General features: G+C 32.8%; 1 pseudogene; it reads right to left on the reverse strand.

Moving 5' to 3' along the window:
- Positions 1-29,531: 29,531 nt before the first annotated feature.
- LOC141540598 (proteasome subunit alpha type-1 pseudogene) lies at positions 29,532-153,322 on the reverse strand (annotated as a pseudogene).
- Between the last annotated feature and the right edge of the window lie 135,036 nt (positions 153,323-288,358).

Below are 288,358 nucleotides of genomic sequence, written 5' to 3' on the forward strand. Positions count from 1 at the left end.
CTAATGTTTATAATAACTATAATCCTGGAAATTTTATGCATCCAATGATTAATTATGCCACGAATTATTTGATCTGAAAAGCACTGAAAAATTAGACATTTCTATGATTCCTTATTTTGACAAAATAAATCTAAGTTTCTAATTATTTTTGGATGTGGAAATTTCTCTAAAGAATCATTGGATATAGGAAAAATATATATTGAAACTGCAAGTCCTATCTATTATGTTGTGAGCATAGATTTATGGATCTAAAAGATTGATTTTTCTTAATTTAATTTTATATTAACTCAGATTATGTTAGAATTTAAAGTTTACAAGTTAATCATGACTGGGACCCTAGGACATTATATCTTGAATGAGAATTGCCTCAAAAACAATGAAATAAGAAAATACTCTACCTAACTATTCTAATCATTTTCCATGGCCATCCACATTCAAGAAATACTTTCATTTCTCATCTCTGCATCTTGACTTCCTTCAAGTCTAGAATCAAGAATAATACTAAGATTACAAATATGAGACACTGAAAAAAGGTGATTAGGGACGTACATGGAAAGAGTGAAGTTTAATAAATAGAAAATTTGATTGGAGAAAAGGATAAAGTTATATTTTAGACTCATTAAATTTGAATTTTCTCCAGGAAATTGAATTTGAAATGTCTAATTGGAAATTGGTTGGAGTTGAAGTTCTATGAGAGACGGAAGCAAAATAGATCTGAGAGTTATGTATTCAGAAGTAACAATTAAAGTCAAAGAAGGTAATGAGGTTATCAAGAAAGATAAATTATGAAAAATTAAGGAAATAGGATCCAGAATCAAGAGATGAAAAAGGCCTATATTTAGGGTATTATTAGAAATGATGAGGAATATAGTTTCAGAATAACTTGGCAAGACATATATGAATGCAAAGTGAAGTTATCAGAAATGGGAGAACATTATATATAATAGTAGTAATATTATAGCAATGATTAACTGCAAAAATGGCAACTCTGATCAATACAATTATCTATGACTTTTCAAGATCTCATGATGCAAATTGTTGTCTTCCATAGGGAAAAAACCTGATGAACCATGAGTAAAGGTTAAACAACATTTTTTTTCCTTCTTTTTTTTCTCCAGACTATAGGTCTATCATATCTAGATTTTCTAGGATTCTACTAACATCCTTGGTTTCTTTCTTGTTTATTTTGTGGTTAGATTTGTCTGATTCTGAGGGGAAAAGTTGAAAACACTAACTAGTATAATTTTGCCAACTATTTCTTCCTGTAACTGGCTCAAAAATCAAAAATCTTCTCTAGGAATTTGGCTCCCCTGCCACTTGATGCAGATACATTTAGTATTTCTGCAGACTAATATGAAAATGTTTTGTATAACTTCATATATAAAATGGGTATCATATTGCTTACCTTATCAATTGGTAGAAAAATGGCTCCAGGAAAAGAGAACATTTAAAACTCTAAAAAAAAGTTGTATAAAAATTAAACAAAATACAAAGAAAAAAATATTTGATGGAACAAAATATGACTTATATACTTTAAAACAAAAAGTAATTTTAAGTTAAAATCACTAAATATTATTTGAAAGATAAAGCAACAACTGTAACCTTACTTGATGAGCCGCAATAGCAAATATCAAGTGAGGCATAAAACAGCAAGATGTATGTTTGCACATTAGTGAGATAAAGGAGATCCCCTAAAGATTCCATGTTAAAAAAAGGATTCCCTGTGGATGGTAAGCTCCTCCAGATTCTCCTGTTTGTGGGTGACAGTGTAGATTTCATCAGGATCCAGAACATTGCAGAATCTTCTAAAATGACCTGTGATCCTTTAAAAGAGTTTGGCCTTTCTATCCACATGGGAAATACCAAGTAGATGAAGAATTATCTGTTGCCTTGATTTCACCATATATTTGAATGGATCCCCTCTTTAGCTTGTCCATCAGGATTTATATCTGAAATAGGCAGTGAAGATCATTATTGAGCTGAGATTGAATTAAACAAGTTAAAGAGAGTAGATTGAATTGTTTTTAGACAATTTAATTTATCAAAAGATTTCCACCCCTGATTTCAACTTTATTAACTCCAAGCTTTCCAGTATAGGCCATATATTCAATACTTTGATTTTGCCAGTGTTGCTGTATGGTAGCAAGATCTGGAATATATATTCCTTGAATCATAAAGAAAGGTGTCATATTTAGAATAATGGCAGGAGAAATCTTTTTATGTCTTCCTATACTTCAGATTTTTACAAGATTATATCTATTCATAATTTCCATTTTTTACTGAATAAAATCTCTTGTTGCCTTTTTTGTAAACAACAGCAGAGCATAAAGACAAAAATAAATGTGACAGTCAATCTCTTGTCAGCATTGCTACACAAAATAACTTCTGTCCAGTTCTCTACTTTGAAGTGCCAGGAAGACACTTTACTCTATTGTGAGAGACCAAACTGTCAAAATTCCATAGATAATGACAGCACTAAATATGGTAAGTTACCAAGATTTTATACTTAATTTTCAGTGTTCAAATGGACATTTTTCAGTGTCATGAGAAAGTGAAGAAAGCTTCTAACATGAAAGGTATCACTTCTTATGAGCTTAGACAAGTATAAAACCAAGTAGCACATAAGATGAATGTAGTTGGATTGATAATCATTTGCAAAAAAGAAGGAAATCCCAATTAAATGAGATCATGTGTTCATATGAGTGTTGAATGAAAAATTTAAATTTGTTGAGAGCAGATATGTATTCCTAGATATATGAATAAAAATTCTCTCATATCCTTATTGTTATGCTTCATAAATAGGGAATTCAAGTGAACCATATTATTTAGTTTCCAAAATTTAGAACCATAAAAAGTAGAGTTGAATGTGAATTTAGACATTATCAAGTCCAATACTCCCTTCCCACTCATTTTATAAATAAAACAGAGTCCTACAAAGGGTGAATGACTTCCTCATGATCTCTTTAGGAGCAAATAGAAGAATTTATCTTCAAACCAAATCTGGTGAAATTTCTCTTCTATACAATGCTTTCCTAAAAAAAGGTGTAATGGTATTACCTTCTTTTTTTCCTGGCAATTTAATTTTAATACAGGTTTTTAGAAAGAATACTTTTTTGATAATATGATAAAAATGGTCTGGTATAAAAAATAATTGTATTATTTTTGAGTTTCTCAGTTTGTCATGAGAAAATATTCACTTTTATTATAAACTTAAATAACAATATGAATAAAACATTATAGAAAGTAAAGTTTTTTCTATTCATTTTTGAAGATTGGTTTTATTATTATATATAGCTTTTTTTTAGTCATGTCAGAAATTATCTTTTAAACAAAAATTTCTCCATGTTATTCTTGTGAATCAATGTACATGGAATTATATTGATAAATTTGAAAGTAATTTCTTTGCTAGTTTTTCATGGGCAGAAATAATTGTACAACTTTTGTGTATTCCAATAACATGAATATGGTAGAAATCATCAGAAATTTGTGGAAATTCCAGTTAATGGAAGACATACTCTTATTTATTTATTTGTTTGTTTGTTTGTTTGTTTATTTATTTTAATGGTTTTTATTTACCAGATATATGCATGGGTAATTATACAACATTGACAATTGTTAAACTTTTTGTTCTAATTTTTTTCCCCTTCTTCCCCCCTGCAGATGGCAGGTTGACCAATACATGTTAAATATATTGAAGTACAAATTAAATAAAATATATGTATTCATGTCCAAACAGTTGTTTTGCTGTACAAAAAGAATCGGACTTTGGAATAGTGGACAATTAGCCTGTGAAGGAAATCAAAAATGCAGGTGGACAAAATTAGAGGGACTGGAAATTCTGTGTAGTGGTTCATAGTTATCTCCTGGAGTGCTGGTTCAGTTCATTACTGCTCTATTGGAAATGATTTGGTTCATCTCATTTTTAGAGAGGTCCACATTCATCAGAATTAATCATTATATACTATTGTTGTTGAACAATCTCCTGGTCCTGCTCATTTCACTCAGCATCAGATCATGTAAGTCTCTCCAGGCCTTTCTGAAATCATCCTGTTGGTTATTTCTTACATAATAATAATATTCCATAATATTCATATACCACAATTTATTCATCCATTCTCCAATTAATGGGCATCCACTGAGTTTCCAGTTTCTGGCCACCACAAAGAGGGCTGCCACAAACATTCTTGCACATACAGGTCCCTTTCCTTTCTTTAAGATCTCTTTAGAACATAAGCCCAGTAGTAGCACTGCTGGATCAAAGGGCATGCACAGTTAGATAACTTTTTGAACATAGTGGAAGACATACTCTTTAACTGATCCTGCTATAGTTCAATAATAGAGGATGAATAAATGTAATTGGAAAAAATATAGAAGTAAGTTTCTGTTTTTTGTTATTAAACATAATAATATTTCATTTTATTTTCAAAACATATGCATGCATAATTTTTCAATATTGATTCTTGCATAGCCTTATGTTCCAAATTTTCCCTTGCTTCCCCCAATCCCCTACATTAGATGGCAAGTAATCCAATATATGTTATACATGTTAAAATATATGCTACTTCCAAAATATGTAAACATATTTGTACAATTATCTTGCTGCACAAGAAAGATCAAAAAAGGATAGAAAATAAGTAAGAAAACAACATGCAAGGAAGCAATAACAAAAAGAGTGAGAATATTATGTTAGGATACCCATTCAATTCCCACAGTCCTTTCTCTAGGTGTAGATGGCACTCTTCATCACAAAGTCATTGAAAGTGGCATCAATCATCTCATTGTTGAAGAGAGCTACATCCATCAGAATTGATCATCATATAATCTTTTTGTTGCTGTGTATAATGATCTCCTGGTTCTGCTCTTTTCATTTAGCATCAGTTCAGGTAACTCTCTCCAAGCCTCTCTAAAAATCATCCTGCAGGTCATTTGTTATAGAAAAATAATATTTCATAACATTCTCTGATGACTGAATGGTCATCCATTCAGTGTCCAGTTTCTAGCCACTACAAAGAGGGTTGCTACAGATATTTTGCACATGTGGGGCCCTTTTCCTCCTTTAAGATATCTTTGGGATACAAGCACAGTAGAAACATTGCTAGGTCAAAGGGTATTCACAGTTTGACAACTTTTTGAGCATAGTTCCAAACTGCTCTCCAGAATGCTTGCATCTGTTCACAGTTTCACCAACAATGTATTAGTGTCCCAGTTTTCCTACATCTCCTCCAACATGTCATTATCTTTTCCTAACATCTTAGCCAATCTGAGGTGTGTATAGTGGTATCTCAGAATTTCTCAGAATTATCTTAATTTACATTTCTCTCATCAATAGTGATTTACTTCACCTTTTCATATATATAGAAATTGTTTTAATTTTTTCATTTGAAAATTGTTTGTTCATATCCTTTGAACATTTATCAATTGGAGAATGGCTTGAATTCTTATAAATTTGAGTCAGTTCTCTATATATTTTAGAAATGAGCCTTTTATCAGAACCTTTGAATGTAAAAATGTTTTCCCAGTTTGTTTCTTCCCTTATAATCTCTCCTGCATTAGTTTTGTTTTGTACAAAAAACTTTTTAACTCAAGATAATCAAAATTATCTATCTAGTGTTCAATTATGATTTCCAGTTCTTTTATTACAAAATGCTTCCTTCTCCACAGATCTGGTAGGTAAACTATCCTATGTTCTTCTAATTTGTTCATAATATCATTCTTTATTTCTAGAGCATTTTAAGGAAAACTCCATTCATTCCTATGCGCTCTAGTATTTTTAATAGGAATGTGAGCTGGATTTTAGCAAATGACTTTTCCGCATCTATTTAAGATAATCATTGTTTTTGTAAGTTTGGTTATTGATACAAGCAAAAATGCTCATAGTTTTCCTAATATTGAACCAGCTATGCATTCCTGGTATAAATTCTACTTGGTCATAGTGTATTATCCTGGGGATGACTTTCTGTATTCTCCTTGTTAATATTTTATTTAAGATTTTCCATCAATATTCATTAGGGAAATTGGTCTATAATTTTCTTTCTCTGCTTTCATCCTCCCTGGTTTAACTATCAGTACCATAGCTGCTGTATCATAAAAGGAATTTGATAGGAATCTTTCTTTCCCTATTTTTTCAAATAGTTTATATAGTACTGGAATTAATTGTCCTTTAAATGTTTGGTAGAATTAACATGTAAATCCATCTGGCTCTGGAGATTTTTTCTTTTGGAGTTGATTAATAGCTTGTTCTATTTCTTTTTCTAAAACAGGACATTAAGTAATTTATTTCCTCTTCTCTTAATTTGGGGAATCTATTTTTTGTAGATATTCCTCTATTTCATTTAGATTATCAAATTTACTGATACATAGTTGTACAAAATAACTTCTAATTATTTCTCTAATTTCCTCTTTATTAGTGTAAAGTGCTCCCTTTTCATTTTTGAGATTAACAATTTAATTTTCCTCTTTCCTTTTTGCTTTTTCTAATCAAATTAATTAAAGATTTATCTACTTTGTTGTCTTTTTTCATAAAACCAACTCTTAGTTTTATTTATTAATTCAACAGTTGGGTTTTTTGTTGTTGTTGTTGTTGTTGTTTGTTTGTTTGTTTTTTAAGGTTGAACTCTGCTCTTAACACAATGGAGTGACAAACTGCTTTAGTTTGTCCTGGGACAATTCTGCTGATTGACTTCAGGTGCTGGGTAATCCTTTGTAGTTCTAGGTAATCCTGTGTATGTCTCAGGTTCTTCTGTGGCTAAATGGTTTACAATTTGCCTTTTGTAGCAAATCTACCAAACCACCTGCTTGCAACCAGGACAGAGTAGCCTAAGAGGCTCACAGAGGTTTCCCAGGTACATGGAAGCTTCAACCCTCTGACTCCCTCCCCAGATCTTTGCCCAGGGTCCTTGTGCTATGGTCTGGGCTCAGCAGACTATCCTTCTGCCTGTTCTGAAGTTCTTTCATGGCATCTTCTTCTGGTAATGTGTTGTACTCCAAGTATTTGTGTGTTTTGTCTCTTCAAAAACCAGGGTCATGTCTGTTCTCTGCCATCTTGGCTCCCCACAACTTCTATATATAAGTTTCTATATATAAGCTATAAGTTTCTGATTTCAGAAGTTGGTATTAAAAGAAAAATTTTAGAGTGATTACATAGAGATTGTTATTAAATTAAGTATCTCAGATGTAGTTTAGTACTTCACCTGAATTGAGTGGTAGGCTTGTACCATTGTATGGAACATTTTATTTATATATATATATATTAAACAATTTACAATGAATCAATTATTTATATATGTATATATATATACATATATATATATTAGTGTGTGTGTAAATTGTTTAATTGTTTAATTTTAACATTGTAATTGTTTAATAAATCTTTCATTTTCTTATCATAAGAGTTTTTATATTTAAAGAGACTCTAGAGATGAGTTTGTCTTACCTATAGTCATTTGATAACAATTCATTATTTGGGATAGATACTGTACTAAATAATGTTAATTGTAGGAGTACAATCTTTACTCCAGAAATAATTTGTTGACTGCAATCTATTATAAGCTATAGAGGATCTGGGTCAAAACCATTATATATATATTGAAACTCTCAAAGCCATAGTAAAAAGATCTATTGTCCAATGAAATTATAGACTAGTTTTGGCAGTTTTAAGTCTCATATATTTATGTACTCAACTTTAAATCATATATTTTTAGAGTTGAAATGACTTCAAAAGGAACATGCTACTATCTTTTTTTTCTGAAAATAAGTTTATTCTAAGTCATAACTAGCCAAGAAGGTCATCTTTCTTTATGTGAAAAGCTCCATCATAATAGAACTCATTATTTTATTTTTTAATTGAAGCTTTTTTTATTTTCTTTTTTTTATTTAGAATTCTTTTTTCCACAGTATATATGCATGAGTAATTTTTTTATAATATTATCCCTTGTATTCATTTTTCCAAATTATCCCCTCCCTCCCTCCAATCCCTCCCCCCGATGACAGGCAATCCCATACATTACATGTGTTACAATATAACCTAGATACAATATATGTGTGTAAATCCCATTTTCTTGTTGCACATTAAGTATTAGATTCCGAAGGTATAAATAATCTGGGTAGATAGACAGTAGTGCTAACAGTTTACATTCACTTCCCAGTGTTCCTTCTCTGGGTGTAGTTATTTCTGTCCATCATTGATCAACTGGAAGTGAGTTGGATCTTCTTTACGTTGAAGATATCCACTTCCATCAGAATGCATCTTCATACAACATTGAAGTATACAGCACCTTTTGGTTCTATTCATTTCACTCAGCATCAGTTGATGTAAGTCTCTCCAAGCCTCTGTGTATTCCTCCTGCTGGTCATTTCTTACAGAGCAATAATATTCCATAACCTTCATATGCCATAATTTACCCAACCATTCTCCAATTGATGGACATCCATTCATCTTCCAATTTCTAGCTACAACAAAAAGAGCTGCCACAAACATTTTGGCACATACAGGTCCCTTTCAGCTCTTTAATATTTCTTTGGGATTTAAGCCCAATAACAGCAATGCTGGGTCAAAGGGTATGCACAGTTTGATAACTTTTTGGGCATAGTTCCAAATTGCTCTCCAGAATGGCTAGATTCTGTCACAACTCCACCAACAAAGCATCAGTGTCCCAGTTTTCCCACATCCCCTCCAACATTTATCATTATTTGTTCCTGTCATCTGAGCCAATCTGACAGCTGTGTAGTTGTATCTCAGGGTTGTCTTAATTTACATTTCTCTGATCAGTAGTGATTTGGAACACTCTTTCATATGAGTGGATATAGTTTCAATTTCATCATCTGAGAATTGTCTGTTCATATCCTTTGACCATTTATCAATTGGAGAATGGTTTGAGTTCTTATAAATTAGGGTCAATTCTATATATATTTTGGAAATGAGACCTTTGTTGAAACTTTTAACTTTAAAAATATTTTCCCAATTTATTACTTCCCTTCTAATCTTGTTTGCATTAGCATTGTTTGTACAAAAACTTTTTAGTTTGATGTAATCAAAATCTTCTATTTTGTGATTAATAATGATCTCTAGTTCTCCTCTGTTCATAAACTCCTTCCTCCTCCCCAGGTCTGAGAGATAGACTATTTTCTGTTTCTCTAATCTATTTATTATCTCATTCTTTATACCTAAATCATGGACCCAGTTTGATCTTGGTATATGGTGTTAAGTGTGGATCCATATCTAATTTCTGCCATACTAATTTCCAGTTTTCCCAACAGTTTTTTTTTCCAAATAATGAATTTTTATCCCTAATGTTGGCATCTTTGGGTTTGTCCAAGATTAGATTCCTATAGATGTACCCTTTTTTGTCCTTTGTATCTAATCTGTTCCACTGATCTACTGGTCTATTTCTTAGCCAATACCAAATGGTTTTGGTGACTGCTGCTATATAATATAGCTTTAGATCAGGTACACTTAGACCACCTTCCTCTGACATTTTTTTTTCATTAGATCCCTTGCAATTCTCGACCTTTTATTCTTCCATATGAATTTTGTTGTTATTTTTCTAGGTCATTAAAATAGTTTCTTGGGAGTCTGATTGGTATAGCACTAAATAAATAGATTAGTTTGGGGAGTATTGTCATCTTTATTATATTAGCTCTGCCTATCTAAGAGCACTGAATGTCTTTCCAATTATTTAAATCTGACTTTATTTTTGTGGCAAGTGTTTTGTAATTTTTCTCATGTAATTCCTGACTATTCTTTGGTAGATGGATTCCCAAATACTTTATACTCTCAACATTTGTTTGAAATTTCTCTTTGTAGCTCTTGCTGTTGCATTTTATTGGTGATATATAAAAATGCTGAGGATTTATGTGGATTTATTTTGTATCCTGCCACTTTGCTAAAATTCTGAATTATTTCTAATAGCTTTTTAACAGAGTCTTTGGGGTTCTCTAAGTATACCATCATGTCATCTGCAAAGGGTGACAGTTTGATTTCCTCATTTCCTACTCTAATTCCTTGAATCTCTTTCTCAGCTCTTATTGCCGAGGCTAGCGTTTCTAGTACTATATTGAATAGTAATGGTGATAGTGGGCAACCTTGTTTCACTCCTGATCTTACTGGGAAAGGTTGCAGTTTATTTCTATTGCATATTATGCTTACTGACAGTAGTAAATATATGCTCCTGATTATTCTAAGGAATAGTCCATTTATTCCTATACTCTCAAGCGTTTTTAGTAGGAATGGATGTTGGATTTTGTCAAATGCTTTTTCTTCATCTATTGAGATGATCATATGGTTTTTATTAATTTGATTATTAATATGGTCAGTTATACTAATAGTTTTCCTAATATTAAACCAGCCCTGCATTCCTGGTATAAATCCTACTTGATCATAGTGTATTATCCTGGGGATGATTTTCTGAAGTCTTTTTGCTAATATCTTATTTAAGATTTTAGCATCAATATTCATTAAGGAAATTGGTCTTTAATTTTCTTTCTCAGTTTTCAATCGACCTGGTTCAGGGATCAGTAACCATGTCTGTGTCATAAAAGAATTTTGGTAGGACTCCTCCATCCCCTATTTTTTTCAAATAGTTTATATAGCATTGGGGCTAATTGTTCTTTAAATGTTTGGTAAAATTCACATGTAAATCCATCTGGTCCTGGGGATTTTTTCCTGGGGAGTTGATTAAGAGCTTGTTCTATTTCTTTTTCTGAAATGGGACTATTTAAGCAATTTATCTCCTCCTCTGTTAATCTAGGAAGCCTATATTTTTGGATGAAGTCATCCATTTCACTTAAGTTATCAAATTTATTGGCATAAAGTTGGGCAAAGTAACTCCTTATTTCTCTAATTTCCTCTTCATTGGTGGAAAGATTCCCCTTTTCATTTGTAAGACTAACAATTTGATTTTCCTCTTTCTTTTTTCTGATCAGATTTACAAAAGGTTTATCTATTTTATTGGCTTTTTCATAAAACCAACTCTTGGTTTTATTTATTAATTCAATAGATTTTTTTTTACTTTCAATATTATTGATTTCTCCTTTTAATTTTTGGTTGGGGGTTTTTAATTTAGTCTTTTTCTACCTTTTTAAGGTGCAGGCCCAATTTGTTAATCTTCTCTTTCTCAATTTTCTTCAAATAAGCCTCTAAAGATATAAAATTTCCCCTTATTACCGCTTTAGCTGTACCCCACAGATTTTGGTATGATGTCTTATCATTGTCATTATCTTGGGTGAAATTATTAATTGTTTCTATAATTTGCTCTTTCACCCAGATATTCTTTAAGATGAGATTATTCAGTTTCCAATTACTTTTTGGTCTATTTACCCCTAACTTCTTACTGAATGTAGCTTTTATTGCATTGTGATCTGAGAAGAAGGCATTTATTATTTCTGCCTTCCTACATTTAATTTTGAGATCTTTATGTCCTAATATATGGTCAATTTTTGTATAGGATCCATGAACTGCTGAGAAGAAAGTATATTCCTTTCTATCACCATTCAATTTTCTCCACAGGTCTATCATACCTAGTTTTTCTAATGTTCTATTGACTTTTTAAATTTCCTTCTTATTTGTTTTGTGGTTTGATTTGTCTAAATCTGAGAGTGCAAGGTTCAGATCTCCCACTATTATAGTTTTACTGTTTATTTCTTCTTGCAATTCTCTTAACTTTTCCTTTAGAAAGTTAGTAGCTATACCACTTGGTGCATATATGTTTAGTATTGATATGGCTTCATTATTTATGCTACCTTTCAGCAGGATATAGTTTCCTTCCTTATCTCTTTTTATTAGATCAACTTCTGCTTTTGCTTGATCTGAGATAAGGATAGCTACTCCTGCTTTTTTGGATTTACCTGAAGCATAATAGATTCTGCTCCAACCTTTTACCTTTACTCTGTATGTATCTCCCTGCTTTAAGTGTGTTTCTTGTAAACAACGTGTTGTAGGGTTCTGATTTTTGATTTAGTCTGCTATCTGTCTTCATTTGATGGGAGTGTTCATTCCATTCACATTTACAGTTAAAATTACTAATTCTGTATTTCCTGCCATCATATTATCCCCAGATTGTGCTTTTTCCCTTGACCCCCCCTGAACCCCTTCCGCAATATTTAATTTATAGACCCCACTTGAGATGTGCAGCCCTCCCTTTTTTTAGTATCCCTCCCCCCTTCCTCCAAGTCCCTTCACTTATTCTCCTTTTCCTTTTCCCTTTTCCTCTCCCCCCTTTTAATGAGGTGAGAGAAAATTCTCTGAAAAACAAATACGTCAATTATTTACTCTTTGAGCCTCTTCTGATGAGAGTAAGATTCACACAATGTTTCTCCCCCTCTCTAAATTCCCTCAGATATGGTGTATTTTCTATGCCTCTTCCTGGGATGTAGTTTCCCTCTTTTTATCACCCCCCCTTTTTCTGATACTACCCCCTTCCCTTTACTACACCCCCCCTTTTTATATCAGTAAAATCATATTATCCATGCGTACTTTCTATATATCCACAACAGAGATACAGTTTTCAAGGGTTCTGTGTACCTTTTTCTGTTTCTCTTCAGTCTTATGGATGTAGATCAAATTTTTTATTTAAGTCTGTTTTTTTTTTTTTTTTTTTTCCTTAGAAACATATGGAATTCCTTTATTTCATTGAATGACCATCTTCTTCCATGGAAAAAAATGCTAAACTTAGCTGGGTAGTTTATTCTTGGTTGCAATCCTTGATCTTTTGCCTTTTGGAATATCAGGTTCCAGGCCCTTCTATCTTTTAATATGGAGGCAGCCAGATCTTGTGTGACCCTTATTGTGGTACCTTGGTATTTAAATTGTTTTTTTCTAGCTGCTTGCAAGATTTTCTCCTTTGTGTGGTAATTCTGCAGCTTAGCCACAATATTCCGTGGTGTTCTTTTTTTTAGGGTCTGTTTCAGAAGGAGTTTGATGAATGTGCGCCTATTTTCCCTACTGTTTCTATTACCTCTGGACAGTTCTCTTTGATAATTTCCTGTAAAATAGAATCTAGGCTCTTTTTTTGGCCATAGTTTTCGGGAAGTCCAATGATCCTCAGATTATCTCTCCTAGAGCTTTTTTCCAGGTCTATAGATTTTCCCAGTAAGTATTTGACATTATTCTTCAGCTTTTCATTTTTTTTTTTTGTTTGTTTTGTTTTGTTTGACTGATTCTTGGGTTCTCAATGAATCATTCATTTCTATTTGTTCCATCCTGAATTTTTTAAGGAGTTATTTTCTTCATTCACAGTTTTTAGTTCTTTTTGTAAATGCCCAATTTCGTTTTTAAATGAATTATTTTGCTCTATTGAATTTTTTTCCATTTCCCTAATTTTTTTTAGAGAATTATTTTCTTTTTCTAATTCAGAAATCCTATTTTCTTGAGACTTTTTTATCTTCTCCAATTCAGAAATCCTATTTTCTTGAGACTTTTTTATCTGTTCCAATTCAGAAATCCTATTTTCTTGAGAATTTTTTATCTTTTCCAATTCAGAAATCCTACTTTCCTGTGATTTTTTAACCTTTTCTAATTCACAAATTTTGTTTCCCTGCATCTCCTGTGAAGTCTTTATTTTTTCCAACTCCAATTTCAGAACGTTGTTATTCTCTATCATAGCTTCTCTTTCCTTTTCCCATTTTTCTTCAAACTCCCTTAATTTTTTAATAGTCTCTTGTAGGAGAGAGTTATGTGATGGGGGCAGGAATCGTTCCCCTTTAGGTTGTTATCTGCTGACTCTCTGCTGTTAACTTCCTCGGGGTTGGATACCCTCTCTTTCTCTGTGTAGAAAAATCGATAGTTTTTCTTGGCTTTTTACTCATATTTTAAAAATCTTTTGGGGTCTGTCCCTGGGGTAGGAAATTATTTATTTATTTCTTTACTAGCTTCCTCCCAGATGGGATGGATGTAGCCGCTCCTGTGCCTGAGCTAAGAGAGAGCTCTGGGAGACAGTTCCCCTCCCCCTCCCTGGAAGTGCCTCAGAGGTGATTAGCAGGGCTGCACTTTGAGGGCGCTGTGTGTCCTAATGACTTCCCTGAGGTTTAAGACTAACAGTAAAGGCGACACAAAGCTGGCCAATGCGTCCTGTGGGGTGTGGATGTCAGCAGCAGCTGATGTGAAAAGCCCCTGCGCTCAAACTGGAAGAGTCTGCCCTGAAACCGCGGTCCCTAGTTTAAAGGTTCCTGCTTCTCTGGGACTTCTGTGGCTGAGCTCCACAGCTTCCAGCTAACCAAGGCACTATGTGTTACCTTGGGCCGCTTTTCAATCTCTTAACTACCCCCAGGTGAAAGCATGGACAGCCTAAGTCAGCCACACCCACATTTCCCAGATCTGTTGAGTCACTTTCAGATTGGGGTGGTTCTAGTATCTGGCTTATATATTTAAAGTGGCTTAATTTCTCTTCTGAACTGCTGTTTTATAAGCAGAGAAGAGCTAACAGCCTTTGCCAGATTCCTCTGTCTCAGTGGCTTCTCTGATCCCAGAGCCCTCCCCAGTGCGTTCGGTGCAGCGTGCCAGCACTCAACCGTCTGTGCTGGCCTTTCTTCTTCCTCCCCTGAGAACTGACCTTTTCTGTTGAAACTCCAGATTCTCTTCAGCTGGTAAGTCATGCTTCTAGTCCTTGTGGTTTCTATCAGCCCAGGGTTATTTTTGAGGCTGATTTAACTAATTGGTAGTGAGGGAAGAAAGGCGCTCACAGAGTTGTGTGTATCTTCTCCGCCATCTTGGCTCCGCCCCCAGGGATTGAAGCTTTTTTATTTTCAAAACACATGCAAGGATTAATTTCAACTTTTTCCCTCACAAAATCTTGTATTCCAATTTTCCCCTCCTTCCCTTCTCCCCTCTCCTAGATGGCAAATAATCCAATATATGTTAAACATGGTAAAAATATATGTAAATCCAATATAGGTATACATATTTATACAACTCTCTTGCTGCACAAGAAAAAGTAGATAAAAAAAATAAGAAATGAAAAAGAAAATAAAATTCAAGCAAAGCACAAGAAAAAGAGTGAAAATGGTATGTTGTGATGCATACTCAGTTCAGTTCCAACAGTCTTCTCTCTGGGTGTAGATGTTTCTCTTCATTACAAGACCATTGGAATTGGCCTGAATTATTTCATTATTGTATTGAGACACGTCCATCAGAATTGATCATCATATAACTTTGTTGTTGCCATATACAATGATCTCCTGGTTCTGCTCATTTTACTTAGCATCAGTTCATGTAAGTCTCCCCAGGCTTCTCTGAAATCATTCTGCTAATCATTTCTTATAGAACAATAATATTCCATAACTTATTTAGCCATTCTCGAACTGATGGGCATTCACTCAGTTTCCAGTTTCTTGCCACTACAAAAAGGGCTGCCATAACATTTTTGCACATGTGGGTCACTTTCCCTCCTTTAAGGTCTCTTTGCAACCCATTATCTTCTAAATTAGCTAATTGTACTTATTGGAAATGATAAAGTTTAGAAATTTTACCTTAGGTCAAGCCTAAATTATTCCTTTGTAACTTTCATCAATGTTTTTCGTTTTTTCTTCTCTGGGAATTTGGAAAGCAAGACTAATGCCTGTTCCATAGGATAACCTTTAAAGAGTTTTGACCAATATGACTAGCTTAGCTCCTGTCACTCAAACTTTTTACTCTCTAGGCTAAATATTCAAGTTTCTTTGACAGGTCCTAATAGTGCCTGATTTATGAGTCCTCTATCCTTCTGCATGCCTTCCTTTGCATGCTCTCCTGTTTATCAAAGGCCTTTTGAAAGTATGCTATCACACACTTTGTGTGTGTTTGTAGACATTTCTGACAAGGGAAGAATATGGTGCAGTCATAATCATGAACCCTCTAAATATAGTCTAAATGCATCATTTTAAGTTGTCTTTTTTTCATAGGATTGTCCTTGAAGATAGGAAAACATGACTCTTTTGATACATAGTATCTGTGTGATTTAAACTCTCAGTACTAGGTTTATTTAGTGACTTTTACAGAACAACCACCTCCTAAGCAGGGCTTTTACTAATTTCCCTTCTTCCCCCATCAAACCACACCCTATTACTATTAATCTCCCTCCTAGACATTAGTTGGTATTTAATTGTTGGTGCCAAATGGGAAATATTAACTTCATAGTAAATGTGTATTCTGGATGATTCCCTCCCTCCCAATTTTCTATCAGGCTTACTTATCATGTAGACACAGGGCACAATAATTTGTTCATTCTTTGCATTATTTATTAATTGGGTAGTGTTTATTTATGATTTCAAAAATAATGATTCCTTCTTTTTTTTAACCAAATATCTCGCTGTATGCCAGATCTTTTCTGTACAAAAAAAAAAATTAAAAAAAAAATGATTTTCTGTGTTTCCTTAGGGAAATCTTAAAGTTGAAACAATTGCTTGGGGACAGGATCAAATAACTTCCTTCTGCTCCTCCAAGTAATAGGCTCTCTTCAGAATGAACAGGATAACTATGAGTCATCATGCTTAGTCTTTAATGATTTCAATATAATATGACTATTAGGGATATTTTATAAATGACATATATCAAGTGTCAGTATGAAATGATTAAACTTCCTAGAACTATAACTTTCTCTTGCCATTAAGAATCTTTCTTTAAAGTTAGAATTATTTTTAACATCTGTCAGAGAGCTCTAAAATCTTTGCAAAAAAATTTTATATGACCCACTTAATTTTTAATCTTCTACTTAATATTTGGATCACTTTTAGTACATTATAATGATTAATAGGTTTTATGTTTAACTATTTTATTTAAAATGGTTATTTAGTAGGTAAAATTTAATTTAAGCTGAGTTCCCTGAAGAATAAGAAACATCAGTTTTATATTAATTGCTACTTGCTGATTTAAAGAAAAATTAATGGGAGAAATCAATATGTGAACTTTTAAACTTTCTTATTTTTTAAGAAGTTTAACTGCTATAATTCTAAGTGTGCCTTTTTTGTTAAGTAGTTTTTTAAAAAAGTAAAAAGCAGAAAAAGTTCTATTAAAAATATCTACGTGTCTTATAAATATTGCATGATTTCAGTTTAATTCCAAAATTACTACTACCAACTTGCCACATTTAAACATTTTAGAAAAGCTATTTATTATGATATGGGAAATTGTTATACCACTCTTCTTTACCTATTGAAAGTTTAACTAAATAATAAAGAATATATTTAGTACCTACTGGTGTTAGATATTGTGCCAGACATAGATATATAAGTAAAATTAATGAAACAATCTTTAATTACAAGAAATTTACTTTCTAGTAAGAGAAACAAGGTCCTTTATAAATTATAAATATACAGCATAAATGTAAAATGAATAATTACAGATTATACACACATACACCATGTATGTTATATAACATAGATAAGTATATGATTGAGAGGGATAGCACTAGCTTTTGGGACACCAGGAAAGGCTTTTGATATCTATTTTTTTTTAATATGAGCTAATAAAATGCCTCAAAGTGGCACTAGTCAAGCAGGCAACAAACATTCATTAATCTTTTCTCATGTCTGAAGCATTATGTTAGTCCTTTGTTTTAAGGAGCATATATTTCAATGGTGAAGCCAATTCTTAGGTACCCAATCCATAAATACAAAATCTGCAGAATAGCAGAAAATAATCTGAAAGGGGAGTTGCCTTAGAAGTTCAACTAAATATCTCTAAAAGAAATGAAAAAGTGAAATATCCTGATGCCCAAAAGCATTGTTAAACTTGAATCAGACACAGATTTATAAACTAGCTGATGATATCATCTATTGGTCTATAGCTCTTTCACCCTGGAATCTTATGAGTTACAACAGAATCAAATTGGGCATGCAGAGAAGCAATCTTAGTCTTCAAGATAGATCAAGTGAGATCATTAAGACAGGTCAACTGAATAAAATGCCTTAATTTTACAGGAAATTATTTTATAAAAGGGACATCACTTTGACACAAAAGAACCCATGCAGTGATTTTCTATTTGGAATGTCAGTTGTAAATTAAAAAAAAAAAAAAAGACTCTGATGTATGTCTGTTGCTTATCCAGAAGACAAATTTTAATCTTGAATGCTCTTTAAAGATTTCATCATCTATCTTCTAAAGTGTACTGGAAATACCAGTTTTTTTTAAGGCTTAACATAAAATGTTCATATTCTTTCATTAATTAAAGATTTTTATTTACAAAACATATGCATGGGTCAGTTTTCAACATTGACCCTTGCAGAACCTTCTGTTCCAATTTTTCCCTCCCCTCCCCATGCCCTCCCCTACTGGCAGTTAGTCCAATACATTAAATATATTAAAATATATGTTAAATCCAATATATGTATACAAATTTATAAAGTTATCATGCTGCACAAGAAAAATCAGATGAAGAAGAAAGAAAAAAACTGCAAAACAAAACAAAATGCAAGCAAACAACAACAGAAAGAGTGAGAAAGCTATGTTTTGATTCATACTCAGTTCCCACCATCCTTTCTCTGGGTGTAAATGGCTCTCTTCCTCACTAAACAAATGGAACTGGTTTGAATCCTCTCATCAGATCAGATCAGAATTGATCATTGTTTAGTCTTGTTGCTGACATGTACAATGATCTGATTCTGTGCATTTCACTTAGCATCAGTTCAAGTCTTTCTGAAATTATCCTGCTGCTCATTTCTTACAGAACAATAATATTCCATAACATTCACATACCATAACTTATTCAGCCATTCTTCAAGTGATGGGCATCCATTCAGTTTGCAGTTTCTTCCCACTACTAAAAGGGCTGCCACAAAAATTTATGCACAAGTGGGTCCCTTTCCCTCCTTTAAGATTTCTTTGGGATACAAGACCAGTAGAAGCACTGCTGCATCAAATGCTATGCACAGTTTGATAACTTTTTTTTTTTTTTTTTTAACATAGTTTCAAATTGCTCTCCAGAATTGTCGGTTCCATTCACAGTTCCACCAACAATGTATCAGTGACTCAGTTTTCCCACATCCCCTCCAACATTCATCATTATCTTTTCCTGTCATTTAAACAAATCTGAGAGATGTGTAGTCATATCTCAGAGTAATCTTAATTTGCATTTCTCTGATTAATAGTGATTTGGAGCACCTTTTCACATGACTATAAATAGTTTCAGTTTCTTCATCAGAAAATTGTCTGTTCATATCCTTTGACCACTCATCAATTGGACAATGGCTTGATTTCTTATAAATTTGAGTCAATTCTCTATATATTTTAGAAAAAAGGCCTTTATCAGAGTCTTTGAATGTAAAAAATGTTTTCCCAGTTTATTGCTTCCCTTCTAATCTTGTCTGCATTAATTTTGTTTGTACAAAAGCTTTTTAACTTAATATAATCAAAATTTTCTATTTTGTGATCAATAATGATCTCCAGTTCTTTGATTGCAAATATTTTCCTCCTCCACAAGTCTGAGAGGTAAACTATCCTATGTTCTTTTAATTTGTTTATAATCTCATGCTTTATGCCTAGGTCTTGAACCCATTTTGACTTTATCTTGGTATATGATGTTAGGTGTAGGTCAATGTCTAGTTTCTCCCATACTAGTTTTCAATTTTCGCAGCAGCTTTTGTCAAAGAGTGAATTCTTATCCCAAGAACTGGAGTCTTTGGGTTTGTCAAACACTAGATTGCTCTAGTCACTATTTTGTTCTGTAAATCTAACCTATTCCACTTATCAAGTACTCTATTTCTTAGCCAGTACCAAATGGTTTTTATTACTGCTGCTTTATGATATAGTTTTAGGTCTGGCAGAGCTAGGCCACGTTCATTGGCATTTAAAAAAAAAATTTAATTCCCTTGAAATTCTTGCCCTTGTGTTCTTCCAGATGCATTTTGTTGTTATTTTTTCTAGATCAATAAAATAGTTTCTTGGGAGTTTGATTGGTATAACAGTAAATAAATAGATTAGTTTGGGTCATCTTTATTTTATTTGTTCAACCATCCAAGAGCACTTGACATTTTCCCAATTGTTTAGATATGCTTTGTTTCTCTAAATTTCAATAAGAAAAAAATATATAGAATTACAATTGTGCTTACTTATAACAATTTCCTCTAAATCCAAAGACATAATCCTGTTTTTCTATTTTTGAATAATATAGTTTATATATGCATCATCATTACTATTTATATTCAATTATATATTTTTATGATAAGCACTAGGCCTCCCATATTCATTACAGAAATGTCTAATGAAAGTTCATAAGGAGAAGCTAATGGAAAATATATAAAATGCCATATGAAGAGTATTTTCTTTTTATTTCTCATCAGAATTTTGAAGGTCATGATATCTTTATTATTTTTAATTAACACTATGATAATTAAACACCCCAAATGTGGCGACCACGTTAGGACCCTGGATGCTTTAGAATCAGCCTGAGTCATGATAAGCAAAAGTTTTTATTCTTGGTCTTTAGCAGGAAAAATGAAGAGAGTGGATGCATAGGACCTCTGCAACCTCACTGCCTCCTCTCTCTCCCAGAAGTGACCCTGGCTAGTCTCACTGCACCTCCTAGTCCCTCCCACAATTCTCTATATATACCAAATGATTGGGCCAGCACAGGATAGTGGGAAGGACCATTTTCCAAGCATATTTTTATAGAGTATTATCCAATCGGTAATTAGCCTCAAGTGCTCTATTGTCTGACCCTAGTGCATTGGCTCAAGAGTTTCAGCCCTTCACACCATAGATTCCAACTGCATATTCTAAAAATATATTTTGAAGAGTTTCTTAAATAAAATCTCTTCATACTTGAGAGGTCACTATTGTCTACCCAGAATCTATTTAGATACAAATATTTACATTGATCAAGCCAATAAAGAAGATAATCAGCAGTTGTTAATCTTTAGTCCTCCTAAATTAATTGTTATTTTTCTAATTCAGCAAAATAATTGTTAAAAATAATTTATTTGGGATGGCATTGAATAAATAAATTATTTATGAAAAATGTTACTTTTATTATATTGGCTTTGCTTAACCCATGAACAATTACTGTTTCTCGCATTATTTGAATTGACTATTTGAATAAAGTGTCTATATTTCCTGTGTTTGTTTTTACAGGCATACTCTCAATTATTTTACATTGTCTATAGTCATGTTAAATGGTTGAAAACAAATTTGAATAATAGTGGTAACGCCTAATGTAGTGTCCTTGATTGTTTCTTTTAATTAAATCTATTTTAGCTTTAACTTTGTCTGAGATCATGATTGCTAACACTTTTTTTACATCAACTGAAGCATAATAATTCTCCTCTATTCCTTTATTGTTATTAATCCTTTATTTTTAACTATGCTTATTGAATTCAGATTTTTAATTCATTTTGTTATCCATTTTCATTTTAAGGGTAAATTCATCCCATTCATATTCAAAGTTATAATAAGTAGCTGTATATTCCCTTCCATTCTATTTTTTTCTCATTATCCCTCTGGCCTTTTTTACCCTATCCCTTCACATTAATGCTATTTACTCCATCCTTTTAAAAGTCACTGCCTTACCTTCTTTCCCTACCCTATAGTATAATATACTTACCACTCTAAGAATTTCTCTCTTATCCTCTCCACTACTTTCCTATTTCTTAATCTATTCATATTTCAATAAGTTCCTCTCTTTCCTATTCCTATTCCTTATTTCTTTATACATTTAAAAGAGTTTTATTCCCTTCTTTTATTCCCTGCTTCCTTTCTAATCCATTACTTATAGAAGCAAGATTCCAGAATTACTAGCTCTTCACCTCCTCTTGCTTCTTCTATATCGCTTCATCCTTTCATGCTTTATTTGTGTGTGATACTTGCTTTGTTTTTACTTCTTTCTATTCAGTTTTTTTTTTTTTTTTTAGAATAACCCTCTCACACTCAGCTTAGCCCAGGTTTTTGTTTCAAATTACCTATGTAGTGATAATAATCTGAAGAGTGCTGATTACCATTTCTTTGATTAAGTTTAGGTCTTTTTGTCACAAAAACCCTGGAAGTTTTTCAGTTTATTAAATATCAAATGTTTTTCACCATTCAGGATTATACTCAACTTTTCTGGGTATGTTATATTTTTGGTTGCAACCACAGCTCTTTTGCTTTTCAAATTATAGTGTTCCAAGACCTGTAAGTATTTAATGTAGAAGCTGCTAAGTATTGTATGACTCTAACTGTAATTTCACAATATTTAAATTGTTTTCTTTGTTGCTATAATATTTTATTTTTAATTTGGAAGCTATGATATTCCTGAAAGTTTTCCTCCTTTCAGGTGCTGATCCTTGCATGCCCTCCCTCCCATTTTTATTTTTCCTTGTTGTTCTAGAATTTCAGGGCAATTTTCTTTAATAATTATTTCCAACATTGTATGAAGATGCTTTTTTGATCTTAATTGTCAGGTAGTTCATCAAATTATATATCATCTCTCCTTGATCTGTTCTGTAGATTAGTTTTTATAAAAATATTTTTTTCACATTCTCTTTGACTTTTTTATTCTTGTAATTGTTTTAATATTTTCAAGCATCTTATAATATCAGTAGCTTCTCCTTGCCCAAATCCAGTTTTCAAGAAGTTAATTTTCTTCCTTAAATTTTAGAATATTTGTAAAGGACTGAAACTTTTGAGTTAATGCACTGAGGTTGGACAACTGAGCACTTAAGGCTAATTACAGATTGGACAATACCAAGAATATGTTTGGAAAATGTCCCTTCCCACTTTCCTGTGCTGGCCCAATCATTTGGTGTATACAGAGAATCATAGGAGGGACTAAGGGGTGGAGTAAGACAAGCCAGAGTCACTTCAGGGATAGAAGAGGAGAGGTGAGGTCCAGATCCATATCCATTCCCTTCACTTCTACCCCTAAAGACCAAGGCCTTTTGCTTATCCTGACTTCAGCTGATTCTAAGGTATACAGGGTATTAAAGTGATCATCACAAATATCTTTTCCCCCAGTTGATTGGCTCTCTTTTAATAATTTTATAAGATTTTTTAGGATAGATTTTTTCCCCTTCCTAATTTTACTTTGATCTCTCATTTCATATTTGAAGTTCTTTTTAAGTTTTTCTAAGAATACTTTTAGAGTTTGTGACCATTTGATATTTCTTTTTGGGAAAAAAAAAAGTGTGTCTTTTTAACTTCACTATCTTTCTCTGAACAAGAATCCAGATATTCTCCACTCCCATAAATAGCTATGTCTGATTGATATCTTTTAAATATATGTATCACCACATCCAACAGATATTCTCCATTTAAAAAAAAAATTAACCATTTAAAACAATTATACAATTTTTTTTCTTAGGTTTTTAGATTTCTTTTATATTTGAAAAGTGATTTTGTTGTTTTCCTTGTGTCAAATATATGTGTATGTTTACATTTGTTTCGCTTTCTAGAATTTGCTTTTAAAATTTAATTTTATAAGAGCCATGCTCCAATCAATAAATGATCAAAGATATGATCTAGTTCCAAAGAGCTAAACATATCCTTTGACCTAACAACAGCACCACTAGGCATAAATAGCAAAAGAAAATTTTTTTAAAGGAAATGATGTATATGTGCAAAAAAAAATATTCATAGTAGCTCTCTTCTCAGGACAAAAAAAAAAATGGAAATAAAAAGGATGCCCAAAAAACTGGGAAATGGTTCAGTAACATGTGGTTTGTGTTTGTAATGGGATATTATTGTCCTATGGGAAATAATGCTCTCAGGTGCTCTCAAAAACAAACAAACAAACAAAAAACAAACAAAACTTTGCACAGTCCACCATAATCAAAATGAAATGTGCTGTATGAAATGTAATAGCAGTGTTCTGGGATGACATGTTGTAAATGACTGTTATTCTCAATAGTACAATCATCCACACCTACTTTGAAGGACTTATGATGAAAACTTTGATCAATACCAAGAGAAGGAACTGAATGTGTCTGAATACAGATAGAAGTATTCTGTATTTCTCTCTTTATCTCTTTCTTTTTTAAATTTAATTTTACCTGAGGGTTTTTATTTTCATCAGGGTAGAAGATCTATGTTTTCTTTTAACACATGACTTTTATGGAAATGTTTTGCATAATTTCAAATGTGATTTCTTAATTCTGGATGAGAATGAGGGAGAAAACATAAAACTCAAAAATTTTAAAAGCAAATGTAAAAAAAAAAGTTTTTAATGTAATAGGAAAACTGTTAAAGAAATAAAATTAAATTTAAATTTAAGATTAATGACAAATGAATAATTTTATTTATTTAATTAAATTGCAGAATGACTATTAAATTCCCTATTAATTTTTCTCTAAAACCTAATTTGTTAGTAAAATGTAAAACTGTAACACTTGACTTTATTTAGTTTATTTAAATACTAGTTTCTCTAATTGATTTATATTCATTTGATGAAAAACAGGTTTCATTTTAAAGGAACAAAAAAGATAAATAAATAAATAAGCTATTTAACCATCTTGAATTCATCATATGGAGACTACCTTACACTTTTGAAATGCAATTAGTTAGTATTTAATTACATTAAATTGTTGTAATAAAACATTGTGAAGGTATTTAAATATACAAAAGATTGTCCTTATTAGACAACTTTTAAAATTTGAAATGTAAACAATGAATTATAAAGATATTCTCAGCATGTTATTATGTTTTGTATTAATTATTTAACGAGATGAAAATTTCTAGTAATTGCCTCCAAAATAACAAATGATGTAGCTAATTAAATTTATGTATGGGTAATATTATTTTGTTAAGATTTCTTATTTATTTTTCTTATTTTAGAAGAAGTAATGTGTATTTATTCTAGAAGAAATGTTAAAGTTTATTAGTCTGCTATAAATTTTTCATTATGTATAAATAAGGGTGATTAATTAATTTATTTCAAGATCATTAGATGGACTCAGACTCTCAGAATATTTTCAAGTCTCTAGGGTTAGACTACAGTCAATCTAGACTGCTGATTATCTTCTTTATTGTCATGATCAATGGAAATATATGTATCTAAATAGATTCTGGATATACAATGGTGACCCTTCAAGTTTGAAGAGAGTTTAAGAAACTCTTCAAAATATGTTTTTAGAATATGCAATTGGAATTGGAATCTGTGGGGTGTTTAATTGTCAGAGTATTAGTTAAAAATAATAAAGATAACATGACCTTCAAAATTCTGATGATAAATGAAAAAGAAAATACTATTCATGTGGCATTTTATATCTTCTCCATTAGCTTCTCCTTATAAACCTTCATTAGACATTTCTGTAATGAATATGGGAACCCTAGTGCTTATCATAAAATATATATAATTGAATATAAATAGTAATGATGATATATATATTAACTATATTATTCAAAAATGGAAAAACAGTACATAATATTTAAGAATCATATCTTTTGATCTAGAGGAAATATTTTGTTGTAAGTAAGCACAATTGTAATTGTATATTTTTTTTTCTGAGATACTGATTTAGAAAAACAATGTTACCACCATACTTTGTTCTTTAATGAAAGCTTTGATTAATAACTCATGAGACAAGTTTCTTATTCCACAAGTGATCTGCAGGTGTGATTGTCAAAGAAATGTACTTAATAGCTTATTTATGTCAATGTGTTTCAAAAATGTTATCTTTAATTTCATGTTTCCAAACACCTAAAATTGAGACACCGAAGCTCCAATACAAACTGCACTGAATTTACTTGTCCCAAATATATGATTATTTCAATACCTGTAATTGCAAATATACAACACATTTATGGTGGGAAAATAAAATATAAACACAGTAGGGTATCATGGTGCAATACCAATGGTATTAAACTAGGAATTAGATGAGTTGGGATCTATCTCTGGCTCTGCCCTAAACTAGATTTCTTAACTGGGAAAAGACTCTCTATTTTTCTGGGTTTTGATTTCCATATCTGGAAACTGAAGAATTTGAAGCAGATGGTTTTTAAAGACCCACTTACCTTTCTTGTTACATTTAAATTTTGAGGAAATTTTCATTCATGTGAAATTATTATTTTTTAAAAGTGAAAAATAAGTTAATTAACAAATCATGGAAATTAAACATAGACTCAAACCAGATAGAAGATAGAAAAATGTAATTAAAGTTTTTCTTCTAAAGCTTAATTTTTTATTACTCATTAAATATTTTTCTTTTTTTATTTTTAATACACATTGCTTTATGAATCATGTTGACAGAGAAAAACCAGAGCAAAAGGGGGAGAAAACCATGGGAGAGGGAAAAACAAACAAACCGAAAAAAGTGAATTTTCTCATTAAATATATTAAATTCTCATAGTCAGTTTGAGTGAAAAAAAATTTTCCATATTGTTTTTGAACATAAAGTAAAATAATATGTATATTGTTTCATATCTATATTCTGAAAAAAACTTGATCTTATCTATGATATTTTCTAGCCAAAGCCTAGGGAAAATATATCTGCCTTTTTCAATCAGTTGGAAAAGTATTACTCAGTTAAGCTTGTTCTAACTGATCCCCAAGAGTAGAACTAATACTAAATGGTGGGGATTGTATCAAATAAAATTTGAAATTAAGATAGGAAGAAAAAAAAATTAACAATGAGAGTTGTCCAAAAATGGTGCTTCTGTGAGTAGCTGTTTTTCATTCCTGAATGTCTTCAATTTGAGATAATATAGAAGTTTGTTATAAATCTAATATATAAATATATTTTGGATATATCATTTTGATGGGCAGTAGACTACACTGCTGAGCTGCTTTCTAATTCTATCTATGATTATATGATTCAATGAATTCTAAATTAGAAGAATGTGAACAACTGCAATCAGATTTAACTGATTAACAAGCAATGAGAATTTAATCAACTGTAAAAGATCGGTTGCTTTAAATTATGCATTGTTTGGAATGAAGTGCTAATATCTTAATGAAGTGTTATTTTCTTCCTAATGAAAAAATAAAACATTTAAATGGATCATTTTTCTTTTCAATTCAAAGAATGATTCAGTTTGGTTAAGGTGACCATTCTAGAGACTTTATAAAATATTCTTGCCATCTTAATCTATACATTTATATAGACTTGTATTATTATCAATAACTAATCTATTTAAGTAGATTTAGTTATTTATGGCAATTGAAACATGTATAGGTTGTCCTAACCAAATCATTATTAACTTTTTTTTACATTCATGAGAGTAATATGTATAAGCAAATTCTAATAATTGTAGTATCCTGCTCTGATTTCTTTAAACTAAAATTGCTTGGGATTTTAAAAAATTAACTGAACCCCAAAATCAAAATTCTGTTTCTTCTAACATATTTTCATGGATATAATTATGTAGTATAAGTTTTTTTCAACAATTTCTGATCTCAGATTTTGAGTCAATCATACCAATGTTTTAGCAAAATTAAAGTCTTTTCTAAGACCTATATTTAACTAGTATTATGTCCTTGGAAAAGTCAGATAATCCCCTCAAAATCATAGTTTCTTCACTGGTAATGAGAATAAGAATAATAACAATAAAATAACTTGAATAGATTACCTCTAAAAATCTCTCTCAGCTCTAAAATTTTATGATTTTACTGTAATATGTTCCAGAAATAGCCTTAAAATAACTTAATGGTTACTATAGAAACTTTATCATTGTTATTACAATGGTACTACTATCACCAGATAGCACTTATGCAATTAGACATATGTCAGTGTGTTTGTTTTTCTGGGAGTTTAAAAAAAAAAAAAAAAACCTATAAAATTGTCTCTCCAGTCCAAAAATTGAAATTAAGTTGAATATTGAGATTGGAGAAATTGTTGAAATATATCCTCTTATTTGGAATTCTATTTTCAAAATCTTTCACTTTCTATGGGAAGTCCTAACTTAAATGATCCTTATTTATAAAACCTATTTAGTTCAAATACTGAATGAAAACACTGACTTCCCTAAATACTCACAGAAAATACACTAAATTTTAAGATCACAAAATCAGTGTGACTACAAACACTCCTAGGAGTTGTATAATCTTTCTCTTACTTAAAAACCCTACAAAATACCTGACAAATGGTTTTTTAGATTTTGATAGCTGTCCAGTGATGGAGAATACATTTAGTCCAAAGATAGGTCTTGCCCTTTTAGATCTTATCACTCAGAAATTTTCACTTGATTCCCTTTCATGTTGTAGAATGCTGTAGAATAAATGTTATTCCCAAATGAAGTATAATTTCTGTGTCTCATCACAGACTAAAAGAGATCCTGGTTCTGTAAATGTCATTGCAAGGGACCAAAATCTTTGGCAGCTTCTGCCAAACTGGAAAAGCTATTGCTATAGTTCTGATGCGAGATCAAATGTAGTTTCTGAGAATTAGGCTAGCTAATCATGGTGAATCATCTCTAGGTGAAGTATCTTTTAGTTTTTATAACCCATGAGAATACATAACTTAAGAGGAAACTTCAGTCCTGTAAAATGTCATTTCTCTTTGGCAGTTGTATGGAATAGAAAGATCAAGAAACAACAGTAGAAGCTTCTCAGAATTGCAGAGCTTTTAACACTAATGTGACTTCTAGTGCTCTAAATAGAAACTGGTTGTCCAGTGAAAAATACATTTAATGATCTTTTTTTTAATTTTTATTTTTTATTTATTTATCTATTTTTTTGCTACAAATGATACCAGAAAGCTAAAACATGTATAAGTTCCTTATAAACAGAAAAACTGAGTGAAGAATAGTTTCTTTCTTCTCAAATGAAATTATAAACCTCATTTAAAGAAACATTTGGTCATCTTGCTTTGCAGCATTTATGCTTATAGAGGAGTAAGGATCCAACAGAAGATAGTTGTTGCTTAAAGTTCGTTATTATTGCTGATAAATGAGAAGTAGAAATATATTGTGAAAGATATGCCAAATAAACTAAAAAAAAACTCATAATACACACACATAAATACAAATATTGTATGCATGCATAAACATAATTTGGCATATATCTATATGTGTGTGTATTATGACTATAGTATGCATGTATTTAACACTTATTTGCATGCACATACTGAAATTCATGCTCTGTATCATATATTGATCATTAATGAAGATAGAAATGTAAAAAATCATCATAGAAAGTATGCATGTATGTGAATACACAAACACACACATATGTATTTCTCATTGTGCATTAATATCCTATTATATTTCATATATTATACTTTTTCAGCCATTACCTAAATTTTGGATATCTATGTTGTTTCCAGTTTTGTGATATCAGAAAGAGTGTTGCTATAAATAATTTGTTATGCATTTTAACTTTGTTCTGGTATTTAATTTCCTCAGGGTATTTGCTGGATAGATGGATCTTTAGCTTATAAACTAAGAATAATTTATTTTTTTTTCAGTTGAAACAATTTTATTTCACAGTTGTCTTTAAAATCACAAAGATGGTATGTATTTCCTGTAAAATGATCACATTTTCCCTGTTATAGAAAATGTATCCCGTTTTAACCTTTCAGTGAACTTTCTTAGAAAAATCCTTCCAGGACTGATTCTTAAGAACATCTTTCTGTTATTCTGCTTCTGGTCTAAAGCATAGATAATAACTGGCATTTGGACAGAAATGTTCTTTTTTGGCTTGCTAGCATAGAGATAGACTGGCTTATTCAGACCACTGCTCTATTGGCTTCCTCTGTGCAGGTTTATCAGCAGGCTGAGCGGGCTCTGATTTTCTGTGTGGTCTTTCTTCAAGACTTTCCAGGAAAGGAGGCATGTCATCATTTTCATAGATTATGAATTATGCCTTTCCCAACAATTCTAATGGGAACATTCTTTGTAGTTAGGCCCTATTATGTGGGAAGTCTTTCTTATAAGACCGTGTTTCATCAACTCATTCAGATGGCAATCACTGAACTTGGACATGCTCCTCTCCAAACAGACTGTGCCCAAGTGCCAATGGACTTAGTCCAATAGTAGTTTGCAGATGGGCAGGTTTGAAAAATGGGAGGGCCTATTGTGATAACCAGCTAGGAGTAGTCCTATACTACGGACTTTAGATATAATGCTGGATCTTGCTTCCAATTAGAGACACTAGAAGAGATAGTGCAAGATACTACGTGTTAAATCTGGAATCCTGACTCCTGAAGTTGCACAAGAGCTGAGCATCAGCAATAGACCCAGCAATTGAGATTCCTATATAATTATCACTATGTAGAGTTCAGTCTGAGACACATTTGACAGCTACTGTTGAATATTCTATTTGATGAATTCTGCCTCAAGAGCTCCAAACTGTGACATCACTGTCATACTAGTTACTAAATATTTTTTCAGTGCTGATGGAGCAGAGATCTCCCACAGAGAAGACTTCCTGCAGAGCAATAGGACCAAGTTCATGACTGCAGCTCTGTGCAAAACAGAGTGGATCTGAGGGTTTCTCTCCTTAAATGATCCTAAACTGATATTCAGAATTTTTAACCAGATTCACAGTATGATTGTTTAACCATTATTTAACCAATTCACAGTATTACAACAATACTGTACTTGTCTTTTCATATTAATCCCCACCAATTGTGTCATTATCTTTTCTGGACTTATGTCTGTGAAACAGCTCTTCTAAATTCCATCTTGTTGTATCCATAAGGCCCTTAGGTGCCATGTATTAGTTTCTTTTTTATTACTATTTTGCAATTCATAGTTTACATTTATGTGATAATTACAAATACCATTTTGCTCTAAGACTGTTATATTATTTTCCAGCAATTAAAATATGTAAAATATGCATTTCTATCTGAACATACAATTCTTAAATTCTCCCTCAATTTACAGTTACTTTGGGGAAGTGGAACAGTACTAGAAGGAGCATTTTTCCCCATAAATTACAAAGTCAATTCATATTCCAGAATTCTAAAGCAGAATCTCATCATTTCCTGTCTTTTTTACATTTCTCTCTAGATGCCACTTATCCTTCCTATTCAGTGCCAGGTACCTCTCCCACAGATTCTATAATAATCCTTGAAAACAATACTGATAATTGTTTCACAATGTGGTTGAAAATTAGCTCTGTGATATTGGCCTCTTAAAAAGGTTGTTGATCTTGACTATGTGGCATAGAAATGGAAATTTTCTTGAATATTTGAAATGTATTTCTTTTATATCACCTCAGTGTTTCATTATCTTCTTCCATTTCTATTTTTATTCTTATTAATAGTTTAAAAATAGCAATGCTCCAAGTGCTTCCTAGACTACCAATATTTTTAATTATAGGCAAAAAGTACAAAATAAGCCAAATTTAACACATTTTTTAGAACTAATTACAACTTAAGAAACCTTGATTAGCTTCCAGATGTTGCACCACCTTACCTGCTTTGAAATTTGTTTTACTGATACTGTACTATAATAAACATTAATAATGCATATCTTATTCTTTTAAGAGACTAGTTAGGTAATTTGATAAATTAATAGATATAATGGTCTAGGTGCTTAATGCAGTTAACTTTTTTTTTCTTTAATGTGTGCACTTTATTTGAACTGGAATTAAGTCAGTGTATAGGTAAACTTCCTCCATGAACTCAAAACTCACAGAGACATTATGAAGTCTTCATTCTCATCATTTTTGGGGTAGGAAAGGATTTAGAGGGCCATTCTTCATTGCTCTGACAATTTTTTTTAAATAAAGGAATAAGCATTAAGGATGAAGATACAAAAAGCTTTTTGTTGTTTTTGCTGTTGTTTTTTGTTTGTTTCTACAGAATTACATAAATTACTTATGATGTATCTTTTCCCCTTCATCTCCTCCCTATCTGATTTTTTGTTAAATAACTCCTTTGCTCTATCTATAGAACAGAACAGTCTTCATGGAGACAAGTGACTCTTTGTAACAATGCATTAGACAAAATGTGGAATAACTTCTTAAAAACAAAATAAAACAACATGTAAATAAAGCAAATATAAAATCAGAGTCTTGAAGACACACAGTAGAACTTTGGGGATATTTGCCTTCAACATACATAAACTTCTCATCACCTTCACAGTTTTTAAATCCTGAGTTAAGCACCAAAAAAAAAAAAAAAAAAAAAAAAAAAGGCCCAAAAAATAAACAAACACCCACAAAAAAGCATTGCAATTCCCATCTCTTTTATTTGAGGGAGGGAGGGAGGGACAAGTATCATGTCACACTCTTTGACCAAAAAATCTCCAAAGAAGAAAAGCAAAACTCACCAACAGCAACTAAAAACCATAATCAGGTTATTTAGAAGCTTTTGTGGTTGTCCAGGGAAGGCCTAGATTCATCATACTCTTCCTTGCTGATCCATATCTGCAGGAAAGTGGAAAGAGATGCTAGGATGGAGCCTACTAATTCAGACAGAGTATTTGCACTCCTGTGAGATAATGATCTTGATTGTCATTGTGCTGGGGATTATGCTGTTGTATCTTTGTACCAGACTCACTCCTGTCCCAAAGATATTGATCAATATCCCTTCCTTTTTTTGCTGAAGCAATCAGTGTTAAGAATGGCTTGAACTATTATAAATTAGAGTCAATTCTCTATATATTTTGGAAGTGAGGCCTTTATCAGAATTTTTAATTGTAAAAATGTTTTTCCCAGTTTATTGCTTCCTTTCTAATCTTATTAGCATTAGTTTTGTTTGTGGAAAAAAAAAAAGCTTTTTAATTTGATATAATCAAAATTTTCTTTTTTGTGATCAATAATGATTTCTAGTTCTTCTTTGGTCACAAATTCCTTCATCCTCCACATGTCTGAGAGGTCCACTATCCTATGTTCTTCTAATTTATTTTTAATCTTATTCTTTATGCCTAAATCATGAACGCATTTTGATCTTATTTTGATGTACGGTGTTAAGTGTGGGTCCAGGCCTAGTTTCTGCCATACTAATTTCCAGTTTTCCCAGTAGTTTTTGTAAAATAATGAATTCTTATCCCAAAAGTTGAGATCTTTGAGTTTGTCAAACACTAGATTGCTATAGTTATTGGCTATTTTGTGCTGTGACCCTAACCTATTTCACTAATCAACTTGTCTATTTCTTAACCAATATCAAATAGTTTTGGTGACTGCTGCTTTATAATATAGTTTTAGATCTGGTACAGGTAGGCCACCTTCATTTGATTCTTTTTTCATTAGTTACCTTGAAAGTTTTGACTTTTTATTCTTTCAGATGAATTTTGTTATTTTTTCCAGGTCATTAAAATAGTTTTTTGAAAGTCTGATTGGTATAGCACTAAATAAATAGATTAGTTTAGGTAGTATTGTCATCTTATTTATATTTGCTCTACCTATTCAAGAGCATTTAATATTTTTTCTAATTAAAGAAAGTTTTTGTACTATAAGCACCTTAGGGTATACTTCATATCCTCAATATTGAAAAGGGGGATGTCTTTTGAATTTTTTCTGGAGCTATGTGCAATTTGTAGTTCCTTAGTGTTTCTATGGTCTTTTGTAGACATGCTTCTAACATTTGTTCCTCAGGTGCACATCCCAATATATCATCCATGTAATGTAATAACTTTTGGAAATGCTTTTCTTATTGGAGTAAGAGCAGCAGCAACATACATTTGATGCATAGTAAGACTGTTTTTCATTCCCTGTGACAAAACTGTCCATTCATATATTTTATAAGGCTCAGCTAAGTTAATGCTGGGCAAGTCTTTTCATATCCTCCTTATCTAGAGGGATAGAATAATGTCTATAACCCAAAGAGGCCATTCTCTAGGCAACTGAGTAGGAGATGGAAGCCCAGGCTGAAGAGTTAACATAGTTTCCATCTGTTCATTTACTTTTCTTAAATCAGTCAACATCCTCCACTTTCCAGATATCTTTCTTACAACAAATACTGGGGAATTCCAAGGACTTAGAGAAAGTTGTAAGTGTCCATGGTCAAGTTGTTCCTGTACTATGCCTAATAAGGCCTGGATTTTATGGCTAGCTAAGGCCACTGGTGCATCAGTTTTCCATTGGATAGGAACAGGTGAAAGTGGTAGCAGGCCTTCAACAGCAGCCCTGCCTATAAAATCAAAGTACTCATTTTTAATCCTAATTGTCATAAAATGTCTCTTCCCCACAGATTGATGGGGATTTTTTCAACTATAAAAGGAGTAAAAACTCCTGTTTCGCCTTCAAATGTCCATCTCAAAGGGATAGCAGTAATTTCAGCTGCTATTGATCCTCCTATGTCAAACATGTAGGTGTCTGCCTTAATCTTTGGCCAGTGAGTGGGCCAGTTGGCAACTCTAACGACTGTATGATCTGCACCAGTGTCTACCAATCCTTCTAATAGTATGCCATTATATAGATAGTGAGCATAGGTTGGTCAGCTGTAACTACTGTAGTCTAGAATATTCCTAGATTCAGTTGCTTGGAGTCAGAATCTAGGCAACTATCACCAGATTGCCTATTAGGAGTCTGTATCAGTAAATCTGAAGCTACTACTTCTCCTGGTTTATAAATTACACATTATCTACCTGTTTTAGTGACTGAGATATTATCTACACATTCACCAGTTTCCCACATCAGTGTATGCATGGACACTCTTTTGTAAGTACTCTCAGGACATAAAATGGTCAAGCCTACTGTGCCTGGAGGCAAGGGACTCATAGGCTGGAGAGGAACATATTTCACCTCTCCAGGGGGTATCTCAGTTGTCCCAGATGCATACAACTCTATACTCTCTAATTGTAGTCCCTTTCTCCCATCAAATTGTTTCCTGGCTGATTGGTCATGTCTGGATACTAAAGTTCTGAAGGTTCTCTGGGTGTGGCATCAGCTGCCATCATGCCCCAAGTATTTTTTGCCTTGGGCTCTAGGGCCGGGCTTGTCATCCCATTTCCCTGAATCAGTCTACATTCTGATGTCAAATGGAAGCCTCTGTTGAATTTTGGACATGGGGTATTGGGTCTTGTTCTCCTACCCTGTTTTCTCACTCTTCAGCTTTCAGATGCCCTACTTTACCACACTGAAAGCATTAACAAATCTTTTTGGAAGTCCCTTGCCAAAAGGGACCCTGTCTTCCCATTTTGGGATCTTGGGAAATCTCCATCATAGCCTGACTATAAAAGGTATTTGTGGCTACTGTGGCACAGTGTCTTATGATCTCCTCTAAAGGAGTATCCTTGTGTAGTCCTAGTATAATTCTGCTACAAACCTCATTAGCATTTCTTTAGCAAGTTGCCTTTTCATAATTTCTGTTGCTGAATTTTCACCAATAGTTTGTATGACAGCTGTCCGAAAACGTCCCACAAAATGAGCAAAGGGTTCATTTGCCCTTGTGCTATTTTTGTGAAGGTCTCTTCTCTGTTCTGTTTACCTGGGAGAAAACCCCATGCTTTGATAGCAGCACCAGCAATTTGCTCATATTCTGTTATGGGGTAATTAATCTGTGCTGAAATGTCTGCATAAGAACCTACACCTGTTAGTTGGTCATAGGTGATTGGAGTATTAACTCCACTATGACTATTTTGTTGGGCTTGTATCCTAAAGAGCTCACTATATTCAGGAAGCCACAACAAATTTTGTCCAGGTCCTGAATATGTCCTTACTATAGTCACTAGGGATTAAAATTCTATAAGCCAAATTTTCTAACATCTTTATGTAGCACTATAAAGAGTGCAAGCCTTTTTCAGATCTTTATAATTTCTAAACTAAAAGGATTGTATCTTATACTTTCTTGACCTGAAGAGTTAAACTGTTGAATCACAGGATACATTTCTATTCTCAAATCAGCTGCATTCTGCCATTCTTCTGTGGCTTTAAGTACTGCCTTTTGCAATGGAGTGATAGTCGTGGGTGATTGCTGGGGGGGACGTGCTGGTGATATCATTGCCCCTCCCACTCTTCCTCCTCCTCTCTCCACCCAGAAAGATGAAGTTAATGGGGGAGAGTCAAGAGACTGATTGGGTATAGGCAGAGTTGAAGCTGAGCTGTGAGAGTATCACCACACCCTACAAGTTCACTTAAATCCTCATGCCCTCTGGCAATATTTTGATTAACCACTCCCTTCTATTCCTCTATTTCCTCACACTTCCTCATCTGGCTGTTCTTAAAATTTTTCTTTTTTCTATAACTTGTGGGATTCTTTAAGGCTAATTGTATTATGTTGTATATATAGAATGTTTCCTTGGAAATTGAATCAGGACCTTTATCACTGCAATATTGATATAGTTGATCTCTTACTAGTTTCCCATGATCTGCCTCTATTTCTTCCTTGAAGAACCAAGGGGACATGTATCCAAGAGTCCCCCAATCTGCTCCCAAGTTATAATCAAACCTGTCTCTTTATCAGTCTGAGTATGCTGCCTATAGATCTCCCTCAAGATGGGGGTAGGGGTGGGGCTGGGGGTGAATCTTTTCTTAATATCTGCCCCATTTCAGTTAGAAAAGGTTACTAGGTTAGCACTTTACAAAGTAAATTCCCTGTTTGTCTATTAAATACTCATCCTATTTCCTGGTCACTGGGAACTTTTTCAGTGAAATTAGGGTCCTTGATCCACATTCTGGGCACCAAAGTGTAAAGTACAGACTAGCTCCCTGGAGGGCTTCAGGGTCACCCAAAGTCAGGATGAATTAAAGTCCCTGGTCTTTAGCGGAAGAAGTGAAAGGCTTAGGCAAGCTGCTATGAGGCTCACCAATGACATATCCTGGATCCTGGAGTCTTGAGTCCAGCCTCTCTCCTCCTAATCCTGCTGCCAAGTGACTCTGGCCTCTCTCACCCCACCCTCTAATCCTTGCCTATGATTATCTTAACACCAAATCTTAGTCAGCATCAACTGTGAGAAGAACTCTTTATACAAACATATGATAATAGAGCCATTGTCTCACATCAAATAGGTAATTAGCCTTAAGTGCTCAGTTTTCTGATTCAGGTGTACCTATTCAGAGTTTTAGCCCTCTACATTCCCCCACCTAATTATCTTTTTGACTCATGTTCACCATCACACCCAGATATCTAAGGCACCTAACTGCTGGAACTCTATCTTTCCAGAAATCAGCAAGAGTCAGGATCACTAAACGTCTTTATTCTAGATCTTTACCTTCGCCTCCAATGCCCGGTCACGAGTGCAAGTGAGCGTGAGTTCCACCACCCAAGTTTCTCTTGCTCCTCCCCCACACGTCACTTCCCCCTCTTTGTCCCACCAATCAAGTCAGCACAGAACAGCTGGGGAGGGTTAACCTTAAACAAGTTAATAGGGAACCGTCCAATTGGCAATTAGTCTCACGTGCTTCACCATCCAAGTGCATTGCTCAGTTCTAGCCCTTTACATCTCCCGCTTTCTTTTGTTTTAGACCACAGGAGGTCGCGCCATCCCTGACCTTTCAGGGAGATGAGAACCCCAAAAAGGACGTGATCACGCCCCCCCTGACTTCTCAGGAGGGGAGATGAAAGCACTAAAAAGGAGATAATCACGCCCTCCCTGACATCTCAGGAAGGGAGATGAGAAGCACCAAAGAGAAGTGGGGATTTGCTAGCGGGTTTCTGGATTGAAGGGCCTTATTAGAGACAAGTATGCACAAACCCATCAGCATGGGAGTTATTACACAAGCACATAGCAATAATGCAGAGGCTATTAGTGGTGACTCTCCCCACAATCAGTGCAGACTCGATGTGGTGTAACAAACAGGAATTGTACATGCAAATAGTGACATAACAAACAATATAAATCAACATGGTATTGTAAGAGATTTCCAGAAGTCCTAGAAGGAGGGTATGTAGACACCAGACACACATACCCCTTCTTCAGCAACCAAGAAATAGTCCAAAACCAATCTATTGTCCATTGCTTCACTGTTAGGGAATCCAATGATCCCCACAAGTTTTTGAAATCCCACATCAGTCTTTTTATATGTTAGGGAATCCAATGATCCCCACAAGTTTTTGAAGTCCAGCAACAGTCTTATGATGCCTCAGAGAATCCAATGATTCCTGAGGACTTTTCAGTCCTACAATAGTCTTATGATGCCTCAGAGAATCCAATGATTCCTGAGGACTTTCAGTCCTACAATAGTCTTATGATGTCTCAGAGAATCCAATGATTCCTGAGGATTTCAGTCCTACAATAGTCTTATGATGTCTCAGAGAATCCAATGATTCCTGAGACTTTCAAGTCCTACAATAGTCTTATGATGTCTCAGAGAATCCAATGATTCCTGAGACTTTCAAGTCCTACAATAGTCTTATGATGTCTCAGAGAATCCAATGATTTCTGAGGATTTTCAAGTCCAACAGTTTTTGATGTCCATGGGTCAAACGCCATAACTGCCAGGTTCTTTCAGTGGTGGGCACAGTCAGCAACGGAACCACCCGATGTTTCTTGGGCCTTCTCCTTTGTTTCAAGGGTCTGCTCTGTCTCTCTCCGATGGACAAGGCGAATACGGCTCGTTGGCACCCATCTGATTCCTTCTCCATCTGTAGAGATACAAGCAAACCCTCTCCCCCAAGCAGTTAACCTATCTGGTCCCTTCCATTCACCACTTTCTGGGTCTCTCCACATCACTTGGCGATTATCTAAAGACAGTGGAGCTGCTCGCACTGGACACTGCCCTTCCGGTGAGTTATAAAACCTGTCTGCTGGAGCCAGTGCATCTTTGTCAAAAATTAAAAAATTAATGGTATAGAGAACTAAATTTAGAAGTTCTCTAGGGTTACCCGTGGCTCCCCCTTTCTTTTGTTTTTGGAGGAGTGTCTTAATATCTCTGTTTCTTCTCTCTACTATTGCCTGCCCTTGAGGATTAAAGGGTATGCCCGTGGTGTGTAAAATCTTATACTGTGCACAAAAGTGTGTAAAATGTTTAGATGTATATGCAGGTCCATTGTCTGTTTTTATTGCTTGTGGCACGCCCATAATTGCAAATGCTTGTATAAGGAATTCAGTGACCACTCGGGCTGTCTCTTTTGCTGCTGGTATTGCAAATGTGAATCCTGAAAAGGTGTCTACCACGACATGGATAAAAGATAGACGACCAAAAGATTTATAATGGGTCACATCCATTTGCCAAATTTCATTAGGTCTCAAACCACGAGGGTTCTTCCCTGGAGGGAGTGTAGGAGCATGGAAAGGAAGGCAAGCTGTACAGGCTTTTACTATGCTCCTAGCTTCTTCTCTTGTTATTCCAAACTGCAAACGTAAAGCTCGGGCAGCCTGATGATATTTAGAATGAGACTCTTGTGCTTCTTGAAATAAAGGAGTACTGGCCAGCATGGTTAGAAGGCTATCTGCCTTTGAATTACCATCAAAAATAGGACCTGGAAGTCCACTATGGGAGTGGACATGCAAAATATAAATCTTACCCGGATGCTTTCTCACTTGCTCTTGAAGCTCTTTAAAGAGCTGATATATATTGGAGGCTACAAATTTTATTTGGGCTGTGGCAATTCTTTGTACCACACCTACTGAATAGGCTGAATCAGATATTATATTTATGTCTCCCAGATAATAAGCAAGAGCTAGAATGATTGCATACAATTCATTCTGCTGAGTGGACTGAAAAGGAGTTCTGATAACTCTCTTTATGGTTAAGTCACAAGAATACACAGCACAAATATTATGTTTGGATGCATCTGTAAAGATAGTTGGTCCTTTAAGAGGAACTTTAGAAACCTTTTCTTCAAGAATCCATTGCCAATTATGTAGCAGTCTGGTTATCTTTAATGGAGACCCGTGTGCAAAATTTGGAGCCATGGTTAATAAAATTTGCCACTCTGGGATGGTTTCGCAGCACACATTAACTTGTGCATTAGTATAAAAGGTATATATCTTGTCAGGTCTTGTCCCAGATAATTGTACTGCTCGTTTAATGGCCTTTAATAAAATTCTAGCCACAAGCACTGGGTAAGGAATAAGGCTTTGTTCTGGTTGTGCTGGGAGGTTCACCCACTCTATCACACTGTCTCCTTGATGAAGGACTGCTGTGGGGGCCTCTTGTGTAGCAAAAACTGATATTTCCAAGGGTTTTTGAGTGACTCTTTCAACCACATTGGATAAAGCCAGTTCAACTTGTCTCAAAGCCTCTTGAGCTTCTTTTGTAAGCTGGCGTGGTGAATTTAAAGCACTGTCTCCCCTTAAAATGTCATATAATGGTTGCAATTGACAGGTAGTCAAGCCTAGCACGGGACGCATCCATTGGATATCTCCTATCAATTTCTGGAAGTCATTTAAGGTGTTTAGCTTCTCTGTTCTTAAGGAGAGTTTTTGTACTGTAAGCACCTTAGGATATACTTCATATCCTAAATATTGAAAAGGAGCATGTCTTTGAATCTTTTCTGGAGCTATGTGCAATTTATAATTCCTTAGTGTTTCTATGGTTTTTTGTAGACATGCTTCTAATATTTGTTCCTCAGGTGCACATCCCAATATATCATCCATGTAATGTAATAACATTACTTTTGGAAATGCTTTTCTTACTGGAGTAAGAGCAGCAGCAACATACATTTGACACATAGTAGGGCTGTTTTTCATTCCCTGTGGCAAAACTGTCCATTCATATCTTTTATAAGGCTCAGCTAAGTTAACGCTGGGCACTGAAAAGGCAAATCTTTTCATATCCTCCTTATCTAGAGGGATAGAATAGAAACAATCCTTAATGTCTATAACCCACAGAGGCCATTCTCTAGGCAACTGAGTAGGAGATGGAAGTCCAGGTTGAAGAGTTCCCATAGTTTCCATCTGTTCATTTACCTTTCTTAAATCAGTCAACATCCTCCATTTTCCAGATTTCTTTTTTACAACAAATACTGGGGAATTCCAAGGACTTAGAGAAGGTTGTAAGTGTCCTTGATCAAGTTGTTCCTGTACTATATCTAGTAAGGCCTGAATTTTATTGTTATCTAAGGGCCACTGTTCTATCCACACTGGTGTATCAGTTTTCCATTGGATAGGAACAGGTGAAAGTGTTGGCAGGCCTTCAACAGCAGCCCTGCCTAAAAAACCGAAGTACTCATTTTTAACCCTAATTGTTGTAAAATGTCTCTTCCCCACAGATTGATGGGGATTTTTTCAACTATAAAAGGAGTAAAAATTCCTGTTTCACCTTCAAATACCCATCTTAAAGGGGTAGCACTAACTTCAGCTGCTATTGATCCTCCTACCCCAGACATGTAGGTGTCTGCCTTAGTCTTTGGCCAGTGACTGGGCCAGTTGGCACCTCTAATGACTGTGCGATCTGCACCTGTGTCCACCAGTCCTTCTAATGCTATGCCATTTATATAGATGGTGAGCATAGGTCGGTCAGCTGTCACAGCTGCTGTCCAGTATATTCCTGGGTTTTTCTGCTTGGAGTCCGAACATGGGTGACTGTCACCAGGTTGCTTATTAGGAGTCTGTATCAATAAACCCGATGCTACTACTTCCCCTGGTTGATAAGTCACACATTGTCTCCCTGTGTTAGTGACTGGGATATTATCTACACATTCCCCAGTTTCCCACATCAGTGTATGAATGAACACTGTCTTGTAAGTACTCTCAGGAGGTGAAATGGTCAAGCCTACTGTGCCTGGAGGCAAGGGATCCATAGGTTGGAGAGGAACAGATTTCACCTCTCCAGGGGGTATCTCAATTGTCCCAGCTGCATACAACTCTATCCTCCCTAATTGTAGTCCCTTTCTCCCATCATGTTGCTTCCTGGCTGACTGATTGTGTAATCCCTTTCTCCCCTCAGATGGCTTCCTGGCTGATTGATCATGTCTGGGTATTGGACTTGGAGGCACTCTCTGGGTGTGGCATCGGCTGCCATCATGCCCCAAGTGTTTTTTGCTTGGGGCCCTGGAGCTGGGCCCCTCATCCCGTTTCCCTGAATCAGTCTACACTCTGAGGCCCAATGGAGTCCTCTGTTGCATTTTGGACATGGGGTTTTGGGTCTTGTTCTCCCAGCCTGTCTTCTCACTCTGTCTCTGTGCCAACATTGAGCTTTCAAATGGCCTACTTTACCGCATTGAAAGCATTGACGAGTCTCTCGGGAAACCCCTTGCCAAAAGGGATCCTGTCTCCCCATGTTGGGATCTTGGGAAGTCTGCACCATAGCCTGGCTATAAAAGGTATTTGTGCCCATTGCGGCACAGCGTCTTATGATCTCCTCTAAAGGAGCATCCTTACGTAGTCCTAGTATAATCCTTCTACAAACCTCATTGGCATTGTCTCTAGCAAGTTGCCTCACCAAAGTGTCTGTTACTTCATTTTCACCATTTGCCTGTATGACAGCTGTCTGCAAACGTGCCACAAAATCAGCAAAAGGTTCATTTGGTCCCTGTACAATTTTTGTGTAGGTCTCACCCTTGTAGTTTTTACTGGGGAGAGAAGCCCATGCTTTGATAGCAGCAGCAGAAATTTGCTCAAATGCTGTTATGGAGTAATTAATCTGTACCAAAGCGTCTGCATAAGAACCTATACCCATTAGTAGGTCATAGGTGATGGAAGTATTAGCTGCATTTTGACTATTTTGTTGGGCTTGAATTCTACAGAGCTCAGTAAATTCAGAAAGCCACAACAAATTTTGTCCAGGTTCTAAGCACACTTTTGCAATGACTTTCCAGTCACTAGGGGTTAAGGTTTCATAAGCCAAATTGTGTATTAACATTTTAACATAATCTGATGTAGCCCCAAAGACAGTGCAAGATTTTTTCAGGTTTTTAAGGACATCCATATTAAAAGGAGCATATCTTCTACTCTCTTGACCTGCAGAATTACGCTGTTGAATCACGGGAAAAATTTGAAGTTTGAAATCATTATCTACTTCTTTTCCATTTTCAATTGCTTCAATAAGCCCTCTTTCTAATCTAGTTACAGGAGTGGGCAGTTGTTGGGAGGGGGGGCTCTGTGTGGGAGGAGGGGGCGCTGATGAGGTCACCGCCCCTCCTACTACTCCTCCTCCCTCCGTCCCTGAAGGTGGAGTGGATGTGGGCTGATCAATAATCTGCTCTCTAGGTGGGGTTGAAATTTCTTCAGGACAATCAGTCTACACCCTCAGATTCCTCATTCAAATCCCCTTGCCCTCTGGCAATGTCCTGAGTTTGCCTATCTTCTATCTTTTGTTCCTCACGCTTCCTTCTCTGAGCCTTTTTAGAACTCTTCCTTCTTCTAAACTCTTCTTGATAGCTTAAGTCTAATAGAATCAAGTTGTATAGGTAAAATACCTCTGGGAAAATTTGACAATTCCCATTTTTTGAGTAAAATTCTTTCATTTCAAGTCCCACTAGCTTCCATTTATCTATACGTAGTTTTTCTTCATTTAAGAACCAAGGGGACGTGCGAATCAATGAGTGTATGAGATTATTCATTTGTGGGATGGGAACAAGTAAACTTTTCTCATCAATTATCTTAATTATATCCTCTATAGCATTGCTAGATGAGGCAGGGGCTGGGGTTGGAGCAGGGTCAGCTGAGGCCCAGGATTTACCTAACATCTGCCCCATCTCAGTTACTAGAGATTGCTGATTTAGTCCTTAACAAGGTAAGTTCCTTATTTCTATTAGAATACTCACCTAATCTCCTGGTCACAGGAGGACTTCGGTGGAAGTAGGGTGCCAGCCACACGTTGGACGCCAAATGCTGGAACTCTATCTTTCCAGAAATCAGCAAGAGTCAGGATCACTAAACGTCTTTATTCTAGATCTTTACCTTCGCCTCCAACGCTCCGGTCACGAGTGCAAGTGAGCGTGAGTTCCACCACCCAAGTTTCTCTTGCTCCTCCCCCACACGTCACTTCCCCCTCTTTGTCCCACCAATCAAGTCAGCACAGAACAGCTGGGGAGGGTTAACCTTAAACAAGTTAATAGGGAACCGTCCAATTGGCAATTAGTCTCACGTGCTTCACCATCCAAGTGCATTGCTCAGTTCTAGCCCTTACAACTAAACAATGGAAGGGAAGGGAGTCTGAGGGCATCATCTCCTGGGAAGCATATTTTGTACTTTTCACAGCAATGTGAACAATGCGACAGCAATATCATCATTCATGGGAAACTAAGAAAATTAAACTTTTTATTATTATTAACTAGTTTTTATTTACCAGCTTTATGCATGGGTAATTTTATAACATTGACAATTGCCAAACCCCCTCCTCCCCCTCCCCCAGATGGCAGGTTGACCAATACATGTTAAATATGTTAGAGTATAAATTAAATACAATATATGTATACATGAACAAACAGTTGTTTTTCTGTACAAAAAGAATCGAACTTTGAAATAGTGTATAGTGAATAATGAAATAAAGTAGCCTGTGAAGGAAATCCAAAATGCAGGTGGACAAAATTAGAGGGACTGGGAATTCTATGTAGTGGTTCATAGTCATCTCCCAGAGTTCTTTTGCTGGGTGTAGCAGGTTCAGTTCATTACTGCTCTATTGGAACTGATTTGGTTCATCTCACTGTTAAAGAGGGCCACATCCATCAGAATTGATCATCATATAGTATTGTTGTGGTCCTACTCATTTCACTCAGCATGAAGGTAATTATCCTATGTTCTTCTAATTTATTTATACTCATTGTTTATGTCTAGATCGTAAACCCATCCAGCAAAAATTATCCATAATTACTGAATGGAAAAAAAAAAAAAAAAAAAAAAAAACAAGCACATTCTAGGAGATAACAAATTTTCAGAATTACTTTCAATCAAAACCAAACTCAATAGAAAAATTTACATATAAATGCCATATCAAAGATCAATTTCAATGATAGCAGAAAAGAAAGATTGGGCCAGAGTTGAGTATGATCTGATTTTAAAAAGCAAAATCACCTAGGAAAAGGTAAAATAGTAATTAATTTATATAAATGAGGTACAGAAGAAGAATAGACACAGAGGCCTTATAGGGAGAGGAAGGCTATTAGTTCTGAAAATTTATTCACGTCAGGAAGGCTTAAATAATCAACACTAAATAAATCCAATGAAGGATATAGCATACTCCAAAATCTATAAAGGAGTAAGGGAGGAGAAGGACAAGCAAAGGGTAGAGAAAGAAGACAAGGAAGATATTCACAAGTTGGGGAAGGTTAAGTTATAGCAAGTCAAGGAGCAGATTAAAGTAGAAGAGTTAGCAAAGATAGGAAAGAAGATATATATATATATACCAACTACAAGTAAGATCAGGAGTAGAATTTATAAGAAAAAAAATTACAGCTAGTGATTATTAATCTTAGACAAAGTCCAAACTTAAAGATTCAGTCAAAAGCGAAATCTACATTGTATGTCAGCCATACTAATATTGTTTTAGGTACATATTTACATATAGATAAATTTCTATGTGTGGAGACAGGGATGTGTGGGTATGTGTTCATGAATATGTGTGTATGCATATGTCTATATATTTATATTTAAATATACCTCCATTAACTACAGCCTGCTTGTGGGAGGTAAGGGGCAATGAAAGGAGAAGATAAAGAATAAAGTAAAAGAAAAAAAAAAGTACATAGTAGAAAATAAAATAACAAAAGGAAGCAAAGAAAAAATAGACACTCGTGAATATAATTTCTTCTACTTTATATATCTTTTCTTGAACTGGGAAATTTATGGTTATATATTTTACATCCTTCCTGATTATTGTATTATTATTGTAGTTACTCTGCATGATGTTTATTGGTTTTGCTTATTATTTTACTCAATGCTAATTCATACAGAACTTTTTTTCTCTTTATTCTTAACATACATTTATTATAGCACACCCATTACATTCATAAAACACAATTTTTCATGATGTATTTGAGAATACATCACAGTTTTTCTTTTGAGAACTATTTTTTCTTATCTTTTGACCACAGAGCTACTGATAAACAGCCATTAGTTGTATATGCATACATAGATATAATTATGTATGTATATTCATATGTATAAGGGTGTGTGTGTGAGGGAGGGGTGTATCTTGGATGCCAAATCCCTATCAGAGCAATGTGATACCATTTGTTTCCCATTTGACCACTTCCCTTCTTATTTAAGATTCATTAATGTTGTATGTTGAGAAACTTTTCAATTTCAAGTAATCTATTTTTATTTGTTTATATTTGCCTCTATTTCTTGTTTTGTTAAAAATATCATAACAATAAGTAAAGAAACAATTTTTATAATTATATTGACCTATAATTTTCATCCTTTATTTTATTTTTCCCTCGTTGCAGTATTAGAACTATATTTGTCTTGCAAAAGGATTGTGGTAGGCATTGTTCTTAATATTTTAGACTAATTTGTAAATTATGTGCTTTAATTTTTCTTTTTAAAATTTTTTTTGCTAATTTTTCTTTATAAGTTTGAGAGACTTCTTCAATAAATCTATTTAGTACCAGAAGCTATTGGTATTACTCTACTCTCAACCTCCACCTTTAGTACTTCCTATAAAGGCAGATCTATTTATTTTACAAGATTATAAGATTGGACAATTTAATATCTGTATTTGATCTTTGGATACTTTAAATATTTCATTTTTTGAAGATTGAAGATATGCCTCTAATTCCTTTGCTTTTGGTTTTGTTAGCATGAAATTGTGCATATATTCTGATTATTAGTTGTCTTTTTTGTTTGTTTGTTTTTAATATGTTTTACCTGGCTTTTTTGCTCTTTTATTGATTTGCTTTTCAGTTAATTAAAAAAAAAATCAACTGAATATCCTTTATTTTTATTAATCTTTTCACAAAAACAACTAAATTTTATTTACTATTTCTCTGTTTTTAGTTTCACTTTATCTACTTCCTCTCTAATTTTCAGTATCATTTATTTTGTATTTAGGTTGTATTTATTTTTTTTTACATGTTTAAAAGTTAAAAACAGATAGGCAGTATATTTATTTTTTCTTTCTATTTTGCTAACTTATGTTTTTAAGTAAATGATTTCCCTGTTAGTATTTAGACTAATTATAATCCATAAATTTTGGTCTTTTGTTTCATCGTAATCATTTTTCATTTATATAGTAATTAAGTATTCCTATTTGAGTCTATATTATTTATTTGTGGTTCCTGAAACATATTTCTGTTTTTCTTGTATCATGGCCTGTAATGGGTGTATTAATTTTATTTTTTTTATCTTTTTACATTTGCAATATTTATAAGCCCTAGTGTATGGTGAAATTTTATAATAGGTATTAAGTTTTGTTGAATTTTGGTTTGTATAGAAAATTTAGTTTCATATTTTACCTTTGTTTATCTTTCTATGAGCTTCATCTAAAACTGAGAGTGATATTGAAGTTTCCCATCATTCTTATTATTGATTGTCTTCTTGAAGGTCATATGTTTGCTTCCTATATGAAATTGGCTGCTCAAGAATTTGAAACACATAAGTTTATTATTGATACTGGTTTGTCATTTATACTTTCTTTCTTTTCAGTTTCCTCATTTATGCCTTTTAAACAAATATTTATTTTTTTCTTATCAGCATGACATCAGCTCTTACTTTTTTGGATTCATTTGCTGCAAAGTAAATATTTTTTCAATCCCTTCAGTTTTGCATTGTCTATGTTTTCTTTTAAAATTTGTTTATTTTAAGCAACAGATTGTAGGGCTTTGTTTTCTTATCTAATTAGTCAAATTTTTCATTTTATTATATTGTTTAATCATATCATATTTAAATTTATGAGCTATGTTTATTTTTCTCCATCTGTTTTAAAATTAATTATTCAAGCTACAATTTTTCCTTCTTTTATTGTGAACAGGGTATTATTTTCCTTTGATTACCACTTCATTTTCTCTGGTTTAACTCTTCTGTTTAGGCTTTTGTTTATTAGTTCCTGTTTTTCCCTCAGTCAAGTAGATAATCCTTTCTTTCAATTACTCCTTTTCAATTTTTTTAGAAATCTCATTTTTAAAAAGCCCAAAACAAAACAAAAAATATCTCACTATATTCATTATCTTTTCTATCTCCCCCAAAACCTCATTGATACAGAACACCTGTTCTCTTTTCTATGTATTCTTCATGTAATCAAAACTTCCAAAGTGTCCATTCTACATGCTCCCTTGAGGAGCACCATGGATGGTTTGTCTTTTCCATTGTGCTTCATTGTCAGAACATTATCAATTATTGCAGATGTCATAGAGGATACTGACCCATTTATGGGCCCTTCCTTTACCGTGTTCCTGATTATGTAGCCCAACACCAATTCATTGATCTATACCCTTTCTTTTTAATTTTTTTCCTATAGATTATGCTGGAAATTTGTTCCCTGTGTCCAGTTCTCCCACGTTCTCAGATAATAGTTGCCTCCAGTTTTTCCAACTCCCTCTTTCCAAGGAAGGACTCACAGGATTTTCTAGCATGAAATGCCCTTGTTGTCATGCTGGGGGACTATCCTCTATAGTCCCCTATCCACTATATCAAGTATAACATCCTCATTTCTCCTCACTGACCATCTCTCTTCATTCTTGCAAGTATTCATCAAAGAAACCCCTTTCTTTCTCCAAATTAACGCCTTCTTCCTCCTTTGTTTTCAGTTTTCTCTCCTCTTTGCCCACTACCCTACTTATAGAGGCTACAGAAATCATTTTCTTTCATTAATTGCTTTTGATTTAACCCCAGAACCTAATATACTTCTCCTTACACCTCTCTTCCACATATCTCCTTTAATGTTCTTTCTAATATTATAATGTAATGACACAAAAAAACCATTATTTTAAAGCAAGAAATTACCAGATCCTATATATGATTTCTTCTTAAATGACTTAAAATGAAGTTTCTTACTAGCATCTCTGCTGCTATTGCATTTCTTGATTGGATTTATTTTTCCTACATTGTGTATGTGTATGTGAGAGAGAGTGAAAAAGTGAGGTGTGTTTTCAAAAAGGGAATGATCTCCAGTTCTTGTCTTCTTTGTAAAACATAATATATCATAATTATTATATTTATTATATATTCATATTTGTTAATATATGATTAAGTTCACATTTGCAGGATAGGTCATCCTGCACTGTAACGAGCTCTATTATTCTTCAGAATTCATCATTCTATTCCCTTCTCCCTTTTCTAGTTGATACAAAATAGTGTTGCATTTTTTCAATCTTCTTTCCTATATATTTTAATTTTTCTTTCTCTTGTTGGCTAGTGAAACTTGTTTCTGAATTGAATTGTTAAATTTGTGTGTTGGATTTTGTATCATTTTTGTTTGTTTGTTTTTCTGAAGATTATTTGTGAGTTCATTCCATTTAAATTTTATTGTCTATGCTCAAAGTTTTGGGCAGTTATATTATTTCCTTCATTATTATATTAATTTTGTTGTTATATTGTATTCTTCTGAGAGATTTATGATCCTTATCTTGTCTCCATTCATTCTGTTTTAAAACCAGTGATTTTGTTTGCATAGTTTCTTATGTTTACAAGTTTTGCTTGTCTTTTTCTACATTGTCTTTCACTTCTGTTTTTTTCTGCATTTTCTTTCTGTATTTTCAACCTATTATTCTCTTTTTTTATTTCTTAGATAAGGCTTACCATTGTAGATTACAATTTTTCTATTCTACCCATTATTTTTGCCATAAATTCTTCTTTTATAGGTCTCATTTTTGTTTCAATTCACTCAAGAGCAATGTGTCAAAACTCCATGTTTTCAAATTCTAGTGTCCTCGAGTATTGGATCATTTTCCTTCAATTTTTAGTATTTATTCATATGTCTGAATTTGCTTACTTTTTCTGACGCCCATATTTTTTTCTGTTAATACTATTTCCTATTTATCATTTATTTATATTCAAGGTCTGTGAGTTTTCTTTTTTCTGAAATTTTGCTAATGTCCATCTTCCCCATTTCTTTCATTTTTCTCTATCACTCAAGTTTTCTAACTTTCTCCTCTCTGTGGTTTCCAATCTTAAAGCATTTCAGCACTCTCCCATATAATACAATTGATATTTCTGTAGTCAGAATTGGTCCTATCAGGGCATTCTCTCAGGCTTTATGGAAGGTTTTATAGCGCCCCCCCCATCTACATAAAGGGTCTTGTCTTTTGTGATCTGTCCAATCTGTGTTACTCAATTATCTGACCTGATACTTGTAATTCAAAGCTTTCTAATACTATTTTACCCTCTACTAGCAGTTCAGAGCTTTGTGTCTTTGGTGCCATGGGATTATAGTCCCTGGAAGCTGTTTGCTCCTGAAAGAATATGGCCAAAGTGGCTGTTGTGTTCCAAGCAAAGTTCTCCAGGCTGGAACAGGGGTCTTCACAGCAATTCATGAGGGGAGGGTAGATTAGGGAGTATGAATGGATTTTGTTGTAACCCTGATTCATATCCTTGGGTCTGATAGTGCCATCTTATAGTATAGATAATATGAGATATGAAATGGTGATGATGAATTGAATTCAGAGTTAATAAGTGTCAGTTCCTGTTTTACTTTTTCTTTCCTTTTCTTTAGTAGGCAGTTTTCTTTTGAATCCTCTTTGCCCTAGACCATGAAACTATGTTTAAAGAACTCTAAGGAGTTGTAATTCTTATATTATTATATCATATTAATGTAATATTATCAATGTATGTTATATTAATATATAATATATCATAAAATATAATATAATATCAATATATTAATACAACATTAATATATTATTATAACTCTAAGAAGTTATAGTTACAGTTGTTATAGGAATCAACTTCAGGATAGCATTTACAAAAAAAGCTGTTGTCCATCCTTCTTTTTCCAAGAGGAACAATGACATCAGAGGGAGTTAGTTAGAGTTGCACCTGAATTTGGATTTAAGTGAAGCAAAATTACACAAAATCATCAGCCTCTCTCTCTTTTCCAGAGTCACTGATGTCCTATTGCAAGAGAAAAGTCAGGATGGCTGACAGTGGACCCGAATGACTTAGGCATCTCTAATGTTTGGCCAACATCTAAGCCCTTCACTGTCCCTGCTTGGCCAATTGTTCTCATCTACCTATTCTGCCAAGTGGAAATCTTCACAAGCTTAGGATAGGAAGCTCCCCACCTCTGAGAATCTGAGGCCTGCCAGTTACCCTCTACTTGGTGTAGCCCACCTGCCAAGCCAGTTTTACCAAGCTGTGGCTGCTGCACATGCTAAAACTTCTTGGAACTGTTAAGGAAAAATGTGGGAGACAGATGGACACCAAAAATAGATAAACAGCTCTCAAAAAGGGCTCAACAAACCCTCTGAGAAGAGTCTCTATTCCTCCTTGAAAATCTCATAGATCGCACCCATAAAAAGTCAATTTAATACACAAAATCCAGAATTTTAGAGTAAGGAATAAGTAGAGTATTTATCAACTACTATTCTGCATTGAATAAACCAGATAAGAAAAAGCCACTTGTGGTTTTAGTTACCAAATTTTGGGAAGGACATTGCCAAGATGAAGGTCCTCTGTAATTGCCAAGGATAGTGAATTGTCTAGAAACAGTGCCATTTGAGGATTAATTGAAGGATCTGAGCTTGATTATGTTGGATTAGAATATTCTAGGGAGGGCTTAATACCTGCCTTTAAGTGTTCCAAAGACATTACTAGGAATAACAATTGGAAACTTCAGAAAGGCATATTTTACCTTAAATAAAGGCTTTTACCACAGCTGCCCAAAATAGGAATGGACTTCTCCAGGTTTGAAAATAAAGTCTGCATGACTTGCAGTGATCCAATAAAGCAGTTATTCCCATTAGAATTTTCTGTACACAAGGAGTTCATGCTAAAGAAAATAAATAAATGAATGAATAATAGTGGATTGAGCAATAAATAATTACCAAATCATATTCTAAAAGCATTTTCCTTTTGTGTTTACAAGTATGTGCATATTTGAAAAATGATAGATTAGTTTCTGCAATAAATTGAAACTGTTATCATGTACCAAAAGATTCCTTGCTTATGCAGTGATTATATCATACCCTGGACTTCTTGTTCAGTTATTCATGTCATGTATAAGTCTTCATGACCCCATTTGATCTATGCATAGCAAAGATAGTAGTATGTTTTGCTATTTCCTTCTCCAGCTCATTTGATTGATAAGGAAATTAAACAAGATTAAGTAACTTGCCCATTGTAAATGTCTGAGACCAGATTTGAACTCAGGTCTTCATGGTATTCTATCCACATGCACAACTTAGCTGCCCAAACTCTGGCCACTTCTGAATAGCTGCAATGTAGTCTTGCAGTTTTCCAGCCTGTTATCAAATTATTTCCAAACTGTCACAATGGTTTTATATTTAAGCACAAACTGATTCCTAACATATAATAAGACTCAAGGATATACATTCTGTACACTGACCAGAGGAACTCTATTTCTCCATTTTACTTTATAGTTGTATCTCATCAGATGGGACAAACAAGTGGTGGTTTCCATTTGTTTGTTTGTTTGTTTGTTTTTTTCTGATGCAAATATGTCAGGAAATCAGGATTCTAGTCATGTATCTTTTAAAGCTTCTTCTAAACCACTGGAGACAATCACAAAATACTTTACAGAAACAAACTTTATGTTGTTTCTTATTATTTATTAAGGCTGTTTTACAAAACAAACATCCTCCACTTTGAAAAATTCAATATCTGATAAATTTCTAAATGAATTAGTAGCACTAGTTAGTCTTTTAGTAGAATTTCAGAGAGATTACAGCTGGCATATCACTGGTAGGAAAGAACATAGTGATAGCTAAATTTTTTTGCTTAACAATTATTGGTTTATATAAAAATAGTTAAAATGATATAGCATATGAAATTTACTTTAAGTATATTTTTCACTTGTATTATCATAAGCTATTAGAAAAATTAAAGTGTTTTATACTTTGTATGTATTTTGCCATTTAGTAAGAGGACTAAAATTTTCTTAAGTAATTTTAATTTCTCCACAAGAGAGACCATAAAAATTTCATTCTATTTTCACTGCTTATTTGCATAATCAACATTTTCACTTTATTTTTAAAAATAAAAGTACAGTTTCTGTTGGTTTTGTTTGTGCAAAAATGTTTTAATTTAATGTAATCACAGTTGTCCATTTTGTCTTTCATAATATTCTCTAGGTTTTCTTTGGTCATGAATTCCTCCATTCTCCAAAAATATGATATGTAAATTATCCCTTGATTTTCTAATTTGTTTATAATATCATCCTTTATGCCCAAATTATGTACCCATTTTGACCTTATTTTAGTGTGGGCTGTGAGATGTAGGTCTATGTTAAGTTTTTGACATCTTATTTTCCACTTTTCCCAGCAATTTTTGTCAAATATTGAGTACTTATTCAAGAAGTTAGAGTTTGGGGGTTTATCAAAGACTAGGTTACTAAAAGCCTTGGTGATTGTGTCATACATCTAATATATTCTACTAATCCACCACTCTGTTTCTTAGCCAACACCAAATAGCTTTGATTAACGCTTCTTTATAACATAGTTTTAGGTTTAGTACTGCTGAGCCACCATCCTTTATAATTTTTTTTCATTAATTCCCTTTATATTCTTGGCCTTGTGTTCTTCCAGATGACTTATGCTATTATTTTTTCTTGTTTTATAAAATAATTTTTGGCAGTTTGATTTGTATGACATTGAACAAGTAAACCAAAGATTGGCCTATACATGAACAATTGATATTTTTTTCAATTGTTTAGATCTGGCCTTATCTGTTTTGAGAATTGTTTATTTAAAGCTTTTTATTTTCAAAACGTATTCACAGATAATTTGTCAACAATGACCCTGCCATAGTCTTGTGTTTCAGATTTTCCCCTCCTTCCCATCACCCTCTCCTCTAAATGGAAAGCAAACCAATGTTGTACACGTTAAAATATATGTTAAATCCAATATATGTAAACATATTTATACAATTCTCTTGCTGCACAAGAAAAATCAGCTCAAAAATAAAGAAAACAAGTAAGAAAACAAAATACAAGTGAACAACAAAAAAGAGTGAGAATGCTATGTTGTAATCCACACTCAGTTCCTACAATCCTTTCTCTGGGTGTAGATGGCTCTCTTCTTCACTGAACAATTGAAACTGGTATCAATCATCTCCTTGTTGAGAAGAGCCACGGCCATTAGAATTGGCCATCCCAGCTTTTGGGATAAGAACTCAATGTTTGACAAAAATTTCTGGGAAAATTGGAAATTAGTATAGAAGAAACTAGGCATTGACCTACACTTAATACCATATACCAAGATAAGGTCAATATAGATTCATGACCTAGGAATAAAGCATGAGATTATAAACAAATTAGAAGAACATAGGATAGTTTACCTCTCAGACTTGTGGAGGAGGAAGGAATTTATGACCAAAAAGTAATGGCCAGAAACTGGAAACTAAGTGGATGCCCATCAATTGGAGAATGGATGAATAAACTATGGTATATGAATATTATGGAATATTATTATTCTTTAATAAAAGACAAGCAGGATGATTTCAGAAAGGCCTGGAGACTTACATGAACTGATGCTGAGCAGGACCAGAAGATCATTGTATATTTCAACAACGATACTATATGATGATCAATTCTGATGGATGAGACTCTCTTCAACAATGAGATGAACCAAATCAGTTCCATTTGTTCAATAATGAAGAGAACCAGCTACACCCAGTGTAAGAACTCTGGGAGATGACTATGAACCACTACATAGAATTCCCAATCCCTTTATTTTTGTCCACCTGCATTTTTGATTTCCTTCAGAGGTTAATTTTACATTGTTTCAAAGTCTGATTCTTTTTGTACAGCAAATTAACTGTTTGGACATGTATACATATATTGTTTTTAACTTATACTTTAACATATTTAACATGTATTGGTCAACCTGCTATCTGGGAAAGGGGTGAGGAGGAAGGAGGGGAAAAGTTGGAACAAAACGTTTTGCAATTGTCAATGCTGAAAAATTACCCATGCATATATCTTGTAAATAAAAAGCTATAATAAAAAATAATTGATTGTTGTATAATATTGCTATTGCCATATATAATGTTCTCTTGGCTTTGCTCATTTCACTTAGCTTTAGTTCATGTAAGTCTCTCCAAGCCTCTATGTATTCATCCTGCTGATTGTTTCTTATAGAACAATAGTATCCCATAGCATTCATATACCGCAATTTATTCGGCCATTCTCCAATTGATGGGCATCCACTCAGTTTCCAGTTTCTGGCCACTACAAAAAGGGCTGCCACAACCATTTTTGCACATACAGGTCCCTTTCCCTCCTTTAACATCTCATTGGAATATAATCCCAGTAGAAACACTGATAGATCAAAGGCTATGCACAATTTGATAACTTTTTGAGCATATTCCAAATTGCTCTCCAGAATGGTGGATCCGCTCAGAGTTCAACCAACAATGTACCAGTGTCCCAGTTTTCCTACATCTCCTCCAACACTCATCATTATCTTTTCCTGTCATCTTAGCCAAACTGAGAGGTGTGTAGTGGTACCTTAGAGTTGTCTTAATTTGCGTTTCTCTGATCAATAGTGATTTGGAGCATCTTTACATATGATCAAAAATTTTGTAGCAAATCTGCCAAACCATCTGCTTGCAATCAGGACAGAGCAGCCTAAGAGGCTCACAGAAGATTCCCACGTGAGTAGAAAGTGCAAAGCTCTGATTCCAGCCCCAGCTCCTTGCCCAGGGCTCCCTGTCCTAAGGTGGGATCGACAAACTGTCCCCCTGCCCTTTTGAAAGATACCTGTTCTGAAGCTCTTACAAGGAACCTTCTTCTGGAAAGGTGTTGTACTCCAGATATTTGTGGGTTCTGTGACTCCAAAACCAGTTTAGAAGCTTAATCTGCTGTTGGTTTGAGAGGTCAGAGGTGGTCACAGAAAGTCACATCTACTCTCTGCCATCTTGTGAGAATTGTTTTGTAATTTTGTCAATAGTTCTTGGGTTTGTCATTGCAGGTAGATCCCCAAATATTTTCTTTTGCCTACAGTTATTTTAAATAGAATTTCTCTTTCTATCTCTTGCTGATGGACTTTGTCAGTATTATAAAGGAATGCTGATGATTTGTGTGTGTATTTTATATCCTGCAAATTTGCTAAAGTTTTATGTAGGTTTTTGGAAGATTTTCTATGATTCTCTAATTAAATCATAATATCAAAGAGTATTAATATTTTCTCTTCATTGCCTATTCTGTCTTTAGTTTTTTTTTTCTTTTCTTACTGCTATAGCCAGAATTTCTAGTATAATATTGAATAAGAGTGATGATATATTAAATTTAAAAGGTTTTGCACAAACAAAACCAATAGAAATAAGATTTAAAGGGAAATACAAAGCTGGGGAAAATCTTCACAAGTAATGTTTCTCTTAAAGGTCTCATTTCTAAAATATATATTGAACTGTGTCAAATTTATAAGAATACAAGTCATTCCCCAATTGACAAATTGTCAAATATGAACAGACAATTTTTGGTGACAAAATTAAAGCCATCTATAGTTATATGAAAAAAAATGTTTTAATCACAAATGATTCAAGAACTGCAAATAAAACAACTCTGTGCTACCACTTCATACCTCTTACATTGGCTAAGATGATAGGAAAAAATAATGAAGAATGTTGAAGAGGATGTGGGAAAACTGGGACACTAATGCATTATTGATGGAGTTGTGAACTGATCCAACCAATTTGGAGAACAATTTGGAATTATACCCATAGGGCTATAAAACTATGCATACCCTTTGACTAACAGTGCCATTCCTGAGTCTGTATCCCAATGAAATCATAAAGGAGGAGAAAGGACCCACATGTGCAAAAATGTTTGTAGCAACTCTTTTTGCTGCAGCAAAATGAGTAGACAATCATGAATTGGAGAATGGAATATTATTATTCTATAAAAATGATGAACAAGCTGGTTATAGAAATACCTGGAAATATTTACATGAAGTATTGCTGAGTGAAAAAAGCAGTACCAGGGATATACTGTATACAATAACAGCAAGAATGTTCTGTGATCAACTATGAAAGATTTGGTTCCTCTCAGTGATCCAAAGCAATCTCAATAGACTTTGGATAGAAAATGTCATCTGAATCCAGAGAGAAAACTATGGAGATTGAATGAACATATTATGTTCACTTTTTTTTCTCTCCCATGGTTTTTCTCTTTTGCTCTAATTTTTTCTCTCAAAACATGATTCATAAAGAAATTGTATTAAAATAAATAAATTTAAGAACATAATAAAAAAACTAATTAAAATCAAAATATAGAAGATGACTTACATCCAGGTGACTGTCCCTAGTGTGGAGCCAAATATTATAAATCTTTGTTTAATTAAGAAAGTCTGACTTATGTACTTATATTAAATACATTTTATATAATTTAACTACTATTTTATTTCACTTTCATACAGTTAGATTCAACCATAAAAAGAGATGTTGAAGATAATAGCAAGTGTAACAGTTCACACACTGCTTCATACTGTCTGAAGGTCAGTTATGTGCTAGTTCACATCTTTCCCAATGGTGCTTCATTATCCTTACAGTGATCTTGGGGGAGATCCAGTCTTTCTGTCATTTATTCTAGACTTTACCCATTGTGTTTCCTTAATTTCAATTTAGCCACTTGATAGATTAGCCTTTACAAAACAATAAATCAAAGCTCTAGCAAGAACAAGCATCACATTTTCTTCCTCACCTGTGGAAGTTGTAATCCTTCTTTATATGACATTAGTTTTTAGAAAGAGGAAAAGGATTAGGTTAATTCAGTCCCTATATAATCTAGTTCTAGTTATTTTAAAGCTCAAAATCCCACTTGAATATGAATCCTGGTCACTTTGGCTTTTTAGGTATTCAGTGCTAGGATAACAACATCTTACCTGTAATCTTACATTTAATAATCTTGCCTCCTCCCCATGACTGGAAATCCTGGATCCAGGGACTTGATTATTTGTGCCTAGAACTGCAAAAAATGAACGAAAATCCTAAACCCATTTCTCAGGAGCACAGACCCTAAAATGGGTGATGGTGAGAGTGAAAATGTGTAAGAAAATAATCCTTCTCCCCATCTACTTTATTTTATGATGCACATGCTGTGGTAAACCTGCTTCACCACATTGGATTCTACCAGAAATATAAAACCAAATATCACTATTTGGCAGTTTTTAAAATGCAGCATCTATTCTATTTGAGATGGGAGGATTCCCACAGAAGCAAACATATACCTCTCCAACTGAGGCAGGACAAAAACAAAAGACACATAATAAAGCTCCAAAGCATTCCTATCTTTCCCAAGCTTAATAGACTCAGGTGTTTCCCTCCCCTGGCATTTGAGGCCTTTCACAACTTTGCTTTAACCTATTTTTCCAGATTTATTTAAAATTATTTTCCTTCAGTGATTCTTCCCTGAGGGCAAAATCATTTTCTTGCTGTTCTCCCCATTTCTTGTGTCTCACCTTTTGCCCAGGCAATTCATGCCTGGAATTCACCCTTCCTTCTTCTTGCCCTTTTAGATCTTTAGTTTCCTGTAAAGTTCAGGTTAAGCATCACCTTTTATATAAAGTGTTTCCCCATCCCTAGCTGCCCAAGAATTCCCAAAGGAGGACATACAAATGTTAACAATAAACCATAATTTCTGAATATTCTGTTTTCATATTTCAGCTAGGCTGTGAAGTCTTATGAAAGATTGTCTCTTCAAATATGCTACTTTTTATTAACATTTCTGTGAGGGTAGGAGGAGAAGAGGGAATGTGCACTGTAATTCCTATAAGAAAACACACGAATACAAGTTTTATAGAAATGAGGGCTCTAATCATTTATCAGTTTAAACGACATGTCATTTTCCATGAATTAAATCTCCTTCGTTATAGTGACAGTTTCTAGAGAATGAATTTAAAAACATCACTTTTTCAAGATAGAAACATTATGTGGTGTCTAACAAAGTGAGATGTATCACTCCTTTGATTTAAAATGTCTTCCATACCACATCTGGATGTTCCTATCTGGTGAGAATTTTATAAAAAAATATAGAGACAGACTGCACTCAACTCCTTTAAGCATTTTGGAAAATATCATAAAACTATACAAAATTCAGTCTCAGATATTACTTTTGAAATATATCCTAATTGCTCCCTAAATAAACTCTATTTTATTACATGACATTATTCTGCTGGAAACTATACTATGTTTACTTCCACAGGTGATTAGAGAAAAAGGAAAAGAAGCTATATGCTTGTAAATATTTATAGCAGCTCTCTTTGTGATGGCCAAGTATTAAAAATTGCGGGCACGCCCATCAATTGGGGAATGGCTGAACAATATGATATATGATTGTGATGGAATATTACTGTGGTATAAGAAATGGTGAGTTTAATAGTTTTAGAAAAATATAGATAGGCAAAAGGACCCACATGTGCAAAAATAATGAATGCTGAGGGTAAGTTCACTTTCCTTGGCAGTATACTTTCCAGGGATGTCCACATTAATAATGAGATTGACACATGTATTTTCAGAGCTAGCTTAGTGTTTGGGAGGCTCTGAAGGAAAGCGTAGAAGAGAAGAAGTATAAGACCAATGGTTTACAGAGCCATTGTGCTAGCCTCATTGTGGAAGTATATGAAACCTGAACAGTATACCAGGGCCATGCCAGGAAATCAAATGGCTTCCATTTGAATTGCCTTAAGGAGATTATGCAGATCACCTGGCAGGATAAGGTACCTGACACTGAGGTCCTTTCTTGAACTAAACTTTCAAACAGTCAAACTCAACTACAGAGAGCACAACTTCATTGTGCTGACCACATTGTTCAAATGCCAAATGTACACTTGCCAAAAAGCATATTTTATAGAGAACTCATACAACGAAAGTGTTCACAAGGTGGTCAGAAAAAAAAACAACACAAGGACCCTTTTCAAGATGTCTCTTAAAAACTTTAAAATTGCAGAACCAAGAATACATTTGTACACAGCAACAACAGGATTGTGTGGTGATCAACTATGAAAGACTTGATTCTTCTCTGGTTTAGAGATCCAAAGCAATCTCAATAGATGTGGGACAGAAAATGCATCAGCATTCAGAAAAAAGAAATATGGAGATTGAATGTAAATTGACATATGTTCTGTTCACTTTTTGTTATACTTATTTTCTTTCCATGATTTTTCCTTTTTGTTCTGATTTTTCTGTCCCAATATGATTTATAAATATGTATTACAAACAAAGAGAAAAAGAAAGAAAAATTTACAATTGATTATATTACATGGGAGACACTAGCACAGGACCACGCAGCATGGCATGCTCTCATCAGAGTAGGTGCTGTGCTTTATAATCAAAGTATAATTTAATAAGTTCATAAGAAATGCAAGATACACAAAGTTACAGAATCCAATGCAAATGTTCTTAAAAACTATTTGTGTCCAACCTGTGGCAGAACATTCCAAGCTCATATTGGTCTGATCAGCTACAGTCAGACACACTGTAACTTGACTCTAACATAGTGATATTATTTTGGCCCTCTTCAAGAATGAAGGACAACAATCTAACCAAAATCTTGAATGAGAAAGACATTTTTAAAATCAGATCCACTCTTCCAGTCTTCCCAAATTTGTGGCCAACTTTCTATCCATTACACAACATAGTCTGGTAGGTAAAGTCTATATAGGATAGAGGGATAATTCCACATAATATCACCTTGCCCAATATTTCACCATTGGGGGCAGTTAGGTAGAGCAATAGATAGAGCACCTGCCCTGGTATCAGAAAGATATGAGACAAATTTGACTTCAGACACTTAACAAGTGCTAGCTGTATGATACTAGGCAAGTCATTTAACCTCAATTGCCACAGGGAAAAATTCACCATTGTTATTTCATTATAATTAATAACTAAAGCTTTAGAAAAATATACTGAGGTATATCCTAGCATCCATAGTATTAACTTTTATGTCTGCTTCTTTTTCAAGGTAAACTCCTTAAAAAGCTAATTACATGCATTATCTTGAGTTCCTGTCCTCTTTTTTTCTTTGTTTTAAAATACATTATAAAGGCCTAATTTCCAAAGTATATAGAGAATTGACTCTAATTTATAAGAAATCAAGCCATTCTCCAATTGATAAATGGTCAAAGGATATGAACAGACAATTTTCAGATGAATAAATTGAAACTATTTCTAGTCAGATGAAAAGATGCTCCAAATCATTATTGATCAGAGAAATGCAAATTAAGATAACTCTGAGATACCACTACACACCTGTCAGATTGGCTAAGATGACAGGAAAAGATAATGAGGAATGTTGGCGGGGATGTGGGAAAACTGGGACACTGATGCATTGTTGGTGGAACTGTGAACACAACCATTATGGAAAGCAATCTGGAACTATGCTCAAAAAGTTATCAAACTGTGCATACCTTTTAATCCAACAGTGCGACTACTTGGCTTATATCCCAAAGAAATACTAAAGAAGGGAAAGGGAACTGTATGTGCCAAAATGTTTGTGACAGTTCTCTTTGTAGTGGCAAGAAACTGGAAACTGGGTGAGAATGGCTGAATAAGTTATGGCATGTGAGTGCTATGGAATATTAATGTTCTATAAGAAATTACCAGCAGGATGAATTCAGGGAGGTCTGGAGATATTTATATGAATTGATGCTGAGTAAAATAAGCAGAACCAGGAGATCATTATACATAGCTGTTATAGGCCAGAACTCTGAAGCAAGGATTCTTACAAGGTGTTAACTCAGTGGAAATGATAAAGACAATGGTTATCTAGTTTAGCATGGTGATTCATAGTTCTCTAATTCAGTACATGCACTTAGTACTTAATATAGTTCTACAAGATTCACACCTACAATGATATAATTATAATAGAGTATATAACAGCCAGCAGGGATCCAGGGACACATTCATTCCATTGTCCACCTTTACGGTGGCTGGAAGGTGAAGCAAAAGTTTGCCCTTGGGCTCAGAGCCAGATTCATTATTCTTGTGGTGATTAATCTGCTGAAAGGAAGGCTGCTCAAAACACCCCCAGAAAACCAATTGAGAACATTATACATGGTAACAACAACATTATAGAATGATCAACTCTGTTGGATGTGACTCTCTTCAACAATGAGATGATCCAAACCAGTTCCAATTGTTCACTGATGAAGAGAATGAGCTTCACCCAGAGAGAGAACTATGGGGAATGAGTGTGGACCACAACATAGCATTTCCACTCCTTCTGTTATTGTCTGCTTACATTTTTGTTTTTCTTCTCAGGTTTTTTTCTTCCTTTCTAGATCAGATTTTCCTTATGCAGAAAGATAACTGTATAAATATATATGTATATATACATATATTTGATTTAGCATATTTAACATGTATTGTACTACCTGCCATCTAGGGGAGAGAGGAAGGGGGAAGGAGGGGTAATTTGGAATAGAAGGTTTTGCAAGAGTCAGTGTTGAAAAATTACCCATGCACATGTTTTATAAATAAAAAGCTATAATAAAAATAATAAAATACATCATTTTTACATTTCTAAATATATAATATCCACATAAGTTCCTGTCATAAAGGAATATGTTATTAAACATAGTTACAACTATCAATTCTTTGAAAACATTATTTTATCTCATTGTTTTTGAACTCAGTCAGCAGCCTAACCCATTCTAGGAATTTTCTTGCTTTGCAAATAGCTGTATCTTATTTCCTTTCATAAATCAGAGGTTAGTCCATTAAGAGATTTTTTAAAAATCCATAAATGATTCCAACCTGGATGCTCTCTAGTAAAGGAAGCCTAGATAGATCATTTAACTTCTCTAGATTTTAAATGTTCTATCCATAAAATTAAAGGTATTTTAACACCTTGAGAAAATCCACTTTTTTCCTTATTCTTATAAGAACAAGCAATTTATTCCCATAATTATTTGAATTATATTTAACAGGAGTATTTTGCAAATAGGACCTTTAATTAAAATTTAATATTCTAAATGTGAGACACTGTAAGAATACTGATTCATCAGATAATAGCCCATAGTGTCATGACAAAAGTAAGAATAAATGGTTGATGCCAAAAGGAGAACGTTGACAAAATTTTTTTAAAGTCTTTTATTGGTTGAATCTGAAAATAGATCCTAGAGTCCAATATCCTTCTACAATGAGGTAAAAATATGCTCCATTATCAATGTTTTGATTTCATGCTTGGTCATCACACTGAATAGAATTCCTATCTTTCCCTCCCTTCTTCTTCTTCTTCTTCTTCTTCTTCTTCTTCTTCTTCTTCTTCTTCTTCTTCTTCTTCTTCTTCTTCTTCTTCTTCTTCTTCTTCTTCTTCTTCTTCTTCTTCTTCTTCTTCTTCTTCTTCTTCTTCTTCTTCTTCTTCTTCTTCTTCTTCTTCTTCTCTCTTCTCTCTCTCTCTCTCTCTCTCTCTCTCTCTCTCTCTCTCTCTCTCTCTGTCCCTATCTGTTTCTGTCTCTTGTCGCTTTCTGTGTCTTTGTGTTTCTCTCACTATCCTTATTTCTTTGTCTATCTCTGTCTGACAGAGATGGGGAAGAGAGGTGAGGCAGAGGGAGAACAGAGAGAGATTGGTTAAAATTTTGGTCTAAATTTGACCAAAATATAAATTAAGTGATTTAGCTAATTGCTCCTTGTAGTCTTGTCTAATCTAATATTGTGTGTTTATTAAAGAAATTTAGGATGCTAAGTACCTATATAATCAAAATAACTGACTCCAATTGTGAGTCAAATCAAATAGTTCAACCATTTGTTGAATAATGTAGAATACAATAACGTGTAAAAATTCCTAAAATAAAGCATGGCATATTTAAATGTGAGTTATGGAACATGAAGAGAAATTAAATGTGACTCTACTCTTATGGCATTTGCCCAAAGATAATGATTTTTGGCAGAGATTGATGTAGTAATTATAATAATTTACTAGTATAGAAATTGAGCTTAGAAGTTATACATATAAATAACAATTGGCTACTATAGGAAGCTAACAAATGGAAACCTCCTTCTCTCCTCATCAATTAACTTCAATTTAGTCTTTCACTAGATGACTCTTGATGTGTTGGATGATTGCCTCATAAACTGGATTTCTATTTAAAATTTCACTTGAAATCACATCTTTTTGTTTGCCTTTGGTGCCAATATTACTAGTGGCTCTATTGCATCAGTTTCCTGGATCATAATGATTGTTTAATTAAAAGAAAGAGTAGCTTTTTTATTGGTTGTCATATCACTATTGGTGGATTTTTAGCTTGTGGTCAATTAAAACCTCCTGATCTTTTTCAATACCTACTTATAATTCACCAATCCTATTTTGAATTTGTAGATTTTTGACCTCATGTAAAACTTTATATTTTTCACTATTTAATTTGATCTTATTAGATTCAGCCAAATGTTCTAACCTGTCAAGATCTCTTTGGGTCTTGACAGCAACCTAACAAGTTTGCTGTCCCTTTCAGCATTATGTCCTCTTCAAATTTGACAAGCATGCCATCTGGACTTTTATTCACGTCTTGATTAAAAAAAAAAAAAAAGGTCAGATACCATAGGGCCAAGGACATAAGATTCTTCTAAAACTGATATCAAACTATTAGTGAGTGCTCTATAAGTCTAAGATTCCAATTTTATGGAAAATAAAATGTACTTTTAATGAAGTTTCACAAAATATAAAGAAGGTGTTCACATAATGTGATCTCTGTAGTTATAGATAGCCCAGAGAAGTAGAAAAAAATGTACAATTCAGTTTTCCTCTCTTTTTCCCTAGTCTGCTTAAAGTGTGCAGCTAACCCTGTAATGATTTCCTTCCAAAGCCGAATGGAGTTACTTTAAAAACCAAGTTACTATCTCATTCAATTAACTCTCCTCTTCTCCTTTATCAATGCTCAATTAACATTGAATTACTTTTGCAACAAGCTTGCTAGTCTTGCTGGTATTAAATCATCTCATTTCTTGAAGAGGATAAGACTATTTTTTTCTGAATACTTTAAACATATTTGAACATAAATGAGTTGTTTAAAGCAAGTTGTGCTAAGGTCTATTCTGTAAAAATAATGTGTAAACTGTAATGATAAATAACAACTAATATTTAAATATTTTAAAGTTTTCAAAGCACTTTGAAATATTATCTAATTTGATCTTTACAATAATCCTCTAAGGTACTAACTATTGTCATGCCATTTCACAATACAGAGACTGAGGTAAACACATGATAAGTAACTTGTCATACATCTAGTAATTTCCTAAGGCAAGATTTGAACTGAGATTGCATAACTCAAAATATATTAATCTATCCACTATCTCAACCATTTGCCTAGTGACCATTAGAAAGTATTATAAGGTTAGGGTTTAAAAAGTCACCTGGCATGATAGATTATATATAAAAAAAAAGTGATAGAAGATAATCCTGAAAGATAGGGGTAGTTTCAGATTTTGGAGGACATTAGGCTTCTATAGATTTGGAAACTATATTAAAAGCACTGAAGAATTTTGAGTAGAAATCCGAGATGGCAAGATCATTTTAAATTACTTGGATTATGGATACTGGAATGTTTTCAAGTTTTAGACCACACAAAGCTGAGAAAACTAGCTAATCTAAGTTAGAATTTCTAAAAATCTTTTGCTATGTAAGAATGTAGTTCCTAAGTAGATTAAATTTCATAGGGAAATATAAAAAATCCTGAAATAAGTTTTTTAAAGTATATATTTATATGTATATTATTATATATACTTGGTAACCTTCACCCCCCACACAGACACCTTTCTTAATTCCTGAATTTCCTTAGTTTCTTAATTCTTATCATGGATCACTTTTTCCTCTCTTCTTAACTATAAGAATCAAAGAGGTCAACTTCATGTAGACTAATCTTGATCTTTTTGGTGCAACATATCTGTCATTGACATGGTGCATCTTATTTATATTGCTTTTCCTTTAGATAAAGAGTCCATTATTTTTTGCTTCCCCTTTCCCCATTTTCTTTTACTACTACCTTTCATACTTTTCAGACCCTATCCTATCTTATCTCATTGACTTACTTCCTTTTTTTTATTTCACTTTTTTTTGAACTCATATTTATTGATCCTATTTATCATACATATTTTTTTCCTTTCCATCTACTGCACAACAACTTCATTGGCTCTTTAAACTTCACTCCAGTTAATATTTGGATATTAGGCTTCTGTTCAAAACCATCTATTATTCTACTTTCAGCTCCCACCTTCCTTATTTATGTAACAAGTTTTGTTTTTTTGAAAATTTTCTGACCTCCCTGATTTCTTCTTCTGTCTAAACCTACCTACTATTTGTGCTTTAAATCATTTCTCTTCTGCTTCTTTGTCTTGTATCTCAGCTTACTACCATTATTGTGGCACACTTATGGTTCTCTGGTCAACTGAGCTAGGCTGCTTAGAGAACAAAGTTCTTAAAGAGATGAAATAAGACTATTTTATACTAAATGTATTAAATTATATTGCTATGGAGATATAGCCTGTGCTGTTTTAGAATGAAAATCAAAATATGACTCTCACATACTTTAGTAATGAGTTATTAGTGTTATTATCATTATCCCCAATCTGATCAGTGCCCCCTCTTAGCAGTTGACTTTCTCATCAGTACCAATTGTGAAATAGTACTTCCAGGAATGTAATTAGATAAAATTACATTGGCTGAAATCTGTACATCACTAATGCCTTTTAAGTGATATATTTTTGGAAAAGACCATTTTAATCAATACTACCTCCCATCTAGTTACACATTCACACAATGAAAGCTTGAGATATTAAACAAAAGACTTTAAAGATATAAGCATTCATTTTATAAATGTAAGGAATGAAATGTATGGAGAGATCAAATGATTCACTCAAGATTGTGCAGGGCAAGATAGCTGTTGGAAGAACTTCTAATTGAATTCTATGTTTCTGACTTCTTCAAAGTCAATGTCTTTTGTTTTGTTTTTTATTTCTTACACTAATATACTGCCTCATGAATTTTAAAAAGCTTCATTGGAGACGAAACACAAATGATAATTACTGAATGGAAATGATTGATAAAGAAAAGTTGATATGATCAATATTATCATTCTTTTATTTCTTAATCTTCTGGCATATTTTGTTTATTTTCTACTCTGGCAGACTGGTTTTAATCCAAGCATATATTTTCTGATATTATAAAGAAATTTGGCAGGGGAATGAACAAAGGAGCCAAAAGTAAAGGGCAGTCATAAATGGAAACTGAAAATTTAAACCTGAAAATAGATAGTACGAAGATTAATGCTCAATGATTTTTTTAACTTTTTAAATGTGATATGATGCAAATTACAAAGGTGATCAATTTTTATATAATGACGGAGCAAATAATAAATCAGAAAAGTTCACAATCTTGATCATGAAAATCTAGTAGTGATATAGACATTTGTTGGCAATCACAGTTCACAGAACAGATAAATGTCAAATAAATCACCAAAACATATGGGTGAGAATATCAGCTTAATGATTTGGCAGAGAAAACATTGAACACCATCAAATTTCCTACAGAGAAATTTAGAATTCCTTTGATACGCTTACTGCTACTGGAAATAGAGTTGGAAATATGAAACATGTTTCTCTTTGAAAAAATCTGCCTGATTCTAACATTCTTGGTCATAAAAGCTCGTTTATGTGAAATTGTACATATTTCATGACAAACATTGTAAGGCGAAACGATTAGGACTATACTACTATTTATATGCACAGAATGCAATATTGAATATAGTTTAATTTAGCTATGTCCAGGGAATAAATGAAATTCTAGGTAGTCCTTTATTACAGAATAATATTAAAGGTATTTTATACACATATAAGTAACTTATAAAGAATGATTTAAGAAGAGGAAAATGTGGAAAATTATCTGGAGTGAATTAAATCGTAAGAGGAAACTAGCAATGTATCTAATCATGCTAATATTTCAAAATTATACCATGTGCTAGAAATTCAACAAGTGAAATGCAACCGAATGTTGACAAACCCAAAATAAGTAGCAGCACTTTGGAAGAAATGAACTTCTTGATAGCTCATAATAAAACTGAAAATATCACGATTTAGATTTAGAAGAGTCTTATTGTTCATCCTCATTTTTGATATTCATATCTGAGTATCAAAAAAATATGAGGTGAATTGGCTTCCCCAAAGTCATATAGTTATTAACAGAATGGAGAATTTAGATCGGGCCCTCTGACTACAAATCTATTTGATATGCTGATATAACATTACATATCCATTCACTTATTGAACAAATATAATAATTGCTAATCATGTACACCAGATTAGGTGAGGTGTCTGGGAAATTCATATATAGCAATTGATCTCAAAGAGTTTAAATATCCTGTTTCTAGGAATTATTATTTTTGCTTATATCCCAAGGAAATACTAAAGAAGGGAAAGGGACGTATAAGTGCCAAAATGTTTGTGGCAGCCCTTTTTGTAGTGGCTAGAAACTGGAAGATGAATGGATGTCCATCAATTGGAGAATGGTTGGGTAAATTATGGTATATGAAGGTTATGGAATATTATTGTTTTGTAAGAAATGACGAACAGGACGAATACAGAGAGGCTTGGAGAGACTTACATCAACTGATGCTGAGTGAAATGAGCAGAACTAGGAGATCATTATACACTTCAACAATGATACTGTATGAGGATGTATTCTGATGGAAGTGGATATATTCAACATAGAGAAGAGCTAATCCAATTCTAATTGATCAATGATGGACAGAATCAGCTACATCCAGAAAAGGAACACTGGGAAATGAGTGTAAACTGTGAGCATTTTTTTTTGTTTTTGTTTTTTTCCCAGATTATTTTTGCCTTCCGAATACAATTCTTCCTTTGCAACAACAATAACAACAAAATTTGGTTCTGCACATATATATTGTACCTAGGATATACTATAAGATATTTAATATGTATGGGAATGCCTGCCCTCTAGGGGAGGGGGTGGAGGGAAGGAAGGGAAAAATTCAGAACAGAAGGGAATACAAGGGATAATGTTGTAAAAAAAAATTACCTATGCATACGTACGTCAAAAAATGTTATAATTATAAAATTTTAAAAAATGAATTATTATTTTCTTGAATGTAATAAACAATTGGCCTCTATCTTCCCTTTCATCTCTACTTTTATGAATCCTATGAACAACAATAAAACTAAACTAAAATAACGTATTTTCAGTAATAGAAATAATAATGTAAATTCCTTTTCCATTTTTTATTTATCTGTAACATCCTTTGATACCTTCTTAGGAAAATCATAGCTTAATTTTATATATAAAATAAAATACTCTCTTTATTATTCAAATATTTTGTGTGTTTTTTATCCTTTCAAGTAAAGTAGAATGATGAGTATTGAGAAGTGCATTTCCAACTTCGTATTCTGAAATGTGTATATTTCAGAATGGCTAGGTAAATGGAGAAACATTTCAGCTAATAGAACTTAATTGATAAATAAAAAAATATTCAACTTTAAATTTAAAATTATTATAAATATATATGTGTGTGGATATATACATGTATACACACACACACACACACACACACACACACACACACACTACACATGCCATACCCACCCACACATACACAGAAAAATGTGTATCAAAAATATTCTCAGGTAATGAAGTGATATATTTTAATTCAAAGATTAAATGATCATACATTGAAGCATACATATGTACATAAATGCTCAGAATGACTTTAAAATAAAAACTTGAATAGGCACATGCAATTCGTATTGCTTCAACATGTGGATAATTTTAAAAAACAACAATGTTGACTCAAAAAATAAGTGATTAAGAAACTGCTGAATTAATATATTCATTTCTAAAGAGTGTGACCTTGATACTTAATGGCAAGGATATATGCATTTATTTAAAAATATTATATCTTAAAGACTAAAGTATCATTACTATTTGATCCAAAGAATGAATGTATGTGATCAACATGAAAACCTATTTAAATGATACAGTATTAAACTGGAAAAAAGACATATAAATCCTCAAAAGAATCTTAAGACTTGCTCATTCCAATCCTTCAGTGGTCCTCAAACTTTTTAAATAGGGGGTCAGTTCACTCTCCCTCAGATTGTTGGAGGGCCGGACTATAGTAAAAACAACAACTCACACTGTCTCCACTCCTCAGCCCATTTGCCATAACCTGGTAGGCCACATAAATGTCTTCAGTGGGCAACATATGCCCCGAGAGCCATAGTTTGATAACTCCTGTATCTATATTATCAATGAAGAAACTAAGATTTAGAGTGAATTATACAAATTAATTTAGTTACCTTTTGGCAGAATTCATATTTGAAACCTAAGTCCTCCAACTCTTTAATCCAGTGTCATTTACACTTGACCACAATACTACTCACTTCTAATTTTTCAATACATTGACCATCTCATCAATAGGAACTATTCTATCCATTAAGAGAAATATAAGATCCATATGCCAGAGTATTCTGTGCTTCTTATGTTGATATTCTTTTATAAGTTCATCATGGTAGATCTACTGCTTATTTTGAACACTTTACTCAAATTCCCATGAAATCAAAACAATAAAAAAAACACATAAAGGTGTGAATTAGTTGCTATTTTTACCCTCCCTTGAATGGCTCATTTCATTTATTAATAACAAATATCTCTAGAGTTTTGTGAATGACTTATTTACTCTAAGAAAAAAAAAAAAAAAAACAATTACAAGTACCCCTTCAAATCAATGTTGTTTGATTCATCCTATGTAAACCTAGTTACAAAATATTTTTTGTTATGTGATAAAGTCCAAGCCTTCTTTTTGGATGATAAAATGATGCTTAGTCTAGCAAATTTCAATAAAATCAACTAACATAGTTCAATTTGCCTACACAGCGATGTGATTTGAATACCTTGATGATATTTGATGATGGTGCAAATATAGTTGACAGACAGTCATGAAGACTGAATGGGTACTCAGAACTATTCTTATTCCAAGTTTACAGAAACAGCATGCAAAATGAAGAACAAGTAACTGCTATTCAATTTCACTTGGTAATTTCCTTAGATTTTTTTTTACATATTGATTAGGAAATCAAACTATGTAAACTATCACTAGGGTGCACCTGAAATATGAATGAAGTGAAAATCAAGCTAAATCTGCAAGCTTAGTCACCCCTTGAAAACTGAACTATCAGATAAAGGTATGAAAAATAATAACATTTCTCAGAATTGCACTGAGGAAAATATAGAAAACTATACTAGCTTACTTTGCTAGTTTTCCATAAACACCAGGTGCGACTTTCTATATGGAAGAATAGAAAACGAGGCAGAAAGAACTTTATGTTGTGATTAAAGGTTCTTTAAATGCATTTCCTGTAATGCCAATTCCTCATAGCTACAACCATAACTTCAACCAGATGCTAATTCTTTGAACTGTAATTAACAGCATGACACTTAAGAAGTAATTTTTATAATGATTACAGGCACTATACTTTCATTCTCCTGAAGTGCTAAGTACTGTAATCATCACCTGTTCACAGTAAGCCTTATTGCACCACAGGCTATTAACAACTGATAGCACCATTTAACTAAAGCTTGGCTCCTAATGAATTGTCAGTAACTGAATTTTTATTTCCAAAAATGAACTGATAGGTGATTTCTTTCTTGAATGACATTATATTTGTTCCCATATATGACAAAATTCTTGGAGGAGAGAGAACAAAAAAAAAAGACAAAAAATAAAACAAAACTCTTGACATTCAAAAAAATCAGTGTTCATGCTGTTTGGATCAGATACACCAATTCTTTATAATTAATATGTTACCTTGTACCTATTGAAAGAAGTGTATACACACACAAATACATACACAAATATTGTCTGTAAGTAGAGCCAGAGAGGAATGTAGTATTGAGGGCCTGCTGTTCTGAGAGGAGTCAAGAGTGATCATTTGACTAAACTACTAAGAGAAACCAGTGTTCCCTAGCCAGCACCAACAAGGTTAAATGGACATTATCACATGAGCAGTTTGCATCCATTAAGTAGGGTGCAAGGAAGACATGCTAGCTAACTCCATTCTGTTATTCATGTTATTAATGGATTTATTTTTCTTTTGCTTTTCATTCATATATAATTTGAATACATTTAGTGTATAAATTTACTGGAAGTGCATGCAGAATAGAATGTTTATATATATACATATATGTATATGTATATATATATACACACATAAGTATGTACATATATATATTGTTATTGAAATAGTACTTATACCTTAGGAAGTAAATAAGTGTCCCATGGCATTGTAGAGATTTGAACAGATCAGCGCAAAAACGAGAGCATAGCATAAAATAACAGCTAAAAATGACATCTGGGGCTCTAGTTAGTTAGGTCTAGAACATATGCTTTTCTGGTTAGTTCACATCTGGAATTTTGTATGAAATTCCAGAAATTTTTTTGAAAGTTCGATCAAATACTAGTGTCTATTCAGTGGAAGATAATACAATGATGAGGAAAATGGAGATGACTTCAAGATGATTGAAAAGGTAAAAAAAAAAAACTAAGGATGTAGCTTGAAGAAAAAGATCAATTGTGTTCTTAGGGTTGGGAAAGACAGAAGTCTGTCATGTTGAAGAGGAAAGAAATTTATTCTGCTTAACCCCATAGGGAAGAATTATGAACAATAAGTAGATGTTTCAGTGAGTCAGCTTTTGACTTTACATATGGGAAAAACTACTAATTAGAGCTATACAGAAATAGAATGGGATACCTCTGGAGAGAGTAGTTACTTCCTCCTTGGGAGTTTTCAAGTGGAGGTTGAAGGATAATTTGTTCAAAATATTGTAGAAGTTATTCTTTCTCAAATATGAATTTGACTACATGTTCTCTGAGGCTTTATACAGTTCTGTGATTCTAGAGATTAGAGACAGTTATATTGTTAAAAATATCATTGACATCGTTTTGGCAGTTCAGTATAATATTAGTATCATGTATAATAATAAACAACCAAGCACTTTGTAAATATATTATTTTAATCTTATGACAGCCTTAGGAAGTAGGTACTATTATTTTCTTCATTTTATTGATAAGGATCTTGAAGCAGATAGAGTTTTTATCGTTTTCCAGGTTATATCTGAACTTAGTTCTAATATAAGTTCATGTCATATATTTCTTTTGGTTTTTCCTACCATATAAAGCCCTCCAGTAGATCCAATTAAATAAATGAACAAAATGAGTCATTATTAAAGGATGATAAGTGATCAATACATAACTTTTGAATGATTCATTATTACTTTACATCAAAAACATGTATAAAACATCTAATATCAAGTAATTAACTCTATATCCTCTGTACCAAATTATACATTTGAAAATGGCATTTTTAGTGTATAGCCAAAGTTAAATTAACCCATATCTTTATCCCTTTAAAATACATACATGCACACACATACACATACACACACACACACACCCCCCACTCTTCCCATTTGTGAGAGGGGAAGCAGGAAGATCTCTAGAGAAACAAAATTCCCTTCCCAAGGGAACCCAGGAAGAGCGACATTATGGACTAGATTGTCACAGATCTATTTTCTAATGCAGCTGCAGGTGTGTCCAATCATAAGGTCTAGTTCAACTTACTGTGACATTGACATTGAAATAAGAGTCAGAGATCTGGTTTCCAGCAAGATTTTTACTACTCTCCATATAACCATAAAAAAGTGAATTAAGTTTTTTTTTAATGCTTCATCTTTTCTCATCTGTAAAATTAAGGATAGAAAAGATGGTGAGGAAAATAGGGATCATGATATAGGATTATCAGTTCAAGGACCTTTGAATGTCCAATCTGAAGAACACTTATGGGGGAAAAGACAATTTAGATGTTTTCAAAAACCAGAAAAACTATTTGCAAAATAATAATTTGATTTTTCCTGTTTTTACTTAGAGGTAAAGGTAGTAGAAATGGGTAAAATATATAGATTAATAGATTTCATCTTGATGTTAGGAAAATATAAGTAATATAGTGAAAACATAGTAAGTCATAAACATTTATTTATTAATTATTCACTTTATGTCAAGCACCATTAAAAATACTTTCCTCAGGGTGCTTAAAATCTTATGAGGTAAAACAACACATAACACACACACACACACACACACACACACACACACACACACAATGATTCTGAAAAGTTGGGAGGAACAGGAGTAAAGGAGGAGTCACATGGGCATAGGGAAAGGGTACAAAAATCAAAAAAGTTTGAAATTTGTAATGGTTGGGTAAAATGAAGAGATATTTATTCTATTATCTTTTCTAAAAGGATGAATTTATGGCTCTGTCCTCCGAACAGAGAGGCAGAGAGTACTTCTCGCAACACCAAAATATGTTTGTTAACCATTGTGTTCCAATTGATCCCGAAGGCTGTCCTGAAAGTTTCCAGTCTCCCTTCCACATCTGCTATCCCTACTGCCCCCCCACCTACCTAATTAAGCAATGTTTCATTTTCTTTATTTTTCTTCTTCTATTATAAAAAGGTCATTTTCCATGTTCTTGGTTTTTGATTTTTTATATATTACCCCACCTGAAAACAAATTAATAATTTTCTTTGGTTTTACAGGGCTTTAAACAGGAGGAATTGCTAAGGCAGCCATCTTTTCTGGAGGGGAAAAATATTCTGGAGTTTGGAAAAATGTTATGCTTTTTCAATTTTTTCAACTAATACATTTCTTTATATTTCCTTCCAAAATTCTTGCCTATCCGCATCCCAGTTCTGGGAAGGGACAAAAAGCAAAATCCTTATAATAGACATTTATAGTGAAATTTAAAAAAAAATCTTTTATGAGCCAAAAATGTATCTCATCTGTACTATACGTCCATCACTATTCTTTCAACAACATGTGACTTCTAGAATTCATTTATTTATTTATTTAGGCTGAGGTTAAGTGACTTGCCCAGGGTCACACAGCTAGGAATTGTTAAGTGTCTGACACCAGATTTGAATTCGGGTCCTCCTGAATTCAGGGCTGGTGCTCTATCCACGGTGCCACTTAGCTGCTCTCTGACTTCTAGAATTACATATGGATCAGTATTTTTAATTTTTTCAAAGTTGTTCATTTAAAAATCATTTTTATGATAAGAAAATGTTGTTTTCTGAATTTGGTGCACTTCATATAAGTTTATATAAATATTCCCAGGTTTCTATGAAATTATTTCTTTCCTCAGGCTTTTTAAAATAATATCCTCCGTATAGATCCCATCTTCTAGGGTTAAACTGACAAAATAATACTTGGCTCATGTCTCTGATCCCTGAATAAGATCAGTCTGGATTCTGGACCTCTTCTTAGATCAATATTAATACTTCCTATGGAAACCATTCTGCCTGTATTTTTTTTTCCAAATTTGTAAGCCTCTATTTACCTACATCAACCTTGGTCTGAATTAAAAATGACTCACTATTACTTTTTCTTTTACAGTATCAATCAAGATTCAGCTACTATCTAATTCATAGAACTGTGTTCTTTTTTTTTTTTTTTTTTTTTTGGCTGGGGCAATTGGGGTTAAATAACTTGCCCAGGGTCACCGCCAGGAAGAGTTAAGTGTCTGAAACCAAATTAGAACTCAGGTCCTCCTGACTTCAGGGCTAGTGCTCTATCCACTGAACCACCTAGCTGCCCCAACTGCAATTTTAAGGAAATGCATAATTTATTTTAACATGAGAATACAAAACAATACTTACAAAAAGAAAAAAAAAAGTAATATTTAAGTCTCATAGAGGATAAATTATTTTTCCAGTGTCATAGAACTAATGATACAATTAATTTGTCTAGTATACATATGGTTATAGAACAGTACTTCTTCCCAGACAACTTCATTCATGGTCTAATATTCCCAGCTTTCATAAATACCTGGCAATACAATAGGCCGTTTGGAACCTGAGCTGCTGATTAGTATTCATGTTTTACATATAGTACTACCTAGAGGAAGTTAGATGACTCAATAAAGTGCTTGTTCTGAAGATCAGGAAGACCTGAATTCAAATTCAGCCTCAAACTCAATCTGAGTGACCCTGAGCAAGACATTTAATCTCTGATTGCCTTAATTTCCTTAGTGTAATATGAAAATAATAATAGTACCTATCTCACAGAGTTATTATGAGGATCAAGTTAGATATTTGTATAGTGCATAAGACAGTGTCTGGCATGAAGTAGACACTTAATAAATGCTTTTCATTCATTGAATTACAATAAATCCAATTCACTATCTTTGCTCTATCCTTTCTGTCTGAAAAGTATTCAAATCCATAAAAAACAATCAGTTGATATAATATACAAGTAACTTTCTAACCATTATTAAGCATGTTATTATTTTGTGGCAGACTAAAACATATGAACTTTTATAATGTTATTTAAATGAGTGGTCATTATTTATCATTTCAATAACTGTAGCATAATTTTGATTTATTATAAGTGATTTTCTAGTTTTCCCTAGTTTCCTCTCATCATCTTAAATGAAAATTAAGACCTAGTTGAACCACATAAATGCATTTAGCTTAATGATACAAAGCTCAGTTCTCATAACTCTTAGAATCCCTGCACACCTAATTTATGGATATCCTACTGATTTCAGAGACAAGTGATGTACAGAAAGACCCTCTGGGAAGGAAATGGAGATGAGAATTGAGCTGATTAGGTTAAAAAGTTTTTCAATCTTTTTTTTTTTCAATTAGAATTTATGTGGGAACTGAAATTTCAGGAAATTAACAAAAATATAAGATGGAGTGATTTAAGCAAATATTTCTTAGATACAGCTCAACTTCTTATGCATTCTTGTACTATCAGATATAAAGATATTATGCAATGAGAAGATGTGTGGGATTTTTATAATGTTCAGCATTGTTAGGAATGTCAAGACATATATTTATATATCTAAATCTTTCTAAATAATATATTTTCATTGAAAATTAGTCACATGGATAACCCAAAGTGAAAGACAGTATAATAATAACTTTATTATAATAAAAGAAAATACTATATATTTTCATAAAAGATTAAACTTTTCAATAAGATTTTTAAAATGTGCTTGTGTCTGATGGATTTTGTCATGAAATAATTTTTATTCAGCATTTCCTTAAATATAAACTCTTATTATATTCATACTGTTATATGCTGCTATTATACACTTATATACTGTTATACAGTCATTTCAGAGACTGATCATTGAAGTAAGTGCCTTGAAAAAGCAAAGCAAGGGTGGTGGGAAGAGGAAACTGGTATAAAAATGGTAAGACAGCAATGGTAGTGGCAACCTTGATAAAATCATCTAGCCCAAAACAAGGCGAAGAACCTCTGTTTTCCATAAAACTCAACTAGAGCATTATGATGAGTTAGCACTTTAAAAAACCTGGTAAAATGTTTTCTATTAAGTTCTCCCTCTCTTTATCTTTATTTTTTATCTTCCATCTCTATTCTTTAGGTGAATAGCATCTAATAACCATCTAGATAGAATTCCTGACTGTCCCTCTTTTATTGGGAATGATTTCCCCTGTGCCATAAGTCCATGCTTCCAGATATTGGGAATGATTTATTTATATTTGAATACATAGTACTAATGAAAAATATCATGGCTAGTTGAAGGCTACATAGAGTGTAAGAATAGAGCAATCAAACTGAAAAATACTTAGAGAAATGACAGAGTTCTTTTCACTGGCTAGAATTCTCTCCTTTGCCTTCCCAGCTTCTTATCTCTAAGTCTCTGCTGAAATTAATCCTAGGTTTTTGTAAGAAACCTTTCCTGGTCCAATTTGATGTTATTAGTATTCTTCTGTGATAATTTTCATTTTTTATTGTATATATTGTTTGCATGTAGTATTTTTTATATTGTCTCCTCAAATTAGATTGTGAGCTCTCTGAGGAAGAGACTAGCTTTGGATTTCTTTGTGTAGGTATTAGCACAGTGCCTGCCTGTCACATAGAACATAATAAATGCTATCAACAACTTGACTGTTACTTAGATTGAGAGGTTCCAAGCTTATCATCTCATAGAGTCATTGTTACTGCTTTATTTTTTATATTTTATTGAAGATTTTTATTTTTTAAAACATATGTATCGATAATTTTCAACATTCACCCATTCCCCTCACCCCCTTCCCTTGAAGGCAAGTAATCCATATTGGATTGTTAAACATGTGCAATTTTTCAATGTATATTTCCACAATTATTTTACTGCACAAAAAAATCAGATCAAAAAAGAAAAAAAAATGAGAAAGAAACAAAATGCAAGGAGACAATAAAAAGAAAGAAAATACTATGTTATGATGGAGACAAGATGGCAGAGAGGAGACACATTTCTTTCTGACCTTCTTCTACATCCCTCAGACTAATTAGCAAATCCAGCGTCTGAATTAGTTCTGCATTAATTCAAAATCCATTGCTTTTGGGAGTGCAACAAATTACCAGCAGAAGATTTTGAAGATCACCAGAAAAGATCTGTTTCAATCAGAAACGGGAAGGAGGTTGCCAGTGCAGACAGCTCAGTCCTGAGGTGGTGCAGATTCCACCTATGTTGCTAACTCCATTGGGCAGTGCAAACTCCATGTGGCAGAGAATCTACAGGAAGGAATCTACAGGAATCTACAGCAATGTTGGCCACTCTGCCTTGGCTGCAAGCCAGTAGATCAGCAGAGATGTTATAAAACATCCAACAAAAACGCAGAAGGTAAATAGTGAACCCTAAAGCCACCAGTATCTCCAGGGATCTGGCCACATTCACCCAGCACTGGGAGTGAGTCAGCACTGACCCAGCACCAGCCACTTATAGAGGAAGATTGGAAAACCTCTCCTGCCCTAAAAGCAGACCTTAATTTAAAAATATTGAGTAAAAAGGCAAAGAGAACTCTAACAATTGACAGTTTTTATGGTGCAAGAGAAGAACAGATTTCAAATCTTGAGAAGACTAAAGGCAGATCATTTCACATGAAGCCCCAAAAGGTGATATAAACTTGTCTGCAACACACAAGGTTCTCCTAAAAGAAATTAAAAAGGATCTTAAAAAGAGAGCTGGAAGAAAAATGGAGAAAGGAAAGGAAAATTTTGCAAGAGGGTTTGGAAAAGGCATATAACTCATTAAAAGATAGATTTTATAAAATGGGGGGAAAAAAGCAATTCCTAGAAAAACAGAATTTGTGAAATGGAAAAAGAAATAAAATTCTTTAAAAAACAGAATTTGTGAAATGGAAAAAAAGTCCATAGAATAAAACAACTCATTTAAAAATTCAATTGGACAACTACAAAAAGAAGTTTAAAAAAGTAAATGAAGAAAATAATTCACTAAAATTCAGAACTGAACAAATGAAAATAAATGACTCAAGGAAACAACATGAATCAGTCAAATAAAACCAAAAAAATGAAAAAAAAATAGAAAATATGTAAAATACCTAATTGGGAAAATAGCTGACATGGAAACAAAGATCTAGGAGAGACAATCTAAGGATTATTGGATGCCCTGAAAACTTCCACCTGGGAGTTTGGTTGATATGGCACTGAATAAATAGAATAATTTATATAGAATTATCATTTTTATTATATTCACTTGGCCTACCATTGAGTATTTGATATTCTTCCAGTTGATTAGATCTTACTTTATTGGTTTGGAAAGTGATTTGTAATTGTATTCAATATAATTTCTGACTTTCCCTTGGCAGAAAGATTCCCTTGGCAACTAATACTATAGACAATTATTTTGATTGAATTTCTCTTTGTATCTCTTGCTGCTTGTCTTTGTTTATAGTATATGAAAATGCTGATGATTTTTATGGATTTATTTTGTATCCTGCGACTTTCTGATAGTTTTTTAGTATGTTCTTTCTGATTCTGTAAGAATATCATCATATCATCTGCAAAGAGTGATAATTTGGTTTTCTCATTACCTACTCTAATTTCTTAAATCTCTTTTTCTTCTCTTATTGTTAAAGCTAACATTTCTTACACAATATTGAATAATAATGGTAATAGTTGGCAATCTTTTTTCAACCTTGATCTTATTGGGAATGGTTCTAGTTATTCCCATTACATATGTTGCTTACTAAAAGTTTTTAATAGATACTACTGATCATTTTAAAGAAAACTCCATTTATCCCTATACTGTCTTCTGTTTTTAGTAGGAATGAATGTTGGATTTTGCCAAATACTTTTTCTGCATATATTGAAATAATCATATGATTTATTTTAGTTTGCTTATTGATATAATGAGTTATTCTAATATTTTCCCATTATTGGACCAGCCCTGCATTCCTGGTATAAATCCTATTTGGGTATTGTGTATTATCCTGAGGATAACTTGCTATAATCTTTTTTGCTAATTTTTTTTCAAGATTTTGGCATCAATATTCATTAGGGAAATTGTTGTACAATTTTCTTTCTCTGTTTTCACCCTACCTCATTACATATCAGTATCATGTCTATGCCATAAAATTAATTTGGTAGGAGTATTTCTTTCCTTCTTTTGTAATTTTTTACTTTTTTATATTTTCATAATAAATTCAAATTACACCTTCATCCTCTAGTAATACCCATAACAAAGGTACAGTTCTCAATAGTTAAAAATGTCATCTTCCCAAATTGAGATGTAAACTTATTAACTTTTAAAAACCATACCTTTTTTTTTCTTTTTTTCTAGTCTTTGTATGCTTTCTTGAGTTCTGTATTTGATGTTCAAATTTTCTGTTCATCTCTGGTCTTTTCATCAAAAATAAATGAAATACCCCTATTTCATTGAAAGTTTCATCTTTTTCCCTGAAAGATTATGCTTAATTTTGCTGAGTAGTGGATTCCTCATTGCAATCCAACTCCTTTGCCTTTTGGAATATCAGATTCTAGGCTCTTCTATGTGTTAAAGTGGAAGCTGCTAAGTCCTGTGTAATCCTTCTTTCTGGATGGTTGCCATATTTTCTCTTTGATCTGATTATTCTAAAATTTAGCTATGATATTTTGGAGTTTTCATTTTGCAATCACTTTCAGAGGTGATCAGTGAACTCTTTCAATGGATATTTTACTCTTTTTTTCTAAGATATGAGGGCAGTTTTCTTGATAATTTCCTGAAAGATTTTGGTCTTTTTTCATATTGGTTTTCATATAATTCAATAATACTTAGATTGTCTCTCCTGATTCTATTAACTAGATCGTGTTTTTCTAATGATTTATTTTTCATTTTCTATCAAGTATTCTTTTTTTTTTTTTGTTTGATTGATTCTTCTTGTTTTATTGAGTCATTCATTTCCATTTTGTTCAATTCTAATTCTTAGTGAATTATTTTTAGTTGCCTTTTTAGCTCTTTTTGCATTTGGCCAATTGAATTTTTTAATGAGTTCATTGGATTTTTTTTTCTATTTCACAAATTCTCTTTTTCAAGGAGTTTTCTTTTTCCATTTCATTAAATCTATTTCTCAAGGAACTTTCTTCAGATAATTTCTGTGTTTCTTTTTCCAAACTCTCCTTCAAAGTTCTCATTTCCTTTCCCCATTTTTTTCTAACTCTCTTTGAATGGCTTGAGTCTTCCAAGAGAGCCTTGTCAGATGGAGAGAAAGTCATATTACCATTTGAAGCTTCATCTGAAAGGCTTTTGCTTTTAGTGTCCTCAGTGTTTGAAGTCTGTTCTTCCTTCTCTTCATTCAGAGAATTCTTTTTGCTTTGTTGCTCTTTTTTTTTAATTGAAGTCTGCTCTTTAGGGCAAAGAGGAGTGTGTCCCAAATTTCCTCCACAGACAATAGAGGCTTCCCACTGCCCTGGGTCTGGGGCTGGTGTTTTCCTGGGTTGGTGTGGCCAAGTCCTGCTTCTTACAATGAGGTTCAGGGCTCCCTAGTTATCTTTTCTAGTTGCCTTGAAGGTCTAGTCTGCTGATCCACTGATTTCTGGACCAGGACAGAGTAGCTGATGCTGCTGTATTTTGCTTAAGAGGCTCCTGACAGATTTCCCCTCTCCACCCTGGGTCCTTTGAAAGAAAAAAATAAAAAAGAAAATTTTAAAAATGTGTCTATATAAAACTCTTAGGGCCTTACATATGCCATGGGTCAGAGAGTTCACCAATAAGTAGTTTCCCTCCATTTATCTAAGAGATAATTAAAAACAGGTTGAAACTTCTTGAGCACAATTTGTCTGTGAAAGAAGTTTGATTAGAAATATGCTCTGTAATTAGGGCAAAATAACACATCATTATGGGTATATCCCCAAAAGTTTTACTAAAAAAAGCTAAATAAAACATGGTAACTTAGCAGTTAATCCATCTACTTGCTGTTCCACAATCATATCAGTCTTATCCAACACTTCATGAACCCATTTGGGATTTTGTTGGAAAAGATTCTGAAGTGATTTGCCATTTTCTTCTCCAGCTCATTTTGTAGATGAGGAAATTGAGGCAAATAGGGTTGTGACTGATCCAAGGTCATACAGCCAGATATTGACCACAAGAAAATTAGTCTTCAGGCACAACAATCTATCTACTGTACTACCTAGCTCTCCCCTATTTCATCTATGACATGAGAATAAAAATATATATCTTTTTGCTCCAGCATTGTTTGGGAGAATGAATTATATTTGGTAAGAATCTTTTAAAATAGTAACATGCTATAAAAATATGAGGAAGTAGTCTTATAATTTAAATTACATCTATCATTACTAAATTTCATTTTACAGACATATCAGGATGATATAGGAAGACTGTGCCAGATTTTCTCTTTCTCCTTTCATAGGACTTAATATTCCAAAAATACCAATGATCTATTTATTTTGCAAGAGAAATTGGGAAGAGGAGATCTTTCTTAATTCTGCATTGGGAGCCTAAATTTTCTAGTTATACCACTGACAATTTTATTTTTGTCCATTTGAAAATCAGTTTAAAACTTTTTACAGGAATCTTCAGAGTGAAATATTAAGTCTATTAGCTTCCAAAGGCCAATCTAAACCCATGATCTGATAACTATCATAAAACAGAATAAATGACACGCTAAATCTGGTATCAGTTCTTTTTTCTCCACATGTGAGGTGTCTTTCACCTGGTTCAAAACTTGTTATCCTGTTAACGCCATAGATTTTATTCAGATCATGTAACTTGACCTAAAAATTCAAATTCTTTATGCTATGAAACATTTTCCCCCTTGTTCAGCACTTTAAAGCCTCTTGATGAATCAAATATGCTTACATCCTTAACCTTAAAAGACCTTTATATTTTAGCATCTCTACAAAGCTAAAGCCAGACATGTAACAGACTGTTGAAAGGCAGGAAGTAAGATTAATGATAAATAAAAGACAAATGACCTGATAGGAGAAGAGGTCTGAATTTGAATGCAAATTAGCTAAGACAATAGGGATATTAATATTTCATGTGTTAATATTTCATTTACTACGAAAGATGTTTGAACTGAGTTGTTATCTACTTTATTCCTCTATATGGTAGAGATTTACTGTTGCAGACCTCTGTTACAGTCTGTAAAACAGTTTTCCAGAAACTTATCTAAGCAAATATGGTTGTGTTTCTGACACTTAAAAGATACAAAACTGATTATCCCCTGAGACTATGAAACTCTTCCATATATAAAATATGGTTTTATGACAGAAAGGAATCCATGGGGAGTAGTGGTGATACAAATTATTCTTTATATTTACTTACAAATTTATTTTAAGTCTTTAAAGGTGAAATTTATGTCAACAATACAACTGAGTAAATGCTATATGAACAATGAGTAGATATAAAATATAGGTATACTATTGTCACCAACTGGGTAAGCTACTTAAGTTTTTTAGACTTTGAGTTTCTTCTACATAAAATAAAGAAGTTTGATATACTGGTTTCTTTGTTCCCTTCCAAAGCAACAAAGCCCCTTTTTTTGGAAGACATTAAATAGTTATTTTACCTTGTTTTCTCTGGTAGAGCTCCAGACTTCCTAAATAGCTGACACATAATTTTAACACATAATATTAAAGAATTGCAAATTAAAGCAACTCTGAAGTCCCATATCAGATTCATCAGATAAGGAAAGATGATAAATTTGGAAAATGAGAATTGATAAAGAAGTTGTAAGAAAACAAGAATATTATTACACTGTTGGTAGAAGTATGAAATGATCTAATAATTCTTCAAAACAATTTGGAGTATATATGGAACTCTGCATATCTTTGAAGAGCTTTATGACTATTAGGCATTATACTCCAAAAAGATCAAAGAAAGAAGCCAAGAATCTTTAAGAATAAAGATATTTATGGCAGTTTTTTTAGTAGTGTCTGAAAATTAAGAACTTAAAATTAAATTGGGGATGTAACCATCAAATGGAGGATAACTGAATATTTATGATATATGAATTTAATAGGATAATATTGTCTTAGAGAAAAAAGGGAGGGAGGTGACCCAGTGTCCAGAGTACCAGGTCTTGAGTCAGAAAGAGTTATCTTCCAGAGTTCAAATATGGCCTGAGCTATTTAATAGCTGTGAGACTGTGGCAAGTCATTTAACCTTGTTTACCTTCGTTTCCTTATGTGTAAAATGAACTGGAGAAGGAATGGCAAACCCCTACAGCATCTTTGCCATGAAAACCCCAAATGGGGTCATGAAAAGTGAGACATATTTTAAAAGTGACTGAACAACAAAGTTTAAAATAATAAATTAGCTAGTATGGTGTTTCAAGATTTTAATCACTTTTGTTGGGGAAGTTGAGACTGGTAAATCTTCTTATCTGTGTCATTGTAAGCTGAAGTTGCCCTAAAACTTTAGCACTAATATGTGAATTTCTGGGATGAGGATGTATTGTTCAAAACAAAGAAGAGTGAATTGGCCCAGGTCAGGAATGGAGCAGGTCAAAGCTTTTGCAGTAATCAAGAGTAGGCTATCCCATAAGTGTCTACTGTATTTCTAACATGAGTAAGAAAAGAAATCCCAAAACAACAACAACGACAACAACAACAAAAAATAAAATAAAATAAAGTAATGATTTCAGAGAAATCGGGAAGAACTGTGTGAAGTGATACATAATAAAGTGAACAGACTTCTCTCTCTCTCTCTCTCTCTCTCTCTCTCTCTCTCTCTCTCTCTCTCTCTCTCTCTCTCTCTCTGTGTGTGTGTGTGTGTGTGTATTGTTCATAAATGTAAAACACTACATTATCTACATTATAAAGACAAACCAACTTTGAAGGACTTAACTGATCAATACAATACTAATTATGATTCTAAGGTGATCATTCTGAGCTATGATAACCATTTTAGTATAGAGATGAAGGACTCAAGACACATAATGAGGACATTTTTGGACATAGCCAATGGAAGAATGTGTTTATCATTCAAGCACTTTTGTTTTTATTTTTCAGTATGTGAGATAAGAGAGAGTGAAAATAAATGCTTGATAATTGAAAAAATGACTTTTTTTTTACTTTAATAGTATTTTCTCATTATAAATACAATTATTCTCCAGAATGGTTGGAGCAGTTCATAATTTCACCAATATATTAAATATATTAAAAATTGTAGGAAATATGAAAAATCAACTTCAAATGGACAACCAATGAGACTATTTAATTTTGTGTGTGTGCATATGCTTGTGTTTAATTAAATAGGTGATTCCTTCCTCATTAAAAAGAAATAAGAACTACCCTTAAGCCATAATAATAAAAATATTGTTTGAGGAAATATGCTCAGAAGATGGAAGAAAAAAGGAAGGGACTCACATTCCCCTTTCTATAACTTTAAATAATTATATACAATTACATGATAAAAATTTAAAAATAAATAATTATTTTTAATAAAATAATGTACTAAATAAAATATATAAAATAAAAATAATACAATATATGTAATATATAAATAAATATATACCTTTAACTATTTAAATTGTATCCTGAAGCAGCAGAACATACAAAATGATATAGTGAAACAATTTCTATCATAAGGCAATTTAGAAGGTTAGCACGAAAGATCTGTCCTATGGTTGTGAGATTGCAGTGCAGGACGGTATAGGTTGTACCTGGATAAGCAGGGTGCAAGTAAACCAAGAGCAGGCTTGGGGACAACTGAATCAGTTCTAGCCGTAGTGACTTCTTGAGTTCTCAGCACATGGAAAATTAAAAGGCAATTGGTCAGAGGGAATTATAAAGATCTCTTTATTGCTCTGGGTTCAGGACTCTTGTTGCACTGCTCATATGTACCAGTCACAGGTGAGAAGAAGGAAACTTTGTTAAAGATTAAGTGAGCGTGCTAATAGGTAAATAAGGAACTTAACTTAAGGGCTAAACCAGCAATCTCTTATAGTGAAATGGGGCAAACACCTTCTGTTCAAGGAAAATGTTTAGAGAGCATCATCAAGATTATGAAAAGACAAGGATTGATTATAATTTTAGAGGAGATTACTGAACTTTTAAGAACTGTGAAGGTTATATGTCCTTCTTTTTCTCTGGAAGAAGAATTGGATCCAGATGAATGGGAATTAGTAGGAAAGCAATTAGGTGAACACTATAGAATCCCACTTTAACAAAGAGTTAAAAGTCAAGAAATAGGGTGGAAAAAAGAAACACATAGAAAATTACTCTGGTCACAGTAAAAAGCAAACCAAAAACTCAGAAGAATAAAACAAAATTGAAAAACGCTATATCCAAAACCCTAAAGAAAACTGTGTTTTGATCTCAGAGCCAAAAATAATTCCTGAAAATATTTTTGGAGGGGTGAGGAGGAATATTGCTGTTGTTTTGTTTTTAAATCTTCAACATTAAACAAGAGAGATAGAAGGGGAAAAGGAAAAAGAAATGAGACTGACACAGGGAAGTTTTTTGTTTGTTTGTTTTTTTGTTTGTTTGTTTTTTGTTTATTTGTTTTTAAAGATTCAAGAAAGCAGATCAAATATGTTGGAGAGAAGCCAGTAAAATGCTTGAGATCACCCTAGATTACTTTAGAAACAATGTTAAATCAAGCTTCTAAACAAATTCTGGAGTGATAAAACTACAAAAAAAAGAAAAGAAATGATTTTCCTGGTTAGAATAAGAAAGAAGACTTCAGAAAAGATCTGTCTCACATGGATAAAGGGGAGTGCAGCCCAGTGTACAGAGTCTGACCAAGTCCATGGGAGGATCTTAGCTACAGCATAGATCAGCACCTGAATTCCTTTGATCCTGATTTAGCAGGTCAATGGCAAAGCAGGCCATTGCAAGACCTCTGGCCTCAGTGCAGAAGGAAAATGCTAATCCTAAAATGTTACAGGACCGGAGTGTACAGGCTGGGTCACGCAAATGTAGTGGGCAAGCCACAAGAACCTGAAGCCTCAGTTTGCAAAGCCAGTGACCAGGTCCCTGACCTTCAGCATAAGAAGATTGGGATAGTGACCTCTGTGCCCCAGTAGAAGAGAGCAGCTTTACAATTTACAAAATAGACTAAAAAAGACTAAGAAACTGAAAAGAGCCCTGATCATCGAAAACTACTGCACTGACAGGGAAGATCACTGTCAAAGTATCTACAAGTGAAACCTCAAAGGTGAATATAAATTGGTCTTAAGCTCTGGAAAGAGTTCAAAACATTTTTTTAATTAAATAAGAGAAGTGGGAAAAAATGAAAGTTATGCAAGGGAATTTGTGGAAAAAAAATAAAAATCTTGGAAAAGGAAGCACAAAAAATGACTGAAGAAAACAACTCCTTAAAAATATAATTGGCCAAGTGGGAAAAGAGGTACAAAAGGCAACTGAAGAGAATGATTTCTTTAAAAATTAGGATCGGGGAAGTGAAAGCTAATAACTACATGAAACACCACAAATCAGTCAAACAAAATCAAAAGAATGAAAAAAATTCATCTTTTAAGACATTATCAAGGGAAACTTCTGTGATATCCTAGATAAAGAGGATAAAATTTTAATTGAAAGAATCCACTAATATAATCACATGAAAACACCTAGAAATATAGTAGCCATATTGCAGAATTATCAAGTTAAGGGGAAAAAAAAGTATTGTAAGGAGCCAGGAAGAAACAATTTGTATAATAAAGAATCATAAGATTACACAGGACTTATCAGCTTCTGCTTTAAGAGATTGGAGGGCTTGGAATATGATATTCCAGAAGGCAAAGGAGCTTGGTTTACAACTAAGAATCATCTCCCCAGCAAAGCTGAGTTTAATCTTTCAGGAAAAAAAATATGAATATTGACTGAAGTAGGAGACTTTCTGATTATTTTTTTTTTGATGAATGACTAGAACTGAACAGAAAATTTGATCTTGCTGATGATTTTTTTTGATGAAAAGACCAGAACTAAACAAAATATTTGATCTTTAAATATAAGACTCAAGAGAATAATAAAAAGGTAAATCAGAAAGAAAAACAATCTTGTTATTCAATAAAATTAAATTCTTTACATACTGTATGCAGGAAGATGATATCTATATCTGTTGAGAACTGTATCTTTATTAGGGCAATAAGGAAAAATATTCAGAGAGAGAAGGTGTGGGTATGACATGACTTTGATGTGATGATATTAAAAAATATAGAGTAAAAACAAGGATTGTGCTGACAAAGTGCTGAGAAAAGAAAAAAAGGAGAAGCAGAATCAAGTAAATTGTATCATATGAAGAGGTACAAAATCTATTATATTAGAGGAAAAGAAGAGAGGAAGTAAGCATTGCTTGAATATTACTATTATTGGATTTGGATCAGAGGGATACATTCAGTTGGATATAGAATTTATCTTACTACCATATAGTATATGATAAGAAAAGGGGGAGTCCAAAAGAAAAGAGGCAAGATCAAAGGAGGTGATGGTCAGAAGTAAAACAGTGGTGTGGAGGGACAGCAGTTCATTCCAGAATTGATAAATAGTCAAAGGATATTTAAAGCTGTTTTTCAAACCGAGAAATCAAAATGTTTATAGTTATAGGGCAAAATGCTCTAAATCACTGTTGATGAAATCAAGATTAGAAGGAAAGCAGTACACTAGGAAACGATCTTTATTCCAAGTGTCTCTGATTATGTTCTCATTTTCTCCAAACATATAGAGAACTGAGTAAAATTGATAAGAATATGACTCCTTCCCCAGCTAAGTGGTCATAGAATATGAAAAGACAGTTTTTAGATGAAGAAATCAAAGGGCATAAGTGGAAATGTTCCAAATCACTATTGATTAGAGAAATGCAAATAAAAACAATTCTCAGCTAATACACCCATCAGATTGTTTAATGAAAAAAATATATATAATTGATAAATGTTAAAGAGGAAGTGGGCAAATTGGGACACTAATGCCCTCTTGGTGGAGTAGTGAACTGATCCAGTCAGTATGCAGAGCAATTTGAAATTATGTCCAATAGGCTATAAAACGGTATATATATTTTTTGATCCAGAAATACCACTCTTAGGTCTGTTTCCAAAAAACATACAAAAAAGGGGGGAAAGAACCTGTTTGTACTAAAACATTTATAACAGTTCTTCTTGTGATGGCTAAGAATTGGAAATTGAAGAGAATGTAATACGAATATAATGGAATATTATTGTGAAATTAAAAAAAAAACCTGGAAAGACATGTACAAACTGATGCAAAGTAAAATGAGCAGCACCAGGAAAACATTGTACATATCATCAGCAACACTATGTGGTGATCCACTCTGACTGACTCAGGTCTTCTCAGCAAGACAAAGATCTAAGACACATATGAAGAATTCATGGAAGAAGATGCTATCCATTACCAGATAAAGAACTGAAAGACTCTGAAGGAAGATTGAAGTATAATTTTAAATTACCTTAATCTTTCTCATTGTTTATTTGTTTCCTTTTACCTGTTATTTTTCTGTTGATCTAGCAATACCACTGCTAGGTCTACATTTCAAAGACGTCCCCCAAAAAAGGAAAAGGACATATTTGTACAAAAACAATTATAGAAGTTCTTTTTGTGATGTCTAAGAAATCGAAATCAAAGGGATATGTATCAATTGCAGAATAGCTAAACAAGCTGTAGTATATGATTGTAATGAAAGTAATGGATTATGATGGTATTATAAGAAATGACAAGCAGTATGAATTCAGAGAAACCTGGAAAGACTTACATGAACTGATTCATAGTGAAGTGAGCAGAATCAGGACATATACAATGACAGCAGTACTGTTTGGGTGAAGAACTGTGAATGACAATTATTCTCAGCAAGATCTAAGATAATCCCAAAGGACTAATGTAAAATATTCTATCCTCCAGAGGGTGAAAACAAACAAACAAACAAAAAAAAAAAAAACTGCTATTGTTTAAATATATACCGAAGCACGTTATTTTCCATTTATTTTATCTTTTTTTTTTCTTTTGAGTATTGTACAAAATTAGTAATATGAAAATGTTTTAATTGAACATGTATAATCACATCTGATTGCTTCCTGTGCCAGGGAGGGCGGAGATGAACTGAACTAGGATGGAGAGAGGAATGAAATTGAAAGCCCAAAACTGAAGAAAAATGTCTATTACAATGAAACAATCAGAAAACACTAGAAAAAAATACCCATTTTTTTTATGCAAAGAATATCAGGAAATAAGAACATAAGCAGAAATTCCTTATGAAATCTATTAAATGAAGATTCTGAAATCAAATAACTTTTTGAATGTGAAGGAAATTTCTAGAACTTGTGGAACTTAAGTTTTTCAAGTAGCTGATTTTGAGGATCAAAAAATCCCTGAATTTTCAACCTCATCCATTATTGATAATTGTAGAAAGCTGAATTGAAAATATTAGAAAGATAACAAAAGGAGACTGACAAAGCACAACTATTTCCATGTGCTTTTCAAAACAATATGAAACATGTCAAATAGTGCAAAACATCATCAATAAAAAGGAAAAAAAAATAAAATTAGTTCCTTTCCTTTCTTGCTCAAATATCATATGCTCCCTTAATTGTCCCACACAGAATCAGATTTTTAAAACATTTTTCTTAATTAGATATATGAAAATATGTTTTACTTCGAAAGTAAAGATACTCCCTTAATACAGATCGCAATTTTCCACATTATAATTATCAAAAAGCTCTGGTTTGAGGGGCATCCCTAAGGTTGATAAAGTTTGCTTGCAGTTAACTGCCTCGTACTCAAGCATGCCCCTTTATGCTGTCCTCTGCTGGAAGCATCCACACCCCTTGACTGTAGATCTAAAGTTTTACTAGTCTCCATTTCTTTGAAGTTGGATATAGAGACTCAGTGAGAAACAACTATTTGAGATTTCAATCTTACTCTAAAAACCTGTTTCATGAAACTTCCCTATTGTGGAGGTTACAGGACCTTTGCAAATATTACTTTGACTAGGAGTGAGAGGAAATATTGAAGCTTTGTTTTGCAAAATCTGAAGCTAAATCTTGCTGTAAAGCTATTACTTATCCAATTTCTCTTCTTGCCATATACCAGTGTGCCAGTAGCTCCAATGATCTCCTTGTCTATGTTGTTCCAGTCTCCATGTACTGAATCCTACATGATTCATGGTAGACCTTAACCCTCACCTTAGGTAAGTCAACATTATTGAAGTAAATGCCCATTAAATATTATTGATCTTTTTGACACCTCTATGAAAACTTCCCTTGTTCCTTCAAACACAGGAAATTATTGGAATAAGACATCCATAAGTTATGATCAAAGATAAAATTATCATTTCTAGTAAAGTGTTCCCCCATAATGTTTTTCCTCAGTAGTATTTTATTTTTCCAAATATGTGTAAAGATAGTTTTTAACGCATTCATGTTTAATGAATTTAAATCTAAAATGTTAGATTTTTTTGTTCCAAATTTTTCTCTTATTTTCCCTTCTCATCTCCTTCCCCAAGACAGCAAACAATTTAATATAGGTTATATATGTATAGTCTGTTTAAACATATTTTCATATTTGTCATGTTGTGCAAGAAAAATTAGAACAAAAAGGAAAAGAAAAACAATAAAAAAGCAAAAAAAGGGTGAAAAATCTATGCTTTGATCCTCATTTAGTCTCCATAGCTGTGCCTCTAGATGCTAATGACATTTTCCATCTCAAGTCTTTTGGAATTATATTGAACATAAGAGCTAAAACTATCATAGCAAATCATTACATAACCTTGCTATTACTGTGTACAGTGTTCTGGTTCTGCTCAATTCATTTACCATCAGTTTATGTAAATCCAGGCTTTTCTGAAATCTGCCTGCTAATCATTTCTTAGAAAACAATATTATTCCATTACATTCACATACTATAACTTATTCAACCATTCCTCAGCTGCTAGACAATCAATAAACATTTTTTCACTTGTGGGTCTTTCTCCCTCTTTTATGACCTCTTTGGGATACAGACCCAGCAATGACACTTCTGGATCAAAGTTTCTTCACAATGTCCAAGACTGGATCTCAGAGGACACATAGTTTATCTCTGTCCCCGTGGCAGAAGCTTCCTGAGTTTAAAACCATCTTGAGATTGATCATTTTACTAGTACAATTTTTGATAATCCAGAGTCTCAAATTTACTTCATGTATAAATTACCCATTATTTATGTCACTCTTCAAACCCACTACCCATCCTTTGTCACTGATGATCAAATAAACTCAATTACCCTGGAAATAGTAGGTTCCCATTAGATTCCATCCCTATTCCCATTCCAGGTTCCATAGCTATCATTAAGGGGGCTGTTCCTTAAACAGATTCAACCTCATCATACTCATATGGTGCTAAAGTTTCAGTTTCCTCAGCAGTTATAAGTGCCAATATTGAATAAAGGTATTTTTTTCCAGGAGTTTTTAATTCTGTCAGATTGCAACATCTTAAATACTATAGCTTTACCCATGGAAACAGTTCTAAAGAAGATAAAATTATTTGCTTTGTTGCTGCATCCTAAGAAGACTTTCCATCAGACTTGCAACTGTATTCTCCTATATGTATGATTATTTCTAATATTATATGAATCACTTAAGAGCAGCTTTTCTTGTTTTTCTCTTTACCTCTAATATTTAGTGCTGTGCACATACGATTTTTGCTTGATTCATGCATTCATTTGTGGAGCGATAAGACTAGAATAGAGTTTTTAAATTTAGAGATACTAATGCCAAAATTTTGTTTTGAATGCAAATCTTTCCTTTTAAAAATTAAAGAATTTTGGTATTTTATCTGAAAGCACATGAACTTAACAACTTATAAATGTGTATAAAAGATAATATGAAGGACATTTGCAGCTGAAAAGAAAAATGTGATCAGCATATAATAATAACATATGAACATGCTATACTGATAAGCACAAAATACAAAAAGACCTAGAAAGAAAGCCTAAACTTATAGATAAGAATTCCATAGAATGAAAAGGTATGGATAGTATTTTTGGACTAAATTTGATCCAGCGGGATTACTTATAACTTATGTGTTGTATCTTAGATATTCCTTGATGCAATTTTGTCTATTTGTGTTTAAGACAGGAAGCAATCTGAGACAGATTACACATGTGCAGTTCATCTAAACATATTTTCATATTCATCATGCTGTGCAAGAACAGTCAGATCAAAAGAGGAAAATACATGAGAAAAATGAACAATCAACAATTTTAAAATGGATGAAAAAATATGCTTTGATTTCCATTCCGTCATCTTACTTCTCTCTCTAGATGTGAATGGCACTTTTCATCACAAATCCTTTGGAATTGCCTTGAATCACCTCAGTGTTGAAAAGAGCCAAGTCCATCACAGTTGATCATTACACAATCTTGTTACTGTCTACAGTGTTTTCTTGGTTCTATTCAATTCACTCAGTATCAGTTCATGCAAATCTTTCCAAGCTTTTCAGAAATCAACCTGCTCATCATTTCTTATAGAACAATAACATTCTGTTTCATTCATAATCATAATCAACCATTCTCCTAGTGATGAGCATCCACTTCATTACCAGTTATTTTCATAAATGTAGTTACTTTCATTGCCAACATTAAAGCCACTTCCTTTTTCTTATTCCAAGGAGCCACTCCCTTGTATTGTCCATTAATCAATTAAACTTTGTGTATATGTGTCTCTTAGTTCTTTTTTAAGTAAGGGCTAAATGACCCTTTAATAATACATTTTCTAGATAGGATTCTTCTGTATCTCTTCAGATGATGGTTTGGCTTAATGACTACTGAGATAAATTTAATCCAATTGGCTACCCCAATTAGCTATGTTTTAGTTTTAAAAATTTAACACAGTAACCTGAATGAAGTGTCTCAACTATTTTTTTTAAATAAAGAATATTTTTCCATGAACCACTAAGATACCAATACATTGGGATACTGACAAGAAAACACTGAAATTCAATATTTTTATTCATAGATGAATATGGATTTTAACAGATAGAGTTTAAATGATTTGTTGACATAAGAGAACAGACTAAGGATGGAATTCATGTTTTTTAACCATAAATCTACTACTTTTTATTTTGACATACCATCAAATCTTCAGAAGCAGGTTTTGATAGTTACCTTATCTATTCTTTTAAACTTCCATTTTAGATGTTTAATACTGCCTTTATAAAATTTACAGGTGGAAGGAAATTTAAAAAATAATTTATTTCAACTATTCCTTTAATAGATTTGGAAACTGAGAACCATAGAAATTAGGTTATTTGGCCAAGGTCATAAAGGCAATACATAGCTGAAATAGGATTCAAAGCCAGATTCTCTAATGCAAAATTCCATTTCTCTTTCCACTACAGCATGCTTACTTTTCATTTTAAAAAATCCTATATTTCTTCTCTAGAGATTTTGAAATCATTTATTTCCCTACTACTATTCCCCCCAACTTATTTCAAGCAGAAGAGTCTACCTAACTGCATTTGTCAATCTTCTTTATAATTTGAAAAGTACAGTTAGGTCACCTGAAGGTGTCCTTTCTTTTTTCAGTTAAAATAACCTGATTCTCCTAATTTTTCTTCATATCTTAAACTTTCAAAGACCACTATCATTTCTTTCCTAGTACAGTAACTATGAAGAACAATTATATTCTTTAAATATAGCATAATAATGATAACACATGCAGTGCACTAAGTGTTCTCTATATTTTATAGAATGATTACTGCCTCCCTTGATTTATGTTTTATTCCACTACCAAGTCATCTCACTGTCAGCTGTCTTCCTCAGTATCTCTAGGTTAAAAATGAAGTCTTTCACTGAAAACTCACAAATCTTTCACTTGGCTGGTATATTAGTAATGCCTTAGCATAGGACAGATCTGCCCAGCTTATTTCTGACTCCAAAGATTTAGAGGCATAATTTCAATTTAATGTAAAGAGTTTTAGCTGGGTAAGTTCCATTAGGTTCTTTTGTCAAGGAGAGAATATACCTATTCATTCTCATGTACAGTTTATATATTGAATTTCATCCTCAAATGGATGGTGCTATGTAGTGTTTTGCAGCAAAGGAGTTTTCCTGTTTGTTCCAAGTTTGCAGTTTTATAGAACTGGGCTTAAATACTTGAAAATCATCCACTATTATTGATCTGTCAAACATTTGTTAGCAATGGGTGGTTTTAACTCATGCTTAAAATATATAATATTTTATTTTGCACAATGTGTATGCATATAATGTATATATTCATATATGTATATATATACATCTAAATATGTATTTAGAATAACTCTTTTATCAATATAAGATAAAAGTTCACTAAGCATCTTAACTTCAGAGAATTATGATATTTTCCTAAAATTTAGTGTCTTCTTTCAAAGAAAGACACACACACACACACACACACACACACACACATACACACACACATACACACAGAGAGAGAGAGAGAGAGAGAGAGAGAGAGAGAGAGAGAGAGAGACAGAGACAGAGACAGAGAGACAGAGACAGAGAGAATGAGACAGAGAGAGAGAGAGAGAGAGAGAGAGAGAGAATGAGAGAGAAAGAAAAACTAAAGGCTTCCTACTAGGATATTGTAATAATTGTTTTTTTCAATATTTAGTATCATAAGTGAGGAGAGGTATATCTTTTTACATGATTGGGAATGCAATATGATGCAATGGAAAAAACACAGACTGAAATAAGAAATTTAGATTCAAATGATATTTATTGAACTTATTTATTACCTTGTGACCTTAAAAGTATTTAAAAATCTTATTCATACTAAAATATAAGATTTAAAGTACATGAAGACTTCCTATAAACAATTTTATGCAGTTAGTGCCTGAAAAAGAATCCTTTCTCCAAAATTCAGAAGAGCTCATCCAAAATGTTTGAAGATCTCCAATGTTGGAGAAATTTTTCCATATCTATTAGAGGAGAGAACCATTTCTAATGTTTGAAATCATAAAAATGCAGTCCATTAAGTCAGTCTTAGGGAGAAGGATAAAGATTCTCAATGATTTCATTTGCATAATTTCCAGATGGAATTAAAATACCATCTCACAAGGCAGATAACTATTTCTGTCTAAAGACACCTTTCTGTCTGTGTATCTAGCTATCATTTTTTAAACCATATTTTTGATGTCATTGATATAGGGAATTTCCAGTGAGGAGCTTTCACTTAAACATAAATCAGCACTTTCTGTGAAACTTTTAGTTTTTGAGAGTTGCCTGGAATCTAGAGGGATTTAATGATTTGTGCAGTCACATAAATAATTTGTCAAAAGCAGAATGTGAACTCGAATCCCCCTGGCTTTAAGGCCAGCCTGTTGTCCACTATTGATACTGCTTTTCAAATCTAATCTGGCCCCAATATATTCTTTTCTTAACACTAGACATTTTGGCTAAGTCTAGTTAATTCCACTCCACAACCTTTCGCAAACTGCTGCCTTTTCTCTGCTCACATAGAAAAACTTTTAGTTCAGGCCCTTATCACCTTTCATATAGACTACAATAATGATCTTCTAATTAATTTATTTACCTCAGGCCTTTACCCTCCATATCCAGCCTCCATTGAGCTACAAAGTTCTGTTGTGATAACACCATTTCTTAGCTCAATATAACCTATTATCTGGTGTTACCTATTATCTCTTTTCTTTCTTTCTTCAAAGGCAGAAAATTCTTTATTTCTAGCTGTATTTCAGTTTTTGTAAGAAAGGAATATGAAAAGTTTTTTTTTTTCCTTTGTTAAAAAATAGAATAGAGAAAAGAAAAATAGAAAAGGAAAATAAAACAAAATAGAACAAAACATTGCCATGTGTTTTATAGAATATCAGGGTGGATTCAAACTATGCAATAATAATTTACCACTTCAAGAAAGGATAAATAATGATAGAAAAATTATTTTCATAAGAGTCCATATTTTTCTTTGCTTCCTTGGAGGTTTTTTTTTTGTTCTTTGGTACACACTTTTTAAAAGTTTATTTATTATTTATAGATATATAGATACAGATATAAATTCTACTTCTGATCCTTGTAGTGGTTGTGTATATTTTTCCTATCCCTGCTCATTCTTGTTCTTTAATTCTTTTCTTTAACTTGCCTTGCTATTACTTAATGCACAGATACCTTCCTTGTTTTGTTCATCCACCTTTTACTTCCCCCTTCACCCATTTCTTCCCTTTATTCTGTTATACATTTTGAAGAGTGCCATATCCTTCATGGTTTATATGCAAAGATGCCTATTTAACCCAAGCATGATGTGAGTAGGTTTTCAGAACCACAAGCCCTCTCCTCCCCCAGTACTTTTGTGTCTATTCTTTAGTTTTGTTTTGAACTACCCAGTTGCTGATGTCAGTCTTAAACACATAGTATACATTTCCATGTAGAAACATAAAATTTTTTTTGCATGTTAACTTCTGTGAAATTGATCTTTGGTATTGACTTATATATAAAATGTTCTATTAAATTTGAGTGTGGTTGAAAAAAAAGTCCTGAAAATCTGCAAGTTCTTTGAATGTTCATTAAAATAAAAAATAAAAAAAAATAAAAAATGTAATTGTAGAGGGATGAAACTACAAAAAGGTGCACTTGAATCAGACAACTGAACATTTAAGGCTAATTACCTATGCCATGAGAGACAATGACTCTATTAGCATATGTTTGGATAAATGGCTCTTCTCACAGTTAATGCTAGCTCAATGATTGGTGTAAAGATAATCTTAGACAAGGATTAGAGGGTGGGGTGAGAGAAGCCAGGGCTCACTTGGCTGCAGGAGGAGAGAGACTGGTGACTGGACTCCAGAATCCAGGATTTTGCTTCTCTGCAAACTTCACTTCTCCCCCTACAGACCAAGGACTTTTGCTTATCCTGACTCTGGCTGATCCTGAAGCCTCCAGAGAGCTAGCCCAGAACTTACATTTTGGTGCCCAACGTGGACCAAGGACTCTAATTATCTTGAAGAAGTCCCTGTGATCAGGAAATAGCGTGAATATTTTAATAGACAGACAGGGAACTTACTTTGTTAAGGGCTAAACTGGTAACTCTCATTTTCTAGCTGAAATAGGGTAGATATTAGGAAAAGATTCTGCCCCACTCCCACCCCCACCCCCAGCACCACCCTGAAGGAGACACAGGAAGCATATTCAGACTGATTAACAGACAGGGTTTAATTGTAACTTGGGAGCAGATAGGTGGACCCTTGGGTACATTAGAATGCATGTCCCCTTGGTTCTTCAAGGAAGAAGAAATAGCGGCAGATAATTGGAAACTAGCAGGAGATCAACTATGTGAATATTACAATGATAAAGCTCCTGGTTCAATTTCCAAGGAAGTATTCTATATATACAACAAAATACAAGTGGCCTTAAAGAATCCTGCGAGTTATAGAAAAAAGAAAAATTTTAAGAATAGCCAGATGATGAGGAAGTGTGAGGTAAAAGAGGAAGACAAAGGACAGATTAATGGCAGTATCACCAGAGGGCATGAGGAATTAAGTGAACTTGAAGGGCATGGTGATTCTCACTCTCACAGCCCAGCTTCAACTCTGCCCATACCAGAGCAGGTTCTGATCCTCCCCCATCAATGTCAACTTCCTTGGTAGAGGGAGGAGGAGGAATGAGAGGGACAGTGATATCACCAGCACCTCCTCCCCCCCCCCCAGCAATCACCCCCTCCTATAACTAGATTGCAAAAGGCAGTACTTAAAACCATAGAAGAAGGCCAGGATTTAGCTGATCTGAAAACCAATATGTATCCTGTGATTCAACAGTTTAACTCTTCAGATCAAGAAAGTAGAAGATATACTCCTTTTGATATAGAAATCCCAAAAGACCTGAAAAAAAGCTTGCACTCTTTGTGGGGCTACATCATCCTATGTTAAGATGTGATTACAGAATTTGGCTTATGAAGTCTTAACCTTTAGAGACTGGAAATCTATAGCAAGGGCATGTTTAGAACCTGGACAAAACTTGTTGTGGCTTTCTGAATATAGTGAGTTTTGTAGGATACAAGCCCAACAAAATAGTCATAATGGAGTTAATCCTCCAATCACCTGTGATCAACTAACAAGTGCAGGTTCTTATGCAGACATTTCAGCCCAGATTAATTGCTCCATAGCTGTATATCAGCAAATTGCTGGTGCTGCTATCAAAGCATGGGGTTTTCTCCCAGGTAAATAGGACAAAGGAGAGGCCTTCACAAAAATAGCATAAGGGCTAAATGAACCCTTTGCTGATTTTGTGGGATGTTTGCAGACAGCTGTCATACGGACAAATGGTGAAAATACAGTAACAGACATTTTGATAAGGCAACTTGCTAAAGAAAATTTGCAGAAAGATTATACTAGGACTACACAAGGATGCTCCTTTAGAGGAGGTCTTAAGATGCTATACCACAGTGGGCACAAATGCCAGGCTATGATGCAGAATTCCCAAGATCCCAACATGGGAAGATAGGGTCCCTTTTGGCAAGGGACTTCCAGAGACTCCTCAATGCTTTCAATGTGGTAAAGTAGGGCATCTGAAAGCTCAATGTTGGCATAGAGACAGAGTGAGAAAACAGTTTGGGAGAACAAGACCCAATACCCCATGTCCTAAATGCAACAGTGGCTTCCATTGGGCATCAGAATGTAGACGGATTCAGAGAAACAGGATGACAGACCCAGCCCCAAGGACCAAGGCAAAAAGTCCTTGGGGCATGATGGCAACCGATGTTATACCCAGAGAGCGTTTAGAAGTCCAATACCCAGACATGACCAATCAGCCAAGAAGCAACCTGATGGGAGAAAGAGATTACAATTGAAAAGAGTAGAGTTGTATGCAGCTGGGACAACTGAGATACCTGGAGAGGTGAAATATGTTCCTCTGCAGCCTATGGATCCCTTGCCTCCAGCCACAGTAGGCTTGACCATTTCCCCTGCCTGAGTTCATCCATACACAATGTTGGAAACTGGGGAATGTGTAGATAATATCCCAGTCACTAATACAGGTAGAATATGTGTGACTTATCACCCAGAGAAGTAGTAGCATCAGGTTTACTGATACAGACTCCTAATAAGCAACTTGGTGATAGTCCCTAACATTCTGATTCCAAGCAACAAAATCCAGGAACATTTTGATAGCAGCTGTGACAGTTGACCAACCTATGCTCATTATCTATATAATGGGCATACCATTGGAAGAATTAGTAGACACAGGTACAGATCGCACAGTCATTAGAGGTGCCAACTGGCCCAGAGATTAAGGCAGACACCTACATGTCTGGCATAGGAGGATCAATAGCAGCTGAAGTTAGTGCTACCCCTTTGAGATGGACTTTTGAAGGCAAAACAGGAGTTTTTACTCCTTTTATAGCTGAAAAATCACCATCAGAAATGATTAATGAGACTTATAGAACTTGAAAACCCTCAGGAATCATTGGATTGTCTGAGAAATGATAAGACTGTTGCTAGACTGCAAAATCTGCAAGAATCATTGGATTCCTTAACACATAGATAGATTGTTGAAGGACTTCAAAAACTTCCAGGGATCATTGGATTCCTTGACATGTGAAACAATGGACAACAGATCGGTTTTGGACTATTTCTTGGCTGCTGAGAGAGGCGAATGTGTGATTGTTGTTTACATGCTCTCCTTCTAGGACTTCTGGAAATGTTTTACAAGACCATATTAATTTATATTGTTTGTTATATCAATACTTGCATGTACAATTCATGTTTGTTACACCTCATAGAGCCTGCCCTGGCTGTAAGGAGAGTCATCACTAATAGCCTGTGTGTTATTGCTATGTGCTTGGGTAATACCTCCCATGCTGATGAATTTGTGCATACCTGTTTCTAGTAAGACCCTTTAGCCCAGAATCCTGTTAACAATATCTCTCTTGACTCCCCACTTCCCTTTGGTGTTTTTCATCTCTCTTCCTGAGAAGTCAGGGAATACATGACTACCTGTGTTCTAAAACAAAAGCAAGTGGGAAATGTAAAGGGCTGAATCTCTGAATCAGACAAGAGAGCACTTGATTCAATGTGAGACAATGGCTCTATTAGCATATGTTTGGGTAAATGACTCCTTATCATTGGTGAGAAGTTTGCTTGCTAAATCTTTGGTGTTAAGATAATTGTAGCAAGGATTGGAGGGCAGAGGGAGAGGGGCCAGAGAGTCACTTGGCTGCAGGACAGGAAGAAGAGAGGCTGTTGACTCTGGACTCCAGAATCCAGGATTTTGCTTCTCTGCCCTCCTTTACTTCTCTTCTTAAAGGATTTAATTTATCCTGACTCTGGCTGATCCCAAAGCCCTCCAGTGAGTGAGCACATACTCTACATGTCATATTATGGATGATTTTGCTGAGTTTGATTGTTTGTGGCTGTAGGCCTAGTTTTTTGATTGCTAGTATATATGATTCCAGGACCAGTACTCTTTTATTGTGGCTGCTGATTAGTCCTGTATAATCAAATTGTATCTCCAGCATATTTGATTTTTTCCCTTTTTTCTTGCAAATTTTCTCTTTGCACTGAAGGTTTTTAAATTTGACAGTAATATTGCTATATGTTTTCCATAAAGGATCTCTTAGAAGTAGTACTTGCTGCTTTTTTTTTTCTATTTCTAATTTTCCCACATTTTCTATCAGTCCAGGAAAATTTTCTTAGATTATTTCTTGCATTATTTTGTTAATGTTCTTTTTTTTTTTGTCACAACTTTCACTATTCTTACATTTTCTCTTCTTGATATGTTCTTCAGGTCTGTTGTTTTTCTTATAAGATGTTTTATGTTAAGTTCTACATTTTTCTATTCTTTATATTCTGTTTTGTTATTCCTTGGTGTCTTGTACTTTCACAGGCTTCCTTTTGCCCAATCCTAATTTTCAAAGATTTGTTTTCATTTTTAAGATTCTGTATTTCCGTTTCTAGTTTTTAACTTTTTTCACAACTTTTTTTTTTTTTTCTTGGATTGAATTTCTTTTTCTTTTTCAATTCTTCTTCAATGTCTCTCATTTGATTTTTAAATTATTTTTTTTAATTTTTCTATAAGTTTTCTCTGGGCAGGTAGCCATCTAATGTTACTCTTTAGAATACAAGAAGCTCTTTTTACTTCAGTGTACTCTGAAGATGAACCCCGCTCTTCCCTATTCATATAGTAAATTTCTATGATGGGATTATTTTTTTTTTTTTGCTGTAAGCACTTCTGATGCTAGAGTGGGGAGGATAATGTCTCTAGCTTCACTTCAGCTCTCTCCTCTGACATACAACCCCAAACAAGAGCTCCCCACTTGTAGGAGTGCTTGGCAGGGCACTTCCAGGAGCCCACAGCCAATAACATCTCTGCCCTACTGCCTATGCACTCACCAGGTGAGGCTTCCTCATCCCTGCAGCATAGCTTGACCTGGGGTTCCTAATCAGCAGAGGTTCCCTCTGTCTTCTTGCACTCAGATCTTGACTTACATGCTGTCCAGGAGGTGAAAGCTTCTGTGGTTCCTGCCAAGGCTCAAGCCAAGCATAGCTCTTCCCTGGGGTCCCCACCTGGTATTTCTACAGAGCTTAGTGGTAAGGGGGAGGGGAGGGTACATTTCATATGAGTTAATCCATAGCCCAATGTCTTTCTTCAGATCTCCTTGGGTTGTGCCCAGGGGATTCCTGTTGTGCCACAAGTTTTCTTGATTTTTCACCAGTCTGTGTTCTTCTTGAGGCAAGAATTTGTTTTGTTTCCATGTATAAGATTTTTTAAAAATTGTCCTTGTTGAGTCCTTTAAAGTTAGTCATTGATCTTGCTTCTTATTTATTAATTTTTCTATTGAATTCAGGTTTGTTTGAGACAAAATCCTGAACATCTGTGAGTTAATGGGGTATTCATTTTTTTCTTTCAGTATTATGCTTAGTTTTTCTGGATATGATATTTTTGGCCCTGATACTAGTTGTTTTGATTTTCTATTTATAATATCCCAGGACCAGCAGTTTTTTTTAATGGTGGCAACTGATAAATCCTGTACAATTCTAATTGAAGTTCTAGGATTTTTTTGTTTGTTGGTTTTGTTTTGTTTCTTGTAAAAATGTTTTTCTTTGATCTGATGACTTCAGAATATAACAAAACTATTCTTATGAATTTTCTTTGTAGCATCTCTTTGACGTGGTAGCAAGTGGATTTTTTATGTTTTTTAAATTTCTCATATTCTGTCACTTCAGAACAATTTTATTTAAGTATTTCTTATAATATTGTGTCGTGGTTCTTTTTTGACAACTTTCAGGTGGTCAAATTAGTCTTCTATTTTTTCTTCTTGATCTGTTCTCTAGATCTGTTGTTTTTTATGTTTCATATTTTGTTCAATTTTTTTATTCTTTGCATTTTGGGAGTGATTTCTCACTCTCATACCTACACTGGCTTCCTCTTGCCCAATTCTAATTTTCAAAAAAAAATATTTTTTTCTTTAATACTTTGTGTTTCTTTTATTAGTTGATTGACTTTCTTTTCAAAATCTTAAATTTTAGTTTTTCCTCAATCACTCTCATTTGATTTTTTGAAATTATTTTTGGGTTCTTCTATAAATTATTTCTGAGCAGATACCATTTAGTGTTACTCTTTATAGTTTCTAGATAATGATGAATGTTGGAGAGTATGTGAGAAAACTGGGACACTAATACACTGTGCAGTGGTGAACTGATCCAACTATTTTGGAGAGCAATGTCGAACTATACCCAAATGGTTATAAAACTGTGCATATGCTTTGACTCAGCAGTCTTTCTACTGTATCCCAAAGAGATCTTAAAGGAAGGAAAAGGACAGACATGTGCAAAAACCTATGTAATAGCCCTTTTTGTCTTGGTGAAGAACTAGGAACTGAGTGGATGTTCATCAGTTCAGGAATGGCTGAATAAGTTATGGCATATGCTTTTTCTATAAGAAACAATCAGCAGGATGATTTCGGAGAGACCTGGAGAGACTCACATGAACTGATACTGAATCAAACAAGTAGAACCAGGAGATCATTGTACACAATGTGTGATGATCAGCTATGAAAGACTTGGTTCTTCTCAGAGGTTTGGTGAACCAAAACAATTCCAATAGATTTTGTATGGTGCCTCAAGCTTCCCTTAAGCTCTTCTCTCTGACAAGGATCCCCCCAAACCAAAAGCTTCCCTTCCAGCAATGCCCACAGCCAGCAGCATCCCTACCTATTGCTTCTGCCTTCACAGGCCTGATAGCTCCTTCTTTACCTGGCCATATCTTAGCAGTGCTGCTGGCCCTAGAATTCCTTAAGAACTTCTTGGACTCAGACCCCCAACTCTCTAGGATCCTGAAAGTTACTGTGGTTCAGGCAGAAGCTCCCTCCAAACCCAGCTATCCCAGGGTTTCCCTCTTCCTTCCCAGCTAGCCTGAAGATGTTTTTATATTTCATCTGAGTTAAGCTGGTTCTTTGATTGTTTCTTAGGGATTTCTAGAGTTATTCTAGGAGGACCCCCCATTGTGCTCCAAGCCTTCTTTATTTTTCACCTATCTACATTCAACCTGAGGCATAATTTTGTTTTGCTTGTGGGGAAAATCTGGAGATCTTTGAATTTTCTGACCTATGTAATGTTTGGGCTAGCTTTCTGGAGGTCTTCGGGAAGGACCTTGGTCTCATCAGGATAGACACCAAGAGGAGGGACAAGAATAGAGTCCAAAGTCTTTATTGTCTCCTTTACAGTCTGACCCAGTCTCAGTCTGCTCCAGTCTCCTTCAGCAGTTTGCCAGTCTGCTAGTCTCAACCAGTCTCCCCATCAGACTGACTCTGTCCCCAGTTCCCTTAAATACACTATTACAATTACATCATTACAGTATACTGAGCATAAGCCAATCTAGAGTGATTATATCATTATATCAAACTAAAGTGATTTTGTCATTGTCATACTAGATATATGTGAACTAGAAAACCATTATCTCATCAATTCCACTGAGTTAACAACTTGTTTCAAGTATTCTTTTCCAGAGTTCCTGCCCTCTACAAACCTAGTCTTCCATCTTTCCAGAATATTTCTCGGTACTCTTTCTACAATACTATTTTTCCCATGTTTTGAACAAGGCAAAAATGCTTCAGAAATCAAACTGCTCTAAAAATCAAAAATTTAAAAAATATTTCTTCAGAAGATAAAACAGTTCTTGATTGCATGAAAAATTGGTTCATCTTTTGATTTTTTATTATGTAGGAAAAATCAGTATTTTTTCATTACAAAAGACATGTTATTTATGCTTTATTTAACCTGTATATATGTGCATGTAAAAGGAAGGTGTGCCAGGATATTCAAGTGAGTTGGATTGAAGTGAAGGAGGGTTGTGCAAGATCACCTGCATAACTTTCCACTCCAGACCCATCCAGTGAAAAGATATAGATCAAGAGAAATGGAGATAGCCTTGGATGCAGTGGGAGACTTGGTTCTTTTAAAGCTATACCCATGAAAGGTAGAACACCCTCCAAAATCTATAAATAAATAAGGGGGGAGGATGGACACTCAGGAAAGCAAAGTATGTGGGAAGAAGACAAGGGAGGGATCCATAGGTGAAGGGAGGTTTAATACCAAGGGCAATTTTGGAGTAGAATTTAATGAAAGAGTCTGTAGGGATAGGAAAGATATATGTGTATCTATGAGTGGGAGCATGTGTATATATGTATGTGAATGTATATATCTCCGTTTGTATACATAAATATCTCCTTTCTTAACTGTAGCTTGCTTGGGGATGGTGGTGAAATTAAAGGAATAAAAAAAGAATAAAGTAAACAAGGTGCACAGCAGAGAGCAATAGAAAAAAAATTATAAGGAAGTAAATAAAAGATGGAATATATGAATATAATTTTGTCTACATATATATATATATATATATTTAGATATGTCTATATCTACCTATCTAATTTGTGTTGTAATGCCAGAGAAACTGAGGCAGGATAGAGATTAGAGAGTTTTTAATAATTTATTTGGATTTCTGAGAGGGAGATATTGTGCAGGGGGCTTGCTGCCCCTAGGGTTCATGTCCAAAGCATCAAGCAGAGAATGTGAGTTCTCCATGACATATTTATACACAGTAGCTAAACAAAGGCAGAGGGGGTTGAGTCCAAACTCTGGTGAGTGGGAATCTCCGGGCAGGAACCATCAATCTGGTTCTGACAGGTTGGGTGGTAGGACCATAAATTCTAACAAACTAGGAGCTAAAGATGTGTCCAGCTTAGAGCCAGAAAGTCTGAACTCTCCTTTATCTTGAGTTTACACATTGACAATTTATAACTTTAGAGTAAATAGCCCTGAGTTATATCAGGCTTAATAAACTAGAGGTCAGGTTTGCAACTAAGGGGATTGAGGCAGAACAATTAGGGAAACTGAGGCAGAACAATTAGGGAATTGTAGCACAACTCTGTGTGTGTGTGTGTGTGTGTGTGTGTGTGTGCGCGCGCACGTGCTTTTTTGAACTGGCATTTGTTTTACATAGTTTGAATCCTCCCTAGTGTTCTGCTGGGCACATGACAATGTTCTCTTTTGTTTTACTTTATTTTGTTTTGTATTCCTTTTCTGTTTTTCTTTTTTTCATATTCTTTAAGAAAATAAATTTGAAAAAAAAAAAAGATAAGGTGTTCAACAGGTCGCAATTTGACTAAGGCTGCAACACATTCAATGATTAAGGCTACATAGTATTTGAAGCAAAGAATCTCCTCTTTCACCTAGTTAAAAAAATCAAAATAAATGAAAAGTGAATGAATAAATGCATATGAGAGGGGAAGACCTTTAGGGTTTCTGCCCAAGGAAGATATGACTGGTATTTACATTCAATCTAAGTCAATCAGGAGCAAACAATAATCAAATGGGGCTTAGCCTAGGATCTGTTTGGTGGCCAGTTAGAATTAGAATGATTTGGTTTCAGGCCTGATCCTTAAGAAAGAAATCTAGCCAGTAAACCCCAAGATATCATGGGAGGGTTCAGACATGAAAAAGAGAAATGCTTTAAAGAGAAGATCAGTAGGTAAGGGTATAATGTCCTCTGTGACAGAGGGAGGGAAGGAGGAAAAGAGGGAAAAAGGAATGAAGGGAGGGAAAAAAGGAGGGAGGACAGGACAAAAGAAAGGAAGGAGGAAGAAGGAAGGAAGGAAGGAAGGAAGGAAGGAAGGAAGGAAGGAAGGAAGGAAGGAAGGAAGGAAGGAAGGAAGGAAGGAAGGAAGGGAGGAAGGAAGGGAGGGAGGAAGGAAGGGAAGGTGGGAGGGAAGGGAAGAAGGAAAAGTGGAAGGAAGGTAGGAAAAAATGAAAGGGGAGGGAGGAAGGAAAGAAGGTAGGAAGTAAAGAAGGAAGAAAGAAGAAGGGAGGAAGGAAGGAAGAAAGAAGAAGGGAGGAAGGAAGGAAGAAAGAAAGAGAGAGAGGGTAGGAGGGAAGGAGGGAAATAAGGAGTGAGGGAAGGAGGGAATTTCCAATTGAAAGAGGAGATTTTTTTGCCTTAATTGCTCCCTAGCCTTAATCACTGAATATGTGCCACTTCAGTCAAATTGAGACTTTTTGAAGACTTTAGTGTAAAAAGCTCAAGGTCTCCCATTTCATCCAAGACAATCTCTATTCATCTTGGTTTGCATCTTGCCATATTGCTTCGGAGGGGGAAATGAGGCAGGTGACTTTGCCTAAACCTTCCTCACTCAAATCCAACTCACCCACACAACATGACATCCCCTTCCTGATGTTACGGTCCTCTTCAATAACAAAAGACAACTTATTTTAAAACTTCATGTATATCCATAGCTGCCTGACATCTCACTGGTATGTTACACACTCTCTACCAAAAAGAGGCTACAATTCTTTTATCTTTCCAGGTGTGATTAGGAGAAGTATTTTACCTTATATCCAAACTTTTTGCATTAAAACATTCCAAAATTAGTTTTGTGGATCCTAGGATGAGACATGTAATACATATTTGAAATCTAAGTAATTCTAGTTTCATTGGATTGTCCAGAAAATTCTCTGATCTGCTGTAGCATTCCTATATATAAGGCGATCTTTACATTTTAATAAAGCATCAGAGGAAGGCTTTAGAGTAGAAGTAGAAAATATATCTATATATCAAAGATATTTTGTTTTACCAATGTAAACATTCCCTATAATAACACAGATTTCCATTTGGTATAGTGTATTAGTTATTGTTGTGTAGTCATTTCAACTCCAATTCTTTGTGACCCCATTTACAATTTTCTTGGCAAAGATACTGAGCAAATTGTCCTTTTCTTTCTCCAGCTCATTTTATAAGAAAAAAAAATTGGGACAAGAAACAATGCCCAACTATAGCAAAATTGTAGGATACAAAATAAATCCACATCAGCATTTTTGCCAACAATGTCCAACAGCAAAAGATCCAAAGAGACATTCCATTTAAAATAATTGATGAAAATATAAAATATTTGGGAGTCTATGAATGCAAAGTCAGAAATATATGAACATACCTACAAAACACTTTCTACACATATGAAGTCAGATCTAATCAATAGGAAAAATATCAATTGCTCATGGTAGGCCGAGTGAATATAATAAAAATGACAATTCTACCTAAATTAATCTACTTATTCAACCAAACTCTCAAAAAACCTGTTTTACTGGCCTACAAAAAATAATAAAATTCATATTTTCAAAATTAAAAATTTCAAAAGGTCAAGTGAATTAATGAAAAATGAAATGAAAGATCTAAAACTGTATTATAAAGCAATGGTCATCAAAATCATTTGGTATTGGCTAAGAAATAGACTAGTTGATCAGTGGAATAAGTTAGGTTCACAGGATAAAATGGACAATGACTATAATCATCTAATCTTTAACAAACTCAAAGACCCCAGATTTTGGGATTAGAAACTAGCATGACAAAAACTAGGCATTGACCCACATCTAACAACATATACCAAAATAAGGTTGAAAAGAGATTATGATCTGGACATAAAGAATGATATTATAAACCAATTAGAATAATATAGGACAGTTTACTTCTCAGATCTGTGGAAAAGGAAGGAATTTGTGACCAAAGAAGAACTAGAATTCATTATTGATCACAAATAGATAATTTTGATTATATTAAGTTAAAAAGGCTTTATACAAACAAAACTAATGCAGACAAGATTAGAAAGGAAGCAATAAACTGGGAAAATATTGTTACATTCAAAGCTTCTGATAAAGGCCTCAATTCCAAAATATATAGAGATTGATTCAAATTTATAGGAATTCAAGCCATTCTCTAATTGATAAATGTCAAAGGATATGAACAGACAATTTTCAGATGAAGAAATTGAAACCATTTCTAATCATATAAAAAGATACTCTAAATTGTTATTGATCAGAGAAATGCAAATTAAGATAACTCTGAGATACCACTATACACCTGTCAAATTGACTAAGATGACAAGAAAAGATAATGAAGAATGTTGGAGGGGATGTTGGAAAATTGGAACACTGATACATTGTGGTGGAACTGTGAATGGATCCAGCCATTCTGGAGAGCAGTTTGGAACTATGCTCAAAAAGTTATCAATCTGTGCATATCCTTTGATACAGCTGTGGTACTAATGGGTTTATATCCCAAAGAGATCATAAAGGAGGGAAAAGGACCCACATATGTAATGTTCTTTTTCTCTAAATTATAATCGTTCTCTGTGTGCAGGTTTCTTGGGGAGCTTCTGGAGGCAGCCTTAGTTTCAATTCAGTTTAATAATCCCAAAATGCAGCCAGGAGTTAGTGTCTGGATCCTTTATTTTGTCTTTCAAAGTCCTGAATCTTTTCCTGGGCCCGGTTAGCTTTCTTAGAGGCCTATCTCTCTTTGTCAGAATGTCTCCAGCCAGCTTCAGCCTCTTGTCCTCCCAATGTCTCCAGCCAGCACAAAGGTAGAAATTAGAATGAATCAAACTCCGCCTCTGAGACTGGGTTTGTGGGAGCTCGCAGAAGTCAATCCTAGTTGTTATTCTCCTGGAAGTCCTCTCTTCTAAAGTTCCCTGAAGTTCTCCTGGGAAGTCCTCTCCTTGACTGAACCCTGGCTCTCCATCTTCCCCCAGTGGGCTTGTCCTTTTATGTGCTCTCTAAAGTGTGTCTAATGTGTGAACCAATTAGCGAACTCCTTTAAAGATGTGAACTAAGTACATAAGTACCTTGTAAGAATCCTAACACACATGTGCCAAAATGTTTGTGACAGCCCTTTTTGTAGTAGCTAGAAACTGGAAACTGAGTGGATATCCATCAGTTGGAGAATGGATGAATAAATTGTGGTATACGAATGTCATGGAATATTATTGTTCTGTAAGAAATGACCAGCAGGAGAATTTCAGATGCTAAGTGAAATGAGGAGGACCAGGAGATCATTATACATGCCATCAACAAGACTATATGAGGATCAATTCTAATAGACATGACTCTCTTCAACAATGAGAGGATTCAAACCAGTTCCACTTGTTCAGTGATGAAGAGAGCCATTTACACTCAGAGAAAGGGATGGTAGGAACTGAGGGTAGAGCACAATGTAGTATTTTCACGCTTTTGTTGTGGTCACCTGGAATTTTTTTCATTTTTTTCTTTTTGATTTGATTTTTCTTGTGTAGAAGATAATTGTATAAATATATATGCATATATTGGATTTGACATATGTATTTACCATATTTAACATATATTGGATTATTTGCCATGTAAGGGAGGGGGTGGGAATAAGGAGTTGAAATCAGAACACAGGGTTTTACAAGGCTCAATGTGGAAAAATTATCCATGCATAATATGAAAATAAAAAGCTTTAATAAAAAACAAAAATTAAAAATTAAAAAAAAAAAGAAATTGGGGCAAACAGGATTAAGTGATTTGTTCAGGATCAGATAGCTAGTAGATATCTACAGCTGCATTTGAATTCAGATCTTCCTGAGTCTGTCTCTGATACTCTATCCAAAGGACCACCTAGCTGCCTCTTTAGAGCATAGTCTGTATGTAGTTTTTGGTATGTAGAGTGCTAGTATTGAAGCAAGGGGAAATTGTATTCAAATTTTGTGTATGGGAAAATCATATTCTATTATCACAAAACTTCATCACCAAAAGACTAAATTTCCTCCTATATAAAAAGATTACATTAATATCTACCAGTTGACTAACATTTATTAAGCACCTATATGGGATCCACATAATGCTGAACAATGAGGAAAAAATGAAAGAAAAAATTATCTGACAATATTTAAATTACAAGGACCAGCCAATATAAATATAGGATATGAATATAAAATAAATTGGAGGTAGCCTCAGAAGAAAGGCACTAAATTTAAGGAAAACAGAAGAAGACTTCTTTCAAAAGGTTGGACTTTAGCTGAGACTTGAAGAAAGCTGGGGAAGCTAGAAGACAGAAATTAAAGAAGCTAGTATTTCAAGCTTCGGGAACAGATAATGAAACGGGCTAGAGTCAGGAAATGAAATATTATTTGTGAGAAATAGCAAGAAAGCCAGGGCCACTGACTGCAGGATATGGAGAAGGGAATAGGGAGATTCAAAAGATCAGATCAATAGTGCAGTGATGTGATCAGATAAGCACTTTAGGAAGGCTCAGTTTGATAGCTGACTAAAGAATAGATTTGATAAGGAAATAACAAAACAGGAAGACCAACTAACAGGTTATAAAAATAGTCTGGGAATAAGGTAATGAGGGCTTGTAACAGGATTGTAGTATCAAAGGAGAAAAGGGATAAAACGAATATTGGGTGGGGGTGGGGGATAAGTAAATAGAATTAGAGTTAAAGACAATCCCTTGCTTTCTCTAGGTAACTAAAAGAATGGTGGTAACATTGATAGTGATAAAGCATATCATAAATGGAATGGCTGGAGCCCAAATGTCTCCCTTAGAATGTTCCAGAGGTGCAGAGAATCTAATAAAACAATTGTTTAGGACTAACATGATTTTTAGAAATCATGCTTATCATACTCCATGATTATCATGTCATCCACTAAGTTTAACTAAAATTGAAAGGAAGCTGTCCTACTCACTGTCACAAGCCTTGTTGATTAAAAATTTCCAGAATTTTTGGTTCTGGAAGAGATAAACCGGTTTTAATACTTTAGTGATTCCATGATAATAGTTTTATTCATTTTGTGTTTCTATGACTACATGTTGTCAGTTTGAATGACATCAATAAAACCTATTATGTTGAAGGCCTATTTGTTTACAGACTTAATTTACTAATAATGGGAGAAAACAAAAAATAAGAACAAAAAGAAACAATTATCAAAAGATCATTCATATAACCTCTGCTGTAAGAAAAAGATAATCTTGCTACTTGAAGGTGAATTCAGAGTCTTTTTACAAAGTAGGGATTTTGTCAGTATAGTTTTCTCATTGATAGATAAAAATAGACATGATTGAATGAGCATTTGGTACTCATAATTGGTGTCAATTCCATTCTTTTTCTTTCTTTTCTTCCCAGTTCCTTTCATTTCACTCTGTTAACTCTCAACACTGTGGCTTCCAACCTCATCATTCAACTGAAATTTTACTTTCTTCAAAGCTACCAATTATCTCTTGAATTTCAAAACCAAGGGCTTTTTTTTCACTCTTCATCTTTCTTGGTCTCTCTGTAGTCTTTGACATTGACTATCACACTATTTCCCCTTGATGTTCTTTTCTCTTTAGGCTTTTGAGGCATTGCAAACACCTCGATAGTGGAACTCATCTCCTTATACTTGGACTATTGCAATAGTCATCTTGTTAGTCATCCTTCCTCAAGATTTTCCCCATCACAGTCCATATTCCACTCACCTGTCAGTTTGATCTTTCTAAAAGGCCAGAACAACCTTATTTTATTTTATTTATTATTATTATTATTATTATTATTATTATTATTATTATTATTATTATTATTTTGCTGAGGCAATTGGGGTTAAATGACTTGCTCAGGGTCACATAGGGAGTATTAAATGTCTGAGGCACAACTTTATTAAAACTTTGTTAAACATTGTTAAAAATAAACAAATTTCGGAGAACCCAATCAACTCCAGAATCAAATAAGATAGGTTTGGTTTTTAAAGCCTTTAATAATATGATCTTTTAAGCTTTCCAGTTTCTTTATACTTTATTCTACCTCTGCATTCTGTGATCTGGTGATTATGAGCCTCCTTGCTGTTTCTCCCACAAAGCATTTTTCCTTTCTATTATGAATTTTTTTCACTCACTGTCTTCTATGTTTAGAACACTCTCCCTTATCATCTCTTGTTCTTCGTTTCCATAGTGTCTGTTAAGCCCATCTACTTCAATTTTCTTCAAGAAACCTTTTACAATACCTCTTATTGTCTTTCACTTTAACATGACTTCTAATTCATCCTGTAGTATATATCTTGTTTGAACATAGTTATTTGCATATTATCTAACCCATTAAATTGTGAGATCTCTGAAATCAAGGACTTTGTTTTTTTAATCTTTCTTTGTATTACTGTTACTTAAGAAAGTGATGGCAAATGTAGGTACTTCAAACCATGCTTGCTTTGGTTTGATACCTTTATGCACTTATGAATGTATTATATTATGTGTCCTATTTCTTGGATAATAATTTCTAACGATGTCTGATACAGCATTGTTTTCCTGTACAGATTTTCTCCTCAAAAAATTTTTAATGAAAATGAATATTGAAAAGAATAGCCTCACTGTTTATTGTTTTCATTGAACAATTATTTTATTATTTTCTTTTTTTTCTAGTTATACATGTGCATTAATTATTAATACACATTTCCTTATGAATAATGTAGGGAGAGAAAAATCAGAGCAAAAGGTAAAAGCCATTAGAAACAAAGAAGAAAAGGAAAAAAATGAACATGGCATGTATTTATTTATAATCATTTTCCATAATTTTCTCTCTAGGTGCAGATGGCATTTTTTATCCAAAAGTGTATTGGGATTTCTTTGGATCACTGAACCACTGAGAACAACCAAGTTTTTCATAGATGATGATTTCACAACCTTTCTCTTACTGTGAACACTGTAATTCTGGTTCTATTTGTTTTGCTCAGCATCAGTTCATGTAAATTTTTCCAAGCTTTTCTAAAATCAACTTATTCATCATTTTATAAGGCAATAACATCCCATTACTTTCATATACCATAAGTTATTCAGCCATTTCCCAATTGATGAGCATTTACTCATTCATTCAATTCTTTGTCAGTACAAAAAGGGCTGCCACAAATATTTTCGTGCATGTGGGTTCTTCATGATTTCTTTGGGATACAAGCCCAGTAGAAACACTGCTGGCTCAAAGGATATACACAATTTGATAGCTCTTTGAGTTAAGTTCCAGATTACTCTCCAGAATGGTTGGATCATATCACAATTCCACCAGCAATGGATTAATCACTTTCAACATTTGTCATCTTTTCCTGTCATCTTAGCCAATCTGAAAGGTATGATGGGGTAGCTCAGAATTGTTTTAATTTACATTTCTCTAATCAATAGTGATTTAGAGCAGTTTTTCATATGAACATAGATGACTTTAATTTTATGATCTAAAATTATCTGTTCATATCCTTTGACCATTTATCAATTAATGAATATTTCCCTTTAATAATTATTTTTACCATCAGACCTATAGATTATAAAGGTGAGAATTACCTAACAGCTTAACTTTATGTGTGAGAAAAAAATTATAGGTGTTTCCACTTAGATAAAGTTTCATTGCTCTTTTTCTTTTAGTCCTTTTTGTAGTTTGTTTATTTTTAGAAAAAAAATGTGAGAATATTTTGCAGTAGTTAAATATGCAGATGTTTTCTTCTAGGCTTCATGGGGCTGCAGTCCTCAGATCAAATGAGACTGAAAACAACCTTAATTTTAAAAGGTCAAGATCATCCACTGCATCCTGGGCCATCATCAGTCATTTTTGAGCTCTGTTTCTTGTCAATGAACTATGATGACTCTGGAAAAGAGAGAGAAGCTGATGACTTAGCACAACTCTGCTTCCCTCAAATCCAATTCATTTCTAAGTCAAGACATCACATTCATGAAGTTATTGAATTATTAATTAGTCCAAAAAACTTTAGTAAAATAGGAGAAATGAGAAGGCTCTTTATAACAATCCTGAAGAGATGGAACATGATATAAAATATTGGAATAATATTGGACTTTTTCTATTGTAGTTGTTGACTTTGATTTTTTTTCTCCCTCTTTTCTATGGAGTAAAGAAAGGATGGCTGAATTGGAAAGTATTGGTGATATAATAACAAAATATAACAATAAGATTTTTCTTTAAAAAATAGAAAAAAATAGGGACTAGAGCTGTGATTTCACCAGATATGGTGAATTCATGGGCGGGGAAAGTTACTCTTATTAGTAGAAGACAGTTCCTTCTTATAAAGTTTAGTCTTAGGGAACTGGACATAATATGGATAGGCTATGTCTGTCCCAGAGTTACACAACTGTTTTCTTTTCTAAACAGTACTTGAATCCGGAACTTCTTGGCAATTAGATTAAGTTTCTAGTCGATATAACACACTATAGGCAATAATAAAATGAGTACAATCTAATGACAATTCAGATCCTAAATAAATAAATAGATCAAATAAATATATGATGAAGTATAGTTTTATAGACTACTTAATATCTTCAACAGAAATATTGACAAGCCATACACAAACAATGCACAAATCAATAGAAGGCATTGATTTTGAGTAACATACAAAATTTCTTGAAGCATCCAGTCTATAAATACCTCTGTGTCAATGTTGAGATTGAAAATAGAGAAGTTTGGGAGGGTGAGTTCCTCATGGAATATTAAGTTTTTCAGCCATGGCAAACCAGAGCTACCAAACCATTTTGATTTGTCACTTCTAACTTTATTACACAGATATATTATTTCTTATTTGGAAGCACACAGTTTCATTCCTCCACATGTTCACATATGTACAGATATTGTATTTTAGTTGGAATGGTTTAAATGTTAAACATTTTACTTCAATATTAATTATTTTAAAAGTATAAATGAAGGTCAGTTTTCTCTGGATAGAGAGAACTAAAAAATTGTCATGCTATAGGAAATGGGGATTCAAATCAGGAAAATGTGTTAAATTAATCTCCCGAAAGAACTAGCATTTAAAATGAATGGAATCATTGTGAATTTTCAAAAAAAATCAATATATCTTCCCTTTGCTTTAAGAGTAAGAAAAATATAACCATCTTGATTAGAAATAATTTCTGAATTAATATATATAGATTTGAGTATTTCTATACAAGCACTAAAGGCAGCATGTATGATGAGAGGCATAACAATGCAAAGAATATAACAGAATGAATGCAGAATGTAAGGAAAAGATGCCTGTTTTTAAATCTCACCTCATTTTGTTAAGGTCCTCAGTTTCTACATCTGTAAAATAGAGAAAATATTATTGTATTATCTTCTTCACAATGTATTTATGGGAAAGTGATTTGCAATCCTTAAAACACAACATAAAAGCAGGTTCTATTATAGATTTTTCCTAAGGCAATCTTAAGATAATAATTGCTCAATAATTTATAAATATCAGATGAGTCATAAAACAGAAAGATATATGCTTACAAGATTTTGTCCAATTTGATGGAGGAGATCCATAACAAAATCAGGGGCAGGAAGTTATTATCATTGATAATAAGGTTATCCATATACTCCTGTTTGCAGAGGACATTACATCAATTGCATTCAATATCTTTCTAAATAGTAGCAGAATTAAAAAAAAAAAAAACATAGACTTTTAGACAATACTTAGTGTTAGAAGAAGAGCTTTGAATTTTTTTCAGAGGAATTCAGCCTCCTATTTTTTTTTTTGCAAATTATTAAATACCACTGCGTCAGAAGAACTAAAGAAAATTATTCCAGAGTGCCATAGAAAGGCATAGACTGGGCATAATTTGGCTGCAATGTATAACCAATAATGACCAATAAACATACAACAAAAAGAGAAGATGATCAGGGTCAAAATGTAAGAGAGATATAAGTAGATTACCAAAAAATTTCTACTGATCAGCACCATAAAAATCACCAAATACATGTTCAGATACATTGATGTGTTGATCTATTTTAATAAATTCTCTTTTTATTTAATTCTTTGTTATAACAAATGATTCTGTGAGTAATTGAGGGACAACGAATTGAGGGAAAAGGTGGTGTATATCAATATTTTAAAGCAAGAGGAAATAATTGACCAAACATAAAACTCAAAGCTTAATATCAGCATCTGAATCATTCAAGCCCAGGATGCATACATGCATATGGTAGTGTTCCAGGCCTAGTAGGGAATATAAAAGAAATATGACACTGTCCTTGTTTTCAAGGAGTTTATGCAATTTAAAACAATATTTTTTCTTGAAGAAATGAAATTTTGAATGACACATTTTCATAAAATACTTTATTGGGAAAATCTGTCCTGGCAATATTTTTTAGAGCACTTGTATACTGTCACATAGCAACTGTTTATATTTTGTTGTACTTTGGCTATGGAATACTTAATTTTAGATGCATTGCTTCGTCAAGTTCTCCTATTACAGCCTATTATGAGCAGATGGTATCACTCATTGCTTGGGATTATATCATAGGAGTGAATTTATGTACCATAATAAATACCCCAGCATTGAAATAAAAAGAAAAAAAAAATTAAAGAAACTTTCTATATGGCTATCACCTCTTATTTGTTTGCCTTTGTGCTGTACAGGGCAATTATATTTTTACTGAGAAAGAATTTTACTGAGAAAGAATGGAGAAAAATTGAGTTGGTGGCAGAAAACACGGATTCCAGTAACTTTAGTTTTAAAGTTTTAGATAGTCTGAGTCTTAGTTGTAATATTGTTTATTGTTCAAATAAAGGGTTACTTATTAAGTTTATCCCATAAGTTGGTTCCATGAATAGTATACAGGAGATGAAATAAAAAAAGACTCATCTTCCTAAGTTCAAATCTGGCCTCAGACACTTATTAGCTGTGGAGGCAAGTCACATAGTCCTGTCTACTTCAGTTTTCTCATCTGTCAAATGAACTGGAGAAGGAAATGGCAAACCACTTCAGTATCATTGCCATGAAAATTCCAAATGGGGTCACAAAAAGCAGAATATGACTGGGAAACAAAGCAAAACTATATACTGATAACTCACTATTTTTATTTTGGGTTTTTTGGATATGGGAGGCATGGACATTGCTATTTCCAAGGCTTTTGAATTCAGGATCCTAAAATGTCTCTATATCTAATGTCTGATTGGAGTTGTTAGTAATGTTGTTTTGACTTTGCCAAAACATGATGCTTCCTGTTTCTTACCCTGGATGTCTTGTTGCTATGGTCTTTCAGTTTAGATGTTTTCTATGATAAAGTTGATAATAAACATTTGATAAAGTTTCCAAAAATTCACTGATTCTTTTTTTAAATCTCTAAAATGAAGAAATACTGTAAAAAAAATCTAAAGTGTTTATGGTCAAGCATTCTGTAGTTTGGACCCACTGTCTCTGGAGATAATTTCTCAAAGGTGTCTCTCTACTTCAAGTGCGTTTCTTGTAAATAACTTTTTGCTCCATTCTGGTATCAGCTTCCTTTCTATGGGACACCCATCAATGGAACATTTATAGAGGACTTTTAGTAATGACTAGTATGTATTTCCCTCCATCCTATTTTGCTTTCTACTTGTCCTTTCTCTATTCACTTTTTTCTCTCCTGAACAGTGTTTTGCTTTTGTTTACTGCCCGCAGTCTGCTTTCTTTGTTATCATTTTTCTCTCCCCTTTACTTCCCCTCCTACTTTCCTATTAATATAAATTTTTATATTCAACTGATTATGTATGCCATTACCAATAGTGATAAGAATCATGTTTGAATTTTCAGCCCTCCACTGCAATAAGTTTTTTACACCTTTTCATGTGAAATAATTTACCCTATTCCACTTTACTCTTATACTTCTATATCCGATGTGCATCTCTTTCTTATCCCTTAAATATTTTTGTTATTTCCTCAACTTCCCCTTACATTCTCTGTGTATACTTGTACTCTTTGACTATATATATTTGTCCCACTTGTACTATTAGTGCTACAGTTTTTAAATAATTACAAGTATCATTTTCCATAGAGAGACATAAAACAGGTTAGTTCTATTGAATTTCTTTCTTTCTTTTCTTTCTTTTTTCCTTTTTAGGCTTCTTTTTTTGGCTTTCATATTGGAGTTTTCTTTTGTTGTTGTTGTTGTTGTTGTTGTTGTTGTTGTTGTTGTTGTTGTTATTTGCTTATTTTCTGACCTCCTTATAAAAGTTTGAAATCCTTCTTTTTTATTGAACTACCACATTTTTTACCCTTGAAATAAATACTAAGTTTCACTGGATAGATTATTCTATATAGATTCTTTTGCTTTCATATCATGTTCTATGAGCTCTGGTCCTTGAAAGTTGTAGCTGCTAAGTCCTGTCTAATCTTAATAGTGGCTGCCTGATACTTGAATTGTTTTCTTTCTGGGTCCCCTGTAGCATTTTTCCCCTGACGTGATAGTTCTGAATTCCACCAAAATGTTCCCTAGACATTTTATGTTGAGATTTCTTTCCGGAAGTAATTGTTTGAATTCTTTCAAATGCCTATTTTGTCCCTTGTTTTCCTTGATGTCGGGGTAATTTTTCTTGATAATTTTTTTTGTCCAGATCCTCTTTTTGATTATAGCTTTCAGGTAGTTCAGTGATTCTGACTTTGTCTTTCTTGATCTATTTTGTAGGTCAGTTGTTTTCCAATGAGGTATTTAACATTTCCACCTTTTTTTTTTTCCTGTTCTTTTGAAACTTGTTTGATTCGTGATATTTCATAACTTCCACTTGCTCACTCAATTCTAGCTTTAAGGAATTGTTTTCTTTAATTAGCTTTTGTACTTTTTTTTTTTTTTAATTGGCCAATTCAACTATTTTTTGTTTTGTTTTTTCAATCTGCTTACTCTTTTTTTTTTCATAATTCTCTTGCATCACTCTCATTTCTTTTCCCAATTTTGTGTCTACTTCTTTCATGTGATTTTTAAGCTCCCTTTGAGCTGTTCCATGAGTTCTTTTTGGGCTTGAGACCACTTCCTGTTTTTCTTTGAAATTTTGCCCAAAAATGTTTTGACATTGTTGTGTTCTTCTGAGTTTGTATCTTCATCTTCCCTATCACTATGCTAACATTCTATGATCAGATCTTCCTCCTCTCTTTTTTTCTTCCTTTCTTTCTTCCTTTCTTTCTTTCTTTCTCTCTCTCTCCCCCTCACTTTCTCTATTCCTTCTTCCCTTCCTTCCTTCCTTCCTTCCTTCCTTCCTTCCTTCCTTCCTTTCTTCCTTCCTTCCTTCCTTCCTTCCTTCCTTCCTTCCTTCCTTCCTTCCTGCCTTCCTGCCTTCCTTTTCTTTTCTGTTGTTTTTTTTCTCATCTCTTTTGGTCTTTTTCCTTTCTTTGTATTCCTAAGGTAGAAGATATATTCTCAGGCTTATTCTGTTAGGTTTGCAAGCCCTGATTCTTTACCTGGTGTACCCCTGACACTATAGGAGACTACTGTATCTGGTATTCAATTGAGGAGATGGGGGCATGGGGGTGGCTGGTCCTGCTGGAGAATATAAGGGGTATGGCAGCTTTTCTGGTGCTAAGATGAGGTCCTGGTCTTGCTGTCTGCCTTACACAGAAGTTAGTGACCTGTTTCTGCATTTCCCCAAGGCTACACTGAAATAAGTGGCAAACTGAAGGCTGTCTTCTGGAGATCTCCTGTTTGCCTTAGGACTACAGAGTAGTATTTAGAGGTTCTTGCAGCTGAATTCTGTCCATTCCCAGGAAATGCTGAAGTATGTGGGGGATCCTGGTGTTGACAGTTGCCTGTTTACTGAGTCTTCCATGGCCTCAGAGTTGCATCAAATAGCCAGGGGTTGTAGCCTTAGTACATAAAGTCTGAAATAGTGCCCCTTACCTTAGGAATAGAAAGAAAGGATTTCAGGAGCTCATTCTGGTTTGCTAAGATTGGGTTTGGTGCTGGTTTGCTGGGAAGCTCCTTGTCCTGGATAGCATTCTTTCACCTCAATGAGACCTTTCTTGCCTACCTTCCAAGTTCCTTAATCTAAAATATTGTTTCACCTTATCATTGTACTGTATCAAAGTATTAGGAGACACCCTGTTTGCCCATAGTTTAATAACAGCCCTTTGCACTCATCTCTGGATGATTGAAAGCTATTGCAAAATCCAAGAATTGTTTAATAGAATTTTTATATTGTTTTTGACCAACTTGAGAGTTAGGTGAGAGCTGGATACCACAGGTGAATAAGCAGCCCTGAAAAGGACTCAGTAAACCCTTACAATAGAGGTACTCTCCAGGATACCCCACAAACCCCTAACACAAAGAAAGGCAAAGAGCAGTCCTCCCTCTCAGTGAGCTTATATAATAGGAAAGATAACATAACTAAATAAAAACAAGATTTATGAAAAATAATTTGGAGATAATCAAACAATTGTTAAGGGGGCTCTGGAACAAGACAATTTGTTATCCTTGATTTTGTGTTCAGCCCTGAAATTTCATGTTGTTTTTTATCACCATTTTGTGAAGTTAAGCATATAATTTTAGAGAGTACATACATTTATTTCCTTGCGTCATTATCAGCTTATCACAAGAATAACCCCTCTACCTTTACCTGAGTATCCCTTTATCCTCTGCACCTAAAAGAAACCAGATGTTTAAAATCCTGTATCTGTTTTTCACTCCCTTCAAATTGTATGTTAACTGGAAAGAATCCAGGGTCTCTTGTGCTATCACTGGGCCTAATTTGTTTTGTAACTGCATGCACTGCTGAATAAATCTATTGTCTGAATAAAATATGGCTTCTTTATTCCATTGTAACTTTACTCAGTATTTTATGTTCCCTATCAAAATTCTTTGATTTGTCCAAATATTTGTAATCTTTTATAAATGGGGGTGACTATAACTCCAAATAGTTGACTTTAAGCCATATTCTGTAATATTTTCCACCAAATATCATAGCGAATCCTATCCTTGACCTTTCAGGAGGCAGGAGTAGGGAGACAAAACATTAAGCTCTGTTTTTACATCACTCTTATCTATTTCCCCCACTCTATTAATGGGGTAAAGGGAACTTTATTTTTAACCTAATTGATAACTTTTTAATTCCACTTGAGGATGTTCAGCACATTCTTTTAAACAATTTGTAATAAAAGTCATGTAAATCTTTTAGAATTTTTAAAGTATTCTTACTTACTAAACCAGGTATTTAAAAGATTTTTAGATATTTACCTGTGTTCTGCACCAAAATGCAGCATGTCTTTATGAATGAGCGATCACTGTATAAAACCTTTATATCTGTTATCATGAGGAACTATTTCTTTGATGATTCTTTTTTTTAAATAAAGCAGTAGAGCTAGAGCCAGATTTATGTCAGCATAGATAAGATTTCAAACTATTTGATATAGAGATGGCTTAATTAAATCAATAACCAAGAGCAAACATTTCATGTTAGTTGGCCTATTTCATTGGTAAGGTTTTCCCAAGCCAATCAAGTTGAGTTTTGATAAAATGATATACAGTAGCATTAAGGCAGTCAGGGAAATTGTTTGGAAAGCCTTGAATAAAATTCTAAGCAGTTCATAATGTAAATGGGCATCTTTCAGAATGCTGAGTGGCCATTTTCTTTTGAGTGTGTGCTCATAGAGTTAGAAGATTGATTTTTTTCTTTCTTTCTTTTTTCTTACCTTTTATGGACTAGCTGCATTTGCTTTGAAAAGTTATTGTTTATCTTGATCTGATTTTTCTTGGGCAGCAAGATAACTATATAAATATATATATACATATATTGGATTTAACATATATATTTAACATATTTAATGTATTGGACTACCTGCCATCTAGGGGAGAAAGTGGGGGGAAGGAGTGGAAAATTTGGATAGAAGGTTTTGCAAGGGTCAATGCTGAAAAATTACCCATGCATATGTTTTGTAAATAAAAAGCTTTAATATAAAAAGTTACTATTTAATTCATAAAAATGAAATACTTATAGGAAAGAATTGAAGTGAAATTTAAATTTTGAAGTTGGGATTATTTATTCTGAAATAGATATATCTTATCTATATAAAAATTTGAGTTGATCATTATTTACAAAATCCTAAAAAGATATGAATTGAGCTATTCATTTCTTTCACGAATGAAATTGTATTAGGGCGATTTAAGTAAATATTTTCAGAAGTGAGAGTCTCTGAATTTTAACTACATCAAGCTGAGAGCTATGTTTTTTATCTTTCATTTCCTGAATTTTCTTTACAAATCTCAGTGTAGCTGAGACAAGTGCTATAACACAGATAAGGTCCTTAGTATCAACAGAACAGCCTCTTCAGCAAAATCCCCCCAAATCCTTCATCTTGTGTTTTTCTGCATGAGCAGGCATGCACATACACAACAAGTTTCCATTATGTCCTTCCATTTCAAGATCAGGAAATTTCAATTCATTGAAACTCCTTTTCAGGTCTGGAGCTTAGGTAAAACTTTGATTATTTCAAAGACCTAAATTATGGTTTTCCAATTGAATGTTTCTCAGTTACAATACTTTCATTTTCTCTCTTTGGTCTGAAGAAAAATTATTAAAGTTTTCTTTTTTTCTTTTTTGCTTATTTTTGCTTTGTTTGGCTGGTTCTCCTGTTCTATATATCAACCAGTTTTCCTAAAATATTTAATAGGGAGAGTCTCTGCATTCTTATATTATTTTATAATTTGTGTAATCATTTGTATATATATTATAACCTTGTCAATTCAATTGTAATGTTAACACCAGAGACAGTTCCCCACACATGCATACTTGTAATTCATTTTAACAAACATTTAGTATCTTAATACAATATGCCTATATACTTTATTGTTATATATCTAACATACATATATTTAAAATATTAGAGATATATCATATATATATGTATTTATATGCACATATGTACATTTGAATTCATACAAAACATAACTAGTTTTATTTAATTATGAAGACAAAAGAGAAAAATATTTTCTAGATACTTAACTTCTAGGGAAGGGGTAGAGTGTGTACATAGCTAATACAAGGAGAATTGAAGTGGCAGAGAATGATAACAAATGGGACAATTAGGAGAAGCTCCAGAGAAGAAATATCACCAGAACTGAAACAATTAATATTGTCATAACTGTGTTTTTATAGCTTATATCAAAACCAGTATTTGTCCCCAAATTTTTCTCCCTTGTCTTTTCACCATTGGACTGACACCATGACTAGCAATTTAGTTCTGCAATTCTTAGCCGTGAATGATGAGTGCCTCTCCTTGTCCACACATACACATACACATACACACATCTGTACTCATACACATATTTTCATACATACATATATGTATACATACATATATAATACATATACATATATATTATTTCCCTAGTATATCAAAACATTTTAAAGGCATAGAAAGTATTAATTTTTGACTTTGTATCACTATCATTTATCATTATGTTTTGTTGATAGTTTATGCTTATATTTGTTGTCTGAATTGTGTAATTTTTGGCAAATCATTTATACTCTCAGGACTTTAAAAAAGTGTGGTATTTATTGAAAGAAATGATAAATATTTAACACCACCACCTAAAACAAGAAAATAAATCAATCATGATATTTGTGGAATTACAAAATTATGCTATTACTTTGCTAAAGCTATTTATTATGAATGAATGAATAAGGTATTTATTAAGTGTTTACTATGTGTAAAATGCCATGCTAAGTACAGTGGTTGCAAATAAAAAGGTATGATAGTCCCTGATGTCAAAGAGCTTGCATTATAATAGGAGATACAAGACTGTTTCATCTGTGATTTGGAAAATCCAATGGTTCTCAGCAAGTAATAACAAAGCATTACTCTTTCATTTTTAGTGTTGTTATTTAATTTAACTACTCCCATCACTTTTGCGTTCAGCATCCTGGGTTGTTGCTATTTGAGTGTGAGGGAAAATTGTGGTCAAATTTGTGGTGATAATATAATAGTTTGACATACCTAGCATCTGTGCATCCTGTCTCCCCATCAGTTTTATCTTCATCATAGTTTACCTTGATGTTTTATGGTATTGCCATGATTTTCTACATAAATAATCATATGATGGATAATCATAGATGTTTTCCATTATTTGTTACCAATGTTTATCACCTTCACTTCTTTTTCTTTATTTTAATAATACCATTTAAGTGCTAAAGATACAAAATTTAAAATGAAAACAATCCTTTCTTTCAAGGATATGACTCTCTACTAGGGAGTTCTCCCTAGTATGTAAACAAACATATAAATAAGTACAAGATATATGCAAAATAAATTAAAAAAAATAATTTCCAAAGGGCTAATAACTCAGGACATGATGAAAGACTTCATGCAAGAAGTACTGTTTCAGTTCAGTCTTGAAAAGTTCTAGTGGTCCCAAGAGGTAAAGGGAATGAAGGACATTCCTTAGAAAAAACTTTTTATTTGCATTTCCATTGTAAAGAGGATTAATTTATGACTTACTGATTTTACTTCCTTAAGGAAAATTTCTTATTCTCTAGTACAAAGACATTAAAGTGGAAGAAGTAATGTTGTCAATAGTGAGAATCAAGTAAGATAATTTGAAGTATGTGAGAAAATAAATATGAAATCTATTTAGAAATTTATGTATGAGAATAATTATGAAGAGCCTTAAAAGCCAAATACTAGTTCACATTGTAATTTAGCAATAAGAGAAAGCTTAAAAGCCTCTTTATCTCTACTTGGGAATTCTTTATTTGGTTGTTTTGAGGAGGCAAGTTTAGAGTTATTATAATTGATCAACAAGTATATACATAATATTTATAAAAATAAAACAACAAAGCCGATGTTTATTGGGTCTTCTTTGTTTCAAGGGTCTGCTCTGTCTCTCTCCAATGGACAAGGCGAATACGGCTCATTGGCACCCATCTGATTCCTTCTCCATCTGTGGAGATACAAGCAAATCCTCTCCCCCAAGTAGTTAACCTATTGGGTCTCTTTCATTCACCACTTTCTGAATCTCTACACATCACCTGGTAATTATCTAAAGATAGTAGAGCTGTTCGCACTGGACATTGCCTTTCTGGTGGGTTATAAAACCTGTCTGATGGAGCCAGTGCCTGTTTGTCAAAGATTAAGAAGTTAGTAGTATAAAGAGCTAGATTTAGAAGTTCTCTAGGGTTACCTGTGGCTCCCCCTTTCTTTTGTTTTTGGAGGAGTGTCTTAATAGCTCTGTTTCTTCTCTCTACTATTGCTTGCCCTTGAGGATTAAAGAGTATGCCAGTGGTATGTAAAATTTTATACTGTGCACAAAAGTGTGCAAAATATTTAGACATTTATGCAGGTCCATTGTTTGTTTTTATTGCTTGTGGCACACCGATAATTGCAAATGCTTGTATAAGGAATTCAGTGGCCACTTGGGCTGTCTCTTTTGCTGCTGGTATTGCAAAAGTGAATCCTGAAAAACTGTCTACCACAACATGGATAAAAGACAGGCAACCAAAAGATGTATAATAGATCACATCCTTTTGCCAAATTTCAATGGGTTCTTTCCTGGAGAGAGTGTAGGAGTGAGGAAAGGAAGGCAAGCTGTACAGGCTTTTGCCATGCTCCTAGCTTTCTCTCTTGTTATTCCAAATTGTAAACGTAAAACTCAAGCAGGCTGATGATATTTAGAATGATATTATTTGATTTCTTGAAATAAAGGAATATTGGCCAACATTGCTATCTGCCTTTGAATTACCATCTCAAATAGGACCTGGAAATCCACTATGAGAGTAGACACACAAGATATAAATCTTACCTTGATGCTTTCTCACTTGCTTTTGAAGTTCCTTAAAGGTCTGATATATATTAGAGGGAAAATTTTTATTTGAGCTGTGGCAATTCTTTGTACCACAGCTACTGAATAGGCCTGAAACAGATATTATATTTATATCTCTTGGATAATAAGTAAGAGCTAGAATGATTGCATACAATTCATTATGCTGAGTGGACTGAAAAGGAATTCTGACTACTCTCTTTATAGTTAAGTCACGAGAGAATACAGCATAAATATTACGTTTGGATGCATCTGTAAAGATAGTTGGTCCTTTAAGAGGAACTTTAGAAACCTTTTCTTCAAGAATCCATTGCCAATTATGTAATAGTCTGGTAATCTTTAATGGAGACCCTGTGGAAAATTTGGAGTCATGGCTAATAAAATTTGCCACTCTGAGATGGTTTTACAGCATGCATTAATTTATGCATTGGTATAAAAAGTGTATATCTTGTCAGGTCTTATGCCAGATAGTTGCACTGCTTGCTTAATGGCCTTTAATAAAATTCTAGCCACAAACACTGGGTAAGGAGTAAGACTTTGTTCGGGTTGTGCTGGGAAATATACCCACTCTATCACACTGTCTCCTTGATGAAGGACTGTTGTGGGTACCTCTTGTATAGCAAATTCTGATATTTCCAAGGGTTTTCGAGTGACTCTTTCAACCCCATTGGATAAAGCCAGTTCAACTTCTCTCAAAGCCTTTTGAGCTTCTTTTGTAAGCTGAAATGGTGAATTTAAAGCACTGTCCCCCCTTAAAATGTCATATAATGGTTGCAATTGACAGGTAGTCAAGCCTAACACTAAATATATACATTGGGTATCTCCTATTAATTTCTGAAAGTCATTTAAGATGTTTAGATTCTCTGTTCTTAAGGAAAGTTTTTGTGCTGTAAGCACCTTCGGATATATTTCATACCCTAAATATTGAAAAGGAGCTTGTCTTTGAATTTTTTCTGGAGATATGTGCAATTTGTAGTTCCTTAGTGTTTCCATGGTCTTTTGTTGGCTTCTAACATTTGTCCCTCAGGTGCACATCCCAATATATCATCCATGTAATGTAATAACATTACTTTTGCAAATCAGTTTCTTATTGAAGTAAGAGCAGTAGCAACATACATTTGACACATAGTAGGGCTGTTTTCATTCTCTGTGGCAAAACTGTCTTTTCATATCTTTTATAAGGCTCAGCTAAGTTAATGCTGGGCACTGAAAAGGCAAATCTTTTATCTAGAGGAATAGTATAGAAATAATCCTTAATGTCTATAACACAAAGAGGCTATTTTCTAGGCAACTGAGTAGGAGATGGAAGTCCAGGCTGAAGAGTTCCGATAGTTTCCATCTGTTCATTTACTTTTCTTAAATCAGCCAACATCCTTCATTTTCCAGATTTCTTTCTTATAAGAAATACTGGGGAATTCCAAGGACTTAGAGAAGGCTGTAATTGTCCTTGGTCAAGTTGCTCCTGTACTACATCTAATAAGGTCTGAATTGCTAACTAAGGGCCAATGTTCTAACCACACTGGTGTATCAGTTTTCCATTGGATAGGAACAGGTGAAAGTGTTGGCAGGACTTCAACAGCAGCCCTGTCTAAAAAAGTGAAGTACTCATTTTTAACCCTAATTGTTGTAAAATGTCTCTTCCCCATAGATTGATGGGGCGGAGAATCTTTTCTTACTATCTGCCCCATTTCAGCTGGAAAATGAGAATTACTGGTTTAACCCTTAACAAAGTAAGTTCCCTGTTTGTCTATTACAATACTCACCTTATTTCCTGGTCACCTGGGACTTATTCAGTGAAATTAGAGTCCTTGGTTCACACATTGGGCCCCAAAATGCAAATTCCAGGCTACCTCCCTGGGGGCCTCAGAATCAGCCAGAGTCAGGATAAGCAAAAGTCCTTGGTCTTTAAGGCGAGAAGTGAAGGAAATGGACAAAACTGCCAGGAGTTTTGCCAAGGATCTAGAATCTCCACACCTTTCTCTTCTCCCTCCTGAGACCAAGTGAGTCTGGCTCAGCTCATTCCACCCTCTAATCCTTTCTACAATTATCTGTATATACCAAAAGATAGAGCCAGTACTGAATAGTGAGAAAGGCCATTTCCCCTAATATATGATAAAAGAGTTATTGTCCAATAGGTAATTAGCCTTAAAAGCTTGGTTCTCTCATTCAAGCACATCTTTTAAGAGTTTCAGCCCTTTATAAGAAAGGATTAGTAGGATGATTTCAGAGAAGCCTGGACAGATTTATATGACCTGATGTTAAGTGAAATAAGCAAAACCAGGAGAACATTATATACATGGCAACAGCAAGATTACACAATGATCAGTTCTGATGTACATGGCTCTTGTCAACAGTGAAATGATACAAGACAATTCCAAATATCTTATGATGAAGAGAGCCATCTGAAACCAGAGAGAGAATTGTGGGAACTGAGTGTGGATAATAACATAGTATTTTCACTTTTTCTTGTTGTTTGCTTGCATTTTATTTTCTTTATCATTTATTTTTTCCTTTTTGATTTGATTTTTCTTGTGCAGCATGATAATTGTAGAAATATATAAAGGAGAATTGCACATATTCAACATATATTGGATTACTTGCTGTCTAAGGGAGGTTGTGGAGGAAGAAAGAGAGAAAAAAAATTTGAACCACAAGGTTTTACAAGGGAATATTGAAAACTGTGCATATGTTTGGAAAATAAAAAGCTTTAAATTAAAATAAAAATAAAACAAGGAATGCCCTTCAGTCTTCTCCTACTCATTCATCAGACTCAGACACTGTCCTGGGACATTAAAGTTTCTAAAGTTGAGGCTACCAAACATAGGTGTCTTCAAGCTATATTGTTTATTGATTCCATAGAATTTGCTTGTTTATGTTTGTTCTTTCCTCAGGCAGAATTTCTATTCCTGTAGCTCAAGTCTTTCCTGTTGGACATTCTCTCTAATGGGAGGGGAGAAGAGGAAACAAAAGGAAAGGGAGGGCAAGAGAAGTAGAAACCAGACTTTTCAACCAAAGAAGTATACATATACTCTTTTTAAAAATAATTTATTAATTTTATAATTATAATTTCTGACAGTATATATGCATGAGTAATTTTTAATAACATTATCCCTTGTATTCACTTTTCCAAATTTTCCCCTCCCTCCCTCTACTCCCTCCCCTACATGACAGGCAATCCAAAATATATTAAATGTGTTACAATATATCCTACATACAATATATGTGTGTAAAACCAAATTTCTTGTTGCACGGTAAGAATTGGATTCTGAAGGTATAAGTAACCTGGGTAGATGGACAATAGTGCAAACATTTTATACTCCTTTCACAGTATTCCTTCTCTGGTTATAGCTGTTTCTGTCCATCATTGATCAACTGGAACTGAATTAGATCTTTATGTTGAAGATATCCACTTCAATCAGAATGTACAATGTTATCCTGGTTCTGCTCATTTCACTCAGCATCAGTTCATGTAAGTCTCTCCAAACCTCTCTGTATTCATCCTGCTGGTCATTTCTTACAGAACAATAATATTCCATAACTTTCATATACCATAGTTTACCCAACCATTCTTCAATTGATGGGCATTGATTCATTTTCCAGTTTCTAGCCACTACAAAAAGAGCTGCCACAAACATTTTGGCACATACAGGGCCCTTTCCCTTCTTTAGTACTTCTTTGGGATATAAGCCTAGTAGTAGCACTGCTGGTATAGCACTGTAGTATAGCACTGCTATAGCATTGCTATAGTTGTACCTTATTTTGTCCTGTGGACATAATCTGTTTCACTGATCAACCGGTCTATTTCTTGGCCAATACCAATTGGTTTTGGTGACTTCTGCTTTATGATATAGCTTTAGATCAGGTATAGCTAGACCACCTTCATCTAACTTTTTTTTTTCACTAATTCCCTTGAAATTCTCAAACTTTTGGTACAACTATAGCAATCTAGTGTTTGATAAATTCAAAGATACCAACATTAGGGATAAAAATGCATTATTTGAAAAAAACTGTTGGGTAAAATGGAAATTAGTATGCCAACAATTAGATATGGATCCACATTTAACACCATACACCAAGATAAGATCAAAATGGGTCCATGATTTAGGCATAAAGAATGAGATCATAAATAGATTAGAGGAACAAAGGATAGTCTACCTCTCAGATCTGTGGAGGAGGAAGGAATTTATGACCAGAGGAGAACTAGAGATCATTATTGATCACAAAATAGAAGATTTTGATTACATCAAACTAAAAAGTTTCTGTACAAACAATACTAATTCAAACAAGATTAGAAGGGAAGTAACAAATTGGGAAAAATATTTTTATAGTTAAAGGTTCTGATAAAGGTCTCATTTCCAAAATATATAGAGAATTGATCCTAACTTATAAGAAATAAAACCATTCTCCAACTGATAAATGGTTAAAGGATATGAACAGATAATTCTCAAATAATTAAATTGAAATTATATCCACTCATATGAAAGAGTGTTCCAAATCACTACTGATCAGAGAAATGCAAATTAAGACAACTCTGAGATATCATTACACACCTGTCAGATTGGCTAAGATGACAGGAACAAATAATGATGAATGTTGGAGGGGATGTGGGAAAACTAGGACAATAATACATTGTTGGTGGAATTGTGAAAGAATCCAGCCATTCTGGAGAGCAATCTGTAACTATGCCCAAAAAGTTATAAAACTGTGCATACCCTTTGATCCACCAGTGCTACTACTGGGCTTATATCCCGAAGAAATACAAAAGAGGGGAAAGGGACCTGTATGTGCCAAAATGTTTGTAGCAGCTCTTTTCGTAGTGGCTAGAAACTGGCAGATGAATAGGTGTCCATCAATTGGAGAATGGTTGGGTAAATTATGGTATATGAAGGTTATGGAATATTATTGCTCTGTAAGAAATGACCAGCAGGATAAATTCAGAAAGGCTTGCAGAGACTTGCATGAACTGATGCTGAATGAAATGAGCAGAACCAGAAGATCACTATACACTTCAACAACAATACTGGATGAAGATGTATTCTGATGGAAGTAGATATCTTCAATATAAAGAAGATCCAACTCACTTCCAGCTGATCAATGATGGACAGAAACAACAACACCCAGAGAAAAAACACTGGGAAGCGAATGTAAATTGTTAGCACTACTGCCTATCTACTCAGGTTACTTATACCTTTGGAATCTAATACTTAACATGCAACAAGAAAATTGGATTTACACACATATATTATATCGAGGTTATACTGTAACACATGTAAAATGTATGACATTGCTTGTCATCTAGGGGAGGGAGTAGAGGGAGGAAGGGGATAATCTGGAAAAATGAATACAAGGGATATTGTTATTAAAAAATTACTCATGCATGTATACTGTCAAAAAATGTATAATTATAAAATTGATTTTAAAAAAGAAAGAAATTCTCGATTTTTTGTTCTTCCATATGAATTTTGTACTTATTTTTTCTAGGTCATTAAATAGTTTCTTAGAAGTGTGATTGGTATAGCACTCAATAAATAGATTAGTTTGGGGAATATTGTCATCTTTATTATATTCGCTCAGCCTATCCAAGAGCATTTAATGTCTTTCCAATTATTTAAATCTGACTTCATTTTTGTGGCAAATGTTTTGTAATTTTGCTCATATAATTCCTGAGTTTTCTTTGGTAGATGGTTCCCAAATATTTTATACTCTCCACAGTTGTTTTACATGGAATTTCTCTGTGTATCTCTTGCTGTTGCATTTCATTGGTGTTATATAAAAATGCTGAGGATTTATGTAGATTTATTTTGTATCCAACAACTGTGCTAAATTTGTGAATTATTTCTAATAACTTTTTACTAGAATCTCTGGGGTTCTCTAAGTATACCATCATATCATCTGCAAAGAGTGATAGTTTGATTTCCTCATTTCCTACTCTAATTCCTTGAATCTCTTTCTCGACTCTTATTGCCGAGGCTAGCATTTCTAATATAATATTGAATAGTGATTGGTGATAGTGCACAACCTTGTTTCACTCCTGATCTTACTGGGAAAGATTGCAGTTTATCTCCATTACATATTATGCTTACTGACGGTCTTAAATATATGTTCCTGACTATTTTAAGGAATAGTCAATTTATTCCTATACTCTCAAGTGTTTTTAGTAGGAATGGATGTTGTATTTTATCAAATGCTTTTTCTGCATCTATTGAGATGATCATATGGTTTTTATTAATTTGGTTATTAATATGGTCAATTATATTAATAGTTTTCCTAATATTAAACCAGCCCTGCATTCCTGGTATAAATCCTATTTGATCATAGTGTATTATCCTGGTGATGATTTTCGGAAGTCTTTTTGCTAATATCTTATTTAAGATTTTAGCATCAATATTCATTAAGGAAATTGGTCTATAGTTTTCTTTATCAGTTTTCAACTTGTCTGGTTTAGGTATCAGTACCATGTCTGTGTGATAAAAGGAGTTTGGTAGGACTCCTTCATCCCCTATTTTTTCAAATAGCTTATATAACATTGGGGTAGTTGTTCTTTAAATGTTTGGTAGAATTCACATGTAAATCCATCTAGTCCTGGGGAATTTTTCTTGGAGAGTTGATTAATAGCTTGTTCTATTTCTTTTTCTGAAATGGGACTATTTAAGCAGTTTACCTCCTCCTCGGAAGCCTATATTTTTGGAGGTAGTCATTCCTTTCACTTAAGTTATCAAATTTATTGGATTAAATTTGGGCAAAGTAATTCCTTATTATTGCTCTAATTTCCTCTTCATTGCTGGAAAGATCCCCCTTTTCATTTTTAAGACTAACAATTTGATTTTCCTCTTTCCTTTTTCTGATCAGATTTACCAAAGGTTTATCTATTTTATTGGCTTTTTCATAAAACCAACTCTTAGTTTTATTTATTAATTCAATAGTTTTTTTTTTAACTTTCAATATTATTGATTTCTCCTTTGAATTTTAGAATTTCAAGTTTAGCTTTTGGTTGGGGGTTTTTAATTTGGTCTTTTTCTAGCTTTTAAGTTGCAGGCCCAAGTCAGTGATCTTCTCTTTCTCTATTTTATTCAAGTAAGGCTCTAAAGATATAACATTTCCCCTTAGTACTGCTTTAGCTGCATCCCACAAATTTTGGTATGATGTCTCATCATTGTCATTATCTTGGGTGAAATTATTGTTTCTATAATTTGCTGTTTCATCCAGTCATTCATTAAGATGATATTATTCAGTTTCCCATTATTTTTGGTCTATTTACCCCTAACTTCTTGTTGAATGTAGTTTTTATTGCATTATGATCTGAGAAGAAATCATTTACTCTTTCTGTCTTCCTGCATTTAATTTTGAGATCTTTATGTCCCAATATATGTTCAGTTTTTGTATAGGTTCCATGAACTGCTGATAAGAAAGTATACCCCTTTCTGTCACCATTCAGTGTTCTCCAAAGATCTATCATAGCTAGTTTTTCTAATGTTCTATTGACCTCTGTAATTTCTTTCTTATTTGTTTTGTGGTTTGATTTATCTAGTTCTGAGTGTTCAAGGTTGAGATCTCCTACTATTATAGTTTTGCTGTCTATTTCTTCTTGCAAGTCTCTTAACTTCTCCCTTAGGAAGTTTGATACTATACCACTTGGTACATATATGTTTAGTATTGATATGGCTTCATTGTCTATGCTGCTTTTTAGCAGGATATATTTTCCTTATCTCTTTTAATTAGATCAATTTCTGCTTTTCCTTGATCTGAGATATGGATGGCTACCCCTGCTTTTTTGGCTTCACCTGAAGCATAATAGATTCTGCTCCAGCCTATTACTTTACTCTGTATGTATCTCCCTGCTTTAAATGTGTTTCCTGTATACAACATATTGCAGGGTTCTGACTTTTCATCCAGTCTGCTATCCTCCTCCACTTAATGAGAGAGTTCATCCCATTCACATTTACAGTTAAAACTACTAATTCTGTATTTCTTGCCATCATATTATCCCCTGATTCTGCTTTTTTCCTCTTGTCCCCCCTTAACCCCTTCCACAGTATTGAATTTATGGACCCCACTTTTGACGCGCAGCCCTCCCTTTTTAGTATCCCTTCCCCCTCCTTTTAAATCCCTTCCTCTTTCTTGTACCCTTCCCTTATTCCTCTTTCCATTTTCTCTTTTCCTCTCCCCCCTTTTAATGAGGTGAGAGAGAATTCTTTGAAAAACACATATGTCAATTATTTACTCTTTGAGCTTACTTTGATGAGAGTAAGATTCACACAATTTTTCTCCCCCTCTCTAAATTGCCTCAGATGTGGTAAATTTTCTTTGCCTCTTCCTGGGGTGTAGTTTCCCTCTTTTTATCTCTTCTTTCCCATTTTCTGATACTATCCCCTTCCCTATACTACTTCCCTTTTTTATGTTATATCAGTAAAATCAAATTATCCATGTGGACTTTCTGTATATCCACAACAGAAATACAGTTCTCAAGAGTTCTTTTTACATTTTTCTGCTTCTCTTGAGTCTTGTGGATGAAGATCAAAATTTTTTTTGAATCTGGTTTTTTCCTTAGAAACAAATGGAATTCCTCTGTTTCATTAAATGTCCATCTTCTTCCATGGAAGAAAATGCTAAACTTAGCTGGGTAGTTTATTCTTGGTTGCATTCTAAGTTCTTTTGCCTTTCATAATTTCAAGTTCCAGGCCCTTCCATCCTTTAATATGCAGGTAGTCAGATCTTGAGTGACTCTATATTGTGGCACCTTGATATTTGAATTGTTTTTTCCTAGCTCATTGCAATATGTTTCCCTTAGTTTGGTAGTTCTTCAGCTTAGCCACAATGTTCAGTGGAGTACTTTTTTTAGGGTCTTCTTCAGAAGGTGTTTGATAAATTCTTTAAACGTCTACTTTCCTTTCTGTTTCTATTATCTCTGGACACTTTTCTTTGATGATTTCCTGTAAAATAGAATCTAGGCTCTTTTTTTCATCATAATTTTTGGGAAGTCCAGTGATCCTCAGATTATCTGTCCTAGTTCTATTTTCAAGGTCTATAGATTTTTCCAGTAAATATTTGACATTATTCTCCAGCTTTTCTTTCTTTCTTTTCTTTTTTTCTTTTTTTTTTTTTTGTTGTGTTTGAGTGATTCTTGGTTTCTCAATGAACCATTCATATCTATTTTTTTCAGACCTGATTTTTAATGAGTTATTTTCTTCATTCATATTTTTAGTTCTTTTTGTATATGTCCAATTAAGTTTTTAAATGAATTATTTTGCTCTGTTGAATATTTTTCACTAATTTTTTTTTAGTGAGTTATTTTCTTTTTCCAAATCACAAATCCTACTTTCTTGGGAATTTTTTATCTTTTCCAGTTCAGAAATCCTACTTTCCTGTGATTTTTTAGTCTTTTCTAAATCACAAATTTTGTTTCCCTGTACCTCCTGTGAATTCTTTATTTTTTCCAACTCAAATTTCAGGACGTTGTTATTCTCTATCATATCTTCTCTTTCCTTTCCCCATTTTTCTTCAAACTCTCTTAACTTTTTAATAGTCTCTTCTAGGAGAGAGTTATGTGATGGGGGGCAGGTATCATTCCCCTTTAGGTTGTTACCTGGAGACTGTCTGCTGTTAGCCTCCTTGGGGTTGGATACCAGCTCTTTCTCTGTATAAGTGTCAATCGTTCTCTTCAGTTTCTTACTCATTGTTAAAACTCTGTGGGCGTCTGCCCTTTGGGTAGGAAATTGACCAGCTTCCTCCCAGAATGGGGATAGGGTGCAGCAATCATGTACCCAAGCTAAGAGAGAGATCTGAGAGAGAGTTCCCCTCCCCTCCAGAAATGACTGAGAGGTGGTTAGCAAAGCTGCGTTGTAAGGAGTGCCCAGTGAAGGACCCTGCTGTGTGGCCTAGTAACTGCCCTCAGGCTAGATAGAGGCTGAACAGTGAAAGTGTCACAACCCCTGGCCACAGCCCCGTGGTCTGTGGATATTAGCAGCTGACTGGTGAGGAGCCCTTGCACTCGAACTGGAAGTCTCTGCCTGGAAGCACAGTTGCTGCTGAGGGACTTTTGCTGCGGGGGGAGTTCCACTGCCTCAGGCTGAGCCCTGCACTATGTGGATTAGAGGCTGCCTGGGCTGTGTCTCCCACTGTTCAGGTTCTTAATTGCCCCAAGGAAAAGCCCCGGACAGCAGAAGGCGGCTGCACAGCCATGCCGGTATCACTGTTAGGTCACTTCCAGATTGGGGTAGTTATGGGATCTGGCATTTTTTTTTAAGTGGCTTTGATTTCTCTTCTGATCTGCTGTTTTACAAGCAGAGTAGAGCTATCAGCCTATGCCAGATTCCTCTATCTCAGTAGCTTCTCTGATCCCAGAGTTCTCCCCAGCCCATTTGGCACAATGTGCTAGCCCCTATTCCAACCCTGTCTGTGCCAGTCATTTTTTCCTCCCCTCGGATCCGATCTTTTCTGATGAAATTCCAGATTCTCTTTAGTTGGTAAGATGTACTTCTAATCCTTGTGTTTTTTATCAGTCCAGCATTATTTTTGAGGCTGATTTAACTAATTGGTATTTGGGTAGAAGGGAACTTAGAAATGCGGGTGTATCTTCTCTGCCATCTTGCCTCCACCCCCTACATATACTCTTAATTCCTGAATTCTTTTGGGTCATTAAAATGGAAGAGAAAGGAAAAAAAAAAGAATCTGAAAAATAGCCTTCACCTAGGCAAAATAGAAACAAGAAGCAACTTGACTGGAGTCCAGAACCCCTAACTTCTACTTCTTGTCAAATGAGATCACACATTCAGTCATATATCACTTTAGTTCTTTCTCCTTAAAATAAGGATAGATCTTTCTATATTGGTAACTATTGGCAAGAGTAGAAGTCATTTTGAAAAGATCAGTATCTGGCCTCAGTTACCTGAATTTCCTTGGGATCCACAGTATTGATTCAGGAATATATCCATTGTTTGTACTATGAAATTACTTTTTCACTCTTATGTTCCTATGGGGATCACTCTTACACTAGTAGTAGCTACATAGGGAATGGATCAGCTCATCTACCTATTATAAGGGACAAAGATGAAAAATATTGTGATCATTTTTAATAGCTTGGTGAGGGAACCAGGAAAATTTATTCTTTTATTTCCTTATTTCATTCCTTATTGATTTTTCTATTGCCTTTTAGCTCCTAGGGATGGAGTACAGCGGAAAAAAATTACACTTCCAAATGTTCCTTTGTACTTCTCCACATCTAGCCAACTTTATAGTTTATTAAGTTCTAGGGAACATTGTAATCTCCTTGAGTTAAGATTAGTTATACCAGAAGAAGGCTGTTCTAGTGTTAATAGAAAGCATTTCTTCCCAAAACATTCAGTCTATTTGAGTAATCTCATCTAAGAACAGTTATTGTGAATATTCCTCTACTAGCCAAACAAAATGTAATAAAATTGCTTAACAGTTACATGATCAAGCAGCCAATAATCATAACTCCTCTTACCCTGAGTTTCTTCATATTATTCTTCATTTTCTTCCCAAAGCCGAGAGTTATGTGGCTATGCTTCTACCCCTTTCTTAAATACTTTTTTTTTTTGTTTGAAAATTTAAATAAAATATCTCTAAGGCTTGGCTATCCTCCCAAAAATCATTTCGCTCCAAATAACTATTTTCATCTAGGTGTTAGGATGAAAGTGATATGATTAGAGGAATTAGAACTATGTTATGCACATACTTATTAACACTCAAGTTTATTTGTGTTTTGAAAGAGAATGACTATTAAATCAGATGATTAGCTTAATTTGGTGATAAAAAGACTCTAGGCAGAATGAGAATTATAACTAGAAGGATTAGGCTTCCTAGAACTCCCTAAATAATACCTTGCAGACATAATATTCCTACTGGATATAAGGCCATCCTTTCCTGGGACAAAATATAAACAACTTCTAGGAAGTCAAATTGGTATTAGAAAACTTGCTTTAAATTATAAGAGAAAATTGATACATTTTTCCAAGGCCCATGACTCTTCTCTTCCCCATGACACAGTACAAAATACACTGACTTAGAAAATTTTCTGAATCTATCCATTTTGATCTTTCATATCCAGCCTTTAATCCATCCTTCCTCCCTATTCCCTTTCCTCCTTACCTTCTTCCCTCCCTGCTTTTCTCTTTCCTTCCTTCCTTCCTTCCTTCCTTCCTTCCTTTCTTCCTTCCTTCCTTCCTTCCTTCCTTCCTTCCTTCCTTCCTTCCTTCCTTCCTTCCTTCCTTCCTTCCTTCCTTCCTTCCTTCCTTCCAATCTTCCTTCCTTCCACTCAAGGACAAGGATTCAAATATTTTTTGGATGCATAATACCTTTTTTTCTGCATGTTATCTTTCTTATTTTAGACAAAACATTTTACCTGCAGACCTCAGTTTTTTCACCTGTAAAATATGAAATTAGAAGTTGTTTGAGGTAGATGATCCTTGATTTCTGTTCCAATACTGGGTCTGTGATTCTATGTACCTTTTCTATTATCTGTTTAATACATGTTGATTCAATAGGCATTCATTGAGTGCTTATTATATAATCAGTAGAGTGATTGGTACCTGGGGATATAATAATGAAAAACAAAGTCTCAATACTCAAACATATTCTATTAAAAGTAATATATTACAAATAAGTTAAAATAGATGGATACACTTATAGCTAGAAGAATCAGGAGGAATATAAAAATAATTTTAATAGAAATTTTTATTTCCTCTGATTCCTGAAAGATAGTCAGTTACAGGACTCTATAGTTTAGCATTTGTATCCTTCCCAAATATGATAAACAGCTATTTTTCCTTTACATTAAATTACTGCCCATTCACAACTAGCTGTGCCCTGAACATAGACATATTTCCTTCCTTTATGCAATTGCTAGCAAATCTGGAAAGTAAGGAACCCATCCTTATGGATGCAGGACGTTGACTTATTCCATGAAATAAACTCTTGTCTCACTTCTAAGCTAAAACCTTTTAATTTTTTCAAGGTTTACTTACAACCACAACTTCCATCAATGTGATGCTCCCTTTAATTTCCCAAATAACAGATACAGTTTTCAAGAGTTACAGATATCATTTTCTCATCTAGGGATGTAAACAGATTAACCTTTATGTAATATATCTTTCTTCCTGTTTACCCTTCTGTGCTTTTCTTGAGTACTGTTTTCAAAAATCATATTATTTGAAAGATAATACTGAATTTTGCTGGGTAGTTTCTTGTAATCCCAGATCCTTTACTTTCTTGAATATGGCATTCCAGAGCCCCTGATCCTTTATTGTAGAAGCTGCCAGATCCTGCTCCTTGATATTTCAATAGTTTTTGTCTGGCAGCTTGCAGCATTTTTTTCTTGAGATTATAGTTCTGAAATTTTGCAATAATGTTCCTTGGGGTTTCCTGGTGGGATCTCTTTCCATAATGATCAATAGTTCTTTCAATGAGTATTTACTCTTTGTTTCTAGAATATTGGAGCAGTTAATTGGAGCCAATTGGAGTCAATTGGCATTTGAGCCAAATGCCAAGCAAGTTTTCCTTGATGATCTCTTGAAGAATGGCATCCAGGCTCTTTTTTCAGTCAGGCCTTTAGACTGATAAATTTTAAATTGTCTCTCCTGTATTTATTTACAAAGTCAGCTGGTTTTCTAATGAGGTATTTTACAATTATTTTAATTTTTTATTCATTTTTAAACTTTTTTGGCTAATTCTCGATGTCTCATAGAATCATTAGCTTCCATTTGCCCATTCTAGTTTTTAATGTCTGTTTTTTTTCCCTTAACTTTTATATCTTTTTTCCATTTCCTGAATTCTACTTTTGACAGTTTTGTTTTCCTCTGTGGATTTTTTTATTTGATCAATGTATTTTTAAGGAATTGCCTTCCTATTCCAAGCTGTTGATTCTCTCTTGCATACTTCTTGTTTCTTTCCTTATTTTTCTTCTATCTCTTTTATTTTCCTTTTAAAGTCATTTATGAGAACTTCCAAGAAGCCTCTTTGCACTTGAGATAATTCATATTATTCTTTGAGATTTCCTCTGTGGATATTTTGTCCTTATCTGAGTTGGTATTTTGGTCTGCCCTGTCACCATAGCAGTTTTCTATGGTCAAGATTCTTTTGTGTTTATTACTCATTTTCTTTCATTTTTGTTTTGTTTTGTTTTTGCATTTTTTTTTCACTTTTATTTTCAATCTCTTCTCCTGGAGGAAATGGGCTGTCTAAGCTTTATGGGCAGCTCTGAGCCTTGGCTTTGGGCACAGGCGTCCCTAGTTGTTTTGTTTACAACAGGCAGTATCTTTCCCTGCTCTTTTCAAGAAAGAGTCTGGTTTCCCAGAATTTGTCTTCTGAGCCAGAACTAAGGGATTCAGTTTCTGATCTGCTGTGATTAAGACTCTCACCCACTTTCCAGACTTTGTCTGAACTAGTTCCTTTTGCCCTAGTGAACCTGATCTTTCTTGAAGTTTTTCCATTCTGGATTGAGCTGGAGATTGGTTTCATTTCATCAGACTCAGTCCAGAGGCTTGGTTTCATATGGTCTTGAGGGGAAATGGGAGACCTAGAGCAGCACCTTCATTTCACTCTGCCATCTTGGCGTGGCCCCCAGAAACTCCTTCTTTCAAGGTTTAGTTCAAGTCTTCCATTCTAACTGAATTCTTCAATGTTACTGATCTATTTTCATGTCCAGTTTTTCCTGACATTCTTACTGAAACTGTTTTGTGTATATGACACATTTCCCCAGTAAGATACTAACCTCTTATAGAATACAACCATTTCATTTGTATCTTTGCATTCTCAATGTCAAATGCCATTCCATCTTATAAGTATTAAAGAAAATTTTATTAAAGTATATTTTGCTGAATATTTGATAACTATTAAGTTATTAGATGTCTTTTTCAGACAAAGTAGTCTGAGAAGTCTTTATTAAGGAGGAAAAGTTAATGTAAACATTGAAAAATAGAGTTTGGAATATTTAGAGGAGTAAGATGTTTGGAGACATAGATAATTGTGCATACATAAATATAGAGGCAGTCAAGCACAAAATATGCTTTTAGAATTTTGTTAGGTAAGTTTAGCCAGAAAAAAAGTTTGAAGACTTACAGTGAGAAAATATATATTTGAATATTTATATCCAGGATTTTAAATGGGAAACATTTAAAATTATACAGGAGAAAATGAGGAAACATTGGATATTTTTTGATAGGAGATTAATATCGACAAAACAATGCTTTAGGACCACTAAGCAAACAGTAGTGTTCTTCATATTTGGTAATTAAAAGAGACTGGAAGCAAGACTAAAAGTAAAGAAATTTAGAAGACTGCTATATTTGACAAAGATGACAAGTGCTAGAACTATCTTGATGTCATTGAGGAGATATCACATCTATAGTAGCAGCCATGACAGAGAAGATTCATTAAAAATATCTTTGCTAGTTTTGTTTTCTTTTATTCCTATGTGCCTTTGTAGATTAAACTATAGAATGTTCTACTGTAAATTGAAAATATTAATGTGTTTTCAAAACAGGATTAATTTATTTGGCAATAATTTATGTACTTTGAGTGTTTGGTCAAACATGTCTGGAAAAGTACATTTAAAAATGTTTATAAAGAATTTACTTGTCAACATCATAAATATTTATACATTTAATTTTATATTTTGGGCCATTTGATTTAAGAGTGTACAGTCTAAGCCTGTAGGGAATAAATGCCAATATATTAAATCATCCTCCTTCTCATAAATTTTGCTACTGTTGCAGATGCCTTTTGAATTAGAAGCAGAGGCTTTCAAATCGATGCATTTGGCATTGTATCTAAATAAAAGAAGCACTATTTAATGGAAAATGTCTTCTTTGTATTTTAACAATTTCATAATGTATTGAAAAATTTTAAAACAAAATACTTTTCAAACTCCAGATTTCTTTAGCCTATTTCTATATATAATGAACTCTCAACTAGTTCTCATTCTTATTAAGTTTAACGGATTTCAAGTTTTCCAAAATTCTTGGGATTGCAAGATAAAAAGGAAAAAAAATCATTCCAATTCTTTACACTAAATTCATTCCCTAACTCTTCTGTCAAAAAAAATTCATTTTACATATTGACAGACTCTATTTTTTTTAAATTGTGTGTTTGATGATATGCTTTACATAACTGACACATATGTAAATTTAGAATTAATTTCTATAATGATGTTTAACCTTTGGTAAATCTGATCAGAAAAAGGAAAGAGGAAAATCAAATTGTTAGTCTTACAAATGAAAAGGGGGATCTTTCCACCAATGAAGAGGAAATTAGAGAAATAATAATGAGTTACTTTGCCCAACTTTATGCCAATAAATTTGATAACTTAAGTGAAATGGATGACTTCCTCCAAAAATATAGCTTCCTATATTAAGAGGAGGAGATAAATTGCTTAAATAGTCCCATTTCAGAAAAAGAAATAGAAAAAGCTATTAATCAACTCCCCAGGAAAAAATTCCCAGGACCAGATGGATTTACATGTGAATTCTACCAAACATTTAAAGAACAATTAGCCAAACTATTTGAAAAAATAGGGGATGAAGGAGTCCTGCCAAACTCCTTTTATGACACAGACATGGTACTGATACCTAAAGTAGGTAGATCGAAAACTGAGAAAGAAAATGATAGACCAATTTCCTTACTGAATATTGATGATAAAATCTTAAATAAGATATTAGCAAAAAGAATTCAGAAAATCATCCTCAGGAAAATACACTATGATCAAGTAGGATTTATACCAGGAATGCAGGGCTGGTTTAATATTAGGAAAACTATTAGTATAATAGACCATATTAATAATCAAATTAATAAAAAACACATGATCATCTCAATAGATGCAGAAAAAGCATTTGATAAAATCCAACATCCATTCCTACTAAAAACGCTTGAGAGTATAGGAATAAATGGACTATTCCTTAGAATAATCAGGAGCATATATTTACAACGTCAGTAAACATAATATGCAATAGAAATAAACTGCAACCTTTCCCAGTAAGATCAGGAGTGAAACAAGGTTGTCCACTATCACCATTACTATTCAATATAGTACTAGAAACGCTAGCCTCGGCAATAAGAGCCAAGAAAGAGATTCAAGGAATTAGAGTAGGTAATGAGGAAATCAAACTATAACTCTTTGCAGATGGCATGATGGTATACTTAAAGAACCCCAAAGACTCTGCTAAAAAGCTATGAGAAATAATTCAGAATTTTAGCAAAGTTGCAGGATACAAAATAAATCCACATAAATCCTCAGCATTTTTATACATCACCAACATAATGCAACAGCAAGAGATACAAAGAGAAATTCCATTCCAAACAAATGTTGAGAGTATAAAGTATTTGGGAATCCATCTACCAAAGAATAGTCAGGAATTATATGAGTAAAATTACTAAACACTTACCAAAAAATAAAGTCAGATTTAAATAATTGGAAAGACATTCTTTTCTCTTGGATAGGCCGAACGAATATAATAAAGATGACAATACTCCCCAAACTAATCTATTGATTTAGTGCTATACCAATCAGATTCCCTAGAAAAAATAACAACAAAATTCATATGGAAGAATAAAAGGTTGAGAATTGCAAAGGAACTAATGAAAAAAAAGTCAGATGAAGGTGGTCTAGGTGTACCTGATCTAAAGCTATATTATATGGCAGCAGTCACCAAAATCATTTGGTATTGGCTAAGAAATAGACCGGTCGATCAGTGGAACAGATTAGATACAAAGGACATCTATAGATACATCTATAGCAATCTAGTTTTTGACAAACCCAAAGATACCAACATTAGGGATAAAAATTCATTATTTGGAAAAAAAAACTGTTGGGAAAACTGGAAATGAGTATGTCAGAAATTAGATATGGATCCACACTTTACACCATATACCAAGATAAGATCAAAATGGGTCCATGATTTAGGCATAAAGAATGAGATAATAAATAGATTAGAGGAACAGAGAATAGTCTACCTCTCAGACTTGTGGAGGAGAAAGGAATTTATGACCAGAGGAGAACTAGAGATCATTATTGATCACAAAATAGAAGATTTTGATTACATCAAACTAAAAAGTTTCTGTACAAACAATACTAATGCAAACAAGATTAGAAGGGAAGTAACAAATTGGGAAAATATTTTTAAAAGTAAAGGTTCTGACAAAGGTCTCATTTCCAAAATATATAGAGAATTGACCCTAATTTATAAGAAATCAAACCATTCTCCAATTGATAAATGGTCAATGGACAATTCTCAGATGATGAAATTGAAATTATATCCACTCATATGAAAGAGTGTTCCAAATCACTATTGATCAGAGAAATGCAAATTAAGACAACTCTGTGATACCACTACACACCTGTCAGATTGGCTAAGATGACAGGAACAAATAATGATGAATGTTGGAGGGGTTGTGGGAAAACTGGGACACTAATACATTGTTGGTGCAGTTGTGAAAGAATCCAGCCATTCTGGAGAGCAATTTGGAACTATGCCCAAAAAGATATCAAACTGTGCTTACCCTTTGATCTAGCAGCGCTACTACTGGGATTATATCCCAAAGAAATACTGAGGAGGGGAAAGGGACCTGTATGTGCCAAAATGTTTGTGGCAGCCCTTTACATAGTGGCTAAAAACTGGAAGATAAATGGATTCTCATCAATTGGAGAATGATTGGGTATGAAGGTTATGGAATATTATTGCTCTGTAAGAAATGACCAGCAGGAGGAATACAGAGAGGCTTGGAGAGACTTACATCAACTGATGTTGAGTGAAATGAATAGAACCAGAAGATCGGTGTACACTTCAATGTTGTATGAAGATGTATTCTGATGGAAGTTGATATCTTCAACATAAAGAAGATCCAACTCACTTCCAGTTGATCAATGATAGACAGAAACAACTACACCCAGTGAACGAACACTGGGAAGTGAATGTAAATTGTTCGCACTACTGTCTATCTATCCAGGCTACTTATACCTTCGGAATCTAACACTAATGTGCAACAAGAAAATGGGATTTACACACATATATTTTATCTAGGTTATATTGTAACACATGTAAAATATATGGGATTGCCTGTCATCGAGGGAAGGGAGTGGAGGGAGGTAGGGGATAATTTGGAAAAATGAATACAAGGGATAATGTTATAAAAATATTACTCATTCATATATACTGTCAAAAATTATAAATAAAATTAAAAATATATATAATTATGTTTAAGTTGCCTTTTGAATAACAAAAAGTAAAACCAATAGTAACTTCTTCATAATATATTTGAATATGTTAAATGAGTATTAAAATTCATTAAAACTTGAACCATTTAAATAACAAAATATTAGATCAACAATTTAGTTCCCTAAGTCTATAATGTAACATGGTAAATAAAAAATATTTTTGATTTTGTTTTGACTGAGGTCATTATGTCTTACTCCTTATATCATTTTAAAATTATTAATATTAGTATTTTCACATATATAGTATAGTACATATTTGGGAATCCATCTCATTTATTTTCTTTTTCAAAAATAATTTAATACACATTGATTTATGAATCATGTTGGAGAGAAACAACAAAGCAAAAGGGAAAATCCATGGGACAGAAAAAAAGAAAAACAGAAAAAAGAAGTGTTCATTTACATTCAGTCTACATAGTTCTTTTTCTGGATGTAGATAACATTTTTTGGTCCAAAATCTAGTGGGATTGCTTTGCATCACTGAGCTACTGGGAAGACTCAAGTCTTTCATGGTTGATCAATGCACATTCTTGCTGTTATTGTGTAAAAATTTATTCCTGCCTCCGCTTGTTATGCTCAACATAAGTTCATGTAAAAATCTTTCCAGGCTTTTTTATAATCAGATTGTTCATCATTTTTATAGAACTATAATATTCCATCACCTTCATATACCACAACTTGTTCAGCAATTCCACAATTGATGGACATCTACTCATTTTCCAATTTTTTTGCTGTCACAAAAAGGCTGCTACAGACATATTTGCACCTGTGGGTCCTTTTCACTCCTTTATGATTTCCTTAGGATACAGACTCCAGTTATGACACTATTGGGTCAAAGGGTATGCATAGTTTTATAGCCATTTGTTCATAGTTCCAGATTGCTCTTCATAGTGGTTGGATCATTTCACAACTCCAGCAACTAATGCATTAATATCCAGTTTTCCCTCATCCTCTCCAACATTTACCATTATTTTTTCCTATCATCTTAACTTTATCTGAGAAGCATGAGGTGGTACTTCAGAGTTGTTTTAATTTGCATTTTTCTAATCAATATTGACTTAGAGCTTTTTTTTTTTTCACATGACTATAGATGACTTAAATTTTATCATTTTAAAATTGTCTGCTCTATCTTTTCACCATTTATCAATTGTGGAATGACTTTTATTTTTATTAATTTGATGTAATTTATTATATGTTTTAGAAATGAGACCTTTATCAGAAACATTGGCTATAAATTTTTTTCTCATCTTTCTTCTTCCCTATTTATCTTGGTTCAAATGTGGTGGTGGGACAATTTTGGTGCAAAACCTTTTCTTTTTTTTTTTAATTTAACTTAAATTATTGTGGTCCTTTCATAATGTTCTCTAGTTCTTCTTTGGTAATAAATTTCTCCCTTCTCCACAATTCTGATATGTAATTATCCCTTGTTCTCTTCAAATTTGTTTATAATATCATCTTATAGCAAATCATGTACTCATTTTTAACTAATTTTGGTAAGGCATTTGAAATCTAGGTTCATGCAGAGTTTCTGACATATATTTTCCAGTGTTCCTAGTAGTTTTTGTCAAAGAGTGAGCTCTTATTCAAGAAGCTGAAGTTTGAGAATTTATCAAATTCTACATTGCTATAGGCCTTGATTATTGTGTCATGTTTATAATTTATTCCACTGATCCACCACATTTTCTAGCGAGCTGCTTTGGTTACTGCTATAGTTTTAGGTTTGGCACTGCTAAGCCACTCATCCTTTGTATTTTTTTAATATTAATTCTCTTGATATTTTGATCTTTTGTTCTTCAAGATGAATTTTGTTATTTTTTTCTAGTTCGCTAAAATAATGTTTTGGCAGTTTCATTAGTATGATACTGAACAAATAGATCAATTTTGACAGAGTTGTCTTTTTTATTATATTATCTCAGCCTAGCCATGAACAACAAACATTTTTCTAACTGTTTAGATCTGACTTTGTGTAAGAAGTGTTTTGTAATTGTGTTCATATAGTTCTTGGATTTGTCTTTGTAGGTAGGGACCAAAGTATTTTATTTACTTTACAGTTATTTTAAATGGAATTTCTCTTTTTTATTTCTTGCTGATGGGCTTTGTCAATTATATATAGAAATCTGATTTTTTTTTCTACAACTTTGATAAAGCTATAAGTTATTTCGAGTAGGTTTTTCAATAATTTTCTAGGATTCTCTATAACATCATATCATCTGCAAAGAGTGATAGTTTTATCTCCTCATTGCATATTCTAATTCCCTTAATTTCTTTTTCTTTTCTTATTGTTAAAGTCAGCATTTCTAATACAATGTTGTATAATAGTGGTGATATTGTGCCTCCTTATTTCAACCCTATTTTATTGGAACGGCATCCAGCTTCTCTCCATTACATACAATGTTTGCTGTAAGTTTTAGATAAATACTGTATATTATTTTAAGGAAAACTCTCTTTATTCCTGTGTTCTCTATTTTTAATAGGAATAGGTGCTTGTTTTGTTAAAAACCTTTTCTGTATCTATTGAGATCATCATATGATTTCTGCTGGTTTTGTTATTGATATGGTTGATTATGGTAATAGTTTTCTTGATATTGAACCAGCCCTGCATACCTGGTATAAATCTCACTTGGTCATAATGTATTATCCTGCTGATAAATTGCTGTAATCTCTTTGGTAATATTTTATTTAAAATTTTTATATCGATATTCATTAGGAAAATTGTTCTCTACTTTTCTTTCTCTGTTTTGGATCTTCCTGGTTTAGATATATTTACCATATTTGTGCCATATAAGAAACTTGGCAAGACTCCTTCTTTATCTACTTTCCAAACAATTCCCTTAGTATTGGAATTAATTTTTCTTTAACTGACTTTATTTGTGAATCCATCTGGCCTTGGAGAATTTTTATTAAGGAATTCATTACTAAATTGTTCAATTTTTTTTTATAAAATGGGAAATTTTAAGTATTTTATATCCTCTCCTGTTAACCTTGGCAATTTATATTTTTTTAAATAGTCATCCATTTTGACTAGATTGTGAGACTTGCTGTAATATAGTTGGGAAAAATTGGTCCTAATTATTGCTTTAATTTCTTTTTCATAAAGTTCCACACTAGATTGATTTTGCTATCTATTTCTTCCTGTAACTGGTTTAAAATCTTTAGGAATTTAGCTGATCTAACACTTGGTTCATAAACATTTGGTGTGATTACTACTTCATTTTTAAGGAATCTTTTAGCAAGATGTATTTTCGTTCCTTATCTCTTTTAATAAGATCATTTGACTTTTGCTTTATTTGAGATCAGAATTGCCACTCCTGCTTTTCTTTATACTTTAGCTGAAGCATAATAAATTCTGTTCCAGTCTTTTTACTTTACTCTGTATGTGTTTTTCTGTGTCAAATACTTGCTATTATTTTATGGGAGAGTTCATTCCAATCACATTCACAGTAATCAAAACTACCTCTCTACTTCCCTCCTTCCTATATTTTCCCCTGTATATACTTTTGTTTTCTCTTTCCACCTTATCCTTAGTACTGTTTTTTAACTCACCCCACCCACTACCTTATTTACTATCACTTTTCCTCCTTCTCTTACCTTTTTTCTCTAGTATTCCTGCCTTCTATTTTGCCTTTTATTTTTCTTTCCTCTCCTATTTCTTTATAGGATTTGATAAATTTCTATACTCAACTGAATGAATAAGCTGTTACCTCTTACAACTAAAACTGAGATCAAGCTTCAGAAAATGTTCATCCCCTCTTCCTTTTTTCCCCTCTTCATGTGAATTAATTTTCTCATTATACCTCTCCTTTCCTTTTTTTTCCCTGTACAGACTTTTTTATCCCCCTTAATGTCATTTTCTTTGATAGTATCCTATCAGAGTCTGTTCAGAACTATATCCTCAGTCCATTTGATTCCTCCCCTTTGTCTGCCCTAGTGACAGATTCAATTTTCAAGAGTTCCAGATATTGTCCAGGTGGGACAGTGGATAGAGCACCAGCCCTGAAGTCAGGAGGTCCTGAGTTCAAATTTGGCCTCAGACACTTAATACTTCCTAGATGTGTGACCCTGGACAAGTCACTTAACCCAATTGTCTCAGTTTAAAAAAAAAAAAAGAGTTACAGATACTGTTTTCCCATTTAGGGATGTAAATAGTTTAACCTTTAAATATATTTTCCCCCGTTTACCTTTCTATGCTTCTCTTCAGTCCTGTGGTTATAAATTAAAATTTCTGTTTAGTTCTGGTTTATTTTGATAGAAATGACTGAACATCTCTTACTCCACTGAAAATCCATCCCCTCCCCTGAAAGATAGTGATGAGTCTTGCTGGGTAATAATTAATTCTTGGTTTTAACCATAAGTCTATTGTCTTCTGGAACTTGGTATTCCAGGTCATCTAATTCTTTATTGTTGAGGCTGCCAAACCCTGTGTAATCCTGACTATTGCACCTTGATATTTGATTGTTTTTCAATGGCAGCTTGCTGTATTTTTGAATTGAGATTCTAGTTCTGCAGTTTCACAACAATGTTCCTTGGGGTTTCCTTATAGGATCACTTTCTGAAGGTGATTGATTCTTTCAGTGAGTATTGTCCCCTTTGTTTCTAGAATATTAGGGTAGTTTTCCTTAATTATTTCTTGAAAAGTACTATCCGGGCTCTTTTTTTGGCCATGGCCTTCATTTTAAATTCTCTTCTGACCAAAATCAAATAGAGGTGGGCTAGCTATACCAGATCTAAAACTATATTATAAAGCAGAAGTTACCAAAACCATTTGGTATTGGCTAAGAAATAGACTAGTTGATCAGTGGAATAGGTTAGGTTCAAAGGGCAAAATAGTCAATAACTTTAATCCCAAAGATCCCAGATTTTGGGATAAGAACTAAGTGTTGGACAAAAATTGCTGGGAAAATTGGAAATTAGTATGGCAGAAACTAGGCATTGACCCACACTTAACACCATACACCAAGATAAGGTCAAAATGGGTTTATGATCTAGGCATAAAGAATGAGATTAAAAATAAATTAGAAGAATATAGGATAGTTTACCTCTCAGACCTGTGGAGGATGAAGGAATTTGTGACCAAAGAAGAACTAAAGAGCATTATTAATCACAAAATAGAAAATTTAAAAAAGCTTATGTACAAGCAAAATTAATGTAGACAAGATTAGAAGGGAAACAATAAACTGGGAAAACATTTTTACACTCAAAGATTCTGATAAAGACCTAATTTCCAAAATATATAGATAATTGACTCTAATTTATAAGAAATCAAGCCATTGTCCAATTGATAAATGGTCAAAGAATATGAACAGACAATTTTCAGATGAAGAAATTGAAACTATTTCTAGCCATATGAAAAGATGCTTCTAGTCATTATTAAACAGAGAAATGCAAATTAAGACAACTCTGAGATACCACTATACACCTGTCAGATTGGCTAGAATGACAGAGAAAGATAAATGTGGAATGTTGGAGGGGATGTGGGAAAACTGGGACACTGATACATTTTTGGTGGAATTGTGAATACATCCAGCCATTCCAAAGAATGATTTAGAGCTATGCTCAAAGAGTTATTAAACTGTGCATATCCTTTTGATCCAGCAGTGTTACTACTGGGCTTATATCCTAAAGAGATTTTAAAGAAGGGAAAGGGACTTGTATGTGCAAGAATGTTTGTGGCAGCCCTCTTTGTAGTGGCCAGAAACTGGAAACTGAGTGGATGCCGATCAATTGAAGAATCGCTGAACAAATTGCACTATATGAATGTTATAGAATATTATTCTTTCTGTAAGAAATGACCAGCAGAATGATTTCAGAAAGAGATTTATATGAATTGATGCTGAGTGAAATGAGCAGGACCAGGAAATCATTGTATACTTCAACAACAATACCATATGATGATTAATTCTGATGGACATGGCCATCTTCAACAATGAGTTGAAACAAATCAGCTCCAATAGAGCAGTAATGAACTGAATCAGCTACACCCAGCAAAAGAACTCTGAGAAATGAGTTTGAACCACTACATAGAATTTCTAATCCCTCCATTTTGCTGGCCTACATTTATTTCCTTTACAGGCTAATTGTACACTATTTCAAAGTCCAGTTCTTCTTGTGCAACAAAATAACTGTTTGGACATGTACATATATATATATATGTGTGTGTGTGTGTATATATACATATATATATATATACACATATATATGTATATGTATATGTTTATGTATATATGTATGTATATATGTATATATGTATGTATATTTATATGTGTATGTGTGTATATATACATATATATGTGTGTGTGTATGTATATATATATATATAGTATTTAACTTATACTTTTATATATTTAACATGTATGGGTCTACTTGCCATGTGGGGTAAGGGGTGGGGGAAAGGAGGGGAAAAATTGGAATAAAAGGTTTTGCAACTGTCAATGCTGAAAAATTACACATGGATATTGTTAGATTCTTACTAAGTGCCAATGAGATAATGAGATGATAAGTTCTTACTAAGTGCTAAGTCGGTACTTGACAATTCTCTAGTTACGGCCTTTATTGTGAGTTTTACTTCTGTGAACTCCTGGGGAGGAGCTTACATGCTTAGGAGGAGCAAGTTCATTGGTTGAAGTAATTTTTCCCAGAAGTCCTTGTGTTATCTCCCACCCATTCTCTGGGAGGATAAAAGAGGACGGCACTTGAGAGATAGAGAAGAGTCTCTCTTCTAAGTCAGAGTTGGAGTGGCTCTCTGGAGGAGAAAGAGTCTTGTCTGGGCCAGACTTGAGGTGGCTCTCCAGAGGAAGAAGTCACTACTCTGGACCAGAGTTGGTGGCAACTGTCTGGAGGCAAGGGCTCTCTACAGGAAGAAGAATCTGTCCAAGAGATTTGAGTTGACACAGCAGGTCTCCCAGAGAACAATCGCCAATCTTTGGAGACAAAAGAACTTTACAAATTGGCGCCCAATGTGGGGCAAGGACTTTTGCTTATCCTGACAAGGACTTATTCTGAGCCCTTCAGAAGAGCTAGACTAGACCATTGCAATTTGGCGCCTGAATAAGGACTCCATCCAAGGCTAAATACCAGCACGAGACCCATAGTCAACAAGTAAGATAAGGGAAAGGTGAAAAGAACTTTGAAGAGAGAGTTCAAGAGGGCATGAAACCGTTAAGAGGTAAACAGGTAGGTTCTTCACAGTTTGCCTGGAGGATTCAACCCAGCGGTCCCTGGCCGGCTGTGCCGGTGGTTTCCAGGGGATCTTTCCCGCCCCTAGTTCTTCCTGACAACTCCCCATTGCCCTATGAGGGGTGGCGGGCAGGGCCGGGGGGTGAGGTGCCAGAGGGGACCGCCCCCTGAATGGAGCCTGGCCACCACTGTGCATTTCCCCCAAGGCGGTGTGCTGAGACCGTCCCCTTCTCATTATTTCATTAGCACTTAGTAAGAATCTAACAGCATATATCTTGTAGATAAAAAGCTATGATAAAAACAACTAAAAATAAATAAATTGCCTCTTCTGGAATGATTTTTCAAGTCCATTTTTTTTTCCAATGAGGTATTTAACATTTTCTTACAAATTTTCATTTGTTTTAATTTTTTGGACTGACTCTTGCTATGTCACAGAGTCTTTAGCTTACATTTGCCCTGTTCTAATTTTTATTGTGTGATTTTCTTCAGTTAGCTTTTGTATCTCTTTTTTTCCATTCAGTTAATTCTATTTTTTAAGGAACTGTTTTCTTCAGATAGGTTTTTTTCCTTCCTTTATAAACTGTTGACTCTCTCCTGCATAACTATCATTTCTTTTCTCATTTTTTCTTCTCTTATTTGCCTTTTAAAGTATTTTATGAGTACTTCTAAGAAGCCTCTTTGGGCCCAAGATCAATTAATCTCATTCTTTGAGATTTCTTCTGTGGAAGTTTTTTCCTCACCTGAGCTGTTATTTTAGTCCATCCTGTTCTTTTCTGTTTCTTTTCTTTTGAGATTTCCTCTTTTTTTTACTTTTATGATCAAGCTCTACACCTAAGGTATAGGTGTCCCAAGCTTCTGTGCAGCTTTGAGCACAGTGTCCCTTAGTGTTTTCACAGCATAGCTTTGCCTGCTTTTTTCAACAAACAACCAGTTTTCCCAGAATTTGCCTTCAGAGCTGGAAATGCAGGCTGCCCCCCTGCTGTGCTCCTCTGCTGATCCAGGACTGTGGATTTTAGTTGCTGATTTCCTGTGATTAAAACACTCTTCCTGGCTTTCTTAGAGTCTGTCTGACCTGAGATGAGCATCCTTTTTACCCTGGTGACACTGACCTTTCTAGAAGTTTTTTTCAGTCCATCTTGAGCTGGAGAAGGCTTTCATTCTGTCAGACTCTGTTCAGAATTTTTGTTTCAGGTGTTTTTGCGGGGTATTTGGAGAGCTCCAGAAACTTCATGATTTTACTCTGTAATCATGGCTCTGCCCTCTCCATCTAATTTCTTTATTTATAAAAATAATGATGATCTTTTAATCAGCACAAAATACAATTGGCTATTTCCTATAGGAGTATGTATATACATACAAACACATATACATATACATATACATACACAAATTTATGTAAATGTCTCATTCTGAGTATTTCATAGCTCTGTCAAAATGTAGGTAGTATGTTTTATCATTATTCTTTTTGATCTTTGTGGTCATTGTAACAATCAAAAATCTTAAGTCATTCATTTTATAAACTGTTTTCATTAAATTTACTCTGTATCAGTTCATAGGTGTTTTCTCAGATTTCTCTGAAACAGTCCCCTTCACAATTTCTTACAGAAAAAAATAAAAGGATTCTATCATATTTATAGACCAAAACTTGTTTAGCCATTTTCCATTTGATTGACATACCCTCAAATTTCCATTATATCTCACCTCAAAAAGATTTACAAATATTTTTGTAAGTGCTTTGGGAACAATCCCTCCCTTAACCTGCTCTCTTCTCCATTTTCCATTGTATTGCTCCAATGATTGAAATGTATTTTTTCCTATGTGTGCTTGTATTCTACTTTCTCTTCATCCATTCTGATGCATCTAAGTATTATTTTAACTTATAATTTAATATTATAACTATCTTAATAGAAATTTTACTATTCAAAATATAATAATTTTATGAAAAATATATTGAATATCTATTAGAAGCTAATAAAAAGAGACTAAAGCAATTCTGTTGGCAGTCTAACCATCTCATTAAATCTTTGTTTTACATCAAACAGCAGTAGCAGCTGCCTCCTACCCCAACTTCCTGAGGAGTCCCAAGAAGTTAGACATGACTAGTTTTGTTAGTATATAAATGGAAACAAATATTCAATTAAAAGAAATAAAACATGGTATTTAGCAGACCTTTTTTGATTTTCCTGACTTTTAGACAGTCACAAGTATGTTTTCTTTTTACTTCCAATATCTATGACATTATCAGTCCTCTCTATGTCTCCTTTTATCTATATTATTTGTTTTCAAATATCTTACCTCCCCCGATTCTCTATAGGTATCACAAGTGATTATACCAGCATTACATCTCTAATTGTGTTCTGCAACCTTGCTTCATCCATTCTTACCTTCTAGCAGGTAATTTCATTACAAGCACCATCCACTATCTTTCAGATTCCCTACTTCTTAAACTTTTACTTACCTTCCATCCTGATATTTCCTTTTAATCTTTATGTGAGCCAACATTCTTTCTCCCCAACAAACCCCATTTATTGTCCCTTTATCCTGTTAATATTTTTCCCAGAGTTGTAGCTATACAATTGACACAAATGGGATGAACTTTTAAGTAATTTTATAGCTCAGAAACAAACTTTTGTTTTTCTAAAGCCATCTTTTGCAGTTTTCATAGACCTAAGCTTCATATAAGAGATATCCTAACAGTATACTTAAAAAAAATAAATTGTAAACAATGTCTCCTGAATAAAGCAATCTCCTTTAAATTTAAAGTGTGCAATAAAAAAAAGTAGCCAATACTTTTTTGTGTGAAAGTGAAGTATAGGACTTTTGTTCATACTTTGAAAATTGGAATACTCCTCAACTACTGACAGGAAGTGCATACATTAATGCCAGAACTGTGGTTAAGAGCTGTTTTCTTTTATTTTAAAAAGTATAATTAGTCCACTAAGAAATGCAGAAGTTACATTACTTTAAACATTTCCAGCTTTGATTTTAAAGAATTGAGTACAATTCATTAGAACAAAGCACATAAAGCTAAACTAATTTGAATGAAATGTAATCAATCAGTTAAATGAATGAGACTGGGAGAATTCAAAGAAATTTTAAACTTATGTTCTAAATAAAGTTGTTGTTGTTTTTCATAATGGCTCCATTGGCAAGAGGTATTCAATTGTAGAAGGAGCAATGGAAAGAAGATGAAAAAAAAACAATAAATGACCGCCTGGTTGAGGTCCCAGGATGGATGTAAATTTGTATAATTTTAGAAATTTTAATAATTACAATATTTTTGTGTTAGAACTATCGAGCTTTAACACATTTAAATTTTTTAACTTCAAGAAATACAAAGGAAGAGTAAAATCTTTGCAGCAGAGACATAGACACATTCTTGACATCAGCAGGAGTGATCTAAAAGAATGGGAAACTAATAAAGGCCACATCAAGCTAACTAGGATGCGTGTCATGTGCCAGAATTTTAGACTATATTTTTTGTTTTCATTATATTTTGTTAAACTTAAGCATTTCTTTCAAATAATGATTAAAAAACAAAAATACTGCTCTGAGAACAATGTATATATCTTTCACCAGATGGTCAAATGAAAAGGTTAGGATCCCTCATTCCAGAGCATTGTTTAAATTCTATTTGGAAAAGGAAGGAAAGAATTCCATAGAGATGGGGGAAAAAGATATATCTTATTGAATACAAACTATTTCTGGAAAAAAAAAATATTTTTGTTACTTTGTATTCTGTAAATTTATTCCCACCAGCTTCTGGCAGAGTTCTTTAGTTCAAAAAGGTATCTGAAAAATCATATTTTTCATTATATTATTTCTAATCCTAAAAACATCACAGACAGAAAACAGAAAAATGATGATAATGATGAATATGAATTTGTGTATCGAAACAATGGAAAGCAAAACAAATCTCTTCACTCTCAAATGTTTTGCAAGAAAGTCTGATTTACATGTACCCACCATTGGTTGCTCCCTATAGCTTTACCATCAGCCCCAGACGTCTCACAGAATCTGAACAGTAAGATGAGAGTTGATAAAATAGAATGCTTATAGTGGTGGGCAGGTTTGTCAGGTTTACTGATACAAAGAATTATTCTATATTTGGTATAAATGGAACTTAGAAAGCTAAAAAAAATTTTAAACTATTAATTTTAATACTAAGTATAGTCATTAGTGAATGCCAGATAAAGTACTTCAATGTTACTGTCTTTAATTTTAATATTTATTTTGACATTCATTTTAAAATTTTGAGTTATGAATTCTCTCCCTTCCTCCAATTTTTCTACTATTCATTGTGAAGGCAAGAAATGTTATACCAATTATATTTGTGAAATCATTTAAAACATAGTTTCTTATAAACTATGTTGTAAAAACAAACAAAAAAAAAAGCTGGAGGGGGGGAAGAAAAATAAAGGGAGAATAATTATGCTTCAATCTGCATTCAGATTCCATCAGTTCTTTCTCTAGAGGTGAAAAGAATTTATTATAATATATCCTTTGAAATTTCCTTGGATCATTGTACTGCTGATAATAGCTAAATCATTTGCGGTTCATCATACAACATTGTTCTGTGTATTAGACTTTCCTGATTCTGCTAACTTCACTTTCTATCAATTAATTTAAGCCTTCCCAGGTTTTTTGGAAACCATTGTGCTTGTCACTTCTTGCAAAAAATATACCATCATAACCATATACCACAACTTGTTTAGCCATTCCCCACTTGAAGGGCATCCCCTCAAATTCTACTTGTTGCAACAAAAAGGCCTGATATAAATATTTTTATATACAATATAATTTTTTCTTCCTAATCTTTTTGATATGTACACCTAGGAGTAGTATTGTGGGGTTAATGTAGAACTTTGAGTGTAATTCCAAACTGTTTTCCAGAAAGGTTGGACCAGTTCACAAATCCAAAATATATAATAAATTTCCATTTCAAGAAAGCCTGTATAATAATAGAAGAGACTATATATTAATAGTTGTACATCTTTGCTCCTGTAGGTTATTTTGTTCTTTGTGGTGTACTTTTTACTATATTCCTTTTTTCCCTTCCATCCCATTCCCACATCCCCCAAACAGGCTACAAGTAAGCACAAACATATATCTATAAAATATACAGACATATAGCTACATGTATGCATACACACAATATGTATATATATAATATGTATATATTTTTGTATGTATGCATACAAACAAATGTATGTTGCTGCTGCTCTTGCTCCAGTAAGAAAAGCATTTCCAAAAGTAATATCATTACATTATATGTATGCTATTTTGGGATGTGCACCTGAGGAACAAATGTTAGAAGCATGTCTACAAAAGACCATGGAAACACTAAAGTACTACAAACCGCATATAGCTACAGAAAAAATTCAAAGACATGCTCCTTTTCAATATTTAGGATATGAAGTATATTCTAAGACACTCACAGTACAAAAGCTTTCTTTAAGAACAGAGAAGTTGAACACCTTAAATGACTTTCAAAAATTAATAGGAGATATCCAATCGATGCGTCCAGTGTTAGGCTTAACTACCAATCAACTACAACCTCTATATGACATTTTAAGGGGAGACAGTGCTTTAAATTCACCACGCCAGCTTACAAAAGAAGCACAAGAGGCTTTGAGAGAAGTTGAACTGGCTTTATCAAATGGGGTTGAAAGAGTCACTTGAAAACACTTGGAAATATCAGTTTTTGCTATAAAAGAGGCACCCACAGCAGTCCTTCATCAAGGAGACAGTGTGATTGAGTGGGTGAACCTCCCAGCACAACCAGAACAAAGCCTTACTCCTTACCCAGTGCTTGTGGCTAGGATTTTATTAAAGGCTATTAAAAGAGTAACACAATTATCTGGAATAAGTCCTGATAAAATATACACATTCTATACTAACGCACAAATTAATGTATGCTGTGAGACCATCCCAGAATGGCAAATTTTATTGGCCACCGCTCCAAATTTTGCACATGGATCTCCATTAAAGATAACCCAGCTACTACATAATTGGCGATGGATCTTTGAAGAAAAGGTTTCTAAGGTTCCTCTTAAAGGACCAACAATCTTTACAGACGCCTCCAAAGAAAATATTTGTGCTGTATACTCTCATGATTTAACCATAAAGAGAGTGGTCAGGACTCCTTTTCAGTCCACTCAACAGAATGAATTATTTGCTATCATGCTAGCTCTTACTTATTACCCAGGAGACGTAAATATAATTACTGATTCAGCCTATTCAGTAGGTGTAGTACAAAGAATTGCCACAGCCCAAATAAAATTTGCAGCCTCCAATATTTATCAGCTCTTTAAGGAACTTCAAGAGCAAGTGAGAAAACATCTAGGCAAGATTTATATCTTGCATGTCCACTCACATAGTGGACTTCCAGGTCCTATTTTTGATGGAAATTCAAAGGCAGATAGCCTTCTAACCATGTTAGCCAGTACTCCTTTATTTCAGGAAGCACAAGAATCTCATTCTAAATATCATCAGGCTGCTGGAGCTTTACGTTTACAATTTGGAATTACAAGAGAGGAAGCTAGGAGCATAGTAAAAAGCTGTCCAGCTTGTCTTCCTTTCCACGCTCCTACACTCCCTCCAGGGAAGAATCCTCGTGGTTTGAGACCCAATGAAATCTGGCAAATGGATGTGACCCATTATAAATCTTTTGGTCATCTATCTTTTATTCATGTCGTGGTAGACACCTTTTCAGGATTCACATTTGCAATGCCAGCAGCAAAAGAGACAGCCTGAGTGATCACTGAATTCCTTATACAAGCATTTGCAAATTATGGGTGTGCCACAAGCAATAAAAACAGACAATGGACCTGCATATACGTCCAAACATTTTACACACTTTTGTGCACAGTATAAGATTTTACATACCACAGGCATACCCTTTAATCCTCAAGGGCAGGCAATAGTAGAGAGAAGAAACAGAGATATTAAGACACTCCTCCAAAAACAAAAGAAAGGGGGAGCCACAGGTAGCCCTAGGGAACTTCTAAATTTAGTTTTCTATACCATTAATTTTCTAATTTTTGACAAAGATGCACTGGCTCCGGCAGACAGGTTTTATAACCCACCAGAAGGGCAGTGTCCAGTGCGAGCAGGTCCACTGTCCTTAGATAATCGCAGGTGATGTGGAGAGATCCAGAAAATGGTGAATGGAAGGGACCAGATAGGTTAACTGCCTGGGGGAGAGGGTTTGCTTGTATTTCTTCAGCAGGAGAAGGAATCAGATGGGTGCCAACGAGTTGTATTTGCCTTATCCATCAGAGAGAGACAGAAAAAGAGAAAGATCTCAAAATAAAGGAGAAAATCTAAGAAACATCTGACACTGAAAGAGCATGGATAATAAGAAGACTGTTAAAGAACTTTAAAAACCAGCAGGAATCATTGGATTTCCTAACACAAGATGAGACTAATGGACAATGGACTTATGGACATTTATAAATTTTCAATTTATGATTATTTGATCATGTTATTTGTTATATACTTCTAGCATGTATTATGTTACTATGTTACTATGTGCTTATGTAATTTATGTAATTATGTGTAATACCTCCCATATTGATGGATTTATGTTTCAAGGTCATGACTATCCTATGTTCTAAATCAAAAGAAAGGGGAAGATGTTAGGATTACTAGGTGAGAACTCAGGTTGTCTGGACAATTACAAGGTGAGAACTCAGGTTAACTTGACAGTTAGTTCTCTGGCTCAGACCTGTAAAGAGAGTTTACACCTTAGGAATCCTAGAAGGAGCAAGCTCATTGGTTGGAGTACTTCTTCCCAGAAGCCCTTGCATTATCCCACGCCCATTCTCTGGGAGGATAAAAGAGGACACCACTCCAGAGATAGGAGAAGTCTCTGCATTACATCAGCCCTGACGGGGCTCTCTGCAGGAAGGGAAGTCACTTCTCTGGACAAGAGTTAACAGCAACTGCCTGGAGACAACTGTTCTCTACAGGAAGAAGAATCTGTCTGAGAGATTTGAGTAGACACAGCAGATCTCTTCCCAGAGAGCAATCTGGCAGCTTCTGGAGACAACAGCTCGCTAGTAATAGGATAGTCATGACCTTGAAACATAAATCCATCAATATGGGAGGTATTACACATAATTACATAAATTACATAAGCACATAGTAACATAGTAACATAATATATGTATTTACATGAATATAGACATGCATATAAAATAATATTAATAAAGCTGACACATAATGTAAATTTCTTTCTTGATTGAATCTTTTGATTCAAGTTTAATTTTGTCTGAAATCAATGATTTCTAGCTCTACTTTTTTTTCCTAATAAATTCTACTTCTGAACCTTGTTATGTTTATAATATATAATATATATATATATATGTATGTATATATATATATATATATATATATATACACACACATAATTTCTTATTTCTGATAACTCCTATATTTTAATTCTACTCTTCCCTCACCCATGGATCTCTACCTTATCTTCTCCCCCACTAATTCCTTCCCTCTTTATCCCATTCTCATTAATCTACATTCCTTATTGGAGAAGGAATCAGATGGGTGCCAACAAACCGTATTCATCTTGTTCATCAGAGAGAAATGGAGAAGACCCTTGACATGAAGGAGAAGACCCAAGAAATATCGGGTGGTTCCATCATAGACTGTGTCCACCACTGAAAGAGCAGTTATGGCAATTGACTCATGGACATCAAAAATTGTCAATAAGGCTGTTGCAAGACTTCAAAATCTGCAGGAAACATTGGATTCCCTGACACATGAAGTAATGGATAATAGACTGGTTTTGGACTATCTCTTGGCTGCTAATGGAGGTGTATGTGTGATTGTTATTTATATACTTTCCTTCTAGGGCTTATGGACATGCATAATTCCTCATGTTGATCCATATTTTCTCTTGTTGATCTATTCTTTACGTATCTTGTTTTTCTTAAAAGATTTTTCACATTGTGTTCTATTTTTTCATTCTTTCTATTTTGTTTTGTTGTTTTTAGGTCTTTTATAACTTTACTGCCTTCCCTTTGTCCACTTCTAATTTTCAAAGGATTATTTTCTTCTTTAATATTCTGGATCCTGTTTTCTAGTTAATTGACTTTCTTTTCATAGTCTTCTTGTTTTTCTTGAAAAGTTTTTTTTCTTTAGTTTTTCCTCAATTTTTCTCATTTGATTATGAAGGCTTTTTTAAATTCTTCTATACATTCTTTCTGAACAGGGAGCCATTTAACATTACACTTTGGGATGGAAGAGGCTTTTTCTTTAACTTCACTGTTCTCCCCTGAAGATGAACCCAATTCTTCCCTATTCTTATAACATGTTTCTTTGGTTAGATTCTTTCTTCATTGTCAGTTCATTTTTTTTAATGAGAACTATTAATATAAGCACCTCTATTACTGGGGTGCACAGTATAGTGCCTCTGGCTTTATTTCTGACCTGATTGGAACCCCAAACCAAAAGTTCCCCCCTTCCTGCAAATGTCCCCAGCAAGCAGAGTTCCTGCCCCCTGCTTTTGTACTCACTAGTTTTTATGGTTCCTTTTTATTCAAGGTCCATCTTATCTCACCTGGGCCTTGTGTTCCGACTCATCAGAGGTTCCCTCAGACTTCTCGAATTCAGGCCCTAGACTCCCCACACTGTGTGCTCTCCTGGAGACAAAAAGTTCCTAGGGTTCAGCCTGAGACCGCCTCTGGAGCTAGCTTGCCCTAGGGATCCTCCCTTTCTGTTTCTGCAAAGCTAGCCTGGAAGAGTTTATACTTTCAGGGGTTAAACAAGCCTTGCTTCTGGTCTTGGATTGTCCCAAGGAAACTCCTATTTTATCCCAGAACTTAAATATTTTTCACTAGTTTACATTTGTTTTGAGATTCAATTTTTTTTTTGGGGGGGGGGAATCTGAGGACTTGGAAATTTCTGATCTACTAAACTGTCTTCCTAGACTCTGATTTCTATGACAATATCCAAATTATATTTTTCCATCAATATTCACTAAGAAAATTCCTCTATTATTTTTCCTCTGTTTTTTTGTTCTTCCTTGGTTTACATATCAGTATCATGTATATGTCATAAAATAATTTAGTAGGACTACTTTTTGATTTATTTATTGATTTATTTATCTACTTGTTTATTTATACAAATACTTTTGAATGAATTCTTTTTTTAATTTAAGGAAAAATTAACTTGTGCCTCTATCTAGTCCTGATATTTTTTAAGAGAATATTTTTGCTTGTTCAATTTCTTTGTCTAAGGTGAGGTAAGTATTCTATTTCCTTTTTTGTTAATCTGATCAGTTTATATTTTTCTCAATATTCAGCCATTTCACTTAGATTGTCAGATTTATTGGCATATAATTGGGAATATTACTATCATAATTCCAAGCTAGACTCATTTCTGGTGGTGGGTATCCTGAGATGATGGCTTTCCAGTAGTCTAATTTTTACTTCTCTTCATTGCTTTCTCCCATCATAATGAGAGTCAGAACAACTATAAAATCTTCTACTTAGACTACCCACTGTTACATTAAGAGGAAAACATTAAATCATAATACTTTCATAAAGTGAACTCTCAGAAAATGAATAAAACCTTGAAACATATTTTATTTGCTTATTTAAAGCCATGATTTTCCAGAGTTATAACTACTGCATACTGGCATATATCTCCATAATATCTTCAATCTAGACAAATTATCTGGCAGACAGACAAGTGACAAGCTGAACAATTTATTCATACAGTGAATTATATGTTAAAAATAGTCATCACAAATCTGCAATTGTTCATTAAGTGATTGCATTAATAAATAATATTTATAACTAAATAAATAGGGCTTATTTTTCCTTGCCTTGACTGCTTTTGATCATTGTCAATTCAATTCAAGCAAGCTCATTTCTGAAGCACCTACTATATACACAACACACAAAAGTTTGCCCAAAGAAATCAGGACTGTATTTAATGGAATAAATCGAATAAAGTTTCAAAATTATTACAATAATTAAAAAGGGACAATTTACATACAGTGAGATATGATGGACATACACATTAAGTATTACATTTTTATACATGTAATGGGAAAAAAAAGATGTAAAAGAAGTCCTCTAGCACATTAAGTAAATTACATATTCAATAATTTTGGAAAGGGAAGGGAAAAGAGCCCTGCATCTTGAATAAGATGCAACAAGGTGACATTTTTATATGTAAAAAGTATACGTATGATATATAGCTATCAAGGAAGAAAGTGGTTATTGATGTAGAATTTAATTGCTACCTGTAAATTTGTCAGTGTTTCTATATATAAATAGAAAACGAATCCCTATGAGAATAGGTAAACTAAGACATATAAAATTGAGAATTAAAATATCAGAATATAAAGTACTTAATTAGATTTTGTTAGAAAAATGTTCTTACATTTCTCTCATGTAGAATATACGTGAACTCTTGCACAAATATCATTATTTTCAGCAAATAGAAGGGTACAATTGAACAAATATGATGTTTTAGAAGTAGATATTGAACTAGGTGAGGCAGTATCCTAATTCTAACAAACAGAATATTAATCTTCTGAAGATGAGGAACTATATTGTAGAAAATCCAATCTCAAAGGATTATTTCAACTTTGTCTGAGGCCTCCTGTCAAATTAGGGCAGTGCATTCAATCAAAAAGTATCATTGAGCTCTGTCCCTCTGGACTTCTAGCTAACTAGCCTGGGAAATTGAAATATTTAAATAGCAACAATTTGTTGTAGGCCCATATATTAATTATATAATACATTGGCAGAACCCTAAATTATAAGAATATAAGCCAAAAATTGTAAATATTTCTTCTGGAACTAACAAAAACATGACTATAACATGATATCTAATTTATCAAGTGAGTTTATAAGTATAAATAAACAAAAGAGAAAATAATATTTGAAGGATCTAATATAGTGACAAGGATGCTCATAATACAAATTCATAAAAACCAGAATGACTTCAAATATATACAGAAAAAAAGCATTGAAGTGAAAATAATTTTGACAGAAGTTTAACTAGAATTGTTGGGAAAAATTAATCAAGACATACCAAAAGAATCAATATCTAAATGGAGTGAAATTACCAAATGAAAGAGTTAAAATAGAAATGAAAGCTTTGAAATACTGGAAAGGAGAATTTATACTAGTAAAAGAGTTGGACAAACGTGAAAATATTACCTACTTGGCAATTAGAATAGACAAAATTGACATTAATAACTCTTAATACTATAAAGATAAGAAAAAATAACAAATATTATAAAAGATAACCTTAACATATGAACGTATAAATGTGTATATATATATATGTATGTGCATTTATTTGTCTATATACACATACACAAAAACACATTCACATGTATGTATGCATGTACATATACACGTATGTGTGTGATATCATTCAGGAACAAAGAGTTTAAGTAACGAATCATAGGTTCACATAAAAAATTAATTACCATCATTAAAAAAGAATGGAAAACTTAGACTAGAATATTCCTAAAAAGAAAGGACATGCAAGTGTAGTGAAAAACAATTTGCCAAGCAAAAATAATGCAAACCTAACAGATTAAAATAAAATGAATTTTTAATGGAATACAATACTTTGAAACTTTCCTAATGGAGAGAACATAACTGAATAGAAACTTTATAATACAAAAATTTAGTCAAGGGAAATATAAAAAGATAAATATCAGGAAATAATTGAAAGAGAATGAACCAAGATAAACAGTTTACATTCTACTGGGGGAAATGATGTACGTCTCCTCAGATTGCTAATGTCATCAGGATCAAAGAGGGAGAAAATTTAGACAGAGAGCTTACGATTGATTTTATTATGCTTGAATGATCTTAAAAGAAAGGGGAAAAGAATTGAAATGCATCAGAAAATTAAGAGGGAGAAAGAAATTTATCACATCTCATTATCAGGAAATGCAAATAAAACACTATATATTCAAAGACTAAAGAGTTAGGGAGAAATAGTGATGCTGGACCCTTACTTTTATATGAACAGATCAAAGCAGTAGAATATACAAAGTTAGGTACAGAAATACATGTAATTAAAAAGACAAACAGGAGGGAGGAAATAAGGGAATGAGGCAGAAAGCAAATTCAGGGAGGTATTATAACAAACAAAACAAAATAGCATCACAGCACATTTTGAAGATAAACTTAAAGGGATACAAAGAAAAGGTTAGAACTTAAACAGACATGGGATAGAAAAAGAAAACAAATAAAGGAAAACAGTAATGGATCATATATAAAATCTAGAGCTCTGAAGCTGAGCACACTTTTTTCCCTTATCACTTTAATTCTTTATAGGGAAGAACCAGGAAGCAAAGAAAGGGGGGAATTATTAGATAATAGGATGGAGGAAAATGCACAATTAAGTATAATAACTAATAATGTTAATGAGATTAACTCAACCATAAAAAGGAAGAGAATAGAATGAGTTAGAAATCAGTATCCAGTAATATGTTGTTACAGGAAATACATTAGAAACATAAATATTTGCACAAAGCTAAAATAAGGAGATGGAAAAAATAGTTAATGGCTCATTGGAAATTAAAAAGAGAAAGGGTAGCAATAATAATTTCAGAGAAGGTGAAATCAAGAATAGATTTGATTAAAGGAGAAAAACAGAAAGATTTCTTATGCTGAAAGATACCAGAGAGACAATGTTTGTTATTGTTGTGCAGTCATTTTCAGTCATATCTTGCTTTTTGTGACTTCAATTGAGATTTTCTTGGCAAAGATACTGGAGTTGTTTGTCATTTTGTTCTCCAGCTCACTTTATAGATGAAGAATATGAGTCAATTAGTGTTGTGACTGGCACCGGGTCCCAAAGCTATTAAGTGCCTGAGGCCACATTTGAACTCAGGGAAATGAATTTTCCTAACTCCAAGACTGACATTTTATCAACTGTACAACTAAGATATCCTGCTATAGACAAGGAAGTGATACAAACAATTCACATGTATGTAATGAATAGCATAATAAACAGCTGAATGACATTAAATGGTAAAAGGAACATTAAAATGAGTTATAGAGACAAATGAACAATAAAACAATAAAGTGAAAGATATGCTTAGTCACATCTAAAGAAATAAATACAAATGAAAAATGTTGGAGAATTAATTAGAATTTTAGCACTTAGACTAAATACTAGGCATCTTGTGATTATTAAAATTATTTTTACAATTGTTTGGTGATATTGCAATTATAAGAGTATACACATAGTGTTGTATGTATATATGTATGTGCATTCATATTTACACACATTTCTCATATATGTCTGTAATTTATAAACATTTATCAGAATTCCTGAATTAAGCACATGTTTAGAATTAGAAATATTAAATGTATGTTTTACTGACCACAATAGATAAAATTATATTAAAAGGAAAAGTGTAGAAAATATTAACATCAAATTTGAGAATAAATAATATTGACAAATAAGTTGACAAAAATTTTAAAATATTTTTAAATTTCACTAAAGATAATGGTAGCAAATATGATTATGATAAACCAGTTTTCATGATGCAAGATTTTAAGAAAAAAATACATTTCAAAAATTTCATTGAGAAAAGATAATTAAGTGAATTGGGAGGGCACTAAAAGGAAACAATAACAATAGGTTAGAAAATCAGGAAAAAAAAAGGAAGCCCCAAATTAAACATCAAAATGGAATTTCTCAAAATGAAAGAAGATAGACATGTTTTTTAAATAAAATGAATAAATAATTATCTGATTTGTGTTTTTAAAAGAAAAGCAAATTAAAAGTAACAAAAACTTCACAGAAAACTTAAAAGAAAATTACTAGAAACTCTTTAGTCCAATTATTTGTTAATAAATCAAATTGTGTAAGTGCAATGGAGAAATATTTATTTAAAAATTGTTGTAGTCTTTTTCTATAAGTGTAAGATGTTCAATTATCAATATAGTCTTTCAAATCTCATAGACTTTGAGTAGATCTCAGCTTCTTTTCCCTTATGCTCATCATTTAGTTTTGTTTCAAACAACGAATAGTGCCTAACACAAAGTAAAAGCACTATACCTATTATATGAATGAATTGATGCATTTGTAGAGTACATAAAACAATATCTTGATCTTCAACACTTAGCAGAAGGTCTGGTATAGAGTAGGGGCTTAATAAATGTTTATTGAGTTGAATTGAATAATCTGGGGACCTTGTTTTCAAGTGAATCATGATGACAAGTGTATAGGAACTACATGGAGGGACTGTGTAAAGTAGATGGGCAATATGTAAGGGCTTTACTAGGCTAGAGGTAGGGAGTTGAGTCATTTAAGAGGTCTTTCAACTTCATCTCCCTCTTTTTTGCTTCTTATGGCTTCATTTAGTAATTCTTCAGCTCTTAGTGTCTGTTAAGAAACCATGACAACCTTTAAAAAATTCTGGAATGGGTATCTGAGAATCAGAGTCTGGCCTGAGTTTCATAGTTAAAGCTCCATTAAAATCCTGCTCTTTAAGAATGAGGAATCAGTTTTTGAGATGCCAGTTCAACAGTCCTAGTCTTGCTGCATTTAAATGTGAACTTTGGAGCATCAGTGTTGGAAGGAACTCAGAGAAATTTTGAGCCTCTTTTCTTAGAGACTAAAGTGGTAGTGGGAGAGTAAACCCTTAAGGTGTTGTCAGAAAAATTCAAAGAGTTTGAATACAGGGTATCTCAAATATTTTAATTGGTTAAATGGTACTAAGACTTTTGGGACACCCTGTATTTGTTCTTGTTTTATATTTGAAGTAATTATCTTTCTAAAAAATAGTAATGTTAAGTGGTTCAATGGAACAGAGAGCACTAATCACAGAACCCTAATAATAGATGGGAACAAGGATAGTAGGGGTTCGAGTTGAAGGTAGTTAAAAGTACCCATATAACCTTCATTATATATTTCACTTTGAAGACATAATCTAACCATTTTCATCCTGAGAAAGGTAGAGAACATTCATAGTGCATATAGTAATAAAAAAAAAAGATATATGAGACTCTATGAGCTGTATGTTAGAATTATGTTTTTGTAATTCTATGATTATCAGTAATCTATAGTTTAATTGCAACAAATAATTTTATATTCAACTATACATTTTGAAAACAATTTCATGCATTCTTCCTTTAAAAAAGTTCAGAGATAAAAATAAACATTACATTAAATTTCTAATTTTGATGAATTTTTACGCCCTCATTTTGACATTTAATAAATCAGTACAGTTCTAATTACCAAAAGTATATTTATGGAAAACTAGCATTTCATGAATATGAAATTCTCTCATTAATTATATATGCCCCCAAAATAATGGAGCATTATTGTCTTCTAGCTATTTTTCTTTTTTTTTCCTTTCATCAGCTCATTCTATGAATAATTTTGGGAGCTTTTTGTTCCATAATTCTTAAATGTTTTCTGGCTACTTGTTGTTGCTACTTTGATTCTTTTAAATGGTATAATTTTCCTCCCTCATTTAGAAGTGGGTAAAAATACAATTCAACTTTTCTGTTATTTCTTTTTATGTCATCATTCAATACATTGCCCTGTAATATTAAAATAGTTTATTTAAAGACATCATCCCCTAGCCAGATTTCCTAGGTATGCTGTTAACAACAAAAGGGATTTAGGGTGAGTGAGTATGCAGGGTTTTGTTGTAATTCATCAATCAAAATAGGATAAACAACTTATTTCCTGTTCTATAAGGAGTAATGCCAGCAATATCGTGCTCTCCTATAAACATTTTTTAAACCTTGTAATTTGTTTGCCAATTGTATAATAAAAAACAACTAATAATTATTTTCAGCACAAATTGTACCAGAATGTGCCTGTTATGTCAAAATGACTAAATAGACTACAGAAACAGTCTGAGAAAACAACGAAACTTAAGAGCATTTTGGACTTGGAATTCAAAATATAGTTATTTAGCTCAATTCATATAGAAAAAAAGAGTATATTGTGAATATAACCATTAGAAAATTTTAGAATTAGCAGGATATTGGCAATTATATAGTCCAAATTGTTCATTTAAAAATTCTGAAAATTGAGGTGCTAAGAAGAGAAGCGACATGATTTGCGTCATTTTAGGTCATATTGATGTAGGGGATAGAGCATAGGCCTTGGAGACAAGGAAGACCTGAGTTCAAGTGTGACCTCAGAAACTTACTAGTTTTGTGATCTTTGGCAAGTCACTTAACTCTATTTGCCTCAGTTCCTCATCTGTAAAATGATCCTGAAAAGGAAACGGTGTACTTTTCCAGTATCTTTGTCCAAAAAAAAATATCCCAAGTGGGGTAAGGAAGAGTCAAACATAACTGAAGTGATTTAATAACAATAAGATCACTTCACTCCCAGTCCAATCTTCTTTTAATGAAAGTAGGAAAATTATAGAAATATGTAAATAGTCATTTCAAAATTATAATAAAAAATTCAACTCACTGTCTACATACATACCATGCTGAGAAAACACATTTAAAAAAATCTTTATTAAATCTTAGCATGCCTCCCAACTTGTCTATATTTCTCTACTTAGTTTATTTCCATGAAAAATGTCATTTAACCATGGTGCCTCCATTTTCTCTCTCTAACTTCTGTCTTTGTTTATTCAACTAAAACTGCTTTCTCCAGACTTGCCAATATTAGTTGATAAAGCTATTTTCCCCCTCTCATATAGCCACTATCTTTATGTGGAATATTTATAAGAACAAACAAACAAACAAACAAACTAATGAGTAACCTCTGCCTCAATGCATACAAATTAAATTCAAAATATTTGTGTCTCTCCGATTTACTTCTGTTCCTCCAGTAGCCAAATGCCTGACACATAGTATTTGAAAATGCTTATTGATTCACTATACAATGTAAGGTCTTTGACTATTTCCATCATTGTGGCACCATTGCCTACAACACTGTAGATGTTTAAGTAATGCTTGTGTTCTAATTGGTCAATATTTATTATTACATTGGTTATTTTCCTTCGTTCTCTAAGAAGATCAAAATGACATCACCACATTAGAGTCCAATTATAGTGTGTGCAACTGTGGAGAACTCATACTTAGCCAATGCTCACAAGGTGGTCAGAAAAAAACGGGTACTAGGATATTTTCATGATCTCTCAACTTTAGAAATGATTTTATGACATGGGAGACACTGACACAGGACCAGCCAGCATGGTGCAGTGCTCTATGAGCAAAGCAGAACTGAACTAGCTCAGAAGAAACTTGAGATGAGCAAGGTTATAGAATCCACTCCAAATGTTCATAGGGATTATTTGTGTCTGACCAGTGGCAGAACATTTCAAGCTTGTATTGGTCTGATAATTACATATTATGTTTAGGAATGAATCCCTATTTTGCTTTGAAAGTGTTTTCTTGTCCTTGAAGTTAGTGACATAAAATTTCTCATTCCTATAGATGAAAAACCTGAATCAGCAGTTGCTCTTTTTTTCTAGATTAAAAAAAACAAACAAAAAAACCCTAATAACTAACTTGGTGGCTTACATTATCCAAGAATGATCTAAAAATCTGACACTGATCTGAGAGTAGAACCATCATAGATTATAGAGCCTCGACTTTGGACAGCCACAATTTTTGTATCTTAAAGGTGTGATGATCAAAGTACTACTTTCATATTTATCTTTATTTATTTAGAAATGTGATCAAATGAAACAATAAATGACTGGCAGAAGTCTTTTTTAAGTTTAACCTATTATTCCCTAGGACCAGGCTATCATGAAAATGTAATATCTAAACTGAAACTTAGGAAACTTTACCTCATGAAACCTTAGAAAATCATAAAGGCAACATATATGAATTGAAAAATCTTTCACTTAGAATACCCCTTGATAATTAAGACTACATTTAAATAATAGAACAGTTGAAGATCAACTGCTCTTTGGATCAGTGACAAGGTAAAAAAAAATATGAAACTTTACCATCTCTCAAAAAAGTACTACAAAAGAGTTTCATCATAGTCATAGGACATGTTTCTTAAGTAATTTTATTTACTGCATTCATAGTCTTCACTTTAGTATTAGGATTAAGGATAAGTTCAACTGACCAGAGATAGATAGAAAGCTAAACTCAGAATCATAAAGGCCTGGAGTCAAGTCTCATGTCTTTCACAAACAGGTTGTAGGATTCTTAACATGTCACTTTGTACCTTAGGTAACTACCCAAGGCTATAAGAGACAGAGAGAATGCTCTATGATTAAAAGGAGTTTCTTGAACCACAAGTTCTTTTTCTCATGAAATTATAGAGCCTGTCCTTGTCCCTAAAACTGACATAGCCTAAAAATTATATAATTGGTTATATGTTACCTTTTTTGATTAGCTTTAAAGAGGCCTAAGATAAAAGTCAAGGGCAACTTGAGGAAAAAACTATAAAGAAAGAACTTCTAAAAGACTGGATTGATTAAAGAAAAGGGGACATGAGTTTCTGCTGCTTACCACAGATGTAAGGGAATGGTGATATGCCTAAAAAGATATGTTCAAATTTCTTGGATTATTAAAAAATGACTAGAATATTATGGGGTCAGTCTTCATTATCAGATAAAAAGTCCAATTAAATATTAAAGTAGATTCTGGTTCGAATGGCAGGTACTGAAAGAGGAAAGGAAAATATATAGGAGGTATTAAAGTCCCATTGTCTTCTTGATTTCTTGATTGATGGAGTATGGTGAATTTGAGAGATGTTAATATTGCCTTAATTTAGTTATAATTCTTCTGGTGACTATATGGGATCTGAAATCCCAGGCTGTTATCTTGGCTATAGAGAGCAAAGAAGTCCTTAAATGTGCACAATTATATGATCATAATCATTCATTTGGGCAAATTTACTCTCCAAATATCAGGTCCTTGATGATGTTGAAGGGGACACTAGAGAGAAGGTGCATGAAATCTTTCTTTTTAAAAATATTTAATTTTTCCAGATATATGCAAAGACTCTTTTCAGCATTCTCCTTTGTAAAACCTTATGTTCTCTTTTCCACTTCCCTTTCCCCAAGACAACAAGCAATCTGATATAGGTTAAATATGTGCATTTCTTTTAAACATTTCCATATAAGTCTTGTTTTGCAAAAGAAAAATCAAATTAGAAGGGAAAAAAGGAGCATGAGAAAGGGAAAAAAATGCAAACAACAGTAACAAAGGCAAAAATACTATGCTTTGATCTACATTCAGTCTCCATAGTTTTCTCTCTGGATGCAGACAACTCTCTCCATCACAAGTCTGATGAAATTGCCCTGAAATATCTCATTGCTGAAAAGAGCCATATACATCAGAGTTGATCATTATATAATCTTGTTACTGTATACAATGGTCTCTTGGCTCTGCTCACTTCATTTAGCATCAATCCAGGAAAGGCTTTTAGGCTTTTTTGAAATCATCCTGTTCCTCATTTCTTATAGAACAATAATATTCCATTGCATTCACATAACATAACTTATACAGCCATTCCTTAATTGATGGGCAACCACTCAATTTTCACTTCCTTTCCACTACAAAAAGGGCTGCTAAAAGAATTTTGGACATGTGGGTCCTTTTCCCTCTTTTATGATATTTTTGAGATACAGATCCAGTAGAGACACTGCTGGATCAAAAGATTTGTACAATATGATAACTCTTTGAACACAATTCCAAATTGCTTTCCAGAATGTTTGGATCAGTTCACACCTCTACCAACAATGCACTTGAGTCCCAGTTTTCTCACATCCCCATCCAACATTTATCTTTTTTTTTTTCTTCATCTTAGCCAGTCTGAGAGAGATGAGAAACAGGATCCCTTGATTTGATGTAATGTAACCTAATACAGTTGTGAAGTGATATCTCATAGTTGTCTTAGCATAATCTCTTTATATATTTAATTTTCACATTAATTAGCCTATGATTGCATTAAAATGGCTACTAGCTTCACCTTTTAATCTTCAAGTTCCAAAACAGCTTGTTAAATATATTGATAATTTTCTAAATTCTTTGTGAAGTATCCTGCCATAGAAATTGAATGGATAGATTAAAGTCTTGTCTCTTATACAAACTAGTTCTATAATAATAAAGAAATCACTTAAACTCAGTTCCTAAAGAAAATTTCCAAGACTGTAAGTTATAAAAAATTATCAAAATGCTTCGTGAAAGGAACTTCTGCACTGGAAGTTCTATATAGCCATGACAGCAAATGTTAGCTACCATTCTTCCTCACAAAAATGAGTTAGACAATGATTACTAGTGGTACAAGTTTTAATACTTCACCTTTCTGATAACAAAATGAAATTTACTGTTTGTATCAAATGAATGATGAAATTATAAATATATGATATTTCTAACCACCTGGATGGTTGACTTCCAATCTAAATTAAAAACATTTGTGTACGTAGTAGAAAATACTGGAATATGCAAACAGTCTCTCTAGATGTTCCCTTTCTAATAATAAAATTCTATGTTTAATATTTATATGATAATCAAGATCAGCTGAGATCATGTAAAACTATATTCTACGATAATTTTCAGGTTGCCTATTGATGGAATTTGAATGTGTTGAGGGGGGTCTTGTTACAAAGTCTACATTGAATATCACTGAATCTACAATTAGAGAATTATTATAACCCTCTAAATTTTAATCAGGAGTTGTTATGCATGATTTACTCCACAGATGTTGTGGGGTCTGCTTGTCCTATGTTCTGTTGAACTTGTAGCCAAAAAAATATGTTTAAGTGCATTTTCTTGATAGTGTTGAAATTTCAAACTGCCTTCTTTAATCTTTGTGCCATGTAGTGATATAATCTCATTGACAAGGACATTAGCCATGTTTTTAGAACTGCCTGTAGGAAATCATTTCTTAACTTCTAAGCATCCAGTAAGACCTTTAAAACATTTATACTGAACAATGAACAACATGACAAATACACTCAACTTTCTTTTCTTTATCTGTTCTACAATTATAGACACACTTTGCACTTTGTTTTTTTTTCTTTTTATTTCTTTTTATCTTTCTTTTAATTATTTTTATCACTATTTAGTTTTTATTATCCCCAAATTTTTTCTGAACAGAAAACTACTACACATTTACTTATTCATGTCCATCAGTATAATACTGGAATACTTCCAAGAAATGTCCAGTGAAGTAAAATTGAATGAGGTAAGTCAAACAGGACGTATTGTCTTCCAGAATTTGAAAACTTTGTTAGATGACCTCAGACTTCTCCCTGAAACAAAAGTTCATTATATTTCATATCAATATTCTACCAGGGTTGCTATAGAACTGTGAATCACTACATAATACAATATTTCAAGAATATAAAGGGATTCCCTTTGATCCAGCAGTGTTACTACTTGGCTTACATCCCAAGGAAATACTAAAGATGAGAAAGGGACCTGTATGTGCCAAAATGTTTGTGACATCCCTTTTTGTGGTGGCTAGAAACTGGAAAATGAACGGATGCCCATCAATTGGAGAATGGTTGGTTATGGTATATGAATGTTATGGAATATTATTGTTCTATAAGAAATGACCAGCAGGAGGAATACAGAGAGGCTTGGAGAGACTTACATCAACTGATGTAAGTTGAATGAAAATTAACTGAATGAAACAAGCAGAACTGGGAAATCATTATACACTTCAACAATGATACTGTATGAGGATGTATTCTGATGGAAGTGGATTTCTTCAACATAGAGAAGAGCTAATCCAATTCCAATTGATCAATGATGGACAGAATCAGCTACACCCAGAAAAGGAACACTGCTAAATGAGTGTAAACATTATTATTTTTTGTTTTTCTCCCCAGATTATTTTTACCTTCCGAATACAATTCTTCCTTTGCAACAACAATAATAACAAAATTCGGTTCTGCACATATATATTGTACCTATGATATACTATAAGATATTTAATATATATGGGAATGCCTGCCATCTAGGGGAGGGAGTGGAGGGAAGGAGGGAAAAAATTTGGAACAGAAGGGAGTACAAGGGATAATATTGTAAAAAAAAATTACCTATGCATATGTACTGTCAAAAATGTTATAATTATAAAATTAATTTTAAAAAATTCATTATTTCTTATTTTGCTATGTATTAAAAGAGTTTTTAAAACAAAAAAAAAGAATATAAAGGGATTATTGCTCTGGCAATAGTGGAAAAGTGGAGGAAAGGAGAGAATAAACATAATAAACATTTTTAAGTGCTATATATGTGCCTGGCTAAGCATTATGCTAAACACTTTACAGATATCTCAATCTATCCATGACAGATGAAAGGGGGTGTGAATAGACTGAAATATATATATATATAAATAGGGAACTTTGAAGAACTGGAGTAAAGTGTCATCAGAAAAATGTATTGGTAAAAAAAAAATGTTAGGACAGTGAAGGATATTAGGTGGGAAGTCCAAATGTTCTATTGGTATGAGAAAACAAAGAAGGGCCCTCAGCAAATTGGATAAGACTTGTGGAAAACATATTGGATCACAATGACAAGAGTATTACAAAATGGACAGAAATGAATGAGTTCCAATCTTTATCATAAGATTGAATGGACAAATTTAAGGAATCATGATTTCATTAGATATGTTCTCCTTTAGTTAAACACAAGATTCATCTATGCTACTGTGGTAAAAGAAATCTGACTAGACTTGTTTACTGAGCTTAGCAATACAATTACTTCCTAAAACTTTGAAAGGAAATTCTTTCCTTCAGCTATTTATTTAAAGAATTTGGATTATCAGAAAAAAAATCATGATATGTCATTAACTCATGTTTTACACAGGGCAATTTTGCATCTAAACCAATTTATATTTTGTTTGTAACCTGTCTTTTCTATTTCAATTATTAAAAGTAAAAGCTTTTATTGAAAACCAAAGGTTAAGTGCATAAGATCTCTCTGTCATGCCTTCTGCCAGAAAATTCAGAAAATAACTATTCTCTTTTTGGGGGTATGAGGCAAGCATCATGGTGTCTTTTGAAAGAATTCAGGACTTAGTCTCCAAATCAAAGACATTTACTGAAGTTTATGCATTCAGCAGGCTAGGCTCCTTGAGGGACTTAGTGGTTTAGCAAAGCAATACAATGATTTCTGTAAAGTAACAACTGGCAAGATATGTAGATTTTGAGGGTAAAAGTGGGTTAATTAATTTGGGGATGTTCTATAGTCTTGTTGAACTGAGCAAAGGCTACTGAGAATGCCTGCAGAAAAAATCCATAATAGGGTATTAATGTATGGTAATGATATTATAAGAAGACTTCCTGTATCAGGACCACCCAAAGGATAGGTCAGTGCACCAGTGCCGCATTTCTTAGTCTGTGGTCCAGTGTTCTGCACAGCAGTATGTTGGTATTACATTGTTATTGGCTAAACCAGATGATGGTTACCCAGAATGTCAGTCTGTTTATTGTTTTAGAATCAAATCTTGTCATTCCCACTTCAAAGAACTGGAACCAAAATTCATTTGGGAAAAGGATAAAGGTCTCAGCTTCAGTAGCTTCTTCAAGCTGAAAAGGGGTAGAAAGCTGGTTCTCCTTACAGGTCCGGTACTCAGAAGGCAGAGATGGAGGCATTACACTGAAGCCATAAAGAAGAGACGAGCAGCCTTCCCCTGAGATTTAGGTCTTGGGTGATTCCTCTCCTATAAAGTCCCCTGGCATTTAACAGAGACTACTCTGGAAGACAACTTGCATTAAGAGACTTAGCAAAAAGGGATGAATATTAAAAAGAAAGCAACAATGACAAGGGGGATCAGAATAAGAGAAAGAAGGGATAGGTGTCTCTTCCGTCCTACAACAGATCAATATAAATCTGCCATGTCCTTTCTTTTTTAGGTATTCAATCAGCCCTGAATGCAAGCTGATAAATGTTATTGATGTAAATACAATAGGAAGTATTAGCAATAGCACAAACTCCTCCCTTAGAGGCCAGAAGATAATCTAAGATTACCTAATTTTCAAGCACTACATTGTCCAGAAAATCAAGAGATCCCTCATGCTCAAGGAGGGACTGAGAAGACTCTCTGGCCAGATCTGTTTGAGTAATGATGGCAAAAATTTTACTTTATGATGTAGAAAACAAGTAAGGGAAGCTGCAAGGCCTTCGAGGAAGAGTAAGATGTTTCCCAAGCATTCTTAAATGGATTTCTAAGAAAGATATTGGTCTCTAACACTATAAATATACAAACAGAGACTGGACAACTATGGCCACTTATTGAGATATAATAGGAGGAATTGATGTGGCAAGTAAAAGTTAGACTATGTAATACCTACAATCTTTATCAATGTTCAGCTTTTATATTTTCTATGTTTATACTTATCCAAAACTAAAGTCAACTTTTCCATATTAGATGCTACAAAACTCCAAGGGATCAACCAAATTCTTTGTACAAGTACTTACAATTCAAAGTTCTGTCTTGAGTACAATAACTACAGGCATTCCTCCTGCCTAATCTACACTGAAGTTGAACTTCCTTATCTAAGTGAGGATATGTTAGCCTCTTAAATTTCAAGAATAGAATGACAACACTACCTCTCTCTCTCACCTGGGATCTAAAGCATATGGCTCTAGTTTTAACCAACAATTTAGAGTAGCTGCACTTAAGGCACTTGCGAGAAAATTCAATCATGAATTGACTACAATCCAAAAGCTGCCAAATACCCACTTAAGACATCTGATACTTGAGAGAGACGGTCTAATGGCTGTATTAACTATCCATTCTTTTATATTCTCCATGCTCTCTCCATGTACTCACTTAGATTATCAGAAAGCAAAGTGCCTGGAAAATATTATCTCAGCTACTCACAGAAATGCCTTCACCGAATTATGACTTAATGTTAACCACTCAACCTTTATACAGCCTAGATAGAAGTGTCCATTCCAAGAGTGTTTCCCTTTCCTGGGGGAGGAGGGACAAGCTTTGTTATTTTACCCAATTCACACCCTCAGAGGCACAATATAACAAAATCTTCTTGAGTTTAATTCTAGGGAAAAAACTATTCATCTTTGCAGACTTTTGACAATAGAAGCTGTTATTCAATGTTTCTTTTAAAATTTTAACTGCCAGAAAACTTAAAGCCAAATTCATTAGCATGCCTCTGGTGTCTAGAGTTTCTCTATTCCCTAAAAAGTACCCCTTCAAGAAGGCATTTTATGTTTATTAACCATACTTTAAGGAATCCTAGTGATTAAGCCCTCCATTGGTGTTAATTGAAGTCTGTCCTCCCTTCTCATGTAGTATAATCCTAATTGTGTTCTTTTGGGAGATCTAGCCAACACCTGGAGATTCTTTCTCTGATCTTTAAACATTTCATATCTAACAGTAGAATATGCATGAAATTTCGATTATTCAACAACCATGGTTGCCCAGTGTTGCCCCTTGGTACTCACTCCATTGTGACTACAGGGTTGCAAAGAATGGAAAGTACCCGTAATTGTTGATTTATATAAATCCAGCTAGCAATTGAAAGGAATAATCTTGTAGCAAAAAATATACCTGTACTATTCTTTTTTTTCTCATAAGTATGTATTGATACATAGTACAATGGCTTGCCAAAGTGACAGAATAAGTGTTAATGTACATCCTTTCTTAGCTGGTGAGATCTGAACAATAGCCATAAAGAAAGCAGAGAGAAAGCTCTTTCATTTCCTCTCTTTTCAACTAATGGATGAGGATTGTGAGTTTTTGTGAAGACATTGTAAATAACAAAATATTTTGAAGAAACAAATTTGTTCATAACCATTTCTATTAAGTTTCTAGGGCTGATAATAATTAGGTCTATTATAAACAACATACCCTATTCTTAATCAAATTATGCATTTATTGCCTTCATTCATCCCACCTTCATATAACATGATTAAATATTTCTTAAAAGACATTTCATTTTTATAACATATCCTCCCTTTTAAAAAGAGTTTCTTCTCAAAATCAAAAAGTCTCACTTTGGTCCCAAACATTTTCTCATTAGTGAGGAACATTATTAATTTGAAAGTAATTTTCTATATTTAAAAAAAAGTTTAATAGATAAGTTTTCTATGCATTTCAGTCAATACTTTAACATAATTTGAATATCTATGTAGAACTAAATCTATATCAATGAATTTCTGTTTTTTGTTTTTCTTTGCTTTGCTTTGCTTTTAAATTAAATATCTACTGAGTACCAGGCATCATACTAGGTAAGAGAAATAGACATGTAAAAAAGAAAAAATCCATGCACTCAAGGGATTAACCTACATTGGAAAAAGAACCGTCTCTAAATAAATAAATATGAAATAGAGACCCAAAATATATGATGTATGGGAATGGATATTATTAGAAGTAGGAGAAACATGGAAGTTATTCCTGACTCCATGGTTAATATATGAAAAACCCAGTCTACTGACATACTTCATAACTTAATTTCTTAGAACCAGTACAGATACACCTAGGCTAGGAATGAGGGAAATTGTCAGAAGTTCATTTCCATATGCTATTCATGATTGTCTCCCTGTGATCAGTCATCACCAGCTGACAGCTAACAGAAGATGATATTTTAAGGAAGACAAAGCTCAAAATAGTGGGGTTTTTAAATTTTATTTTATAAGTAAAATAAAGCATAGAGGAGACTGAGGTGTGTGGGAGGCACATGGTTCTTATCACCTTGCTGTATGCAAACCTTGTGAGACCTTAGAGAAAACCACCTGTTATCTCCTCTTCTTGAAATTCCCAGGGAGACCAGCCAGGTGAAGAAGGATGACAAAAAAGGATGCAGATGAGCTTGGAGGGCTTTTCAAAGACATTTGTTGGCTGATATTATAGTCTGTACTAGGTGCAATTAGGACATTGGCAAAATTCTGCTAATTACTGATTGCTTTATTCTGCTAGGCTAGAAAATAGGGCAAGAAAGTATCAGGGAAGAGACCTTTGGCAGTCTTTAAAATCAGAATCACCTGAATTCAAGGCTATAATGAATAGCTTTGGCAAAATAGTTCCATAGTTTATTGCTTTATGAATGAGTAGGAAATGTTCCGAGTAAAAGAAGCATGGAGAGTAAAAGAGGAATTCTATGGACTAGCAGATATTTGCTGTATTTCTGTTTCTGCCACGGTAAGTAACTGTGAGATCCTTGGCAACAAGAATTGGTTGTTGTTTTTTTTTTTTTTCTTTTTGCTATTTTTTTTGTTTTTAATTTATTTATTAGCTTTTGTTTGTATGCCCAATGCTTAGCACAGTGCCTATCACTTAGTAGGTAAATAATAAAATGTTTATTTACAGAATAACAAAGTAGAAGAAATAGGTCAAAGAGGTAGGAGAAAATGTCTCCTTTCTCTTTAATTCAACAAAAAATGTTAAGCACTCCCTGGTGAATACATTAAAACAAAGAATTAAAAACTCTAAAGAAGACAAAAAAGAATAAAAAGCAGATATAAGAGCCAACAAGATTAAGTGTTAAAGAAAAATGCAACATATTAGAGAAAGGAGGATGTCTAGGTAACTGTAACTCTGAAACAGTACTATATTGCCCCAAGAGGATAAAGGGCCCAGACCATCCAAGGTCTTCTCTTCACCAGGCTGCCTATTCAGTTGGTCACCACGACTAAAGACCTTTCCTGTTTTCTTCTCAGTAGTACATTTTGCCTCAAACTTTTCTAAAACTTGTAACAAACAAAAATGTGGTTATTCATGATGGGCTCCTTCTTTCCAGTTCAATATCTCAATTGCCTTTAACATTATTGTAAAGGAATAGCAAGATGTGCATAATAAATTTGCAATTTCATGTGTAATCATCTTTTTTTATTGTATTGTTATAGTAATGCTTGTTTTCTTCCATAAATAAAAAATAAAAATTTAAAAATAAATTGTTATTTTATATTAATCTACATGATTATTTTAATATCACCTGTATTGATTTCATGATCAATAGCTAATAATTTTATTATTATGTTTATTTTAAAAATATTTATTTATATAACAAATATAAAGATAGATGTGAATTCTTTTGCTCAAATCCGAGGAAGAGTTCTTTTTCCCCCTTGTCTATAACCACTACATCACAGAGTTATTTTAAGGATCAAAATGAGATTTATAAAATGCTTAGCACAGTGTCTGGCATGTAGTAAATGCTTGATAAATTATTTTCCTCATACCCTACTCTTCACCTTAGATGTTCCCTGTATGCAAGAAATTGCTGAATTTTTTAAAAATGTGTTCCTCCAATCTGTCTTGGGGAGGGGTATTGGAGGATTGGAGTGAGAGGTAAGCACAAAGGAAGAATTAATGCATTCACATAATTTTACAACTAAGTTTGTATCTTCTATAAAACATTTATATAGGTTTCTTCCTTCTTTACAAAAGTACTTTGTAATATTTATTTTGTTTTTGGCATCATCTGATCATGAGCCCTTATTAAAAATCCATCTAAAAGTATAATTTTAAATCCTTCCTATTCTAATATCTGTTAGATATATGTGTTCTCTTAGTTTTAGTGGATAGAGCACTAAACTCAGATTGAGAAAGAACAGAGATCAAATCTTATTCGTATATGTACCATCTGTGAACCTGGACACCCCACAGCTGCCCTGTAACTCAGTTTTAGAAGGTCACTTCTAGCTCTAAATCTATGATCTTAAAATTGTAAATATTCCTTTCCCTTCTAGGATCCTCTAAGATCTAATATATTCATGTCCCTTGTGCTTACTTGTTTATTTTGCTCTCTATGGTCCTTACATCAGTTGTAGTTCCTAGAGTACATGAGTTTTGTTCTCATGAATAACTTGTTCAATTGTTTGTGTAGCCCTGCCTCACTTCTCTTATTAATCCTCCTGATAATCTGTAATAATAATTTATGAAGGAGAAATTGGGGTGTAGTGTAAAATTATATATAACCTGTCCTGGAGGCTCAATCCTATTCCTATCATTTCTTCCTTACAATAATCTAAACCTTTAAACCTCTTGTTTGTATTTATCACATTTTCTCTTGTATCACATTTATGCATAATGATCCCCGAGTTCTGTGAGTAACATCATATATACTTTACATACCTGATTTATACATATACATATATATATGTATATATATATATACATATATATATAATGCACATAATTTGCTATATGCAAACCTAAATATGTGTATTTTTCCATAATGTCATTCAGTGACATAGAAGATATGTATCATTAGTTTTAATGTTACCTCCATAATACAAATGAGGCAACAGAAGTTCAGTAAAATCAATGAATTTGCCTAAATTTACATGGTAAAGTAGCTATCAGAGGCAATCTGTGAGCTTCCTCTTCTGACTTTAAGTTCAACATTTTTCTCACCTACCATAAAGTGAAACTGGATTATCAAATACTCTTTCTGGAAACCTACTAAGATCTGTCACCAGAATATCATGACAAATAAAACACTGGCATATTTTTATTTGGTAGCATTTAAAGTTTTCTGTGTATGAGTAAGGCTAAATGAAAATAAGCCTTAAATTTTCAAAAAAAAGGTGCTACTTCTAAAACCATATTTAAATATATATATATATATATATATATATATATATATATATATGTATATATATATTAATCATAATGGTTTTAATGAAAGAATGAACAAATTTAGGTTCAGGCTTTTACTCTCTCTTTCTCTATCTCTATTTGTGTGTTTGTGTGTTTTGTTTTGTTTTGATTTCCTGTGTCAGTGCAGCACTAGCCCATTTAGTAGTCCCATTAGTAAGTACTCATATGGAAGAGTCACATTAAGGCTACTGTTTGTGCTACATAATACAGGAACCATAAAGTTTGCAAATGAAATCTAGAGAGAAGACAATGGAATAAATTTACAGAAGATAGGAGGAGATGGAACCAATCCAAGTTAATGCATTCTTAATCTGCCTTATATTTAACATATTATTTTGAGCAATGATTTTTCACAAATAGATCTAATGAAACAAAATAAACTTAGGACTCAGGACAATAATGAGTAGGAAATGGTTGGCCTTTGTTAATCAGAGATAATATGTATTTCTTGAATGTTTTATGGTAAGTTTTTGTTGTTGTTGTTTGTTTTTATGGAACAAAATTTGGTGTGTGGGTAATCTGTTAACCTATAAGATGATTTAATGGGAAAAGAAACTTAGGACACTAAATCTCAAAATGAGAAGAACCATATAAATGGTATGAAAACGTTTAATGATATAGGATGTGGAATTGAGTTTACTGGGCTTTGGCAGGTTTCCCTCAGTCCTGTTACATTTGTGAGAATTATGATCCACTAACCATGCATGAAGGGTTTGCTCTGCTACTTATTCCCTAAATTGATGTACCACTCTCATATCAAAAAGGTTTTATTCTCACATATTTGTGTGCTTGTAACACTTGTCCTAAATCCCTGAATTTTTAAGAACGTGTTTTCTAGGCCCTAATCCATTCAGGATCTCTGTAGAAGTAGTGCAATGGATTTTTCTATTTCTTATGTGTGTGTTTACACAGATCTATAAATGTGTGCATGTGTGTATAATGTATGCATGTGAATATAATGTATGCATGCATCTATGTGGATTCTATTTAATGGGCTTATAACTCCTCCACAGTATCCCTACATTTTAAGAACATTTCCCATTCCCTGATACATTCAGGATCACAGTAAAAGTAATGGTACATGTTGTGATTGTATGTATTCATATGTATTTGTATATAGATGTATGTAAGTATACAGGCTGAATAAACATGTATACACATGTATATGAAATTTATATGTATCTTTTTATAGTGTTTAAACCTGTTATAATCAATTCTACCAATATCACATGTTCTTAGTGGTGATGAATAGAAAAACAATTTTCTTTTTCACTTCTGGTACCTGTTATATGAGTAAATGACTATGGATTGATTGAGTCACTACAGATGGCATTTTGTTCTCATTAACACCAACGGGAGAAGAAACATCAAATCAAATTTCAATAATTATCTTAGGTCACCCACTGTTGCCATAGAATTTTTAATGTCACATTGTAATTGGAATAGGAGTAGGGAGAGGCTTTGGTCCATATATTGGTAAAGGCGTAAGTTTTTAAACATCTAGATATAAAGAACAGAGTGCCAAATTTTGGCAGAAGTGATTGAACCAGTTAGGATTAACAGAATGTATGGAGGTGAGTAATTTTAAATAAAAATGGGAAATTTTGTAGGTAACCCACCATAGATACCTTTAAAGTAATACATGTGCATTTTTTCCTTAGAGGAAACAGGAAGCCACTAAAGGTTTCTTTTTGCTTGTTATACTTAAAGTAGCATGAGCAAGCTTTTCCTTTAAGAATGTTTAGGGAGCTATGAGAAAGATATGTCATAATATGGAGAATCCACTTAGGAAAAAAAAAAAAAAAGATTAGGAGACTGTCCAGGTAAGAGGTAAAAGCCCTCTTTTAGAATTAAAATAATGGCTTTGTGAGTTAAATTAAGGAATTCAAAAATGAGAAAGCCTGTATGGATAGCTTTCTAAAGCTATGACAAATAATTGGACATTAGAAGTGAGAGAGAGAAAAATCAAAGTTTGTTTCCCAGAATCTAAAGTTGATTACTAGGATAATTGTGCTCCTTTTTTTATTAAACAGAAACAGTACTTCAAAAAGGAAGGAATGATTTTGCGTGGAAGATGTTTAGTTTGGTTTTTACTGCTGTTTAAACTGTTCAAAATACTCACAGGACCTTTGGTAGAACTGTCTCAAATATAGTTAAATTGAAAAACTGGCATTCTGTTATGAGATTAGGCTTCCAAGTATAGATTCAAGATACATTTGTGGAGAGATAATTTCACCCATGGTAATTGATAATACCTACAAATTTGAGAGTATAACAACAAAGGAGTATTGGATCCAAGATGTAACTTTGAATAAAGGGCATTAAATTCATGATGAGCAAAGGAGACAAAAAAAAAAACAATCAAACCGGGAGAGAGTAGAGGAAGGAAAGAAGGAAAGGAAGGAAGAAAGGAAAGAAGGGAGAGAAAGAAAGAGGATTAAGTCCTTCCAATGTGGGAAATAAGCATTTAGATAAGGCAGTAGATAGAATGCTGGGCTATGAATACCTAAGATCAAATCCCAGTCTTAGACACCAGTTTTTTGTTTTGTTTTGTTTTGTATTTGCTTTTGTTTGTTGTTGTTGTTGTTGTTGTTTTTTCTGGGAAGTCACTCTCTGTCTCAGTTTTCTCAGCTATAAATTGACATTATAATATCCCCTATCTTCCAAGGTTATTGTGAGTATTACATTAAAACATGTACCACATTAGGGCAACTATAGTGGAAACAGTCCTAGACCTGGATTTAGGAAGACTCAACTTCTTGAATTCAAGTATGGCTTCAGACACTTATTACTTATGTAACTGTAGGCAAGGAAGTCACTTAATACTGTTTGTTTCAGTTCCTCATCTGTACAATGATCTCCAGAAGGAAATAACAAAATTAGTATCTTTACAAAGAAAACCCTGAATTAGGTCACAGTCAGATATGAGTGAAATATCTCAACAACAAAATTTAGCACAATTCTTGATACATAATAGGCACTATATAAATGATAACTATGATGATAAACCATTCTAAGTGCTTTATACATATCACCTCATTTCATCCTTACATAACCTTGGGAGATAGGTGCTATAATTATTTAACTCAGTTTCCTAAAGTGTAAAATGGAGATAAAGGTTAAGTAAATTTGCCTAGAATCACACAGCTAACAAAATCTTGTTGGAGACCAGATATGAATTCTTAAGAGTCTTAAGTGGCTCTAAACTCAGTGATCTAGGTGTTCAGTAGCTTCAAAAATGCAAAAAGTTAAAGGAAAAGTGCGACTAGAAAAAAAAAGTCATTGGATTAAGTTAAGTGGTCATTTGTGATATATTTTTGGGAAAATTCAATAGAACAATCAGTGTAAAAACCAGGATAAGAGACTTAAAAATGCATGTTTTAGAAGAATCACAACAGGAGGATTTTGTTTAGTAAAAATGATAAAGATTTGACTAAAAAAGTACAGAAATCAAGTTCTGAATTGTGTTCACCAATTTAACAAGTAAGCTCTTTCCTATTAATGTTTTGAATTTTCAATGGATAAGCAATTTGTTGATAACTGGCATTTAATAACTATATACAAGTCTGATACAATAGAGTAAGAGAAAGACAATGGTGAAAAGCAATCATTCACATTCATTTTCATAAATTTAATATTCTGAAGTCAATATTTGTGAAAAGGCCTTTTACTAGCAAGCCCAACACCTTTTATTGTTTTTTTTTGTTTGTTTTTGTTTTTGTTTTCCCCCCCACTAAGCCATGAAGTAGGTTCAACAACGAACTTTGTGTTTGTGGAAGAAAAATGTAGAGATGGAATAATATTTACTTCAAAGTCTTTGTTTTGTTACTTGGAATAAGAATGTTATCAGTCTTGAAATTTGTTTTTAAATGCTTTTACCATCTAAGCATGGCATCTGGCACATAGTGGGTGCTTAAAAAAATATTTGATTGATGAATTTTATATTCCTGTGTGACAGGGTGAATTCAGAAACATCATTTTCATAGTATAAGAGAAACTATTCTGATTCCTAACTACATTATATTAATTTGATGATGGAAATAATACACGATGGATTCACAAATTAATAATTCACAGATTAATAGTATCTCAGGTAGCCCAATTCAAACCATTCTCACGTATTTGAAGAAATTTAAGATTCGCAAATAGAATTAGTTACAGGGTTAGTAATATGACAGATCTCCTGGCTCTCAGTCAATTGCTTTGTTTGTTTTTAGCAGAGAGTTTTTTCACTATCTTGCTTATCTTCAGAATTTGGTGGCATACAAAGAATGTTAAGAAGCAGAGTGTTTGTGAAGCAATAAACAAAATACAGCAATTGAATACTCAACTGAATGTGTTTCTCTTAGAATATCCTTCAATAAAAATTACTACTTTCTTCAATTTATTTTTTTACTTATTTTTATTAAAGCTTTTTTATTTTCAAAACATATGGATGGATAATTTTTCAACACTGATCCTTGCAAGGCCTTTTTTTTCCAAATTAGTCCCTCCTTCCTCCCACCCCCTCCCCAGATGGCAGGTAGACCAACACATGTTAAATGTGTTAAAATATATGTTCCAAAATATGTATACATATTTCTACAGTTATTTTGTTGCACAAGAAAAATCGAATAAATAAAGAAAAAAAACTGGGAAAAAAAAAAATCCAAGCAAACAACAATAAAATGAGTAAGAATGCTATGTTGTGTTCTATACCCTGTTCCATGGTTCTCTCTCTGGATGCAGATGGCTCACTTCATCACAAGATTGTTGGAATTGGCATCAGTCATCTCATTATTGAAGAGAGCCAAGTTATCAGAATTAATCATCATGCAATCTTGCTGTTGCCATGTATAATAATGTCCTAATTCTGCTCATTTCACTCTGCATCAGTTCATGTAAATCCCTCCAGGCCTCTCTGAAATCATCCTGCTGGTTCTATAATTTATTCAGCCATTCCCCAATTTTTGGACATCAATTCATTTTCCAGTTTCTGGCCACTACAAAAAGGGCTTCCACAAACACTTTTGCACAAAGAAGTCCTTTCCCTCCTTTAATATCTCTTTGGGATATAAACCCAGTATAAACACTGCTGAATCAAAGGGTATTCACAGTTTGAAAACCTTTTGAGCATAGTTCCAAATTGCTCTTCAGAATGGTTGGATTAGTTCATACCTCAAGCAACAATTGCATCAGTGTCCCAGTTTTCCCACATCTCCCCCAATATTCACCATTATATTTTTCTATTATCTTACCCAATCTGACAGGTGTGTAGTGGCATCTCAGAGTTGTATTAAATTTGCATTTCTCTGATCAATAGTGATTTGGAGAAGCTTTTCATATGACTACAAATAGTTTCAAGTTTTTCATCTGAAAATTGTTCATGTCCTTTGACCATTTATCAATTGGAGAATGTCTTGAATTTTTATAAAGCTGAGTCAGTTCTGTATATATTTTAGAAATGAGACCTTTGTCAGAACCTTTGACTATAAAATTGTTTTCCCAGTTTAATGCTTCCCTTCTAATCTTGTCTTCATTAGTTTTGTTTGTACAAAAACTTTTTTAACTTAATATGATCAAAATTATCTATTTTATGGTCAATAATGATTTCTAGTTCTTCTTTGGTCACAAATTCCTTCCTCCTCCACAGGTCTGAGAGGTAAACTATGCTATGTTCTTCTTATTTGTTTATAATATTTTTTTTATATCTACATCACGAACTTATTTCAATCTTATCTTGGTATATAGTATCAGGTGTGTCTCAATGCCTAGTTTCTGCCATACTAGTTTTCAATTTTCCCAGAAGTGTTTGTCAAATAGTGAATTCTTATTATAAAAGCTTGGGCCTTTAGGTTTATCAAATACTAGATTGACTATTTTGTCCTGTGAGTCTAACCTATTCCACGGATCAACTGCTTTATTTCTTAGTCAGTAACAAATGGTTTTGGTGACTACTGCTTTATAATATAGTTTTAGATCTGGTATAGCTAGGCCACATTCATTTGCCTTTTTTTCCCAGTAATTCCCTTGAAATTCTTGACCTTTTTTCTTCCAGATGAAGTTTGTTATTATTATTTCTAAGTCAGTAAAATAGTTTTTTGGGAGTTCGATTGGTATAGTACTAAATAAATAGATTAGTTTAGGTAGTATTATCATCTTTATTAAATTCCCTTGGCCTATCCAAGAGCACTTAATATTTTTTTCCAATTGCTTAGATCTGACTTTATTGTGTAAAAAGTGTTTTGTAGTTTTGCTCATATAATTCCAGACTTTCCCTTGGTAGATTCACAAATATTCCTTTTCTATTAATCTGAGCAATCTATATTTTTGTGCATATTCCTCCATTTCACTTAGTTTATCGAATTTCTTGACACAAAGTTTTGCAAAATAACTCTTAATTATTTCTCTAATTTCTTCTTTGTTGGTGGAATATTCTCTCTTCATTTTTGAAATTAACAATTTGATTTTCCTCTTTTTTATTTAAATTAATTAAAGTTTTATTTATTTGGTTAGTTTTTTCATGAAACCAACTGTTTTATTTATTAATTCAATATTTTTTTACTTTCAATTTTAATAATCTCTCTTAATTTTAGAATTTCAAGCTTGGTATTTGGGAATTTTAAATTTGTAAATTTGTTTTTTTTCTAGCTTTTTTAGTTGCAAGCCCGATTCATTGATTTTCTCTTTCTCTGCTTTATGCAATTAAGCATCTAGAGATATAAAATTTTTCCTTGTTACCTTTTTGCCTACATCCCACAAATTTTGGAATGTTGTCTCATTAGTGTAATTCTCTTGAATGAAATTATTGATTGTGTCTATGATTTGCTGTTACCCATTCATTCTTTAGGATGAGATTATTTAGTTTCTAATTTCTTTTTGGTCTATTTTCCCCTGGCCTTTTATTTAAAGTGAATTTTATTGCATCATGATCTGAAAATAAATGTATTTACTATTTCTGCCTTTCTGCATTTGATTTTGAGGTCTTTATGTCCTAATATATGATCTTTTTTTTTTATATAGATTCTATGAACTGCTGAGAATAAAATGTATTCCTTTCTGTTTCCATTTAGTTTTCCATAATTATATTGCACCTAACTTTTCTAGTATTTTATTTACCTCTTTAACTTTTCTTATTTATTTTGTGGTTTGATTTATGTAGTTCTGAGAGTGCAAAGTTAAGATACCTCGCTAGTACAGTTTTGCTGTCTATTTCTTCTTGCAACTCTCTTAACTTCTCCCTTAGGAATTTAGATGCTACGCCACCTGGTGCATATATGTTTAGTATTGATTATTCTTCATTATCTATGGTATCCTTTAGCAAGATATAGTTTCCTTTCTTCTCTCTCTTAATTAGGTCAATTTTTGCTTTTGCTTGATCAGAAATCAGGATAGCTATCCCTGCTTTTATTTTTTTTATTCACTTGAAGCATAATATATTCTGTTCCAGCTTTTTACTTTTACTCTGTATGTATCACTGCTTTAAATGTGTTTCTTGTAAACAACATATTGTAGGATTCTACCTTTTAATCTAGTCTTCTATCCACTTACCCTTTATCGGAGAGTTTACACCTTTTACATTTACAGTTAAAACTATTAATTCTGTATTTCTTGCCATCTTATTAACCCCTAATTATATTTTTCTCTTCCCTTGTCCCCTTACTCCCTTCCTCAGTATTTTATTTATGAGCACCACTTGCCTCAAGCACCCCTCCCTCTTTAGAGCTCCTCCCCCTTTCTTATACCTTTTTCCTACTATTTCTCTTTTCTGTTCTATTTCACCTACCCCTTCCCTTTTTCCCTTTCTCCTCCCATTTTTCTTTGAGAGAAGTTTCTTGGTGAAACCAAATATGTTTCATATTCTCTCATAGAGCCAAATCTGATGAAAATAAGATTCACACAATGTTTATCCCCCTCTCTTCTTTGCTCAATTATAATATGTTTTCTTTGCCTCTTCCTGAGATAATTTTTTTCTCTTTTTACCTCCACTTTCCTCTTTTTTCCAGGACAATCTCCTTTCCACCTCTAGGTTCTTTTTTATGTTGCAATAGTAAAATCAGATTATATATATATATATACTCTTTATGTATACCCATAACAAAATTACAATTCTCAAGTCTCAAGAGTTCTTTCCTTTTTATCTTTTAATGCTTCTCTTTAGTCCTATATTTGGAAGTCTTTCTTTTCTTTTTTTTTTTTTTTTTTTTTAGCTCTAGCCTTTTCATCAGAAATAAATGGAATTCACTTGTTTCATTGAATGCCCAACTTCTTCCCTTTAAGAAAGTGCTCATTTTATCAGGGTAAATTATCTTTGGCTTCAATCCAAGATCCTTTGCCTTTGAGAATATCAGAAACCAGGCCCTTCAGTTCTTTAAAGTGGAAGCTGCTAGATCCTAGGTAATTCTTATTGTGGCACCTCAGTATTTGAGTTGTTTCTTTCTGGCTGCTTATGATATTTTTTTTCCTTGGTCCAATAGTTCTGAAATGTAGTCATATTTTTAAGAGTCATAATTTTGGGGGCTTTTTCAGGAGGCGTTTTTTGAATTCTTTCAATGATTATTTTATGTTTTAATTCTATGATATTCAAATAGTTCTCTTTGATGATTTTCTGAAAGATAGTATCTAGGCTCTTTTTTGTCATGCATTTCAGGGAGTCCAGTAATGCTTAGATTGTCTCTCCTAGATCTATTTTCCAGGTCAGTTGTTTTCCCAATTAGATATTTCACATTTTATTTTTTTTTCCTTTTTTTGGAGTTTTACTTGACTGTTTCTTGTTTCCTTTAGTCATTCATTTCCATTTGTTCAGTTCTGAATTTTAGTGAATTATTTTCTTCATTTACTTTTTTATCCTCTTTTTACATTTGTCCAATTGAATTTTTAAATGAGTTTTTTTTTTTTGTTCAATGGAAGTTTTTTCCATTTCAAAAATTCTGTTTTTTAAGGAGTTATTTTTTTTTCCTTTTCACAAATTCTGTTTTTCAGAAGTCGTTTTCTTTTTCCATTTTTATCAAGTCTATCTTTTAATGAGTTATATGCCTTTTCCAAACCCTCTAGCAGAGTTTTCCTTTCCTTTCCCCATTTGTCTTCTAGCTCTCTTTTGAAATCTTTTTTTTTTTAATTTCTTCTAGGAGAGCCTTGTTTGGTGATGTCCAGGTTATATAACCTTTTTGGATTTCATTTGGTGACAATCTGCTTTTAGTCTCCTCAGTGTTTGAATGCTGTTCTTCCCTTTCACCCTACAAACTGTCTATGGTCAGAGTTATCTTTACTTTTTTACTCATTAAAAAAAAAAAAAAAAAAAAAAAAAAAGTTAAGGTCTGCTTTTACCGCAGGGAGAGGTTTTCCAAGCATCTGTGCTGGGTCAGTGCTGATTCACTCCTGGTGCTTGGTGGGTGTGGCCAGGTCCCATGAGACTCTGGCACTTTGGGGTTCACTATTGATCTTTTGTGTTTGAGTTGGATGTTTTATAACTTCTCTGCTGATCTACTGGCTTGTAGCCAGGGCAAAGTAGCCTACACTGCTATAGATTCCTCCCCTTAGCTTCTCTGCTAGGCAGACTCTACTTTGCCCCAGAGCTCTGCACTGTCTGTGCTGGTGTTTGTGCTCAGCAACTTGCCCTTGGCTGCCTCCCTCTCCTTTCCAATTGAAAGAGATCTTTTCTGGTGATCTTCAAAATTATCTTCTGCTGATAATTTGCTTCCCTCCCAACATTCATGTATTCTGCCATCCAGAGCTTATTCAGAGGTTGGCTTTGGTAATCAGTGTGAGGGTCATGGGAGAAGATCAGAAAGAAATGTATATCCTCTTTGCCATCTTCAAAATGATTATTTTATTTTTTATTTATAATATTATCCCTTGTATTCATTTTTCCAAATTATCCCCCCCTCCCTCCACTCCCTCCACCCGATGACAGGTAATCCCATACATTTTACATGTGTTACAATATAACCTAGATACAATATATGTGTGTAAATACCATTTTCTTGTTGCACATTAAGTATTAGATTCCGAAGGTATAAGTAACCTGGGTAGATAAACAGTAGTGCTAACAATTTACATTCACTTCCCAGTGTTCCTTCTCTGGGTGTAGTTATTTCTGTCCATCATTGATCAACTGGAAGTGAGTTGGAGCTTCTTTATGTTGAAGATATCCACTTCCATCAGAATACATCTTCATACAGCATTGAAGTGTACAGCGATCTTCTGGTTCTGCTCATTTCACTCAGCATCAGTTGATGCAAGTCTCTCCAAGCCTCTCTGTATTCCTCCTGCTGGTAATTTCTTACAGAGCAATACTATTCCATAACCTTCATATACCATAATTTACCCAACCATTCTCCAATTGATGGACATCCATCATCTTCCAGTTTCTAGCTACAACAAAAAGAGCTGCCACAAACATTCTGGCACATACAGGTCCCTTTCCGCTCTTTAGTATTTCCTTGGGATATAATCCCAATAGCAGTAATGCTGGGTCAAAGGGTATGCACAGCCCGATAATTTTTTGGGCATAGCTCCAAATTGCTCTCCAGAATGGCTGGATTCTTTCACAACTCCACCCACAATGTATCAGTGTCCCAGTTTTCCCACATCCCCTCCAACATTCGTCATTACAAAATGATTATTTTCAAGAATTTTATTAATAAACTTAGCAAAAAATATTTTTCATAAAGACATTTTTCTAAGCAAGAAGATCAAAGCATTGAATTGTTTCATGCTATCATTCAAATTAAATAAGATACAGGTGGTAGAATCCAGAATCTCAAACCTGTGATCTAGATCTATGAGGGATTATGCAAATGTAGGCATATCACCACAAGTTAAAAAAAAAAAAAAAACTTGTATATAGGTGAATATTAAATTTAATAAAATTATTTCAGAAGTGTGTAAATCCCAAAGCATATTGTTAGTGATGATATTTTTCTTAACCCCTTCACATTTACAGATTGTAATACATCTTTTCCTTTTATAATATTTTCCATGTCTTCCCATAAATTCTCTATAAATAATTTACCCATTATGTTATTCCATCAATGTGTCAGGATGTATACCTTGGAAAAGCACTATACATAGACAATGACAACTGCTCCAAGAATTGAATAGGAGGGACTATGATGGATTGCATATACCAAAGTGAGATGCTTTAAATTGATCCCAAGCTGCTCCCTGGAAGACACACATATTTTAATGCCAGTTTTCTCCCAACAAAGCTTGTGGTCTCTCTCTGTTCCACTCCCTCGATCCCTTCTTCCTTCCTTCCCTCCTCTCTTTTTGTGACTCTGCGTCTCTGCATCTCTGTGTCTTTATGTCTCTGTCTGTTTATCTCTCTCTTTCCCCCCCTCTCCCATCCTCTCTTTCTTTCCCCCATCTCTGCCTCTCCTTCTTTACCCCATCTCTGCCTCTGTGTCTGTGTGTGTGTGTGTGTGTCTATGTCTCTCCCTCTCCCTCCCTTTCATTGTGTGTGTGTGTTTTGCTTTCTACACTTTCCAAAGAATAATAACTACAGGTGATCAAAGAGCAAAATCGAGACTTGTGGAGAATAGAAGTAGTATTAGTTTGTTTTATGTGGTCTATTTAGGAGATTAATTATGAATTTCACTTGAAACAATTCAAGAATATCACAAGCAATGTCCCTAAAAGATTAGTTTTAATATGGATGGCACATTTCTCTAAAATATTCAAAAATGCCCTGATTTTGTTGTTGAAAGTTGTATATGTAATACATGTACATGTGTCTGGGTTATGTGTGTTTGTGTTTAGAATTTAAATCTCTGAGTAAGAATACTTAATAATACTTACCCTTCCTAACTAGAATCAAGGAAACCATCACACATAGCCTTCTAGGATTTATCTTAAAATAAAAAAGGACAAAGTGAAGAATAAATTCACATGTGCCTTCTCTGATTCAGGAGAATGATATTTTATAATTAAGTAGAAGAAAATATGACTTTTCTTAGTTAAAAATATAAACATATATATATACATATATATGTATATGTAAACATATGCTTATAAAAGTTTGATCTATGATCTCAAATTCAGGAAAAGAAAACTTCTATCAGTATCATTTATAAATATTATGTAATATTTAACATCACTATTATTTAAATAGCTATAATATGTTTCCTTTGGGTTGTCATACGACTCTTCCTTTCAATGTATCTTACAGTTTAATGCAGTTTAATTTCTAGCAAATGGGAAACACTAAGTAATATAAATATCAATATTCATGATTAAAATATATGTATAATTATGTGCTTCCCAAACTATTAGTTATCCTTGATTCTTAATCCTGATTCACACTACATATTCAAACAATGTTTAATTATCTTTAATTTTACTTGTAGAGAGAGGCAAGAGGTCAAAGTGGTATAGTAGAGATAGAAACATATCTGAATTTCCCAAATTCCCCTCGAAAATATTTTAAAAATGAATTCTGAAGTAGCAGAACCAACACAAAGTCAGGATGAAACAATTTTCTAGATGAGGAAAATTTAAGAGATCAGCAGGAGAGCTCTATAACAGTGTTATGATCAGTAGCAGTTCTGGTAGAAGATTTTAAAAGGTTTTTATTAAGCATTGAAAGTATATCAGCAACACATTCAGAAATCTCAGGAAACAGAATTCTCAGAAAAGTTAGAATGGTGTCCCACTGCAGAAATTATTAGATTGTATATCCAAATATCATATTGAAAGAGAACATTCTGTTCAATAAGCATTTATTATACTTCTGCTTACTTTGTGTCAGATAATATAGTAGGCCTGGGGGATAAAAAAGACAAAAACGAAACTGATCCTGTCTTTCATAAAACTTTAATTGTATTGTAAACTCAAAGTCAATTATAGTCCTTTTTGCTATCCAGTTTTGTTTTTTAAGTGAATCATATCATTCATATTCAGTTATGATTATTTTGTATTTCCCTCAATCCTATTTTCTCTCTCCCTTTTTTCCTGTCCCTTCTCCTTTTTGCTTTCCCTCCTTCTTTCACTTGTCTTCATCTCAAAAAAAAAAATTGTTTTGCTTCTCACCATTGTCTCCCTTAATTGACTCTCACTTCTATAACACCCCCAACACCCCACATCATGCACACATTTATTTATTTATTTATTTATTTGTTTGTTTATTTATTTATTTTTTTTTAAGAGTTTTTAAATTACCAGATATATGCATGGGTAATTTTACAACATTGACAATTGCCAAACCTTTTGTTCTAATTTTTCCCCTCCTTCCTCCCCAGATGGCAGGTTGACCAATACAAGTTAAATATGTTAGAGTATAAATTAAATACAATATATGTATACATGATCAAGCAGTTGTTTTGCTGTACAAAAAGAATCAGACTTTGATATAGTGTACAATTAGCCTGTGAAAGACATTCAAAATGCAGGCGGATAAAATTAGAGTGATTGGGAATTCTCTGTAGTGGTTCATAGTCATTTCTCAGAGTTCTTTTGCTGGGTTTAGCTGGTTCAGTTCATTACTGCTCTATCGGAACTGATTTGGTTCATCTCATTGTTGAAGAGAGCCAAGTGCATCAGAATTGATCATCATATGGTATTGTTATTGAAGTATATAATGATCTCCTGGTCCTGCTCATTTCACTCAGCATCAGTTCATATAAGTCTCTCCAGGTCTTTCTGAAATAATCCTGTTGGTCATTTCTTACAGAACAATAATATTCCATAACATTCATATACCACAATTTATTCAGCCATTCTCCAATTGATGGGCATCCACATAGTTTCTAGTTTCTGGCCACCACAAAGAGAGCATGCACACATTTATTTAACTACTCTTCTACTTTTCTGTAGGTGAAGATAGATTTTCCTCCCTTTTCTTTGCATATATATATATATATATATATGTATATATATGTATATATACATATACATGCATATACATGCACATACATACATAAATATATAAATATACATTCGTATGTAAAAATATAGAAAATATATAATATATTCATACATAAACATTGCATATGATATTTTATGTGACAATTAAAAAGATTTTTTGTCCCATCATATGTGACCCCAAAAAATAAATAAACAAACATCATGGAAAAGCTTGTAAAATTAAATGATAGCACTACCTCTGTGGCTATAAAAAGACTCACATTAAATCACATTTTTGGAAATCCTAGCATTGTGGAAGAGTTACAGGAATAAGCTTCAGCTACATGTGAATTAAATAATGGATCTATGGAATCATTCAGTATCATTTCTTCATACCTTTTCTCTCTTTTATTCTTTGTTAGGGAGAGGGGCTGAAGTGAAATTTCTTGAACAACCATAATAGAATATTTAAGCCTTATTTTCTTCAATATGGAAATCTTACAGACATCATCTCAGCACTGAGGTATAAAACTTTAAATATCCCAGGAGTTCATTAAGATTGTTTGGTCAGCTTTGGTTAATATGTGCATATAGTGGGGCAGGAGCCAACCACAAACCTATCAGAGCAGCCTCATATAAATTCACATGTGTATGAGTATAAAAAGGGTATCTCTTTCAATTAACTTTCATTCTTGGAATAATGCATGGACATATTCTGAATATTTCTTAAAGAGGAAGGGAGGAAGTGTGATAAATGATCACTTATAAATACATGTTCAGTTTGACTAGAGTATAGAACAACAATGCAAATGAAACCTGGCTCAGAGCCTGACAAAACTAGGGAAGTAAGTAATAAATCTTTCACTTTAGTTGCAAAAAATTCAATAGAAGTGCAAATTATGATCATCTATAATTGAACATTGGAGCTTCTTCACAATATTGGTTTCAGCCCCCTTGAGATGTATCATTACCTAGTTAATAGTACTTGCTTTCAACATTTCTTTTAAAATACTTTTTTAAAAAGAGAGAATGGAGATTTTCATTTCCTCAAAGACCTTAGGGACTAGCTTCAAGATAATCTTGACTACAGAAACATGAAGAAATTATATCAACACCCTCCTCTTTTTGCTCCTTAAAGTAAACTACTTCTTGGAAGAACTAGATACACAAGGTGTTATCAACTTTAACATTAACAATTTTATCATCAGGTACAATTAATCAGAATTTCTTATTGTATTCTTGACAAAGAACATCAGAATGTTGATATGTTCCTACCTTTTTGCTTAATTCTTCATATATAAAGCTTATTAAATCTCTTCTGCAAAGATCATTCTGGCCTTTTAAGGCATTAATCTGAAATATAGATAACCATCATAATTACAAAGGAATGGCTTTTTATTTAAAACTTTTACCAAGTTTTTACCAATTTTAAATTCCGCTGAGGGAGGGTATGTGAGAGAATATTTAAGAGTAGTTGTCTGTATCCTTGTGATAAAGTGAGTATAATTGCAGAGAAGAACAGCTTCAGTGAAATGAGTTAAGTTGAGAAATGGGGACATTAGTATGAGTTATGCTGACAATAGGGATAATTTTATGAAAACTTTTTTAGGCGTAAGAAAACTTGTTGGCTTATTGATATTTTCTAACCATCTTAGGTAATTGCAAAAGAAACCAATTCTCTAAATAATTCATTTTTTGCTATATTCTTTAGACTGGTGAACCAGAATAATTTCAAGAACACAGAGCATATGAAACTTTACCAATCACCTGACAAAATTATCTATAATATCCCTATGGAAAGAATAAAAAAAGCTAATCAGATAAGAATAAAATGTATGATTGGAGGTGAGTAAAAATTGGGGTCAGAACCAATCCTCTAAATAATTCATTTTTTGTTATATTTCTTAGATTGGTCAACCAGAATAATTTCAAGAAATTATGTGAAAAAAATCACAGAGCATATGAAACTTAATCAGTCACCTGGCAAAGTCATCTATAATATTCTCACGGAAAGAATCAGATAATAGGACTGAAATGTGTGATTGGAGATGAGTAAAAATTGGGGGCAGCTAGTATAGTGAATAGAGCACCAACCTGAAATCAGGAGGATCTGAGTTCAAACTGGCCACAGACACTTAATATTTCTTGGCTGAATGACCCTAGGCAAATCACTTTATCCTAACTGCTTCAGAAAAAAAATAGTAAAAAAAATTATAGCCAAAGATCAATTCTTACATCTATGTAGACATTGAGAATATTTAGTAAAATTCTTATTGTTTAACATATTGCTGAATTATTGTTTAATTCATCTGTTAACTCACATTGTAAACATATTAACTCATCTGTTAAACTCATCTATAGTCTGTTCAAAATATTTTTGATGACTTGACTAAAATTATAAATAGTAGAAGGTTACTTGATGCATTCTATAAGTAAGATTCAAAAAATATCAATTGATTAGAATGAGGATCCAAAAGGAACAAAATGATAATGCATAAAAGTATAAATGTAAAGTACCCTTTTTAAGTTCAGAAATCAAATCAAAGAAAAAGAACATAAGCTTAAAAGTACATTAACACAAAAATAATTTACTGCTCAATTCTTAGCACTAGGGATTCAAAACCAAAATGCAATATCTCCTGTCTTCAGACATTTTCATACTTATTATGGGATTAAAATATATACATACATACATACATACTTTTATATGTATGTGTTATATGATAATTTGATGAGCTTTAGAGAAATGTTGTATGTGAATCAAGAAAGGCTTCCCATATGAGAAGATATATATGTCAGACTTTGAAGGAAACTAAGAATTTAAAAAATCAACAGGAAGGAATATATGATCTAGGGATGGAGATAGTATTTTCAAGGCTTATACATCCATTACATGGGGAATGACAAGTTCATGAAATCAAAAATGAGCTAGTTTGGTTTAGAATGCATGAACAGGAATAATGTTACAAAAAATGAAAGGGCAGTTTGGAGTTAGAACCAAGCTAAGTGGTTTAAATTTTATGCTTGAGTCAAGAGCCTTTCTTTAGTAGAGGAATGACAATGTCAGAGTTGTGCTTGAGGAAGATTCATTTGGAAACTGTGAATACGAAAGTTTAAAGAGGGGAAAGATTAAAATCTGTAACATCCAACCGAGGCTAAATTGATCTTAAACTCAACATGGTTCAGTGATGTGTTGTGAGAATTGTTAGCTTTATATGCACATACAGACAGACAGATGTATACATAATGAAATCTTGGGAAGCACAGTGGAAGGGAAAACCATCACCAGTACCGCCACCAGCACCAGCACCAGCACCAGTACCAGTACCACCTCCTAGATGTGGAATTAGAGGAGGTATATTTAATTCCTTCCCTTGTTACTATCTGGATGATACTTTCAAGCCAATAGCATCTATGGGCATTTTTTTCTCATTTGCCAAAGAGGAGAATTGGACTGTCTGACTTCTTGGAACTTTTCTAAACCTGATGTTAGATTAAAGTAAAGTGTATAAATCCAGTACAAGTTCCACTCCACTTTGCACTTGTCAGACCACATATAGTGTTTTGTGTTCAGTTTTGTACCCCATATTTCATTAAGAACAAAATACAGTGGGTGAATCGTTTGAAATTACACTATTATGAAGAACTATTAAGGGGGTACCATAGTATCTAATTCTCAGGCATGAAATACCATTTATCTTCCACACAAGCTTTTTACTAGGTGGATGAACTTTCTTAATCAAAAGAATATGAGGAGCATGAACTAACCCAATCAAAATCAGCTCAGGGGTTCTAATATCAGAAATTACCTTTTTAAGAAATAAAGCATTTTGAAAGGCAGAGCCAAGAAGCAGAATAAAGAGAGAAACTTGCCCAGCCTCTCCCTTAAACTGTTCCAAATTCTTTTAAATAATGAATCTAAAAAATTTAGAGCATCAGGACACACAAAAAGATGGAGTAAGCCATTTTCCAGCTGAAGAAAATAAAAAAGAATGATCTGTTGCACCAGGGTGGAAGTCTGCACTAGTGCATCCCCACTCACAACTTAGCCCGTCAACAGCAAAGAAGGAACTGACCTAGGGACCTCTGTATCAGGTCAGCACTGGTGCATCACAGCCCTCTCAGCCCAAAGATCCCAAAGTCAGCTTGGAAGGCCAGTAGAAATGTTCCATTACCCCAGAGTGGGAGGGAGCCCAGCACAAAGCCCCATTTCAGGCAGCCCCAGGGCTCAGGCCATAAAAGACCTCAAAAGGGATTTGAAAAACCAAACAGAGATAGAAGAAAATTAGGGGAAAAAATTGAGTGATGTAAAAGAAAATACAAAAAGCTAACAAGAGGAAGAATAGCTTAAAAGGCAAAATGTACCAGTTAGGAAAAGAGGTACAAAAGCTCACTGAGGAAAATAATTCCTTAAAAATTAGAATTGAGGAAATGGAAGCTAATGACTTGATGAGAAATCAAGATATAATGGATCAAACTTGAAAGAATTTAAAAAATAGAAAAATCATCTAAAATAGCTAATTTGAGAAACAACTAACCTGGAAAATAGATCTAGATGAAATAATTTAAAATTATTGGTCTCTCTGAAAATCATGATCAAAAAAGAGCATGGATATCATCTTTTAAGAAATTATCAAGGAAAACTGCCCTGATATTCTAGAACCTGAAGGTAAAATAGAAATGGAAAGAATCCACCAATTACCTACTGAGATACCAAAATGAATATATATATATGATATTATTATTATAGCCAAATTATAGAATCCCTAGATTAATTGATAAGAAAATATTGCAAACATGCAGGAAAAAATAAATTATAATGGAGCCACAATCATGATAACACAAGATTTAGCAGCTGCTACAGTAAAGAACCAAAAGATCTGGAAGTGACATTCTGGAGGGCAATGAAGCTAGTATTACAAACACAAGTCACCTAACCCAAAAAGTTATAATCTTTCACGGGGAAAGGTGGAAATTCAATGAAATAGAGGATTTTCAAGCATTTGTGATGAAAAGACCAGAACTAAATAGAAAATGTGATTTTTCAAACATAAGACTCAGAAGAAGCATAAGGATATTTTCCACAAAGTCATATTGTAAGGGGTTTACTGTATACATTTCTACATGGGAGGATGATACTTGTAATTCATTAGAACATTCTCATTATTATGGCACTTTGAAGGAGTATATATAGTGCAGAGGGAACAGATGTGAACTGAAAACAAATTTTAAAAATGAGGAAATTAAGAGGTGAGAGGGGAATGTACTGGAAGAAAGGAAAAATGAGAAGTGGAATGGTGTAATTTATCTGCCTTAAAAAAAGAGACAAGAAAAAACATTTAAAATGAAGGGAAAGAAAGAGAGGAGAGGGTGAGTAAGTGAACTTTACTGACATCAGAATTGGCTCAAAGAGGAAACATCATACATATTCTCATTTCTATATCTATCTTATCTTGAAGGAAAATTGGAGGGGAATTGTTTTCAGGAAGTAGAGAGAGAGTATATTGGAGGAGGGAGTGGGTCAGTAACAAAAGACTTTTTTTTATTAATTATAGTTTTTATTTACCAGATATATGCATGGGTAATTTTACAGCATTGACAATTGCCAAACCTTTTGTTCCAATTTTTCTCCTTCTTCTCCCCTCTCCAGATGGTAGGTTGACCAATACAAGTTAAACATGTTAAAGTATAAATTAAATACAATATATGTATACATGTACAAACAGTTGTTTTGCTGTACAAAAATCAGACTTTGAAATAGAGTACAATTAGCCTGTGAAGGAAATCCAAAATACAAGTGGACAAAAATATTGGGATTGGGAATTCTATGTAGTTGTTCATAGTCATTTCCCAGAGTTGTGTTTTTTTTTTTTTTTTTTTTTTTTTTTTTTTTTTTTTTTGCTGAGTGTAGCTGGTTCAGTTCATTACTGCTCAATTGGAATTGATTTGGTTCATCTCATTGTTGAAGAGGCCATGTCCATCAGAATTAATCATCATATAGTATTGTTGTTGAAGTATATAATGATTACTTGGTCCTGCTCATTTCATTCAGCATCAGTTCATGTAAGTCTCTCCAGGCCTTTCTGAAATCATCCTGTTGGTCATTTCTTATGGAACAATAATATTCCATAATATTCATATACCATAATCATCATATAGTATTGTTGTTGAAGTATATAATGATTACTTGGTCCTGCTCATTTCATTCAGCATCAGTTCATGTAAGTCTCTCCAGGCCTTTCTGAAATCATCCTGTTGGTCATTTCTTATGGAACAATAATATTCCATAATATTCATATACCATAATTTATTCAGCCAGAATGGCTGGATGTATTCACAATTCCACCCACAGTGTATCAGTGTCCCTGTTTTCCCATATCCCCTCCAACCTTGCGCATTATCTTTCCCTGTCATTCTAGCCAATCTGACAAGTGTATAGTAAATATCTCAGAGTTGTCTTAATTTGCATTTCTCTGATTAATAATGACTTGGAGCATCTTTTCATATGCCTAGAAATAGTTTCAATTTCTTCATCTGAGATTGTCTGTTCATATCCTTTGACCATTTATCAATTGGATAATGGCTTCATTACTTATAGAGTCAATTCTTTATATATTTTGGAAATGAAGCCTTTATCAGAACCTTTGACTGTAAAAATCTTTTCCCAGTTTATTGTTTCCCTTCTAATCTTATCTGCATTAGTTTTGTTTGTACAAAAACTTTTAAATTTGATATAATCAAAGTTTTCTATTTTGTGATCAATAATGATCTCTAGTTCTTCTTTGGACATAAATTCATTCCTCTTCCACAGGTATGAGAGGTAAACTATCCTATGTTCCTCTCTTTCTAATCTCATGCTTTATTCCTAGGTCATGAACCCATTTTGCTCTGATTTTGGTGTATGGTGTTAAGTATGGGTCAATACCTAATTTCTACCATATTAATTTCCATTTTTTCCAACAATTTTTGTCAAACATTGAGTTCTTATCCCAAAATCTGGGGTCTTTGGGATTGTCAAACACTAAATAATTAAAGTTATTGATTATTTTGTCCTTTGAACCTAACCTATTCCACTGAACAATTAGTCTGTTTCTTAGCCAATACCAAATGGTTTTGATTAATGCAGCTTTATAATATAATTTTAGATCTGGTACAGCTAAACCACCTTCATTTGATTTTTTTTTCATTAATTCCCTTGAGATTCTTGACCTTTTGTTTTTCCATATAAACTTTGTTGTTATTTTTTCTAGGTCATTGAAATAGTTTTTTGGGAGTCTAATAGGTATAGAGCTAAATAAATAGATTAGTTTAGGTAGTATTGTCATCTCTATTATATTTGTTCACCCTATCCAAGAGCATTTAATATTTTTTTCAATTGGTTAGATCAGACTTAATTTGTGTTTTGTAGTTTTGCTCATATTCTGTCTTATTTTCCCTTGACAGATTCCTAAATATTTTACACTCTCAGTAGTTACTTTAAATGGAATTTCTCTTTGTAACTCTGTTAGATTTTGTTAGTGGCACATAAGAATGCTGATGATTTATGTGGGTATATTTTGTATCCTGCAACTTTGCTAAAGGTATGCATTATTTTAATAGCTTTTTAGTAGAATCTCTGGGGTTCTCTAAGTATACCATCATATCATTAACAGAGTGACAGTTTGGTTTCCTCATTACCTACTCTAATTCCATTAATCTCTTTCTCCACTCTTATTGCCAAAGCTAGCATTTCTAATACAATATTGAATAGTAATGGTGATAGTGGGCAACCTAATTTCACTCCTAATCTTATTGGGAATGGTTGCAGTTTATCCCCATTAAATATGATGATTATTACTGAAGGTTTTAGATAGATGCTACTGATTATTTCAAGGAAAAGTCCATTTATTCCTATACTCTTAAGAGTTTTTAATAGGAATGGATATTGGATTTTATCAAATGTTTTTTCTGCATCTATTGAGATGTTCATATGATTTTTGTTAATTTGGTTATTAATATTAATATTCTGCTCTAGCCTTTTACCTTTACTCTGTATGTATTTCCCTGTTTTGAATGTGTTTCCTGTAAACAACATATTGTAGGATTCTGACTTTTGATCCAGTCTGCTATCTGCCTCTGTTTAATGGGAGAGTTCGTCCCATTCACACTTACCAGTTAAAATGACTAATTCTGTATTTCCTGCCATCATATTATCCCCGGATTATGCTTTTTTTTCCTTGCACCCCTGAACCCCTTCCCCAGTATTAGACTTATAGGCTCCACTTATGTCACGCAGTTCTCCCTCTTTAGTGTCCCTCCCTCCTCCCTTAAATCTCTTTCCCTTTCTTGTACTCTTTCCTTATTAGTCTTTTCCTTTTTCTTTGTCCTCTCCCCCTTTTTAATGAGGTGAGAGAGAATTCTTTTACATTTCACAGATCCTACTTTCCTGTGATTTCTTTATAATTCCCAGTTCCCTAATCCTCTTTCCCTGCACTTCTTGTGAATTCTTTACCTTTTCCAATTCACATTTCAGGAGGTTGTTCCTTTCTTGCATAGCTTCTCTTTCCTTTCACCATTTTTCTTCTAATTCTCTTTCAAGATTTTTAATAGTCTCTTCTAGGAGTGCTTTCTTTGGGGTATTATCTGGAAGCTGTTTGCTATTAGTCTCCTCAGGGTTGAAAACCTGCTCTATTTCTGTTAGAAGCTATCAATCTTTTTTCTTGATTTTTTACTCATTTTTTTAAAAGACTTTAGGGTCTGCCTTCAGGGTAAGGAGGTTACTAGCTTCCTCTGGAGAGCAAGGATGGGTATATGGACAGTAGCTGTCCTGCCAATGGGATGCTAGGAGCAACTGAGCTGCAAGAGGGCTCTGGGAAGAGCTCCAAGTAGAAGTGAATATTCCTGGATATCAAGAGCTGGGTTGTATAAATACCCTGGAAAGATCCTAGCTGTGAGGATTAGTGACTGCTTTGGGGCTAGAGGTTAAGCAGCAAAAGTATCACTGCCTCCCCACAAATTCTCACTTTGAGTATTAGCAATTGCCCTATCCCTCACTTCACAAGAAATATTTCTGCCTGGGGAGTGCAGTCAAGCTGGGGAAATTCCACTACCCCAGCCCAAGCCCTGTGCTGATGAGAGGCTGCCCAGGCTGTGCTCCTGCCATGCAGGTTTGTGACTGCCCCCCAACAAGAGCCCCTAGCTGTAGAATGCCATGAAGAGCTGTGTTATGGTCTGCACTAGGTCACTTCCGGTCCTGGGTGGCTGCAGCCACATCCTCTCAGGCTCTGGCATCACACAGTGTACCCTCTACCCTAGGCTCCAATTTTTCTTCTGGTCCCCTACTCTTCGACCAAAGCAAAGCAGTCAGGCTATGGCAGAGAGCTCTATGTAAACCTTCCAACCGTGGAGGCTGCCCTGCTCCTGTTACAATCCTTGCCTGTTCCAGTCTGTTCCCGCCACTCAGGACAAACCTTTTCTGGAAATATTCCAGATTCTCTTCAGCTGGTGAGTTGTTGTACTTCTAATCTTCGTGAACCTTACCAGTCTAGGCTGATTTTAAAAATTGGTAATGAGTGTATGCAAGGAGCTCAGAATGTCCTGTAGGCCTTCTCTGCCATATTGGCTCCGCCCCCAACAAAACACTTTTGAAGACAAACAAGGTAAAAGGAGAAAGATTAGAATAAATGAGGAAAAATAGTTAGCAATAGAAATTGTAAAAATAATTTTGAAGTAAGTTTCTCTGATAAGGCCTTATTTCTCAGACATAAAGGGAACTGAATCAAATTTATAAAAAAATAAGAAACATGCCCCAATTCATAAATGATCAAAATATATGATCTATATCCAAAGGGCTTAAAATTCAGGCATATCTTTTGACCTAATAATAGCACTACTAGCCCTGAATACCAAAAGATTTAAAAAATAAAAAAAAATTTAAAAACTTAGGTGTATCAAAATATTTGTAGCAGCTCTCTTCTCAGAGCAAAAGAAGATGGAAACTGAGGGGTGCCCATCAATTGAGGAATGGTTGAATGAATTGTGGTATATGATTGTGATGGAATTTTATTGTTCTATGGGAAAGGAAACAGGATGATCTCAGTAAAACCTGGAAAGTCCTCCATGAACTCAAGCAAAGTGAAATATGGACAAAATAATAGCAATGTTCTGGGATGATCTCCTGTGAATGATTTTGCAATACAATGATCCATTTTTATTCTTGAGGACTTACAATGGAAAATCTAAGCCATACACAGCTATTTATATCTGAATACAGAGAGAAGCATTCTCTTTCTCTGTCTCTTACTCTCTCTGTTTTACTCTTTCTCCCTTTTATGTTTCTTGAGGAAGGATGCATATTTTCTTTTAAGGCAATGCTTTGTGTGACTTCACATGTAGTTTCTTAACGGGAGCTAAGGATAGAGATAAGGGAGAGAATCAGGAGATCAAAGTATTAAAATATGAAAAAACAAAATAATCAGAATGTTGCAATTAGAGAAAAAGCATTTTCCACAGAATTCTATTCATTAAATTATTGCAGTTTGCTCCCTGTAAAAGCAAGATTGGTATTCTTAGACATTGTTTATATGACTCTACTAAACAAAAACAAAATTTAAAAAATAGTTACAATAATATGAATTATTGAACATTACACTATGTTGTTCTACATTTAAAGCTTCTCCTAGAATCAGTCTACTACCATGAAACATATGAGTTTTCTAAAACCAATAAAAATTTTAGTTATTTCTCATCTCCATGCCAACTCTTCTTGCAAGGAAGTAAAGTAAAATAATATATATTACACAATACCTAACTGCTTTGTTGATCCAACGTATATAATAGAGCCAGTGACTAAGTGAAAGACATAAGAAGTCTAACTCTGGGTCTTAATACCTCCTTGTTAGCAATATACTACAACTTGATTATACTGACATGTGTTTTTCCATTACCTTTTGTGTTACCTACAATTTTGATTTTTATGTCATTGTTATTCCCTTGCACTTTACTTTGTAGATCATTTAATTGTTTTTTATATTGGTTATTCATCTCCCTGATTATACCCAGAGTACTTGTGTTTATCTCTTTCTCAGTAATGTCACCTATAAACATGAACTTCTGGAAAACTATCATCTCTAGAGAATTACTCTTCCACTTAGATCTAACTCTGCTATTCCTGCACCATACTGGCAGTATAGGAGTAAAGTAAAACATATGCTCCTTGAGGCATAAACTATTGCATTTCCATCTTTATTTTTCCCAGAGCACATGAGGAAAAATGAAACATTTTATTTAAGGCATTTGTTGAATTCTTCCTCCCCACCTTTTGGTTTAATTAATATTGCCAATGAGAACTGATTAAAGTTAACTCAGTAGTTGTATCTATTAAGGAAATTTTCATGCTCATAATATATAGATGGCAATCATTAGTTTGGAGGACAACTTTATTCATGTGTTATGTTTTATCTTTAATTATATTGATTATGAACTTGACAAATATCAACAGATTAAAACATTTCAAGTTGGATTGTTCATGATAATGTGAATTTTCAGCCCATATATTTGAGATATATTAAATTTACTGTGAGTGTACCTTCTCCACTTTTTCTACTCTTATATATGTATTGAAAAAAAGTTTCATTGATATTTTACTCATTTGTATACATCATTATTACTTCCTCAAACCAAATCAACCCATTCCCACAACTCCCAATACATGAAATATTCTTTCAACAGGTAAGACAAAGTGATGTATTTGGTTGTGTCTGAAAATGTCTTTCTGTGCATCAAATTTATCAGCTATCATTCCAAACACTGGCAAACTTCCTTTTCAATCTTATGATTGATCTTAGCATTGATTAGTTTTATCATTATCTGTCAGTTAGTCAAGAAACATTTATTAAATGCCTACCAAGTTTGTGCTACTGCTCTCAAAGTTATTTCCATATATATGACTATAGTCATAGTGTACATTGTTCTAAACCTATAGTTTTTATTATTTTTATGCCAACATAATATTCTACTATTTTTATATCCCATGAGGTCACAGAGACATTGAAGTATGGTAATAAAGTGGAATGGATTAAAAAATGTCATTAGTTATTGCAGATTTTAAACATTCTATGAAGTTGAAAATTTTGACTTATTTGACAATTTTAAATTCATTTCCTTTAGTTAATTACTGATGTCCTTGAATTTTGTAAATCTTTGTCATTTTATTATGGTTTGAAACTTTATCATAAATATTTAATGTTTTACCCTGCTTTTTTTTTCAATGTGTTACTTTTTTTGGTAAAATAAAATATACTTTCATGCTAGATTTATATTTTTTGTATAAATCTGTGTTTATCCTTGCTATAAGCACATGTAATTAAGAATTTCTCTTTATACTTTGAATGACATGATATGTCATTGTTCCTAAGTTTAAAAATATCATATATATATATATATATGTATTTGTATATCTATATGCACATAAAAGAACACAGTATATTTATGTACATTTTTGTAAGATCTCTCTGTATCTCTCTGTCTATATCTATTTATATGTCTATATGTATCTATCTATATGTCTCTCTCTCTCTATATATATATATATGTTCTATATACATTTGATTGATTTTACTTTGGGCTCAAAGAAAAATCTAATCTCTTTTCTATGGAAGAGTTCTTCAAATAACAATAAAAATGTCATAATCGACTTGAAATCTTGACTTCTTTACATATGCCAAGTTCCCTAATTAATTCTATTTTTACATTAACTCAAGAGTGTATACTATCTGCTTACTTTCCATTATTTGGTCTTTCAACTTATAAATTCTTCCTAAAATATAGCAATCAGAACTGAACAAATTACCATAGAAGTTGTCTAACCAGAGCAGAGTATAGTAGGACTATCATCTTATTGTCAGACATTATGATTTTCAATGTAGCTTAATATTATATTAGATTTTTGATTACTATATTATTCTATCAGCTCACAGTAAAGTTGTACATTACTAAAATTCTTTATTCTAATTTGGATAAAATGCTATCAAGCAATGTTTCAAACCATTTTTCCTTATAAAATTGATTTTTATTCTAAATATATGATTCATTTTTATTCATCTCAAATGTAAGCTTATTTTATTTATCCAAGCATTCATTCAGTCAATAAACAATTATTTAGCAACTAGTACATATCTGTAAGTGTGCCAAATGCTAAGGATTTCAAAAGAGACAAAAGAAATTTTTTTTCCCTCAATGAACTTAAAATTTAATGAGGGCACAGTAAGCCAAAAAAAAATGTATAAACAATGTATATACAGCACAAAAAGAAACTAAGTAATAGAGGAAGGAGTAGAAATTAGAGGCTTCTTATAGAAGATACGATTTTAAAGGTAACTTAAAGAAAGTTAGGAAAGACAGTATAGTGGGGGAAAAATAAGCAGAAGAATATTCCAGACATGGGAGGCAGTCAGAGAAAATGTCTAGATATAAGAGATGTAGTGTCTAGATTTTTGATAATTTCAGTCTTTTTTGTTTGATATTGTGGTCTTTCTTCCTTTCTGATTCCTTTTTTTGATGGGTTTTCCCTGAGGGCTCCATCTTAAGGATGTCTCACCTTTTTTCCATGTTGATGAATTCAATTTTCACCAGCCTACATCTTTCTGGGTGATGATTCTTTTTCCTTCAGGATTGAGGCAACGCCCCTCCCCATCTCCATATAAGCTGGTACACTTTTCATATTCCCTCTGTTATTTTGTTTTACCTGAGTTTTGTGTTAGGGAGCTTTTGCCTTAAAAAACTTCCCCCCGACTTCCCTTTTTCTTCATTTTCCCTGTACATAGATAATAGAGTGAGGGAACATTGCCCACATTTCTTTACCTACTTTATAAGAAACACCTAGGAGATTTAATCAGATGATTTCTTAAAATTTTAATAGACTAGGCCTGTAGAATTCCTTTAATCTTTCTGGTTACCGTGACTGAATAAAAAAAGAAATCAGCCTGACCTGATCTGTTCTTAATATGAAACCAAGCTCACTCTTTGTAAACACTATTACATGACAAATTGGAATAGGATTTAGAAAAGGATCATTGTCATCGATAATTTAAATTATATCATGGTGTAATAATATAGCACTTTATTGTCTGATGTAGATTATTTTTGTCAGATAATTATATTTCTAGTGATCTGTATTTAAATGCACTTGTAACTAAACTGTAAATAGAAAATCTCTCAGATCAACATAGATTTAAACCATTTTATGTACTCATATATAGGAGAGAAGAATTATAGTCATATACACACATCCTGAGTGCACTCTGGGAGGCAATGGTTGATCAGAGTAAAAGCAGGAATTTATCTAATTAAATTTTTGGATGGGCAATGTTTTGTTTTCTTTTGAATTAGCCTTACAATTTATTGAAACTAATGCATGAATTCTCTTGTCAGTTTCAATTATATTGGGAATCTTCTGCTCAATTGAGGTCCCATTTTAAACGTAATCAGCATCCTATCTGGAGGAATATAATGTAATAAAAATACATATTTACTTTTCTTGTGGTTTTCTTGTGGTTCTTGTGGTTTTCTTGTGGTTCTTGTGGTTTTTTGACCGACTGGGAAAATTGTAGCTTCTTTGAGCCTTGAAATGACTATATAGTTATTGTCTTGTAAACACATATGCTGCATTGTATATTTATATCTCTACTGTCTTATCTCTGTTCTAGGCTTTAAATAATAACTTTGTTTTTAAAATACATGCAAAGATAATGTTTTTATTATTGAACCTTACAAAACCTTGTGTTCCAATTTTTTCTCCCTCATTCATACGTCTCCTCCCCAAGATAGTTCTACACTTTAAATGTCATATTTATATGTATACTTATTCATATTGATTAACACATAAAAAACATTTATTAAGTGAACTAAGGTTTCAACTCTAGAAGCCTTATAACTGATAATCTACAGACTTTGCTTCATAACCTAATCTTCCTTGAATTTTTTTATTCTGTATAATTCTTATGTCTTTTTCACTTTTAAAAAACATATGATTTTTAACATTAAAAAATTTTGAGCTCTGAATTCTCTATGACAACTATGTACCACATTTATCCATCCATTCCCAAATAGGATTGCCATATCTTCCTTAATCTGCATTAGTCTTTTGCTGATTAACTTGGAGCAATCTTATGGTTGTGGCTAGTTCATGATTCTTTTGTAGGTAACATTTTATTCATAATGATTTATCATTAGGCTGTATAACTTGGTCTAATATCTTTATTTTAGTTCCTTATTAACCTTGGTCATCTGTCTATTATGAGAAATGTTTAATGAAAATAGTCTTTTTTCTTCAATCTAGGGCATGGCTTTTTGTTTTAGTTTTATTGATTTTTGTGAATACAAAGGGTTTTCAATTTCTTGTAATTGAAATTATATATTTTATCTTACATATTTCTCTCTAAACTTCATTAAGAACATACATGATAGTAATTGTCATGATATACATCTGAAACAGGTTTATATTTTCAAAATTTCCAAGACATGTCCTTTAAAACTGTTTCCATTTTTCACTTATTATATAGAATATGGTATTCTTTGCTGGTTTAAACTCAATTTCAGGCAAAGTGATTTCCTGTTTTCCCAGAAGTTATTTTCAGATAGGAAATTCCTTGCCAAATTAATTTTTGTTGACTGTTTTTTGTTGTTGTTTTTTTTTTGTTTTGTTTTGCTGAGGCAATTGGGGTTAAGTGAGTTACCTAGGGTCACCCAGTTAGGAACTGTTAAGTGTCTAAGGCCAGATTTGAACTTGGATCCTCCTGACTTCAGGGCTGATTCTCTATTCACTGTGCCACCTATCTGCCCCTTTTGTTGTCAATTTTAAAAAACATTGTTTTAATGAGTTCAATTTTTTAAAAAATGTCCTCTGACATGTTCTAATAATCTATTTTCAAATTTTTTAAAATAACATGACTAATGTTTTTTAGGATAACTTGAGGCCTGGAAGACTAGTACTTCTTTCATTTCATATTTTCATTATTTTTATTGACATTAAATTTTTTATTTTAATTTTGTTTTGTTTAATTTGGCTCTATGAAATATTTAAATGATAGTTAAATTGTTAAAACACTGTGTGTAATATAATTTAGATAATAACATCAATTTTATTATTATATATTATTTATTATTTATCTATTTATCAATAGTCCAAAAAGGCAGTTTTATAAGTGCCTTTACAAATGAATTATTTTTCTAAGAATTTTGAATAATGGTACATGTCTCTAATGTTCTCAAATCTTTTGGAACAAATTATTTATTAATATGGTAAAACAATTTTCATAATGATATATATCACATTATTACTATGTATTTTGATAATTTGATTATTTCTATATTTTTATGGCATACTTATTTTTAAAATCCTGAATATTTTCCTCTTTGATAATTTTGATTAGCTTAATTAAAATAAGATTTTTAGGTCTTTAAAAACCAACTTTCATTTTTCTTAGAAGTTTTATTTTTTTCTATTTTTTCCCTATTTAAGTTTTTTTTTTAATTTAGGATTTGTTTATCAATGACTTTCTCAAATTTAATTGAATACTTAGTTCTTTAAACCTTTATTTTTTTATTTTGTTAATTTAAATACTTAGATAGTTTTTTATTTGATGCTATCATAGCTATGTCTCAGAAATTTTAAAATGCTATCTTGTTATTTTGCTGTATAAAGTTTCCAATTTTTACTATAGTTTGTTTTTAGAGACATTAGTTTTACAGATATTATCCATGAAATTTCCACTAACACTTATTCTTTTACTTGTGTTTTCTTAATTTTTATTTTTATTGTAATTTTATCTATAAAATATGTACTTAAAATTCTTACAACTTTACATTTCTTTATAACTTTTCTAGACCATAACAAATGGTCTGTTTTTAAAAGGTGAATCATACAAAAGCAATGGCAAAATTCACATTATGCTAAAATTGTTCCCTACAATTTAATAAGAAACAAGTTAGAATTTTCAAACCAGAATTATAACAAAAATGACTATGTGTACTTTTTCCTCCCCATTCCAATCCATATATTGTATCACCTTCATCACATTTTTCCAATGTCATATTTATTGCTAAGAAACTTTAGTGAGCTGAATCTCTTTACAACTTATGAAATGACTTAGTTCGAAATTATTCCTCTCTTGCCTCCACAAAATTCTCTACCTCCTCCTGATTTATGTAATCTTCCATTCTAATATTCTCTGTCACATTAGGGTATTAAGTTCATAGTATTTTAATTCAGTTTCTTTGCCCTAACTTCTTATCCTCCTGATTAAATGATATCTATCTATCTATCCATCTATTTGTCTCTCTGTGTATACACATGCATTAGAATGCCTTAAATCACTCTTTTATTTAACATTCAGATATGTGTTTACTAACTAGGCCCACATTTACTGAACATGTTATTTTAGGTTACAAATTGATCCCCAATCCTTTTTTGGAACATATTATTCAATTCTCTCTGTCATTTTCTAACAAATATGAATATTCACTGGCTATTTTAATTTTCCTTCATATCTAAAGGTCTTTTTTTTTCTTGAATGTTTACAAAATTTGATGCTTGGTAATTTTTTTTTAATGCAGACTTTAAAGGTTAGAGTGGTAGGTGGTCCTTTGTAACTAATCCTTTTTCTCTGTCCTGAATTGTGTTATAGAAGATACAAGTGCCCAAAATATTTCTAGTCTTCTCTTATTTAGTATGTAAAATGACATTAAAGAAAACAAAGTTAGAAGTCATTATTAGAAGCCAAAGTAAAGATCATAGAAATGTCTGTTTGAACAAAATCTTATAGCTATTCTGAAGTTATTATATAAGTTATCTTAAAACTGGGAAGATGTCAACACAATGGTAAATCCTACTTATACAAGGTGACTATGATAACATCAGATACTTCTTATCAATATTTCTAGTTCATATCTCTGAAATGTTTATGATAATTAAGCAATGCATTCTTAATGAAAATAGAAAGGAAGCAGGTATCTTCTGGTATTATTTTGTATAGCAGAACACTTCTCTATCATCATTTGAGGAACGGAAAATTAATGAAAGTATATTATCCCAATATGTTTTATTGATATCACCAAAAAAATGACACAGTAGATGAATGTCCAATATTATCCTGTAACAAGGATTTTCATTATCAGCCCATGATTCCTTAATTAATGTAGGCAAAAATATAATTCTCTTTAATTATTCCTTGGTTATTAATGGCAATAATCCAAAAGTAGGGAATGTATTTGATAAAGATATTCATAACTTCTTGGAAGATCATATTTCAACCATAGTACCAATAAATATCACTAAACAAACTCTTGTGTAATATTTTAATATCTGCAAATGGCTATGTACATGATTTCCACAACTATGTTGGAAGTTGTGTTATTATAATTCACATTTTACAAATGAGGAGCATGAGGCCATCAGAGGTTAAATGACTTGCCTGAAATCACACAACTATTAAGTGTCAAAAGCCAGATTTAATACAGATTTTATTTCTAGTTATAGGATTCTTTGCATAGAACCACCTAGACAAAGGTGCCTTCAAGTTTATTTATTTCTCTTAAACTTGAAGGCACCTTTGTCTAGGTAGCTCTATGCACCTTCTTTACACCTGAGCAAATTCAGAAGAGAAACATTAAATGACTTGCCAATATCACATAGGCAGTGAGTTATTGTAAATGGATGTGGAAATCCCAATAGATGTCAAGAAGTAACTATTCTCCAGTGATATTCCTGGGACCTATGTGGTCCTTCTCAAAGTGATCTATAATTGATCAAAAAGGTTCAGCATAATATTAATTATATATGTAAACAATATAAGAACAATAAATGGATAAAACTTTATTTTTCCAAAATTCAATCTAAAACTAGTTCATTAATTAATTAAATTAGTGACATGGTATCTTGAGATACAACTGGATTATTTAATCCTAGAAATTAAAAAAAAAAAAAAAAAGAAAAGGAATGAGCTGAATGTTATTTGGAAAGGTATGATACTATTATATTAGCTGTTGCTTAGAACAAAATTTCATTTTTCCTTCTTATTTTTAAGACAAATACTTTCCCAATTTGAATGACAATTGTTGGTGATGCAAAGAATAATGTAAAAAAAAACTATGATAATTTTAAATAAGCCTTTGTAGATTTTCCACTGTAGGCTGTGAATAAGTAATACAAGGAATATCTTCAAGAAAGGAGAGTGGGATTGTAACAATAAGCATGGTGCACAGCATAAGTGCTATGGTAATGGCCATGATATATAAAAACTATCTAGATGAGCATCTCTCATACATTGGACAGTTTCTCTGAGGAGAATATATGGAGAAATATAGATAAGGAATGTGAAGAATCAGAATAAGATATGGTTGTATTGTGAAAAAGATTGATGCAGGGAATCTGTACCTTCATAAGATCAAATTGGTAATTAGTGAGTAAATATGCACACTATTTAAATAAATTCTATCTTTTGAACACATTTCTTCAGTATAGAAAGAAATGTGAGTTCAGTTTTGCACTTGACTTTCACTTTATTATTGTTGCAAGTTCCAAAAATGTTTATGATCAAGGTATTACATCAATCTATCAAAGACTTTTTTCCCATTGTTGTGAGAATTTCTTCCACTAATGTAGGTTGATAACTTTTTTTTTATAATTTAATAGGTAGCCTTAGAAAGTTTTCTAATTTCTAGGGAAGCTAATTGACTTGCCCATGGTCATGCAACAAGAAATTTTAGAGGCTAAATTGCAATATATCACTTCTTGATTCCATTCTTCGAATAGTACCTATCATACTACTTTGTATCTCTGCTTAAATGTGCATTTTAAATTTAGCATAACACAATTCCTTCCAAAACAAGGCAATCCAAAGTGTAATGATAGGAAATTAAGAAAAATTATAAGTATGTAATATAAATGTATTTTATTTTTGTTATTAATAGTCATAGTTGGAGGAATAATACATAACAATATTAAAACCATCTGTTTATAAGATTTTCCAAAATAATGTAAGAGTAGTTAAAATCTTATTAAAGATGAAAGGTTCAAAGTAATTAAGAACATTAAGATTAAGTTGAATATTATATTTATAGACATAAGTAAAAATGTTACCGTAGATATACCTGTTTTCAACTTGATTAAATAATAAACTGCTTTGGCATTTTTAATAAAACTCATTAGTTCTTTGAAATATGCAATCATACATTTAACTTTCATGACTTCATTTTGCCAAAAATTCTTGATATCATGCTTTCTGTTTTTTTTAAAGGTATGTACACAAGTGTTAGGTTCTTACTAAGTGCTAATGAGATAATGAGATGTTAGGTTCTTACTAAGTGCTAAATCGATACTTAACAATTCTCTAGTTCATACCTTTTAGTTCCGGCCTTTAAGGGGAGTTTACCCCTTTTATACTTCTGGGGAGGAGTTTACAGGTTTCAGAGGAGCAAGTTCATTGGTTGAAGTATTTTTTCCACAAGCCCTTAAGTTATTCCACACCCATTCTCTGGAAGGATAAAAGAAGTTAGAGTCTGGAAAGTCAGTTCTGGATTGGGTCAAGGAGAAGACGCCCCATGTATTCGCAAGTCCAGCAATCCCATATTTTTGGAGAGGAAGAAGAGTCAACTCTAGGACATAGCTGGGACGGCTCTCTATAGGAAGAAGAGTCTGGCCAGGAGATTGAGTTGAGACAGCAGATCTCCTCCAGAGACTGATCGGCAGTTTCTGGAGACAGCAGAACATTACACACAAGTATAAAATTGGTTTCAAAGAAGTAAAAATGAAAGGAAAAAGGAAGTAAAAGTGGGTAGGAGGGAAAAAAGAAGGAAGGAAGAAAATGAAAGACAACACTCCAATGGCTATTAAGTACCTTGATCTTAACTGTGTAGGATTTCATTGTAGCAACTGACACAGGAATCCTAGAATACGAAAATGTCAACAATCACTTAAAATGGAGAATAATAAAAATAAGAAAAGAAGATAGTAACTCTTTGACTGGATATCTATAAATAAGAAAAAAAAATCCTTATAGTAAATATTGGACACCTGAATTAAAAAGCATTTTATTTTAGATACATTAGAGAAAAAACAAATGAAACAACCATCATAATTTGTTTTCTACCCTTTCTTCTCTGCCTTATTTCATTTCTTATATGACGAAATGTCAAAATTATCAGAGAATTAAAGTTGGAAGTTTTCTTACAGGTTTGAAGGATTTTTTTGATAGAAAGAGAATTTCATTTTACTTTCAAAGAAAAAAGATGTTGAAATGGCATTTAACTTTTTATGGTGCTATTTTCAAGTCTTTCTATTAATAAAACTGAATGTCTCCTTTCATTTACAATGTTATAGTTGGATAGATATTATAAGATTATATTGTCCTAACCCCTTATTTTATTGATTAAAAAAGTGATAGATTAAATTACTAACCATATATCTACAGCTACTTATGTGGGGGATGGAAACCTATAAGTAGAATTCAAATCTACTCTAATCTGCTCATTTTTTTTAATTGAACAAAATGCTTCTTTGCATCTTAGATATTCCTCATATTCAAATATAAGTAAAAATAAGAAATAAAAGTCAAAAACAAATTGCATTATTCACTTTTTGGGATCCTCTATATCTTCTTTCTCTTTTTTCACAGATATTTAAGTTCCAGTATAGTGTTTTCAATGAAATCATACTGAACTGAAAATGAGTCTAATTATAAACTTTCCTACATTTATAACTTTTTTCATTTTTAGCATGTAAATCACCAATATTTTTCTGGTTATTTTAATATTTTTATGGATATTAGAACTATACTTTAGTTTCCACCTCTTAATAAATGAGTGATTTCTTTTTTTTCCCTCTGTTCATGTAGGTTATTGATAATGTATTTTATTCTGGAACCCATGCATATGCCATAGTTGGTAAAATTATTCAGAATGATTACAACCAACATTTATCTTTATAATGACATTTAGATAACTTAAAATATTTCTAAAACTATAATATTCCATGATTCTTAATCATACTGGTTAACAACTGTGAAATATATACTTTATAGACTATTTGAAAAAAAATAGGTGGAGTCATGCCAAATTCTTATATCACACATATGATACTAATTGATAGGTAAACCAAGAAAAGCTAAACCAGACAAAGAAAAGTATAGACCAGTTTCCATAATGAATATTCATGCAAATTTTAAACTACAATATTAGCAAGTACATTGTAGCAAATTATCACAAAGACCACATACTATCACTGAGTGAATTTATACTATGAATATAGGGATAGTTAAGTAATAGGAAACTTATAGCATAATTGACTATATCATTAACAAAATAACAAAAAAAAAATCAAATTACTATATCAACAGACAGAAAATACCCTTGACACAATACAGCACCCATTCAAATTTAAAATACTAGATAGCATAGAAATCAATGGAAGCTCTTTTGGAATAAGTAGTATCTATCTAAAACCAAAAGCAAGCGTTATTTGTAATGAAAATAAACATGAAATCTTTACAATAATATTGAGGATGAAGGATGCCCATTATCACCACATTATTCAACAAGGTAATAAAACAATGCCAAGAAAAAGAAATCAGAGGGATAAAAATATGCAAAGAGGAAACAAAACTACCATTCTTTGCAGATGACATAATGGTATGCTTAGCGAATCCTAGACAATCAAGTAACAAAACTATTTAACACAATTAAAAATATCAGCAAAGTCATAAATTATAAAATAAACCCATATAAAACATTTACATTTTTATGTACTACTAACAAACTCCAAAATATGACACGGAAAGAGAAATTCCATTTAAAATAATGTCATCTAAGATAAAATACTCCGAAGTTTATCTGCCAAGATAAATTCCACAATGATGATAACAAAATATTATTTTTAATTTAATAAAAACAAAACTAACTATTCAGTCCATGATTTCTTCTGCAAAATGACTAGTATGGAAATAAGTTTTGAATTTTTGCTTATATATATATTTGATAACAAATTGATTGCATCCTCTAGAAAGAAGAGAGGAATGAGAAAAGGAGAGAAAGTAAAACTGAAATTTTTAAAATAAATTGTTAATTTTTATGTGTAATTGGGAAATATTGAATGAAATTAACATGTCAAGATATTTATACTCTTCTAAGGGTTAAAGACATAAAGTCAAATGTGAGTTAGTTTTTTTTTTCCTTCAAGAGTTTTATATTCTATAATGAAAGACATTTATATTAGCATACCCAAAATATCTGTAGGATAAATATTTAGTATTGGAAAAGAGTGAATTTGTGGCATAGGATATCAGGAAAGATATCATGGTAGTGTTTCGACTAAATCATGAAGGAAACCAGGGATTCCAATAATGCAAAACCAAAAATGTGCAATCCAGCATGGAGCGCAAGCTTTGAAAAGCCATTTATTTAGGTTATAAGAGAACAGTAGTGTGGCAAAAAACATGAGTTATGATTAGATTAAGAATTCATGAATGGCAATCATCTGTCAAATAAACTAATTTAAGTATGCTGTAAACAGCTTTAATTGCTAAACTGAAGAGCTTATATTTTTACCTTAGAAGAAAAAGGGAACCACAGCTTATTAAATAGAAGATTGCCATGATCAGGGCTTTGCTGAAAGAAATTCACTTTGGTAACTTTGTGGGCTTGGAATTGAAGTAGGGAAAAACTTGAAGCATGAAGACCTACTTGAAAGCTATTTATTTCATGTAATCTGAATTAGATTGGTGGTGGCAATATGACTAGAAATTAACATGCATGAGGAATATTATAGTACTAGAAATTACTGTATTTTAAAATTGCCAGTTGATATGGAGATAAAATAATGAGTAGAATGACATGAAGATTAGAAATCTAGGTAATTAGAAAGATAGTGATGGTCTAGGAAGTAATAGAAAATTACAGAAGAAGTTTGGGTTGAGTGGGAAGAGATAATTTTATTTTGGGCATGCTGAGTTTGAAATGCTTACAGTATATGTGGTTTGAAATGCTCAGTATGTTGTTAATGAAATAGGGAGAGAGTTTAGGAGACAGAATAGATCTAGAAGCGATCTGCATAGAAATGATGATTGTAACAGTTGATGAGGCTATAATGTGAACAGTGAAATGCAGCAATATCACTATGAAGTCTGTATTCCATAGAGATTTCTTTTTTAAAAGAGGAGCAGGTGGAAAGGACCTTTTTCTAAATAAATAATATGTATAGCAGATTTTTTAGTGGTGGCCAAAAAATCGGTAAGTAAGGGTATGCCCATCAATTGGGCAATGGCTGAACAAGCTATGGCATGTGATTTTAATGGTATATTATTGTACTATAAGACATGATAAGCAGTATGATTTTAGAGAAACTTGGAAAGACATATATGAACCAATGCTAAGTGAAGTGAACAGAACCAGGAGAATGTATTTTTCAAATTTCAAATAGTTTAATATCTCAGGAGGAAAGGGGAAGGAAGAGAGAAAGATGAATAAATGTAATTTGGAACTTAAAAATGTTTAACATTTTAAAAAGTTTTAACATGTAATCAGTGAAAATAAAAATTTAAATATGGTTTTCTTCTCATGTGTGAAAACAGACATAAAAGGAATTCAAACAAAGCTTAAAAATATTTCCAATAGAGTTTAAGATTCCTTTAAAAAAATCTGTGAAATTATTTAAACTCTCTGTGATTAGGGATTCAATTGGTAGAACATGGCTTAATTTAAATGAACCACAAATTGGTATTGTAGATGATAGTTTGTATCAAATTATAGCCACCATAAAGCAATCATACCTTAAGAAGGCAGTTTTATTTTTCCAGTGATAAACTACATGATGAAGTTATCAAGTACGTATGTGGAAAAGCTGTTCAATTTTGTAACTTTATTATCTCAAATAGCTAAAGCATAAGCAGCAGGCATCTATCCGCTTTAGAGGGACATAAATTGGGAACAGTTCTTTGGTTTCTATAGCATATATAATCTATGTTTTACTTCAATCATTATTAATTATTTGCACTTTTTGTACTGCCAAGTAAATACAGTGATACACTAAAACAAATACATTACACATTTTTTGCCTATTGTCTACCAAAATTGTTTTTAATAGCATATATTAGTTGTATACGTAGAATCAGGGAGAATAGAAGCCTGGCTTAGTAAAGTTTGTCAGAAAGAAATAGATTCTGCTCTTAGATTGTAGAGTGGTTAGAGCAGCAGACCTGGAGTAAGGAGTTGAGTTCAAATCTGTCCTCAGGCACATCATCTGTGTGATTTGGGGCAAGTCATTTAGTCCTATTTGCCTTAATTTTCACAACTCTAAATGAACTAGAAAAAGAAATGGCAAACAATTCCAATATCTTTGACAGAAAAATCCCAAATTAGACATCAGAAAATCAGACAAAACTAAACAAAGACTGAATAATAAAATGTACTATACTAAATCTTCTTTTCTATAACTTTGTAATAGTTTTTCCCTGTCTCTAGAATAAACTCCATTTTGCACTCAAGACCTGTTGGAATCCCTAGTTTCCCTGAAACTATGCCTTTCTACTTTTAAGTTTTCTGTATTTCCTATCTAAAGTGTCATTGTCTGATAAAGAACAAACCACTTAAAGAAGCTGGTAGTTGAGTGGATATCCATCAGTTGGAGAATAGCTGAATAAGTTATGGTATATAAATGTTATGGAATATTATAGTTGTATAAGCAATGACCAGCAGGATGATTTCAGAGAGGCCTGGAGAGACTTACATGAACTGATGCTGAGTGAAATGAGCAGAACCAGGAGATCATTGTACACGGCAACAACAAGACTATATGATGATCAGTCCTGATGGACATAGCTCTCTTCAGCAATGAGATGATTCAAAGCAATTTCAATTATTCAGTGATGAAGATAGCTATCTACACCCAAAGAGAGGACTGAGGGAACCAAGTATGGATCACAACATACTATTTTCAACATTTTTTGTTGTTTGCTTCCTTTTTTGTTTCTCATTTATTTTCCTGTTTGATCTGATTTTTTCTTGTGCCGCATGGTAAATGTGGAAATTCACATAGAAAAATTGTACATGTTTAATATATATATATATATATATATATATATATATGTATATATATATATATATATATATATCAGATTACTTGCTATCTAAGGGAGGGAAAGTAGGTGAAAAGGGGGAAAAATTTGGAACACTGGGTTTTGTGAGGGTAAATGTTGAAAATCATGCATATGTTTTGAAAAGTAAAATCTTTTAAAAAAAAGAAATGTGCCCCTTTGATTAAAAGGATATAGTGAAGGGTATAAAACATAGATTTATCTAATTATTTATCAAGGACTTCTGAATGAATTGTATTTTGACTTTCAGATATTTTATATTGATTATAATATGTTTTCATAACTTAATGTAACAAATATAAGGTCAAATGAAATTTTAGCCAAATCTTGTTTGCTCTTTAATTGATACATTTAACTTCCCTAGGAGTTGTGTCAACATATTAGAAGGTAATAAGCTCAATAACTTTTATAATGAAAGCCATAAAGAAAAAGAGAACAGCAAAGAAAAATTGATTTCCCAGTTATCTGGAAATAGCCAGGCCAGCAATAGTAAAGTGTTCTATTAAAAATAGCCACTCTAACCATCTTATATAAGTTGAAAGAAGTGTAAGAGACTTGGGAGAAAATAGTGAAAAACAAATTACTTAACATTTATTAATTACAGAAAGAAATGAAATACATTAGTGTGGAATCAATTAAGATGAAACTTGTAAAAGTCATATTGATTAAAATCCATGACTGAAATAAGAAAACACTTTGGGGTACAAAAGATAATTGAATTGTTCCCCCTAACACCACATCTAAATATTCTAAACAAAGTGGTAAAACATAACTATGACTGATTGCTGCATATCATGCTTCCTGTATTATCTCCCTCCCTTCCTTCCCTCCCATGTGTTTCTCCCCCTCTCTGTCTCACTCTCTTTCAACTTTTATCCCCTCTAATATTCCCTCCCTTCTATCATCTCCTTCTTTTACTTATTGATTTCCTCTCCTACTTTTATGTAGGGTCCTATAGATTTCTATAACCAAGAGTGTTTTTTCTTCCTTCTTTGAGCAAATTTCCAATGGGAGTAAATTCAGATGATGTCCCCAACTCTATCTTCCCCTTCCAATGTAAAATCTCTTTTCCGCCTTTTTACTGTGAGATAATTTATCTTCTTTCTTTCCATTTCTCCCAGTGCATCCTACTTTCTCACTCCTTAATTTTACTGTATTTTTAGCTTCATCTTAACATATTAAACTCACAGACACATCCTTGGTCCATGTTTATTTGTTCTAGCTGCCACCAAAATAATAAAGATTTTAGAAGTTACAATTGTAAACATATAGCTTTTAATAAATAATGTCCTAAATTTAATCAATATTTCCAAAGTCATCCTAAACTTTCTTGTATACCCTTTTTTACATGAAAAAAATTACCTACCTAAATTGGTCTACTTTTTCAGTGCCATACCAATCAAAATGCCAAATATTATTTTATAGAGCTAGAGAAAATAATAACACAATTCATCTGGAAGAACAAAAGCTCAAGATTATCAAGGGAATTAATGAAAAAAAGAATAGAAAAGATAGTGGTCTTGCAGGACTAGACCAAAAACTAAAATATACAGCAGCAGTCATAAAAATATATGGTACTGACTAAGAAATAGATTAGTGAGTCAATGGAATAGGTAAGATACATATGATAGAATAATGAATGACTATAATAATCTACTATTTGATAAACACCCAAACTGTAGCTTTTAGGATAAAAACTATTTCACAAAAATTTTTTTAGGGAAACTGGACAATAATATATCAGAAACTTGGCATAGACATGCATCTCACTCTCTATACCAAAATAAAATGAAAAAGGATATGTAATTTACGTGTAAAGGGTGACTCAATAAGCACATTAGGAGAGCAAGGAATAGGTTACATCTCAGATCTTTGGAAAAGGGAGGAATTTATGGCCAAAGAAGAAAAAGAGAACATTATGAAATGCAAAATGGGCAACTTTGATTACACTAAATTATAAAGGTTTTGCATGAACAAAATCAACATAGCCAAAATTAAAAGGGAAGCACAAAGCTGGGGAAAAATTTTATAGCCATTGTTTCTGATAAAGAGTGCATTTCTAAAATATATAAAGAACTTAATCAAGTTTACAACAATACAAGTCATTCCTCAATTGATAAATGGTCAAAGGATATGAACAGTCAATTTTCAGATGAAGTAACTAAAGCCCATCTATAGTCTTATGAAAAAATGCTCTAAATCATTATTGATTAGAGAAATGCAAAGTAAAACAATTCTGAAGTACCACTTCACTTCTCTTAGATTGGTTAATATGAGAGGAAAAGATAATAAATGTTGGAGCAGATTGGGAAAACTGGGACACTAATGCATTGTTGTTGAGTTGTGAAATGATAATTCTGAAGAGCAATTTGGAACTCTGCCCTAACAACTATAAAAAGAAACTTTTAATACCTTTTGATCCAGCAGTGCTATTACTGGGTCTGTATCCCAAGGAAATCATAAAGGAGGAAAAAGGATTCACATGTGCAAAAATGTTGGTAGCAATTATTGCATTCTGTTTTGCTGCTGCCCCCCTCCCTCAGTGTGCTTTCCCTTCTATCACTCCTTTTCTTCTCTTTTCATTTCCTCCCCCCCTCCAACTGATTCTGCCCTCCCTTCTATCTAGACCCTTCCTTTCCTTTCCCCTTTGTCCTACTACTTCCCTATAGGGTAAAATAAATTTCTGTACTCCACTGGGTGTGTATATTATTCCTCTTGGAGCCAAGTCTGATGAGATTAAACTTTTTTGTTGTGCTCTTAGTGTGATCTATTTTTCCATCTTTTACATACCCTTTCATCTCCCAGTACAGTCCCTTTTCACACCAGTTTTTTTTTAATATCTTCCATATCGAAGTCAACTTATACCCACCCCTTTTGTTTATGAACACCCCTTCTAACTGCCCTAATAAAAACACAATTATCGAAGATATAAGTATCTTCCCATGAAGAGATATAAACAATTTAACTTTTAAATAACATTTTTCTTCCCTCTTTATATTTCTTTTTTATGTTCCTCAAGTTTTTTTTTTATTTGAAGATTAAATTTTTGTTTAGTTCAGAACTTGTCATCAGAAATGATTGAATGTTCCCTGCTCCCTTAAAAGCCTATATCTTGCTTTGAAAGATTATGCTCAATTTTGCTGAGTTGTTGAATCTTTGTTGTAATCCTAGATCCTTTGCCCTCCAGAATATGGTATTCTAGACCCTCCATTCTTTTTTACTATAAAAATTGCCAAATCCTGGGTAATCTTGACATGGATTACTCCATATTTCCAATATTTCCTTCTGACTGCTTGCAATATTTTTTTCCTTGACCTTATAGTTCTGGAATTTAATTACAATATTTTTTTGGGGTTTTCCTTGTGGAAACTCTTACACCTTTTTTCAATTACTATTTTGCCCTCTGATTCTAGGATATCACAGCAGTTTTATTTGATAATTTCTTGAAACATGCTGTCCAGGATCTATTTTTGACCATGACTTTCAGGAAGTTCAGTAATTCTTATATTTTCTCTCCAAGATCTATTTTCTGATTTGGTTGTTACAATGAGATATTTTACATTTTCTTCTATTTCTTAAATTCTTTTTATTTAGTTTAATTCATGATGTCTCATAGAATTCTTAGCTTCTACTTTCCCAAAGCCTAGTTTAATGTGTGATTTTCTTCGGTTAACTCCTGTACCTCTTTTTCCATTTGACTAATTCTACTTTTAAAGGTTTTTGTTAATTATGCTTTCTCTTCCTTGACTCTTTCATACTTTTCATTTCTTTTCCCAGTTTTTCTTCTACTTCTCTCATTTTCTTTTTTGTTTTTTCTGATCTCAGAAAAAGTTGTTTTGACTTGAGACCAATTCATATCTGCCTTTGAAGTTTTGCATGCAGCTATTTCATCCTCTTCTCAGTTGGTGTTTTGATCTTTCCTGTCACCATAATTGCTTTCTACGATCAAAAGTCCTATTCTGTTGGGTTTTGGTCATTTTTTTCTTCCCTCCCTCCGTTCTTCCTTCTCTCCCTCCTTCCTTCTCTCCCTCCCTCTCTCTCTTCTTCCCTCCCTTCTTCCCTTCCTCCCTTCCTTTTTTTTCTTTGACTATTTCATGGCTTTTAAAGTTGAGCTGGGGGTGTTGCTCCAAGCTTCTTATGGGACTTTGAGCTTTGGCTTTGAGCACTTGGACCTCAGTACTTTGATGACTTGTTAACAGTACTGTGGTGATCTGCTTTCTGGAGCTGGAAATTTGCTTTGTATGCTAGGACCGTAGGCTAGCCCACTGATCTATTGTGCTATGAGAAAATGATTAAGAAAACAAAACACAAAAAAACAACAACAAAAAGTGTGAAAAAGCTATGTTGTGATCCACATTCAGTTCCCACTGTACTCTCTCTAGATATAGATGGCTTTCTTCATCACAAGATTATTGAAATTGATCTGAACCATCTCATTGTTATAGCCAAGTCCATCAGAAGTGGTCATTGCATAATCTTGTTGCCATCTACACCCAGACAGATGTCTGTGGGGACTGAGTAGACCACAATATAATATTTTCTCTCTTTTTAGAACTGTTTGCTTGCATATTATTTTCTTTATCATTATTTGATCTGATTTTCCTTGTGCAGCATGATAATTGTGGAAATATGTGTAGAAGAATTGCACATGTTTCACATAAAATGGATACCTGCCATCTGGGAGAGGTGGGGAGGGAAGGGAAAAATCGGCGGCATAGTATTTTGCAAAAGTGAATGTTGAAAACCATCTATGCATATGTTCTGAAAATAAAAACCCTTAAAAACAAGTGAGGCAATATATACGTGATGAAGAAAAAAAGCAAAACAAAAACAAACAAACAAACAAACAAACAAAAAAAAACAAACACAAGTATATCCATGTTCTTTGATGATTTAGCTACTGGGAAATATGTTGTTTTTTTTTTTTTTTTTACATATTATGATAAATGTCATACACACACATACTAAATTGGTTGATTGGTTTCTGTTCTCAAAGAGGATAAAAGTGACATCATTCTATTATGGTTAACTTACAGCTTACCCCAACTCTAGCTGATCAGACCAATATGAACTTAGAATCCTCTATCATAAGTAGAACAAAAATCATCCATATGAGCATTTGGAGTTCATTCCCCAAAGTTGAGCGTCTCACATTTCTTTTGAGCTACTTCAGTTTTGCTTTGTTCATAGAATACAGAGTTGCACAATCAATTCCAAAGTTCTTAAGAGTGACCTTGAGAATGTCCTTGGATTTCTTTTTCTGGCTATGATATGAGCCCTTGTCCTGTGTGAATTCTCCATTAAGCATGCATTGATCTTAGAACAACATGGCCATTTCATCACAGTACTCGCTGCTGGAGAATTTGAATTCTTAGTTGTTTATTGTGAAGGAGGACCTCTGATATCTTATCCTACAAGTGATCGTCAGATCCTCATGAGAAGCAATTCAGTTACCTGGCATGGAATTGACACGAAATTTCTCAAGCATGTAGCAATGAGCCTGACAAAACAGCTCTATAAATCTTCAGTTTGGCAAATAGTCTAATACCTTTCCTTTCTCACACTTTCCTTCAGAGTCTCTTAAACACTGGCTGGTAACTGCCTAAAGCCAGAATGGAATTGGAATCTTCCTGACTCCAGGCCAGTACATTATCTACTGCATCAATTAATTGCCATATTTATTATTATTGTTGTTGTTGTTGTTTTACTTTATTCAGCACTAGATCATTTATAATGGTCTTCTGTTGTTAATATTTTATTCAATATTTTGTGTTGTAATTCATTATGTATATTTGCTAAAAGATTACTCTATGTTTTTCCCTGGTTTAGTTATAAAGAATCTGCATGTAACATGGGGGGAAAGCACTAGCAGAAGCTCTTCTTTTTGTATTTTGATAAGCAGTTTATTTAACATTGTGATTACTTGTTCTTTGAAGGTTTAAAATAATTCATTTGTAAATCTATGTGCTCCTATGGGATTATTCTTCTGAAGTTTATTATTACTTGTTTGATTTACCTTTATTGAGTTTGAAGTTATTTAAATTCTATATTTTTCTCTAACCAATGTATTGTGTGTATATGTACATTCATACACATATATATATATACACAATCACACATGTACATCTCCACAAATAATGCCCAAAAAAGAATATATGCACACATAAAGATAACTTGTTTATATATATATTTGCATATATGTGTTTGTATTTGTGAGTAATCATTTCATTTATGACTTCTTTGGGTTATTGGGTAAATAGTTTCTGATAGTTTATTTACTTCTCATTTGTTATGACTTCCCATTTTAAACTTTTATGCTGATAAAATTTTATTTTCTTTCTTTTTTAAAAGTCAAATTAATTATTTGAATATCTCTGTAGTAGTTTTCTTTTAAAAACTTCTTATTATATCAATAGTTTGTCTGTTCCGAATGTATCACATGGTCAATGTCAGATTTTTTAATTCTGTATGTAATGTATTATAGTGAGACAAAACCAATGGAAAGCTGATGCTTTCTATTTGCATTTACACACTCCCAACAAATGCATAGGAAAGTCCTTCTTCTTTAATGCCAGAATTTTGAGACTTCTTTGGAGAATTTGTGCAAAAGAAATGTAGAAAAGTCACACAAGAAGTGAAATTATGGATAAGATATGTTGTACCCTATTGGAAGGAGTACCTATTTCAATGAATTAAACTATCTCTGAAAGATGATAAGAATGTTTCATCATCCAGTGCCATAGAAACATGTTTTAATCAATGGAATAATTTATGTAAATGTATTCTCATCATGGTCATGTAACTGATTCTTATTAATGGGTATATTTCTGAAGACAGTGAAGTATAAACATTATACAGTTTTAGTAATCAATAATGCCTGACATCTGCAGGTACAACTAATTTTTAAGCATCTGCACAAACAGCAGTAGGGAAATAATTACTTGATTTATCCATTCTGAGAAAGGTGGTCTTTTTATTTACCCCATATAGTATGACATATATTGGATAATGAAATTTAAAGTTTAATCACCTAATGTTGCCTGGGTTGTACTTCAAAATTAGGGGATATCAAATCTTGGTTGGAAAGGTTTATGTAAACATCTGTGTAACTGTATGGATGGTTTAATGGAATTAACTGAAAGAGGCTTATTGCAAACCATTAAGAAAAACAATGGAATAACTTCAAGTTTGTCTATCTCTGTCTTTCTGATCCACAAAGATGTTAGAACTGAAAATGCAGTATTACTAAGATTGAGTAAAAGTAAGGCTATTATCTATGGCAGCCATACATTCAAAAATATTCATTCATTTATTTATTCTTAGGTTTGTTGGAGCCTTTGGAATTTTATTCTGCAGCCATTTGCCAATATCTTGTCACCCATCATTATAGCAAAACAAAATGCATTAGACACTATGATATATGTGAAAATCACATTCCAATCCCCCATTTAGTACTTCCAAGGGATAAGAAATGTGTTTCCATTAACCATTTTCCCTGGACTCTGATCATTTATTTATTACAAGGGTTGTCTTTCAGCATTATTTTCATTTAAATTATAGTTATCATTTATATAGTTCTCTTGATTGTTTTACTCTGTATCAGTTCATACATTTTTCTATGTTTCTTAATATCACATATATTCATTATTTTTTTTAATAATCCAATAATATAAGATGACATTGTGTTTTTTTTTCATTAACTTATTCTACTATGTCCTATCTTCCTATATCTTTCTCCCGTCTCTCCCACAAACACATAAAATGCTGTTGTGAGTAGTTTGGTATAAATGACAAATCATCCAAAAAAGATTGATCTCTTTTTCTGTTTTGACTTTGTTATAGCATTTTGGTCAGTAATTAGACGACCAAATAAAGATCCTCAAATAGTTATGGGATTTTTTAACTTGATTCTAACTTGATTTCCATAATAACTAGACTAATTCAAAATTCCACCATTGTATTAACATGACAATCTTTACTTGGTTTCTCAATAGTTAAAAGTTCCATCTTTTATCAGAGTTGACTGAAGTATCTAAAGCAAAATATCAATTACTTTAATTTGCATTTATCTAATTAGAGTCAAGAAAAACTAAATTTAAATGCTGCTTAGATACTTCCTACCCAAACCTGGTCAAATCACATAACTACTTACTTACCCTCAGTTTCCTCATCTACAAAATGAAAGTAATAATTGTACCTATCTCCCTGGGTTATTGCCAGGTATTATAACAGGTAATTTGTGAAATTTAAAAGATAAGATAAAGCTCCTGCTCTCATTATACTCTTCCTATAAGAAGGAAAGTAGTAGAAGGAATGAAGGAAGGTAAGGTGGTCCAGGTAAGTTTTGAGTGGAGAACAAGACCCCATTTTAATTCCAGCCTCAGCCACTTACTGTGTAACTTTTGTCATTATTTAAATTCTATTTCCTTAACTATAAATTGGGCATAAAATATTCTGACTTGTGAGGATCAAACAAGGTAATATTTGTAAAACACCCAACACAGTGGCTGGATTTTAACTTAAGAAATGTATTTTGATGGAATGAATGGCCACTCATATGTTATCATTTCAGAAGCTTTGGAGAAGTCTAGAATCTAAAAAAGTAGATTTCAATACTTATTTTCTATTAATTGAAATTATGTATCCCTTTCAAAAGTTAAATATCTCAGGTGAGGTAATATGATATAATGGAAACATTGATAGGGTATAAAACAATCCAAATAGGCCCAGCTACTTAATGCCTATAGATTCCTGATGAAGTTGTTTCCCTTTTAAGCAGCTCAGTATTCGCATATGCTCATCAGTTTGGAGCAGAGATATTATTGAGGAGAAGGAAAACATATTTGGTCCAGTATACCAGCATTTAGAAAATCTAGGTACTTTTATCATACTTCAAAGCATAAATACAGGTGATCATAGGCTCAACTTTGCAAAAAATAATTGCTTAAAATAGGAAGCCTGCTTTAGGAGTCAGCTAGGTGGTACAATAGTGATATTGCACCTGGAATTAGAAAGACCCAAGTTAAAATCCAACTTCAGACATTATTACCCTGTGTTACCCAGGACAAGTTTTGTTTTTAACCACTGCCTGCCTTAGGTTCCTCATTTATAAAGTGGAAATAAATTATAAAGTGGAAATTAGTACATATATTCATGATTGTTTTTCAAACCACAAAGTACAATATAAATACTAGCTATTATTATTTTTCCTTTTTCCAGTAATTAGTCTTTCTCCAGCTTCTCTCTACCCTATTCTGTTCTGTCCCTCTAACAGCAACTCTATAACTAGCCTTATTAAGTTTCTCTACTTCCGCAGATGAGACAACTGACTTAGTCTTTAAAAAGTTGATGTGAGAACATACTTTGTGATGATCCTCTGAGAAATGCTTCGTTAAGAATCTTTTGGCCCTAAAAATTCTACTTATAATCTGATTAAAGAGGGATTTAGAAAAGCTTTCTCAATTTATGTGTATGTTTTTTTAATAAATAATAAACAGGACAAAATGAATTACTTGAATATAATTATTTCAAGATTCTCAGCAGGAAGTTAAAAGGATTAAAGTGGTTGGAAAGCAAAAATAATATTCAATGTTAGAAACATTAATGCAAATTATTTTTCTTTTTTTGTTATTATATATTTTTATTGACAAAACATACACATAGGTAGCTTTTCAACATTGATCTTTACAAACACTTCTGTTCCAACTTTTCCCCTCCTTGCCTCCACCCCCTTCCCTACTTGGCAGGCAGTCCCATACATGTTAAACATGTTAAAGTATATGTTAAATACAATATACAATATGTGTGTGTGTTTATACAAATATCTTGTTGCACAAGAAAAATCAGATTTAGAAGGAAGGTAAAAATAATAGTAAGTAAATGCTATATCATGGTCCACACTCATTTCCCAGGGTTCTTTCACTGGATGTAGCTGGTTTTGTTCATTACTGATCAATTGGAACTAATATAGATCCTCTCATTGCCAAAGATATCCACTTCCAGCAGAATTGATCCTCATATAGTATTGTTGTTGAAGTATACAATGTTCTCCTGGTCTTGCTAATTTCATTCAGCATCAGTTCATGTAAGTCTCTCCAGGCCTCTCTGAAATCATCCTGTTGGTCATTTCTTACAGAACAATAATATTCCATAACCTTCATATACCACAATTTATTCAGCCATTCCCCAACTGATGGTTATCCATTCAATTTCCAGTTTCTAGCCATGACAAAAAGGGCTGCCACAAATATTTTTGTACATACAGGTCCCTTTCCCTTCTTTAAGATCCCTTTTTTGGATATAAGCCTAGTAGTAACACAGCTAGATCAAAGGGCATGCACAGTTTAATAAATTTTTGAGCATAGTTCCAAATCATTCTCCAGAATGGCTGGCTGTGTTCACAACTCCACCAATAATGCAGTTTTCCTGCATCCCCTCCAACATTCATCAATATTTTTTTCTGTCATCTTAACCAATCTGATAGGTGTAGTGGCATCTCAGAGTTCTCTTTATTTGCTTTTATCTGATCAATAATGCCTTGGAACACCTTTTCATATGGGTAGAAATAGTTTCAATTTCATCATCTGAAAATTGATTACCACAAATTATTGAAGAGTAGGCAGATATTCAGAAAATTGGTAGTGTTATTTGTTAATAAGGGACAGATTACAGCCTGTTTGTTTTAAACAAAAACAAACAAACAAACAAAAACATTCTTCCTTTCTTTTTATTCTTTTAATGTTATTTGTTTTCCTTTTTTAATTTTTGAAATTCATAAACATGATCATTTTAGTATAATACAAAGAACAAAAATGAGTATTTTACATGAAGCTGGTATCTTAGCTTGTTATTGTAACAACAGTATTGAATATAACATGGTAGTAACAAAATTCCTACACTTGCTTGTTTCCTCTTCTGAACTTCTTTTTGCTATTCTTTGGACTGGGGCAGCTAGGTGGCACAGTGGATAGAGCAACAGCCCTGAAGTCAGGAGGACCTGAATTCAAATCTGGCTTCAGACATTTAACACTTCCTAGCCGTGTGACCGTGGGCAAATTACTTAACTCCAATTACCTCAGCAAAAAAAAAAAAAAAAAAAAAAAAAAAAAAAATACATTACAGATCTCTTTTTTCCCCCTTTTACTCTGTATTATTACTCACAAAGCATATTGTTGTTCTCCCTAGCCTCTCTTAGCACTTCCATTACTTTAATTAATCTGGTTCTTGAAGCTCTAGCAAGCAGAAAACTTTACTTTTTTTTTAAAAACATGTATAGTCAAATAACATAAACATATTATTTATTTCTAAAAATGCCTATCCATTATTAATATGATTCCATTACTTCTCTGCCAAGGGTAATGGAAGTATTTCATCATTAGACTTGTGAATTCAGATTGGTCTTTACATTTATCAGAATTTGAAAGTATTTCAAAGTTGATTTCCTTTTTATTATTGTGGTTATTTTGTAAGTTATTATTCTAGTTGTTCACACAACATATCTTCTTAAGTCTTTCCAATTTTTTTCAGAATCTATTATTCTTATTCTTCTTTATGATATAAAAATAATCCATTATATTCATGTTATGGTTTCTTAAGCCATTTCCCTAATTGATTTGTATTCGTTTTGCTTCAAATTTTTGACACATTATATTGGTAAATATTGTTACGTTTCCTCTATATTTGCTTTCTAAGGCTTTATGCCTTAGTTAAAGGAATGAACAATTAAGTTTTTTAGATAGTATTTCAAAATGTTTTCCAGAAGTTTTTGACCAATTCCTTTCTCTATCATCAATGCATTAATATACTTTCTCTCCACCAGTCTCTTCGATAGTTATCAGATCTTCTATCTTTGCTACTCATATATCAACTATATATTTATTGAAATACTCCTATACATTATATATATGCCATATTCGTTTATATAAATACACATGCATATTTACCACATGTAGAAAATATAATTATAACATTATTTTAAGGAATTTTCTTTAGTATTTTTGTGCTTTATCAAGATGTTGACCTTTTTTTATAATTTTTTTTGCATTGAATGTATTTGTTTTCCTAATTTTTCTTCTACCTTTCTTAGTTAATCTTTAAAATTCTTTTTGGGTACAACAAGGAAATATTTTGTGTTACGTGACCTATTCACCTTTATCTCTGGGAATTGAGATGTAGCCATTTTGACTTTGTTGTCTTCCTGAGTTCATGTTTGGTCTTCCCTATAATCATAGTAATTTTTTTGATCAAGTTCTTTGATGTTATTATTATTGTTCATTTATCCCATCTATTTTTTTGATTTTGAAGTTTATGCTAAAGTCAGGATATGCTTTCAGTGTACATGGGAATTGTCCCAAACTTCAGGAATTTTTTGCCACCATTTTCAGAACAAATTCTGGGGATAAAGGAACTTATTACCCTTTAGCAAATAATTCTATAATTATTTCTGACCCTGGAACTGAAAGCAGGTTCTCTTCTCTCCTGCAGCCAAAATTGAAGGTGCTCCCATCTGCCTTAAATTGAGACCAGAATTTCTACTTCCCCATGAATGACCATAAGCATTCTTCTCTCCCCCTGGAAGCACAATCAGGGTCCCTTCACTCTTGCAACTAGTATAATTGCTTCATTTGATCCTGAAATTGTGATCCAGAACTATGTATAGGAAATGCAAAAGCATCATGAATCCAGGATCAGGAAAGGGTTCGATGCAATCTCTTTTCAACAGTTGCCTGAGCCTTATGATCATAGTATCTTAAAGATACTACACATGGCACATTTGAAGTATTTCTCACTGCTTTATAGTCAGATATTTTATGTGAAATCTCTGCTTATTTGATCTCTAGTTCTTCCATCTTTAAATTTAGGGCATTAGACTGTATGATCTCTAAGGTCTGTAACTTTAGGGGACACTCCTTGATCCCGTGAAATGAAATGGACTTTCCATTCCATCTCTATATCTTTGCACCTATGATGGTATGAAAGCAAATATGTCTCCAAATTGGTTTCCTGAGATCATAATTTAAAAGATAAATCTCTTTATTAATGGTAGCAATGATTTATTTTGTTTTAAAATAATTATTAAATTATCTTTCGTATTTCATGTATTTAATAAACAGATATTGAATCGGTTTGGAAATGCATAAAGTCATAATTATTATTATTTAATGCAAACTGATTCTTTTTGCTGAAAGGCTCAAGTGGGTGCCTTGACATGAATCCTGGCTAATATTGTTGCTAATCAGCATGCAGCTCACTATGACTCAATGGGCTTTTTGCCACAAAATGCACATTCGGATAGGAGAGAGCACCGGATTAGCAAATTGCCTGATTCAAAGACTCTGACTGTTCACTGTTAAAAGTATCTAAAATGTAAATAAATTATTGTGTATTTTTGGTATCAGTTAAGATTAGATATGTGAGCTGACCTTACCAGGATCTTGTCTGAGAGCAAAAAATGCAGTTGTCAAAGTGAATTTATAAACTTGCTTTAACAGATAAAATCACCCTATTCTAATTTTGAGGAAAGATAAATTTAGAAGGAAGAAAATGAAGTTTTTGTGAATTAATGTAAGACTATAAAGTGAATACTCATATCTGGGATTCATTTTATTAAGTAAACATTGATTATTCCTCTTAAATGTTCCAAATGTTGTTTTGTTTTAGTGGAAATCCTATACAATGTATGTACATAGCAGAGTACGTATACACAGACAAAAAAAGAATCACCCAAACAAATTTAAGTGCTATAATTGGTCAGAGTAAGATTGGACATGTCTTTTCCATATTTCAGATGATTTGAACAATGCAAAATACTTAGCAGAACTTCTTTCTAGAGCCATAACTTGGCTGTTGTCCAAGTGATAACCTGAGTGCCTGTATGTGGGATTGATTATTCAATTCCTTGCTGTTTATTGTCCAGAAACTAACATCTACATACCTTTCTACTGATAATAGGACTTTTCCTCATTCACGTGTTTAGCTTATGGAGTTACAAAGCAAAGGCTTTGTGAAAGATGGATGAGCTCTACAGAGGAGGGTAAATGGAGAACTAACTTCTGCTCCGCTGTTACTGGAATATGGCTTGATGAAGTTTTGAGAAAAAAGATAAATTTATGGGGAAGGTTTTGTACATGGGAAATGAATAATAAATGTGCTTTAATTAGTTTAAATATAGGATCAATAACTTCTTACACACTAAATTATCTAATCTGAGTATAGAAAAATTTTATATTACTATATTGACCCTAATTTAATCAATAGGATAAGCTATACAAATTTAAGATAGCTATTAATATATCACACTAATTTTGCATAGTGATTTGTAGTGTGGATTTTTTCACTTTCCTGCATTATTTCTTACTTCATTATTTCTTGCATTATTACTCAGATTAACCCTGTGAGGTATATTTAATAAAGGTAACTCTCATTTTTCAGTATAACAAACTGGAACTCAAATTTGACTTCTCAAAGTAACATAACAAGAAAGGCATAGAATCTGATATTAAACACTGAGTATTTTATCCTAAACAATAAAAGTATTTGTTATCATCCACATAAATTTGTCCTTTAAGTGCTATTTCTCTAAGTATTGCTATAAACTTTTTGAATGAATATAAAATTTAAGTCTTAGGCCACAGATTAAACCAATCATATTTAACAAAACATGGTAAAAGACTTCACCATCAAGAAGTTTGTAATCACGGGGCAGAGCCAAGATGGCAGAGAAGATACATGCAAATTTGTAAGCTCCCTTCTTCCCTCAATACCAATTAGTTAATCAGCCTCAAAGATAACGCTGCATTGATAAAAATCATAAGGATTAGAAGCATGACTTACCAGCTGAAGAGAATCTGGAATTTCAACAGAAAAGGTCAGTTCCAAGGGGAGGAAGAAAAAAGGCCAGCACAGACAAGATTAGGTGCTAACACACTGTGCTGATCAGGCTGGGGAGAACGCTGAGGTCAGAGAAGCCACTGAGATAGAGGAATCTGGCACAGGCTGTTTGCTCTTCTCTGCTTATAAAACAGCAGTTCATAAGAGAAATCAAGCCACTTTAAAATATAAAGCCAGATACTAGAACCACCCCAATCTGGAAGTGACCTAACAGCTGTGCAGCCGCTTTCTGCTGTCCAGGGCTTCTCCTTGGGGTAGTTAAGAGCCTGAACAGTGGGGACACAGCCCAAGGCAGCTTCTAATCCACATAGTGCTAGGCTCAGCCTGAGGCAGTGGAATTCTAGCAGCAGCTGAATTCCCAGTGAAGCAGAACCTTTGAAGTAGGGACCACGGTTTCTGGTTAGACACTTCAGGTTTGAGTGCAAGGGCTTTTGAAGTCAGCTGCTTATATCTATTGGCTGGGGTTTGGGACGCTCTCTCTGTTCAGTCTTAAACCTTAGGGCAGTCGCTACACCACCCAGCGGGGTCCTTCACTAGGCACTCCTCACAGCACAGCCCTACTAACCACCTCTGAGGCACTTCTGGAGAGGAGAGAGGAGAACTCTCTCCCAGAGCTCTCCCTTAGCTCAGGCACAGAAATCTGCATCAATCTGGTCTGGGAGGAAGCTTGTAAGTAAATAAATAAACTTCTTACCCCAAGGGCAAACCCCAACAGATTTTTAAGAATGAGTAAGAAGCAGAAGAGAATGATTGACACCTTCTACACAGAGAAAGAGCAGGTATCCAACCCCAAGGAAGCTAACAATAGAGTGTCTCCAGGTAACACCCTAAAGAGGAATGATACCTCCCCTCCATCACATAGCACTCTCCTAGAAGAGACTATTAAAAAGTTAAGAGAGTTTGAAGAAAAATGGGGAAAGGAAAGAAAAGCTATGATAGAGAATAACAACTCCTGAAATTTGAGTTGGAAAAAAAAAAAAGAATTCACAGGAGGTGCAGGGAAACAAAATTTGTGAATTAGAAAAAGGTTAAAAAATCACAGGAAAGTAGGATTTCTGAATTGGAAAAGATAAAAAAAGTCTCAAGAAAGTAGGATTTCTGACTTGGAAAAAGAAAATAACTCACTAAAAAATAGTGAAATGGAAAAAAAATTCAACAGAGCAAAATAATTCATTTAAAAACGCAATTGGGCATATACAAAAAGAACTAAAAATGTGAATGAAGAAAATAACTCATTAAAAATCAGGATGGAACAAATAGAAATGAATGATTCATTCAGAAAACAAGAATCAGCCAAACAAAACAAAAAAAATAAATAAATAAAAATGAAAAGCTGGAGAATAACTTAAAATACTTACTGTGAAAGTCTATAGACCTGGAAAATAGATATGGAGAGATAATCTGAGGATCACTGGACTTCCTGAAAACTATGATCAAAAAAAGAGCCTAGATTCTATTTTATAGGAAATCATCAAAGAGATAATAGAAACAGAAGGGAAAATAGGCGTTGAAAGAATTCACCAAACACCTTCTGAAAAAGACCCTAAAAAAAGAACTCCACTGAACACTGTGGCTAATCAACAGAACAACCAAACTAAGGAAAAAATATTGCAAACAGCTAGGAAAAAAAAAATTTCAAATATCAAGGTTCCACAATAAGGGTCACTCAAGATCTGGCTGCCTCCACATTAAAGGATAAAAGGGCCTGGAACCTGATATTCCAAAAGGCAAAAGAACAAGGATTGCAACCAAGAATAAACTACCCAGCTAAGTTTAGCATTTTCTTCCATGGAAAAAGATAGTCATTTAATGAAACAGAGGAATTCCATTTGTTTCTAAGAAAAAAAATCAGACTTAAAGAAAAAATTTGATCTACTCCACAAGCCTGAAGAGAAACAGAAAAATGTAAAAAGAACTCTTGAGTACTGTTATCTCTGTTGTGGATATACAGTAAGTCTGCATGGATAATTTGATTTTACGAATATTATATTAAAAAGGGGAGTAGTAAAGGAAAAGGGATAGTATCAGAAAAAGGGGAAGGAGTGATAAAAAAGAGGGAAACTAAATCCCAGGAAGAGGTATGGAAAATCTACCACATCTAAGGGAATTTAGAGAGGGGGAGAAACATTGTGTGAATTTTACTCTCATCAGAGTAGGCTCAAAGAGTAAATAATTGGCATATTTGTTTTTCAAAGAATTCTCTCACCTCATTAAAAGGGGGGAGAGGAAAAGGGAAAAGAAAAACAGGAATAAGGGAGGGAAAAGAAAGGGGAAGGGACTTAAAAGGAGGGGGGAGGGATACTAAAAATGGAGGGCTGTGCATCACAAGTGGGGTCTATAAATTAAATATTGGGGAAGGGGCTTAGGGGGGTCAAGGGGAAAAAAAGCATAATCTGGGGATAATATGATGGCAGGAAATACAGAATTAGTAATTTTAACTGTAAATATGAATGGGGTGAATTATCCTATCAAACGGAGGCAGATAGCAGACTGAATAAAAAGTCAGAATCCTACAATATGTTGTTTGCAGGAAACACACTTAAAGCAGGGAGGTACATACAGAGTAAAGGTAAAAGGTTGGAGCAGAATCTATTATGCTTCAGGTAAAGCCAAAAAAGCAGGTGTAGCCATCCTTATCTCAGATCAAGCAAAAGGAGAATTAAAAGAGATGATAAAGGAAACTATATCCTGCTAAAAGGTAGCATAAACAATAAGGCCATATCAATGCTAAACATATATGTAACAAGTGGTATAGCATCTAACTTCCTAAATGGAAAGTTAAGAGAGTTGCAAGAAGAAATCGACAGCAAAACTTATAATAGTGGGAGATCTCAACCTTGCACTGTCAGAATTAGACAAATCAAACCACAAAACAAATAAGAAAGAAATTAAAGAGGTCAAAAAAACATTAGAAAAACTAAGGATAATAGACTTTTGGAGAAAACTGAATGGTGATAGAAAGGAATAGACTTTCTTCTCAGCAGTTCATGGAACCTTTACAAAAATTGACCATATATTAGAACATAAAGATCTCAAAATTAAATGTAGGAAGGCAGAAATAATAAATGCCTTCTTCTCAGATCACAGTGCAATAAAAACTACATTCAATAAGATGTTAGGGGTAAATAGACCAAAAAATAAATTGGAAACTGAATAATCTCATCTTAAAGAATGACGGGGTGAAACAGCAAATTATGGAAACAATTAATAATTTCACCCAAGATAATGAAAACGATGAGACATCATACCAAAATCTGTGGGATGCAGCTAAAGCGATAATAAGCAGAATTTTTTTTTATCTTTAGAGGCTTATTTGAACAAGATAGGGAAAGAGAAGATTAATGAATTGGGCCTGCAACTTAAAAGCTAGAAAAAGACCAAATTAATAACCCCCAACCAAAAACCAAACTTGAAATACTAAAATTAAAAGGAGATATCAATAATATTGAAAGTTAAAAAAAAAAACTATTAAATTAATAAATAAAACCAAGAGTTGGTTTTATGAAAAAGCCAATAAAATAGATAAACCTTTGGTAAATCTGATTAGAAAAAGGAAAGAGGAAAATCAAATTGTTAGTCTTACAAATGAAAAGGGGGATCTTTCCACCAATGAAGAGGAAATTAGAGAAATAATGAGTTACTTTGCCCAAATTTATGCCAATAAATTTGATAACTTAAGTGAAATGGATGACTTCCTCCAAAAATATAGGCTTCCTAGATTAACAGAGGAGGAGATAAATTACTTAAATAGTTCCATTTAAGAAAAAGAAATAGAACAAGTTATTAATCAACTCCCCAGGAAAAAAATCCTCAGGACCAGATGGATTTAAATGAATTCTACTAAACATTTAAAGAACAATTAGTCCCAATGTTACATAAAGTATTTGAAAAAATAGGGGATGAAGGATTGCTACCAAACTCCTTTTATGACACAGACATGGTCCTGATACCTAAACCAGGTAGATCAAAAACTGAGAAAGGAAACTATAGACCAATTTCCTTAATGAATATTGATGCTAAAATCTTAAATAAGATATTAGCAAAAAGACTTCAGAAAATCATCCCCTGATAATACACTATGATCACGTAGGATTTATACCAGGAATGCAGGGCTGGTTTAATATTAGGAAAACTATTAGTATAATTGACCATATTAATAAACAAAGTAATAAAAACCATATGATCATCTTAATAGATGCAGAAAAAGCATTTGATAAAATCGAACATCCATTCCTACTAAAAAACGCTTGAGAGTATAGGAATAAATGGGCTATTCCTTAGAATAATTAGGAGCATGTATTTAAGACCATCAGTAAGCATAATATGTGATGGAGATAAACGGGAACCATTCCCAGTAAGATCAGGAGTGAAACAAGGTTGCACACTATCACCATTACTATTCAATATTGTGTTAGAAATGCTAGCCTCGGCAATAAGAGCCAAGAAAGAGATTAAAGGAATAAGAATAGCATATGAAAGAGTGTTGCAAATCACTACTGATAAGAGAAATGTAAATTAAGACAACTCTGAGAAACCACTACACACCTGTCAAGTTGGCTAAGATGACAGGAACAAATAATGATGAATGTTGGAGGGGATGTGGGAAAACTGTGACACTAATACATTGTTGGTGGAATTGTGAAAGAATCCAACCATTCTGGAGAGCAATTTGGAAATATGCCCAAAAAGTTATCAAACGCTGCATACCCTTTGACCCAGCATTGCTGCTATTGGGCTTATATCCCAAAGAAAGACTAAAGAGGGGAAAGGGACCTATATGTGCCAAAATGTTTGTGGCAGCTCTTTTCATAGTGGCTAGAAACTGGAAAATGAATGGATGCCCATCAATTGGAGAATGGTTGTGTAAATTATGGTATATGAAGGTTAGGGACTATCACTGCTCTGTAAGAAATGACCAGCAGGACGAAAACAGAGAGGTTTGGAAAGACTTACATCAACTGATGCTGAGTGAAATGAATAGAACCAGAAGATCGCTGTACACTTCAATCCTGTATGAAGATGTATGCTGATGGAAGTGGATATCTTCAACATAAAGAAGATCCAACTCACTTCCAGCTGATCAATGATGGACAGAAACAACTACACCCAGAGAAGGAACACTGGGAAGTGAATGTAAATTGTTAGCACTACTGTCTATCTACCCAGGTTACTTATACCTTCGGAAACTAATACTTAATGTGCAACAAGAAAATTGGATTTAAACACATATATTGTATCTAGGTTATACTGTAACACATGTAAAATGTATGGGATTGCCTGTCATCTGGGGAGGGAGTGGAAGGAGGGGGGGATAATTTGGAAAAATGAATACCAGGGATAATGTTATGAAAAAAATTACTTACGCATATATAGTGTCAAAAAATTTTATAATAAAGTGACTTTGTTTTAAATAAAAAATAAAATAAAATGCAAGAAGACGAAAAAAGAGGAATAAGAGTAGGTAATGAGGAAATCAAACTGTCACTCTTTACAGATGATATGATGGTATACTTAGAAATCCCCAGAGATTCTAATAAAAAGTTATTAGAAATAATTCATAACTTTAACAAAGTTGCTGGATACAAAACAAATCCACATAAACCCTCAGCATTTTTATATATCACCAATAAAATGCAACAGCAAGAGATACAAAGAGAAATTCCATTCCAAATGTTGAGAGTATAAAATATTTGGGAATCCATCTACCAAAGAAAAGTCAGGAATTATATGAGCAAAATTACAAAACACTTGCCACAAAAATAAAATCAGATTTAAATAATTGGAAAGACATTCTTTTCTCTTGGATAGGCCGAGTGAATATAATAAAGATGACAATACTCCCCAAACTAATCTATTTATTTAGTGCTATACCAATCAGACTCCCAAGAAACTATGTTAATGACTTAGAAAATATAACAACAAAATTCATATGGAAGAATAAAAAGTTGAGAATTTTAAGGGAATTAATGAAAAAAAAGTGAGATGAATGTGGTCTAGGTGTACCTGATCTAAAGCTATATTATATAGCAGTAGTCACCAAAACCATTTGGTATTGGCTAAGAAATAGACCAGTCGATCAGTGGAACAGATTAGGTATAAAGGACAAAAAAGGGTACATCTATAGCAATTTAGTCTTTGACAAACCCAAAGATACCAACATTTGGGATAAAAATCCATTATTTGAAAAAAAACTATTGGGAAAACTGGAAATTATTATGGCAGAAATTAGATATAGACCCACACTTAACACCATATACCAAGATAAGATCAAAATGGGTCCATGATTTAGGCATAAAGAATGAGATTACAAATAGATTAGAGGAACAAAGGATAGTCTGCCTCTCAGATCTGTGGAGGAGGAAGGATTTTATGACCAGAGGAGAGCTAGAAGAGATCATTATTGATCACAAAATAGAAGATTTTGATTACATCAAACTAAAAAGTTTCTGTACAAACAATACTAATGCAAACAAGATTAGAAGGGAAGTAACAAATTGGGAAAACATTTTTACAGTTAAAGGTTCTGATAAAGGACTCATTTCCAAATATATATAAAGAACTGACCCTAATTTATAAGAAATCAAACCATTCTCCAATTGATAAATGGTCAAAGGATATGAACAATTTTCAGATGATGAAATTGAAACTATATCCATTCCTATGAGTGTTCCAAATCACTACTGATCATAGAAATGCAAATTAAGACAACTCTGAGAAACCACTACACACCTGTCAGATTGGCTAAGATGACAGGAACAAATAATGATGAATGTTGGAGGGGATGTGGGAAAACTGGGACACTAATACATTGCTGGTGGAGTTGTGAAAGAATCCAACCATTCTGGAGAGCAATTTGGAAATATGGCCAAAAAGTTATCAAACGCTGCATACCCTTTGATCCAGCAGTGCTACTATTGGGCTTATATCCCAAAGAAATACTAAAGAGGGAAAAGGGACCTGTATGTGCCAAAATGTTTGTGGCAGCTCTTTGTGTACTGGCTAGAAACTGGAAGATGAATGGATGTCCATCAATTGGAGCATGTTTAGGTAAATTATGCTATATGAAGGTTATGGAATATTATTGCTCTGTAAGAAATGACCAGCAGGATGAATTCAGAGAGGCTTGGAGAGACTTACATGAACTGATGCTGAGTGAAATGAGCAGAACCAGAAGATCACTATACACTTCAACAACAATACTGTATGAAGAGGTATTCTGATGGAAGTGAATATCTTCAACATAAAGAAGATCCAACTCACTTCCAGTTGATCAATGATGGACAGAAACAACTACACCCAGAGAAGGAACACTTGGAAGTGAATGTAAACTATTAGCACTACTGTCTTCCCATGTTACTTATACCTTCGGAATCCAATACTTAACGTGCAACAAGAAAATTCGATTTACACACATATATTGTATCTAGGCTATACTGTAACACATGTAAAATGTATGGGATTGCCTGTCATCTAGGGGAGGGAGTAGAGGGAAGGAGGGGAAAATTTGGAAAAATGAATACAAGGGATAATGTCATTTAAAAATTACTCATGCATATATACTGTCAAAAATTATAATTATAAAATTAAAAAAAAGAAAATGATCTTTTCATATTATTTCATACTTAAGTGTTAAGAAATAATTTCTGGTCTTCTATATGTATGTAATTTCCATGTATACATTGGAAATTAGGCTTATTAACTGTGTGTAATATAGATTTTTTTCTCCCCATTCTTCAACCTCTGATTCTAATTGCATTGATTTCATTTATGCAAATTTTTAAAATATAAATTCTTTAAAGAAAATAAGTTTGTAATCAAATGTTTAGATATTAAAAGAAACAGGCCTTGGAACTCAGGTTTCCTAATGTAGGCCCACATTGTTTTTACACTATACCACATTACCGCTTAGGATTTTTTACTTTTTTGCTGTCTGTTGTTATGAATGAATGAAAATATATATATATTTTTTTCCTTTTTAAGACATCTTGTTTTGAGGAATGTCCAAATCTCAGAGAAAGCAGAGAGATTGTTTGTAGTGCTAGTCCTGAAAACCATACCTCCAGACTTTTAACAATATTATTTTTAATGCTAGACAACACATTATAACTAGTAATGTTTATTTTCTATGTACAGTTCAGAAATATGGTGTATATGCAAATGCAATGATTTGTTGTGCACAAATTCTATATATCCCATGTGCAATCTGTTTTCTCAAAAATTCTTCCATAGAGAAAGTTAAATTTATACTCTATATTACAAACTTTTTAAAGGCCATTAAAGTCTGAACTACAATTCATAAGTATAAGGTACACACAACGTTTACTTTTTATTGTTGAAGGCAAAAGTCTACCTGTCTCAGCCAATGTAATGAAAGCTTTATTTATAACTAAATTAGGACATCTCTGTGTGTAAGCTCAGTTCTCTATTTTGAAGGGCAAGTAAATTTGGTCCTATGGGAAAGCACAGTGAAAAAAAATTTACATTCAAATGCCATTGCTTTCCAATTTATGCCACATAGAGTCCCATAGAATTGAATTTAACACCCTTCAGAAACAGAGAATGCAGTTGAAAACGGCTTTTACAGTAATGACATAAAAATACCAGAAGCACAAACTGTATTCTCTTTCTCATTGTTGGTAGACTTTTATTATATGATTTTAAAAGTACAATATAAAAGTGTATTAGAGATATTAGTCATAATTTTTGGAAAACATATAATGATAAGTAATTACAGGTGGAAAATAGGGAGATGATATATATATATATATATATATATATATATATATATATATATATATATATACATAGATATATATACATAGATATATATAGAGAGATAGGTATCTGTGTTTATTCATGTATGTACATGCATATATTGTTAAAAAATTGTGCATGACCTCAGATTTCTGCCTAGATAATTATTTTACAGATTTACTGCACAATTCTTATTAAGTATAATAATTAGGAAAATTGTCAGTGGCATTGTTGGAACATATTTTTCAAGAATATTTCTGGAATATATAGTACTATATATTGAGTAGCTATAAAACAAAACAGCAAGAATAGTAGAAATGGACTGAAAACTACTTAAATATCATTATTTCAACATTATTTGATCTTAGCTTAGTAGAGTCTTCTTTAATTATTGGAAATTTTATGTATATAGTAATCCCTAAGTGGCAGGGTTTCCTAAATAATGTCTTCAGTTATGCTTAGGAATGTTAGCATAATTTTCCATTTTTTAAATAGTTTTTATTTACCAGATATATGCATGGGTAATTTTACAACACTGACAATTGCCAAACCTTTTGTTCTAATTTTCTCCCTTCTTCCCCCCCTCATTTTTTTAATACTTTCAAATTCCCCAACAATGTCAGCATAGGAATAACATAATTTTAGCACTCAGTTCCCTCAGTTAACGCTTTCCTTTAATTGCAGGTTGACAAGCTAAAGCACATGCAAACAAAACTCTTCCCAAACCATCCCTTTAAAAGGACTCCTTAAAAAGATAAGGAAGGAAACTACATTTTGCTAAAGGGTACCAAAGATAATGAAGTAATATTAATATTAATCTAAACATATATGTACCAAGTGTTCAAGCACCCAAATTCCTAGAGGAAAAATTAAGAAAACTGCAAGAAGAAAAATATACCAAGCTATTGTAAATAAAAAAGAAGTTAAAGAAATAAATATAATTTTAGACAAGTTAGGTGTGATAACTCTGTGGAAATAATGGAATGGGGACAGAAAGGAATATACTTTTTTCTTGATATACTGCTTAGAATCTACCAAAAAAATGACCACATATTAGGGCATGTATGCTTCAAAGTGAAATAAAGACAGGTAGAAATGGTAAATGCATCTTTTTGAGATCATGATACAATAAAAATTACATATAATAAAGGGACAGGGGAAAATAAACCAAAAATTAATAGGAAACTAAATAATCTATCCTAAAAATGAAATGGGTGAAACAATGAATCATAGACACAATTGACAATTTCATCCAAGAGAATGACAATGATGAAACAGCATACCAAAAATGATGGAATGCAGCCAAAGGAATTCTTAGGAAAAATTTTATATCTCTAGATGATTACTTGAATAAAACAGAGAAAGAGTACATCAATAAATCAGACAGGAAACTAAAAAAAAAAAAAAACTAGAAAACAATTTTAAAAATCCAATTAAGTACCTTGAAATTCTGAAAATAAAAAGGAGATTAATAAAATTGAAAATAAGAAAATGATTGAACTAATACATAAAACTGAGTAGATTTTATGAAAAAAACAGCAAAATAGATAAACTTAGTTTTATCAGATAAATCTTCAATTTAAATAGAAAAAAGAAGAAAATCAAATTGCTAATTTCAAAAAATAAAAGGGTAAACATTCCATCAATGAATAGGAAATTAGAGCAATAACAAGGAGCTATTTTGTCCAACTGCATGTCAATAAATCTAATAATCTATGTGAAATGAATATTTACAAAAATATAGATTGCCCAGATTAACAGAGAAAATAAATTACTTAAATAGTCCCATTTTAGAAAGAGAATTTGAACAAGCTATTAATCAACTCCCTAAGAAAAAATCTCTAGGGATAGATAGGTTTATATGTGAATTCACCAAACATTTAAAGAATTATCAATTCCAAGATTATGCAAACTATTTGGAAAAATGGGAAAGAAGTCCTATCAAATTGCTTTTATGACACAAATATAGTGCTGACATATAAACTAGATATGGTCAAAACAAAGAAAGAAAATTATAGACCAATTTCCCTAGGTAATATGCAAAAATCTTAAATAAAACATTAGGAAAATGATTACCAAAAAATCTTCCCCAGGATAATACACCATGAACAATTAGGATTTATACCAGGAATGCAGGGCTGGTTCAATGTTAGGAAAACTCTTAACATAATTGACTAAACCAATACCCAAACTAAAAGAAATCATTTGATTATCTCAATAGATAAAGACAGTGCATTTAACAAAACCCAATCTCCATAGAGAATATAGGAAGAAATAGAGTTTTCCTCAAAATTATCAATAGCATCTATTTAAAATCATCAACAAGCAACTGAAAATGAAAAGAGAAATTCCATTTAAAATAACTGTAGATAATATAAACTTCTGAGAGTCTATCTGCCAAGACAAAGTTAAGAACTATAAATAAACTCACAAAACACTTTCCACTCAAATAAAGGCATATGTAAACAATTAGAAAAATATAAAGTGTTTATGGGTAGGTCCAATGAATATAATAAAAATGAAAATTCTGCCTAAATGAATCTATATATTCAGTGGCATACCAACCAAACTGCCAAGAAATTACAGAACTAGAAAAAATAATAATAATAAAGTTCACCTGCAAGAAGAAAATGTCAAGAATTTTAAGGGAAATAAAAAAATGCAAATGAAGGTGGCCTAGCCATGCCAGACCTAAAACTATTTTATAAAACAGTATTCATCAAAACCATTTGGTATTGGCTAAGAAATAGAATAGTTGATAAGTGAAATAGGCTAGATTCACAAGACACAAGAGCTAATGATAATAATAGTCTGGTCTTTGATAAAAACGACTATAGCTTCTAGGATAAACCTCACTATTTGACAAAAAGTGTTGGAAAAATTAGAAAATAATAAGGCAGAAATTGGGCCCTATACCTAACACCCTATAAGGTTGAAACAGGTTCATGAATTACACAAAGAGTGACAATATAAGCAAAATAGAAGAACAAGAATAACCTAACTCTCAGACATGTAGAGAATGAAAGAATTTGTGGCCAAAGAAAAACTAGAGTACATTATGAGATGCAAAATGGATAATTTTGATTATATTAAGTTAAAAATTTTTGTACAAACAAAACCAATGCAGACAAGATTAGAAGAAAAGCTGAAAACTGGGAAAAATGTTAACATCCAAGAGTTTGGATAAAAGCTTCATGTCTAGAATATGTAAAAAATGTCCTCAAACTTGTAACAATAAAAGCCATTTTAAATTTTGTTAATGGTCAAAGAATACAAACAGATAATTGTCAGATGAAGAAATTAAAACCATTTTAGTCATATGAAAAAAAATGCTCTAAGTTTCTGTTGACCAGAAAAATGCACATTAAAACAACTCTGAGATATCACTATAGACCTCTCAGATTGGTGAAGATGATAGGAAAAGATAATGATAATTATCAGAGGGATGTGGGAAATCTGGGACACACTAATACATTGTTGTGGAATTGTGAACTGATCCAACCATTCTGTATAGCAATTTGGAACTATGCTCAAAACGTTTTCACTCTTTTTTGTTGTTTGCTTGCATTTTGTTTTCTTTCTCATTTTTCCCTGTTTGATCTGTTTTTTCTTGTGCAGATAATTGTAGATATATGTTTAACATATATTGGATTACTTGCTGTAAAGGGAAGGAAAAGTGGGAGAAAAAATTTGAGTGGAGGGATGTGAAAACTATCTTTGTATATATTTTGAAAATAAAAAGCTATTTACATTTTTTTAAATGTTATAGAGGCAATAAGGAAAAAAAATAAATTAAAGGCCTCAAATTCTAAATCATCATTTTCCATCCATTTTTGTGCTTGGATTTTATTCAATATGGCTCTGTGCCAATTATCTATCATTTTTCTTGTCCCCCATTCAGATACCTTTTATATATTTCTTCCCTCATTAAATTGTAAGCTCTTTGAGGGCCAGTGTTTCTTTTTTATTTGTATTGCTTGCGCTTAGCATAATAAGAGGCACACAGAGGCACTTCACATGTTTTTATTCACTAATAATGATTTGTATTTAGATATTCCCAGTATAATATATTTTGGATTCAAAAAATAAAGAACATATTAGATATAGACATATAGAGGGATAAATTCTAATCCCAATGCTGTAACTATATGCCAGTTTAACCTTGGTCAAGATATTTAACCTCTACAAGCCTCACCTTTCTTATCTTTAAATAAGAAAGCTTCATGAATCTAAAATTATATGATTCTGTAAGTGTAAATAGCTCGTGTTAAATATATTAACATTTTATTTGAGAAATCAAAATGTATTATCCTTTCATAACTCTTCACTGGAAGGAAAATCAGGTACTGTCATGCTTGACAAATGTTTGGAGAGTATTATTCTAAAATCAATTATTTTCTAAACATTTTACATTGACCACTGACACATAGTAGACATGAGTAATTCTAATACGGTGCTAGAGATTTGATTTCCTACAATATGTCATTACTTTTCTTTGTTGTTTCTTTGTAAAACAACTCAGAAAATTTAACATATGCTATATCTTGAGCTGCTAAACCACTTAAAAGTTAGGAGTTGCTGCTTTTTTGCTAAATAATTTAAAAGAACTTTCCTACATTTGTCATGATGGCATTAGCAAAAGATATATAGCCAAATTTTCCTTAATATAAACTCTCTCCTATGTTCATGAATATTTGTCATTTAAAAAACTGTTAACAGAGTGACATTGCTTCAAAGAACTCCTTGCCCAGAACAAATTTTAATACATTTTTTTTAGCTTAGGAAGATCTGAAGCTTATCTTCAGAGGACATCTGTTACCATTTCTATTAGAGTATAAATAGCACTTAATATAAAAATACGTATTTTTATTTTGAAAAATTGAAATTTTTTTCATTTGTTTACTGATCAAACATAAAGCTGAGACTGTGCAAAGAATATACATCCAATCAAAATATATGCTTTCTTAAAGAGTTAATGAAAAATAATTTTCTATAAAGTAAGTGACATGTTTCATTAATTCATAGAAATACTTAAGAGGTTTGTTAATAGGTCAAAATGAAGGAGGAATTGAAGTTGCTCTATCCTTGTTGACAAAGACAGTTTTAAAAATTAGCATTCATTTTGTTTATTGTTTTCTAAAGTGCTTTATGATAAGGATATATATAAAACATTATACTCCAAACTACATTTATCTCAAATAACTATTATTGCTCTTATGAATAAAGTTATTCTTCATTGTTGGAAAATGGAATATTATAGTTGATTGAATATTCTGGTTAATTGAGTCCCCATATAATTTTAATTTTTATTTTAATATAAATTTATATATAATATATATATATTTTTTAATTTTAATATAAATTATTAAAAACTTAATTTTCTAAAGAAACATAAAATTACTATAAAGTATATTAATGAATCTGTTAATGTAATATTATCTTTGATGTTCTAGAATATACTTTGTCAGTATAATGAAACCAATTTATTATTACATCATAAAAATACTGAAATTTCAGTTATAAATGCTACATTTGGTAGAATGTTAGATTTCAGATTACTTATCCTATGCAAAAATCTAAATATTACACTAGAAATCTTGGTGTATAATACTGTGTGCATCTTTGGGACTCCAAAATTTATGTTAAACATTCTAAAAACAATTGCAGGGTTCATCATGTTTCCTCATGTGGAGTAAATCCAGTATTTATTGAAATCATGATAACACAAAGCAGAACTATTATCAAGTTATTTTTGCAATGCATTGAAATCTTCCTCTAATAATACATTCAATTAGAAGAATGTAATTTTTCCAAAATAACTCAAGGCTACTTTGGAAGCCTTTTTTTTAACACTATTTTACTGAAAAATATGGAATTATGATTAATGGCATATTCCTCAAATATATTATTCCTCTAAATATTTGTCATGTTCATGAGGATTATCACCAGAAAAACAAAAACATCTACAATAGTTATCTATATTTATCATTTTAAAGATGAAACCTGATAAAACAATATTTATGCAGATTATTTCACTCAGTGCAAAATATGGTTGGATGGCTTAGAGTAAGGAATAATATGATTAAAAATAGATTGCTTGGGTAAGCTGCAAAATACCCAGAAGAGTGAAAAAAGTGGTAATAAATGGTATCAATTCACCTTGTTTTTAGCCCTATCCATTCAATGTTAAGCAACAAGGAAGTATCCATAAACTCTGGGCAGAATTTGTTATCAGTAATTCAATGCAAAATGATTTTTAATGAATAAAAATCTATATACAAGACATTATGCCAAGTTCTGGTAATACAAAGATGAAATAATGCATGAATAATAATGGCTGTCACAATTGGCTAATTATATTTTAAATTTTAATCAATATTTACATCTAACACAATAAGTATAGGTATATTGAGGATTCTTTGACTTCTCTTGGCCTGAAATAACAAATATGAATAAGAAATTAAGGAAACATGTGTAGGATAACTTGCCAATTTTTTATCCTATTTTGTGAGTTACGGCAATAGAAAAGTGAGGAAATCCCAGACAGAGTGATTTACATTAAGGACATTGTATAATCTGGAAATGATATGACAGCTCTGAAGTCCTAAAAGAAACTAAAATTGTGGCTATTTGTGATCTGGTAATTATACTGACTGGGTCAGCAGCCCCATCAAAAGTGATAGAACTGCTCCTGCAAATTTGAAAATGAGTGGGTGGGAAAGGATTACAGGCTGAATCTGAGCTATCTTTTGAAGGCTACAACACTGATCAAAACAAGGGATGCTTCTTTAAGTTATGCTACCAGAGAGAAGCAAAATACATTGTAAGTCATGAAAATGAAATCAATTAATATTGATTAATCTATTTTTATTTTAATTGTGTAAATAAATTCCCTTTAGGAAAAAGCTAGCACTAACAGCTAAACCAGAGTAACATAGATAGTAGCTTATATCTAAGTTATCTATAGATTTAGTGAATAGATAGATTGATAAGATTTTATTATTTAGTAGCAAAAATTTGGTAGAGTAAAATAATCATAAGATCATAAGTTTTTTTTTAAAGACTTACTTTCCTTTTCTAGCATAAAAGTAGATTGCCTAAAGGATAAGTTCTCCTTTTTAGCAGTTAGAAAAAGGTAAACCAAGAGTTTTTTTTTTTCCAGTCTTGCTTAAGATTGTTTTGTTGTTGTTGTTGTTGTTATTGTTGTTGTTGTTGTTGTTGTTGTTGTTGTTGTTGTTGTTGTTGTTGTTGTTTTTCTTCCTCTTGCACCAGAGCATAAATTGAGTAAGGGGATCTTCTAAGGAAAACGAGTGACTGCTAACTAACTACTAACCATACATTACTCTTTCCCACTACACTTTGTGGTTACAAAAGGCACCCACTATTTTTTTTTCCTTCTTTTGTTCTGATTTTTCTTGCACAGCATGACAGAGAAATGTATTTAAAAAGTTGCACATATTTAACCTATATCAATCATTGATTCTTGTCTTGGGGAAGGAGTAAATAAAAGACAACATTTTGGAACAAAAAATATTACAAAGATGAATGATGAAAACTACCTTTACATGCATTTGGAAAAATAAACAACTATTTTAACAAAGGGTAGCAATTTAAAAAATGAAATGACTTCTGGGTAAGATTAAGGAAGTTTAGGAGAAACTAGTAACTAGTGTTGTCCGGTTGAATTATGTTAAAAATAAATTTCTGTCATTTAGAAATTTCTCTTTTCTGTTACAAAAATGAACTCTGTAAATTATTCGGGGTCTTTGGCATCTGAGAAGTCAGGTGATCTGGTTTGATATGCAAATGAAAGCTTTGCATATTCAATCATAGATGGCTCAGTAACTTTGTCCTCAATTTTTTTTTATTTCAGATAATTTTAACCATCAGAAATAACAATATACCCATCTTTGAAAAATATACATAATACTTATAATTTAAAAAGGCAAAAATATGTGTAGAAAAATTGATTAGATGCATCAATACTTTTTTTATACACTACATAATCACTACATAATAAAATTTAAAATAAATCTCAATAGAGATGGACAAGACTTTCATTCTGCTTTTTTCTCAATTTTTCTCAATTGTATTCCAACTAGTGCCTAACAATAATAAAAAGAAAATGAAAAATGTATTAAACTGCTTCCCATCTCAGAGAATCATTTTTCAATGATATTAGAATAATCTATAGACTTATTAAGTGAAAAAATCCTTATACCAACGAAAGACAAATAATGAGGGATTAGGGACAATAATGAAATAATTTATAAATTTTGTACTCACAAGTACTATTCTCTGAGTATTAAACCTTCAAAGTAAAAGCTATGGCTATATAAACAAAGATACTTAGATTAGCATCCTAAAATTAAAGCAACTAGGTAGAATAAATGTAGTATAATTAACACTCAACTTCAGCAACTATATGGTAGATTACAGTAGATCTAGAAAGTGTCCCAACAAAGCCCCTATGCAATATTAATAAAGTATAATTCTAAAGAGACAACTTAAATATTAATAATTATGTCTCTATGAAGGAAAGAGAAAATTGATAGATGTTCTTTGAGGATACAAATAAACAGGTCTAAAACTTTCTCAAGTTTTCTGAACTGAGTGACTTCTTTTAGCAACACTAATAGTGGATAATAATTAAATATGATTAAATTTGTCAAAAATGTCTTATCTCCATGGGTGACATTCAAGCAATACTACATTACATTTTTGCCTTTATCCACAATGTTTATCTTCAAATTGAAATAAAATAACATTAAGATACATGGTAACTTGGTTAATTTATCTTCCCGAGATAACTGTAGAATTTCTATTGGGATTGGCCTGAATCACCTTATTGTTGAAAAAAGCCATTTCCATCAGAATTGATCTTAGATTAATATTGTTTCTCTGTACAATGATTCTCCATTACAAGATCATTGGAACTGTCATCAATCATCTCATTGCTGGAAAGAGCTGCTGGTCATTTCTTAATGATCTCCTGGTTTTGCTCATTTCACTAAGCATCGTTCATGTAAGTCTCTCCAGGCCTTTCTGAAATCATCCTGTTGGTCATTTCTTACAGAACAATAATATTCCATAATATTCATATACCACAATTTATTCACTCATTCTCCAACTGATGGGCATCCACTCAGTTTCCAGTTTCTTGCCACTATGAAAAGGGCTGCCCCAAACATTTTTGCACATATGGGTCCCTATCCCTTCTTTAAGATTTCTTTGGGATATAAGCCCAGTAGTAACACTGCTGTATCAAATGGGATGCACAGTTTGAAACTTTTTAAGGTTAGTTCCAAATTGCTCTCCAGAATGGCTGGATGTATTTATAATTCCATCAACAATGTATCAGTGTCCTAGTTTCCCCATATCCCCTCCAACATTTGTCATTAAAAGTGTTTACATTCTTTACAATTGTTATTTAATCATTTATTCCTGTGCTGTGTCTGGAGAAACTGGATAGTATCACCATAAATATTCAAGTCAATTCAATTCCGTTTATCAAGTACTTGCTGTGTATAAGGCAGATATATTAAACTCTCTACTTTAGGCTTTCGGCAATGCATAATTCTTCTGAGTGTGAATTGAAAATGTAATGAGATAATACTTTATAAAATAAATAAAATACATAATGTCATTCATAGATAATCCTAATATGTGGTTTTCTTTCTAAAGTTGAAGCTTGGGGGATCATTATGTAGGGTTAACCGTACTTATTTCTATTTTAGTTTGATAGCACTGGCATAAGATATTATGCTAGGTACTGGCAATCAAAAATGAAAAGGCCCTGCCCTCAAGGCAGAGAAAGAAATAATATTGTCAAATAAGTTCGTGTAATTTAATTTGACAACAGAAATACCTCTAATAATTTCAGACTCAGGAAAAATTTACTGTAGGAGATGACACTTAAAATGAATTTTGAAGGAAGCATAAAATTCTCAAATTCCTAGGTGAAGAATATATTAAATGCAATTAATTACACTCATACATATATATATATATATATGTATATTTTTGTATATGTATGTATACAGAGCTAGCAGATGAATGTTGATCTCAGAAAACACTAAATAGTTTAGATTGGCTGAAAACTTGGATGTAATTGGAAGCAATTTGAAATTATCATAAAATAAGATTATGAAGTTAGACTGCATATAGGATTTCAAATACAAAGATAAGGAGTTTTCTTTTTATCTTAAATAAAATCAGGAGCTAAACGAATAAGGGAAAGCCATAGTTAGATGTGACAATTTCAGATTCTTAGAATAAATGAAATAGAAAATCAGATTGGAGACCTGAAGGAAAAACTATAATTAAATTTCACCAAAATGGAAGACCTATTCACAGGCTCTCTTTAGAAATTCAATAAAAAGGAACTAACATTATTGGCTTCATTTTCTATTCAAAAAGTATAACATATATAATTTCTATACCAGGTCATCCTGATTTGTAATACATGTAATGAAGCAAAAAAAAAAAAAGTTCACTGAAGATAATTGAAGCTTATTTTATATTTGGATGGAGTAAGAGAGAAAAATAAAAAACAAACGGAGAGATGGAGAGACAAAAAGAGAGCTAGAGACAGAGATAAATAGAGATAAAGTGAGACAGAAAGAGAAAGAGAGATAAACAGAGACAAAGAGATAGGGAGTTGAAGACACAGAGACAGAGAGATAGAAAAAGACAGGCAGACAGACAGAAAAAAGGAAGAGATAAAGAAATGTAGAATAGAAAAATAAAAAGGGAAAGAAAAGAAAGCAAAGAGAAGAGATAATATAATAATATATTAATATAATACTATAAAGAGAAAGAAAAATAAAGACAGGAAAAGGCAGATGTTTTTAGCCTATATTATGTTAAAAATAAATAATTTGCAAAAAAAAAATTTTGGGGGGGGGAATCATATAGCAAAAGATCAGAAGTGAATGTTCTAAAGATCAAAAAGACTAACTATAAACTTTGGAAAATTGCCCCAAAAAAATCTTCAAGAAGAGAAAGGGACCTACATGTGCAAAAATGTTTGTGGCAGCCTTTTTTGTACTGGCAAGAAACTGGAAATTGAATGTATGCCCATCATTTGGGGAATAGCTGAATAAACTGCAGCATATGAATGTTATGGAATATTATCATTCTGTAACAAATGATCAGCAGGATGATTTCAGAGAATCCTGAAGAAACTTACATGAACTGATGTTGAGTGAAATGAGCAGAACCAGAAGATTATTATACACGGCAACAAGAAGGTTATATGAGGATCAATTCTGATGAATGTGGCTCTTTTCAATAATGAGATGATTCAAACCAGTTCCACTTGTTCAGTGATGAAGAGCCATCTACACCCAGAGAGAGAACAATGGGAACAGAATGTGGAACACAGCATATCATTCTTACACTCTCTGTTGTTATTTACCCACATTACATTTTCTTTCTCAGTTTTTTTCTTTTTCTTCCTTCTTGATCTGATTTTTTTCTTATGCAGAAAGATAACTGCATAAATATGTATACCCATCTTGGATTTAACATGGAATTTAACATATTTAACATGTATTGGATTACCTGAAAGCTAGAGGATGGAGTGAGGAGAAAGAGGGAGAAATTTGGAACAAAATGTTTTGCAAGGTTCAGTGATGGAAAAAATTACCTATGCATATGTTTTGTAAATAAAAACTTTAAAAAAATAAAATCAGAGCTAAACAATTGGAAAAATAACAATTGCTCATGGGTAGGCTGAGCTAATATAATAAAAGTGGCATTCTACCTAAATTAGTCTATTTGTTCATAGTCATATCAGTCAAACTGCCAAAAATTCATTTTATAGAGATAGAAAAAAATAATAAAACTCATGTGGAAGAAGAAAAAAGTCAAGAATATTAAGGGAGATAATAAAAAATAATGTAAAGGATGGTGTTTTTGCAGTATCAGACCTAAAACTGTATTATAAAGCAGATGTCTTTAAACTATATGGTACTGGCTAAGAAATGGAATGGTGGATCAAATGTAATGGGTAAGATACACATGACAAAATAATCAATGACTATAGTAATCTAGGGTTTAATAGATCTCAGAACTCCAGCTTCTGGAACAAGAATTCACTATTTCACAGAATTGCTAGAAAAACTGCAAAATGAACTCTCAGAAACACATAACAGAGCTTCATATCAAAATAAAATCAAAATGGGTACATGATTTTGGCATAAAAGTTGATGAGGGAATTTGTGACCAAAGAAGAATTAAAAGAACATTATGAAATGCAAAATGGACACATTTAATTATATTAAATTGAAAAGGCTTTGTGCAAACAAAACCAACAAAAATAAGCTTATAAGGGAATCACAAAGCTGAGGGAAATTTTTTATAGCCTGTGTTTCTGAAAAAGGCTCATAAAAGATGTAAAGAGTAGTGCCAAATTTATAAGGATCTAAGTCATTCCTCAATTGATAAATGGTCAAAGGATATGAAGAGACAATGTTTCAGATGAAGAAATTAAAAATCTCTATAGTCATATGAAAACAACTGCTCTAAACCATTATTGATAGAGAAATGAAAATTAAAACAACTCTGAGGTACCAATTCACACCTCTCAGATTGGCTAAGATAACAGAAAAAGGTAAGGATAAAGTTTAAAAGGGACTTGGGATGACTGGGACACTGATTCATTGTTGGGGGAGCTGTGAAATGACCTAGCCATTCTGGAAAGCCATTTGTAACAAGGCCAAAGAGATATAAAACTGCGCATACCTTTGACCCACCAGTGCCATTACTGGGTCTATATACCAAAGGAGGCAAACATGCAAAAATGTTTGTAACAGTTATTTTTGTGATGGCAAATAATTGAAAAATGAATAGATGCTCACAAAGTTGTGAATGGGTAAATAAGTTATGAAATATGATGGTAATTGAATATTAATTTTCTATAAAGATTTTCAGCAGGCTGATTTTAAAAAGGTGTGGAAAAACAGGGAAACATTGCACACAGCAACAGCAAAATTGTGTGATGATCAACTATGACAGCCTTGATTCTTCTTAGAGATCCCAATATGATTTATTTTTTTTCTTTGTTTTCCAACATGATTCATAAGGAAATATGCAAAAAAATTGAATGTACTTGTATTGCCAAAAAAATTGTACAAAAGTTGAATTACAATTGGACATTTTGAAAGTAAGGACTGCATGACTCTGTATAAGTGATATTATAAAGGAAATTCCTGATCAAGTTCAGGTTGGATTAATTGGTTTCTCAGAATGTTTTTCAACTCTTTGACTTTATTAGTAACAAAAATATGTAATATTGAGTAAATCAATTGCTCCATTGTTCTAGTCCTGTTTTATCACCTATACTATGATGATATTTGCCTATATTCTTTAAATTCTCTTCTAGTTCTATATCCTGTTATCCTTTGACCAGTTCTATTCAGTGGACCCATACTTTTTATCCTAACGAGTTATGGCAAAGTAAAATGTATAAATGAATAAATTTTATATAGCCACAATAAAAGGTTGGAAGCTCAAAATCAGTTATGTGTTGATGAAAAGTCACCTCTACAAAATATATTTTGTTACATATAATGAAAAAGCCACTATTTCTTATTTATAGCAACAGTAATATAAAGAAATGCTATGTTTACAAAAATCTCAAATGAATAGGCATAGGAAAAAGTACAAACTCTGCTAGAAAAAGCTTAATGATATAACTTATTTAGCAAACATTGTTAATGTATGTATCATGTTACATATAAGAAATTAACCTTTGGGCTTACCCATGAAATGCTTATTAGTACTTTTTGAAAATCAGTTTATAGTATTTTTTAAAATGATTCCATGAGTAGGTGGATTTAAGAAGGAAAATTTTATATATGTAATGCAAAAGTAAAAAGTTGGTGAAATGTATCATGAAAGCTTGGTAAGTACTTGATTTAAGTGAATATTTAATAGTTCAATACTTGAAGAATACATGGTTTTTATCACTAAAAAGTTATTTGGATTATAGGAATAATTATCACATCACTCTCTATGCCATGATATAAATGAAGACTACTAGGTAAAAATAGTTTTCACCTGAAGGCCAGCCCTCTGCTTGGGAGAGTCTTCATAAACAGCTAATTTGGTTTTTAAGTGATAAATTTATGTCCATTATTTCATTTGAAATAAAAGTCTCAGCACTTTGGTAAGTCCTACCCTAGCACATGATCAATTTGTCTTCAAAAATTCAAAGTTATTTTCTTGTTACTATGAGACATCAGGTTAGAAGATCAAGGGAAGAGGAAGTCCAGGAAATATATTCATAACACCATCGTAAGCAAGATTTATTACAATTTACAATTGTTATTAAATTATTACAATTTATTTAAACAATATATTGATATCCTTGCCAGTTGAGATTTGTGGTTTTGGCAATAAGTATGGGAGAGGAAATAAAATAGGGAAGAAGTGTACAACAGATGTTAATGGAAATGAAATATTTAATACATTATCTTGTAGGAAGTGCCAAAAGGCTAAGAAAGAAGATCATGAGTGTGCTGGTAGAAGTGAACTGTGGTGTTTAAATTAACTATACAAATAGAATTATAGAACCTAAGGATTATAGACTAAAAACTGGAAGAGACCTGAGAAGGCATGAAGCCCAATTACCTCATTTTATATGCTGAAAAGTCCCTGGATAAAGGAATAGATAGATTGATACTGGGAGTACTCAAACTAAATTGAATATTAGATCCCAAGGTAGGCTGAAAATACAAAACTTACAAGTAGAAAAGGAAAACTGAGAAAAACCAAATGAACAGAAAGTAGGCATTTATCAGATCACATGAAGAAATGAATAAATTGTGTGGGTCATTTTCAAGTATTCAAAGGCTATTTTTTGAAGAGTAATTACCAATATATTGACTCTCAGAGGGAATAACTAAAAGCAATGAGTTGAAGTTGGAAAGAAGCAGACTTAAGTTTAAAGTACAACTTCCTGATAATGAAAGCTCTCCAAAAGTGAAATGGACTGCCACAAAAGGAATTAAATTTATTTTCATTGGCAAGCCTCAAGAAATAATTGGCTGTGTTGAAGACTGTATTAATGATTAGATTTGAACTGGTTGGAATGTAGTGACCCCTAGTTGTGAGAATCTGTGACTAGGGACTTTGACATGATAAGCATATCTTTCAAAATACTTTGGGTATGTTAGTGTGAGCCAAATGTTGGCTGTTGAGAAGTTGTCTGAGTCTCTTAATTAGTCGGAGATCAGAAAAAAAAATGACTGATATTTCTTGAGTAAATTATATCTTTCAACAACAACAACAACAACAACAAAAAAAAAAAAAAAAAAAAAAAAAAACACATACTTTCCATGATAAAATGTTACTAGAAACATAAAGTAAAGGTTGAAGAGATGGAAAAAATGGATTAGTAAAAGAAGTCATATGTTTATATAGTGAAATTATATGGATTTGTAAAGGTATGAGAAGAGGAAATGTCCCTTTGTGATGGTAATATGTCACAAAATACAGAGCTTAAAAAGAATGGGGAAATGAGGGAATGGTAGATTTAAAAAAGATTATTTTCCTATTAAACTATATTCCCAAGGTAACAGTAAACAATTAAAACAAGATATAGGAAATAAAAAAAGAAACTAAAATTTTTCATTAATGGAAAGGTGAGTGATTCCAAGATTAAACTGCAAAAGTAATATTGTTAGATCTTAGGATAGAGATATAATAAGAAGACATAAAATAATAAAAGAAAATCAAAGTATATGGACTATTGAAAGTCTTGGGAGGAAGCTAAAGAGAGGAGACCAAAGAAATAATGAAAAAAAATGATTCTACATATAAGTCTAGTACCCTCTCTGTGATTGCTTTCCCAACCCTTATCTGGACTAAGATATTGTACCCTATTTTTATCCTTAGGTGCCTAGAGCTCCAGAGACTGAATGTTTTCTATTATTCTAATTTATAAGTCAATTCTCAACATGCTTTTCATTAATTATCCACTTATCAATTAGTCAGATAGACTTAGCTATAGTACATATTAAAACTTGTTATGTTTCCTTCTAATACCATTATCAACAAGAACTTTTGATATTTGTATAGATATTTCTCCCAATCTTTTTAGGGAGATGGGAAGATGAGTTTAGATAGTTGTTAATATTTTTCTCAATAACTTTTAAAAAAAAAATAATAAAGGCCATTCAAGTTTGACACCAGAGGAAAAACAGTTTACTATTACATGCTGCTGTTAGGTAAAATTTCTACATGGTTATTTACTAATTGGCTATAGTAATTTCTGGGTTATGAACCTTATTCTTCTTAGAAAAAAAACAATAAATTTTTTAAAAATATTAATTTTTTCTTCTAGACCTTTATATTGTTTGTTTAAAGCATAGACAACTAGTGCAAGAAGAATGCATTGTACATAAAAGTCACTAAAATTCCAATTTAATCCTGTAAGTGTTCAAGTTACGAAAGATTTCAAGTTATCATTGTTATTATTTAGGTCGTTTTGGTCAGCCATGGAATCGGGAAGTAGATGTACCAGTCAGGGCTAGATGGCTATATTGATTTGTAATGTTAGGCAAGTCGATTTGGTGTATGTCTTAATTTTTGTATTTGAAAAGTGAGTGAGTTATGCAAGTAAACAAATAACACAAAGATCCATTCCAGTTTTAAAGCACCATTAGTCAATAGTTTTGTGATTGCCAACGTGTCTTCACATGACTTCTAATGTAATAAATCAGGCATGGTAGTATCATTGGAACATTTGTGAAGTATTTCCATGTCATTTTATAATCCCTAAATTGCTGGATATTTGATATGACTTTTTTCTACTTTTGTTTAAAGAAATCACTAAAGTCTACAGTATTCTTAAAATAAATTTCTAATGTAAAGAACATTGAAAAATAATTTAGTTTTACGTCTGAAAAATTTAAAAAGTATCTCCTTCCTGCTAAAAGAGGAGTAGCAATAAGAGGGAAATTATAGTGTGCAAAGCTTGAGATGGAGTCACCTGTGTCTATTAAAATTCTAAAAAAATTAAGATGAGTTGAGTAGAGGTATATCAATACAATTCAATTGTTGAAAGACAGTTGAAGTTCTAATCCAAGTAATATTACTTAATTGTTTCATCTGGGGCTGATTCCACATTCTATATTTCTACCTTCTCTTTTGTAAAATAAAGATTATCTATTTATACCTCTCTTGATGTTCTGGTGAAAAGATTAGTTTGTACTCAGGATAATGTTTGTAGAGTAAAAAAAAAAATCAATAAAAAGGAATAATTTAAATTAATAGAGAGATCGAAGAAATTTCAAAATGCATATTTATGTGTGTAGTGTTTACATATACATGAATGTATATACATATTTGTATACATACATGTATACATATACATCTACACACATAGAGAGAGAGAGAGAAATGGGAGAATAACCATATGCTTTAGTAACTCAAAGATCCATTATTTTAACCAGATGACCCTTTTCTTTTTTCTGGAGATCATTTTACTTCTAAATTTCAGGAAATTAATTTGTTAAGTTGCTGTTTCAAAAATAACATATCCCTTGGTGGCCAACATTTTGAGAACAAACATTTTCAAACTTAGCTTAGTCATGAAGAAATAGACATGTCTTTCATGTGGAACTCATGTGAAAAGCCTTTGAAGAAGGCTTGTTTTTGGTGGAAAGCCTTTCAGAAATAAGATAATATTCTGCATCATAATGATATATTAAAATAAAATTTTAACATGCATACGTTTATTTCAAACATATAGAAATAATACATATGCATTCTATAATAATAATAATAATAATGTATATATTATATATATATATATTCACATTCTAGAATAATGCTTTTCAGCTAATAAGTTGTTGCTTTTTGTTTTTTGTTGTTTTTTTTCAACATAGTCCCATTAGTTTTTGGCTTTAGAATTGAAAGACTTTAGAATTAAAATATTATTTTATTCAACCTCCCTCATTTTATGGAAAAGTAAACTCAGAATGGTGAATTGACTTACTTATGGTCATATATTTAAAAACCTACAACCAGTATTTGAAATAGGTATCCATGACACTTTATTATTCTAGGTGATATACTATAGAATTTGTTTAACTTGCTACTTTTGTATATTCAGTTCAAGAAAAATATTTCAATAACATAAGCTTATTGCACATTGGAAATTATAGTGGATTTAAAAATATTTTAATTTCTATATTCATTAAACAAAATTATAAATTTCTTATCATTCATCTAAATATAGATTAATTTGACATTCAATAAAGTAATAGAGACAAATGGTAATTCATATTGCATTTAAAGGAAATAATACAATACAATAAAAATATGTATATATTTTATACATATACTCACATGTGACACATGCATACTTGTACGTGTATAATATCCAAAGTATTAGTGTAGTTATTAACTAGAATGGCATTTAACTGAAAAAAAAATGCTAGTATGAAAAAAATCTAGCTAATATAATTGTAGGTAACTTCGATACACCTCTTAGAACTTATAGAAATATAAACTAGAACTTAGAAATATAAAGAATATAAAGAAAAAGAAATTATAGATATGAACATGATGGAATATTTATATATATTACCTTCCACTTATTAGTATTTTAAACATTTTAATTGTCACAGATTGAAAACTGAATTAGCTCAGAAATTTCAATTCACGTTCTATAAAATGGAACCCATACCCCACCATCAAAAAAGGACACAATATAAGACAGGCTATTAGGAAATGGATATATTAATACATCATTGGTGTAATTAAGATTTGGATCAATCATGATGAAATATAACCTCGAAATATCTGAGAAAAGTGACATACACACATATATGTATTCACATACATGCCTGTATATAGATATGAATATACATGTGTGTAATCATGTATGTATTTTCCCGGTCTATCTCACTACAGGGCATATACAACAAAAAGATGATAAAGACATGTAAAGATAAATTATATTTCAAAATATTCACAGTGCATTTTTTGAAATACTAAAATAATGGAAGCAAAGGATTGGACCCTTGATTTGTAAATGGTGAACAAATTATCATATGAAGGTAGTAGAATATTAATTTGCAATAAGAAATGAGAAATTCATAGAAATAAAGGAATATTTGCATGAAATTACAAAGGCTGTATTAGGAGAACTGGAAGAGCCATATAAGAATGACTGTAGGAGCAGTTAGGTGACGCAACGCATAGAGCACCAGCCCTGAAGTAAAGAGGACCTGAGTTCAAATCTGGCCTCAGACACTTAACACTTCCTAGCTGTGTGACCCTGGGCAAGTCACTTACCCCAATTACCTCAGCAAAAAAAAAAAAAAAAAAAAAGTAGAATGACTGTATTAATATAAATCCAAAACATCTACAAAAGAAAGCAAACTCTCTATATGTGAAAGAATCAGTTTCAAGTCCTATAGAACAGATTAAGAATCACACCTCCAACATTTTGATAAAGAGTTGATAGAATGTTTCATAGATTGGTAGACAATCCCTGAAATACCTTTTGCTCTTTTTTCTTATGTAATTGTTTTTATTTTCTAAAGGAAGTGAGCATAGTTTGAGTTTAGTGTTGTGGGAGATGTCACATCCCAAAATAACTATGATTCCTAAGTAATGGGCATAAATAAGCAAGTAGTAATAGAGGAAAAGTGTATTAGGGATATAGTTACATCCAATATATCTTATAACCTAATATCTAGAGAAAACCAACCTATACATGTAAAATTGAGATATTTCTCAATAAATAAATGATCACAACATATGAACAAATACTTCTTAGGGCAAAGAAATACAACATATCTATCAAGAAATTTTGTCAGGTTTAATAGTTCATACCCTTTTACCCTGTTAAAAATGTCATACTGCTAGGCTTATACCACAGGAAGGTTAAAGAACAAGAAAAAGCCTTTATGTGCAAAAATATTCTCAAGAAGATTATTGCTAACAAAGATATATATAAGAAAAGCATTTATCTTGTGATTTGGGGATGAACAAACTGTTTTTTGAGCATAATGAGATATATTTTAAGGAACAATGAATATATAAAAAATGCTGAAAAAATGAGCAACTTTACAATATGATATGCAAAAAATAAAGGGAAGAAAAAAGAACAATGAACACAATAATATAAAGATAAGACTAAAAGATGATCACAACGCAGATGATCCCAAGATATAAATATTCAATACAAGTATTTTTTCCTAAATTCTAGTATTGTATCATCTGTTACCAATGAGGCATTTTGTCTGGTGATACCAGAAAAGGTGGTAGACAAAGCTGTTGATAATAAGGTTATTTCAGTTAGATTAAACTAAAAATATTTGAAGGCACAAAGAACTATGTTTAAAGAGGAAGAGGGAATTATTTGAGATAAATAAAGAAAAATATAAACCCAGCTTTCATAAGTTTAAATATTAATTTGATAAACAATACAACAAAAAAGTGACAGATTGAGCAACAAGAAAAAACAACAGCAAAAAAAAAAGAAAAAAACATTTTTAAATGTACAAGTAATACAACTAAAAATAAAGATATACACAGTACAAAAACAAGGGGCAGAAAAATAATTTACCATGGACTAAGTGAATCCAAAAAACTGGAGTTAGCTATCAGACAAAGGAAAGATAAATATTTACATTTAAAAAGATAAACAAACTAAATCATACAGAAAGAAACCATACTAGAATTGAGAGTGTTCTTATCTGAGAGTGTGACAATTTATCCCTTACTTACATGCTTACTCAATGGTACCTATATTTATACAAAAGGTTGAGAAATATTATTGGTTTATACTTTTCTACTTCTAGTTTAAATATTATTATTATTCTTATGTGGAACTTTCTCAAATAGTGTAAACTGACATCATTAATCACACAACAGGGAGTCTGTATGAGACAGGAATAGGTAGAATACTGCCCAACATCACAAAGCTAGTAAAAATGTAAGAGGTAAGACTTACATTATACTGGGTGCCTGAACTTCAATGCACTGTCTTTCTAGCAATGATATGTTGGCTTATTTATTATATTGAATATTCAATAAACAATATAGTTGTTTTTTACATAATAAAATTGAAGTAAAAACAATTCTTTTGGTTCATATGAAAGTATATATCCTTCAAATAATTATGGTTTTCTAAGAGTTCTTAAGCCTCATTTATGAACTGTTGATATGAATGTTAGTTCCAGGAACCTGACTGGTTAAATAAGGTCTGATATATTCTCTTCTTGGAGGAATGATTTCTATCTCATACATTTTACTGATAAATATTTAGTTGACAAGGTTATATAAGACCCTTAATTCTGAAAGAATAGTTCATTCAAAAGTAAGTTGTGAAAGGCCCCACCATAATGAAAGAATTTATAATTAGAGCCTCATAAAAGTATTTTATGCTTTTTTCCATGGGGACCAAACTAAGTTTAGAGTAGTTTATTTTGAAATAATTGACTATTAAGCTATGTAATTTGTGATTAGTTTGTAACCATGAAGATTGTCTACTAAGGGCAAGAAAGATAGTATAGATGGAATACCCATGAAAAGGTAATCAGTGAACTATCTTCATTTTCAAAATCCTCAATTCCTTAAGCATTTTACTAGAATTTTATTGTTAGAATCATTGACTGTCAGAAATAGGAGATCTTATTGAGAATTTAATTAATTTGTTAATTGTACCAGTAAAAAAAATTGAGATCTGAGAGGTTATTTTCCCAAAATAATTCTTAATCTTTGAGAATTCTGAACTTCAACTGTTTTTGTCTTTTTATAGAAAATTTAATTTAAATTGAAAGATTTCTTTAGAGAAGATCTCAAGAGAGTAGAATAGATCAATAAACCCAGAGAACTAGGAGGTGTTTTATATCATCAAGGTCAATCCTCTTATATTAGAGATCTGCTTGTACTAAAGTAAAAATTATTTTATTCACTCTATTGAAAGCAGAGAAGAGGCAAGTATTTAATATTCAGAGGTATATCAAGTAAATAATTTAGACTTTCCCTAATGTATTCTGGTAATAGTATTTTTTTAATTCCTCTTAAATAAATTGAGAATATTCTGCACAAAAATGAACCATCCTGTGAAGAACTGAAATTGTTAGAGCTTAAAAGGCTTCACTGGGTTGAAAGAAGTCAAGGGTTCACCTGAAAGTAGAGAAAAGACATCCGATATAGACATCATAAATATCACATTCATAGATGTCTAATTTCCAAGCATTTAACTTCCAAAGCATTTTCCTCAATAGATCAGACTAACTTGAGCTTTTATCTTCAGAATACACACTATGACAAATAAACAGAGATAAATCCTTATTTTTCAGGGACTCGTTCACCTTCTGAATTCTTTAAAACTTTTGTCTCCCATGCCATCTGTTTTCTTTGTTATTTTTCCCATCCTTATGCCACCTTGAAGGCCAGGGGGGATATTATCTTGATTCAATTTTTTTATCTATAAAGGATTTCACTGTTAAAAGAGTACCTTAAAGGATGAATATAGAATAGAATAAGGGCATATACTACATAGTCTCCTATTTCTCCTAGTATTATATTTTTTGTGAGTGATTTTAAAGTTCTTTACATTATTTTATTGAAACTACATATTAAGTAGGTCCAAAAGCTGTTTTACTAATTGAGTTGAATGGGTATTTTAGAATATCATTTACATATCCTAAAATTCATATTCAACTACAAGCTATTTTCTGCTTAATTCATTTCTTTTGAAAGATTTCTATTTTGATAAACATATTTTAACTAAAAAGAGGACACTGTTGTCATTTTAGATACAGATTGACACTGAAATTATTGAAACATTCTTTAGCAGTTTCCCTTAGGCTATTCAAATCAACTCAATAAATATGTTTGTTTGGTTTTTGTTGTTGTTGTTGTTGTTTTTTGTTTTTTGTTTTGTTTTGTTTTGGTTTGGTTTTTGTTTTTGTTTTTGTTTTTGTTTTTTGTTTTTTTTTGTTTGTTTTTTTTTTTTTTTTGTTTTTGTTTTGTTTTGTTTTTTTGCTGAGGTAATTGGAGTTAAATGACTTGCCTGTAGTCATGAAGCTAGGAAGTGTTAAGTATCTGAGGCCAAATTTGAATTCAGGTCCTCCTGACTTAAGGGCTGCTGATCTAACTTCTGGGCCACCCTGCTGTCCCTATGTATTTATTTTTTTAAAACTTTATAGATTTTATTTTTATATTATCTTTATATCACATGCACTCTCCACAATCCTTTATTTCAAAAAAAAAAGAAAAAGAAAAAGGATGAGAAAAAATAGTTTAACAAAAGTTAACAAATTAACATAGTTCAATAGTATATACACAATATTCATAGGTGCAAGGAACTTCACCTTAATTGTTTATTTCTTTTTTCTTTATTATTTATTGTTTTCTAGTAGATTTATTTATTTTTACTACACATTTTCTGGCAATGTTTGTCAAATAGTGAGTTCTTATTCTAGAAGCTAGAGTTTGGGGGTGTTGTTTCTACTAAAAAAAAGAAAAGAAAAAAAAAAAGAAAAGAAAACTTTCTATTTGACCATTTAAAGATGTTTCCAGGGTAGTCATAGTTTATTTTTCTAAGTTGATTTCACATTATTCTAAATTGTTCACCAAACTGACTTTACTTGATGTTTCCCAAATGTTTCTTTATACAGGTTATGCCAAAGTACTAAAACTCTATCTCTCCTTATCTCTGCTTCTTAGATCCTTTGTCTCCCTGAAAATAAGTGCAATTTTGCCATCTTCTTTACAAATGGTGATCCATATTGGTCATTATCTTAGTCACACAGTCATCCAGACACAGTCTAATTCAACTTATTTTTAGAAATAATACATAATATAAAGGCATTATTTTGAAATGAAGCCATATTGTTTCAAAAACAGCTTGATGTTGCAGATAGGATGCTATTTTTGGTTCTAGATGACTGCTCAGATACATTCTTAGATGTCTGACTCTTGACAAGTCATTTAAACTTTATGTGCCTTAAACAACTCCTCAATTCTTATCTACTAAATAATAAATGAGTTACCATTTGAACAAGTGGAGGAAGTTTCACCAGACTTATGAAATTCAGATCTTTAGAATATTACATGTTACATGGGAGAAGCAAAGAAAGGACCAGGAATTGATTATTGATATAATACATACAGAGAACATCTATTTAATCATTATATATATATTTGTAATTCAACCTCTATTTTTTTTTGGCTGGAAGATAGGAAAAAATGATTGTTTGAAAGATCAGTGTTTTAATTCATTTGCATAGGTGCCATTTCTGGAAGAGAGAATTGAAAGTGGGTAACTGGATAAAAGACAAACAATAAAAGAATGTAGGAAAATAATTGTCAAAAAATACCTTTTGCAAGAAAGTTAGCCAATTACTCCCTTACAGCCTTTAGGATAGCTAATATAAATGTTGATGATAGTTATTTTTATATATTTAAATGGGAACATGGGCATCATATTAAAATTGTTATGTAATATTAAATGATTAAATAGTAAAGCTAATATATTTAACCTTTATGTAAATCTGGAAGAAATTTATATAGGTCTTTTTTTTGTCAGCCATTTCGAGTGTAATGGCACTACTAAGCACTATTAAATTTGTGAGCAATGAACCATCCAAATATATAAAAGTTATACCTTTTGCCATTCAGAAAACTTTTTATTTCTTTAGGCATATTTACTTTGCCATAGAAAAGCAACTAGAATCTTTATTGAAATCTTGAAGTATTTCTTTAAATTAGAAATTTCTAAATGTTAGAATTGCCAATAGTTTAAAGATACCTTTAAAAGACCAGAGCAATGCATTTATATGATACTACAGATATTTTTTTCTTTATATTAAGGGATGAAACAATGACCTTGGAAATTCATGGAGCCCTCTATGACTTTACTTCTGAGATAGTCTTTCTAAGGTTCATAGAATGACAGATTTAAACCTAGAATGAAACTTAGAGGCCCTCAAATTCACCTCTATCATTATACATATTATATAACTGTGACCTAAACAGGCTCTATGATTTAGTGACATATATGTATGTGTGTACATATAAGTGCACACATGCATATACATATATAGTTATATTCAAACACATATATACACCATGCATGCATACATGTGTGTACAAAGAAAAGCAGTACTATCAAATATGAAACCAAGTTCATTTTCCATTCATGACAACCTGTCTCCCTGATTGTCTCTCCCTCTCCTTGTACATTTTCCTTTCCCTCTCCTTCTCCCTCTCCCTCTCCCCCCGCCTCTCTCCCTCTCCCTTTCTGTCTCTCTCTCTGTCTCTCTTTTTGTCTTTCTTTATCTCTGTCTTTGTCTATGTCTGTCTCTCTCTTACACATAAATACACATACATCCATACACGTTTGACTTCTTCTTTTTTTCCCCCCCCCACATTCACTTTATTTTGGCCATGGGTATATACATGGGTAATTTTACTACATTGACAATAGCCAAATCTTTTGTTCTAATTTTTCCCTTCCTCCCCCCCCCCAGATGGCAGGTTGACCAATACATGTTCAATATGTTAAAGTATAAATTAAATACAATATATGTATACATGACCAAACAGTTGTTTTGCTGTCCAAAAAGAACCGGACTTTGAAATAGTGGACAATTAGCCTGTGAAGGAAATCAAAAATGCAGGCGGACAAAATTAGAGGGATTGGGAATTCTATGTAGTGGTTAATAGTCATCTCCCAGAGTTCTTTTGCTGGGTGTAGCTGATTCAGTTCACTACTGCTCGATTGGAACTGATTTGGCCCATCTTATTGTAGGAGAGGGCCACATCCATCAGAATTGATCATCATATAGTATTGTTGTTGAAGTATGCAATGATCTTCTGGTCCTGCTCATTTCAGTTAGCATCAGTTCATGTAAGTCTATCCAGGCCTTTCTGAAATCATCCTGATGGTCATTTCTTACAGAACAATAATTTTCCATAATATTCACATACCACAATTTATTCAGCCATTCTTCAATTGATGGGCATCCAGTTTCTGGTACTACAAAAAGGGCTGCCACAAACATTCTTGCACATACAGGTCCCTTTCCCTTTAAAATCTCTTTGGTATATAAGCCTGGTAGTAACACTGCTGGATCAAAGGGTATGCACAGTTTGATAACTTTTTGAGCATAGTTCCAAATTGCTCTCCAGAATGGATGGATCATACATGTGACTTCTAAAAGTTCAGCAGGAAAATGGGTAAAGCTATTCTTGTAGGGCTTTAAAATTTCAACATGAATAAAGCAGCTATTTTTTTTTCCTTAGGTTAATCAAAGCTCATAATGAATCATTCATAATGATGAATCAATTCCAAATGACCCACATGAATAGAATTATAGGATTTTGAATCCAGAAAGGACCTTGGTTCATAGATGAAGCCTCAGGAGGAATCACTTTTAAAATTCTTGTCTACTCATTTTTTCTACTTCTTAATTATTATCCTAAAGAATCCCCAACCTATACACATCTACTCCCATCAGATTTTCCCCACTGTGTTTATTTCATTCTTCCTCTCTACCTTCACCTTCCCTCTCTTTGCTCAATATAGCTCTCATTTTATCTCCTGGGCTAAACATTTGTCTTTTTTGTGTACTTGTACTTATTATTTCCCTTACTTGACTCTAAGCTTCTTGAAAGTGGGGACTGATTATTTTACAGCTTTTAAATTTCTAGTGCATAGAATACTATTTAGAACATATTAAGCATTTAATTGTTGATAGTTATTTTCAATTCAATTATTTTAAACTGCAAATAAATTTCTGAAGAGGGAAGAGGGGCCTCTGGTTACAAGTTCCAGTTCTCAGTGATGTTTGGTTTAAATTATGATATGTATCCTACCTGGCCAAGCTTCTTGAGTAAGTGGACTCTTTTTGTTACTTGACACTAGTTAAGAGTAGTTGGGTGGTACAGTGGGTAGAATTCCAGACCCTGATTCAGGGAGACTAGAATTCAAATCCAGCCTTAGCCACTTACAAGTTTATGACTATGAGCAAATCACTTAACTTGTGTTTATCTCATTTTTCTTATCTATGTAATGGACATAGTAATAATAGTTAATTCCCAGGATTTTTGTGACTATCAAATTAGATAATAACCATAAAGCATAGTACAAAGGCACTTTGGAAATGCTATGTAAATGTTAGTTTTTATTAGTCTCTCCTAGGGCCTTGCAGTATCTGAATTTTCTAGGCTTGCCAAGTAATAAAAACCCCTTCTCTTTAAGTATTGAGGCAATGAAGATTAATGAACATTTATTTTTGGAAATTAATCAAAGAAAAGCAAAACAAAAGTGAATTGATTATAACATTAAAATGATTAGAATTACCAAGATTTAAAAATACATTACCCTTTAATCTCATAATAATCTGCCTTTACTGGAAATAATAAAGGGGGGAACCCATCACCTCTTATCTCTGAATCTCTCTCTCTCTCTCTCTCTCTCTCTCTCTGTATATATATATATATATATATATATATATATATATATATATATATATATATATATATATATGCATATAGATAGACATAGATAAGAATATAGATATAGATATGTATTGTGTGTGTCTATGGAAAACTCCTTTTTTCCCATACAGTTTTAGAGTTATTAAAATAAATACATAAAATATATTTTAAAAGATTTAATTTTATTTGAGAGACAAGGTCATGTCAAACCATGAAACAAAGAACAACATAGAACAGCTCTTAAAAATTCCTCTTTCCATTCCACTTCTCTTATAATAGTGGCAAAATAGTAGATGCAGAGGCTATTTAAATCTTGTCTTAGTAATTGGTATGAGATGGTGATTTATAACTAGTTTCTACCAGACTGCTTTCCAGTGTTCCCAACATACAGTCATATAATGAGTTATTGCCTAAGTTTTTAGTTTATTACATAAATGAGCTTTGTCTTTGCTTTTATATAGTGTATGCCTAATTTTTTCCAGCTGTTGTGACTCCAAAACCTAGAATTCTATCTAACAAGACATCTAGCTTCCTTTTTCTTTTATTATATACCAAATTATTTGGATGCTTATATCTTTGTAATATGTTTTAAGCTATTATACTGCTTGCTTCCTTCTCACTTTTTTCCTTTAAAAAAATTCCTGAAAGTCTTTTTTCCCTTCTCTAGATGATTTTTTAAATTATTTTCTTTCAGTTTCATGAAATATTCTTTGGTAATTTGATTATCATAGCATTGCATAATTCAATTAATTTAAGCAGAATTTGGCAGCTGTACAGATCATAGAATGCCAAAAAATAAATCCGAACTTGACCCCCTCCCAGAGTACCCATCTCATGTTCTGTAGATTTAGTGGAAAGAACACTCTGGGGAGAATGCCCTTGTAAAATAACTTTCTTTCCAACTTTTTGCACTGCCTTGAGACTTTATCAGCCCCTTAGAGGTACAATAGATGGTACTCAGGATCTTGACTTCTGTTTGGCAGACCTAAGAACTAAGAGGTTAAGTTAATTGCCCAAAGCCACAAGAGAGTTAAATGACTGTCATTTTTCTGGAATGAACCAGATTTTGGCAGAGACAAGGAAAAATATCTAGGAGAATGGCTAAGAGCTTTGCCCTGGGCACTGGCCACTAGACCTAGTGCTTTTAGCAGCTGCTTACTTGCAAAGCAGGAAGTTCTGGCATTAATCTGTCTGTAGCACTGAATCTTAACCTATTGGCTAAAAGTGACAGCTGTGGGATCTATCAATAAGGGGAAGAATGTAGCATTTACTAAAGATTGCCTTGGGTTAAATGCTGTAGACATAAGAAGTCTAAACTGCTTTAATATTGAGGAAGAGTGCAAAGGAGGCCCAGAAGAGCTGAGATGGTGGCCAATGCTTTGGATTTGTGAGAGATGGGTTCAAATTTTATTTAAAAGTTTCTCTGTGTGATCTTAACCACCAGCTACACCACAATAAGTAGAATGCTAAATTTAAAGTCTGGAAAATGAGAATTCATGTTTAGATATTTTCTAGTTATTTTGTTCTGGACAAGCCTTAAAATTCTTTCTTCTTATCTGTAAAGTGGGAATAATAATAACAACTCCTATCTCTCAGGGTTTTTGTGTTGATAAATGAAATGACTTAAAAATAAAACAAAGTAGGGGCAGTTAGGTGGCGCAGTGGATAGAGCTCCAGTCCTGAATTCAGGAGGACCTGAGTTCAAATGTGGTCTCAGACACTTAACACTTCCTAGCTGTGTGACCCTGGGCAAGTCACTTAACCCCAGCCTCAGGAAAAAAATAAATAAATAAATAAATAAAATAAAATAAGTAAATAAATGCTATAAAAGTCTATTATTGTTTTATTCCCTAGATTATTAAGATTAATGGAAACCCTTTGGAGAGCAGGGATTGTCTACTTTTTGTCTTTATATAGTTGGCTTTTAATAAGTGTGTGTTAATTGACTAGAGGTAACTAGTTGCATGGTGCTAGAGCATCAGTCCTGAGTTCAAATCCACCAAAAGATATTACCTGGATGACTCTCGGCGACTCAATTTGCTTCAATTTCTGCCTCTGTAAAATGATCTGAGGATGAAAACGGCAAACCACTTTAGTATCTTTTCTGAGACAACCCCAAATGAGGGCAGAGAGAGTTGGACATGTGTGAGGAACAATTGATTGGAATGTCCCTTGTATCTGGAACCAGAGGATCTGACATTCCCTGCTTTTGCTCAGGATGGAACACTTCTTATCTGAAAATTTGACTGTCATTCACCTTCCTCTTTTGGATTTCCAGGTTTCCTTTAAACCTCAGGTCCTAATACCTTCTACATGAGTCTTTCCCTGAGCTCTTAGGTAAAAGAGCCTTTGTTGCCAAAACTACTTTGTATTCATTTGGTATATATTTTGTGCAGATTATTACACACACGTGTTCTCTTATCTCCCCCCCTTCCCTGCCTTGAAATGTATACTCCTTGAGGTCAGGGATTGGCCTAATTATGTTTTTATATCCCCACCACCAAGTATAGTTCCTAGTAGAGACAAAAGTTTAATAAATATTGTTTTGGATAAAAACTAGATTTGGAGTCTGAGAACCTAGCTTCAAATTCCAGCTTTCAATTTTTATTTTTTTTTTGTAATTAATGCATTAATTTAACTTTCCTGGTATTCTATTTCCCCATCACTAAAATGAAAATGTTGGACTAAATTACAAGAAAAAAAAAAGAATGAATGAATGAATGAAAGAGAAAGAAAATATTTGAAGCCCCCCAGTTAATAAAAAGAAGAAAAAAGAAAATAAAAGCAATTAAATCATGGAAATCTGTTCATCAACTGAAAAAAGCTTGATTATTTGTCAAGGACTTACTCTGAAATCACTAAAGAGATCCTTTGGGGGATAGTGGGTCAAACTATATGACAGACATCCTTAAAATGTCATTGATTGTCCTTTAGGAATTCTCTACTAGTTAAAATCAGTAAGGAAAACAAAACAAAACATGTTATCATTAGAGTTGGAAAGAGCCTTAAAAGCCTCATTGCCCAGTTTTCCTTCATTTTGTAGTTGAGAAAAGATAGACCCATTAAGATTGTTCAGTCATACAATAAGTTGGTGGCAAAGTCTGCTTAGAACATTTTTCCTGACTCCTTGATCAGCAAAACCATAAATCATTTTGGCACCTGAGGTAAGTAGCATGAAACACACCCTCAGATTAACTTGGTACAAAGCTATTGGTTCTGAATGTTGTAATAAAAACTGAAATTTGTGATTTAGAGGTTGTAAATTGTTAAAATTCCATATCAGAGTATTCTTCAGATTAGGATCTTGAATCTTTATTAAGTTCTGGTAACATTATATAAGGTCTTAGAATTTGGACCTATTATTCTAATCCCTAAATCCTTGAGAGTGGTTTAACAAGAAATAATCACCTAGATTTATTTTGACAGTGTGCGAAAGCAGTTTGATTTTTTGTTCTCAGAATTCATGGGATCATATAATAGCCTAAGAAAATCCTCATATACCATTAAGAAATAACAAACTGTGATTGTAACAAATCAAAATTTGCTGCTTTGACAATTAAAAAAAAACACAAGCAATGTTTGAGGCAAATATTAAATATTAGTTGATGCTGACTATAGCTATTTGGTTCTTAATTTTTTTCTTCCTGGCACACCTTGCATTTTATTATTATTTTTCTTGTGTTTTCACTTTTAACATAAAAGTTATAAATTTTGGCTCTAATATTCTTGGGACATTTCATTTAGGTATTTCTTCTAGAAAATAAACAATAGAATCTTTCAATTTTCACCTTGCTCATTGGTTCTAAGGTCTGGGAAGTTTTATGATTTCTTGAAGTAGTGTCCACACTACTTATTATCTGTGCCATTCAAATAGTCCAATACTACTTACATTGCTTTTTCTCAATTTTGTTTTTCCAAGTCAGTTGTTTTGGCTATTGATATACTTTACATTTTTGTCCACTATAATTTTCAGGGAATTCTTTTCTTGGGTGAAATGTTATACCTCTTATCTATGTTTTGAACACCCTGTTATCATAATGTTTTCTTTTGTTTCCTCTTTCTTCTAGATTGTTTACTTAACTTTAGACTTTATATTAGGACTGAACTCTGCATACTTCTGGGAGAGATATTTTGGTTTAGCATCTGTCTTCTTGGATAAACACGGTGCTTTCTTTTTTTATTCTGAGATTCTTAGATACAGTTAAATTTAGGGGGAAGTACCTTGTCCCCCTTAACCCTCTCACACTAGTTCAAGGATCATCACGGTCCTCTTCCTTTTCTTTTGCTTCCTGCCTCTGTGCCCAGACTTGGGCTACTTTTAGTGTCTTGAGGCTGGAAAGCTCCCTCAATCTTGTTCTTGGCCAGAATACAAATCAATTTATCTATTTCTCTAACCAGGCTGGGAAAATGCCTCACTATGAGTTTATCTGGGATTTTCTAATAAAATTGTGTTATTTTGTGGTAGTTTATGTGTTTTGTTCCTTTCCAATTCTCCACGAACTTATTTGGGGTTTCTTGGCAAAGATAATGTAATATTTTGCCATTTCCTTCTCCAGCTCCTTCTACCAATAAGCAAACTGAAGCAAACAACAGTAAAGTGACTTGTTCAGAATTATATAGCTGGTAATTGTCTGAGAATTTTTGTTTTGAATCTGGGTTGTCTTCCTGATTCCAAGACCAATCCTATATTTACTGAACCACCTAGAAATCAGAATTCAGTCTTATGCAATTTATAGATACTTAGGGAGGAAATGTGGCAGAGAAGCTGATTTTTATTTCTTCCTACTATTCCATATCTATATATGCACATAACAAACTCAGACATTCCAATTTTATACACCCATATATACACATATATCCTGTATCTGTATACATGTTTTATTTATGAACACATATACAAAATTACACACACATGTATACATGCACACTCAAATATATGTGTACATATATGTATTATTTGGTAAAGACAAATAGACAAGTACAAAGAGTAAGCTCAGACAAATCTTGAATAGAATGAGAATAGTCCAAGCTGTATTTAAGAAATTGAAAATCTGCTTTAACTTTGCTATGATTTTTCTCTCCTAACATGATTCATAAAACAATGTATGTTTAAAAAATAAACTTAAAAAAAAAAAAATCTTATTTGTCAACCCAAACACTTCCAGTGAAAACAGTACCAGTATTCTCTGCATGTTTATCTACATCCATTAGCCATAGAATAAACATGTATCTGAAAAATTAAAAATGATTATCTCATAGAGATTAATTTAATGTTGAATATTGGATATGAACATAATGTAATATGTAAAACATGAGGAACTCTAAAGACCAGGAAGAAAAAAGTGTCATGAAGGACTTATGTGTTAAGAAGAGAAAATCACTTATTAAGTCATATATTAAATACCTGGCATCACATGTGGCAGCCAGATCATTCCATGTAGTTACTTTGCTATGTCAGGGAACATCAAGGATGACCTCTAGGTTGAAAGAACCTTTATTCATAGATGTAGAATTGCAAGAAGACTTAGAAGCCCTGTAGTCCAATGCTCTCATTTTGCTAGAGAAACTAAGGCACAATGAAATTAAATGACTTGCCCCCCCCCCAAAAAAAAAAAAAAATATATATATATATATACATATATATACATATATATGTATATATACATATATACACATACATACATATATATATATATATGTATATATATATATGTATATATATATATATCAAGGGCAACTAGATGGTGCAGGGGATAAAGCTATGGAGTCAGAAGTCAAATCTGGTCTCAGACATGTGACCCTGGACAAGTCAAAATCATCTCACCAAAAAAAAAAAAAAATTAAAAAAATGAACAGAGGTGAATCCCAAATAGACTAATTCCAAAGCCAACCAACTTTTCTCTCTACCATTAATTGAATAAGAAATAATTATATACTTAATTGAATCCTCTGGAATGGTCAGGTTATAAATGAATTACCCTCTCTATTACTGGAGAAAATTGCCAAATTGGAGAGACTACAAAATAACATAAAGAAGGTATTTCTATGTTCTCATATCCTAGAGAGGCAAAAGATGTTTCAAGTATGCTCTTTGTGATAACTATATAGTAAACATGAAGTACCTACTTCATTCCAAGCATTGTGCTAAGTATTGGAGAAAATTTGACAACCTGACTTAATTTGTCTTTCTGATAGGATAATGAAAGAAGAGAGATATAGTGAGTTTCCATCCTACTGAAATTTTCAAATGTAATGACAACTTATTTCACAAGTTACAGTAGTATATCTTGTGAAGTGCATTAGATTAGGTCCCGTTTTAGATGCTTTTCAATGTCAAGAGTCTGCTATTATAGAAAAGATAGACTCTTCTTTCATTTTCTATAAATTAAAGAGCTGTATAATTTGAGAGATTTTAAGTTAAGAAAAAAGTTATTTCATTCAAAATGTATTCTGGTAACAAACATTTTTGTTTGCTTGCTTGTTTAATATCCCCATAAGTGCTTGGGATCACTCTTCTCAATATTTTCTAACCAGGGTACCCAGTATCCCATTAGAAGAAAACAAAACAATATGATTTCATGAACATTTTATTTTTGTGGATCAGTTTTAAATTTCTTTTGCAAATTAGTTTTTAATAGCACAAAATCCATTCAAACTATAATTACAATACATACGATAACAAGTCAAATGATTTTTTCCCCACTTCAAGAATAGGATACTTTAGGAATCTTGAAAAACTAATAAAGATCTTTTCACTGTGGCTACTTTTAATATAAAACTTTGCTTCTGAAGAACTTATCATAATTATTGGATGATTCACTTTCTTCTGTTTTTTTTGTTTGTTTGTTTTTAGGAAAATGTATTCTCAATATAATTTCCTCTCCCTCATTTTCCTATCTTACCTTCTCCTACCTAATCACATGTAAAGTCCATTGCAAATCCAATCTTCATCATGTAACTTTTCCCAAGCCACATTGATTTCAGTGTTTTTGAAATGCAATCTCAGTTGGAATAAATTGTATGGAATCATGCAATTTAACAGATGCAGAATAAATTAGATATCAATTGTTATAAACCTTTTATGTAAAAAGTAAAGATTTTTACACGAATATGGGTCCTAAATGTCATACCCAATAAAAAATCCTATATAACAACAGTCAAGAATGGAACAAGGTCTCTTAAATCCTCATTTCCTCAGTTTTTTGAAGAAGTATTCATTTTTTATTATTCTAATTACCATAGTGATCTAAATTATGCTACAGATACATTGTTTGACTTGAAGTCAGGAAGGCCTGAGTTCAAATCTTTCCTCATGCATTTCCTAGCTGTGTAACACTAAGCAAGTTGATTAACCTCTCTTAATCTCATTTATAAAATGAGGATATTTAACAGTAATTACACCATACAGTTGTGTATGGTGAATATTAGATAAAATAAATAAAAGTATTTTGAATACTTTGAAGTAATGAGGGATTTAGTTAACTTTCTTGGGAAAAATTCATTTTGCATAAATAAATTCTTAACGTTTCAAAGTTGCTGGGTCAAGATGACATAGAAAAAGTAGGTACTTTTCTGAACTCTCCCCCAAAACCCTCTAAATATTTTTAAATGTTGTGTCAAAACAAATTCTATAGCAGAATAATCTAAAAAGGACAGAGTGGAAGAATTCCCAACCCAAGACAACTGAATAACTTTGCAGCAAAGGTCTGTTGAACCAGAGTGAAAATAAATATCTGAGCCAGCCCAAATCCTATTCCAGTAAAGTAGGAGTAGACCTTGAAGGGTGCTTGAATCAGTGAAAGATACAGCAATTTTTAGAACCCCCAGCCCATGGACAATAAAGAATTCAAACAATTAGAAGGAGATTACAGACAGAAGAGCATCAGAGGAAGGACACTGCTGTATTACTTGAATCTGTATGAATTGTGAATTTTTTACAATTCTTGGTTTCAGTCTCAGGGCAAGGGGAAGCACTAGTACACCAGAGCTTAGAGCTGCCTTGGAGTAGGGATCTTAATCACAGATACAGGAGAGACATTTGTGCTTGTGGTCACTCACAGTCCAGTGCAGAGTAAAGGACACAGCTCTCCCTAGATCATACCACATTGGAAAGATTCAAAACTTAAAGTCCCCAGAATTTCTTCTGAAAGTAGTTGCACAAAAAATCTAAAGCTTGGGACAGTGGCCCCTCCACTCTAGAAGCACAAGAGTCCACTTTAGAATAGAATTAAAAGTCATAAATAGGCTGGAAAATGAGCAAGCAGAAAAAAGATCCTGATTATAAAAAAGCTACTATGGTGACCAGGGAGATCAAAATGCAAACTCAGAAAAGGTAACAAAGTCAAAACTCCTATGTTCAAAGTCTCAAAGAAAAATATGAATTGGCCCCAGATTATGGAAAAATTCCAAAAGGATTTTTACAATCAAGTAAGAGAGGTACTGAACAAATTTGGAGAGAGAAATGAGAATGAGGCAAGAAAATTGTGAAAAAAAAAAGAAGCAATAACTTGGTAGAAGAGGAGCAAAATAATATTGAATAAATCAATATCTTAAAAATGGAATAGGCCAAATCTTAAAAGAGGTACAAATATACAAAGAAGAGAAGAACACTTTAAAAAGCAGAATTGGCTAAATTGAAAACAAAGGAGAATAATCTAATAAAGAAAAGAACTCCTTGAAATGAATAGTGACCCAAATTAAAAAGGAAGTACAAAAGCTCACTGAAGAAAATAATTTCCTTATGAAATATTAAGAAAAAAGAAAACAAAAAGAAAGACTGGAAAAATAGTAAGAAATGTGAAATATTTCATTTTAAAAACAATTAACTTGGAAATAGACACAAGAGAAATAATTTAAGAATTATTGAATTATCAAAACACCTTTATCAAAAAATGAGACTAGTCGTAATCTTTCAAGAACTTATCAAGGAAAACTGTCCTGATAATCTAGAACTAGAGGGTAAAATAGAAAGGGATAGACTTTACCAATTCATTCTGTAAAGAGATCCTATACTTAAAATTCTCAAAAATATTACGCCCAAATTCCAGAGCTTACAAATCAATGAGAAAATATTGCAAACATTAAAAAAGAAACAACTTAAATATTGTGGAGCCACAGTTAGAATGATACAAGATTGAGCAGCTTCTTCATTAAAAGACTGCAAGAAAGAATCACCTATTCAGCAAAAATGAATATAATCCTTCTGGGGATAAAATACACATTCAGTGAAATAGATGACTTGCAAGCATCCCTGATAAAAAGACCAGAGGTCAACAGAAAGTTTGACCTTTAAGTACATGAGTTAGAGAAGCATAAAAAGAGAAACTGAAAATATAATTATTAGAGATTAAATAAAATACTTAAATATCTTAAAGGGAAAATAGTATTTTTAATTTCTAAAAACTTTCTCATTAAGGCATTTAGACATAGAAGGAATAGATATGAGTTGAATATGATATGATTAAATAAATAAAATTAAGCAATAAGAAGAAAGAATACACTAGGAAAAGGGGAAAGGGATAGATAGAATAAATTATTTGGTATAAGAGATCCCAAAGATATTTGAAAAGGAAATATAGAAGGAAGAGGAAAGGGAACATATGAATCTTACTCTCATTGAAACTGGCTAAGAGAGAGAATAACATACGCACAAATTTGGGAGAAGTAATCTTTTTTAGCATGCAGGATAGAGGGAGAGGAGGGAAAGAATAAATGGGGAAGTTGATAGAAGGAAGAATAGTTTAAGGAGATGAAAATCAAAAGCAAATCATTTTTGAGGATTGATAAGGAGAAAGGAGAGAAAGAAAGTAGGATAAATAAGGAGGAATAAGATAGATTGAAATAGACAGTAATCATTCCTGTGGAAAAGTTTCTCTAGTAAAAACTCCATTTCTCAAATATATAAACAACAGAGTGAATATATATATATATATGTATGTATGTATATATATATATATGTACGTATATATATATATATATATATATATTTAATTAGTTTTAATTTTATAATTATAAATTTTTGACAGTATATATGCATCAGTAATTTTTTTATAACATTATCCCTTGTATTCATTTTTTCTAAATTATCCCCTCCCTCCCTCTACTCTATCCCCTAGATGTCAGGCAATCCCATATATTTTACATGTGTTACAATATAACCTAGGTACAATATATGTGTGTAAATACCATTTTCTTGTTGCACATTAAGTATTAGATTCCAAAGTTATAAGTAACTTGGATAGACAGACAGTAGTGCTGACAATTTACATTCACTTCCCAGTGTTTCTTCTCTGGCTGTAGTTGTTTCTGTCCATCATTAATCAACTGGAAGTGAGCTGGATCTTCTTTATGTTGAAGATATCCACTTCCATCAGAATACATCTTCATACAGCATTGAAGTGTAAAGCAATCTTCTGGTTCTGTTCATTTCACTCAGCATCAGTTGATGTAAGTCTTTAAACCTCTCTGTATTCATCCTGCTGGTCATTTCTTACAGAGCAGTAATATTCCATAACCTTCATATACTATAATTTACCCAACCATTCTCCAATTGTTGGACATCCTTTCATCTTCCAGTTTCTAGCCACTACAAAAAGAGTTGCCAAAACATTTTGGCACATACAGGTCCCTTTCCGCTCTTTAATATTTCTTTGGGATATAATCCCAATAACAGCAATGCTGGGTCAAAGGGTATGCACAGTTTGATAACTTTTTGGGCATAGTTCCAAATTGCTCTCAAGAATGGCTACATTCATTCACAACTCCACCAACAATGCATCAGTGTCCCAGTTTTCCCACATCCCTTCCAACATTCATCATTATTTGTTCCTGTCATCTTAGCCAATCTGACAGGTGTGTAGTGGTATCTCAGAGTTGTCTTAATTTACATTTCTCTGATCAGTAGTGATTTGGAAAACTCTTTCATATGAGTGGATGTAATTTCAATTTCATCATCTGAGAATTGCCTGTTCATATCCTTTGAGATTTATCAATTGGAGAATGGTTTGATTTCTTATAAATTAGGGTCAGTTCTTTATATATTTTGGAAATGAGAACTTTATCAGAACCTTTAACTGTAAAAATATTTTCCCAGTTTGTTACTTCCCTTCTAATCTTGTTTGCATTAGTATTGTTTGTACAGAAACTTTTTAGTTTGATATAATCAAACTCTTCTATTTTGTGATCAATAATGATTTATAGTTATCCTCTGGTCATAAATTCTTTCCTCCTCCACAGGTCTGAGAGGGAGACTACTCTCTGTTCCTCTAATCTATTTATGATCACATTCTTTTTGCCTAAATCATGGACCCATTTTGATCTTATCTTGGTATATGGTGTTAAGTGTGGATCCAGATCTAATTTCTGCCATACTAATTTCCAGTTTTCCAAAAGTTTTTTTTTTTCAAATAATGGATTTTTATCCCTAATGTTGGTATCTTTGGGTTTGTCAAAGACTAGATTGCTATAGATGTACCCTTTTTTGTCCTTTGTACCTAATCGGTTCCACTGATAGACCGGTCTATTTCTTAGCCAATACCAAATGGTTTTGGTGACTGCCGCTATATAATATAGCTTTAGATCAGGTACACCTAGACCACCTTCATCTGACTTTTTTTTCATTAGTTCTCTCGCAATTCTCGACCTTTTATTCTTCCATATGAATTTTGTTGTTATTTTTCCTAGGTCATTAAAATAGTTTCTTGGGAGTCTGATTGGTATAGCATTAAATAAATAGATTAGTTTGGGGAGTATTGTCATCTTTATTATATTTGCCCGGCCTATCCAAGAGCACTGAATGTCTTCTCAATTATTTAAATCTGACTTTATTTTTGTGGCAAGTGTTTCATACTTTTCTCATATAATTCCTGACTATTCTTTGGTAGATGGATTCCCAAATATTTTATACTCTCAACATTTGTTTGGAATGGAATTTTTCTTTGTATCTCTTGCTGTTGCATTTTGTTGGTGACATATAAAAATGCTGAGGATTTATGTGGATTTATTTTGTATCCTGCAACTTTGCTAAAATTCTGAATTATTTCTAATAGCTTTTTAGCAGAGTCTTTGGGGTTCTCTAAGTATACCATCATGTTATCTGCAAAGAATGACAGTTTGATTTCCTCATTTCCTACTCTAATTCCTTGAATCTCTTTCTCGGTTCTTATTGCTGAGGCTAGCATTTCTAGTAGTATATTGAATAGTAATGATGATAGTGGGCAAACTTGTTTCACTCCTGATCTTACTGGGAAAGGTTCCAGTTTATCTCTATTGCATATTATGCTTATTGACAGTCGTAAATATATGTTCCTGATTATTGTAAGGAATAGTCCATTTATTCCTATACTGTCAAACATTTTTAGTAGGAATGGATGTTGGATTTTATCAAATGCTTTTTCTGCATCTATTGAGATGATCATATGTTTTTTATTAATTTCATTATTAATATGGTCAATTATACTAATAGTTTTCCTAATATTAAACCAGCCCTGCATTCCTGGTATAAATCCTACTTGATCATAGTGTATTATCCTGGGGATAATATCTTATTTACGATTTTAGCATCAATATGCATTAAGGAAATTGGTCTATAATTTTCTTTCTCAGTTTTCAATCTACCTGGTTTAGGGATCAGTACCATGTCTGTGTCATAAAAGGAGTTTGGTAGGACTCCTTCATCCCCTATTTTTTCAAATACTTTATGTAACATTGGGGCTAATTGTTCTTTAAATGTTTGGTAGAATTCACATGTAAATCCATCTGGTCCTGGGGATTTTTTCCTGGTGAGTTGATTAAAAGTTTGTTCTATTTCTTTTTCTAAAATGGGACTATTTAAGCAATTTATCTCCTCCTCTGTTAATCTAGGAAGCCTATATTTTTGGAGAAAGTCATTGATTTCACCTAAGTTATCAAATTTATTGGCATAAAGTTGGGCAAAGTAACTCATTATTTCTCTAATTTCCTCTTCATTGGTGGAAAGATCCCCCTTTTCATTTGTAAGACTAACAATTTGATTTTCCTCTTTCTTTTTTCTGATCAGATTTACCAAAGGTTTATCTATTTTATTGGCTTTTTCATAAAACCAAGTCTTAGTTTTATTTATTAATTCAATAGTTTTTTTTTTTTTTTTTACTTTCATTATTATTGATTTCTCCTTTTAATTTTAGTATTTCAAGTTTGGTTTTTGGTTGGGGGTTATTAATTTTGCCTTTTTCTAGCTTTTTAAGTTGCAGGCCCAATTCATTAATCTTCTCTTTCTCTATTTTCTTCAGATAAGCCTCTAAAGATATAAAATTTCCCCTTATTACTGCTTTAGCTGCATCCCAAAGATTTTGATATGATGTCTCATCATTGTCATTATCTTGGGTGAAATTGTTAATTGTTTCTATAATTTGCTCTTTCACCCACTCATTCTTTAAGATGAGATTATTCAGTTTCCAATTACTTTTTGGTCTATTTACCCCTAACTTTTTACTGAATGTAGCTTTTATTGCATTGTGATCTGAGAAGAAGGCATTTATTATTTCTGCCTTCCTGCATTTAATTTTGAGATATTTATGTCCTAATATATGGTTAATATTTGTATAGGTTCCATGAACTGCTGAGAAGAAAGTATATTCCTTTCTATCACCATTCAGTTTTCTCCAAAGGTCTATCATACCTAGTTTTTCTAATGTTCTATT

The sequence above is a fragment of the Sminthopsis crassicaudata genome, chromosome 4 (assembly GCF_048593235.1).
Source record: "Sminthopsis crassicaudata isolate SCR6 chromosome 4, ASM4859323v1, whole genome shotgun sequence".
NCBI lineage: Eukaryota > Metazoa > Chordata > Mammalia > Dasyuromorphia > Dasyuridae > Sminthopsis > Sminthopsis crassicaudata.